General features: G+C 43.3%; 2 protein-coding genes, 1 long non-coding RNA gene and 1 pseudogene across 5 annotated transcripts; 2 read left to right on the top strand and 2 right to left on the bottom strand.

Annotated features, from left to right (window-relative positions):
* Positions 1–7,537: 7,537 nt before the first annotated feature.
* Positions 7,538–8,852, bottom strand: LOC117086333 (annotated as a pseudogene).
* Positions 8,853–74,788: 65,936 nt separating this feature from the next.
* On the bottom strand, positions 74,789–75,325 carry LOC117085296 (translation machinery-associated protein 7-like). Its single transcript, XM_033214032.1, has one exon. The coding sequence runs from the start codon at positions 75,240–75,242 to the stop codon at positions 74,979–74,981; it is 264 nt and encodes an 87-aa protein (XP_033069923.1). The 5' UTR covers positions 75,243–75,325; the 3' UTR covers positions 74,789–74,978.
* Positions 75,326–80,125: 4,800 nt separating this feature from the next.
* Positions 80,126–250,213, top strand: PDS5A (PDS5 cohesin associated factor A). 3 transcript variants are annotated; one of them, XM_033214030.1, is made up of 34 exons: positions 80,184–80,314; positions 80,462–80,632; positions 81,482–81,659; positions 137,300–137,503; positions 138,597–138,683; positions 139,217–139,314; positions 142,716–142,842; positions 145,034–145,114; positions 148,254–148,394; positions 151,942–152,057; positions 154,987–155,081; positions 156,735–156,880; positions 161,211–161,362; positions 162,920–163,033; positions 164,858–164,939; positions 166,632–166,680; positions 166,933–167,072; positions 177,266–177,381; positions 189,570–189,675; positions 192,122–192,282; positions 195,183–195,306; positions 196,431–196,589; positions 200,389–200,457; positions 203,060–203,196; positions 207,159–207,282; positions 207,551–207,755; positions 208,621–208,735; positions 221,562–221,694; positions 222,244–222,363; positions 225,432–225,494; positions 226,514–226,659; positions 229,835–229,943; positions 236,723–237,075; positions 247,580–248,756. In XM_033214030.1, exons 3-34 carry the CDS (start codon positions 81,522–81,524, stop codon positions 247,581–247,583), a joined length of 4,014 nt encoding a protein of 1,337 aa, XP_033069921.1. In that variant the 5' UTR covers positions 80,184–80,314; positions 80,462–80,632; positions 81,482–81,521; the 3' UTR covers positions 247,584–248,756. The 3 variants fall into 3 exon arrangements, with proteins under 3 accessions (XP_033069920.1, XP_033069921.1, XP_033069922.1); XM_033214029.1 differs by having other exon boundaries at positions 80,126–80,632; positions 247,580–250,213; XM_033214031.1 differs by lacking the exons at positions 80,184–80,314; positions 80,462–80,632 and adding an exon at positions 80,708–80,840.
* Positions 84,870–85,316, top strand: LOC117085297. The gene is made up of 2 exons (XR_004437911.1): positions 84,870–85,065; positions 85,155–85,316. It is a non-coding gene; the product is annotated as an uncharacterized LOC117085297 (long non-coding RNA).
* Positions 250,214–288,358: the final 38,145 nt, after the last annotated feature.

Genomic DNA, 288,358 nt, shown 5'->3' with positions numbered 1-288,358 from the left:
CCATTTTGGTCAGGCTGGTCTGGAACTCCCGACCTCAGGTGATCTGCCTGCCTCGGCCTCCCAAAGTGCTGAGATTACAGGCGTGAGCCACCACACCTGGCCAATGCAGTATTTTTAAGTCAAAATAGGTGCAGCAAAATTCCATAATGAACAAAATATTGAAATGTTAAATAAAGATTAGATCAGTGTTACTAATTTTTTCTTTTGCCTCAGGCTCCAATATGGTTAGGCGCAGCACTACTTAGCACTGCCACTGAGCAAAGAGTATGGGCAGACTGAACTGCTTTCAGAACACTCTTTGTATTTTTTTTTTTTAATATGTTTGGACAGCAATGATGGAGGCAATTGCTAGAAGTCACCTCCACAGCTTCCAGGTTTTCGATGGCTGAACATTGACCTTTCTAGACTATTTTTTTTAATCTCCCCAAAACACAATCAGAACAAGAAACAGAAACACAAATGCTATCTTCAATAAAACTAGGAAACATTTATTCTCCCCAAACCCACAGCACATGAAGACAAAAAGCAGATGGAGGAATGGTGACTAAATTAGCAGAGCAGAGGAAGGCCAAGCTTTGTTGGAGAAGACCCACAAAAAGCAAGACAACTCGAGGACTGAAGCCTGGTACTTTGGAAGGCAGTGTAGGAACAGTGAAGACAGCGAGGGGTGTCTGGAGACTGAAAAGCAGCCCTACAAGCCCTCCGTCACTCCCATCAGTCAGGCAGCCACCCCTTCCCCACTCCCACAAGTACTTTTTCTGGGGAGAAACAATCTGAGAAGCTTGGGGAGCAGCAGAAAGGAAGAGAGATCGAGTGAGAATTCCTTGGAAGTCTACAGGCTGGGAATGGTGGCTCACAGCTGTAATCCCAGCACTTTGGGAGGCCAAAGCAGGCAGATCACTTGAGGTCAGGAGCTCGAGACCAGCCAGGGCAACGTAGCAAAACCCCATTTCTACTAAAAATACAAAAAATTTAGCGGGCATGGTGGCAGATGCCTGTAATCTCAGCTACTCAGGAAGCTAAGACAGGAGAATTGCTTGAACCCAGGAGGTAAGAGGTTGCAGTCAGCTGAGATCATGCCACTGTACTGCAGCCTGGACGACAGAGTGAGACTCTATGTCAGAAAAAAGGTCTACAGAGTTTCCAGAGTACTTGCTTTGTTTTCTTTTTCTTTTTTTAACAAAAAAAAAAGGGCATCCAGGCGCAGAGGCCGAGGTGCACGGATCACAAGGTCAGGAGTTCGACACAAGACTTACCAATATGGTAAAACCCCGTCTCTACTAAAAATACAAAAATTAGCCAGGTGTGGTGGTGTGCGCCTGTAATCCCAGCTACTCAGGAGGCTGAGGCAGGAGAATCGCTTGAACCCAGGCGGCAGAGGTTGCAGTGAGCTGAGATCACACCACTGCCTGGTTCTGCCTGGTGACAGAACGAGACTGTATCTCAGAAAAAAAAAAGGAAAAAGTCTACATATTGAACTGTGAAATTCCTCAGTCCAGTGCTACAGAGCCAATAGCCAGGCAGAATATTAGATTAGTACTTGCTTTTTTAAAGAAAAACAAAAAAAGGTCTACATATTGAACTATGAGATTCTTCAGTCCAGTGCTACAAAGCCAATAGCCAGGCAGAAAATTAGTTTTTCTCCAGATAAAGTAAATTGCTACAGAGAAAATACCTACACATACTGTCATTTGGGGTACCACACACGTACCTGCACACAAAAGCTGGCTGACTACCTAGGGAATCTAAAAATAAGCCCACAAGTTGACAAGACCTGCAAACTCACAAAGAGCTTCCAGTCAGCTATGCAGTGGTTCAGTTAAAAATCTGGTATTTTTAACTGAATATTCAAGGATTATCAGACCTTTGAGGAAAGCTGTCAACAGTAAAGACAGAGACCAAGGCCGGGCATGGTGGTTCACCCGTGTAATCCCAGCACTTTGGGAAGCCAAGGCAGGTGGATCACTTGAGGTCAAGAGTTTGAGACCAGCCTGGCCGACATGGTGAAACCCCGTCTCTACTAAAATACAAAAATTAGCCGGGTGTGGTGGTGCATGCCTGTAATCCCAGCTACTCGGAAGGCTGAGGCAGGAGAGTTGCTCGTACCTGAGAGAGGTGGAAGTCACAGTGAGCCAAGATCGTTGCACTGCACTCCAGCCTGGGCGATAGAGCGAGACTCCGTCTAAAAAAAAATTAAAACTTAAAAAAGTTAAAAAATTAAGGAATTAAACGAAGAAAATGGGTAAAGACATAAAGAGACTTTTTACCAAAAAGAATGCACTGTATAGATACAAATGAGCATGTTTAAAGATGTTCAACTTCACTAGCCATTATCAAAATACAAATTAAGACCATAAACAGATATTCCTACACACCTATTAGAACAGTTAAAACAAATAAATAGTGATGAAAGCAAATGCTGGTGAGACTGCAGAGAAACTGAATTGCTCCTGCCTTGTGGGAATGTATAATGATACAACACTCTGGGAAAAAGTCTGACAGTTTAATAAAAAACGAAACATATATTAACCATACAAACTAACTTGCACTGATGGGCATTTATCCCAGATAGATGAAAATTTATCAGGCCGGACACAGTGGCTTACATCTGTAATCCCAGCACTTTGGGAGGCTAAGGCGGAAGGATCATAAGGTCAAGAGATCAAGACCATCCTGGTCAACCAACATAGTGAAGCCCCATCTCTACTAAAAACACAAAACTTAGCTGGGTGTAGTCCCAGCTGCTCAGGAGGCTGAGGCAGGAGAGTCGCTTGAACCTGGCAGGTGGAGGTTGCAGTGAGCTGAGACTGCGCCACTGCACTCCAGCTCAGTTGACAGAGCAAGACTCCGTCTAAAAAAAAGAAAAAACAAAATTTATGTTCACATATAAACTGTACATGAACAGTCACAGAAGCTTTATATGAAATAGTCCTAACCCGGAAACCACCAAAATGTCCCTTAAAAGATGAATGATGACTGGGCGCAGTGGTTCACGCCTGTAATCCCAGCACTTTGGGAGGCCCAGGCGGGCAGATCACAAGGTCAGGAGTTCAAGACCAGTCTAGCCAATACAGTGAAACTGCGTCTTTACTAAAAATACAAAAATTAAACAGGAGTGGTGGCACATGCCTGTAGTCCCAGCTACTCAGGAGGCTGAGGCAGAAGAATCACTTGAACTCGGGAGGCAGAGGTCGCAGTAAGCCAAGAAGCCAAGATCATGCCACTGGACTCCAGCCTGGGCAACAGAGCAAGACTCCATAGCAAAAAAAAAAAAAAAAAAAGAACGGGTGCAGTGCCTCACACCTGTAATTACAGCACTTTGGGATGCCGAGGCAGTGTATTGCGAGGACAGGAGTTCAAGAGCAGCCTGGCCAAGATGGTGAACCCCCATCTCTACTAAAAATACAAAAATTAGCCGGGCAGGGTGGCAGGTGCCTATAATCCCAGCTACTTGGGAGGCTGTGGCAGAGAGTTGCTTGAACCTGGGCGGCAGAGGTTGCAGTGAGCTGAGATTGCACCACTGCACTCCAGCCTGGGTGACAGAGCAAGACTCCGTCTCAAAATAAAATAAAATAAAATAAAATAATAAATAAATAAATAGTTTTTAGAAAAAATGGTGAAGGGTTAAATAGACTGTGGTACATCCGTACCACGGAATACGCAGCATTAAAAAAGAACAACCTATTGATACATGCAACAACTTGGGTGGCTTTCTAGGGCATTATGCAGCCTGGAAAAGCCAGTCTCAAGGGCATACGTATGGCCTGATTCCAGTTATGTAATTTCCTCAAAGTGGGCTGGGTTGCCTGTTTCTGGATTTACATGATTGATATTTCTACAAGGCATTTAGTTTTAGTTTCCTGTAACTATGACACAACTTTCTTTCTCTCCTGGAGTCCTCCTTTCTTCTTTCTTTTTTGAAATGGAGTCTCACTCTGTCACTCAGGCTGGAGTGCAGTGGCACAATCTCAGCTCACTGCAACCTCCATCTCCCAGGTTCAAGCAATTCTCCTGCCTCAGCCTCCCAAGTAGCTGGGATTACAGGCGAGCACCACCACGCTCACCTAATTTTTGTATTTTTAGCAGAGACAGGCTTTCACCATGTTGGACAGGCTGGTCTTGAACTCCTGACCTCAAGTGATCTGCTCGCCTCAGCCTCCCAAAAGGCAGGGATTACAGGTGTGAGCCACTGTGCCTGGCCAATTTTTTAATTTTTTTGAGACAAAGTCTTGCTCTGTTACTCAGGCTGGAGTGCAGTGGCACGATCACAGTTAACTGCAGCCTCAACCTCCTGGGCTAAAGTGGTCCTCCCACCTCAACCTCCCCAAGCTGGGACTACAGTTGTGTGTTACTACACCTGGCTAATTTTTTAAAATTTTTTGTAGAGGTGAGGGTATCATTATGTTGCCTAGGCTGGTCTCAAACTCCTGGGATCAAGGAATCCTCCTCCCTTGGCCTCCCAAAGTGCTGGGATTACTGGTGTGAGCCACCATGCCTGGCTGGGTTTTACTCATTTTCTAATTGGTTTTGTTTTTGTTTTTTTACTGTTGAGTTGAAAATTATTCATATAGTCTAGATATGAGTTCTTTATCAGATATGTGATTGGTAAATCACAACAAAAGTTTTTAATTTTGATGAAGTCTAATTTAACTTTTTTTTAATGGATTGTGCTTTTGGTGTCACATCTAAGAATTCCTCAACAAGGCACAGGTCCTGGAGATTTTCTCCTGTGTTTTCTTCTAAACGCTTATAGTTTTACATTTTATGTTTAAATCTATAATCCATTTTGAGGTAATTTTTACATTTTTCCGTGTTTGTATAGGTAACTTTAGTCCCTTTGACTACTTTTTGTAATCCCTTGTATGACAAAGTTACAGTGCATTTATGTTTAGTTTTGTTTTTTGAGATGGAGTCTCGCTCTGTGGCACAGGCTGGAATGCAATGGTGCAATCTCGAATCACTGCAACCTCTGCCTCCCAGGTTCAAACAATTCTCCTGCCTCAGCCTCCAGAGAAGTGGGATTATAGGCATGTGCCACCATACCTGGCTAATTTTTTGTATTTTTAGTAGAGATGGGGTTTTTCTCTGTTGGCTGGGCTGGTCTCAAATTCCTGACCTTGCTGTCCTGGGGTATAGTCAGTTTTTTCCCCAAACACTACTGCAGTAATCATCCTTGTTCATTTCATTTGATATTACTTATCAAGTAAATACAGGTGCCCGTAATGACGCCCAGCTAATTTTTGTATTTTTAGTAGAGACGGGGTTTCACCATGTTGGTCTGGCTGGTCTCAAACTCCTGACCTCAGGTGATCACCCTTCTCAGCCTCCCAAAGTGCTGGGATTAGAGGCGTGAGCCACCACACCCGGCCCATTATTATTATTATTTTTTTTTTTTTTTTTTGGAGATGGAGTCTCGCTGTGTCACCCAGGCTGGAGTGCAGTGGCTGGATCTCAGCTCACTGCAAGCTCCGCCTCCCGAGTTCACGCCATTCTCCTGCCTCAGCCTCCCGAGTAGCTGGGACTACAGGCGCCCGCCACCTCGCCCAGGTAGTTTTTTTTTTTTTTTTTTTTTTTGGTATTTTTTAGTAGAGACGGGGTTTCACCGTGTTAGCCAAGATGGCCTCGATCTCCTGACCTCGTGATCCGCCCGTCTCGGCCTCCCAAAGTGCTGGGATTACAGGCGTGAGCCACCGCGCCCGGCCTATTATTATTATTATTATTATTAAGACCGGATCTCACTCTTACCTAGGCTGGAGTGCAGTGGTACAAACATGGCTCGCTGCAGCGTCCTGGGCTCAAGGGATCCTCCCACCTCAGCCTCCCGGTAGTTGGGACCACAGACACGTACCATCACACCCGGCATTTTTTTTTTTTTTTTTTCTGGTAGAGACGTGGTCTCACTATGTTGTCCAGGCTGGCTTGAACTCTGAGTTTAACCTATTCCTCCCACCTCAGCCTCCCAAAATGTTGAGATTACAGGCATGAGCCACCTCACCTGGCCCTAGATCCATTTTTTCCTCTTTTTTTTTTTTTTTTTTGGTTTTCTTTGTATGAGATGGAGTCTCGCTCTGTCCTCCAGACTGGAGTGCAGTGGCACAATCTTGGCTCACTGCAACCTCCACCTCCTGGGCTCAGGCGATCCTCCCACCTCAGCAGCTGGTACAGGGAGGTGCCATCACGGCTGGCTAATGTGTTTGTTTGTTTGTTTGTTTGTTTGTTTGTTTTGAGGAGTCTTGCTCTGTCGCCCAGGCTGGAGTGCAGTGGCGCGATCTCGGCTCACTGCAAGCTCCGCCTCCCAGGTTCACGCCATTCTCCTGGCTCAGCCTCCCTAGTGGCTGGGACTACAGGCGCCCACCACTACGCCTGGCTAATTTTTTGTATTTTTTTAGTAGAGACAGGGTTTCACCGTGTTAGCCAGGATGGTCTCGATCTCCTGACCTCGTGATCCGCCCGTCTCGGCCTCCCAAAGTGCTGGGATTACAGGCATGAGCCACCGCGCCCAGCCTCACTGTTGTATTTCAAAACTCTGGCATAGTGCTTGGCACATGATAAATGTCTAATAATTATTTGTAGAAAAATAAATAAATAAATATTTGTAGAAAGAATGCAGATTTTTTTTTTTTTTTTTTTTCTGAGATGGAGTTTTACTCTTCTTGCCCAGGCTGGAGTGCAGTGGTGCAATCCTGGCTCACTGCAACCTCCAACTCCCAGGTTCAAGTGATTCTCCTGCCTCACCCTCCCAAGTAGCTGGGAGTACAGGCATGTGCCACCACGCCCAGCTAATTTTTGTGATGTTTTCTTTTGTTTTGTTTTGTTTTGTTTGAGACAGAGTCTGGCTGTGTCGCCCAGGCTGGAGTGCAGTGGCACAATCTTGGCGCACTGCAACCTCCACCTCCCAGGTTCAAGCGATTCTCTTGTTTCAGCCTCTGAAGTAGCTGGGACTACAGGCACCCACCACCACGCCCAGCTAGTTTTTGTATTTTTAGTAGAGACGAGGTTTCACCACATTGACCAGGCTGGTCTCGAACTCTCGACCTCAGGTGGTCAGCCTCCCAAAGTGCTGGGATTGCAGATGTGAGCCACCATGCCTGGCAATTTTTGTATTTTTAGCAGAGATGGGATTTCACCATGTTGGCCAGGCAGGGAAAGCATGCAGAATTTTTAAATGAATATTTAAGTAGCCAAATGAATGAATGTTTGAACAAAACATCAAAAATTGGCCGGGCACAGTGGCTCATGCCTGTAATCCCAACACTTTGGGGGGCCGAGGCGGGTGGATCACGAGTTCAAGACTAGGCTGGCCAATATGGTGAAACCCCCATCTCTATTAAAAATACAAAAATTAGCTGGGCGTGGTGGAGTGCACCTGTAGTCCCAGCTGCTCCAGAATGTGAGGTAGGAGAATTGCTTGAACCCCAGAGGTGGAGGTTGCAGTGAGCCAAGATAGTGCCACTGCACTCCAGCCTGGGCGACAGAGCAAGACTCCATCTCAAAAAAATCAAAAATCTTAAAAATATTTATTTATTTTACCTCTGAACTGATTATTGGCCTCCTGCTCCCCAAAAGGTACCTTGCTTCTGCTGGCTTAATGTCTCAGAACTTTGGTGTCGTTGGTCTCATACATCACTTTGCCATCCACTATCCTGCGGGTGGCGGTCTTCTGGATGGTTTGCATGGAGTTGCTGCTGTTCAGGGCATCGCCAAGATTGAAGTCCTTGCCGTCTTCCAGCAGACAGCGGTAGGTGACAATCTCAGCCTCCAGCTTGACCTTGATATTCAGCAGGGCCTGGGCCTGGCGCTGTCCCTCTGCCCGGGTCTGTGCCAGCTCTGACTCCAGGTGCAGCAGGATCCCGTTGAGCTGCTCCATCTGCAGGGCATAGCAGGCCTCCACCTCCTTCAGGCTGTTCTCCAAGCTGGCCTTCAGATTTCTCATGGAGTCCAGGTCGATCTCCAAGGACTGGACTGTATGTCTCAGTTCCATGAGTGGCATCTCAGCAGCTCCAACCTCAGCGGTCTGAGTGGTGACTAATGTGGTGTTCTCCTCAGTCTGCTGAGACCAGTACTTGTCGAGCTCCTCTTTCTTCCAAGCCAGCTCGTCATATTGGGCCTGGATATCTGCTATGATCTTGGCAAGGTCTTGAGATTTGGGGGCATCTACCTCCACGGTCAACCCAGAGCTGGCAATCTGGGCTTGCAGGCCTTTTACTTACTCTTCGTGGTTCTTCTTCATGAAGACCCGGTCCTCCTTGAGAGCCTTGATCTTTGTCGCCAGCTGCAGCAAGTGACATTGGTGTCATGAGTGACTTTGCGAAGCCCATGGATGTAGTTCTCCACAGAATGGTGCATGACCAGCTCTGTCTCATACTTGACTCCAAAGTCTTCAGCAGCAAGACGGGCATTGTCAATCTGCAGAACGATGCGGGCATTGTCCACAGTATTTGTGAAGATCTGAGCCCTCTGGTCCTCGATGGTCTTGAAGTAATGGCCTGGGGTCCCTTCTTCTCCAGGTGCTCCCGGATTTTGATCTCCAGCTTCCGGTTCTCGGTCTCCAAGCTCCTCACTCTGTCCAGGTAGGAGGCCAGGCTGTCGTTCAGGCTTTGCATGGCCTCTTTATCGTTCTAGATGCCTCCCATTCCTGCCAGACCCCCGGCCATCCCGGCGGCCAGGCCCACTAACCCAATGCCGAGCCGGAAGCTGGTGGAGCAGGGCACGGAGATCCAGGAACCAGAGCCCCTGGCACCTGCATAGATGCTGGCTGAGCTGCTGACTGGCTGAGCGCCATAGCTGGGCACCTGGACAGAGCCCAGGGACCGGTAGTTGGTGGAGAAGGTGGAGCAAATAGTGAAGCTCATTCTGACTGGGGAGGAGTGAGAGGACAGGATTCAGGCTTTGCCAACGACCATTTATTTATTTTTAAAATGTATTTATTTATTGAGATGGAGTCTTGCTCTGTAGCCTAGGCTGGAGTGCAGTGGTGCGATCTCAGCTCACTGCAAGCTCTGCCTCCTAGATTTAAGCGATTCTTGTGCCTCAGCCTCCCAAGTAGCTGGGATTACAGATGTGTGCTGCCACACCTGGCTAATTTTTTTGTTTTTAGTAGAGACGAGGTTTCACCATGTTGGCCAGGCTGGTCTCAAACTCTTGACCTCAGGTGATCCTCAGGCATGAGCCACCACGCCTGGCCAAAAATATTTCTATTTTTTGATTCACCATTCATTCTTTTGAGACTTGTATTATGTGAACAGTATTAAATATGGGCAAGACTTTATATGTAACCATCTTTATTTCAGTCTTATTTATAAGGACAAAGCGTACAGATGATCAAAATATCCAATAAAAAGGAAACATCAGTATATTAAGATGAGGTAAACTGTGCTTTCTTTTTTTTTTTTTTTTTTTTTTGAGACGGAGTCTTGCTCTGCCACCCAGGCTGGAGTGCAGTGGCCTGATCTCAGCTCACTGCAAGCTCCGCCTCCCGGGTTTACGCCATTCTCCTGCCTCAGCCTCCCGAGTAGCTGGGACTACAGGCGCCCGCCTCGTCGCCCGGCTAGTTTTTTGTATTTTTAAGTAGAGACAGGGTTTCACCGTATTAGCCAGGATGGTCTCGATCTCCTGACCTTGTGATCCGCCCGTCTCAGCCTCCCAAAGTGCTGGGATTACAGGCTTGAGCCACCGCGCCCGGCAACTGTGCTTTCTTTCCCAAATCTAGCTTATCATCAGAATCCCCCGAGGAACTTTTATAAAAATAGAGATTTATAGGTCTTACTCTTGACCTACTAAGTTAAGATCTCTGGGAGTGGAAATAGATTTCTCTCCCTCTCTCTTTTTTTTTTTTTTTTTTTTTTTGAGACAGAGTCTCACTCCCTCACCCAGGCTGGAGTGCAGTGGCTCGATCTCAGCTCCCTGCAACCTCTGCCTCCCAGGTTCAAGTGATTCTTGTGTCTCAGCCTCCCAAGTAGCTGAGATTACAGGTGTGTGCCACCATGCCCGGCTAAGTTTTGTATTTGTAGTAGAGATGTGGTTTTGCCAGGTTGGCCAGGTAGTCAAAAGCTCAAAAGATCTGCCTGCCTCAGCCTCCCAAAGTGTTGGGATTACAGGCATGAGCCACCGTGCCAGCCAGATTTTTCTCTTTCATGATTAGCTGGGCTTTGGAACCACTGGGTTTAGTGGGAAGAATACAGATTCTGAAGTAACACTGACCTTGCTGCTTATTAGCTCTGTAACTTTAGGCAAATAAGTTTTCAGCCTTCCATGAAGTCACTTTCCTCATCTGTAAAATACTAATCTCCAGAGGTGCTAATTACTGAATAAAATGATGTCTATGAAGCACCTGACATGCACATTAAGTAATTGCCATTATTGTTGGTATATTGGCACTCTAGAATATTACACAGCTACTAAAATTAATCTTCCTGAAAAAAACTTTGTTCTTCTCCTATGTATCAAAGTCCTAGAAGAAAGGACATGGTACACTCAAACTGGATAATTTGAGGAGATTTAGCAAAGGAATCATTTACAACCAGGGAAACCAATAAAGATTATTGCAGAACTTGTTGCAGCTGTCTATCAACAGCAGTTACAAAACGTAGACTGAAATGGAGATCCCAGAAAGCATGGCCATGTGGAAAGAGCCTCTGACAAGAGGTGAGACCTTCAGTAAAGGGGCACAGCCAACTCACCCCACTTCCTCAAAAGAGAAGGGAAATTAATACCCTATCACAGTGTCCCCATTAGGTAAACCCAAATAGAAGAGCTCAGTATAATCCATTGATGGAGTCCTCATGAGTCCCTCCTGAGACACAAAGCAGAATGAAGACGAGAAGAGAGGCTCTGGACTAAAGAAGAGACAAATCAACTGGGCACGGTAGCTCACGCCTGTAATCCCAGCACTTTGGGAGGCCAAGGCAGGTGGATCACCTGAGCCCAGGAGTTCAAGATCGGCCTGGCCAACATGGTGAAACCTCCTCCCTACAAAAAATACAAAAATTAGCCAGGTGAGGTGGTGCATACCTGTAGTCCCAGCTACTAAGGCAGGGGGATGAATCTCCAGCCTGCATGACAGAGCAAGACCTGGTCTAAAAAATAAAAATTAAAAATAAGATACAAATCACATACATAAGTATTTCCACTGGGTACAAATATCCATGGAAATTTTATTGTAAGTAAATAATTCAATATTTTAATATTGGCTGCCTTTGGAAGATGGATTATTGATTACCTTTTCTTGCTCTTCCTAATTTTTTGAATTTTCTAAAGTTTCAACCACAATTATAGCATTTATTGAATACTTACTGCTCTATGTATTTATGGGTGTATAAATACATTTCATCTTTTTTTTTTTTTTTTTTTTTGAGAGGGAGTCTTGCTCTGTCTCCCAGGCTGGAGTGCAGTGGCATGATCTCAGCTCACTGCAACTTCCACCTCCCACTTTCAAGTGATTCTCCTGCCTCAGCCTCCCGAATACCTGGGGCTACAGGCATGCATGACCACTCCCAGCTGATTTTTATATTTTTATTGTTTTTTTTTTTAATTTTTTGGAGACAGAGTCTCACTTGACATGTCGCCCAGTCTGGAGTGCAGTGGTGCGATGTTGGCTCACTGCAACCTCCACCTTCTGGGTTCAGGAGATTCTCCTGCCTCGGCCTCCCAAAAAGCTAGGATTACAGGCATTCGCCACCACGCCCAGCTAATTTTTGTATTTTTAGTAGAGATGAAGTTTTACCATGTTGGCCAGGCTGGTCTCAAATTCCTGACCTCAGGTGATCTGCCTGCCTCAGTCTCCCAAAGTGTTGAGATTACAGGTGTGAGCCACTGCGCCCAGCTAATTTTTGTATTTTTAGTAGAGATGGGTTTTCACCATGTTAGAGAGGCTGGTTTCGAACTCCTGACCTCAAGTGATCTGCCCTCCTCCGACTCCCAAAGTGCTGGGATTACAGGCATGAGCCACCGCACCTGGTCCATTTCATCTTCGTAGCAACCCTATGAGGTATGTACTATTATCCTCACATTACAGGCAACAAAATTGCAACTAGAGAGGTGAAGTAAGTGACTTATCCAAAGTTGTACAACTGCAAGTAAACTGTGGAGCCATGACTTAATATAGCCATTCTGCTACAGTCTTCATACTTTTAAAAACACTACTTCATTATATTCACAGTAGGTAACAAGAAAGATCTTTACTAGGGGAAAATAATTAATGTTTTTGGTTTTTTTGGTGTGTCTGTGAGACAGGGTGTTTCTCTGTAGCCCAGCCTGGAGTGCAGTGAGTCACTACAACCTCAACATCCCAGGCGTGAGCTATCCTCTTACCTCAGCCTCTCGAGTAGCTGGGACTAAAGGCATGCCCCACCATGCCTGGCTAACTTTTTTTTTTTTTTTTTTTTTTTTTTTTTGAGATAGAATCTCCTTCTGTTGCCCAAGCTGGAGTATAGGAGCACAGTCTCAGTCCACTGCAGCCTCAACCTCCTGGGCTCAAGCAATCCTCCGACCTCAACCTCCCAAGTAGCTGAGATTACAAGCAGGCACCGCCATGCCTGGCTAGTTTTTGTCTGTACATAAGGGTCTCACTACATTGCCCAAGCTGTTCTCAACCTCCTGAGCTCAAGCAATCCTCCTACCTGGGCCTCCCAAAGTGCTAAGATTATAGGCATGAGCCACCATGCCCAGCCTACTTTAATTTGTTTTAAAGAAAAATATTTTTATTGTATATTTTTCTGGTATTCAATAAATATTAAAAGCATACAATGATATAATACTATGTATAATAAACAGTAATATATAATAGAAATATGTATAGTTTTGATTTACTAATCTTATTTCTTCTTCCTTACTAATAAAATCCTGGGCGAGCGCAGTGGCTCATGCCTGTAATCCCAGCAATTTCGGAGGCCAAGATAGGTGGATCACTGAGGTCAGGAATTCAAGACCAGTCTGGCCAACATGGTGAAACCCCGTCTCTACTAAAAATACAAAAAAAATTTAGCCTGGTGGCCAGGTGCGGTGGCTCACACCTATAATCCTAGCACTGTGGAAGGCCGAGGCAGGCAGATCACTTGAGGTCAGGAGTTCGAGACCAGCCTGGCCAACATGGCAAAACCCCTCCTCTACTAAAAAAACAAAAATTGTCGGACATAGTGGCTCACACCTGTAATTTGGGAAGCCGAGGCAGGCGGATCACAAGGTCAAGAGTTTGAGACCATCCTGGCCAACATGGTGAAACCCATCTCTCCTAAAAGTACAAAATTATCTGGGTGTGGTGGTGCATGTCTGTAATCCCAGCTACTCAGGAGGCTGACACAGGAGAATCGCGTAAACCCAGGAGGCAGAGGTTGCACTGAGCCAAGATTGTGCCATTGCACTCCAGCTTGGGCAACAAGAGCAAAACTCCGTCTCAAAAAAAAAGAAATTAGTGGGGCACGGCTGGGCGCAGTGGCTCACGTCTGTAATCCCAGCACTTTGGGAGGCTGAGGTGGGCAGATCACGAGGTCAGGACTTCAAGACCATCCTGGACAACATGGTAAAACCCCGTCTCTACTAAAAATACAAAAAAAAAATAGCTGGACGTGGTGGTGGGCGCCTGTAATCCCAGCTACTTGGGAGGCTGAGGCAGGAGAATCGTTTGAAACGAAGGCGGAGGTTGCAGTGAACCAAGATCGCACCACTGCACTCCAGCCTGGGTGAAAGAGCAAAACTCCGTCTCAAAAAAAAAAAAAAAAAATTAGTGGGGCATGGTGGCACATGCCTGTAATCCCAGCTACTCAGGAGGCTGAGGCAGGAGAATCCCCTGAACCTGGGAGGCAGAGGTTGCAGTGAGCCAAGATCATTCCATTTTATTTCAGCCTGGGCAACAGAGCAAGACTATATCTAAAACAAAAACAAAAAAAATTAGCAGTCGGGCATGGTGGCTCACACCTGTAATCCCAGCACTTTGGGAGGCCGAGGCAGGCAGATCATCTGAGGTTGGAAGTTCAAGACCAGCCTGACCAACCTGGAGAAACCCCGTCTTTACTGAAAATACAAAATTAGCTGGCCGTGGTGATGCATGCTTGTAATCCCAGCTACTTGGGAGGCTGAGGCAGGAGAATTGCTTGAACCCAAGAGGTGGAAGTTGCAGTGAGCCGAGATTGCGCCATTGCACTCCAGCCTGGACAACAAGGGCAAAACTCCATCTCCAAAATAAAAAATTATGTTGGCATGGTATTGGGCTCCTGTAGTCCCTGCTACTTGGGAGGCTGAAGCAGGAGAATTGCTTAAGTCCAGGAGGTATATGTTGCACTGAGCCAAGATTGCATCACTGCACTCGAGCCTGGGTGACAGAGCAAGACTCCTCTCAAAAAAAAATACAATAGGCTGGGCGCAGTGGCTCACACCTGTAATCTCAGCACATTGGGAGGCCAAGGCAGGTGGATCACCTGAGGTCAGGTTCGGGACCAGACTGGCCAGCATGGTGAAACCCTGTCTCTACTAAAAACACAAAATTAACCGGGTGTGGTGGCACATGCCTGTAATCCCAGCTACTAGGGAGGCTGAGGCAGGAGAATCACTTGAACCTGGGAAGAGGAGGTTGCAGTGAGCTAAGAGAGCACCATTGCACTCCAGCCTGGGCAACAAAAGTGAAACCCCATCTCAAAAAATTTTTTTTTATTAAAAAAAAAATTTAAAACGTCCGGTCGCGGTGGCTCACGCCTGTAATCCCAACACTTTGGGAGGCCAAGGTGGGTGGATCACAAGGTCAGAAGATCAAGACCATCCTGGCTAACATGGTGAAACCCTGTCTCTACTAAAAATACAAAAAATTGACTGGGTGTGGTGGTGGGCACCTGTAGTCCCAGCTACTTGGGAGGCTGAGGCAGGAGAATGCCATGAATCTGGGAGGCGGAGCTTGCAGTGAGCTGACATTGCACCACTGCACTCCAGCCTGGGTGACAGAGCGAGACTCCATCTCAAAATAAATAAATAAATAAATAAAAAGAAAAAAGAACCAAAAAAGAGAAACTAAAAAAGAAAAAGGCCGGGCGCGGTGGCTCAAGCCTGTAATCCCAGCACTTTGGGAGGCCGAGACGGGCGGATCACGAGGTCAGGAGATCGAGACCATCCTGGCTAACATGGTGAAACCCCGTCTCTACTAAAAATACAAAAAAAAAAAAAAAACTAGCCGGGCGAGGTGGCAGGCGCCTGTAGTCCCAGCTACTCGGGAGGCTGAGGCAGGAGAATGGCGTAAACCCGGGAGGCGGAGCTTGCAGTGAGCTGAGATCCGGCCACTGCACTCCAGCCTGGGCGACAGAGCCAGACTCTGTCTCAAAAAAAAAAAAAAAAAAAAAAGAAAAAATAAATTAAAAAAAAAAAAAAAAAACGGCCAGGTGCAATGGCTCACACCTGTAATCCCAGCACTTTGGGAGGCCAAAGCAGGAGAATCACCTGAACTCATCAGTTCAAAACTAGCCTGGCCAACATGGTGAAACCCTGTCTGTACTAAAATACAAAAATTAGCTGGGCTTGGTGGTGGGTGCCTATAATCCCAGCTACTGAGAGGCTAAGGCAGAAGAATCGCTAGAACCAGGGAGGCCAAGGTTGCAATGAGTCAAGATCACACCACTGCACTCCACCCTGAGCGACAGAGTAAGACTCTGTCGCAAAATAAAATAAAATAAAATAGAATAAAATCCTTCGTTTTCTTTGATTTGTTTTGTTTTCGTTTTTTGAGACGGAGTCTCACTCAGTTGCCCAGGCTGGAATGCAGTGGCACGATCTCGGCTCACTGCAAGTGATTCTCCTGCCTCAGCCTCCCAAGTAGCTGGGATTACAGGCACACACCACCACGCCCAGCTAATTTTTGTATCTTTAGTAGAGACGAGGTTTCAGGATGTTAGTCAGGCTGGTCTGGAACTCCTGATCTCATGATCCGCCCGCCTCATCCTTCCAAAGTGCTGGGATTACAGGCATGAGCCACCACACGTGGCAAAATCCCTAGTTTTCTTTCTTTTTCTTTCTTTCTTTTTGTTTATTTCTTTCTTCCTTTTTTTTTTTTTTAATTTAACAGAGTTTATTTGAGCAAAAAGTGATTCACGAACTAGGCAGCATTCAGTACTGAAATGGGTTTAGAGAGCTGGGCTCTGCAGTGTGAGCAGTGAGCTTTTATAACCTGAATAGGAAAGTAAAGTACAGAAACAGTTTGCTTGGTTACAGTTCTGTGCTTGCCTTATTTGAACTTGGTCTGATCAATCGACTGCCTGTGATTGGGTGAGACACAGTAGTCTGTTACAAAAAACATACTTCTAGATTAGGTTTGAGTTTGTTTATATACTAAGTTGTAACAGTTGCAGTTTGTTACATAGGAACTCAAAGTATGGAGATAGTGTCAGGCCACTGGCCTCTTATTTCTTTAATTTAATAACTCCCTCCTTTTTGTCAGCCTGTCAATTTTGAGAGATTGACCAAAACCTTAGGCATTGACATCACTTTCTGTCACCATCATAATGGACTTGTTTGGTTTTGGTATGCAACTCACAAGTCACAATATTATGAAATCCCTGATTTTCACTTGGGCGTGAGATGGTCCAGAAGAAAGACTACGTTTTCCAACACTGCCTTGTAACTAGGTGCAGTCACCTCTAAATTCTGGACAGTGAATTGTAAGCAAAGGTAATGTGCGTAACATCCAGAAATTGTCCTTGAAGGGAGGTATAGGCACTTCTGTACTTTGTTTTTCCTGTTGACTGGAATATGGACACGATGACTGAAGGTCAAGCAGCTTTGCTGGTCCTGAGGTGAAAACCACATCTGAAGACTGGCTAAGTAGCAAAATAAGAATTAGTGAAACCCTTTTGTCTTAGCAGCCCTAGAATACCTGTATCCAGACTTTTTTTTTTTTTTTTTTTTTTGAGACAGAGTCTCGCTCTGTCGCCCAGGCTGGAGTGCAGTAGCCGGATCTCAGCTCCTCCCGGGTTCATGCCATTCTCCTGCCTCAGCCTCCCGAGTAGCTGAGACTACAGGCGCCCACCACCTCGCCCAGTTAGTTTTTTTTGTATTTTTTTAGTAGAGATGGGGTTTCACCGCGTTAGCCAGGATGGTCTCGATCTCCTGATCTCGTGATCCGCCTGTCTCGGCCTCCCAAAGTGCTGGGATTACAGGCTTGAGCCACCGCGCCCGGCCTTTTTTTTTTTTTTTTTTGATACAGGGTCTCACTTTGTTACCCAGGCTGGAGTGCAGTGACACAATCTTGGCTCACTGCAGCCTCGACCTCCTGGGCTCAAGCAATCCTCCCACCTTGGCCTCCCAAGTAGCTGGGACTACAGGTTCACACCACAACGCTCAGCTAATTTTTTATATTTTTAGTAGAGACAGGTTTTGCCATATTACCCAGGCTGGTCTCCAACTCTTGGGCCACTGGGATTACAGGCAACTCTACTTCTTTCATAATACACTTATCTGTTTTTGTTTGTTTGTTTGAGATGGAGTTTCACTTTTTTTTTTTTTTTTGAGATAGCGTCTCCCTTTGTAACCCAGCCTTGAGTGCAATGGCACGATCTCGGCTCACTGCAACCTCCACCCCCCAGGTTCAAGAAATTCTCTTGCCTCAGCCTCCTGAGTAGCTGGGATTACAGGTGCCTGCCACCAAGTTGGGCCTTTTTTTTTTTTTTTTTCTCCAGACATAGTCTTGCTCTGTTGTCCAGGCTGGAGGGCAGTGGTGCAATCTTGGCTCACTGCAACCTCTGCCTCCCAGGTTCAAGCAATTCTCCTGTCTCAGCCTCCCAAGTAGCTGCGATTACAGGCGTGTACCATGATGCCCGGCTAATTTTTGTATTTTTAGTAGAGACAGGGTTTCTCCATGTTGGTCAGGCTGGTCTCCAACTCCCGACCTCAGGTGATCTGCCCACCTCGGCCTCCAAAGTGCTAGGATTACAGGCATCAGCCACCGCACCTGGCCATAATTTTTGTATTTTTGGTAGAGATGGGGGTTTCACCATGTTGGCCAGCCTGGTCTCGAACTCCTGACCTCAGGTGATCTGCCCACCTCAGCCTCCCAAAGTGCCAGGATTACAGGCATGGGCCACCACATCAGCTACTTACCTGTATTTTTTTAAATCCTAGCATACCTAAACTAAGTTACGGTGATAGAAATCAAAATAGTGCAGTTAGCTGCAGTGACTCACACCTGTAATCTCAGCACTTTGGCTAGCTGAGATAGGAGGATTGCTTGAATCCAGGAGGAGATCAAGATCCCATCTCTAGTAAAAAAAAAAAAACTTAAAAAAAAAATTGGTTGGCCAGGCGTGGTGGCTCATGCCTGTAATCCCAGCACTTTGGGAAGCCAAGGTGGGCAGATCACAAGTTCAGAAGATTGAGACCATCTTGGCTAACACAGTGAAACCCGTATCTACTAAAAATACAAAAAAGTTAGCCGGGCATGGTGGCGGGCGCCTGTAGTCCCAGCTACTTGGGAGGCTGAGGCAGGAGAATGGTGTGAACCCGGGAGGTGGAGCTTGCAGTGAGCCGAGATCGCGCCACTGCACTCCAGCCTGGGTGACAGAGCGAGACTCTGTCTCAAAAAAAAAAAAAAAAAATTAGCTGGACATGATGGCATGCAGCCATAGTCCCAGCTACTCCAGGGGCTGAGGCATGAGGATTGCTCAAGAATTTGAGGCTGCAGTGAGCTATGATCACACCATGTACTCCAGCCTGGGTGACAAATTAAAACACTGTCTTGAAAAAAGAAAAAAGAACAGTGTTTGCCTGTGGTAGGCACAGAATTGACTGGAGTGCACATAAGGAAATTCTCTGAGAATAATGAAAATGTTCTTTATGTTCTTTTAGGTAGTAGTTACTTGTATGTACACTATTGTCAAAATGCATCGGTGGTAGCTCACGCCTGTAATCCCAGCACTTTGGGAGGCTGAGGCGGGCAGAACACCTGAGGTCAGGGGTTTGAGACCACCCTGGCCAACATGGTGAAACCCTGTCTCTACTAAAAATACAAAAATCAACCAGGCATGGTGGTGCGGGCCTGAAATCCCAGCTACACGGAAGGCTGAGGCAGGAAAATCACTTGAACACAGAGGCAGAGGTTGCAGTGAGCTGAGATTGAGCCTCTGCACTCAATAAAGAATTAAAGAGCCTGTAATCCCAGCAGTTTGGGAAGCCGAGGTGGGCAGATCACGAGGTCAGGAGTTCGAGACTGCCTTGACCAAAATGGGGAAGCCCTGTCTCTACTAAAAATACAAAAATTAGCCAGGGATGGTGGTGCTCGCCTGCAATCCCAGCTACGCAGGAGGCTGAGGCAGGAGAATCACTTGAACCCAGGACGCAGGGGTTGCAGTGAGCCAAGATCGCGCCATTGCACTCCAGCCTGGGCAACAGAGTGAGACTCCATCTCAAAAAAAAAAAAAAGAATTAAAGGCCGGGCGCAGTGGCTTTTGCCTGTAATCCCAGCACTTTGGGAGGCCAAGGTGGGCAGATCACCTGAGGTCAGGAGTTTGAGACCAGCCTGACCAACACGGAGAAACCCCAATTCTACTAAAAATACAAAATTAGCCAGGCATGGTGGCTCATGCCTGTAATCCCATCTACTCTGGAAGGCTGAGGCAAGAGAATCACTTGAACCTGGGAGGCAGAGGTTGCGGTGAGCTGAGATTGCGCCACTGCACTCCAGCCTAGACACCAAGAGCAAAACTTTGTCTCAAAAAAAAAGAATTAAAGAGCAAATAATAAACCAACAAGCAAAAAACCCCTCTAATCTCAGGAATTCTGATTCAGTAGCTCTATGAAGGATACCAGCATGTGTATTTATTTATTTATTTATTTATTTGAGAGGGAGTCTCACTCTGTTGCCCAGACTGGAGTACGGTGGCACAATCTCAGCTCACTGCAACCTCCACCTCCTGGGTTCAAGCAATTCTCCTGCCTCAGCTTCCCAAGTAGCTGTGATTATAGGCGCCCACCACCACGCCCAGCTAATTTTTGTATTTTTGGTAGAGACGGGGTTTTACCATGTTGACCAAGATGGTGTAGATCTCCTGACCTCGTGATCCTCCTGCCTCAGGCATCCAAATGGCTGGGACTGGTGGCTTGTGCCTGTAGTCCCAGCTACTCAGGAGGCTGAGGCAGGACAATTAGTTGAACCCAGGAGGCGGAGGTTGCAGTGAGCCAAGATCGTGCCACTGCACTCTAGCTGGGTGACAGAGCAAGACTCCATCTCAAAAAAATAAATAAATAAAATAAAATAAATAAAGACCATGTGCCTACCTCCCAAGAGTTTAAGGAAAAGTACCTCCTCAGTGATGCCAACTGAGGGTTCAAATTCAACCTAAGCTGGATAGACGTTCTTTCTGGGATAGCCCCTATGGTAGCCATTCCCTTGGTGCATTTCTGCATAGTGTCCTGGCTACTGGCCTGCATCCTACCTGCCATGTTCTCACTTCACTATTGAAAACCCTTTTCAGCCATGCGCAGTGGCTCAAGCCTGTAATCCCAGCACTTTGGGAGGCCGAGACGGGCGGATCACGAGGTCAAGAGATCGAGACCATCCTGGCTAACACGGTGAAACCCCATCTCTACTAAAAAAAATACAAAAAACTAGCCGGGCGAGGTGGCGGGCGCCTGTAGTCCCAGCTACTCGGGAGGCTGAGGCAGGAGAATGGCGTGAACGCCTTCGGGAGGCGGAGCTTGCAGTGAGCTGAGATCCGGCCACTGCGCTCCAGCCTGGGCCGCGACAGAGCAAGACTCCGTCTCAAGAAAAAAAAAAAAAAAAGAAAACCCTTTTCAAATGGCATCTCTCCAGCTGGGCATGGTGGCTCACACATATAATTGCAGCACTTTGGGAGGCCAAGGCAAAAGCGTCACTTGAGCTCAGGCGTTTGACAGCAGCCTGGGCAACATGGTGAAACTCTGTCTCTACAAAAACTACAAAAATTAGCTGCGCATGGTGGTGCATGCCTATGGTCCCAGCTACTGGGGAGGCTGAGGCTGCAGCATCATCTGAGCCTGGGAGGTAGAGGCTGTAGTGACCCCTAATTGCATCACTGTACTCCAGCCTGGGCAACAGAGTGAGACTCTGTCTCAAAAACATAAATAGGCCAGGCGCAGTGGCTCATGCCTGTAATCCCAGCACTTTGGGAGGCCAAGGCGGGCAAATCACCTGAGATCAGGCATTCAAGACCAGCCTGGCCAACATGGTGAAACCCCGTCTCTACTAAAAATTTAAAAAATTAGCTGGGCATGGTGGCGCATGCCTGTAATCCCAGCTACTTGGGAAGCTGAAGCAGGAGAATCACTTGAACCCGGGAGGTGGAGGTTGTGGTGAGCTGAGATCATGCCATTGCACTCCAACCTGGGCAACAAGAGCAAAACTCTGTCTCAAAATTAATTAATTAATTAATTAATTGGCCAGGAGCGGTGGCTCAAGCCTGTAATCCCAGCACTTTGGGAGGCCGAGACAGGCAGATCACGAGGTCAGGAGATCGAGACCATCCTGGCTAATGCGGTGAAACCCCGTTTCTACTAAAAAAATACAAAAAACTAGCCAGGAGAGGTGGCGGGTGCCTGTAGTCCCAGCTACTTAGGAGGCTGAGGCAGGAAAATGGTGTAAACCCGGGAGGCGGAGCTTGCAGTGAGCTGAGATCCGGCCACGGCACTCCAGCCTGGGCAACAGAGCAAGACTCCATCTCAAAAAAAAAAAAAGTAATTAATTAATTAATAATAAACCTTATGAGAGAGTTACTATTGTTTATCTCTATATCATAGGAAAAGAAACTAAAAGACAGAAATGCGGCCGGGCGCGGTGGCTCAAGCCTGTAATCCCAGCACTTTGGGAGGCCGAGGCGGGCGGATCATGAGGTCAGGAGATCGAGACCATCCTGGCTAACACTGTGAAACCCCGTCTCTACTAAAAAATATAAAAAACTAGCCGGGCGAGGTGGCGGGCGCCTGTAGTCCCAGCTACTCGGAGGCTGAGGCAGGAGAATGGCGTGAACCCGGGAGGCGAGCTTGCAGTGAGCTGAGATCCGGCCACTGCACTCCAGCCTGGGCGACAGAGCGAGACTCCGTCTCAAAAAAAAAAAAAAAAAAAAAAAAAAAGACAGAAATGCTAAGCAGCTATAGAACCAGGGTTTGCTGGCTCTAAAATTCAGGTTCTTTCTAACTCACTATGATATGACTTTAATCAGGGAAAAAATATAATCCCTTTCGAAATTTATACATATGAGGCTGGGAGAGGTGGCTCACGCCTATAATCCCACCACTTTGGGAGGCTGCGGCAGGTGGATCACCGGAAGTCAGGAGTTCGAGACAAGCCTGGCCAACATGGCAAAACCCCATCTCTACTAAAACTACGAAAAATTAGCCGGGCGTGGTGGTGGGTGCCTGTAATCCCAGTTACTCGGGAGGTTGAGGCAGGAGAATCGCTTGAACCCAGGAGGCAGAGGTTGCAGTGACCCGAGATTGCACCACTATACTCCAACCTGGGCAACAAGAGTGAAACTCCGTCTCATAAAATAAAATAAAATAAAAATTACTCTGGTAAAAGCATAAAAGAATTTGGAGGCCGGGCGCGGTGGCTCAAGCCTGTAATCCCAGCACTTTGGGAGGCCGAGACGGGCGGATCACGAGGTCAGGAGATCGAGACCATCCTGGCTAACACGGTGAAACCCTGTCTCTACTAAAAAATACAAAAAACTAGCCGGGCGAGGTGGCGGGCGCCTGTAGTCCCAGCTACTCAGGAGGCTGAGGCAGGAGAATGGCGGGAACCCGGGAGGCCGAGCTTGCAGTGAGCTGAGATCCGGCCACTGCACTCCAGCCTGGGCGACAGAGCGAGACTCCGTCTCAGAAAAAAAAAAAAAAAAAGAATTTGGGCCGGACATGGTGACTCATACCTGTAATTCCAGCACTTTGGGAGGCTGAGGCAGGTGGATCACCTGAGGTCAGGAGTTCGAGACCAGCCTGGCCAACATGGTGAAATCCCATCTCTACTAAAAAATACAAAAATTAGCCAAGTGTGGTGGCAGGCACCTTAATCTTAGCTACTTGGGAGGCAGAGGCAGGAGAATCTTTGAACCTGGGAGGCGGAGGTTGGAGTGAGATGAGATCAAGCCATTGCACTCATACCTGTGGGACAAGAGCAAGACTTCTCTCAAGAAAAAAAAAAAAGGAAGAGTAAGGGTGTGGCACTGGCAAGCAGGTAAGCAGAGTGGTATGAATGATGGGTGAAGGTAAGACACAAATAAGACTACTGTCTCCTTATTCTATAGTGATCAAAATAAATGCTCGGGCCTAAGCCAGGAGGGTGGCAGGAAGGATGAAAAATAGAACACAAATTGAGCGGCAGGGGAAGGTGACAGAACGATCAGGATTGAGTGACTTAAATCCTGGCCCATAAGGCATGCCATGGAGAGGCTAGCTTGCTCCATGCTCTGTGTGTGTAACAAGTGTTGGGGGTCAGCAGCTGTGGTGATTTAGGCCAACTACAGAGAGAAGCAAAGGGGACTTACCATTTTATTGTTGATCTTCATGCTTACAAGATATACAGGAAATGCACAGGGAGCTTGGGGGGAATAGCTATTGAGATTGTAGGAGTAGTGAGGGGAACAGGCACACACAAATAGTACACTGAGCCCCCACTGTCTTTCTGGCTACCCATGGTGGTGCTGAGAAAGTAACTATGGCACTGGTAGCTGACTCTCAACTTCATGGGGGAGCAATTGAGCTTTAGCCCCTAAGTTTCCTTGGGAAACTCAGTGGTCAGGGTCCCTCCGTGGCTGACGCAGCAATCAGTAACAAGCAAATGAAGGCCAGGCGTGGTGGCGCATGCCTGTAATCCCAGCACTTTGGGAGGCCAAGATGGGCAGATTACTTGAGCCCAAGAGTTCAAGATCAGTCTAGGCAACATAGCAAAACCCCATCTCCATAAACAAAGCAAATGGAATGAGCCCACTGGTTATTTGGAGGCAATTGTTCTCAGGCCAGAGTAAACCACTGGGGTTACTGGATTTATCATGCATATAGAAACTCTTGGGAAAAAATAAACCATCCATTAACTGCAAAATGGAAGTTCTAGCTATTTCATTTAAATCAGAGATCCCCAACAGGTACCAGTTCTGTCCTCGGCCTGTTAGGAACTGGGCTGCATAGCAGGAGGTGAGCAGAGGGTGAGCCAGCAAAGCTTCCCCTGTGTATACAGCCATTCCCCGTCACTTGCATTAATGCCTGAGCTCACTTCCTGTCAGATCAATGGTGGCATTAGATTCTCATAAAAGTGTGAACCCTATTGTGAGGGATCAAGGTCGTTCACTCCGTATGAGAATCTAATGCCTGATGATCTGTCACTGTCTTCCATCACCCCCAGATGGGACTGTCTAGTTGCAGAAAAACAAGCTCAGGGCTCCCACTGATTCTACATTATGGTGAATTGTATAATTATTTCATTATATATTTCAATGTAATAATAATATAAAGTACACGATAAATGTAATGTGCTTGAATCATCCCAAAACTATGTCCCAACCCACCATATGTCTGTGGAAAAATTGTTTTCTGTGAAACCAGTACCTGGGGATCAATGATTTAAATACCTTAAAAAACGGCCAGGTGCAGTGGCTCATGCTTGTAATCCCAGCACTTTGAGAGGCTGAGGAGGGTGGATCACCTGAGGTCAGGAGTTCAAAACCAGCCTGGCCAACATGGTGAAACCCCATCTCTACTAAAAAAAAAAAAAAAAAAAAAATTAGCCATGCATCTGTAGAAGACTACGTGCTCACAAATGAGACGTTCCCGATAAGTCCTGCTCTTGTAAACAGAGCTGGGCGTTCCTTCCCTGCAAACAGGGAGGACAAAGGAGCCAGCTGCAAACAGCAGACCCTGGGGGCTTGTTTATGTGTAAACATCTTGAAAATCCAGAAAGTCAGGGAAAGGTCAGAAAAACAACAATGTGTCTTGTGACTTGGTAACATTCCACAAACGACTGCAAAAAATAAAGCGGAGCGTGTCGTTCGGGGCGGCTGCCATGTTTGTCTTGTCTTGTGTTGTCTTGTGTGTTCATTCGTTTGTTTAGGAAACACGCAGATCCCAACATGCATCGTGGCACTCGCCTGTAGTCCCAGCTACTCAGGAGACTGAGGCAAGAGAATCGCTTGAACCCCGGAGGCAGAGGTATCAGTGAGCAGAGATTGAGCCACTGCATTCCAGCCTGGGTAACAAAGCAGGACTTTGTCTCAAAAAAAAGAAGAAGAAATTACTTAGGCAAATAGTAAGGGTACAGAAATCCTGGAAAAGGTTTTCCTTTATTTACTTTTTTTTTTTTTGAGATGGAGTCTCCCTCTATTATCCAAGCTGGAGTTAGGTGGTGCAATGTCAGCTCCCTGCAACCTCCACCTCCCAGGTTCAAGCTATTCTTCTGTCTCAGCCTCCCAAGTAGCTGGGATTACAGGCATGCACCACCATGCCCAGCTAATTTTTGTATTTTTAGTAGAGATGGGGTTTCACTATGTTGGTCAGGCTAATCTTGAACTCCTGACCTTAAGTGATCTGCCCGCCTTAGCCTCCCAAAGTGCTGGGATGATAGGAGTGAGCCACCGTGCCCAGTCAAGGTTTTCCTTTTAATGAAAAGCAGCCCCCAAGACCAGCCTGGCCAAGTGGTGAAACCAGAAAGTAGGTGTTACAGATTGTTAGAGACGGAGTTTTGCCACGTTGCCCAGGTTGGTCTTAAACTACTGGGCCTAAGTGATCTGTCCGCCTGTGTCTCTCAAAGTGCTGGGATTACAGGCAAGAGCCACCACTCCTGGTGCTAAGATATTTCCAACAGTGGTTTAGCAGCAGAGAATAACATGAAATGGAATATTCAGAGATGTCTCAGAATATTCTACAGTCAATGTCAATGGATGACAATGAAAAATGATATTTTTACATGGCCTATAAGACTTCAATTGATAGCCCTCTTACACTTTTTAATTTTTTCCTGCCATAATTCCCTCAACTTTATATGTCACTCATTAACTAGGGCAAGCTTGTTCAACCTGCAGCCCCAGATGGCTTTGAATGCAACGCAACACAAATTTGTGAACTTTCTAAAAACATTATGAGATTTTTTGGTGATTTTTTGGCGGTGTCTGATTTACATAGGGCTCACAGATTGGTTCAGTCAGGTATGACGTTTACATAGCTCTCAGGGGAGGCTGGCATCGTGGATATACCATGATCTATTATCTTGTTGATTCAGCTCTGCATTTAAAAGAATGTTAAGGCCGGGCATGGTGGCTCAGGCCTGTAATTCCAGCACTTTGGGAGGCTGAGGTGGGTGGATCACTTGAGGCCAGGAGTTTCAGACTAGCCTGAACAGCATGGCAAAATCCCATCTCTACTAAAAATACAAAAATTAGCTGGTGGTGGTGGCACACGCCCATAATCCCAGCTACTAGGGAGGCTAAGAAAGGAGAAGTGCTTGAAGCCAGGAGGCTGAGGTTGCAGTGAGCCACAATTGTGGCCATTATACTCCAGCCTGAGTGACAGAGGGAGACGCTGTCTCAATAAAAAAAAAAAAAAAAAAAGAAGGAATATAGCAAAACAAAAAGAAATTAGCATACAAAAAGGCCTTAGGAGTCGTCCCTTGAAAGAAAATTCCTGCAAGCTATGTTTCTTTTCAAAGGAAAAAAAAATGTTTTCAGCCTGGGCAACATGGAGAGTTTCCGTTTCTACAAAAACAATGTAAAAATTAACTGTACGTGGCCAGGTGGGTGTAATCCCAGCACTTTGGGAGGCCAAGGTGTGCAGATCACCTGAGGTCACCTGAGGTCATGTTAGCCTGCCCAACATGGTGAAACTCAGTCTCTATTAAAAATACAAAAATTAGCCGGGTGTGGTTGTGGGCACCTGTAATCCCAGCTACTCGGGAGGCTGAGGCAAGAGAATCATTTGAACCCGGGAGGTGGAGGTTGCAGTGAGCTGAGATTGTGCCACTGCATTCCAGCCTGGGCAACAAGAGTGAAATTCTGTTTGAAAAAAAAAAAAAAGGGGCTGGGTGGATCACGAGGTCAAGAGATCGAGACCATCCTGGTCAACATGGTGAAACCTCATCTCTACTAAAAATACAAAAATTAGCTAGGCGTGGTGGCGCATGCCTGTAGTCTCAGCTACTGAGGCTGAGGCAGGAGAATCACTTGAATCTGGGAGGCAGAGGTTGCACTCCAGCCTGCTGATAGAGCGAGATTCGGTTTCAAAAAAAAAAAAAAAAAAATTAGCTGGACGTGGTGGTGTGCACCTGTGGTCCCAGTTGCTTGGGAGGCTGAGGTGTGAGGATCGCTTGGGCCTGAAAGGTGGTGGCTGTAGTGAGCTGTGATCACGCCACTGCACTCTAGCCTAGGCAACAGCACAAGACCTTGTCTTAAAAAAACGTTTAGGCTGGGCGTGGTGGCTCACGCCTGTAATCCCAGCACTTTGGGCGGCCAAGGCGGATGGATCATGAGATCAGGAGATCAAGACCATCCTGGCTAACATGACGAAACCCTGTCGCTACTAAAAATTAAAAAAAATTAGCCAGGCACAGTGGCGGGCACCTGTAGTCCCAGCTACTCGGGAGGTTGAGGCAGGAGAATGGCGTGAACCCAGGGGGTAGAGCTTGCAGTGAGCCAAGATGGTGCCACTGCACTCCAACCTGGGCAACAGAGCAAGACCTCCATCTCAAAAAAAAAAAAGTTTAAAAATACTGTGTTTGTTTATATATCGAGAGAAATATGAAAAATTCACTGAAGACTGATATTCTTAATACTATCATATTTGTACAGTGTTGTAATTAATTTAAAGTGACTATAATTGTGATCATCAGAAAGCATTCCATGCATATGGGAGTAGCACTTGATCTTACACAGCTGACTCACCATTACTAGCTGTTGCAACTCAGGGACATATCTAGCTTCTGCTGAACATGCAGATATACTAAAAGTGCCATGGGCTTGCACAGTTAAGGCTAGAGTTACAGATCTCTGCTTTCAGGTCAGTACTGTGGGGGAAGCAGGAAAGAGGAAGTAGGATTAAGACTATTTGGCAGCAGATAAATAATCTCTTCTATAGTTAGGAATTCTTTTTTTTTTTTTTTTTTGAGATGGAGTCTGGCTCTGTCACCCAGGCTGGAGTGCGGTGGCCCCATCTCAGCTCACTGCAAGCTCCACCTCCCAGGTTCACGCCATTCTCCTGCCTCCGCCTTCCAAGTAGCTGGGACCACAGGCGCCCGCCTCGTCGCCTGGCTAGTTTTTTGTATTCTTTAGTAGAGACGGGGTTTCACCGTATTAGCCAGGATGGTCTCGATCTCCTGACCTTGTGATCCGCCCGTCTCGGCCTCCCAAAGTGCTGGGATTACAGGGTTGAGCCACCGCGCCTGGCCAGGAATTCTTTACTAAACGTGAGGGTATAGACAAGATCGGTTCTCCACCTCCAAGCATCAGCAAAGACCCTTTCATATCTGGACACCTTCCATCTCAAAGTATAGTTCATATATCAAATTTTGGTGATACGGACTCAGGCCAGGGAGATGCTATGGCTGTGTTGAATTACTTGACCTAGCTCTTCTTACCTGCAATTGTTAGAACCCAAATGCTTTCATGAGGTCAATTAAAGGATCAGATAGGTATTAAACTATTCCTAGCTCTTTTATTAAAACTGCTGTACAATGAAGAGTATATTCTTGCTTTTACACTGCAGCGAGGTGGGAAAAACAGTGGACTAAAAATCTCACATCTCTTATACAAGAATGTTCATAGCAGCTCTACTCACAATGGCCAATATCTGGAAATAACCCAAATGTCTATCAACCTGTGAATAGATAAATAGATCGTGATATAGCCTCACAATAAAATAATGTTCAGGAACAAATACCTACAAATACAACAGCATGGATGGAAATCTGAAAACGTTATGCTAAGTTTTTTGTTTGAGACAGAGTCTTGCCCTGTCACCCAGGCTGCAGTGCAATTGTATGATCTCAGCTCACTGCAACCTCCATCTCCCAGGTTCAAGCAATTCTCCTGCCTCAGCCTCCCGAGTAACTGGGATTATGGACTTACGCCACCACACCCAGCTAATTTTTTTGTAATTTTTAGTAGAGATGGGGTTTCACCATGTTGGCCAGGCTGGTCTCGAACTCCTGACCTCAGGTGATCCCCAAGCGTCGGCCTCCCCAAGTGCTAGGATTATAGGCCTGAGTCACTGCGCCCGGCCCACATTCCACATTATGCTAAGTTTTTTTTTTTTTTTTTTTTTTTTTTTTTTGAGGCAGAGTCTCGCTCTGTCGCCCAGACTGGAGTGCAGTGGCGCAATCTCGGCTCACTGCAAGCTCCGCCTCCCGGGTTCACGCCATTCTCCTGCCTCAGCCTCCCGAGTAGCTGGGACTACAGGCGCCCGCCACCTCGCCCGGCTAGTTTTTTGTATTTTTTTTTTTAGTAGAGACGGGGTTTCACCATGTTAGCCAGGATGGTCTCGATCTCCTGACCTCGTGATCCGCCCGTCTCGGCCTCCCAAAGTGCTGGGATTACAGGCTTGAGCCACCGCGCCCGGCCTATGCTAAGTTTTAAAAGCCTTATACAAAAGCATGTATGTTGCATATTATTTAAATTTCACTTATCCAGTCGGCTCTCCTTATCCATAGATTCCTCATCTATAGATTCAACCAACCACAAATACAAAATATTCAGGCCAGGTGAGGTGGCTCATGCCTGTAATCTCAGAACTTTGGGAGGCCTAGGCGTGCAGATCACCTGAGGTCAGGAGTTTCAAACCAGCCTGACCAACGTGGAGAAACCCTGTCTGTACTAAAAATACAAAATTAGCCAGGCGTAGTGGCGCATGCCTGTAATCCCAGCCTGTAATCGGGAGGCTGAGGCAGGAGAATCGCTTGTACCCAAGAGGCAAAGGTTGCAATGAGCTGAAATCACGTCATTGCACTCCAGCCTGGGCAACAAGAGCGAGACTCAGTCTCAAGAAAAAAAAAAATTTTTTTCAGAAAAAAAAAAAAAAAAAAGCAGTTGGGCATGGCGGCTCAGGCCTGTAATCCCAGCATTTTGGGAGGCTGAAGCATGTGGATTGCTTGAGCCCAGGAGTTTTGAGACCAGCCTGGGCAACATGGTGAAAACCCATCTCTACAAAAGATACAAAAGGTAGCCAGACGTGGTGGCCTGAGCCTGTGGTCCCAGCTCCTGGGGAGGCTGAAGTGGTAAGATCACTGGAGCCTGGGAAGTTGAGGCTGCACAGAGCCATGATCACACCACTGCACTCCAGCCTGGGTCACAGAGCAAGACCCTGTCTCAAAAAATTAAAGTTAAAGTTTAAATGTAAATTTAAATTTTTTAAAATGTTTAATCTTTATTTACTTATTTCTTTAGAGTCTCCCTCTGTCACGCAGTCTACCTCTGATGGCCCACTGGAGTGCAGGGGTGGCTCAACACAACCTCTGCCTCTGGGATTCAAGAGATTCTGGTGCCTCAGTCTCCTGAGTAGCTGGGATTACAGGCATGCACCACCACATCCGGCTAATTTTTGTATTCTTAGTTGAGACAGGGTTTTGCCACGTTGCCCAAGCTGGTCTACAACTCGTGACCTCAAGTGATCTACGTGCCTCGAACTCCCAAAGGACTGGGATGACAGGCGTGAGCCACCGCACCTGGCCTAAATGCTATATTTAAAGGAAAATTAAAAAAAAAAAATTACAGCTTAATACCAAGGCCAAAAAGAAAGATTGTTTAGAAAAACAATTGTAGGCCAGGCGCGGTGGCTCACGCCTGTAATCCCAGCACTTTGGAAGGCTGAGGCGGGCAGATCACAAGGTCAGGAGATCAAGACCATCCTGGCTAACACAGTGAAACCCGGTCTCTAATAAAAAATTACAAAAAATTAGCCAGGCGTGGTGGCAGGCACCTGTAGTCCCAGCTACTCGGGAGGCTGAGGCAGGAGAATGGCGTGAACCTGGGAGGTAGAGCTTGCAGTGAGCCAAGATCACACCACCGCACTCCAGCCTGGGCGACAGAGCAAGACTCCGTCTCAAAAAAAAAAAGAAAGAAAAACAATTGTAAAAAATGCAAATAAAACTCAAAACAGTATAGCAAGTATTTAAATAGTATTTGCCTTGTATTTGTTATTATAAGTAGCCTAGATTTGATTTAAAGTATATGAGAGGGGCCAGGCATGGTGTTTCATTCCTGTAATCCCAGCACTTTGGGAGGCCAAGGCAGGTGGATCACTTGAGGTCAGGAGTTAGAGACCAGCTTGGCTAATATAGCAAAATACCAGTTCTACTAAATACAAAAATTTGCCGGTGTAGAGGCAGGTGCCTGTAATCCCAGTTACTCAGGAGGCTGAGACAGGAGAATTCCTTGAACCCAGGAGGTGGAGGTTGCAGTGAGTCGGGATTACGCCACTGCACTCCAGCCTGGGTGACAGTGAGACTCCGTCTCAAAAAAAAAAAAAAAAAAAACAGAAAAACGTATGTGGAAGGAATGGGAGGAGGTACATCTAGTCTATGCAAATACTAGGCCTCTTTTACATAAGAGGCCTTGTATGGAAGTTGAGCATTCGAGGATATTTGGTGTCCATACAGCTCTCAGAACCAATCCCCAGCAGATACTGAAGGATGACAGTATGAAGTTTCAGAACAGGCAAAATTAATTTGTTGGACTCATTCACCACTTTCCGATTGCTTATGGCACACTAGTGTCAACCTGAAATAATCAAAAGGATCAGAATCCACCTTAAAGACTTTACTCAAGCAAAAAATTGGAAATAGCCGTTTGGGAGACAAAGGCTACAGAAAAATGGGGTCAGTGCTCCAAAGTTAAAAGTTAAGTTTCTTTCCTTCTATTTTTCCTTATTTTTAATTTTAATTTTACTTATTTATTTATTTATTTTGAGACGACATCTTCCCATGTCGCCGAGGCTGGAGTGCAATGGTGTAATCTCTTCCCACTGCAACCGCTGCCTCCCAGGTTCAAGCGATTCTCGTGCCTCAGCCTCAGCTAGGATTACAGGCATGCGCCACCATGCCTGGCTAATTTTTTGTAATTTTAGTAGAGACGGGGTTTCACCGTGTTGGCCAGGCTGGTCTTGAACTCCTGACCTCATATGATCCACCCGCCTCGACCTCCCAAAGTGCTGGGATTATAGGCCTGAGCCACTACGCACGGCCTTATTTTATTTCTTGAGACAGAGTCTCACTCTGTTGCGCAAGCTGGAGTGCAATGGCATGATCTCGGCTCAGGGAAACCTCCATCCCCGGGTTCAAGTGATTCTCCTGCTTCAGCCTCCCAAGTAGCTGGGATTACAGGCGCCTGCCACCATGCCCCACTCATTTTTTGTATTTTTGGTAGAGACGGGTTTTCCCATGTTGGCCAGGCTGGTCTCAAACTCCTGATCTCACATGATCCTCCTGCCTCAGTCTCCCAAAGTGCTGCGATTACAGGCATGAGCCACCGTGCCTGGTCAATTTTTAGTTTTTTTTAAGAGATGAGATCTTACCATGTTGCCCAGACTGGTATCAAACTCCCAGGCTCACAAGATCCTCCTGCCTTGACCTCCAAAAGTGCTGAGATTACAAGCGTGAGTCACTGCATCCTGCCCTTGAATTCCTTCTTACAAAGACAGAAGAAAGCAAGTTTAGTAGGATTATAACATTTTCTATACTAGCCTGGTTTATGAATTACAACAATTTAATTAATTATAGTTTACTTTTTTTCCCATACGGCTTGTTTTCTTTTTTCTCGCTTTTCTTTTCTTTTTTTTTTTCTTTAGACAAAGTCTCACTCTGTTGCCCAGGCTGGAATGCAGTGGTGCAATCTTGGCTCACTCCAACCTCTGTTTCCCAGGTTCAAGCAATTCCCCAGGCTTAGCCTCTCAAGTAGCTGGGACCACAGGTGCCTGCCACCACACCCAGCAAATTTTTGTATTTTCAGTAGAGCTGGAGTTTCACCATATTGGCCAGGCTGGTCTGGAACTCTTGGCCTCAAGTGATCTGCCCACCTTGGTCTCCCAAAGTGTTGGGATTACAGGCATGAGCCACCACTCCCAGCCTATCTTTTTTTCTTTGTGCTAGTTTTCATTACCTTTCCAATTTAAAAGAATGTACTTAACATTCCATTTTTTTTTTTTTTTTTTTTTGAGACGGAGTCTCGCTCTGTCGCCTGGGCTGGAGTGCAGGGGCCGGATCTCAGCTCACTGCAAGCTCCGCCTCCCGGGTTTACCGCCATTCTCCTGCCTCAGGCTCCGAGTAGCTGGGACTACAGGTGCCCGCCACCTCGCCCGGCTAGTTTTTGTATTTTTTAGTAGAGACGGGGTTTCACAGTGTTAGCCAGAATGGTCTCGATCTCCTGACCTCATGATCCGCCCGCCTCGGCCTCCCAAAGTGCTGGGATTACAGGCTTGAGCCACTGCACCCGGCCACTTAACATTCCATCTTAAGAGGATGTGATAGCCATGAAATCTTTGTGTGTGAGAAAAGTAAGAGGGAAGTTAATCTATGATGAAGATTAACTGTGAAGAGGGAAGAAGTCTGCCCTGGCCCTTTAGTCCTTTGCAGTATTTTAAAAACAATGTAGATAAGGAATAAGAATAATCTATAATCAGAGAAACAAAGTTTCTAGTTGCCTAGGTAACAGCTGCCTGTCACATGATTCAGGCCTTATAATCTCACTCCTTTAAAGCTCAAAATAATTTACAGTTCCAACATGCTAGATTTTCAATTTATTTTCACAGTAGCTACACTAGCATTTTTTTTTTTTAAGTTAACAAGTGTTTGGGTGAGGGAGAAGAGACAAGATGGAGGAAGGTGAACAAGAAGGCACAATCCATGTTGCTTCCAGGTTCTTCCTCACCAACTTTCCCGCACGTGGGAAAATGCAGCCGGCGCTGGGGAAGATGCAGATCAACCGAGCATGTGCCAGGTGACGTCAATCCGAAGAGATCGAAACTTACCCAGCCACGCCTATGGAGACGCCCCTATCACGCCCTTATCCCGCCCACTGCCCTCCCCCTTCCAGTACCAATGCATAAAAGTCCGCTGCCGGCAGGAGCCCGTGTGACTTCTTCGGCCCCCGCATTTGTGGACCGAAGAACCTCACCCATCACCCAAGAGCGCAGGCGTGACTTCCCTGGCCCCATACCTGAGGACAGAGGAACCTCACCCGAGAGTGTGTGCATATTTGCAATAAAGGGCTGCCGCTTTCTTATGTACTTTGGCCTCATGTTTAATTACTTAGCTCTCCTAAATTAAGTTACATTAAATTAAATTAAGACAGTTGGTGCCGAAACCCGGGAGGAGACCCCTCCTCAGGGCCTCCCAAGGTCCAGGGAGCCTCCTCCACCTTTCACACCGCAGATGGACCAGGACCCAGACGCTACTTTCCACACCTCCAAGCCTCCTAGAGGTAAGTACCTCTTGCCTCCCTCTCATACTCCTTGGCCAGAAGTCCTGCGCAGGCCCAAGGCTTTTGGTCACCAGGTGACCCACAGGAGAGTTCCCAAAGGTAGAGACGTCTGCCCAAAGGAACTCCATTCCAGTCCGTGTGAGACCCGTCCAGGACGGAGACATCCGCCTGGAGGTAATCTCCATTCTGGCTCTAGGAGCCATCCGGTCTCTAGTGGCTCCAAAGAACGCTTTGTAGCCAGATAGAGTTCAGTTTCTGCCTTCCGCGAGAGAGAGGCAATAAGAAATCCCCAATCCAAAATACCTAGAGACACGCCTTTAAGGTGTCTTCTAGCTAATCTCAAAACTTTACAATAAGAGCAAGATCTTAAACAAAAGCGACTAATTTTCCTCTCCACAGTGGCATGGCCACAATACAAGTTAGATAATCAGTCTCAATGGCCACCAGAAAGAACCCTTGACTATAATATTTTACTTGATTTGTCTAATTTCTGCCAAAGGCTAGGAAAGTGGTCAGAAATCAATTATGTCCAAGGCTTTTAGGACTTGCGCTCTCGCCCAGACCTGTGCGCCCAATGTTCAATAGCCCAGGTCTTGTTAGCAAAAACCCAGCCCTCGGCCCCCACCTCAGCACCTGAGGAGGACTCCACCTCCATTTCAGATAAGGCTGACGGCAGGCGACCTCCCTCCCGACCTTCCAACCCCCCCCTTCCTATGGGCCTCCTGACGCCCCTCCCTCAGCCACTCCCCTTATCCCTCCCTATGCACTTCCCACCGCCCCTCTCAACACTCCTCCCTCAGCAGCCACTCCTCTCACCTCTCCCATTGCAGCCCATACCCATTCAAAGACTACTATACCAAACCTTACAAATCAACCTTCCACTAACCAACCTAACCCTGCCTCCCCTACCAATCTACTGGCCCCCCTCTGAGAGGTTGCCAGAGCTGAAAGGCTAGTTAGAGTCCATGTCCCTTTTTCCTTGGCTGATCTCTCCAAAATTAGACAACGACTTGGCGATTTCTCAGCCAACCCCACACAATATTCCAAAAAATTTAAGTACCTTTGTCAGGCATATGATCTAACCTGGCATGACTTACAGGTCATTTTGTCCTCCTCCCTTAACTAAGAGGAAAAAGAGCACATTCTCGCAGCCGCCAGGCAACGTGCAGATCAACGGCATTTAACCAATGCCACCGTCCCATTAAGAGAGATGGCTGTCCCGTCCATAGAACCAGATTAGGACTACCAACCACAGCAGCCTGGCCGCCGTAGGGGGACATTATGATTCAATGTCTCTTGGCCGGTATGCAGGCAGCCTCTAACAAAGTGGTAAATTTTGATAAATTAAAGGAAATTATCCAACACCCAGATGAGAACCCGGCTTCCTTCCTAAATCACCTTACAGAGGCACTAGCCCAATTTACCCAGCTAGACCCTACTTCCCCAGCCAGGGCAGCTGTCCTAGCCTCCTATTTTATTTCCCAGTCAGCCTCAGATATTCGAAAAAAGCTAAAAAGGTTGAAGATAGGCCTCAGACTCCCATACAAGACCTAGTAAAAATTAGCCTTCAAAGTTTTTAACTCCAGAGAAGAAGCAGCTGAGGCCGCAGAGCTAGACAAGGAGAAAAGAAAGGCTGCGCTTCAGGCACAAGCTTTAGTGGCTGCCCTCCAACCAGGGTTGCCCACTCTGCCGGCAAGGAAGACACAGGGCAAGTCTCCTAAAGGCTCCTACAAGTCTCCTAAGGGCTCCTGCTATAAATGCGGAGACCCAGGACACTAGGCAAACCAGTGTCCCCAGGCCAAGCTGGCCACTCCATCTCATCCATGCTTTAAGTGTGGCACAACCAGGCATTAGGCAAAACACTGTCCAAATCCTCACCTGTCTACCACGCCATGCCCAACCTGCCAACAGAAAGGACACTAGAAGTCTGATTGCCCCTCCATCAAGACAGGTGCCGCGCCTCAACGTGGTGCCTCTCCTCAAAGGTCAGAAAGCTCCTTCCAGCTCCTACACCTTGATGACGATTGATGGTGCCCACACTCAGAGACCCCGGTCACCCTTGCCGAGCCCAAGGTAACGCTACAAGTAGCAGGTAAGCTGTCCCGACCTGCAGGACAGTCGAACAGACCCTGGAAGGGGGAGTGGGAATGGAGGAGACAAGAAAACACGAGAAATGGAGACAAGACAAATAGCCTGATCAAGTCTCATTTAATGGTGGCGGTGCAATGCCTTATATAGGCTGGCAGAGGAAGAGGTTGGGCCAGGGCGGTGACAGGAGGCTGGGCTTACTCAAATTACAATTGCACATGCGCTGTGGGTTTGTAATTTTCCCGGGCGTGGGATCGTGCCTGCACTGTAGGGCGCATATCTTCCTGGGCGGGAAAAATGTTTGCGCGTGCGCGGGAAAAGTTAGCATGCGCGCAGGAAAGGTTTAGGCGTGCGCGGGAAAGGTTTGTAATAAAGAACCCGGAAATGTGCTGTCTTGTCTCCGCTTTGCGGAGATCAAGCAACAGAGGTCGGCTAATTCTGGGCCTCATGGCTCCGGACAGGTCCCCCTTTTTTATATATAATTTTGGCTAGAAGATTGTCCCTTGGGAACTGCGCCTGTCTTAGGTTGGAGTAATGCATCTCATCACTGGTACCCATCATGGGATTAGGCAGTAGCTTATGTCGGCCCTCCTGCCTTAGGTTAGTGAGAGATGATACTCTCTTACCCGTCATTGGCTGTCCAGTTCAGCGCATAGGGAAGGTGGTCATAACGGGTGTGAGTATGAACCACCACGATCTTCTTGTTCTAGGCGATGATAATGGACCTGTATAGGTTTTGCTTGGATAGCCTCGACCTGTTGCTTAATGAATGTCATGAGCTTATTGAAGACCAAAGGTCCTACAGAGAGTAAGAGCAATAGGCAAAGCAGGGGGCCCAGGAATGGCATAAGATAGGGAAGGAGTCCATGGAACCCAGTCCAAAACGGGTTATCGGTTATTTCTTTTTGTCGTTTTTCTAGGTCTTCTTGTAGACGCCTGATTTTATCTCTGACGATCCCGGATTTATTGGCATAGAAACAGCACTTCTCCTGTAAAACCAAGCAGATGCCTCCCTGTTCTGCAGTTAGTAAATCTAGGCATCTTCTATTTTGGAGCACTACTTCTGCCAGAGAATCTACCTGATCTTATAACTATTGTATAGTACTTGAGATGGCCTGCATATCTGAGATCAATTGATGAGACAATTTGGTGTATTGAGTAACAGAAACCCCTAGGCCTGTAGCCCCAGTTGCTATGGCGGTAGTTATGCCTAACTAAGTGATCTATAGCTGGGATAGGTACAGGTTCATCTCCAGGGATAATGTCTATGTCTGGCAAAAGTGTGGCTAAGACACAGCGTCCTGTCCAGTTAGTAGGTAAATAGGTATAAGCCCTATTATTGCCACATATAAAAACTGAGCTGTTTGGGGCACACAACGGTTGGGAAATATTTGCTATGGTGGAACAATTATTGAACTCATTGAATCCTACATCAAGGTCGTAAGTGTTATTAAGGGGAGGGGAGTAGATGCAAGAGGAACTAGGAAATTCTAAAGGTGGTACTTTAAGGGGAGGAATTATGGTGCAAAGGGTATTGGATGTATAATTTAAGTCATTGCTGGGTATAGCAAGAGGAACGGGATCTCCTGATTGCAGACACAGCCAGCAGTCATTAGCTAGACTAGAGTTGGAATTGTTAAGCAGGTTATGAGTAGCAGTGAGGAGGTCAAAGGTCTGGGCATCAATTTTCTCTTTCTCTCGGGCTTTGGGCAAGGCCAAGGGGTGGTAGTGAATTTCCGGGTACAGGGACCTTTGCAACTCCTCAAGTTTTTTGTATACCATAATTTCTCGGACCTTGTCTTGTGGTCCTCCTCCGTCAGAGATATGAAGGGGGGGGCGAATATTCCAGCAGACAGGCTGTCCTACAATTGCAGTACAGCCAGCTGATATAAGGTTATTGGTATTTCCTACAACTGTAGGGACACTACTGGCCCCTATAGTAGGGGTTCTGGATCTTGTTAAGATAGCAGTATAGTATGTTTTACCGTCAGAGGTACATTCTAAATAAGTAGTATAGCAGGAACTATGCATAGCAGCCTCAAATGTGTCACAAGGGCAGGTTGTGGTACCCCCTCCGCTAGATAATCTTGGGGTTGACACACACCTCCACTTAAGAGAGTCACTAGGCAGGTATGCTGTGTGAGCGGAGCAGGACACAGTTGAGATGTACTTATTTGGAGGGGAGGTCATATATCCCCCATAACAATCACAGGGCTTACCGTATCGTTGTTGTATATATGTACGGGCCTCATGGGGATTACCGAAGCCGGCATGAACCTGGAATGCTTGGCAGATCAGCACCATGGTCCAGAGGGGCTTGTAGTTGGAGTTCATCTCTGCAATAGAGAAAAAGAGTACTCTCAGGGAGAAAATTACTCCCTGGATTGGCTATTGTTAGGTACCTGTCTCACCAGTCGCTCTGGTAGCCATCTGGCTGCATCATGAGTTTGAGAAAAAACACAAACTGAGCCTCTTCCCCAGATTAACACTGGGTCTGGACCATGCCATGTGTTGTCTAAGGGGTCTTTCCATTTAACCATGGCAAATTGTTTTTTGGACTCGGAATGCCAAAATCGATCGGCTGCTGATCTGTTCAGGTTGTCCAAATTTAAAAAATTTAAAATAAAAAGTGTGTGATTAAGGATATTTCTAGGGGTGCCCTTAGTAGGGTACCATTCTCCCTTTTTTATTTTGTCAATGGTGGTTTTTAAGGATAGGTGAGCTCTTTCAACTATTTCTTGTCCTTGAGGGTTATAGGGAATTCCAGTAATGTGTTTTATTTGTAATTTAAGACAGAAGTCTTGAAAGGCTTTGGATGTATAGCCAGGACCATTGTCTGTTTTTAGTTGTTTAGGTTTTCCAACTACGGAAGAACAGTGTAGTAAATGAGCTATGACATGTTTGGTAGCTTCTCCTGTTTGTAAGGTGGCTAGTATAAATCCACTATATGTATCTATACATACATGGACGTATTTTAAGTTACCGAATTCTGAATAATGAGTGACATCCATTTGCCAGATCATGTTGGGAACTAGTCCTCTTGGGTTAATTCCTAAGTGAGGGACTGGCAGGTATGTTACAGGTCTGACATTGTTTAACTATTTGTCTTGCTTGTTCTCTAGTTATTTTAAACATCAGTCTCAAAGTTTGAGCATTAAGATGGTGCAGGGCATGAGTAGCCTGTGCTTGGGCTAGGTTTGTATTTGTAGCTATGGCTACTGTCTTGGTTGCCATATCAGCCAGTTGGTTGCCCTGGGATAGAGGTCCTGGTAATCCTGAATGAGCTCTAATGTGTCCAAGAAAGAAGGATGTTGTTCTATTATGTATTAATTGTTGGCATTGTAAAAATAACTCGGCTATATGTGACACATGCTTAATTTGTGCTACTGTCTCAAGTAGAGGTATTGAGTGAACTAAGTATGCATTGTCAGTATAAATATTAAGGGCCTGATCAGGGAAGGCTGACAGCACCGCGATTAGGGCCTGCAATTCTACTAGCTGAGCCGAGGTATGGCTGGTTTTGAATTTAACAGTGGTGTCAGCAAAGGTATGTGCAGCAGTTCCTGTGGATGACCCATCAGTGAATACTAATAAGGCATTGTCTAAAGGTGTTTTACTGATGACATGAGGAAAGACAAAAGCATCTAGCTTACAAAATTGAATAAGCCTGTTTGGCGGGTAATGGTTATCTAAGTTGCCAGCATAAGAGGCGCAAGCAATTGGCCATGTTTCAGTGTTTTGCATTAGCCAATGGGTTTGCGGCTTAGAATAAGGTTGTATGATCGTAGAGGGTTCAATTCCAAAATATTTTTTGCTATTGTGTCTACCTAAGATGATTAAATCTGCTATGGCATCATAATAGGGGAGTAATACCTTTTTGGGTGATGAAGGCAAGTGGACCCACATAATAGGGTTATTTTGCCAGAATAAATCAGTAGGTGTCAGTGTTGTGTTAAATATTAAAAAGGTTAATGCCTGTGAATAGTCTATGTTAGTAACAAATTGCTCAGCAATGGCCACCTCTACTTTATTAAGTGATAAAAGAGCTTCTTTTGATAACGACCTAAGGGACTTAGGGTTGGGGTCACCTCTCAGGGTGTTGAATAAAGGTTTTAAGTCTCCCGTGGTGAGTTTTAAGTATGGTCGGAGCCAATTTATGTCTCCAAGGAGCTTTTGGAAATCATTAAGGGTTTGTAACTGATCTTTACGGATAATGGCTTTTTGATTGGTAATTTTAGGTCCATTTATTTGAAAACCTAAATATGTATAAGGGTCTTGTAGTTGTATTTTTTCTGGAGCTATTTGTAGTCCAACCATAGTCAACTCTTGTTTGAGTTGAGCAAAACACTGTAAGACTTGTTCTCCTACTTGTCCTGCTATAAGAATGTCATCCATATAGTGTATAATATACATTTGTTTCCATGTCTCTCTGAGTGTATGGCTGTAGCCACATATTTTTGACACAAGGTGGGACTGTTGGCCATACCTTGAGGTAACACTTTCCATTGGTATCGTTTCATTGGTTCTTTGAAATTTATAGATGGTAAGCTAAAGGCAAATCGTTTTTGGTCAGTAGGATGAAGGGGAATTGTAAAAAAGCAATCTTTAAGGTCTATGATAATTTTAAAATATCCTTGAGGGATTGCAACTGGAGAAGGTAGTCCTGGCTGTAAGGCGCCCATAAGACCATAGTAGCATTTACTGCTCTTAAATCTTGTAAGAGTCTCCACTTTCCGGATTTCTTTTTTATGACAAATATGGGGGTGTTCCAAGGAGAGATGCTTTCTGTAATGTGTCCTGCCTCTAATTGTTCCTGCACTAACTGTTGGGCAATGGCAAGCTTCTCATTGGTTAGTGGCCATTGATCAACCCAAACGGGTTCATCTGACTTCCAAGTGATTGGGTCAGCACTTTTTTGGGGTGCAGGCATGTCAAGCCCCCTTTTATCTAATTTTCCTATGGCTGGGATTGGCTGCAAAATGCCATCTTCTCTTTTTCCTAACCCTTTCCCAGGGTGGTAGCCCTGAGCCAACATTTGTGTAGTGACTATATCATTGGGCTACACATCAGGACCCTCATTTGGGAGAGAAGATCTCTACCCCAAAGGTTAACAGGCAAATCAGGGACAACAAATGGCTTAATGAGACCGGAATTACTTTCTTGATCTCTCCAGGTGAGATATTTGGAACTTTGTCTAGGGTTATTACTTTGCCCGATTCCTCGTAAATTCGTTAAGGTCTCTGAAGTGGGCCAACTGGCGGGCCAATCTTGTTGTTTAATATTGTTACGTCGGCCCCTGTGTCTATCAGCCCTGTAAATAACTTTCTGTCCAGCCATAAGGTGAGAGAGGGTTTTTGATTAGTAATGGGCTGTACCCAGTGGATGTCTGAGGATCCGAATCCTCCCTTTCCCCTTAGGGGCAACTGGACTTTATTAGCTGTTTTTAGCAATGGCAACAGGAGTAACTGCGCTATTCTATCCCCTTGAGGAATAATAATGATGTTGTCAATAGCCTTGGCCATGATTTTGATTTCTCCTATATAATCACTATCTACTATTCCCGGAAAGACCTGTAGGCCTTTCATGGTGATGCTGCTTCTCCCTAGGATTAATCCAAACATGTTTGAGGGTAGGGGTCCGTATACCCCAGTACCTAAGGCTTGGGGTCCCATTTCAGGGGTTAATACTGTGTGGGAGGCGGAACAGAGGTCCAATCCTGCGCTTCCTGGGGTTGCTCTATTAAGCTGTGAAATGGATATTTGTTGGTTGGTACAAAACTGACCGCCCCATAAGCTTGTTTCGGGGCCTGGGGCCGGCCCCTCAATCCGTTTCCCTGTTGAGGTGTTAGGGGATTTCCTTGATTGTCAGTTTTAGATTTACATTCGTTGGCCCAATGTTTTCCTCTTTTACACCTAGGGCAGAGGCCTGGAGCTTTTGCCTCTAAGGTCTTAGCTAGCTCTCCCTTACAATCCCTAGCGAAGTGTCCCATTTTTCCACACTTGAAGCACCCCTTGCTATTCTTATTTTTACTAGCGAGGAAATCTTTTACGGTTTGTCCACTAAAGGCAGCAGCCGTAGCCAAGCCCTGTTGATATGAGGGCCCTATGTCTGAACAGAGGCAGATGTAGCCTGTTAAGTCTGTTTTCTTTCTGTAAGGGCTGATTGCTGCCTGACAAGCCGGGTTAGCGTTTTCGTAAGCTAATTGTTTTACATAATCCACCCCTGCCTCGGCATTTCCAAATATTCTGCTGGCCGTGGTTAAAAGTCTATGTACAAAGTCTGCAAAGGGCTCATCAGGCCCCTGTTTGACCCCCGTGAGCGAGGCTCCTGGATCCCCCCAACAGGGAGTTTTCTCCAGGCTTTGGTAGCCGCTGCTTGGATTTGAGAAAACAGTCCAGGATCGTACTGCATCTGAGCATTGGTTTCTGTGTAGCTACCCGAGCCAGTTAGCATATCAAAATCCCAACCATTTCCGGCTTGTTGGTTTCTCTTGGCCGTATCTCTACAATTTTCATAAAATTCTGACTTCCAAATCAGATGGTCGCCTCCGGAAAGAACTGCTCTAACTAAGGTATTCCAATCTACGGGAGTGAGCCAATTTTCGGCCACAGATTCGACTATGGCCAGGGTGTATGGGGCAGTAGCTCCATATTGCGAGACAGTGGTTTTTAGTTCTTTTATTACAGTAAATTCAAACCCATTGTGGTGTCTCCAGGCTCGACCCTGAGCATCTGTAGTTTCAGTTACTGGAAAAATGTCTCGAGGAGAGAAATCCTCCCTATCCCTACTACCAAGCGACCTTCCTTTTGGGACATGCTGTCCGGGTCTCTGAGGGTGAGAGTGTTTCTCTATTCCTTTAGGGTATTGAACGCTCTCACTTCCTGTCCTTAATTTCTGCAATCTAGTGATTAAAGACTGATGTAGTTCTTCGAGCTTTATTGGCTCTTCAAGCTGTGCAATTTTTTCTCTAAGCTCCTCTTTTGGGTCTATTACTGCCATAACTGTGGGGGCAGAAGCCTTATTATAGGGAGGGGGATAAGTAAGAGTTTGTTGCCAGTCAGAATTATTATATTTTGCTGCCTCTTCCTCTAAATTATCCCAGTCTACTTCTGAAGGGTTAAGGTTATTTTTACTTTTGTTTTCATTAGTTGTAGGTAAAACTGGGTATTTTTTTGGCCTTTTCCTTATTTGATGTTTCTATATTTGTTATCGAGGGGACCCCAGCCTCTTCCTCATCGCTTTGTAGCGATATAAGGTCTATTTCTTTATTAGGTATGGATTTTTCGAGGTCGGTTTGGGAGCTGCCTCTTAATATTTCCTCAGTCTGAGTAACCACCACCATTACCTCAGCATCTTTTTCTTTTTCCTTTTTATCTATTATATCTCTGATTAAGTTCCAATAAGAAAAAGCTGTCACCGGAACCTTTTCTGGTCCAAAAGTACTATAATAATCTTGAAAACAGTCTCCCACCCTACGCCATCTCTTTGTGTCAATGGTTCCCTCTTGTGGAAACCAAGGTCAGGTATCTTTTACAAAACCAAAAAACTTAAATAAATCATTACTTTTAACCTTTACTCCTCGTGTTTTTAAGGCCTCTTTTAATTGCCCTACATAAATTTGATGTTGGCTCAATTCTTGTCCCATAATCAGACACTGTTACTCACCTCTGGTTCCAACGCGGCAGGCTCCCGCGACGTCCGGAGGAATTTCTTCCATTTTTACTTTCGGCCAACTTTAGTGCCTTCTTCCTCGCTTCTTCCCCCATGTCCAGGTCCCTGGCCGGGCGCCAGGTGTCCCGACCTGCAGGACAGTCGAACAGACCCTGGAAGGGGGAGTGGGAATGGAGGAGACAAGAAAACACGAGAAATGGAGACAAGACAAATAGCCTGATCAAGTCTCGTTTAATGGTGGCGGTGCAATGCCTTATATAGGCTGGCAGAGGAAGAGGTTGGGCCAAGGCGGTGACAGGAGGCTGGGCTTACTCAAATTACAATTGCGCATGCGCCGTGGGTTTGTAATTTTCCTGGGCGCGGGATTGTGCCTGCACTGTAGGCTGCATATCTTCCTGGGCGGGAAAAATGTTTGCGCGTGCGCGGGAAAAGTTAGCATGCACGCAGGAAAGGTTTAGGCGCGCGCGGGAAGGATTTAGGTGCATGTGGGAAAGGTTTGTAATAAAGAACCCGGAAATGTGCTGTCTTGTCTCCACTTTGCGGAGATCAAGCAACAGAGGCTAATTCTGGGCCTCATGGCTCCGGACAGTAAGCCAATTTCTTTTCTCCTCGTTATGGAGGCTACCTACTCAGTTTTGCCGTCCTATAGTAGACCTAGCCAACTCTCCACTATTTCAGTAGTAGTAGACAGTAAGCCATCTAACCCTTGCCAGAACTCAATGTTAAACTCTTGCCTGGACTATGCATGTTTTGCCCACTCTTTCCTCATCATGCCCTCATGTCCCACCCCCCTCTTAAGACGAGACATCTTAACCAAACTCTCCATAGAGACACGTCAATGGTAGGTAACCCTACTTCCCCTTGCCCTTACCAGACTACAGGCGACACCTAGAAGCCCTACAGGCCTTAGCCCATTTGAACTAGTTTACAGGCGCCCTCTTGCATTACGAGAACTTCCTATTCTTCCCATACCGTTGGCACCCTACTTGCCCTATCTCTCTTTCTTAAGAAAATTACTTAGAGAACACACCGAAAGGTCACTTCCCCCACCTACATAAGGAAATCCAGACACCCCCTCGGCCCTTTCTCCAGGTGACCAAGTTCTACTCAAGGATCTACATGCAAAAGGCCTTATTCCTAAGTAGAAGAGCCCATATACAGTAATTCTTACCACTTCTACAGCAGCCAAGCTTTTAAGTCACAGTTCCTAAGTCCATTTTACCCAGTTGAAGAGAGCCTAGCCCCCTCAGGCTAAGTGGCAGTCCACCCAACTATTGCCCACCCGTCTAAAAATAACCAAGATAGAAACAAGCTAGATGAGCCACACCCTCCTCAAATTTTCCTGTTTCCTCACTATTCTTCATCTTAACTGACTTTTCCCTCACAAACCCCATAGATACCCTCCTCCCCGGCCCATCCCCCAACCAGTAGGTCTCCCAACTTTTTACTCTCATGGAAGACCTAGCTTGGCAAGGTGCCCTTTGTGATTTCAGCAATGTTAAACTTACTCTCTACACTTTTCACCTTTGCCACCATTATTATAGTTCACTCTAATCCCCCTACTTACTCCTACTAATCCTAACTTTGTATCGAAATTTTCTATAACTGAAACCTAGTCTACAGACAACCAGGTACACTCAGTCATGCAGGGCACTGCAGAATGTCTTCCTCAGGGCTGTCAATCTGCCCTCTCCCTAAATTTTTCCCTAAGTTCCATCGCTGGAGGCCTCCCGGCCATATGTTTCTTATATGACCAAACAGAATATAATTATAAGAACTACTGGCAAGAAACCAACCTCAGGTGTCCATACAATTACTGCAAAATCCATCCTTTGTATGACTTCTTTGCACAATCCCAACATAAAAATATGTTTCAAAGCCCTTCGCCAGGAACATATAGTCTTATTATTAATGATCCCTAGGACCCTCGGTGAGCCCAGGGAGTAAAAGGTGGACTATATGCATCAACTTCTTCCTCATATCCCACCACAACCATCCAGGTAAAGAGAATATATGTTCAGCAAGTACAACTCCCTAAGGGTGTACAGACCCTACAAAATTTAACCTCAGCCATAAAATCTCATGAACAAAAAAATACAGAAGCTGTTAAGCCCCCAAGCCCCCCTAACAATGAGGACCCATTCTCATGGCTAACACTTATTCGCCAGGGACTTGACTTAACCCAGGCTGCCGGAGTAAAAAACCTCTCCCAATGCTTCCTTTGCACTGCACTCGGAACAGCTCCCTTAGTGGCAGTCCCTCTACCAGCCACTTTCAATATCACCACCGACTCTACCAGCTCCTCTCAAGCAACATCCTTGCCTCAAGTCCCACTATACCGTAATCCACAGAGTCAAACCCTTCCTTGTTGCTACTCTACTCCCAACTCTTCATGGCGTAATTATACCCAATTGCCCAATAAGACCCAGACAGCCCCTGTTGGCGGCTACTTCTGGTGTAACCAAACTTTATCTAAAATTCTTAACCCCACCTCCATCACCCAATCCCTTTGCGTCCCGGTGTCTTTAGTGCCTAGCTTAACCCTATATAGCGAAGGGGAACTGTCCGAACTAGCTTCCCAGCTTACCACGCCCAGCAATAAAATCCAAAAGTGGGCCGTTTTTCTTCCCTTAGTCATCGGGGTTTCCCTAGCATTGTCCCTAATAGCCTCAGGACTTAGGACAGGGGCACTCGCCCACTCAATTCAGCCCACACGGGCTCTCTCCACTCAGGTCCAGGAAGCCATAGAGGCTTCAGCTGAAAGCCTGGCCTCTTTACAGCATCAGATTACCTCAGTGGCCGAGGTAGCAGCTCAAAATAGGTGAGCATTAGATCTTCTTACTGCTGAAAAAGAAGGAACATGCCTCTTCCTAGGAGAAGAGTGTTGCTATTATATAAACGACTCAGGCCTAGTTGACACCAACGTCTAAACTTTAAACAAAATCAAAAGGAGCTTCAACAACTTAATGCCCCCTTAACCCCCGGACCACCGGTATGGCTGCTGCTGGAAGTACAGCAGCTACTTCCATTCCTAATTCCCATACTAATCCTCTTCCTTGCCTTATGTTTTGCTCCCATTTTTATAAAATTTCTCTGAGCCAAGATCCAAGAAATCACCCGAGTCACCTTCAATCAAATGCTCCTGCATCCCTACACCCAACTGCCAACCTCAGACCCTAACTACACCCCTTAACAGCAGGAAGCAGCCAGACAGACAACGGTGCCCCAAATTCTTATAATCAATAAGAGGTTGGACTGTTTGGGTGAGGGAGAAGGGACAAGATGGAGGAAGGTGAACAAGAAGGCACAATCCATGTTGCTTCCAGGTTCTTCCTCACCAACTTTCCCTCACGCAGGAAAATGCAGCCCGCGCCCGGGAAGATGCAGATCAACTGAGCATGCGCCAGGTGATGTCAATCCGAAGAGATCGAAACTTACCCGGCCACGCCTATGGAGACGCCCCTATCACACCCTTATCCCGCCCACTGCCCTCCCCCTTCCAATACCAATGCATAAAAGTCCGCTGCCGGCAGGAGCTGGTGTGACTTCTTCGGCCCCCACATTTGTGGACCGAAGAACCTCATCGGAGAGCGCTGGCGCAACTTCCCTGGCCCCATACCTGAGGACCGAGGAACCTCACCCAAGAGTGTGTGCATATTTGCAATAAAAGGCTGCCGCTTTCTTATGTACTTTGGCCTCATGTTTAATTACTTAGCTCTCCTAAATTAAGTTACATTAAATTAAATTAAGACAAGTACTTTCCTACCTCAGAGCCTTTTGTTCTGCTATTCCCCCAAAATAGGTTATTCTTTCTTCCCCTTTTAATCTGGATTACTACCCCAATTTAGACATCCTGTTTTTCAAGGAATCTTTCTGGTTAGCTCTCTTGCACTTATTTTTTGTCATAATTATACTAATTATAAATAAGTCATCATTGGTAAGTTTACTTGTTAGGGGCCTATTCCACCTTAGACTGTGAATTCCTTGATGTGCAGGACTATTTATGTCTATTTAGTGTTCTACTCCCAACCTCTATCAGCATTTTTGAAAATACAGTGGCAGCCAGGCACAGTGGCTCACACCTGTCATCCCGTCACTTTGGGAGGCCAAGGCAGGTGGATCACCTGATGTCAGGAGTTCGAGACCAGCCTGGCCAACATGGTGAAACCCTGTCTCTAATGAAATTACAAAAATTAAGCTGGGTGCGGTGGCAAGTGCCTGTAATCCCAGCCCTTTGGGAGGCTGAGGCAGGAGGATCATGAGGTTGGGAGTTTGAGACCAGCCTGATCAAGACTGTGAAACCCCGTCTCTACTAAAAATACAAAAATTAGCCAGGGGCAGTGGCAGGGGCCTGTAATCCCAGCTACTCAGGAGGCTGAGGCAGGAGAATTGCTTGAACCCAGGAGGCGGAGTTTGCAGTGAGCCGAGATCGTGCCACTGCACTCTAGCCTGGATGACAGAGCAAGACTCCATCTCAAAAACAAAACAAAACAAAACAAAAAAACAAAAAACTAGCCAGGCATGGTGGTGGACACCTGTAATCCCAGCTACTTGGGAGGCTGAGGCAGGAGAATCTCTTGAGCCTGAGAGGCGGAGGTTGCAGTGAGCTGAGACGTTGCCATGGCACTCCAGCCTGGATGACAGAGCAAGACTCCACATCAAAAAAAAAAAAGAAAGAAAAAAGAAAAGAAAAAGAAAAAGAAAATATAGTGGGCAACTAATAAATATTTACGGATTAAGCCACATAGTCGAATGAATCCATGTTTCCATCTTCTCATTTTCCAAAAATTTGGTGAACTTTAGTCATCTTTTCATAGGCAACAATGTTATAATATTATTTTCCATATAGAGAATGAAAAGATAGTCTCAATTAGTCAGGCGTGGTGGCACACACCTGTAGTCCTAGCTACTTGGGAGGCTGAGGCAGGGGAATCCCTTGAACCAGGAGGCAGAGGTTGCAGTGAGCCACGATTGCGCCACTGCACTCTAGCCTGGGTGACAGAAGGAGACGCCGTGTCCAAAAAAAAAAAGGAAAGAAAGAAAAAGGTATACATTTCTATGGTCCAGAAAGGGGGGACAACTCAAAGGGGTGGGAGGGGGCACTTACAGGCTATAGATAAATTTGAACATTTTCTGGTTGACAATTGGTTGAATTTGACTAAAGCCCTGGGATTGATAGAAAGGAAATGTTCAGGGTAAGATAAAGATTGTGGAGACTGCCAGGCGTGGTGGCTCACGCCTGTAATCCCAGCACTTTGGGAGGCCGAGGCGGGCGGATCACGAGGTCAGGAGATCAAGACCATCCTGGCTAACACGGTGAAACCCTGTCTTTACTAAAAATACAAAAAATTAGCCGGTCGTGGTGACAGGTGCCTGCAGTCCCAGCTACTTGGAGGCTGAGGCAGGAGAATGGCGTGAACCCGGGAGGCGGAGCTTGCAGTGAGCCGAGATCCCACCACTGCATTCCAGCCTGGGCGACAGAGCAAGACTCCGTCTCAAAAAAAAAAAAAAAAGATTGTGGAGACCAAAGTTCTTTGTAAGTCTTATTGTGGCTGCCTTTAAAGACAATAGATGACAAATGTTTTCTATTCAGATCTTAGTTAATCTCTTCAGCATTGGGAGGGTCTGGAGGAAAAAGATATAGCTATGTTAATAGAGATCCTTTAGAGATGCAAATTTCCCCCACAAAGAACAGCTTTGCAGGGCCATTTTAAAATATGACAAAGAAACATGTTTTGGGGTAAAATACTTTTTTTTTTTTTTTGAGACGGAGTCTCGCTCTGTTGCCCAGGCTGGAGTGCAGTGGCCGGATCTCAGCTCACTGCAAGCTCCGCCTCCGGGTTCATGCCATTCTCCTGCCTCAGCCTCCCGTGTAGCTGGGACTACAGGCGCCCGCCACCGCACCTGGCTAGTTTTTTGTATTTTTAGTAGAGACGGGGTTTCACCGTGTTAGCCAGGATGGTCTCGATCTCCTGACCTCGTGATCCGCCCCTGTCTCGGCCTCCCAAAGTGCTGGCATTACAGGCGTGAACCACTGCGCCCGGCCGTTTTGGGGTAAAATACTTTGATTCTGGCCAGGCGCGGTGGTTGACGCCTGTAATCCCAGCACTTTGGGAGGCTGAGGCAGGTGGATCACGAGGTCAGGAGATTGAGACCAGCCTGGCCAACATGGTGAAATCCTATCTCTACTAAAAATACAAAAATTCTCTGGGCATAGTGGTGCGTTGCTATAATCCCAGATACTTGGGGGGCTGAGGCAGGAGAATCTCTTGAACCAGGGAGTCGGAGGTTGCAGTGAGCTGAGATCGTGCCACTGTACTACAGCCTGGCCACAGAGCAAGACTCTGTCTTAAAAAAAAAAAAATACAAAAGTTAGCCTGGCATGGTGGTAGGCACCTATAATCCCAGCTACTCGGGAGGCTGAGGCAGGAGAATTGGTTGAACCTGGGAGGCAGAAAGGTTGCAGTGAGCCAGGATCGCAACACTGCATTCCAGCCTGGGCAACAGAGGGAAACTCTGTCTCAAAAAAAAAATAATAATAATAAATAAAGATAAAATAAAAACACTTTGATTCCTTATCTGTTAATGTTATGCCAGAGTCAGGTTGGGAAATAAGTCAAGATACATAGGGATAAATAAAACCCATCTGGCCAGGTAGGGTGGCTCACTCCTATCATCCCAGCACCTTGAGAGGCTGAGGCAGGTGGATCACCTCAGGTCAGGAGCTGGAGACTAGCCTGGCCAACGTGGTGAAATATCGTCTCTAGTAAAAATACAAAAACTAGCCGGGTGTGGTGAAAGGTGCCTCTAGTCCCAGCAACTCAGGAGGCTGAGGCAGGAGAATCACTTGAACCCAGGAGGTGGAGGTTGTAGTGAGCTGAGATTGCGCCATTGCACTCCAGCCTGGAAGTGCAAGAGCAAACCTCCATCTCAAAATAAAAACAAAAACAAAAAACCCATCGAATGAGAATGTATGATTTGTAGGACATAACTCCCCAGACCCTTTGGATAGTGTTTTGTTTTTTTCTAAGACCACCAGATCGGGCTCAAAGGAACCAGCGACTAGGCAAGGGTAGGAGCAAAACTGCAAGTTTATTTTGGTCACCTAGCTTCAGGGGAAGAAGGTGGGTAAGGAGAGGTCTGTTGGCCTCCGGCAAATGAGGCCCACAGAGTTCTCCGTGCTGCTCTCGGACGGAGTTCCGACAGTCCCGACCGCAGTGGGGAAGCTGGGAAGTCTGCGCGTGGCACTCGTCCGGAGCGGCTTTTCTGGGAGTGGGAGGGCGATAGGCGGGGCACGGGCGTGTCCGGGGGCGTTCCGCAGGTGCGACCAGGTAAATCTTGGTCTCTTCAGATTGACGTCACCTGGCGCATGCCCAGTTGGTCTGCACCTTCCCAGGCGTCGGCTGCATTTTCGCGCGCGCGGGAAAAGTTGGAGGGATGAAGAACCCGGAAGTGCGCCATCTTGCCTCCGTTCGTCCAAACAGATAGGAATTTGGGCAAGATAAAAAAAAACAAAAACAGTTTAGTCCTCACAGGTCACACCTTGTAACTCATCTTTAGGGGCCTGCTCGGACTTGAGTCTAGTTATACATCTAGAAGCAAAGTGGGTGTGGAGGTGGGTCTTGAGGAGAATCAGCATTGACTGACATGGCAACTGCCTCACTGAAGGCCATTCCCATTCCTCAGCCATTACCAAAGCAGGGTTAATGGAAAGCCTAGTATCACTGCCACTGAGGCTACTTCCACGGAGATGGGGGAGGTCGCTTTCACCGGGGGTGTGGAGACCTCTTCCACTGAGAAAGATTCATCAGAATTTAGGGGCTCAGAATCCACAGTTTCATCAGGGTCTTTCCCCATATTCCTATCTCAATATATACAATGGGATTCCATTCTTTCCCAATTCATGCTCTAGCTTTGATACTGGATACCCTTGAAAAGCTGGGATTTCAATTTGCATCGTAATTCAGCCAATTGCAGATGATTTTCAGCAATTTCAGTCCTGAGGCTACAAGTGATAAGGCTCTTTAGGGCACACCTACAAGCTCTTAGGTTATGTATATTGTGCTTGAGTTGGGAATTTGAATTCCTGAACTTATTCTTTTCTTTTAGCACTTTATCCAGCAACACTAAGAGCAACCAACCAACATCATTATATCCCTTAGTTTTCCAAAAATATTTGAAAGCATCATATACAGAGTTACTTAGCTCCTTGCTGCTCATACGTGGTTGACAAGGAGTATCCATGCTGATATCTCTATAAATAGTTCACACCATAGACTATCAGTGCTCTCTTTCCTCCTGGAAACAGAGTCATTAGCATCTCCAAATCTAATCAGATTAAAGATCCAATTCCAGAAACCCCAAAGCCAATTCAGAAAACTCATCCTTAAAATTCTGCTCCTGGCTGGATGCTGTGGCTCAGGCCTGTAATACCAGCACTTTGGGAGGCCAAGGCGGGCGGATCACGAGGTCAGGAGTTTGATCTGCCTGTCCAAGATGGTGAACCCCCATGTCTACTAAAAATACAAAAATTAGCCAGGCGTGGTGGCGGCTGTAATCCCAGGTACCCGGGAGACTGAGGCAGAAGAATCACTTGAACACGGGAGGCAGATGTTGCAGTGAGCCAAGATCGCGCCTCTGCACTCCAGCCTGGGTGACAGAGGGAGACTCGCTCAAAAAACAAACAAACAAACAAACAAACAAACAAAAACTTTATGTTCCTTGGCTGGGAGTGGTCGCTCATGGGCCTGGCACCTGTAATCCCAGCACTTTGGGAGGCTGAGATGGGTAGATTGCTTGAGTCCAGGGATTCTAGACCAGCTCAGGCACCATAATGAGACCTTGTCTCTACCAAAAGAAGAAAAAAAGTGGCCGGGCGCGGTGGCTCAAGCCTGTAATCCCAGCACTTTGGGAGGCTGAGACGGACGGATCACGAGGTCAGGAGATCGACACTATCCTGGCTAACACGGTGAAACCTCGTCTCTACTAAAAATACAAAAAACTAGCCAGGTGCGGTGGCGGGCGCCTGTAGTCCCAGCTACACAGGAGGCTGAGGCAGGAGAATGGCGTGAACTCGGGAGGCGGAGCTTGCAGTGAGCTGAGATCCGGCCACTGCACTCCAGCCTGGGCGACAGAGCGAGACTCCATCTCAAAAAAAAAAAAAAAGGAAGAAAGAAGAAGAAGAAGAAAGAAGAAAGAGAAGGAGGAGAAGGAGGAGAAGGAGGAGAAGAAGGAGAAGAAGAAGAAGAAAAAGTTACCTGAGCATGATGGTCATGCTTACCTATGGTCTCAGCTACTCTGGAAGCTGAAGTGGGAGGATTACTTGTGCCCAGAAGGTCGAGGCTGCAGTGGCCATGATGGTGCTCGGGTGATAGAGCAAGACTCTATCTCACAAAAACAAACAAACAAAATTATGTTTCTCTAGGACCACTCCCGGTAACAAAATATATATCAGCAGAATTCTCCAGAGAAACAGAACAAATAAGATACATGTAAGTATATGTATAAGAGAATATTTAGGCCGGTTGCCGTGGCTCACTCCTGTAATCCCAGCACTTTGGGAGGCTTCAGCTGGCAGATCACCTGAGGTCAGGAGTTAGAGACCAACCTGGTGAACATGGTGAAACCCCGTCTCTACTAAAAATACAAAAATTAGCCGGGCATGGTTTATAATCCCAGCTACTTGGGAGGCTGAGGCCAGAGAAGCACTTGAAACCGGGAAGGGGAGGTTCCAGTGAGCCGAGATCATGCCATTGTACTCCAGCCTGGGCAACAAGAGTAAAACCTGGTCTCAAAAAAAAAAAAAAAAAGGAGAGAGAATATTTTTTATGAGAATTAGCTTAGCTTATATACTTATGGAGGCCTAGAAATCTCAAAATCTGCCTTCTGCCAGCTAGAGAACCTAAGAAAGCCAGTGGTCATTCAGTTTGAGTCTGAAGGACTGGGAACCAGAGGAGTCAGTGGTGTAACTGTCACTCCAAAACCACAAGCCTGAGAACCATAGGAACTGCTGGGGTAAGTCCCAGAGTCTGAAGGCCTGAGAACCAGGAGCTCTAAGGGCAAGAGAAGATGAGTGTCAGGGTTCAAAAGAGAGAGAGGCCTGCATGGTGGCGGCTTACGCCTGTAATCCCAACACTTTGGGTGACCGAAGAGGGTGGATCACTTGAGGTCACTAGTTCGAGACCAGCCTGGCCAAAATGGTGAAACCTCATCTCAACTACAAATACAAAAATTAGCCAGGCATGGTGGCATACCTCTGTAATTCCAGCTACTCAGGAGGCTGAGGCACAAGAATTGCTTGAACCCAGGAGGCAAAAGCTACAGTAAACCAAGATCGCACCACTGCACTCCAGTCTGAGTGACAGAGCAAGACTCCATCTCAAAAAAATTGAAAAATAAACAAAAGAGGCCGGGCGCGGTGGCTCAAGCCTGTAATCCCAGCACTTTGGGAGGCCGAGACGGGCGGATCACGAGGTCAGGAGATCGAGACCATCCTGGCTAACATGGTGAAACCCCGTCTCTACTAAAAATACAAAAAACTAGCTGGGCGAGGTGGCGGGCGCCTATAGTCCCAGCTACTCGGGAGGCTGAGGCAGGAGAATGGCGTGAACCCGGGAGGCGGAGCTTGCAGTGAGCCGAGATTGCGCCACTGCACTCCAATCTGGGCAACAGAGCGAGACTCCGCCTCAAAAAAAAAAAAAAAAAGAAAAAGAAACAAAACAGAGAGGGATAATCCGCTTCTCCTTCACCCTTTTGTTCTATTAGAGCCCTCAAGGAATTGCATGATGCCTACCTGCAGTGATTAGAGTAGGTCTTCTTTACTCAATCTATGGAATCAAATGCTCATCTCTTCTACAAATATCCTCACAGACACACCCAGAAATAATGTTTTACCAGCTATCTGAGTATCCCTTAGTCTGGTCAAGTTGACACATAAAATAAACCATCACAAGCAGAGTCTACATCTAAATTTCATCTTATTATTATTTTTTAACAGGGTCTTGCTCTGTTGCCCAGGCTGGAGTGCAGTGGCATTATGTCAGCTCACTGCAGCCTCAACTTCCTGGGCTCAAGTGATCCTCCCTGCTCAGCCTCCAGAGTAGCTATAACCACAGACTTGCGCCACCACACCTGGCTAATATTTGTATTTTTTGTAGAGATGATATTTCACCATGTTCCCTAGGCTGCATCATTATCATTGTGATGATTATCATATATATACAAACTCTTGAGCTCGAGTGATCTGCCCGCCTTGGCATCCCATAGTGCTGGGATGACAGGTGTGAGCCATTGCACTTGATCTACTGGTTGATTTCTTTTTTTCTTTTTCTTTTTTTTTTTTTTTGAGATGGAGTCTCACTCTGTCGACAGGCCGGAATCCAGTAGCGTGATTTCCGTTCACTACAACCTCCGCCTCCTGACCTCAAGCGATCCTCCCACCTCAACCTCAGCCTCCTAAGAAGTGAATAGCTGGGATTACAGTTGTGTGCACCCATGTCTGGCTAATTTTTGTATTTTTAGTAGAGAAGGGGTTTCACGATGTTGGCCAGGCTGGTCTGGAACTCCTGACCTCAAGTGATCTGCCTGCCTCTGCCTCCCAAAATGCTGGAATTACAGACTCGAGCCACCACGCCCAGACTTGCTGGAGTGCAGCTGCGCAATCTTGGCTCACCACAACCTCCATCTCTTAGGTTCAAGTGATTATCCTGCCTCAGCCTCCCCAGTAGCTGGGACTACAGGCATGCCCCACCATGCCCGGTTAATTTTTGTTTTTTCATTTTAATTTTTGTATTTTTAGAAGAGGTGGTGTTTCACCACGTTGACCAGGCTGATCCTGAACTTATGACCTCAAGTGATACATCCTCCTCTGCCTCCTGAAGTGCTGGAATTACAGGCGTGAGCCATCGTGTCCGGCTGATTTCTAATGAAACGTCAGAATTATGCCCTGAATAGGAAATGCAGAGGTGGTACAATCCAATATAAAACAATCCCTCTGTTAGCCAGTCAAGCATATATATACAATCTAGAATTTATTTAATTGAACAAATATTTATTGAGTAACTATAGGTGCCAGGCGCTCAGGATATATGAGTGAACAAAATAAACAAAGCTCCTTGCCCTCACAGAGCTTTATTCTTACAGAATGTACATAATAGTCCCTTGCTTCAAGTTAGTGTCAGAGCTCCCAACTCCAAGCCCCAAGGGAGTAAGAGTTTGGAAAGAGTTCCTCTATTCTTTTCATATCAGCTTTCCCGTTTATCCTTAATGGACAGTGGTCCATTTAGGACACCTTCTTTTAGGTCCATTGAGCTGCCCTATATGGCCACGCCTCTTTTTGCCCACAAATATACACTCTCCCTTTGGGATCTTCTCTTTCTTTTCTCCTCCCTCCATGACAGAGACTTGCACCCTTTCCCTAGGATCCTATCTCTTCTCTACATTTGGCGCAGGCTTGAGCCATTCAGCTCTGCTCCACTTTAGATGAGATCAGGAGTGTATCAATCCTATCCGTGGTGTATATACAATCAGACTGTTCACATTGAAAAGACTGCCCTTCTCCAATAATATTCAAAAAGAATCTCTGTCTGTCTCTCTCCCTGCATTCAGTCACATTGCCAAATATCCCTTCTGTTCCCCATGGCATTTGCTAAATACCCCAGAAAGGAAATGGCACACAAGGAGGAATAAAAGTCTGTCTTGCGACACCAACTGTGACAGACTCAGGGATGCAGATCATGGTCCAGCCATGGAGTTTCTTATGAGTAATAGTTGTCCTCCTTCTCCTTCTCCTTCTCCTTCTCCTTCTTCTTCTTTTTTTCTTGTTGTTGTTGTTTGAGATGGAGTCTGGCTGTGACACTCAGGCTGGAGTACAGTGGTGCAATCTGGGCTCACTGCAACCTCTGCCTCCCAGGTTCAAGCGATTCTGGTGCCTCAGCCTCCCAAGTAGCTGGGATTACAGGCATGCACCACCATGCCCAGCCAATTTTTCTATTTTTAGTAGAGAAAGGGTTTCACCATGTTGGCCAGGCTGGTCTCCAACTCCTGACCTCAAGTGATTCGTCTGCCTTGGCCTCCCAAAGTGCTGAGATTAGAGGTCTGAGCCACTGCATCCAGCTGTATTATTAATTTTGAATCTATAAATATATATTAAGGATTACTTGTTAAAATGTGAATAGTGGGCCGGGGTCGGTGGCTCAGGCCTATAATCCCAGCACTTTGGGAGGCCAAGGCCTCCGTCTCTACTAAAAATACAAAATAGCCAGGCTTGGTGGTTTGCACCTGTAATCCCAGCTACTCAGGAGGATGAGGCAGGAGAATCGCTTGAACCTGGAAGGCCAAGATCTCGTCATTGCACTCTGGCTTAGAAAACAAGAGCAAAATTCCATCTCAAAAAAAAAAAAAAAAAGAATTTAAAAAGTCAAACTGAAAATTTCATTTAAATAATTAAATGTGATGCTGAGAGAGATTTTATTTTTAACAGATTGGTGGGTACATTGTGAATGTTGGGTGTGTGTAATATAAAGAACACCGAGTTGGTGCTACTTTAACAGAAATAAAACTTTGGTGGAGATCTTTTGGAGGATATATCTGGTGCATGATTCTTCCTTTCTCTGAAAATTGCTACTGGTTTCCCGATTCATTAATGATGGTTCACTTCATGTTTTAGACATGACCCTGCACACTTGTCCCCAGTTGATTAAACAAGGCATGTGCATCTGGAGAAGCAAACCATAAATAATCAAAAAAATAAATAAGTAAATTATTTTGTATTCTAGATTGTAAGTTCTATGGGAAAAAGAAAAAAGAATTCCATTTGTTGTCCTTGGCATTTCGTATTTGGACTAAGAGATTCTAGTTTAGTCTGGGCTAGTCTAAGATGTAGGAGATGTAAACTCAGAAGATGAGAGGTGGCTGGGTGTGGAGGCTCACACCTGTAATCCCAGCATTTGGGGAGGCAGAGGTGGGCAGATCAATTGAGTCCAGGAGTTGGCCTGGCCAACGTGGTGAAACACTGTCTCTATTAAAAATACAAACAAAGCTGGGCACGGTGGCTCATGCCTGTAATCCCAGCATTTTGGGAGTCTGAGGCAGGCGGATCACAAGGTCAGGAGTTCGAGACCAGCCTGGCCAACAGAGTGAAACTCTGTCACTATTAAAAATACAAAAAATTAGCAGGAGCTTGGTGGCTGGCACCTGTAATCCCAGCTACTCGGGAGCCTGAGGCAGGAGAATTGCTTGAACCTGGGAGGTGGAAGTTGCAGTGAGCCGAGATCGCACGTTTGCACTCTAGCCCAGGCAACAGTGAGAGACTCCGTCTCAAAACAAACAAACAAACGATGAGAGGTGATTCTCTACTGCATGTCATGTGGACTGAAAAGCAAAGAAGGAGCTCTTTTTTAAAAGCAAAGTATGAAGGGCCGAGTGCAGTAGCTCACACCTGTACTCCCAACATTTCGGAAGGTCAAGGCAGGTGGGTCACCTGAGTTCAGGAGTTTGAGACCAGCCTGACTAGCATGGTGAAACCCCATCTCTACTAAAAATACAAAAATTAGCCTGGCATAGTGGTGCATGCCTATAATCCCAGCTACTTGGGAGCCTGAGGCAGGAGAATCACTTGAACCCAGGAGACAGACATTGTAGTGAGTGGAGATCATACCATTGCGCTCCAGCCTGGGCAACAAGAGCGAAACTCTGTCTCAGAAAAAAAAAAAAAAGGAATGAAGGAGATGTTGAGAGGAAAATTAGGAGTAGAATGTATTCCTGATGTCATCTTTCAGTTCTTACCTGACTCTTTTCTTGAAGTCTAGCTGTAATTTTACTCAGGTTCCATGAAGCACCCCTGTTATCATTATCATACATATGATGATGATTTTATATATATATACATTTTTTTCCTTGCTTAAGCTAGCTTAAGTTCATTTCCTTTGCTCCCGGAAACCAAAGAGAACTAACAGCAATAGTGGCAATAATATGAACAACATTAACAATCGTAGGCTGTGCATGGTGGCTCAGGCCTGTAATCCCAGCACTTGGCAGGCCAAGGTGGGCAGATAACGAGGTCAGGAGTTCGAGACCAGCCTGGCCAACAGAGTGAAACTCTGTCACTATTAAAAATACAAAAAATTAGCAGGAGCTTGGTGGCTGGCACCTGTAATCCCAGCTACTCGGGAGCCTGAGGCAGGAGAATTGCTTGAACCTGGGAGGTGGAAGTTGCAGTGAGCCGAGATCGCACGTTTGCACTCTAGCCCAGGCAACAGTGAGAGACTCCGTCTCAAAACAAACAAACAAACGATGAGAGGTGATTCTCTACTGCATGTCATGTGGACTGAAAAGCAAAGAAGGAGCTCTTTTTTAAAAGCAAAGTATGAAGGGCCGAGTGCAGTAGCTCACACCTGTACTCCCAACATTTCGGAAGGTCAAGGCAGGTGGGTCACCTGAGTTCAGGAGTTTGAGACCAGCCTGACTAGCATGGTGAAACCCCATCTCTACTAAAAATACAAAAATTAGCCTGGCATAGTGGTGCATGCCTATAATCCCAGCTACTTGGGAGCCTGAGGCAGGAGAATCACTTGAACCCAGGAGACAGACATTGTAGTGAGTGGAGATCATACCATTGCGCTCCAGCCTGGGCAACAAGAGCGAAACTCTGTCTCAGAAAAAAAAAAAAAAGGAATGAAGGAGATGTTGAGAGGAAAATTAGGAGTAGAATGTATTCCTGATGTCATCTTTCAGTTCTTACCTGACTCTTTTCTTGAAGTCTAGCTGTAATTTTACTCAGGTTCCATGAAGCACCGCTGTTATCATTATCATACATATGATGATGATTTTATATATATACATTTTTTTCCTTGCTTAAGCTAGCTTAAGTTCATTTCCTTTGCTCCCGGAAACCAAAGAGAACTAACAGCAATAGTGGCAATAATATGAACAACATTAACAATCGTAGGCTGTGCATGGTGGCTCAGGCCTGTAATCCCAGCACTTGGCAGGCCAAGGTGGGCAGATAACGAGGTCAGGAGTTCGAGACCAGCCTGGCCAACATAGTAAAACCCTGTCTCTACTAAAAATACAAAAAATTAGTTGGGTGTGGTGGCAGGCAACTATAATCCCAGCTACTCGGGAGGCTGAGGCAGGAGAATCACTTGAGCCTGGGAGGTGGAGGCGGAGGTTGCAGTGAGCCGAGATCGCACCATTACTCTCCAGCCCAGGCAACAGTGTGAGACTCTGTCTCAAAAAAAAAAAAAAGAAAATAAAAGAAAAGAAAACAGTAGACAACAGCTATTAAGCACATATTATGCTCCAGGCACTGTGCTAAGCACTACAGGTACTTTATCTCATTGAGATTATAGGTGTGAGCCACAGTGCCCAGCCTATCCTGTGCTTTCTAAGGACTGGAAAAAAGAACTGATATATTCTAGAAATATTTCCAAAAGAGTGGAAAGAAAAGGAGTTTTCTAGTTAAGATTCAATTTATCAAATAATTCAATTAACAAGAAACTTCCTGTATCCTGAAAATTATGATATATCTCAGTTATGATTAGAAGGTGAAATTAGTTCTTAAATTTCCTGCAGACTCTGCTTAATTTTCTTTAGTCTCTAGACAAGCCTCTGCATAACTGAACTCTGTAGAGTTTTCCCAAAACAGTATTTATCTAGGTAGTCCACATTCCAAGAACTGAGCAGTTTCTATAATTACTTGGAAAATTTTATAAGGCAAAAGTTGCGCAAATCCTTGGCACACCTCTCAGACAAGTCAAATAGTGTTGGCTACCAGTTCTAATTTGGTTACATTTCCAGTTAAACTAGAAATTTGAAGTTCAAGTACTTAACAATCTGCTGGTTATTATATAACGACTTTTTTTTTTTTTTTTGAGACAGAGTCTCACTCTGTCCCCCAGGCTAGAGTGCAGTGGCATGATTTGGCTCATTGCAACCTCTGCCTCCCAGGTTCAAGTGATTCTTCTGCCTCAGCCTCCCAAGTAGCTGAGAATACAGGCGTGAGCCACTGTGCCCAGCCTATAATGACATTTGATTGGTTATAAATAATAGAAAATGTTTCTCTTGGCTGGACTCTGTGGCTCACACCTGTAATGCCAGCACTTTGGGAAGCTGAGACAGGAGGATTGCCGGAGCTCAGGAAGGAGATCAAGGCTGCAGTAAACTGTGATTGCGCCACTGCACTCCAGCTTGGGCAGAGGGAGACTTTTCCTCAAAGAAAGAAAAACAGGCGGGGAGAGAGCAATGGTTCACGTCTGTAATCCCAGCACTTTGGGAGGACAAGGTAAGCGGATCACCTGAGCTCAAGAGTTTGAGACCAGCCTGGGCTACCGAGTGAGAACCTGTCTCTATAAAAAAATACAAAAATAAGCCAGGTATTCTAGTGAGTGCCTGTAGTCCCAGCTACTACTTCAAAGGCTGATGTGGGAGGATTGCTTGAGTCCTGGAGGTCCAAGCTGCAGTGAACCGAGATAATGCCACTGCATTCCAACCTGGGTGTCAGTGAAGCATCGTCTCAAAATAACAAAATAAAACAAAACAAAACAAAGTAACTTCCTTGAGTTTTGTCCTTTCAATTTTGCACAACCTCAGTTATTCATTATATTCTTCCATTCTTTTTTTTTTTTGAAACAGAGTCTCGCTCTGTCGCCAGGCTGGAGTGCAGTGGTGCAATCTTAGCTCACTGCAACCTCTTCCTGCTGGGTTCAAGCAATTCTCCTGCCTCAGCCTCACGAGTAGCTGGGACTGCAGGCGCACACCACCACACCCAGCTAATTTTTGTATTTTTAGTAGAGGCAGGCTTTCACCATGTTGGCCAGGATGGTCTCGATCTCTTGACCTCCTGATCCGCTCACCTAAGCCTCCCAAAGTGCTGGGGTTACAGGCATGAGCCACTGTGCCTGGCCTTTTTTTTTTTTTTTTTTTTGAGATGGAGTCTGGCCCTGTCATCCAGCTGGAGTACAGTGATGCCATCTCAGCTCACTGCAATGTCCGCCTCGAGGGTTCAAGCAATTCTCCTGACTCAGCCTCCCGAGTAGCTGGGACTACAGGCGCACACCACCACGCCTGGCTGATTTTTGTATTTTTAGTAGAGATGGGGTTTCATTATGTTGGCCAGGCTGGTCTTGAACTCCTGACCTCAGGTAATCCACCCGCCTCGGCTTCCCAAAGTGCTGGGATTACAGGCATGAGAGACCGGGCCCAGCCTATACTTCCATTCTTCTTCTTTTTTTCTCCCCCCTGGAGACGTAGTTTTGCTCTGTCACCAGGCTGGAGTGCAGTGGTGTGATCTTGGCTCACTGCAAACTCTGCCTCCTGGGTTCAAGCAATTCTCCTGCCTCAGCCTCCCGAGTAGCTGTAATTACAGGCACCCACCACCACATCTGGCTAATTTTTTGTATTTTTAGTAGAGACGGGGTTTCATCATGTTGGCCAGGCTGGTCTCGAACTCCTGACCTCGTGATCCGCCTGCCTGAGCCTCCCAAAGTGCTGGGATTACAGGCGTGAGCCACCACGTGCAGCCTATACTTCCATTCTTTTTTTTTTTTGAGACAGAGTCTCACTCTTTTGCCCAGGCTGGAGTGCAGTGGCATGATATCGGCTCACTGCAAGCTCTGCCTCCCAGGTTCACGCCATTCTCCTGCCTCAGCCTTCCAAGTAGCTGGGACTACAGGTGCCCGCCACCGCACCCGGCTAATTTTTGTATTTTTAGTAGAGATGGGGTTTCATTATGTTGGCCAGGCTGGTCTTGAACTCCTGACCTCAGGTAATCCACCCGCCTCGGCTTCCCAAAGTGCTGGGATTACAGGCATGAGAGACCGGGCCCAGCCTATACTTCCATTCTTCTTCTTTTTTTCTCCCCCCTGGAGACGTAGTTTTGCTCTGTCACCCAGGCTGGAGTGCAGTGGTGTGATCTTGGCTCACTGCAAACTCTGCCTCCTGGGTTCAAGCAATTCTCCTGCCTCAGCCTCCCGAGTAGCTGTAATTACAGGCACCCACCACCACATCTGGCTAATTTTTTGTATTTTTAGTAGAGACGGGGTTTCATCATGTTGGCCAGGCTGGTCTCGAACTCCTGACCTCGTGATCCGCCTGCCTGAGCCTCCCAAAGTGCTGGGATTACAGGCGTGAGCCACCACGTGCAGCCTATACTTCCATTCTTTTTTTTTTTTGAGACAGAGTCTCACTCTTTTGCCCAGGCTGGAGTGCAGTGGCATGATATCGGCTCACTGCAAGCTCTGCCTCCCAGGTTCACGCCATTCTCCTGCCTCAGCCTTCCAAGTAGCTGGGACTACAGGTGCCCGCCACCGCACCCGGCTAATTTTTTGTATTTTTAGTAGAGATGGGGTTTCACCATGTTAGCCGGGATGGTCTCGATCTCCTCACCTCATGATCCACTCGCCTCAGCCTCCCAAAGTGCTGGGATTACAGGGGTGAGCCACCGCACCCAGCCTATACTTCCATTCTTAAATTGCTTTTAAAATTTTAGTTTTGGCCGGGCGTGGTGGCTCAAGCCTGTAATCCCAGCACTTTGGGAGGCCGAGACGGGCGGATCACGAGGTCAGGAGATCGAGACCATCCTGGCGAACACCGTGAAACACCGTCTCTACTAAAAAATACAAAAAACTAGCCGGGCGAGGTGGCGGGCGTCTGTAGTCCAAGCTACTCGGGAGGCTGAGGCAGGAGAATGGCGTGAACCCGGGAGGCGGAGCTTGCAGTGAGCTGAGATCCGGCCACTGCACTCCAGCCCCAGCGACAGAGCAAGACTCCGTCTCAAAAAAAATAAATAAATAAATAAAATAAAATAAAATAAAATAAAATTTTAGTTTGAACTTTTGCACAGCTGAAAAATGACAAATCAATACTTGAAGCTAGGGTTTGGTAAAGCTGTCTGCCATACAACAGTTCCATTTTTGCAGTTTTTCCACATTAGTTGCATAATTGTTTAAATATTTGCTTGCATATTGTTCTATTGCATAAGAATGTGCGTAAATGGGCCTGGCACGGTGGCTCATGCCTGCGGATCACCTGAGGTCAGGAGTTCAAGATCAGCCTGACTAACATGGTGAAACTGTCTCTACTAAAAATACAAACATTAGGGGGCCGGGTGCGGTGGCTCACACCTGTAATCCGAGCACTTTGGGAGGCTGAGGTGGGTGGATCATGAGATCAAGAGTTTGAGACCAGTCTGACCAACATGGTGAAACCCCATCTCTACTAAAAATGCAAAAATTACCTGGGCATGGTGGCATGCATGTGTAATCCCAGCTACTCAGGAGGCTGAGGCAGCAGAGCTGCTTGAACCCAGGAGGCGAAGGTTGCGGTGAGCCAAGATGGCCCCACTGCACTCCAGCCTGGACGACAGAGTGAGAATCCGCCTGAAGAAAAAAAACAAATTAGCCAGGTGTAGTGGGGGGCTCCTGTAATCCCAGCTACTTGGGGGCGCTGAGGCAGAAGAATCGCTTGAACCCGGAAGGCAGAGGTTGCAGTGAGCCAAGATCACGTCATTGCACTCCAGATTGGGCAACAAGAGCAAAACTCTGTCTCAAAAGAAAAAGAAAAGGAAGAAAATGAGAAAATATACATGGACATAAAACTGGGAACACTAGCCACTAGGGACTCCAAAAGGAGAGAGGGAGAGGGGAAAGGGCTGAAAAACTTCCTACTGGGTGCTATGTTCACTGTCTGGGTGATGTGATCAATAGAAGCCCAAACCTTAGCATTACACAATTTACTCTTTTTTTTTTTTTTGAGATGGAGTCTCACTCTGTCGCCCAGGCTGGAGTGCGGTGGCAAGATCTCGGCTCACTGCAAGCTCCGCCTCCCAGGTTCACGCCATTCTCCTGCCTCAGCCTCCTGAGTAGCTGGGACTACAGGCGCCCACCACCATGCCTGGCCAATTTTTTTGTAATTTTAGTAGAGATGGGGTTTCACCGTGTTAGCCAGGGTGGTCTCAATCTCCTGACCTTGTGATCCGCCTGTCTTGGCCTCCCAAAGTGCTGAGATTACAGGTGTGAGCCACCACTCTCAGCCACAATTTACTCTTATAATAAACCTGTACATGTACCCCTGAATCCGAAATTTAAAAAAGAGCACATAAAGAAATTGATTTATGCTCACAAAGTTAACACAATTGAAAAAATGTAGAAATCAGGTAAGCTGTTGTTTACAGCTATATAGATGTTTAACAGTTCTGCAAAAGCAAATGTTTATGTCAACATGAGAATGACGACATTTTTCTCTCAGAGGGTAAATGTTTTTGCTTTCTTATGGCTACTAACTACTCCACTTTAAGACAGGTTTTTTTTCTTCTTCTTTTTTTTTTTTTTTTTTTGAGACAGAGAGTCTCGTTCTGTCACCCAGGCTGAGTGCAATGGCGTTATCTCAGGTCACTGCAACCTCTGCCTCCTGGGTTCAAGCAATTCTCCTGCTTCAGCCTCCTGAGTAGCTGGTATTACAGGCACCTGCCACCTCACCTGTATAATTTTTGCAGTTTTAGTACAGATGGTGTTTTACCATGTTGGCCAGGCTGGTCTCAAACTCCTCACCTCATGATCCGACCACTTCGGCCTCCCAAAGTAATGGGATTACAGGGGTGAGCCATTGTACCCAGCCAAGACAATTTTTGCATATGGCTGCTGTATTGGTTTCATAGGACTGTTGTATTGAAGTGCCACAAATATGGTGGCTTAAAACAACAGAAACTTACACTTTTACAGTTTCAGAGTCTAGAAGTCTGAAATCTAGGTGTGAACAAGGCTATGTTCGCTTTGAAGGCTCGAGGAAAGAATCCTTCCCTGTCTCTTTCTCTGTTTCTGGTTCTTGCTGGTGATCCTTGTCATTCCTTGGCTTGCAGTCATCACTCCATTCATTGCCTCCAACCCCACATGGGACTTCATCCCTGTGTGTCTTCATATCTTCTTATTAAGACACTGGTCAGTGGGTTTAGGGCCTACCCTAATACAGTATGAGTTTGTTTTAAATAATTACATCTGCAAAGATGCTGCTTCCAAATAAGACCATATTAGGAGGTTCCAGGTGGACATGAATTGTGTGTGTGTGTGTCGTGGGGCACTATTCAACCCAGTACAGATGGGTTCACGAATCTTGGTTAAGATTTCATAAAGTCCAATTGTTCATTCTAAGTTAGCTCATATTTGGTGGTTAACATCAGAAATGTACTCAAATTAGCTCAGATAAAAGATATTTTACATGAAGGAAACAATTTTTTTGTGTGACAGTCTTGCTCTGTCACCCAGGCTGGAGTCCAATGGTTTGATCTCAGCTCACTGCAAACTCTGCCTCCTGGGTTCAAGTGATTCTCCTGCCTTAGCCTCCTAAGTAGCTGGGATTACAGGCACCCACCACCATGCCTGGCTAATTTTGGGTGGTTTTTTTTTTTTTGGAGACGGAGTCTCGCTCTGTCGCCCAGGCTGGAGTGCAGTGGTGCAATCTCGGCTCACTGCAAGCTCCACCTCCTGGGTTCATGCCAGTTTCCCATCTCAGCCTCCCGAGTAGCTGCGACTACAGCTACAGCGTGCCCGCCACCATGCCCGGATAATTTTTTGTATTTTTTAATAGAGACGGGGTTTCACCATGTTAGCCAGGATGGTCTGGATCTCCTGACCTCGTGATCCACCCACCTCAGCCTCCCAAAGTGCTGGGATCGCAGGCGTGAGCCACCGCACCTGGGCATGATTATCTTCTCTAATACATTTGATAAATGAATCTATTCTGCCCATAACTCTAGTAAAGAAGTACATGTCATAAGTTTACTTTCTTATTTTATTTTTATTTTTTTGAGACAGGGTCTTACTCTGTCACCCAGGCTGGAGTTCAGTGGTGTAATCACAGCTCACTGAAGCCTTGATCACCTGGGCTCAAGTGAGCCTCCCACCTCAGCCTCTTGAGTAGCTGGAAATACAGGTACACGCCATGATGCCTGGCTAATTTTTTTTTCTTTTTTAGACTGAGTCTTGCCCTGTTGCCCGGGCTGGAGTGCAATGGCACGTCTTGGCTCACTACAACCTCCACCTCCCAAGTTCAAGCAATTCTCTTGAACCACACCGGGCTAATTTTTGTATTTTTAGTAGAGAAGGGGTTTCACCATGTTGGCCAGGCTGGTCTAGAACTCCTGACTTCAGGTGATCTGCCTGCCGCGGCCTCCCAAAATGCTGGGATTACAGGCGTGAGCCACTGCACCTGGCCCTATTTATTTATTTATTTATTTTTGAGGAGGAGTCTCACCCTATCGCTCAGGCTGGAGTGCAATGATACGATCTTGGCCCACTACAACCTCCACCTCCCAGGTTCAAGCAATTCTCCCGCCTCAGCCTCCGGAGTAGCTGGGATTACAGGTGCATACCACCACACCTGGCTAATTTTTGTATTTTAAGTAAAGACAGGGTTTCGCCATGTTGGCCAGGCTGGTCTCAAACTCCTGAAGTCAGATGATCTGCCCGCCTTGGCTCCCGAAGTGCTGGGATTACAGGCGTGAGCCTCTGTGTCCGGCAATGCCCAGCTAATTTTTTATTAGAGACGGGGGTTTTACCATGTGGCCAGGCTGGTCTTGAACTCCTGACCTCGTGATTCACCAGCCTTGGCCTCCCAGTGTTGAGATTACAGGTGTGAGCCACTGCGCCTGGCCTTTTTTTTTTTTTTTTTTGAGAAGGAGTCTCACTCTGTCACCCAGGCTGCAATGCAGTGGCATGATCTCAGCTCACTGCAACCTCCGCCTCCCGGGTTCAAGCGATTCTCCTGCCTCAGTCTGCCAAGTAGCTGGGATGACAGGCGTGCGCCACCACGCCCAGCTAACTTTTGTATTTTTAGTGGAGACGGGGTTTCACCACGTTGGCCAGGGTGGTCTCGATCTCCTGACCTCATGATCCGCCCGCCTCGGCCTCCCAAAGTGCTGGAATTATAAGCGTGAGCCACTGCACCCGACCTAATTTTTTGTATTTTTAGTAGAGACGGGGTTTCACCATGTTGGGCAGGCTGGTCTCAAACTCCTGACCTCAAGTGATCCACCCACCTCAGCCTCCCAAAGTGCTTGGATTACAGGTGTGAGTCACTGTGCTCAGCCTAATTTTTTATTCTTAGTAGAGACAAAGTATCACTATGTTGCTCAGGCTGATTTTGAACTCCTGGGCTCAAGTGATCCTCTTGCCTTGGCCTTCGAAAATGCTGGGATTATGGGCATTAGCCACTTTACTTGGCCAGTTATTTTAAGTTTTTTTTTTTTTTTTTTTGTTGAGACGGAGTTTCGCTCTGTCGCCCAGGCTGGAGTGCAGTGGCCGGATCTCAGCTCACTGCAAGCTCCGCCTCCCGGGTTTACGCCATTCTCCTGCCTCAGCCTCCCGAGTAGCTGGGACTACAGGCGCCCGCCACCTCGCCCGGCTAGTTTTCTGTATTTTTTTTAGTAGAGACGGGGTTTCACCGTGTTAGCCAGGGTGGTCTTGATCTCCTGACCTCGTGATCCGCCCGTCTCGGCCTCCCAAAGTGCTGGGATTACAGGCTTGAGCCACCGCGCCCGGCCTATTTTAAGTTTTTTTAAAAAATATTTTTTTGCCGGCCGCGGTGGCTCAAGCCTGTAATCCCAGCACTTTGGGAGGCCGAGACGGGTGGATCACGAGGTCAGGAGATCGAGACCATCCTGGTCTACACGGTGAAACCCCGTCTCTACTAAAAAATACAAAAAACTAGCCGGGCGACGAGGCGGGCGCCTGTAGTCCCAGCTACTCGGGAGGCTGAGGCAGGAGAATGGCGTAAACCCGGGAGGCGGAGCTTGCAGTGAGCCGAGATCGCGCCACTGCACTCCAGCCTGGGCGACAGAGCTAGACTCCGTCTCAAAAAAAAAAAAAAAAAAAAATATTTTTTTATTTTTTTGAGATGGAGCTTCATTGTTGTTGCCCAGGCTGAAGTGCAGTGGCGTGATCTTGGCTCACTGCAACCTCTGCCTCCCAGGTTCAAGCCATTCTACTGCCTCAGCCTCCTGAGTAGCTGGGATTACAGGTGTGTGCTACCACACCCAGCTAATTTTTGTACTTTCAGTAGTGATGGGGTTTCGACATGTTGGCCAGCCTGGTCTTGAACTTTTGGCCTCAAGTGATTTGCCCACCTTGGCTTCCCAAAGTGCTGGAATTACAGGTGTGAGCCACCACACCTGGCCTATTTTAGTTATATAGAACAACAGGAGGCTGACATCCCAAGCTTCATAACAAAAGTACACTGTAATGTGATTGTTGAAATTTTATTTACCCTGAAAACTCTTTCAGTTTTATAATCATCTGTCATCCTAATACTAGCAACTTGAGAAAGGGTTAAAAGGTGGCATTTGTACAAAATATAACTCTAAATAATTTCTTATGGTACTACCATTACTAGACAAAAATTATAATTATCATGAGGGTATAATTTTTTTGACTTCAGGGATATAATTGAAAAAATATTAAATTACAATATTAAAATGTTTGGAAATTTGTTGAGTTTGGTTTTATTTTTTTCTCTTCTGGACGTCATGTGCCCCAACTAGATTAATTATAATTGTTGGGTTATGAACACATCCCTCATTAGTCCATTGGCTGCCTTTAGTCATTCACCCATTCATTCTTTAGCATAGTTAGCATATGTGAAGTCATCATCTTGCCCAGGAATAAAGCTTTAACAGAATACATCTACCAATATATTCATTTTCCCATGTTGTCCCACTGGGTTCCCTGCTTCTCCTCGTACTCTAAGGGTAACCACTATCCTGAACCTTGCTTTTGAACTTTATATCACTAAGATTTATCCATATCACTTATACCTGCAGTTTTTTTCATACTTGAAAATATTTAGGATTAGGCTCGGTGGCTCACGCCTGTAATCCCAGCACTTTGGGAGGCCCAGGTGGGTGGATCATTTGAGGTCAGGAGTTCAAGACCAGCCCGGCCAACACGGGAAACCCCATCTCTACTAAAAATACAAAAATATGCTAGGTAGTGGCGGGCACCTGTAATCCTAGTTACTCAGGAGGCTGAGGCAGGAGAATCACTTGAACCTGGGAGGCGGAGGTTGTAGTGAGCCAAGATTGTGCCACTGCACTCCAGCCTCGACAGGGCGACAGGGCGACAGAGCGAGACTGTCTCATAACAACAACAAAAGAAAATAATCAAAATCAAATTAAATTAAAAATTCACTTCTCTTGTGGCACTAGCCACTTTCCAAGCGCTGTACAGTCACGTATGGCTGGTGGCTACTATTTTGGACAATGTATGTATGGAACATTTATATTGCTGAAGAAATTTCTTTTGGACAGAACTGCCCTAGATTTTTGCTCTAGAATTTCTTTCTTCTTCTTCTTCTTTTTTTTTTTTAATTTTTCTTTTTTTTGAGACAGAGTCTGGCTCTGTCGCCCAGGCTAGAGTGCAGTGGCCGGATCTCAGCTCACTGCAAGCTCCGCCTCCCGGGTTTACGCCATTCTCCTGCCTCAGCCTCCCAAGTAGCTGGGACTACAGGCGTCCGCCACCTCACCCGGCTAGTTTTTTGTATTTTTTTAGTAGAGACGGGGTTTCACCGTGTTAGCCAGGATGGTGTCGATCTCCTGACCTTGTGATCCGCCGTCTTGGCCTCCCAAACTGCTGGGATTATAGGCTTGAGCTATTTTTCTTTTTTTTTGAGACAGAGTCTCACTCTGTCGCCAAGGCTGGAGTGAAATGGCACGATCTCGGCTTACTGCAACCTCTGCCTTCCAGGTTCAAGTGATTCTCCTGTCTCAGCCTCCCGAATAGCTGAGATTACAAGTGCCCTTTACCCTGCTTAGCTAATTTTTATATTTTTAGTAGAGACAAGGTTTCACCAGGTTGGCCAGGCTGGTCTCAAACTCTGACCTGAGGTGATCCACCTGCCTCAGCCTCCCAAAGTGTTGGGAGTACAGGCATGAGCCACCATGCTCAGGTCTTTTTCCTTTTTTTTTTCAGACAGAGTCTTTCTCTGTCGCCCAGGCTGGAATGCAGTGGTGCAATCTCAGCTCACTGCAACCCCTGCTTCCCAGAGTCATACTATTCTGATGCCTCAGCCTCCCAGGTAGCTGGGACTACCGGTGTGCACCACCCCACGAGGCTAAGTTTTGCATATATATGTATATATATATATATATATTTTTTTTTTTTTTTAGTAGAGATGAGGTTTTGCCAAGTTGGTCAGGAGCTCTAGAATTTGGTTTTTTTTTGTTTTTTTTTTGTTTTTTTTTTGTTTTTTTTTTTTTTTTTGAGACGGAGTCTCGCTCTGTCGCCCAGGCTGGAGTGCAGTGGCCGATCTCAGCTCACTGCAAGCTCCGCCTCCCGGTTTACGCCATTCTCCTGCCTCAGCCTCCCAAGTAGCTGGGACTACAGGCGTCCGCCACCTCACCCGCTAGTTTTTTGTATTTTTTTAGTAGAGACGGGGTTTCACCGTGTTAGCCAGGATGGTGTCGATCTCCTGACCTTGTGATCCGCCGTCTTGGCCTCCCAAACTGCTGGGATTATAGGCTTGAGCTATTTTTCTTTTTTTTTGAGACAGAGTCTCACTCTGTCGCCAAGGCTGGAGTGAAATGGCACGATCTCGGCTTACTGCAACCTCTGCCTTCCAGGTTCAAGTGATTCTCCTGTCTCAGCCTCCCGAATAGCTGAGATTACAAGTGCCCTTTACCCTGCTTAGCTAATTTTTATATTTTTAGTAGAGACAAGGTTTCACCAGGTTGGCCAGGCTGGTCTCAAACTCTGACCTGAGGTGATCCACCTGCCTCAGCCTCCCAAAGTGTTGGGAGTACAGGCATGAGCCACCATGCTCAGGTCTTTTTCCTTTTTTTTTTCAGACAGAGTCTTTCTCTGTCGCCAGGCTGGAATGCAGTGGTGCAATCTCAGCTCACTGCAACCCCTGCTTCCCAGAGTCATACTATTCTGATGCCTCAGCCTCCCAGGTAGCTGGGACTACCGGTGTGCACCACCCCACGAGGCTAAGTTTTGCATATATATGTATATATATATATATATATTTTTTTTTTTTTTTAGTAGAGATGAGGTTTTGCCAAGTTGGTCAGGAGCTCTAGAATTTGTTTTTTTTTTGTTTTTTTTTTTTTTTTTTTTTTTTTTGAGACGGAGTCTCGCTCTGTCGCCCAGGCTGGAGTGCAGTGGCCGGATCTCAGCTCACTGCAAGCTCCGCCTCCCGGGTTTACGCCATTCTCTCGCCTCAGTCTCCCGAGTAGCTGGGACTACAGGCGCCCGCCATCTCGCCCGGCTAATTTTTGTATTTTTTTTTAGTAGAGACGGGGTTTCACCGTGTTAGCCAGGATGGTCTCGATCTCCTGACCTCGTGATCCGCCCGTCTCGGCCTCCCAAAGTGCTGGGATTACAGGCTTGAGCCACCACGCCCGGCCTAGAATTTGTATATAGAAGGAGTTGTAGTGAAATTGGGGGTTGGAGTTTGTCCTCAAATTGCACTGGATGCAATTTTGTACATTGATTATATAATTGAATGTGTGTGTGAGGGGGACACTGATTGAAATTATGTGGGGGGTAGAATAAAGACTCACAAAGCCACCCCTTTGTACAATTATTAACCACAGAAAACTCTTTTTTTTTTTTTTTTTTTAATTGAGACCATGTCTTGCTCTGTGGTCCAGGCTGGAGTTGGGAATACAGTGGCGTGGTCTCGGCTCACTACAACCTGCACCTCCTAGGCTTAAGGGATTCTCCCACCTCAGCCTCCCAAGTAGCTGGGACTATGGATGTGTGCCTGTAGGCTAATTTTTGTATTTTTTTGGTAGAGACAGGGTTTTGTCATGTTGGCCAGGCTGTTCTTGAACTCCTGGGCTCAAGGCATCCTCCTGCCCTGGCCCCTCCAACGTGCTGGGATTAAAACTTTTTCCTCCAAAACAAATAGGATTAAATCACTTCTAAACCTTGTGTGTTTTTTTGTGGGGTTTTTGTTTGTTTGTTTGTTTTTGTTTGTTGGTTGGTTGGTTTTGAGACAGAGTCTCATTCTGTTACCAAGCTGGAGTGCAGTGGTGCGATCTCAGCTCACTGCAATCTCTGTCTCCCAGGTTCAAGCGATTCTCCTGCCTCAGCCTCCTGAGTAACTGGGACTACAGGCACATGCCACCAGGCCCCGCTAATTTTTGTATTTTTAGTAGAGATGGGGGTTTCACCATGTTGGCCAGGATAGTCTCAAACTCCTGACCTAGTGATCTGCCTGCCTCTGCTTCCTAAAGTGCTGGGATTACAAGGGTGAGCCACCATGCTCAGCTGTTTTTTTTTTGTTTGTTTTACCCTGTGGTTACGTTTATTAGCTATTCTCTCCACAACAACTATTCGCTGTAACTCATTCTTCAAGGCCTAGCCTCAAATGTCTCCTTTTTGAAGCTCCCCAGCATCGCTTTTCCAGGCTCCCAGACAATGTGGTTCACATCTCCAATATAAAACATATCACAGTGGCCTGGCGCAGTGGCTCATGCCTGTAATCCCAGCACTTTGGGAGGCTGAGGCAGGCAGATCACTTGAGGTCAGGAGTTTGAGACCAGCCTGGCCAAAATAATGAAATCCTGTCATCCCTGTTAAAAATACAAAAATCAGCTGGTTGTGGTGGTGCATGCCTGTGATCCCAGGTACTCAGGAGGCTGAGGCAGGAGAATGGCTTGAACCTGCAAGGTGGAAGTTTCAGTGAGCCAAGATTGCACCACTGTACTCCAGTCTGGGCAACAGAGTGAGACTCCCTCTCAAACAGAAAACAAAATCAAAAACAAAAACAAAAACACAAAAACATATTGCAGGCTTGTCTCAGATTGGGATTAGATGTATGTCTCTGGTTCCTCCAATAGACTGTGATCCTGTAAAGCATAGGGACTTTGTCATAGTTTTTTTTTTTTTTTGAGATGGAGTCTCACTCTATCGCCCAGGCTGGAGTGCAGTGGTGCAATTTTGGCTCACCACAACCTCCATCTCCTGGGTTCGAGTGATTCTCCTATCTCAGCCTCCTGAGTAGCTGGGATTACAGGCACGTGCCACCATGCCCAGCTAATTTTTGTATTTTTAGTAGAGACGAGTTTTTCACATGTTGTTCAGGCTGGTCTCGAGCTCCTGACCTCGTGATCCACCCACCTCCGCCTCCTAAAGTGCCAGGATTACAGGTGTAAGGCACCCAGCCCGGCCTTTTTTTTTTTTTTTGAGATGGAGTCTCACTGTCCCCTAGGCTGGAGTGCAGTGGTGTGATCTTGGCTTACTGCAACCTCTGCCTCCCGGGTTCAAGAAATTCTCCTGCCTCAGCCTCCCAAGTAGCTGGGATTACAGGCGCCCACGACCATGACCAGCTAATTTTTTGTATTTTTGGTAGAGACAGGATTTTACCATGTTGGGCAGGCTGGTCTTGAACTCCTGACCTTGTGATCCGTTCTCGGCCTCCCAAAGTGCTGGAATTACAGGTGTGAGCCAGCATGCCCAGCCGGATTTTGTTTTTAACATATTCTCTCAGTGCCTAGTTCAATGCCTTACCCAGTATAGGAGCTCAGTGACTGTTTAATTAACTTTTATGATAGCATGGATATCTTTTAGGACCTAAATCTGATCTGATCCAAGCATAGTCCTCATTATCTTGATAGTGGTTCTAGTTACTCAGGCTGAAAACTTTTAAGAGTCATCTTTGATTTCTTTCTTTTCTTCTTCTTCTTTTTTTCTTTTTTTTAACAGAAGTTTATTCTTAAATGTACAATAGTTCCAAAACAACACTTAATTCCAACTATCGGTGGCAAAAGATGTTATGGCAGGGAATACTGATGTTTAAATACTGATGAAATAAAGGGTCATCATTTCCTCAGGCACAAGGAACAGCTTACTTTTTGCCAGATTTCTTAATTCCACCTGTGGCCAGGGGCCCCTTCCCCGCCGCCTTCGCTTTTAGCTCCTTGAGTTTCTTTTGCTCCTCTTTTTGTTTCTGCTTGAAAGCCTTCTCTACCTCGTCCATCTCTGTGGCCTGCTTCTTGGGCTGTTTCAGGGGCTTCCTCTTGCCACCTTCGCGGCTGGACATGGCACCTGCTGTCATCCCTGATTTCTTGTCTCTTCTTCTTCTGCCCCTTTTTACCACCTCTACTGCCATTACTTCTATTAGCTATATCATTCTAAGAAATGGTTCCTTTTTTTTTTTTTTTTTTTTTGAGACAGAGTCTTGCTCTGTCGCCCAGGCTGGAGTGCAGTGGCACTATCTCAGCTCACTGCAACTCCGCCTCCCGGGTTTACACCATTCTCTTGCCTCAGCCTCCCGAGTAGCTGGGATTACAGGCGCCCGCCACCACGCCCAGCTAGTTTTTTGTATTTTTTAGTAGAGACGGGGTTTCACCATGTTAGCCAGGATGGTCTCAATCTCCTGACCTCGTGATCCGCCCGTCTCGGCCTCCCAAAGTGCTGGGATTACAGGCTTGAGCCACCGCGCCCGGCAGAAATGGTTCTTGTTACCATTTTTCCTTGGGATTTTTATAGTTGTCTTACACCTACCGGGCTACCCTTCTTCCACATTTGCATATCTACTGCTATTTTCAACCCAGCAGCTATAATGATTTTTTTTATTTTATGAAAAAAAATTATGTAGAGCTTAGCATATGTGAGTTACTATTCTAGGCACTTTACAAACATTAACTTATGGCCAGGCGCAGTGGCTTACACCTGTAATTGTAGCACTTTGGGAGGCTGAGGTGGGTGGATCACCTGAGGTCAGGAGTTCAAGAGCAGCCTGGCCAACCTGATGAAATCCCATCTCCACTAAAAATACAAAAAATAGCTGGGCGTGGTGGCGCGTGCCTGTAATCCCAGCTACTAGGGAAGTTGAGGCAAGAGAATCTCTTGAACCTGGGAGGCAGAGGTTGCAATGAGCCAAGATTACAGCACTGCACTCCAGCCTGGGCGACAGAGAAAAAAAAAATTAACATATTTATTCCTCATGATGATCATCTGAGGAAGATACTATTATTATCCTTGTTTTACAGATGAAGAAAATGAGGCACAGAAGGATTAAGTGGTTTGTCCAACGTTGCCTAACTCAGGATATACATCATATCACCTCTTTGCTTAAAACAGACCATTAGTTTCCCATCTGAATCAGAGGATAGCCACAGTTCTACCAGAGGTCTATAATGCTATATGCGATCTATACTCTCTCTCACTCCCGGGAGTCTCACTCTGTCGCCCAGGCTGGAGTGCAGTGGTGCTTTCCCAGCTCACTGCAACCTCCATCTCCCCGGTTCAAGCGATTCTCCTGCCTCAGCCTCCCTAGTAGCTGGGATTACAGATATGTGCCAGCGTGCCTGGCTAATTTTTGTATTTTTAGTAGAGACAGGGTTTCACCATGTTGGTCAGGCTGGTCTGGAACTCCTGACCTCAGGTGATCCACCCTCCTTGGCTTCCCAAAGTGCTGGGATTACAGTTCTGAGCCACTGCATCTGAGCCACTGAGTCTAATTTTTTTGTGTTTTTAATAGAGATGGGGTTTCACCATGTTGGCCAGGCTGGTCTGAAACTCATGACCTCAAATAGTCTGCCTGCCTCCCCCTCCCAAAGTGCTGGGATCACAGGTGCGAGTCACCGTGCCCAGCTCTTCCCTACTTTATTTTCATATACATGTATTATTTTTATTTTGGTCTATTTCTCCCCAAAAAAATTGAGGTCCACCAGGAGGACAGGCCTTCCTTTGTGAAACAATTATTTAAAGAGGCCTACAATATAAGCATTGTTTTGGGCACTGAGCGGGGAAGAAAAGCTTGGTGGAGGTTGGGTGCAGTGGCTCACGCCTGTAATTCCAGCACTTTGGGAGCCCAAGGCGGGTGGATCACCTAGGGTCAAGAGTTGGAGACCAGTCTGGCCAACATGGTAAAACCCCATCTCTACTAAAAATACAAAAATTAGCTGGGCGTGGTGGCGCATGCCTGTAGTCCCAGATACTTAGGAGGCTGGGGCAGGAGATTTGCTTGAACCCAGGAGGCATAGGGTGCAGTGTGCCCAGACTGCACCACTGCACTACAGCCTGGGCAATAGAGCAAGACTTCATCTCAAAAAAAAAAAAATAGGCCAGGCACAGGGGCTCACACCTGTAATCCCAGGACTTTGAGGGGCCGAGGTGGCTGGATCATGAGGTCAGGAGTTCGAGATCAATCTGGCCAATATGGTGAAACCCCATCTCTACTAAAAATATAAAAATAAGCTGGGCGTGGTGGTGTGTGCCTGTAGTCCCAGCTACTTGGGAGGCTGAGGCAGATGAATCTCTCGAACCTGGGAGGCAGAGAGGTGCAGTGAACCAAGATCGCACTACTGCACTCAAACCTGGTGATAGAGTGAGACTCTATGTCAAAAAAAAAAAGAAAAATGGCCGGGCGCGGTGGCTCAAGCCTGTAATCCCAGCACTTTGGGAGGCCGAGACGGGCGGATCATGAGGTCAGGAGATCGAGACCATCCTGGCTAATACGGTGAAACCCCGTCTCTACTGAAAATACAAAAACTAGCCGGGCGAGGTGGCGGGCGCCTGTAGTCCCAGCTACTCGGGAGGCTGAGGCAGGAGAATGGCGTAAACCCGGGAGGCGGAGCTTGCAGTGAGCTGAGATCTGGCCACTGCACTCCAGTCCAGGCGACAGAGCGAGACTCCGCCTCAAAAAAAAAAAAAAAAAAAAGAAAAGAAACAAAATCAACCAGTAAGGCCAGGCGCGGTGGCTCACGCCTGTAATCCCAGTACTTTGGGAGGCTGAGGCGGGCAGATTACCTGAGGTCAGGAGTTTGAGACCAGCCTGACCAACATGGTGAAACCCTGTGTCTACTAAAAATACAAAAATTATCCAGGCATAGTGGCGGGCGCCTGTAATCTCAGCTACTTGGGAGGGTGAGGCAGGAGAATTGCTTGAACCCAGAAGGCAGAGGTTGTAATGAGCCAGGATCACACCACCACACTCCAGTCTGGGCGATAGAGGGAGACTGTCTCAAAAATAAAGTAAAATAAAATAAAAATTAGCCTGGTATCGTGGCGCACACCCGTAGCCCCAGCTACTTGTGGGCTTGAGTCACAAGAATCGCTTGAACCTGGGAGGCAGATGCTGTAGTGAGCCGAGACCATGCCACTGCCACGCAGCCTGGGCAACAGAGTGAGACTTCGTCTCAAAAAATAATAATAATTAAAAAATCTATGTACACATATAAAACTCCATTGAATAATGGGCAAGCTACTGAGGAGAATGAAAGATAAAATCATTGCTGTTTAATTAAATGTAACAGAAAAAAATATCAAAAGTTGGCTGGGCGCAGTGGCTCATGCCTGTAATCCCAGCACTTTGGGAGGCTGAGGCGGGCAGATCATGAGGTCAGAAGATCGAGACCATTCTGGCTAACACAGTGAAAACCTGTCTCTACTAAAAATACAAAAAAATAAAATTAGCTTGGCGTGGTGGTGGGCGCGTGTAGTCCCAGCTACTCGGGAGGCTGAGGCAGGAGAATGGTGTGAACCCGGAAGGCAGAGCTTGCAGTGAGCTGAGATCGCACCATTGCACTCCAGCCTGGGCGACAGAGCAAGACTCCGTCTCAAAAAAAAAAAAAAAAAAGAAATATCAAAAGTGACAGGGAGAGCCTAAAAAGAGAGCAGCTTTTGGTCCACTTAATAGTTTGGATGAAGACAATTTTAAATGGATTCTGCCTGGTGCTGCAAATGCCTAAGAACAAACCACTGACTTTTGGGCAGAGTTCTAGCAAATCAGCAATTGGAGTGTCAGACTCGCAATGACTGCTCTCTTGTGTAATACGTCAAAAACAAGTCAGTGAGCTGAAGTACCTTTACTATTTTTAAGTTGACATTAAAGGATGTGGGAAAAAAATAGACCAATGGATATCCATCAAGAATAATTTGAATACACAAAAGAATATCATTTTATTTATTTATTTATTTATTTATTTTTTTTGAGGCGGAGTCTCGCTCTGTAGCCCGGACTGGAGTGCAGTGGCCGGATCTCAGCTCACTGCAAGCTCCGCCTCCTGGGTTTACGCCATTCTCCTGCCTCAGCCTCCCGAGTAGCTGGGACTACAGGCGCCCGCCACTTCGCCCAGCTAACATTTTAAACTATGGTAGTGGTTAGTTTCAAGAGCTGAATGCGATTTCATATTATTGCATCCTTTTTTCAACTTCCTCTTTGGAAATTTTGTGTATGCTCTTGATTTTTTTTTTAAATAGGTATTTTTTTAAATAGAACGCTCTTGCGTTCATTTATTTCACATACATTAAAATGCTCAAACACTGCTGCGTGCACTTTTTTTTACCTGATAGTTGTTTTCCTTTGGATGACAGAAAACGTTAATGCTTGGTACGTTTAAAACATTAAAAAAAAATGAGTTCTTCCTTTTTGACAAGAATCACCCACCTAATTAATAAACGCTTATTTCTGGGTTCCACTCTCAGAGATCCTCACTTTTTTATGTTTGGAGTTGGAAACCTATGTTTCCAGCCAGTACCCAAAGTGATTGTGAGGCCTGGTGGCCCAAAGACCATACCTTGAGAACGACTCGACCCAATGCTATTTTCATGTTTTGCAGCTTTCAAAATATTAACTTCAGAAATCTAAGGACGGTGGGCAACTCGGGTGGCTGTCAGAAGACCCGAGAGTGAGCCGCTCACGCTGTGCCCCGTTGCACAACTTTCCTTGACTTTGCAGATCTCTCCCTGAGGAGGAAATCAGTTCATTTTCACCGAGCAATTAACTACTCCCAACCAGTTCCGTCTATGTCCCTCAGGATGACCCCCCAAAGTCACCAGCTCATCGCCGCTGCGAAAAATAAAGCGCTGTTTGCCCTGCGTGCCTTCGCAGGGCCGCGGGAACCTGGGCTCGCTTCCCGCCACCCGGGCTCCTCCTCCTCTCGCCCTCTCCGGTCGGGTCCTCCCGGAGGCGCCCCGGGCGGCAGGTATTGGCGCCAACCGGGTGGCGGCGCTGTCCGCCCTGCGCGCGGCCGCCTCGGGCCCGAGGGAGGCGGATGCACGGCCGGCGGAGGAAGGGGAGGGAGCGAGGAGCGCGCGCTGCTCTCGCGTGTTCTCGCGCCGCTCGCGTGACCGTCCGGTGTGTGCGCGAGGGCCGGCTCCCGGGGCACGGACGGCCGGGCGCGCGCCGCTGCGAGGGGCGTCCGGGTCCGAGTCGGCGGTCCGGGCCGGCGCGAGGTGCGTGTGGGCGGGCTGCGGGGGTCCCGGGCGGACCCACGCGCACACGTTCCCGGAGGAGCCTTCGAGGCTGCTCTTCCTCGGCCAGACGGAGAGCGGCACTGTCTCCCCGCCCAGCGCTCACTCGCCCCGCGTCTCCCCCCGCAGCGGCTGCTCCTCCTCGGCACCGCCAGCCCCAGCGCCGCTCCCGGGCGGGCGGGCGGCGGCGGCGGCGGGACCCGCGGAGCCGCTTTGTGTGCAGCCCGACGAGGGGCGGCGGCGCAACCACCTGACAGAGGCCCGGGCGCTCGATGCACCTTCCGCCCGCATGAGGAGGAGGTAAAGGCGGCGGTGGCTCGGCTCCCGCCCTAGGCTGCTGGAGGGAGGGGACGGAAGAGGAGACCGGAGGGGGGGCCGCGGGTCCGAGGCCCGGTGGGGCCGCCCGGGGGTGCCGGAAAGGCCTTGGCGGTGCCGGAGGCGCCAAGCGGCCGGGGGCCAGAGAAGCAGCTGGGGTCCCTCAGCCGAAGTTGAAGGAACAAAATGTGAAGTGCGGAGCCGCGTCAGCCGCTTCCTGGCGTGGGGCTCGGGGTGGAGAGCGGCTTGTTTTCCCCTCCCGCGGGGGTGAGGGAGCGGAACAGGGGAGGGGCGGCAGTGCGGCGGGGCACTACCCCAGGTCCGAGGCTCGGCTGGGCAAGGGCGTTTTGTTCCCGGGAGCCGCCGCTGCGCGTGGGTCCGCTGGGTCCCTAGTTTTGCGGCCTAAGCCGAGCCTTATAGGCCTCGCGTCTGCTTTCCCGGGGGGGACTGGCCGGGCGGGACTGGGCGCTTCCCGACGGCCGAGCGGGGGCCTTGGGGTTCTTGCCGGCCTCCTGAGGCTGCCAAACTTCGTACCTTGGTGCTCGGGGCTGGATTTCATTGTGAAAGGCGGAATGGGAAACTCCTGGCGCTGTTCGGCGCCTCCCGCGGCCGCGGCTGCTGGTGCCGAGGAGCCCCGTGAGCCTGGGGCTGGCTGGGCTGGGGCTGGTGGGGCCGGCGGGGTTCGAGCCCTGGGAAAGAGCGGGTGGCGAGGCCGCTGCCGGGTCCCCGGCCTCCGGGGAGAAAGGGCCTTTTCCAGATTAGAGAGATTTGAAATGAAAAAAGAGGTTACAAAGTCGCCCCTTTCCCGCTGAACTTTGGTTTTCTGACCGATAGAGGCCGGTAGAGGACTGTGAACCAAAAGTTGTCCCCCAGGATGGACTTCACGGCGCAGCCCAAGCCTGCCACTGCCCTCTGTGGCGTCGTGAGTGCCGACGGGAAGATCGCTTACCCTCCGGGGGTAAAAGAGATCACCGACAAGATCACCACTGACGAGATGATCAAACGCCTGAAGGTAAGCGTCTGGACGGATTGTTCGCTCTTCAGACGTCTTTGGTAGGAGGCGCTTTCTCCTGTCATTGCTACCCTGCTCGTTCTGGCCTTTAGAGTTCCAAGTTTTTTAGATCTCTTACGCCCTGTGAAAGGTACTGTTGTATCTCAGATAAGTTATCTTTGAGTAAGCTTTGTAAGGACATAACCATTGTGGGAAATTTAAAAAGTGTGATTTTTCAAAAACTTCCTGGTTTTCAAACGTAAGAATTTGTGTGTTTTTAGAGTTTTTTCTGGAGGTATTTCATGAGAATACTGTTCAGAGTGTCTTGCACACTTACGTGTAGGCAGTAATTTGCCCAAGAAGTTTCCTATTTTCAACTTCTGAGGAGGACTGATTGAAGTGCAAAGTCCTTTTTAAAAATTTGCATGATTTTCTAGTGTTCAGAAGCTTAAATATGTATATATTGTGGTTAAACTTTGACAGAAGGTACACTTTTCATAATTCAGGCTTAAAGTAAGATGATTTAAGTCTATACATAGTTCAAAGGAGTTTAAGAGTATTATGGCTCTTTTTATGAGATGTCAGCTAATTTCGTTTAAGCATGGCAGCCCTAAGGTTAAGGTTTTAAATTTCAGCCTCACGTTTGTAAGTTTTTTTGGTTTCTGTTCCACTGACATAGATTGTGGCCAGAATCTTACCAAATAAGTGATACTCTTGTAGGATCAGCTTGAAGCAGTGGTTCTGAGTCAGGGCAACTTTGACCTCCAGGAGATGTTTGGCAATGCTGGAGACATTTTGATTGTCACAATTGGTGCTAGATTGGAGTAGGGAAACACCAGAGGCAGTGAGTCCGGCTAGGAAACTATGAACAGTAGTCTAGGTGAAAGACGTTGAAATCTTCAGGTAAGGCTGTGGCATTGGTAATAGTGACTAGGAAGTGATTTAACAACTTTTCAGAGTTAGAATCAGAATTGGTGGGAGGTGAGGCAAGCAACATTGTTGACAGTGTTTCCATCTTGGGCGACTTGGCGAAATGTATTTTAGGGAATGAGCTTGGCCTCTTGCTCTTGGAGCCCAGTAAATGTACCTAATGTTACATTTTAATTAGTACAGTATTTAAAATATTCGTGTGGCTTAGTTTTCAAACTCTAATTTGGTTGTGCAATTTGTTGCCTTTTTGGAAGGAATAAGAGAACAGTTTCTTTCATTAAAACGAATCTATGTGCAGTGGTGTGATCTCAGCTCACTGCAACCTCCACTTCCCAGGTTCAAGCTGTTCTGCCTCAGCCTCCCAAGTAGCTGGGACTACCAGCGTGTGCCACCACACCTGGCTAATTTTTTTTTTTTTTTTTTTTGAGACAGAGTCTTGCTCTGTCACCCAGGCTGGAGTGCAGTGGTGCCGTCTCAGCCCACTGCAACCTCCACCTCCTGAGTTCAAGCAATTCTCCTGCCTCAGCCTCCCCAGTAGCTGGGATTATAGGCGCCCAATCCCACGCCCAACTAATTTTTGTATTTTTAGTAGAGATGGGATTTCACTGTGTTGGTCACTTTGGTCTCCAATTCCTGACTTAGAATGATCTGCCCACATCAGCCTCCCAATATGCTCGGATTACAGGTGTAAGCCACTGCTCGCGGCCCCTTTCATTAAAACAAATCTTGGACCCAGGGCAGTGGCTCACGCCTGCAATCCCAGCACTTTGGGAGGCTGAGGCAGGTGGATCACCTGAGGTCTGGAGTTCTACTAAAAATACAAAATTAGCCGGGCGTAGTGGCACATGCCTGTAATCGTAGCTACTGGGAGGCTGAGGCAGGAGAATCACTTGAATCCGGGAGGCAGAAGTTTTGGTGAGCAGAGATTGCGCCATTGCACTCCAGCCTGGGCAACAAGAGTGAAACTCTGTCTCAAAAAAAGTAAAACAAAATAAATAAAACAAATCTTGATACTAAAGATTATATATGAATTGAGGTGCTTGATTGATGCTTCTAAAAGTTATACTGTTTTGGGAATGATAAATTATGAAATATAAAACTTAAACAATTTATGGATCTTTAACATTAAGTTCTCAAATTAAGAATATTGAAACCTTGAATTCTAGTGTTGGATAATTTTGGTTAAAAAATGGAAAGTTGATGTGTTAGCAACACGCTCTGTTGACATGACTCATAGAACCTGTGAAGAAGCTGGTCTCATAGTACTAAGTGGTGGTCTAGGAGCAGCTGGGCGGATAGCACCAGGCATATTGGAATGGATGAGGTGTGGCACCCTGAGCAGTCCAGCAAGGACTTGGTCTTAGTAGAGCAATTTGGCTAGGAGGAGAGTATGCAGCACAGTTCTGAGTGTGGAATAGCTGCCATGAAGTAACCAGGTGCTGTCTGGTAGGGGCTGATGACATGGTTGGGCACAGCTCGTACACTTGGCCATTCTCTGCATATACTGGTTAGTGAAATGAGCCTGGCACTCTTTTTGGCTCTGAGCTAAATCTACATACAGTGGTTTTTGTGGCCCCAATTCTACCGTTCATTTCTGTAACTGCTTTAGTGGCTTCTTCCGGGAAGGGGAAACAGAAAACCAAACCCTTTGCTGCGACCACCCTCCATCATAGCCTTTGCACTAGTGATTGTACCAAATGGAGAAACTCTTACTGGAGACGTTCATCATCAATACCATTATCAAGATTGTTCACATAAATATTAACACTCTGGTATCTGCTGCAGCTACTGCTGTCCGCACTGTTCCACAGTATAAATATGCTGCGGGAGTTTGCAGTCCTCAGCAACATCTTAATGCACAGCCACAAGTTACAATGCAATAGGTTGCTGTTCATGTACAAGGTCGGGAACCTTTGACTGCTTCCATGTTGGCATCTGCCCCTCAAGAGCAAAAGCAAATGTTGGGTGAACAGCTGTTTCCTGTTATTCAAGCCATGTACCCTACTCTTGCTGGTAAAATCACTGGCATGTTGTTGGAGATTGATAACTCAGAACTTCTTCATATGCTTGGCCGGGCGCAGTGGCTCACACCTGTAGTCCCAGCACTTTGGGAGGCTGAGGCAGGTGGATCACGAGGTCAGGAGATTGAGACCATCCTGGCTAACACGGTGAAACCCCGTCTCTACTAAAAATAACAAAAAATTAGCCGGGTGTGGTGGTGGGTGCCTGTAGTCCCGGCTACTTGGGAGTCTGAAGCAAGAGAATGGCGTGAACTCAGGAGGCAGAGCTTGTGGTGAGCCGAGATCACGCCACAGCACTTGAGCCTGGGCGACAGAGCAAGACTCCGTCTGAGTCTCCAGAGTCACTCGGTTCTAAGGTTGTTGAAGCTAGCTGTATTACAAGCCCACCAAGCTAAAGAGGCTACCCAGAAAGCAGTTAACAGTGCCATCGGTGTTCCTACTGTTTAAAACTGATCAGGGACCACAAAAAGAAACTTGTGCTTCACCAAAGAAAACTATCCAAACATAGAAAAACCTAAATAGGGGGAAAAAATTGCGAAATATAAAATAAATTTAAAAAGGAAAGGAAACTTTCCTTTCCAAGCAGATGCCAGGTCTAGCAAACATAATATTAGTCCTAGATTACTTATTGATTAAAAAAAAAAACCCCACAAAAAAATAAAATATAAAAACAAATTAATGTTTTATAGATCCTGGGAACAATAATTTTCAGCAAAGTACAAAAATTCAAAGTATTCCTTTCTTTAATTTTGTAATTCTTTACTGTGGAATAGCTCAAAATGTCAGTTCTGTTTTAAGTAACAGAATTGATAACTGAGCAAGGAAATGTAATTTGGATGATAAAATTCCTGCTTTAATAAAAATTACTTAAACAGTGGAGAAAAAAAGGAAAGTTTTGGCTGGGTGCAGGGACTCATGCCTGTAATCCCAGCACTTTGAGGGCCAAGGCAGGAGGATCATTTGAGCACAGGAGGTTCAGACCTGGGCAACATAGTGAGACCCTGTCTCAGTTTTTTTAAAGGTATAGTGGGGAAGTTATGACTACTTACATACATTTTCTGTTTGAAAATAGATTATCAGAAGTGCTGTTAACTATAAATGGACATATATCAGTGGAGAATGAGTATCGAGTTAGATTATCCATTTGTTACTAGTTCTTTTGGAAGTTAAAATCGACATTCATATCAACCAACTTCAATGTCCTACTGCCAAAATTTTGATTTTCTGAAAAATTCTTTTGATTTTGTATTTCTTCTGCCTTCCTTTCTATTTTGACTTTGTGCTTATTAGGGTTCCCTGTTTAAAGTGTCATGCCTCATTGGAAATGTAGATTTTTAACAATACTTATTTTTGAAATTTTGTTAGTTTTTTATTAGAACCTTAGTTATTGGTAATTTTATAAATTTGGGAGTTTTTTATTATTATAGCATAGCAATAGTGTTGAAATGCTATACAAATACAAAGAGAGCTTAAGCCTGGATGCAGGGGCTCTTGCTTGTAATCCTAGCACTTTGGGAGGCCAAGGCAGGTGGATTGCTTTAGCTCAGGAGTTCGAGACCAGCCTAGCCAACATGGTGAAACCCCATCTCTCCTAAAAATAGAAAAATTAGCCAGGTGTGGTGGCATACCTCTGTAATCTCAGCTACTCCTGTGGCTGAGGCATGAGAATCACTTAAACATAGGAGGCAGAGGTTGCGGTGAGCCATTATCGTGCCACTGCACTTTAGCCTAGGTGACAGAGTGAGACTCTGTCTCTTTAAAAAAGATCTTAAAGGCAGGCCCGGCGCAGTGGCTCACGCCTGTAATCCCAGCACTTTGGGAGGCCGAGGCGGGCGGATCACAAGGTCAGGAGATCAAGACCATCCTGGCTAACACAGGTGAAACCCCATCTCTACTAAAAATACAAAAAAACTACCCAGGCATGGTGGCGGGGCCTGTAGTCCCAGCTACTCGGGAGGTTGAGGCAGGAGAATGGCATGAACCCAGGAGGCGGAGCTTGCAGTAAGCCACCATGGCGCCACTGCACTCCAGCCTGGGCGACAGAGCGAGACTCCATCTCAAAACCCTGCCCCTCCCCCCCGCAAAAGAAAAAATAAAACATCTTAAAGGCAAGTACAATCTCGGTCAAAGGAATTCAGCGGTGTTTGGTCCTGTTCTCATCAGTTTTCAAGAATGGAGCAAGGCTGGGTGTGGTGGCTCATGGCTGTAATCCCAGCACTTTAGGAGGTCAAGGTGGGAGGAACGCTTGAGCCCAGGAATTTGAGATAGGCCTGGGCAACATGGTAAAACCCTGTCTCTACAAAAAATACAAAAATTAGCTGGACATGGTGGCATGCAAATGTGGTCATAGCTACTCAGGAGGGTGAGGTAGGAGGATCACTTGATCCCAGGAAGGTCGGGGCTGCGGTGAACCATGATCCTACCACTGCACTCCAGCCTGGGTGACCGAGTGAGACCCTATCTCAAAAAAAAAGGAACAAGCAGTTTTACAGTGGAACCATAATTTTAGAATTAGAAGGATCTTAAAGGAAATTCTGGGACCTCCCCTTACTTCACAGATAATAAAAGTTAGGCCAAAGTATCCAAGTAACTTTTACCAAAATCAGTCACAGGTCAGTTTAGTGACAGAGATGGGGCAATAACGCCATATTTACCTTGGTTCTTATATAGTTGCTGTCTTTTAAGGAATCTAAACTAAGTAGAACTAAAAAGTTGTGATTTTTATCATGTAGTTGAAGACATTGCAGTGAAATGTGAAGAGAATCAATGAGAGTTAGTTTGGTCTTTTGTAGGGAGAAAAAGGACAGCTTTTTTTTTTTAGTAAAACATTTGAGAGAAACTATTGTGAAGCTTTGAAGCTTCATTGACAATAAATTTTAGAGTATGTCTTTGAAATAGCTAAGATATGCTTTTGTATACTAGAACTTTTCATTCCTGTTTCCAGGGCACTACTTTACCAATTTTTATTATGTCAGGCCACACTGGTCTTCGGTCAGTTCCCTGAACATGCCTTCTTTATTTCTGTCTAGACAGATTCCTCACATTAAATAGCCCATAAGATCATTTGTCACTCATTTGTTACTTCTTAAGGGAAGCCTTTAAGATTCTGCATCACAGGCTGGGCGCGGTGACTCGCGCCTGTAATCCTAGCACTTTGGGAGGCCGAGGTGGGCGGATCATGAGGTCAAGAGTTCGAGAACAGCCTGACCAACATAGTAAAGCCCCATCTCTACTAAAAATACAAAAATTAGCTGGGCGTAGTGGCACATGCCTGTGTGTGCCTCCCATCTACTTGGGAGGCTAGGGCAGGAGAATCACTTGAACCCGGGAGGCGGAGGTTGCAGTGAGCTGAGATCACACCACTGCATTACAGCCTGGGCGACAGGGTGAGACTCCGTCTCAAGAAAAAGAAAAAAAAAGAAAAAAATGATTCTACTCTTTAACTCCTTCATATTACATTTATCCATACATTTATTTGGTTTCTCTCTCCAGCTTCTCTGTAAACCTTATTAATAAAGATACCATGTCTGTTTTTGATTCCTCTCAGTGCCAAGCTTAATGCCTGGCACATAGTTGGGTGCTGAACAAATATTTGTTAAGTGAATGAATGAACATTTTGTATTAATATTGGATTAGAGAAATGTTTTTATTTTTTAAAGTAAAGGATAATTTGAAAAAATTTCAAATTGCAACTAAGAACTTTTTTTTTTTTTGAAACCAAGTTTTGCTCTTGTTGCCCAGGCTGGAGTGCAATGGTGTGATCTCGGCTCACTGCAACCTCTGCTTCCTGGGTTCAAGTGATTCTCCTGCCTCAGCCTCCTGAGTAGCTGGGATTATTGGCGCCCACCACCATGCCGGCTAACTTTGTATTTTTAGTAGTGACAGGGTTTTACCACACTGGTCAGGCTGGTCTCGAACTCGTGACCTCAGGTGATCTGCCCTCGTCGACCTCCCAAAGTGCTGGGATTACAGGCATGAGCCACCGCGCCCGGCCAGGACTTTTCAAACCAAGGAGTTTGTGTCTTAGAGATAGTAACATAGGTGCAGTACTTAGAATTTTGGAGTCAACAGGTAGTTTAGAGATTATGTATTTCTCTTCTAATTTTTCAGCTGAAGAAACTATTTGAGAGGTTGTGAACAACTCTAGTCACATAAAGCTGAAAAGTGTCATTAACTTCTGCTACTTAGATAAGTTACAATTATATATTAATTGACAAATTTAAAAACCATACTAAAGTTAGCTGTGTGGAAGGATGGCCAATAGTTTAGTATCATTGTTACATTAAGAATCACAAATAGCTGGGCACTGTGGCTTATGCCTGTAATCCCAGCGCTTTGGGATGCTGAGGTGGGTGGATCACCTGAGGTCAGGAGTTTGAGGCCAGCCTGACCAACATGGAGAAACCCTGTCTCTACTAAAAATACAAAATTAGCCGGGTGTGGTGGCGCATGCCTGTAATTGCAGCTACTCAGGAGACTGAGGCAGGAGAATTGCTTGAACCCAGGAGGCAGAGGTTGCAGTGAGCCGAGATCACGCCACTGCGCTCCAGCCTGGGGAACACAGTCACAAGGAAGAGAAGAAAAAGCATATACTGAACAAGTGATTTTTTAAAAAATTCATACTATAATTAAGTAATCTAAGCACGATTGCACTGCAGCCTGGGCAACAAGAGTGAAACTCCAACTCAAAAAAATAAATAAATAAATAAATAGTAAAAAAATTTTTAAAAAAATGATAATCACAAATAGCCATCCTCCCATATAGTTGTGGGTTCTGAAACTAATGCAGGGCTCACATCTGATAAGTAACATTTAAAATACACTTACAGGTCTGATGTCCTGGCTTATACCTGTATTTCCAGCACTTTGGGAGGCTGAAATGGGCAGATCACTTGAGCTCAGGAGTTTGAGACCAGCTTGGGCAATATGGCAAAACCTCATTTACAATAAAAATTTAAAAAATAAAATACACTTAAAAGTAGCTGTGCAGGCCGGGCGCGGTGGCTCAAGCCTGTAATCCCAGCACTTTGGGAGGCCGAGACGGGTGGATCACGAGGTCAGGAGATCGAGACCATCCTGGCTAACACGGTGAAACCCCATCTCTACTAAAAATACAAAAACTAGCCGGACGAGGTGGCGGGCGCCTGTAGTCCCAGCTACTGGGGAGGCTGAGGCAGGAGAATGGCATAAACCCGGGAGGCGGAGCTTGCAGTGAGCTGAGATCCGGCCACTGCACTCCAGTCCGGGCGACAGAGCGAGACTCCGCCTCAAAAAAAAAAAAAAAAAGTAGCTGTGCAAATTCCATAAAGGGCTTAATGGAATTAAGTTAGTTATGTAGTATATCCTATGTCATGGATTGCTACAGAGCTATTTGCTACACACATACTTTGTTGTTTCTTTCTTGCTTGCTACTTTGGAGATGGGAGGGCCTTGATAATTATTGATTTTTTTGTTTGTTTGTTTGAGACAGAGTCTCTTGGTCTGTTGCCAGGCTGGAGTGCAGTGGTGCGATCTCAGCTCAGTCTCCTGAGTAGCTGGGACTACAGGTGCCTGCCATCACACTCACCTTACTTTTGTATTTTTAGTAGAAGTGGGGTTTCATCATGTTGGCCAGGCTGGTCTCGAACTCCTGACCTCATGATCCGCCTGCCTTGGCCTCCCAAAGTTCTGTGATTACAGGAGAGAGCCACCATGCCTGGCCTTTTTATTTTTATTTTATTTACTTATTTTTCTGAGATGGTGTCTTGCTCGTAAGCCACCGTGCCTGGCATTTCTTAGTTTTTAAATGGTGGGATGGATAGAGTGAAATTGTTTTGTTTCTTTTCTTTTCTTTCTTTCCTTTCTTTCCTTTCCTTTCCTTTCCTTTCTTTTCTTTCTTTCTTTCTTTCTTTCTTTCTTTCTTTTTCTTTCCTTTCTTTCCTTTCTTTCTTTTTCTTTCATTTTGAGACGGAATCTCTCTGTCGCCCAGGGTGGAGTACAGTGGCAAGATCTTGGCTCACTGCAACCTGTGCCTTCCAGGTTCAAGCAATTCTCCTGCCTCAGCCTTCTGAGTAGCTGGGATTACAGGTGCGTGCCGCCACATCCACCTAATTTTTTATATTTTGGTAGAGGCAGAGTTTCATCATGTTGGCCAGGCTGGTCTTGAACTCCTGACCTCTAGTGATTCACCCGCCTAGACCTCCCAAAGTGCTACAATTACAGGTGTGAGCCACCGCACCTAGCCTGAAATTGTTTTTTTTTTTTTTCTTTATTTTTTGAAACAGAATTTCACTCTTGTTTCCCAGGCTGGAGTGCAGTGGCGCAATCTCAGCTCACTGCAACCTCCACCTCCCAGGTTCGAGCAATTCTCTTGCCTCAGCCTCCCGAGTAGCTGGGATTACAGGTGTCTGCACCGTGCCCAGCTAATTTTTTGTATTTTTAGTAGAGACAGGGTTTCACCATGTTGACCAGGCTGGTCTTGAACTCCTGACCTCAAGTGATCCACCCAGCTTGGCCTCCCAAAGCACTGAGATTACAGGCATGAGCCACCATGTCTGGCCTGAAATTTGTTTCTTATTTTCATCTCTTAATTATCTGATCTCAGAGAGCAGTGCTCCAGACATTAATACAGCTACCCTGGTCTGCTATATTATTTTGTCACAGAAACAAATAAAAATACCTACTATCTTGATGCTGAGAATTAGAAAAATTAAATAGGGTTTTGTGAAAGTATCCCCATTTTTTCTTTTTCTTTTTTTTTTTTTTTTGAGACAGAGTCTCGCTCTGCCCCCAGGCTGGAGTGTGCAGTGGCCGGTTCTCAGCTCACTGCAAGCTCCGCCTCCCGGGTTCAGGCCATTCTCCTGCCTCAGCCTCCCGAGTAGCTGGGACTACAGGCGCCCGCCACCTCGCCCAGCTAATTTTTTTGTATTTTTAGTAGAGACGGGGGTTTCACCGTGTTAGCCAGGATGGTTTCGATCTCCTGACCTCGTGATTCGCCCGTCTCGGCCTCCCAAAGTGCTGGGATTACAGGCTTGAGCCACTGTGCCCGGCCTCCCATTTTTTCTTAACAGGTATGTTTTCCTTATCTCTAATCTCTAATCTTATCTCTAATCTTTCTTCCTGTATCAGCCATTCTCATCTGGCCTATTTGATGGTTTAGTAGGAATTAGGATATAGTGGAATTGATTTTAACGTAGGGCATCCCCTTTTCCTCACAAACCTTGTTAGAGGTAGTGAATAGATTAAGGGCAGGAAGGCCATAATTCTTTCCCTTTGCTTTCCTCCAGGAGGACCCCAGAAGTACTGGTTTGGTTGTAATTGTTTTTACTTCCATGAATGATTTTTATTTATCCCTCATTGCCACACAGTGTGATAATTTTGCATGTGATTAAGTATATAATTTTAACTCTAAATTCTGTTCATATGTTTTAATGTTTCTATGAATGTAGAAGATTCTGCTCAGAACATTAAAAATTAAATGGAGACGCAAGACTTCTTAAAATCATATCCTAAAATAATAGCCAATATACATTTGTGAAGGGAGTCTTAGTGCAGTATAGTTCTTATTTCAGACTTCTGTTTGTGTATAATTGTTCTGGATATCTGTTGCTGTGTAACAAGCTTTTTAAAAGATATTTCAAAATTTTCATGATAAAATATCCGTAACATAAAATTTATCATTTTAATCATTTTTAAGTGTATAGTTCTTTGGCATTAGGTACATTCACATTGTTGTGAAACCATCACCACCATTCATCTCCAGAATTTTCCATCTTCCCCAACTGGAACTCTACCCACTAAACCCTAACTCCTCATTTTTCCCTTCCCCAGCTCCTGGCAACAACCATTCTGCTTTTTGTCTAGATGACTTTGACTTACTCTCCACTTGATCTTAGCCAAAAGGCTCAGAAGCGATAGCCTTACTCTCAAATAATTGAAATCACACAACATCTGTCGTTTCGTGATTGGCTTATTTCACTTAGCATGTACCTTTAAGATTCATCCATATTTTAGCATGTGTTATTACTTCCTTCTCTTTTAAAGCTGAATAATATTCCATTGTATGTGTGTATCACATTTTGTTTCTCTGTCAATGAACACTTGAATTGTTTCCACTTTTTAGCTATTGTGAGCAACTTACTATCTCACAGTTTTGTGGATCAGGAATTCAGGCATGGTTTGTCTTGCGTCTGCTACACATGGCTACTGGGCTTACTCATTGGTATTCAACTAGTGACTAGATTGGTCTAGAGGATCCACAGTGGCTTTACTTAAACACTTGATACCTTAGTGGGAACAACTGAAAGGCTGGACTCAGCTGGGTTCTTTTCTCTAAGATGTAGTCTTAGGGTTTTCCACATAGTCTTTCTAGTAGAGTAGTTGGACCAGGGGTTCCAAGACACCATAGAGGAGGTTGCCAGAAATTGGTCCAGAAATGGCATTTGTCACCTCTACCTTACTCTGTTGGTTAAAAGAAAGTACCATTGTCATAGCCCAGCCCACGTTCAAGGGGAGAAAAAAGATGGGCCTTACCTCTCAATGGAAGCAGGAAAGAAAATTTGTAGCCATCATTAGTCTACCACAGGAGCTCTTGTGACAAATCAAAGTATACTAACCATATGTACTTTCAAATTTTTATTTTATTATTATTATTGTTTTTTTTTTTTGAGACAGTTTTGCTGTCGCCCAGGCTGAAGTACAGTGGCGCGATCTCAGCTCACTGCAATCTCCGTCTCCCAGGTTCAGGTGATTCTCCTCCCTCAGCCTCCCGAGTAGCTGAGATTACAGGGATGTGCCATCATGCCCAGCTAATTTTTTATGTTTCACCATGTTGGCCAGCCTGGTCTCGAACTCCTGACCTCAGGTAATCTGCCCACCTCGGCCTCCCAAAGTGCTGAGATTATAGGCGTGAGCCACCACACCAGGCCATATTTTATTATTTTTTGAGATGGAGTCTTGCTGTGTAGCCCAGGCTGGAGTGCAGTGGCATGATCTCGGCTCACTACACCTCCCGGGTTCAAGTGATCCTCTTGTCTCAGCCTCTGGAGTAGATGGGACTACAGCCGCAAAACCCCACCATGTAATTTTTAAATTTTTTGTAGCTTCGGGAGTTGCTCTCCGTTGATCAGGCTGGTCTTGAACTTCTGGCCTCAAGCGATTCTCCCACCTCAGCCTCCGAAAGTGATGGGATTATAGGCATAAGCCACTGAGTCTGGCTTGCATTGCTATTAGGATATAATTTCTTCAGGCCTTTTCCGTATATAGGGCTGGGAAATGCATCTCCCTTATTTATATAACTTAATTTAATCAGCCTGTCAACCATGTTACTCCAGTTGAACCTCCAGCACAGAGTACTTCTGAGCTTCCTCCATTCCATATTTCTGTCTTCTACAGTCAAAACCTGGATTTCCTCTAACATCCATAAGGTTGTTTGTACTACCCTATTGTAAACACAATCTAAATTCAGATCTGCTTTACCAGTATCCTTTACAGGATTTCTTTGCAGTTCTTTCTGTCCCATGAAAAGTATATGAAGTACCATGTTTGTTAGTTACTTAAATTTGAATTCTTTATGTTAATCAATTTTTATAAATAGCTCATTTCAGGCTGAGGTAGGAGAATGGCTTGAACTTGGCAGGCAGAGGTTACAGTGAGCCAAGATTGCACCACTGCACTGTAGCCTGGCGACAGAGCGAGAGTCGGTCCCGGGGAAAAGAAAAAAAGCTAATTTCTTTGTGTTCTGTTTATCAATTTATATATATATTTGTTGACACTCCGTCCCACCCCCTGCTTTTTGAGACAGAATCCCACTCTGGTACCTAGGCTGGAGTGCAGTGGTGTGATCATGGCTCACTGCTGCAGCCTGGTTCTCCATAGGCTCAGGTGATCCTCCTACCTCAGCCTCCCCAGTAGTTAAGACCACAAGCATGCACCACTACGCTGGGCTAATTTCTGTAGGTTTTGAAGAAACAGAGTTTTGCCATGTTTCCCGGTCTGGTCTTGAACTCCTGGGCTCAAGCATTCTACCTACCTCAGCCTCCCAAAAGTGTTGAGATTACAGGCATGAGCCACTGCGCCCAGCCGACCTTTTATTTCCACTGATAAATGTAATCCTTGCTTTATTATTATTATTATTTTGAGAGTGACTCGGGTTACAGGCCACCATGCGCAGCCAATTTTTTTTTTTTGAGACGGAGTCTGGCTATTGTTGCCCAGGCTGAAGTGCAGTGGCGCAATCTCAGCTTCCTGCAACCTCCGCCTTCCAGGTTCGAGCGATTCTCCTGCGTCAGCCTCCTGAGTAGCTGGGATTACATGCGCCTGCCACCATGCAGCTAATTTTTAAATTTTAGTACAGATGGAGTGTCACTGTGTTAGCCAGACTAGTCTCGAACTCCTGACCTCAGGTGATCCGACTGCCTCGGCCTCCCATTTTTATTATTTTTTTTGTTTTTTTGAGATGGAGTTTTCCTCTGTCGCCCAGGCTGCAGCGCAGTGGTGCAGTCTTGGCTCACTGCAACCTCCACTTCCCAGGTTCCAGTGATTCTCCTGCCTCTGCCTCCATAGTAGCTGGGACTACAGGCATGTGCCACGACCTCTGGTTAATTTCCCTGCTCCCCGCCAGACAGTCTTGCTCTGTTGCCAGACTGGAGTGCAGTGGTGTGTTCACTGTAACCTCCGCCTCCTGGGTTCAAGCGATCTTCGTGCCTCAGCCTCCTGAGTAGCTGGGATTACAGGCTCGCGTCACCACACCCAGCTAATTTTTGTGTTTTTAGTAGAGACGGAGTTTCACTATGTTGGCCAGGATGGCCTTGACCTCATGACCTTGTGATCTACTCGCCTCGGCCTCCCAAAGTGCTAGGTTTACAGGCATGATCCTCTGTGCCCAACCTCCCTACTTTTAATTTGCAGTCAAATAAACTAATTATTGTTTTCCAATGAAGCCAACTTACTGCTTCCTGGCAACAAGAGTAGTTCTGTGTGAGAATAATTAAACATAAGTGTCACATTGAGGTTCAGAGGGATAAGAACTCTATTTAGATTTCCTTAAAAACTCAGAAAGAATTGAGTGATACCTTTTTAGTTTGGAGAAATGAGGGTAGGAAGGGATGGGGACAGAATTTTAATAACAGAAATAATGTTGAAAGCTTCAAGCCTAACTTAGGTCTTAATTGAAGATCTTGAATTAAATAGAAATTAGGTTAAGGCTTATTAAAAACCCCATATATGAAGTAAGTAATATTGACATGTATGAAGGCCAATACCATGATTTATATATCTTGTATCAGAAATCTATATAATACTCACAGTAAGAGAACAGATTTAAGGACATTAATGAATTTTATTTCTGTTGGCTTTTATTTTCACAGTTAATTGTTAAACACTTTGACTGAGGTTATTGGCACATTAAAATATGTCCACACGGCTGGGTGCAGTGCCACATGCCTGTAATCCCAGCACTTAGGAAGGCCAAGGCAAGAGGATCACTTGAGCTCTGTAGTTCCAGACCAGCTTGGCCAAAATAGTGAGACCCAGACTCTATTAAATATAAAAGGAAAGATGACCAGGCACGGTGGCTCATACCTGTAATCCCAGCACCTTGGGAGGCCGAGGTGGGCTGACCACAAGAGGTCATCTGTTTGAGACCAGCCTGGCCAACGTGGCGAAACCCCGTCTCTACCAAAAATACAAAGAAAATTAGCCAGGCATGGTGGCGGGCACCTCCCAGCTACTGGGGAGGCTGAGACAGGAGAATGACTTGAACCCGAGAGGTGGTGCAGTGAGCCGAGATGGCGCCACTACACTTCAGCCTGGGCGACATAGCAAGACTCCATCGCAAAATAAATAAATAAATAAATAAATAAAAAAGGAAAGAAAAGATTTCTTGAATTCCCTGGTGCAGAAGATAAAATTCATGGAGCTAGTGGAGTTTTTACAATGTACAAAATCCAAGATTATACTTTTCAGGGATCAATTCTATAGTTCGTTACAATATATGAAATCCTAATAGTTTTTATTTGCTAAAGACAACAGATCAAGAAAGTTCTACCTAGGTGTGGTGGCTCATGCCTGTAATCACAGCACTTTGGGAGAGCGAGGTGGGAGGATTGCTTGAGGCCAGGAGTTCAAGACCAGCGAGACCCCCACCTCTACAAAAAATAAAAAATTAGGCCGGGTGTGGTGGTTCATGCCTGTACTGCCAGCACTTTGGGAGGCCGAAGCAGGTGGATCATGAGGTCAAGAGATTGAGACCATCCTGGCCATGATGGTGAAACCCTATTTCTACTAAAAATACAAAAATTAGCTGGGTGTGGTGGCTCATGCCTGCAGTCCCAGCTACTCAGAAGGCTGAGGCAGGAGAATAGCTTGAACCTGGGAGGTGGAGGTTGCAGTGAGCCGAAATCACACCATTGCACTCCAGCCTGGCGACAGAGTGAGACTCCGTTTAAAAAAAAAAAAAAAAAAAAAATTAGCATTGTGTGGTGGCAGGTGCCTGTCATCCCAGCTACTTGGGAGGCTGAGGTGGGAGTATCACCTGAGCAGTGAGCCAGGATTGCACCACTGCACTCCAGCGTGTGTGACAGAGCAAGACCCTGTCTCTTAAAAAAAAAAAAAAAAAGTTCAAGATAACTGTTGCAATAGAAAGTTGAACGTAAGCATAATGAAGAAATTTTCTAAATTTCTTTCCCTTGCTGTTGGCATTTGGTCTTTGACATTAATTCATGGCTTCCTAACTAGTTTGCTTCTACACAGTTACAATTGTGCCTAGACCCAGAGTCCCTCAGCCTTTGGAACTTATACACATATCATTGTTATTGTGTATTATGTGATATTTTAGAAGTTGGTAACTTCCATAATATATGTGGTTTTGTTTTTTTTTTTTGTAGTTGTTGTTTTGTTTTTGTTTTTTTTTTTTTGAGACAGCGTCTCCCTCTGTCACCCAGACTGGAGTGCATTGGTACAACTTCGGCTCACTGCAACCTTCGCCTCCTGGGTTCAAGCGATTCTCCTGTCTTAGCCTCCTGAGTAACTGGGATTACAGCTGCGTGCCACCACGCCCAGCTACTCTTTGTGGGTTTTTTGTTTATTTTTTTGAGACAAAGTCTCACTCTGTTTCCCAGGCTGGAGTGCAGTGGCGCGATCTCACCTCATTGCTACCTCCACCTCCCAGGTTCAAGTGATTCACCTGCCTCAGCCTCCCAAGTAGTTGGGACTACTGGTACGCACCACCATGCCAGCTAATTTTTGTATTTTTAGTAGAGATGGCGGGGTTTCACTATGTTGGGCAGGCTGGTCTTGAACTCCTGACCTCATGATTCATGATCACTTGCCCTCCCAAAGTGCTGGGTTTATAGGCGTGAACCACCACGCCTGGCCTAATTTTTGTATTTTTACTGTAGACAGGGTTTCACCATATTTACCAGGCTGGTCTCGAACTCCTGACCTCAGGAGATCCACCTGCTTCGGCCTCCCAGTGTGCTGGGATTACAGGTGTGAACCACCATGCCTGGCCTTATGTGTTGTTTTTCTGTTATAAAATTAATGCCTGGCTGGGTGTGGTGGCTCATGCCTGTGATCCCAGCACACTGGGAGGCCAAGGCAGACGATCACTTGAGCTCGGGAGTTTGCTACCAGCTTGGACAGCATGGTACTAAAAATACAGAAAATTAGCTGGGTGTGGTGGTGTGTATCTGTAGTCCCAGCTACTCAGGAGGCCAAGTTGGGAGTTTCACCTGAGCCTGGGGAGGTAGAGGCTGCAGTGGTCATGATCGTGCCCCTGTGCTCCCGCCTAGATGACAGTGAGATACTTGTCTCCAACAACAACAAAAAAATTTAGATTAAACATTTTTAGCTTGCTAGTAGGGTATAAAATAAAAAACTTTAAAAAAAGATAAACATTTAACATTTCCTACTAAAGTAGGGGCATTGTTATTTGTGTTGGTAAAGCCAGCCCTTAAATAACAGCATTAGTTCAGTAAGGGAAAGTAATACTGGGAATAACAGTAGAATGGATTTCCATATGAGATTATCATATTTTGAGATTATTATAATTTACAGTGTAAGTGCCAATTATGTGGTTGGATTACATTTGTTTCTTTAGATAAAATGAAAAGATCACTAAGAATTTTGATTGTCAAGAAATTCATAGAGAAGGTGACAATTGAGCTGGGATTTGAAGTCTCAGACTTGGGTAGGCAAATGAGTGGTAAAACATTCCAAGCAGATGAATGGCAGAAAGGCAGAAGCATGTTTGGTGTGTTTAGGGAAAATAAATAAGTACAGCAGGGCGCAGTGGCTTACGCCTAATGCCGGCTCTTTAGGAGGCCGAGGCAGGCGGATCACTTGAAGCCAGGAGCTTGAGACCAGCTTGGCCAACATGGTGAAACCCCGTCTCTACCAAAAATACAAAAATTAGTCGGCGGTGGTGATGTGCACCTGTAATCCCAACTACTCAGGAGGCACAAGAATAGTTTGAACTCATGATGCAGAGGTTGCAGCGAGCAGAGATTGCGCCACTGCACTCTACCCTGGGTGATAGAGTAAGACTCTTGCCTCAGAAAAAAAAAAAGAAAAAGACAAAAAATGAGTATTACTATTTTGCTAGTGCTGAGGCAAGTTAAGGTTAGGTAAGGCTTAGGTAATTCCCTAACCGTACTTTTTTTTTTTTTTTTTTTTTTTTGAGAAAGTAGTTTTGCTCTTGGGCTGGAGTGCAGTGGCGCGATCTCAGCTCACTACAACCTCCACCTTCCGGTTTCAAGCAATTCTCCTGACTCAGCCTCCTGAGTGTCTGGTACTACAGGCGCACACCACCTTGCCTGGCTAATTTTTGTATTTTTGGTAGAGACAGGGTTTCACTATGTTGGCCAGGCTGGTCTTGAACTCCTGACCTCATGATCCGCCTGCCTTGCCTTCCGAAAGTGCTGGGCTTACAGGCGTGAGCCACTGCACCCAGCCAGATTTTTGTATTTTTAGTAGAGGTGGGGTTTCACCATGTTGGCCAGGCTGGTCTTGAACTCCTGACCTCAGGAGATCCGCTTGCTTTGGCCTCCCAATGTGCTGGAATTACAGGTGTGAATCACCATGCCTGGCCTTATGTGTTGTTTTTGTTGTAAAATTAACACCTGCTTGGGCATGGTGCCTCATGCCTATGATCCCAGCACTTTGGGAGGCAAAGGCAGATGGATCACTTGAGTTCAGGAGTTTGCTATCAGCTTGGGCAGCATGGCAAAACCCTGTCTCTACTAAAAATACAAAAAATTAGCTGAGTGTGGTGGTGTGCACCTGTAGTCCCAGCTACTCAGGAGGCTGAGTTGGAAGGATCACCTGACCCTTGGTTTCTCCATGTTGGTCAGGCTGGTCTCAAATTCCTGACCTCAGGTGGTCCACCCACTCAGCCTCCCGAAGTGCTGGGATTGCAGGCGTGAGCCACTACACCTGAACTGTGGAGTGTTTTTTAGCCTCATGTCCAGATCACGTAGCATCTTTGTTTGAACAGAAATCCATTTCCTTTTTTTTTTTTTTTTTGAGACAGAGTCTCACTGTGTCGCCCAGGCTGGAGTGCAGTGGTGCAGTCTCAGCTTACTACAAGCTCTGCCTCCCGGGTTCATGCCATTCTCCTGCCTCAGCCTCCCGAGTAGCTGGGACTACAGGTGCCCGCCACCACGCCCAGCTAATTTTTTTACATTTTTAGTAGAGATGGGGTTTCACTGTGTTAGCCAGGATGGTCTCGATTTCCTGACCTCGTGGTCCGCCCTCTTCAGCCTCCTAAAGTGCTGGGATTACAGGTGTGAGCCACTGCTTCTGGTCCAGGAATCCATTTCTAATTGATGCTGTCTGAGTAAATTTGTTGCTGAGATTATAGTCATCTGACAATAAGTGTGAAAGCTGTGGATGAGTAAAATTTAAAAAGTGGCTAGCAACATTTTATGTACTTAGATTACTTAATTATAATACTAATTTAAAAAAAAACTTAGTGAATGCTTTTTCTTTTTCTTTTTTTTCTTGTGATGGAGCCTCGCCCTGTCCCCCAGGCTGGAGTGCAGTGATGTGAACCCCCACGCTGGCCCTAAGTAAACCTTAATAGTAAATTGATGCCATTTTTTTATTTTGTTAAGTTTAATACTTGAAAATTGGGTTAAGTTCAGTGGCCATGTATGATTATCCTATAACTTCAAATGCTTATTGAATATCCTTCATGTAGCCACTATAGAATAAGTAGACGTGAATTCCTTGTGTGTGAAAAGAAAATCATTGAATAAAAATTCTTTCCTAAGATTCATGAAGATTGAGTCAGTGTAGATAGAGAGAATACTTTGTTTCTGGCAGAAGTTATTTAGAAAATGTCTTTTGGCTGGGTGAGGTGGCTCATGCCTGTAATACCAGCACTTCGGGAGGCTGAGGCAGGCAGATCACTTGAGCCCAGGAGTTTGAGACCAGCCTGGGCAACATGGCAAAACCTCATCTCTACAAAAAATACAAAAATTAGCTGGGTGTGGTGGCAGGTGCCTATAGTCCCAGCTATTCAGGAAGCTGAGGCAGGAGGCTCGCTTAAGCCGAGATGGTCAAGTGTACAATGAACCATGATTGTGCTGCAGCACTCCAGCCTGGGTGACAGAGTGAGACCCTGTCTCCAAAAAAAAGTAAGAAAATCTGTCTTTCTTCTTGAAGCATATACCTGTAAAGCTTTGAAGAAAGGGTAAAAACCAGGTAGTAATAAAATTGTCTTTAGATGTTTTTTGAAATGTTGTATAATTTTGTTTTTTTGCCAGGCGTGGTGGTTCATGCCTGTAATCCTAGCACTTTGGAAGGCCGAGGTGGGTGGGTCATGAGGTCAGGAGATTGAGACCATCCTGGACACGGTGAAATCCCATCTCTACTAAAAATACAAAAAATTAGCCTGGTGTAGTGGCAGGTGCCTATAGTCCCAGGTACTCGGGAGGCTGAGGCAGGAGAATGGCATGAACCCGGGAGGCGGAGCGCGCAGTGAGCCAAGATGCGCCACTACACTCCAGCCTGGGCAACAGAGCGAGACTCCGTCTCAAAAAAAAAAAAAAATTTGTTTGCTGTGTTCAGTTCTCGTATTTCCTTGTTATTTTATCAGACTTTTTTTTTTTTTTTTTGAGACAGTGTCTCACTCTGTTGCCCAGGCTAGAGTGCAGTGGCACAATCTTGGCTCACTGCAACTTCGTCTCCTGGTTTCAAGCGATCCTCCCACTTCAGCCTCCCAAGTAGCTGGGACTACAGGCATACGCCACCATGCCTGGCTAATTTTTGTATTTTTTGGTAAAGATAGGGTTTTGGCTTGTTGGCCAGGCTAGTCTCCAACTCTTGGTCTCAAGTGATTTGTATGCCATAGCCTCCCAGAAGTGCTGGGATTGCCAGTGTGAGCCATCGCACCCTGCCAGATGTTTAATACTATAATCCACTGCTGCTATGTCAGTTGTTCTATACATTTTTCTTATAGTTTTTTTTTTTTAATTTTTTGTTTGTTTGTTTGAGAGGCAGTCTCAGGCTGTTTGCCTAAGCTGGAGTGCAGTGAAGAGATCACGGGTCACTGCAACCTCTGCCTCCCAGGTTCAAGCAATCCTCCCACATCAGTCTCCCAAGCAGCTGGGACTGCAGGTGTGCACCACCACCATGTCTGGCTAATTTTTGTGTTTTTAGTAGAGATGGAGTTTCGCCACGTTGGCCAGGCTGGTCTCGAACTCCTGACCTCAGGTAATCCACCTGCCTTGGCCTCCCAAAGTGCTGTGATTTCAGGTATGAACCACCACACCGGCCTTAATTGTTCAAATTTTTAAACAGACTTTTTTTTTAGGGCAGTTTTAAGTTCACAGCAAAATTGCTGGGATGTACAGAGTATTCCCAAGAAACCCCCTGGACTCACCCCTCAGTAACACTCCCGTCCCCCAGGAAGACTCCCCCTCCCTAGTCATACCTCCCTCCCACAGTAATGCCTCCCCTCAGTCACCTTCCAGAGTGCTACGTTTGTTTGTTTTGTTGTTTTTTTATGACAGAGTCTCGCTCTGTCACCCAGGCTGGAGTGCAGTGGCATAATCTCAGGTCACTGCAACCACCGCCTCCTGGGTTCAAGCTATTCTCCTGCCTCAGCCTCCCAAGCTGGGATTACAAGCATCCACCACAACACCTGGGTAATTTTTTGTATTTTTGGTAGAGACAGGGTTTCACCATGTTGGCCAGGCTGATCTTGAACTCCTGATTTCAGGTGATCTGCCTGCCTCAGCCTCCCAAAGTGCTGAAATTACAGGTTTGAGCCACCACACCCAGCCCTAGAGTGCTACATTTCTAAACCAACATCACAACATTATCACCCAAAGTCCATATTCCTGTTTTGTTTCCCTGTGTATTTTTTAGCATGATAAAGCCCAAATGTTCTATTCATGTAATGCTCTTAGTTTAAACTCTAAGTTAGATTTAGCATATTATCCTTTAATATTCCAAATTTTGGCTTTTGTTGTTTGGCCAGGGTGAGCTCTAAGTGCCGATTTACTTTAAATCCTGAAGATAATCAGCATGCTTTATTTATTTATATTTTTTGTTTGCGACAGGGTCTCACTCTATCACCCAGGCTGGTGTTCAGTTTCATGAGCATGGCTCACTTCCGCCCCCACCTCCTGGGATCAAGCCATCCTCCCATCTCAGCCTACCAAGTAGTTGTGACTACAGGTGTGTGCTGCCATGCCTAGCTAATTTTTGTATTTTTTGTGGACACGGGCTTTGTCATGTTGCCCAGTCTCGAACTCCTGAACTCACGTGATCCTCCTGCCTCAGCCTCCCAAAGTGTTCATGCCTATTAACCGGCATGAGCCACTGTGCCTGGCCTCATAGTTATTTTAACGTCTCTGTCTGATAGCTTTAGGGTTTGGACCACCTCTGTTTCTGGTTTTTTTGACTTATCTCTTGACCATGGATACTTATTTATCTCTTGACGATGTATTTCAAACTGGGCACGATGGTCACACCTGTAATCCCAGCACTTTGGGAGGCCGAGGCGAGTGGATCACCTGAGGTCAGGAGTTTGAGACCAGCCTGGCCAACATGGTGAAACCCCACCTCTACTAAAAATACAAAAATTAGCCAGGTGTGGTGGCACATGCCTGTAATCCCAGCTACTCAGGAGGCTGAAGCAGGAGACTTGCTTGAACCTGGGAGGTGGAGGTTGCAGTGAGCTGAGATCACGTCATTGCACTCCAGCTTGGGCGAGAGAGCAAGATTCCGTCTCAGAAAAAAAAAAAATGTATTTCAGACTGGGCATGGTAGCTCACGCCTATAATTCTTGCACTTTGGGAAGTCAAGGCAGGCAGATCACTTGAGCCCAGGAGTTTGAGACCACCCTGGGCAACACAGTGAAACCCCATCTCTACAAAGTAGCCAGGTGTCGTGGCATGTACCTGTAGTCCCAGCTACTCGGGAGGCTGAGGTGGGAGAATCACTTGAGCCCGGGAGGTAGGGTCTGGCTGCAGTGAGCTGTGATCGTGCCACTGCAGCCAGTCTGGACTACAGAGTGAGACCGTCTCCAAAAGAAGACATATTTTAAAGTAAGTTGCAGTTATCCATATATTTTACTTCTAAACACTTCAACATGAGTATCATTAAGAGTACACTATTAATTTGGCCGGGCGCGGTGGCTCAAGCCTGTAATCCCAGCACTTTGGGAGGCCGAGACGGGCGGATCACGAGGTCAGGAGATCGAGACCATCCCGACTAACACGGTGAAACCCTGTCTCTACTAAAAATACAAAAACTAGCCAGGCGAGGTGGCCGGCGCCTGTAGTCCCAGCTACTCGGGAGGCTGAGGCAGGAGAATGGCGTAAACCCGGGAGGCGGAGCTTGCAGTGAGCTGAGATCTGGCCACTGCACTCCAGTCCGGGCGACAGAGCGAGACTCTGCCTCAAAAAAAAAAGAGTACACTATTAATTTACAGTATTTTTACAGGGGTGTAAAATTTATGTGCAGTTAAAATGCACATATCTGAATTGTGCCACTTGATGAGTTTTAACAGATGCATACTTTTGTGTAGCCCAAATTTACAATATTACCATCACCCCAGAAAGTTACCCCTTGTCCTTTTTCAGTCAGTCCCTTTCCATCGCTGACACCACCCCTCCGCCCCGCTGTCACCCTCATGTAGGCAACCACTCTTCTTTTTTTGAGACAGTCGTGCTCTGTTGCTTAGGCTGGAGTGCAGAGGTGTGATCTTGGCTCACTGGAACCTCCATCTCCCAGGTTCAAGCGATTCTCCCATCTCGGCCTCCCAAGTAGCTGGGACTACAAGCATGCACCACCATGCCCGGGTGATTTTTTGTATTTTTAGTAGAGATGGGATTTCACTATGTTGGCTAGGCTGGTCTCGAACTCCTGGCCTCAAGTGATCCACCTGCCTCGGCCTCCCAAAGTGCTAGGATTACAGGTTTGAGCTACTGTGCCCAGCAGAATGTTGTATTTTCAAGGAATTTGTCCGTTTCATCTCAGTTGTTCTAATTTATTCACATAAAGTTGATATTCATAATATACTATCCTTTTAATGTCCATAAGATCAGAAGTAATATTCCCCTCTGGTATTCTTCATTTGGCTCTTTGTTTTTGTTTTTGTTTTTGAGACGGAGCCTCATTCTGTTGCCCAGGCTGGAATACAGTGTCATCATCTTGGCTCACTGCAACCTTCGTCTCCTGGGTTCAAGCAATTCTCCTGCCTCAGCCTTCTGAGCAACTGAGATTACAGGCATGTGCCACCACGCCTGGCTAATTTTTTGTATTTTTAGTAGAGATGGGGTTTCACCATGTTGGCCAGGCTGGTCTCAAGCTCCTGACCTCAAGTAATTCACCTGCCTCAGCCTCTCAAAGTGCTGGGATTACAGGCATGAGCCACCACGCCCGGCCTGGCTCTCTTTTTTTAGTCTGTCTACAAGAGGTTTATGAAATCTGTTTCTTGGCCGGGCACAGTGGCTCACGCCTGAGCTCGGGAGTTCAAGACCAGCCTGACCAACATGGAGAAACCCCGTCTCTACTAAAAATACAAAATTAGCTGGGCATGATGGTGCATGCCTGTAATCCGAGCTACTCAGAAGGCTGAGGCAGGAGAATCACTTGAACTTGGGAAGCGGAGGTTGCAGTGAGCCAAGATCGTGCCACTGCACTCCAGGCTAGACAACAAGAGCAAAACTCCGTCTCAAAAAAAAAAAGAGAGAAATCTATTTCTCTTTCCCCACAGACCTAACGTTTCCCTTTGTTAATTTGTTCTATTAATTGTTTTTCTTTTGTTTCATTAAAGTTTGCTCTTTATTATTGCTTTCCTTCTGTTTTGTTTGGGTTTTCTGACACAGCGTTTCCCAACCTAAGCACTGTTGACATTTTAGACCATATAATTCTTTGGAGAGATGTCTTGTGCCTTGTAGGATGTTTAGTGGCTTACCTGTCTTATACCCATTAGATGAGATGACAGTAGCAACCCTCTGCTTCCCAGTGATGGCAACTAAAAATGTTTCCAGACATTATCAGATGTTTCTTGGGGAGCAGAATCGTCTTTTTATTGAATACTACTGTGCTGACGTAAACTTTTAAAGCGATTTCTTTCTTTGGAAACACTGTCTTGTGTCCCACTAGTTTTGATAAATTTTCATTACCATTTAGTTAGAAATGCTTTTCATGTTCCTTGTGATTTCTTCTTTTTTTTTTTTTTTCTTGAGGCGGAGTCTCGCTCTGTCGCCCGGACTGGAGTGCAGTGGCCAGATCTCAGCTCACTGCAAGCTCCGCCTCCCGGGTTTACGCCATTCTTCCGCCTCAGCCTCCTGAGTAGCTGGGACTACAGGCGCCCGCCACCTCGCCCGGCTCGTTTTTGTATTTTTAGTAGAGATGGGGTTTCACCGTGTTAGCCAGGATGGTCTTGATCTCCTGACCTCGTGATCCGCCCATCTCGGCCTCCCAAAGTGCTGGGATTACAGGCTTGAGCCACCGCGCCCGGCCGTGATTTCTTCTTTGACTTTTAAGTTACTGGGAAATATGGTTTAATTTCCAAATATTTGACGTATTTATAAATACTTATTTGTTAATGATTTCTGATTTAATTCTACTGTGGCTAGAAAACATACTTGTAAGACTCGTCTTTGACATTTATTAGGCTCTGTTTTTGCAAGTATACCATGTACACCTGAAAAGTGTGTATTTTGCTGCTGTTGGATGACTCTTTTATTACGTCATTTACTGTTCTTTAGGCCAGGAGATTGAGATTTGTATTCATTTTCTATGTTTTAGTGACTTTTTTTTCTTTTTTTTTAAGACGGGGTTTGTTCTTGTCACCCAGACTGGAGTGCAGTGGCGCAATCTTGGCTCACTGCAACCTCCACCTCCGAGTTCAAGCGATTCTCCTGCCTCAGCTTCCTGGGTAGCTGGGACTACAGGCGCCCGCCACCACGCCCAGCTAATTTTTGTATTTTCAACAGAGATGGGGTTTCACCATCTTGGCCAGGCTGGTATCAAACTCCTGACCTCGTGATCCACCCACCTCAGCCTCCCAAAGTGCTGGGATTACAGGCACGAGCCACTGCACCCAGCCCAATGTTTTACTGACGTTTTAATTTAATTTAATTTTATTTTATTAATTTTTTTTTTTTTTTTGCGATGGAGTTTCGCTCTTGTTGCCGAGGCTGGAGTGCAATCGCGCAATCTCAGCTCACTGCAACCTCCGCCTCCCAGGTTCAAGTGAATCTCCTGCCTCAGCCTCCCTAGTAGCTGGGATTACGGGCGTGCGCCCCTACGCCAGACTAATTTTGTATTTTTAGTAGAGACGTGGTTTCTCCATATTGGTCAGGCTGGTCTCAAACTCCCGACCTCAGGTGATCCACGTATCTCGGCCTCCTAAAGTGCTGGGATTACAGGCGTGAGCCACTGCGCCTGGCGGCATTTTTGTTTTTATGCTTAGTTCTCTTGCTGAGAAGGGGGTGATAAAGCCTCAAACTGTGATTGTGGGATTGTCTGTTTCTCCCTTTAATTCTGGATTTTTTGTTTTATTTGTATTGAAACACTTTTTAGGTATGTTTGCATTTATGATTGTTAGACCTTTCCAATATATTGACCCTTTTAGTGTTATAAAATGTTCCTCATCTCTCAACTGTACCCTTTTAGTGGTTTCTATCTGTATTACATATTTTTCCACACTTTCAACCTTGGTGTGTCTTTAAAATGTATCCAGCATATAGTTGGGTCTATTTTTTCTCCTGTTTTTAATTTTTTAACCATCTTGACAATCTCGGCCTTTAAAATTACAGGGTATAGTTTGCTTATATTTGATAGTATTAAGATTGAATATATGCCTACCATTTTGTATTTATTTGTTTGTCTCATCTTTTTGCTGTTCTCCCTCCTTTCCTGCCTTCTCTTTTTGTGTGTTTGGTTTTTCTTTTTTCTTTCTCTTTTTCTTTTCTTTTTTCTTTTTTTTTTTGAGACAGAGTCTTGCCCTGTCACCCAGGCTGGAGTGCAGTGGCATGATCTTGGTTCACAGCAGCCTCTGTCTACCAGGTTCAAATTATCCACCCACCTCAGTTCCGAGTAGCTGGGACTACAAGCAAGCAGTACAAGGGGTAATTTTTGTATTATTATTATTATTATTATTATTATTATTTTTTGATAGAGACAGGGTTTCACTGTGTTGCCCAGGCTGGTCTTGAACTTCTGGTCTCAAGAAAGCCTCCTGCCTCAGGCTCCTGAGTTGCTAGGATACAGGAGTGAGCCATCACGCCTGGCCTTTGTTTTTATTTTTATTTTTTTAATTTTATGTTATTTCATTTTATGATATTTTATTTTATTGTATTTATTTTTTTTGAGACGGAGTCTCGCTCTGGCGCCCAGGCTGGAGTGCAGTGGCGGATCTCAGCTCACTGCAACCTCCGCCTCTCAGGTAAAAGTAATTCTTCTGCCTCAGCCTCCCAAGTAGCTGGGACTACAGGCATGGGCCACCATGCCAGGCTAATTTTTGTATTTTTTTTTTTGTTAGAGACAGTGTTTCACCATGTTAGCCAGGCTGGTCTCAAAACTCCTGACCTCAGGTGATCTGCCCTCCTCAGCCTCCTAAAGTGCTGGGATTACAAGTATGAGCTGCCACGCTGGCCTCTTTTGTTTTTTTAAAAGACAGGATCTCACTCTGTCACCAAGGTTGAGGTGCAGTGGCACTGTCATGGCTCACTGCAGCCTCAAACTCCTGGGCTGAAACAATCCTCCCACCTCAGCCTCCTAAGTAACTCGGACTACAGGCACATGCCACCCCGCACAGCTAATTTTCTTTTTCTTTCTTTCTTTTTTTTTTGTAGAGACAGAGCCTCCCTGTGTTATCCAGGGTGCTGTCAAACTCCTAGGCTCTAGCAGTCCTCCCACATCGGCCTCCCAAAGTGCTGAGATTACAGGCGTGGGCCACCATGCCCTGCCTCATCCCATTGTTTCTTTTTCCTTTACTTAGTACCTCACTTGGGGCCTATTGCATTTTGTTTTGTTTTTAAGTTGGTAGATTGTATGAAAACTTCATTCCAAGGGATTCTGACTTCATTAGGACACTGAAGTTTCCTATGAACTTTTAATATTGCATATTGTGCCTTGGCTATTGAGAGTGTGGTGTCAGTTCACAGTAGGACAAATGCAGAAATTGAGAGTAAATAGAAACATTTATAGGTCATTTGCTTTTTTTTTTTTTGAGACAGAGTCTCGCTCTGTCGCCCAGGCTGGAGTGCAGTGGCCGGATCTCAGCTCACTGCAAGCTCTGCCTCCCGGGTTCACGCCATTCTCCTGCCTCAGCCTCCTGAGTAGCTGGGACTACAGGTGCCCGCCACCTCGCCCGGCTAGTATTTTGTATATTTTAGTAGAGACGGGATTTCACCGTGTTAGCCAGGATGGTCTCGATCTCCTGACCTCGTGATCCACCCGTCTCGGCCTCCCAGAGTGCTGGGATTACAGGCTTGAGGCACCGCGCCCGACCGGTCATTTGCTATTGATTACAACAATGTCTAAGTGCATCTCAGTGTTTTATATTTTAAAAATGTGTTGGAATTTTACTTTACTTATTCTTTTGAGACAGGGTCTCGCTCTGCGGCCTAGGTTGGAGTGCAGTGGTACGATCATGGCTCACTGCAGGCTTGACTTCCCAGCTCAAGTGATCCTCCTGCCCCAGCCTCCTGAGTGGTTGACATTACAGGCATGTGTCACCATACCCAGCTACATTTTAAATTTTTAGTAGAGACAAGGTCTCACTATGTTGTCCAGGCTGGTCTTGAACTTTTGGACTCAAGTGATCCTCCCGCCTTAGTCTCCCAAAGTGTTGGGATTACAGTTGTGAGCCACTACTCCCAGTGTGTTGGAATAAAAAAACCACAACTGATTCTTCACCATTAATAGTTTGAAAAACACTGCCCTACACCACCTGATGAGCTCCAGAAATAGTTCCCCCTGCCCTTATTTCATACTAACAACCTAGGTTTCTCACAATAGTTGAGATCAGTTACCCCAGCCACAGTAAAACTTTTCTTTAACTGTTGTTTCAGCTGGCATGAATAGCTCGAAATGGTCAGTCAGCTCAGCTTCACTGTAGTGGAACGGTTGTTGTGTCCTAAGGTAAAAGTATTCCTCTTACGGAAACCAAGACCTCTAAACCAGCTGACCAAATGTTTTAGGGATGGAGGCAAAAATTTTTTTGAGTAGGTTATTAGGTATGATAATGAGAGGGAGCACTCTGATTCAACCTTTAAATTTCCAGATCTGGACTGGCGTGGTAGCTCACACCTGTAATGCCAGCACTTTGGAAGGTCAAGGTGGGTGGATCACCTGTAGTCAGGAGTTCCAGACCAGCCTGGCCTAACATGGCTAAACCCTGACTCTACTAAAAATACGAAAATTTGCCAGGCATGGTGGTAGGCGCTTGTAATCCCAGCTGCTTGGCAGGCTGAGGCAGGAGAGTCGTTTGAACCCAGGAGGCGGAGGTTGCAGTGAGCTGAGATCATGCCATCGCATTCCAGCATGGGCGACAAGAGCAAAATTTAGTCTCAAAAAAAAAAAAAAAATTCCAGATCTATGGACTATGGGACAAATATAGCACAATTTATTGGTCACTAATTTAGATAATGTATCACATCTTATAAAATAAGCACCTCATCTTCTCAATGCGTTATCTTTCAGCTGGTATTATCACAGTAAGCTAGCTATTCCACTTTACTATTAAGCTGGCTGTCCAGAATGATAGGATAGAAAGACCAAGGAATTGGATTACTATGAGCCCATCATTAAAAAGAAAAAAAAATTAACAAATTATGATCTGGTGATTTTTAACACTTAGAAAATTTTATTTTTTTTTTTTTTTTTTTTTTTTTGAGACGGAGTCTTGCTCTGCCGCCCAGGCTGGAGTGCAGTGGCCGGGTCTCAGCTCACTGCAAGCTCCGCCTCCCGGGTTTACGCCATTCTCCTGCCTCAGCCTCCCGAGCAGCTGGGACTACAGGCGCCCGCCATGTCGCCCGGCTAGTTTTTTTTGTATTTTTTAGTAGAGACGGGGTTTCACCGTGTTAGCCAGGATGGTCTCGATCTCCTGACCTCGTGATCCGCCCGTCTCGGCCTCCCAAAGTGCTGGGATTACAGGCTTGAGCCACCGCGCCCGGCCGAAAATTTTAATTTTATACTTGTTGAAAGAGCTCCTATAGTTAACTCATTTAGACAAATTTTTTTCCACATCACCTTTTTACATATGTAAAGGAAAATAAAATTTAAATAATTGGTTTTTGTTTTGTTTTGTTTTGAGATGGAGTCTCACTCTGTTGCCCAGGCTGAAGTGCAGTGGCATGATACAAGCTCACTGCAACCGCCGCCTCCCGGGTTCAAGCAATTCTCCTGCCTCAGCCTCCGGAGTAGCTGGGACTACAGGCACGTGCCACCACACCCAGCTAATTTTTGTATTTTTAGTAGAGACAGGGTTTCACCATATTGGCCATGCAGGTCTCGAACTCCTGACCTCAGGTAATCTGCCCACCCCTGCTTCCCAAAGTGCTGGGATTACAGGTGTGAGCCACCATGCCTGGACAATTGGTTGTTATTCCTATAATTGGTTGTTCACATTCATAGTTTGACCATTGTGATCTTTTTTGTTAAAACTAGTAATTGATGCTGGGGTTTTTCACAATGTTGTCATCACCAATAGTGTTAGTGATACAGATTTTTTGTTGTTGTTGTTGTTTTTTTTTTAGACAGACTCTGCTCTGTCACCCAGGCTGGAGTGCAATGGCGTGATCTTGGCTCACTGTAACCTCCGCCTTCCGGGTTCAAGCGATTCTCCTGCCTCAGCCTCCTGAGTAGCTGGGACTACAGGTGCCTGCCACTATGTCCGGCTAATTTTTGGTATTTTTAGTAGAGATGAGGTTTCACTGTGTTAGCCAGGATCATCTAGATCTCCTGACCTCGTGATCCGCCCGCCTTGGCCTCCCAAAGTGCTAGGATCACAGGTGTCAGCCACCGCTCCTGTCATGATATAGAATTCTTTTGAGTGCTCCAATTATTGTTGCTGAGATGCTCTTCTGAGTCATTAACACTTAATGCTGCAAGATTTGATGCTTGTGCTTTCTAGATGTTATCAGTTGTTATCAGCACAAGATTTTCAAGGTGAAATTTGTGTAAGTGCAAGTAACAGTAGTTTCCTTACAATTGCTTCTGGCAGTCACTGATTGGAAAACCACTGGTTTTTGAGACACATCCCAGTTTCAGAGATGTGAGCCTTAGAATTGATAAAACATGGTTATTTAATTTGTCACAGCCCCCATGTGTGCCATACAGTAGATCTGGCACTTATCGTCTCTAAATATCACAATCTTACAAGATTATATTGCTGTCTTCATTATGTAGTCACAGAAAGACTAAGTAATTCAGATTACCTATCCATTAAGAGGCAGAACAGAGACTGTATGGAGTGGTTTATTTCTGTAATCCTAGCACTTTGGGAGATTGAGGCAGGAGGATCACATGATCCCAGAAATTTGAGAAACATAACAAAACTCTGTCTTTACAAAGTGGGGGAAAAAAAATTAGCCAGGCATGGTGGTGTGCACCTGTAGTCCCAACTACTTGAGAGGCAGAAATGGGAGAATTTCTTGAGCCTGGGAGGTGGAGAGAGACTGCAGTGAGCTGAGATCAAGCTGCTGCACTGCAGCCTCCAGGGCGACAGTGAGACCATGTCTCCATAAAGATGGAAAACATTGATGAGAGGTGCGTTTAACAATTATGCTGAGATAATAGGTATGAATGAGGACTATATGAGTAAATTGGAGCATATGGTCACTTTATGAATACGGAACTGTAATACCGGGATATTAATTTGGTCTTTGATCTAGAGTGGATTATAAATTTTAATTCTTAATCTGGGAACTGTGAATTTGAATGTAAAGATTTGTGTCTAAATCCTGGATCTTCTGTTTACCAACAATCAATGTGATCTGTGTGAAATCTATTCTCTAAAGTTCACTTTCTTTTGTAGAATTTTTTTTTTTTTTAAAAACAGAGTCTTGCTCCATCACCCAGGCTGGAGTGCAGTGGCATGATCTCGGCTCACCACAACCTCTACCTTCCAGGTTTAAGCGATTTTCCTGCTTCAGCATCCTGAATTGCTGGGATTACAGGCGCGTGGCACCACGCATGGCTAAATTTTGTATTTTTAGTAGAGACGAGGTTTCGACATGTTGGCCAGGCTTGTCTTGAAATCCTTACCTCAGGTGATCCACCAGCCCTGGCCTCCCAAAGTGCTGGGATTACAAGGGTGAGCCACTGCACACAGGTCTTTTGTAGATAATTAAGTATATGGACATTTGATAGGGATGTTGCAGATTTGGTACTAGAACACCACAGACAAGCAAATGTGGAAATAAAGCAAACATTCCAATAAAGCATGTCACATGAATTTTTTGGTTTCCCAGTGCATAACAAAGTTATGTTTATGCTATGCCATAGTATATTAAAGGTGCTGTATATATATCTATATATATATATAGATTTCTTTTTTTTTTTTTTTTTTTTTTTGAGATAGATACATGCTCTGTCACCAGGCTGGAGTGCAGTGGCATGATCTCGGCTCACCACAACCTCTACCTTCCAGGTTTAAGCGATTTTCCTGCTTCAGCATCCTGAATTGCTGGGATTACAGGCGCGTGGCACCACGCATGGCTAAATTTTGTATTTTTAGTAGAGACGAGGTTTCGACATGTTGGCCAGGCTTGTCTTGAAATCCTTACCTCAGGTGATCCACCAGCCCTGGCCTCCCAAAGTGCTGGGATTACAAGGGTGAGCCACTGCACACAGGTCTTTTGTAGATAATTAAGTATATGGACATTTGATAGGGATGTTGCAGATTTGGTACTAGAACACCACAGACAAGCAAATGTGGAAATAAAGCAAACATTCCAATAAAGCATGTCACATGAATTTTTTGGTTTCCCAGTGCATAACAAAGTTATGTTTATGCTATGCCATAGTATATTAAAGGTGCTGTATATATATCTATATATATATATAGATTTCTTTTTTTTTTTTTTTTTTTTGAGATAGATACATGCTCTGTCACCCAGGCTGGAGTACAGTGGCGCAGTCTCGGCTCACTGCAACCTCTGCCTCCCAGGTTCAAGCGTTTATCCTGTCTCAGCCTCCCAAGTAGCTGGGATTACAGGCATGCACCACCATGCCTGGCCGATTTTTGTAATTTTGGTAGAGATTGGGTTTTACCATGTTGACCAGGTGGCCTCAAACTTCTGACCTCAGATGATCTGGCTGCCTCAGCCTCCCAAAATGCTGGGATTACAGTCATAAGCTACTGTGCAGGGCCTATTATTTTCATTTTTAGAGACAAAGTCTCACTCTGTCACCCAGGCTGCAGTGCTATGATATAGTCATGGCTTATCATAGCCTCCAACTCCTGGCTCAAGCCATCCTCCCACCTCCAGAGTCTCTTGTAACTGGAATTACAGGTGTGTGCCACTGGGCCTGGCTGATTTTTGTATTTTTTTCTAGAGACAGGATTTTGTCATGTTGTCCAACTTGGTCTTGAACTCCTAGGTTCAAGCAGTTTGCCTGCCTCAGCCTCCCAAAGTGCTGGGATTACAGTCATAAGCTACTGTGCAGGGCCTATTATTTTCATTTTTAGAGACAAAGTCTCACTCTGTCACCCAGGCTGCAGTGCTATGATATAGTCATGGCTTATCATAGCCTCCAACTCCTGGGCTCAAGCCATCCTCCCACCTCCAGAGTCTCTTGTAACTGGAATTACAGGTGTGTGCCACTGGGCCTGGCTGATTTTTGTATTTTTTTCTAGAGACAGGATTTTGTCATGTTGTCCAACTTGGTCTTGAACTCCTAGGTTCAAGCAGTTTGCCTGCCTCAGCCTCCCAATGTGTTGGGATTACAGGCATGAGCCATGGCACCTGGCCTTTACTGGTTTAAAAAATACTTTATTCCAAAAAAATGCCAATGATTACCTGAGCCTTTAGCAAGTTATAATATTTTTGCTGATGGAGGAGAAGGGGAGCTTGCCTTGATACTGATAACTGCTGACTGATCAGTGTGGTATTTGCTGAAGTTGGGGACACTGCCAATTTCCTAAAATGAGATAGCAATGAAGTTTGCCACGTGGATTGACTCTTCCTTTCGCAAAAGATTTTTCTAGCCTGTGATGTATTTTATCCACAGTAGAATTTCCTTGATAGCATAGTTAATCCTATCAAACCTTGCTACTACTTTATCAACTAAGTTTATGTAATAGAAGTCTTTTGTTGTCATTTCAGCAGTTTTCACGGTATATTCACCAAAGGTACATTCCATCTCAAGAAATTACTTTCTTGGCTCATCCATAAGAAGCAACTCCTCATGCATTAAATTTTGTCGTGAGATTGCAGACGTTCAGTCCCACTTTCGGCCTCCACTTCTAATTCTTGCTCTTGCTCCTTCTACCACATCTGCAGTTACTTCCTTTATTGACATCCTAAATCCCTCAAAGTCATCCATGAGACTTGGAATCAAGTTTTTTTTTCTTGGAATCAACTTTTTTTTTTTTTTTCATTTCCACAGCTTGACTTCTTCCAAAACTCCAGTTAATGTTGATATTTTGACCTCCTCCCATGAATCATGAATGTTCTGAATGGCATCTAGAATGGTGAATCCTTTCTAGAAAATTTTCAATTTGCTGTGTCCAGCAAATTGAGGAATCACAATCTATAGCAGTTTTAGCCTTACAAATTGTATCTCTTAAATAATAAGACTTGAAAGTCAGAATTATTCCTTGATCCATGGATTGCCAAATAGATGTTGTGTCAGCAGGTCTGAAACCATTTATGTCCTTGTACATCTCTATCAGCACTCTTGGGTGACCAGATGCATTGCCAGTGAGCAGTAGTATTTTGAAAACAATTGTTTTTTCTGAGTAGTATGTCTCAGCAGTGGACTTAAAATATTCAGTAAACTGTCTGGGCATTGTGGCTCATGCCTGTAATTCCATCACTTTGCGAGACCAAGGCCAGATGATTGTTTGAAGCCAGGAATTTGAGACCAGCCTGGGCAACGCAGTGAAGCCCCGGCTGTACACAAAAAAGCAGAGTATGGTGATGCATGCCTGTAGTCCCAGCTACTTGGGAGGCTGATGTGAGGATTGCTTCAGCTCAGGAGGTCGAGGCTGCAGTGAGCTATGATTGTGCCGCTGTATTCCAGCCTGGTCCACAGAGGGGAGACCCTCTCTACTTTAAAAATTAAAAAAAAAAAAAAAAATTCAGGCTGGGTGTAGTGGCTCCCACCTGTAGTAATATCAACATTTTGGGAGGCTGAGGCTGGTGGATTACCTGAAGTTAGAAGTTGGAGACCAGCCTGGCCAACATGGCGAAACCCTGTCTCTACTAAAAATACAGAAGTTAGCCTGGGTGGCAGCATAGACCTGTAGTCCCAGCTACTTGGGAGACTGAGGCAGGAGAATCTTTTGAACCCATGACCTGGTAGAGATGGGGTTTCATCTCTACTAAAACTGTTGGCCAGGCTGGTCTTGAGTTCCTGACCTCATCCACGTGCCTCGGCCTCCAAAGTGTTGAGATTACAGGCAGGAGCTACCGCACCTGGCCATCTTAATAATTTCTAACTTTTGTTTTTTTGAAACAGAGTCTTGCCGTGTCACCCAGGCTGAAGTGTATACAGTGGCGTGATCTCGGCTCACTGCAATCTCCACCTCCCAGGTTCAAGTGATTCTCTTACCTTAGCCTTCTGAGTAGCTGGGATTATAGGTGTGACCCGCTGTGCCCGGCCTAAATTTTCTTCTTTAAAAACAGTTTTGTTGAGATACAATTCTCATACCATAGAGTTAACCCATTTAAAACGTACAATTGGCTGAGTGTGGTGGTGGCTCACACCTATAATCCCACCACTTGGGAGGCCGAGGTGGGCAGATTGCCTGAGGTCAGGAGTTCGAGACCAGTCTGAACAACATGGAGAAACCCCGTCTCTACTAAAAACATACAAAATAAGCCGAGCGTGGTGGCGTATGCCTGTAATCCCAGCTGCTCTGGAGTCTGAGGCAGGAGAATCGCTTAAACTCGGGAGGCAGAGGTTATGTTGAGCTGAGATCGCGCTATTACACTCCAGCCTGGGCAACAAGAGCAAAACTCTGCCTCAAAAATAAAATAAAATAAAATGTACAGTTTTTTTTTTTTTTTTTTTTTTTTTGAGACGGAGTCTCGCAGTCGCCCAGGCTGGAGTGCAGTGGCCGGATCTCAGCTCACTGCAAGCTCCGCCTCCCGGGTTTACGCCATTCTCCTGCCTCAGCCTCCCGAGTAGCTGGGACTACAGGCACCCGCCAACTCGCCCGGCTAGTTTTTTCTATTTTTTAGTAGAGACGGGGTTTCGCCGTGTTAGCCAGGATGGTCTCGATCTCCTGACCTCGCGATCCACCCGTCTCGGCCTCCCAAAGTGCTGGGATTACAGGCTTGAGCCACCGTGCCCGGCCCAGTTCTTTTTAGTATCATCACAGATGCTTGCAGTGATAGCCACAGTCAGGTTTTTTGTGGTGTTTTTCTTTCCTTTTTTTTTTTTTTTTTTTTTTTTGAGACAGTGTTGTTCTATCGCCCCAGCTGGAGTGCAATGGTGCAATGCACTGCAGCCCTGGCCCCTGCAAGTTCAGTGATTGTCCCACCTCAGCCTCCTGGGTAGCTGGGTGTGCACCACCATGCCCAGCTAATTGTTAAAAAAAATTTTTTGTTTTAGTGATGGGGTTTTACCTGTTGCCCAGTTCGTTACCCAGAACCCCAGAGAGCTGGGATTGTACGTGTGAGTCACTTTGACCAGCTCATAGTCAGTTTTAGAACAGTTATCTCAAAATGAAATCCCTGTGTCCATTAGATATTATCCTCATAATTCCTCACCACAGTCCTAAGGAATCACTAATCTACTTTTTGTCTATGTACATTTCCCCGATCTGGACATTTCACATAAATAGAATCATAAGCAAGTGGTCTCTTGTGGCTGGCTTATATTTCAGTTAGCGTAACATTTCGCCCAGTCATACCATCAGTACTACTACTTTTTTTTTTTTTTTGAGATAGGTTCTTGCTCTTTCATCAATGCTAAAATGTAGTGGCCCCATCTGGGTTCACTAAAGCCTCAACCTCCCACGTTCAAGCAATCTTCCCGCCTCAGCTTCCTGAGTAGCTGGGACTACGGACATGTGCCACCACACCTGGCTATCTTCTTTTTTTGGTGTTTTTTGTAGAGACAGGGTTTTAAAAACTGTTGCCCAGTCTCAGAATCTTGGGCTCAGGTGATCCTCTGGCCTTGGCCTCCCAAAATACTGTGATTATAGGTGTGAGCCACCACACCTGGCCTTCATTATACTTTTTATAGCCAGATAATACTGTGGTATATAGGTGTAGCAAATTTTGTTTATCCATTTGTTTAGTTGATAATAAATGGGGTTGGGCTGGGTGCAGTGGCTCACACCTTTAATTCCAGCACTTTGGGAGGCCAAGGTGGGCAGATAACCTGAGGTCAATAATTCAAGACCAACCTGGCCAACATGGTGAAACCCCATCTCCACTAAAAATACAAAAACTATCTGGGCATGGTGGCACATGCCTGTAATCCCTGCTGAGGCAGGAGAATTGCTTGAAGCCGGGAGGCGGAGGTTGCAGTAAGCTGAGATGGTGCCACTGCACTCCAGCCTGGGCAACAGAGTGAGACTCGGTCTAAAAAAAAAGGTTGAGCGTGCATGGTGGCTCACACTTGTAATCCAGCACTTCGAGAGACTGAGGCAGGTAGATCATGAGGTCCGAAGTTGAAGACCAGCCTGGCCAAGATGGTGAAACCCCGTCTCTACTAAAAATACAACAATTAGCCTGGTCTGGTGGTAGGCGCCTATAATCCCAACTACTCAGGAGGCTGAGGCAGAGAATTGCTTGAACCTGGGAGACGGAGGTTGCAGTAATGCAGTGAGCCAAGGTCGCACCATTGCACTCCAGCCTGGGCAACAGAGCAAGACTCCATCTCAAAAAAAAAGGTTGATTCACCTTTTGGCTATTGTGAATAAACATTCTTGCGCAAATTTCTGTTTCTTTTCTTTCTTTCTTTTTTTTTTTGAGAGAGAGTGTCTTGCTCTGTTGCCCACCTCCTGAGCTTAAGGAATCCTCCTGCCTCAGTCTTTCAAGTAGCTGAGACTACTGGTACGTGCCACCATACCCAGCTAATTTTTTAATCTTTAGTAGAGATGGGGTCTGGCAGTGTTGCCCAGGGTAGTCTCGCATTCCTGGTCTCAAGGCATCCTCCCTCCTTGTCTTTCCAAAGTGCTAGGGTCATGGGAGTGAGCCACCATTCCTGGCTTATGTGGAAATTTTTGTGTGGACATTGCCATTATTTGGATATGGTTTGTCCTCACCAAAACTCATGTTGAAGTTTGTTTCTCATTGTAGCAGTGTTGGGAATTGGGGCCTACTGGGAGGTGTTCCATCATGGGGCCAGTCCCTCATGAATAGATAATGCCATCTTGTGAGAGTGGGTTCTCATTCTTCTGGGACTGGATTAGTTACCCAGAAAGTGGGTTCCTATAAAGCAAGCTTGGTCCAACTCACAGCCCGTGGGTCACATGTGACCTAGGACAGCTTTGAATGTGGCACAACACACATTCATAAACTTTCTTAAAACATTATGAGTCTGTTGTGCAATTTTTTTTGTTTGTTTTAAGGTTATTAGCTGTCATTAGTGTTAGTGTGTTTTATGTGTGGTCCAAGACAATTCTTCTTCCAGTGTGGTCCAGGGAAGACAAAGGATTGGACACTCCTGTTATAAAGCAAGTTTACTCCCTCATGTTTGTTTCATGTTTCCTCTCTCACTCTCTTTTTTCCCCCCTTTCAGACAGAGTCTCTTTCTGTTACCCAGACTGGAGTGCAGTGGCATGCATGATCTTGGCTCACTGCAGCCTCTGCCTCCTGGTTCAAATGATCTGCCTCAGCCTCCCAAGTAGCTGGGAGTACAGGCACCATGCCAGGCTAATTTTTCATATTTTTAGAAGAGATGGGGTTTCGCAATGTTGGCTAGGCTGGTCTTGAGCTCTTGACCTCAAGTGGTCTGCCAGCATCACCTTCCCAAATTGCTGGGATCACAGGCGTGAACCACCATGCCTGGTCATGTTTGTTTAATTTCTTTGTCAGATTTTTCATTCCAAGTATATAGAAATAGGATTTTTTTAAAATATATTTTAATTAATTTTTTTTCCCAATAGAGATAGGATCTTCCTCTGTTGCCCAGGCTGATCTCAAACTCGTGGGCCTGAAGTAATTCCCCTCACCTCATCGATGCCCTCACAGTGCTGGTTTTTTCACAGGTGTGAGCCACCACTTCCAGCCTATAGTAATCCTTTATGATCAGTTTTATGTATTTCTTTTTTTTCCGAGACACAGTCTCTGCAATGCCCAGGCTGGAGTGCAATAGTGTCGTCTTGGCTACTGCAACCCACACCTCCCGGGTTGAAGTGATTCTCCTGCCTCACGCTCCCAAGTAGCTGAGATTACAGGTGCCCGCCACCACGCCTGACTAATTTTTTGTGTTTTTAGTAGAGACGGGGTTTCACCATATTGCCCAGGCTGGTCTCTAACTCCTGACCTCAAGTGATCTGCCTGTCTTGGCCTCCCAAAGTGCTGGGATTACAGGCATGAGCCACCACGCCCGGCCAATGGGTTTTATTTCTATAAGGGAATTAGTAACTTGTCTATTTTCATTCTTAATCTAGTAATTTAGTCTTTTTTTCTTGGTCAGTCTAGCTGAAAAGTCGTCAATTTTGTTGATGTTTTCAAAGAACCAGCTTTTTGTTGCCCTTTCTCTAGCTGCCATCAAGTTCTTCTGGGTGGTAATATTTTTGGCAACTGATATAGGAAGGCACTTCTGCTTCTCTGCCACTGTCTACTTTTTCCCACCACCCCCTTTTCATTGTGCCTGTAGGGGAATTTCCCTATACTTACTGTTGATTTTCCTCTCTCACTGCTTCAGTGCCGTAATTAATTCCATCTTTTTCCCACATGTGTACACTTGTCGGCTTGAATCTCTTTTCCTTTCCTTTTTTTCTTTCTTTCTTTTTATTTTTTTTGAGATGGAGAGATGGAGTCTCACTCCATCACCCAGGCTGCAGTGCAGTGATATGATCTCAGCTCACTGTAACCTCCGCCTTCTGGGTTCAAGCGATTCTCCTGCCTCAACCTCCTGAGTATATGGGATTACAGGCACCTGCCACCATGCCCAGCTAATTTTTGTGTTTTTAGTAGAGATGAGATTTCGCCTTGTTGGCCAGGCTGGTCTCAAACTCCTGACCTCAAGTGATCCACCTTCCACAGCCTCCCAAAGTGCTAGGATTACAGGAGTGAGCCACTGTGCCTGTCCTCCTTTTTTTCTTTCAACTCTTAATCCATTTAACCTTAGAAAAACTGCTGTGTTTTATTTTATTTTTGAGCAAAAACACCTTACATAATGTTTGATCATTTTAAGCATAAGGCAAACGAGTTTTTTTTTTCATGAAGGAAAAGGAAAGCCAGGGTACTTGACATTCAATTAATGGATTAAGAGATCTATTAAGTTGCTAGATGCTCCCATCTAAATTTTCTACTGTAGTCTTCATCTAACTAAATTGTGACAAAGTGGGCTTTTTGAGTTTGCCTAGAAACAATCACTTAGTAGTTATAACTAATACAGTACAGTTTTTATAGTATAATGTGTGTATTTCAGTAGTCATTTGGGTAAGCATTCCTCCTTCTATATATAACATCTAGGTAAGAGTACTAAGTAGTGATTGACTAGCTATGTTGCCTGCATTTAAATTTTTATGCCCTTGCACAACTTACTTGGCCTGTTTCCTTATCTGTTAAACGGGGGTATTAATAATAATGCTTCTCTTAGGTATCATTGTATTACATAAGTTAATAGTGTATTTAAATTACTTGAAATGTGCCTCACACATAGCAGGAACACAATACATGTTAACTATTAGTACTATTGCAAGTAGTTCCCATAAAAAAATGGGCTTTAAGAATTGAGAATTCATAAAGAAAATAAAATTGAAATTGTGTTGTAAAGAAAAAAAGAATAGAGAATTTATTATATGAGGGTCAAAGTATAGAATGATTGGTTTGTGTCATATTGTCTTCACTCACTTTATTCTTCCATCTCACAAATACCTGAAGATTAGAGAGCATCTGAGGTTATGTTAAAACCAAGTCTCAAAGCCTTTGAACCCGCCATGCACGTATCAAACTCTCAGCCTTTTTAAAATTTTGTTTTTTTGAGATGGAGTTTCACCCTTGTTGCCCGGGCTGGAGTGTAATGGCGTGATCTTGGCTAACCGCAACCTCTGCCTCCTGGGTTCAAGCGATTCTCCTTCCTCAGCCTCCGAATAGCTAGGATTACAGGCATGTGCCACCAAGCCTGGCCAAGTTTTTGTATTTTTAGTAGAGACGGGGTTTCTCCATGTTGGTTAGGCTGGTCTCAAACTCCTGACCTCAGGTGATCCACCCACCTCGGCCTCCCAGAGTGCTGGGATTACAGGCGTGAGCCACCGTGCCCGGCCAAACTCTCAGCCTTTAAGGCTACTCAGTGTTTTAGGACCTTATGAATTCCCCTTGAGGCTAAAAATAACTTCTATGATGATTGTTCTGTTACAGTCAGTATCCTGGTAATTTTTAAGAATCTTATTTGTGGGTTATCTGGAAGGCAGAAATAAATGGAGTAAACCCTTTTAACCTACATTAGAAACTTTCCATAATGATTAATACTGTATTTTGTAGTATGTGCTTGTTAAATGGTTTAGGTCTGATACAATGGATCTTTTTTTTTTTTTTTTTTTTTTGATATGGAGTCTCACTGTCGCCCAGGCTGGAGTGCAATGATACGATCTTGGCTCACTGCAACCTCTACCTCCCAGGTTCAAGTCATTCTTGTGCCTCAGCCTCCCAAGTTGCTGGGATTACAAGTGCACACCACCACACCTGGCTAGTTTTTTTTTTTTTTTGTATTTTTTGTAGAGATGGGGTTTCACCATGTTGGCCAGGCCGGTCTCAAACTCCTGACCTCAAGTGATCTGCCTGCCCTGGCCTCCCATAGTGCTGAGATTACAGGCGTGAGTCACTGCACCTGGCCAGAATGTATCTTTAAAATAGAATTGGGTTTGGGGTTCAGGAAGAAGGTAGTAAAATGTGTGGCATCTAATTTTTCTGTACCACACAATTTAGGTATGAAATAATAACTTTGTCTTATTAAGTAATGCTAACCTTGACTAAATATATTAGTAATAAATTATATATTCAAGTAATCTATGCTGGTTTATTAGAAAAATGCCAAATGCAAGTTTTGGAGGCATTTCTGTTCTCAGACTTGGTCAGTCACTGAAATCTAGAACGTGTAAAAAATATACTAATAAATTTCATTCCTTCAGAAAACATCTTGTACATACATCTTAGTGTGTAAGGCAGATGTGGAATATGTAAAACACAGCCCCCATCCTTTAGGAGATCCTTTAGGAGTTCACTGCAGCCTTGAACTTCTGGCCTCAAATGATCCTCCCACTTAAGCCTCCCAAAGTGCTGGGATTAGTGTCTTGAGAAGACATGATTTTTATACTAATGATCACAGCATTAGATGCTGTAAAACAATTGCTTCATAATTGGTACAGTGTTTCCAGTACAAAGGAGTCAGTGATCCCTTCAGAAGAGGAAGTTGACTGGGCGTAGTGACTCAGACCTGTAGTCCTAGCACATTGGGAGGCCTTGGCAGGTGGATTGCTTGATGAGCCCAGGAGTCCAAGACTAGTCTGGGCAACATGGCAAAACCCGTCTCTACAAAAGATACAAAAATTAGGTGAGTGTGGTGGTGCATGACTTTAGTCCGAGCTACTCCGGAGGCTGAGAGCTTAAGGCTGTAGTGACCTGTGATTATGCCACTGCACTCTAGCCTACGTGACTGAGTGAGACCCTGTCTCAAGAAAAAATGGAATTTGGGCAAAAACATTAAGGATGGGTAAGAATTTAGTAAAAGCATATGTTTGGGTAGGGTGGCTTGTATTGAGGAGCAGAAGCAATTCTAGGACATACTCACATATTTTAAAAAGTGTCAAACTCTGTGAGCTTTCTTTTTTCTGTGTAAAGCTGTAAAGAGGCTCAAGATATTTTTGGAAGATAATGAATTAACCCAGTTTGACTAGAGTGGAGAGTTGACATTACATAATGTTTTATAATTATATATAAACGTATACATATGCGTAAGTATACACATGGAAAAGGCAAACAGAATTATAAAATTGATTATGATGTTTAAAATGTAAGGAATTCGGCAACAGGAAATCACTGTTTGAGTTGGGATAACATTAATTTAGGAGCACTGTGTTTGGTTTTAAAATCTAAAGAGACTCAAGTTGGATATGATGCATTAAGGGCCTAAACTAGGCATTTTGGCAGTGGAATCTAAATGTTACCAACTTTATTCAGTATGAAACTAGCTCGCTGTTTTTGTTGTTGCTGAGATAGGATCTTGCTCTGTGGTTCAGGCTGGAGCAGCAGTGGTGCAATTATAGTTCACTGCAGCCTTGAACTCTTGGCCTCAAGAGCTCCTCCCTCCTCAGCCTCCCAAAGTGCTGGGATTACAGACATGAGCCACCACTCCTGCCTGTGAGGTTTTCTTAAAAGGAATTTACAATCTAGGTGCAATGAAAAGGCATAATAATGATGTGATAAACTTGGTCAGTAAGCCACTTGAACTTAGAGCTTTAGGCCCAAAAGTTGCTCTAATGTGCTAAACTCCAATATCAGTTTATGTGTATTCAATTCTAATGGCTTTATGCATTCACTATGCTCCTGCACCACCTGCCTTAAGTGTTCACCTTGAATGTGTATTAAATAAATAAAAGGGCTATGTTAGAAATAATGGTACAAAATAGGAAAGGAAGCTGCAAAGAGTCACATGTTGGCAAATAGGTTGTTCATTCTCAGTCTTAGCTGGCAGTCCATGTATATGCTTAGTGAGTAAACTGCCATTTTAATATAAAAATTAGATGGCCTGTTTAATTCAGAACTCACATTATCGTTACACCTGACAGGTGAATTTTTGTTTTTGAAAGATTGGTGTACATGTAAAGTTTTCTGGGATAGTAGTTTCATTAATTCAAGAAATACTGAGTACTTACTCTGTATGAGGCACATTTTTTTTTTTTTTTTTTTGAGACGGAGTCTCGCTCTGTCGCCCAGGCTGGAGTGCAGTGGCCGGATCTCAGCTCACTGCAAGCTCCGCCTCCTGGGTTTACGCCATTCTCCTGCCTCAGCCCCCCAAATAGCTGGGACTACAGGCGCCCGCCACCTCGCCCGGCTAGTTTTTTGTATTTTTTAGTAGAGACGGGGTTTCGCCGTGTTAGCTAGGTTGGTCTCGATCTCCTGACCTCGTGATCCACCCGTCTCGGCCTCCCAAAGTGCTGGGATTACAGGCTTGAGCCACCGGCCCGGCCGAGGCACATTTTTTATAGACTCTAGGACTACACAGACAAAATTTAAATCTATTGCCTTCACAGAACTTAAAAGTCTAGTGCAGGAAAGACAGAGTAAGCAAGTAAAATGTAAGAAAAGTGAAGAAAAGTAAAACTAAGAAGAGAAACAGTGCTTTTACAGCATATGAGTTAAAATGGTGTCCTTTCAAGTTATTAGATTGGCATTACTGAAACCTGGGTTTTAGTTTTCAGTTCTAGACCTACCATTAACTCATTATGTTTCTTCAGTTAATATCTCTAGGCTGAGCATAGTGGCTCGTGCCTGTAATTTGAGGACTTTGGGAGGCCGAGATGGGCGGATTGCTTGAGCCCAGGAGTTTGAGTCAGCCTGGGCAGCATGATGAAATCCTGTCTCTACAAAAATAAAAACAAACAAAAAGACACTAAAAATTAGCCAGGCATAGTGGCGCATGCCTGTAGCCTCAGCTACTCGGGAGGCTGAAGTGGGAGGATTGCTTGAGCCCTGGAAGTGGAGGCTGCAGTGAGTCCTGTTCACACCTCTGCGCTCCAGCTTGGGTAACAAAGCAAGACCTTGTCTCCAGAAAATTAAAATAAAATAAAAGTCTGTGGGTCTGTTTCTTCCTCTCTTTCTTTCCTGTTCCTCCTCCTCTCTATTTTTATGTGAAGGAGTTCACATTTCTGAAGCCCCTAAATTATCTAAAAGGTGATTAGATTAATTGCTTTAAAGAGAACCTGAGATTCTTATGTATCTAAAATTCTTACATATCTTTAGATTCTTATATATCTGAAATGTAACATAAAAGGTGCATAAAACAAATGCAGTTTGGTAAATAACCACAAAGTGAATATATGAATAAATAGAATATCATCAGCACCCCCAGAAGTTGTGTGTTCCCCTCAGTTGTAAGCTTCTTCCTTCATACGTAATTCCTCCATTACCATGTTAATGCAGTCTCCTTGGTTTTCTGATATTTTCACTATATATCTCTAAAAATAATAGATTCTTTTTTTCTTTTCTTTTTTCTTCCAGACAGGGTCTCGCTCTGTCACCCAGGCTGGAGTGCAGTGGCGTAATCTTGGCTCACTGCAACCTCCACCTCCCGGGCACAAGTGATTCTCTCACTTCAGCCTTCCAAGTAGCTGAGATTACAGGCACCTGCCACCATGCTTGGCTAAATTTTGTTTTTGTTTTTGTTTTTGAGGTGAAGTCTGTTTCTGTCTCCCAGGCTGGAGTGCAGTAGCGCGATCTCGACTCACTGCAACCTCCGCCTCCCGGGTTCACACCATTCTCCTGTCTCCTGCCTCAGCCTCTCCAGTAACTGGAACTACAGGCGCCCGCCATCACGCCCGGCTAATTTTTTGTATTTTTAGTAGAAACGGAGTTTCGCTGTGTTCGCCAGAATGGTCTCGATCTCCTAACCTTGTGATCCACCCACCTCGGCCTCCCAAAGTGCTGGGATTACAGGCGTGAGCCACCGCGCCCGGCCTAAATTTTGTATTTTTAGAACAGATGGGGTTTCGCCATGTTAGCCAGGCTCATCTCAAACTCCTGACTTCAAGTGATTCTCCTGCCCTGGCCTCCCAAAGTGCTGGGATTGCAGGTGTGAGACACTGCTCCTGGCCAGTTTCATTGTTTTCTAGTTTTGTTTTTCACTCTATTTAGACAGAGTCTCTGTTGCCCAGGCCAGAGTACACTGGTACAACCATAGCTCAATTTAAATATATCCAAATTATTGTACAGTAGTTGAGCTATACCTTAATAAAACTATTTTTTGTTTGTTTGTTTTTGGTTTTTTTTGGAAATGAAGTCTTGTTTTGTTATCCAGGCTGGAATGCAGTGGTGCAATTTCAGCTCACTGCAACCTCTGCCTCCTGGGTTCAAGCGATTCTCCTGCTTCAGTGACCCGAGTACCTGGGATTTCTGCAGGCGTGTGCTACCATGCCTGACTAATTGTTGTATTTTTAGTAGAGAAGGGTTTCAGCATGTTGGCCAGGCTACTCTCCAACTCCTGACCTCAAGTGATCTACCTGCCTTGGCTTCCCATAGTGCTGGAATTAAGGCATGAGCCACCTCACCCAGCCCCAGTAAAGCTATTAAAAAAATTTTTTTTTTATTTTATTTTTCGAGAAAGGGTCTCACTGTGTCGCCCAGGCTGGACTGCAGTGGTGTGATCAGAGCTCATTACAGCCTCACCCTGCCAGGTTCAAGCGATCCTCCTGCCTCATTCTCCCAAGTAGCTGGTACTACAGGAGCATGTCACCATGCACACCTAGCTTTTATTTATTATTATTGGTAGAGATGAGGTCTTGTTATGTTGCCCAGGTTGGTCTCCAACACTTGGGCTCAAGCAGTTTTCCTGCCTCGACCTCCCAAAGTGTGATTACAGGCATGAGCCACTGTACAATGTACAACCATAGCTCAACCATAGCCTTGATCTGGGCTTAAGGCATCTTCTTGCCTCAGCCTCCCAAGTAGCTGGGGCTACAGGCATTGGCCAACATGAATAGCTTTTTTCTAGTTTTACTTTTTCAGTTTTATATGGCTAGAATCATACTATATGGTTCCTTGTGTTACTGTGTCTTCAGTGTTATGTTTGAGTTTCATGTTACTGCTTTTTTTTTATTTATTTTTTTTTTTTTTAGATGGAGTCTCGCTCTGTCGCCAGGCTGGAGTGCAGTGGTGCGATCTCGGCTCACTGCAACCTCGGACTCCCTGGTTCAAGCAATTCTCCTGCCTCAGCCTCCTGAGTAGCTGGGATTACAGGCATGTGCCACCATGCCCAGCTAATTTTTGTATTTTTACTAGAGATGGGGTTTCACCATGTTGGCCAGGATGGTCTTGATCTCCTGATCTCATGATCCATCTGCCTCAGCCTCCCAAAGTGCTGGGATTACAGGCATGAGCTACTGTGCCCGGCCTAACTATATAGTATTTCATTATACAGTTTAATCAGTCTTCTGTTGACATTTTTCACTTGTAGATTTTTGGCTTTTACAAACCACATTGCTGCTGTTAAAATAAAAACTTCAGATATGTTATTATTTTTGAGACAGAGTCTTGCTCTGTCACCCAGGCTGGAGTACAACGGCGCGATCTCGGCTCACTGCAACCTCTGCCTCCCAGGTTCAAGCGATTCTTCTGCCTTAGCCTCCCAAGTAGCTGGGATTACAGGCACCTGCCACCATGCCTGGCTAAGTTTTGTATTTTTAGTAGAGACAGGTTTTCGCCATGTTGGCCAGGCTGGTCTCAAACTCCTGACCTCAGGTGATCCACCCACCTCGACCTCCCAAAGTGCTGGGATTACAGGCGTGAGCCACCGTGCCCGGCCCAGGCACATTAAATTTAACAGAATTTAATTGAGCAAAGAATGATTCACAAACTGGGCAGTCCCTTCAAACTCGAGTGGGTTCAGAATAGTTCCAGAGCTGCCAAGTGGTCGGTAACATTTATGAACAGAAAAAGGAAAGTGATATACGGAAAACGAAAGTGAGGTACAGAAATAGCTGAATTGGTTACAACTCAGCATTTGCCTTATTTGATCACAGTTTTAACAATTGGCCACCCATGATTGGCCACAATTCTGTGTGGTTGGCAGGAGAGTAGGTTAGTCTTTTTATAATCTGGTTAGGTACAGCTCACTATGTATGGAGAATCCTTTAGGCTGAATTTATGCAAGGAGGCAGCTTTAGGCTAAACGTAACACTCCAGTCATCCTTGTATACATACTCTAGCTGCTTTAGGGCACCACCAGAGGTGAAATTGTTGGATCATTGGTCATGCATGTCTTCTGATTAACTGAAAGCACCAAAGTGGTTGTACCAACTTACATTTCAATTAAAAAGTGAGTGAGAGGCCGGGCGCGGTGGCTCAAGCCTGTAATCCCAGCACTTTGGGAGGCCGAGACGGGTGGATCACGAGGTCAGGAGATCGAGACCATCCTGGCTAACACGGCGAAACCCCGTCTCTACTAAAAAAATACAAAAAAACTAGCCGGGCGAGGTGGCGGGCGCCTGTAGTCCCAGCTACTCGGGAGGCTGAGGCAGGAGAATGGCGTAAACCCGGGAGGCGGAGCTTGCAGTGAGCTGATATCCGGCCACTGCACTCCAGCCTGGGCGGCAGAGCAAGACTCCGTCTCAAAAAAAAAAAAAAAGTGAGTGAGAGTTCTCATTTGCTATGTTGGATTTACAAAAAGTTCATTTGGCCAGACACAGTAACTCATACCACTTTGGGAAGTCAAGGCAGGAGAATTGCCTGAGGCCAAGAATTGGAGACCAGCCTAGGCAACGTAACAAGACCCCATCTCTGCCAATAGTAATAAGTAAAAATTAGCTGCGCATAGTGACATTCGTTTGTGGTCCCAACTACTCAGGAGACTGAGGCAGGAGGATCCCTTGAGCCAGGGAGGTTGAGGCTGTTGTAAGCACTGATGACACCACTGTAATCCATCCTGGGCAACAGAGTAAGAACCTTTCTCAAAAAATAAAATTAGAAAAAAAATTGTAATAGCTATATTGAGGTATAATTGAATTACTGTACAATAATTTGGACATATTTAAATTATATGACATATAATTGTCTGATCTTTGTTCTGATTCTTGGCACAGAGCCTCAAAAACCCTTGGAACTTCCCAAGTGAGAGTGTCTTTGTTACACTAATGAGGCACCCTCTGGCAGTGCCACTAGATAACTTCAGAATGGGGCTGGTCACTTAAATTAGAGGATTGGAACTTTCTCCCAGGAGGAGAGGGAGGCTGGAGATTGAGTTCAGTCTTGATTTTATCATTCATGCCTGTGTCGTAAAGCCCAGTGAATCCTGTAAACACTAAAGCTCAGGGGAGGTTACTGGTTGGTGAACACAGTGATATGCTGGGAGGATGACACGTCCAGATTCCATGAGAAAAGGGCATAAAGCTCTGTGTCCCCATCCCATCCACACACCCCTCTTTACCCCCAAGACTTTGGCTTACGTATCTCTTCAGTTTGACTGTTCTTACGTTATATACTCTTCTTCCACCTTGTTATTTTCTGTTTCTTTTTCTTTCTAGCACCTGGTATGCCCCAGTGGTCTACCATCCAAGATCAAGCCTGCTCAATCCTGTTTAGGCTTCCAAGTATTTCCTTTATAATAAAACTGTGACAATAAACATAGTGCTTTCAGGCTGGGTGCAGTGCCTCACACCTGTAATCCCAGCACTTTGGGAGGCCAAGGTGGGCAGATCACCTGAGGGCAGGAGTTCGAGACCCACCTGGCCAACATGACGTAACCCCATCTCTACTAAAAATACAAAAAAATTAGCCAGACATAGTGGTATTCACCCAGCTATTAGGGCAGGCTGAGGCATGAGAATCACTTGAACCTAGGGGACGGAGTTTGTAATGAGCCGAGATTGCGCCACTGCACTCCAGCCTGGGTGACAGTGAAACTGCGTCTCAAATAAATAAATAAATAAAAATATAGTGCTTTCCTTGAGTTGTGAGTTATTCTAGCAAATTTTTAAACCTATGTATGTATGTATGTAACCACAACAGAGAAAATCTTTGCAAGTTTTGGTTAGGTAATGATTTCTTAGGTAGGACGCACAAAGCACAAACCATAAAAGAAAATAGTTGATAAAGTTAGATTACATTAATTAATCCTTCATCAATTAAATTTTTCTATGCTGTTAAAGACAAGCCTCAGACTGGGAGAAAATATTTGCAATATACATATCTGATAAAGGATTGGTACCCAGAATATATGACAGCTGAAAACACATAAGGAAAAACGAAAAGAGATTTGGAGAGGCACATCACCAAGAAAATGTAGAGTAGATGGCAAATACATGAAGAGATGCTTAATTTTGAGTTAATTTGTCTCAAAAAATAATATTTATAGAGTGCTGGAATGTAAATATTCAGTAAATGTTAATCATTATTAATAGTATTGGTGTTAGTGTTTCTTTTTTATCAATATTATAAAAACCTAGCTGTGGGCAAAATACTTTGATTTTTTCCTGCTCGTTTCTTCGAAGACAAAAAGAAATACTAAGACCGCAATAGATAAATAGCCAGAGGGTATTAAAACACAATCCACAGGAAAAAAACCTCACACAGACATACCAAGAAATTGTTTCTCATAAGTGTATGATAGATGAGGTAAGAGGAGATTAGTCTACAAAGAGCCAATAGCATTTTAAAAGGCCCAAAGGGCACAGGGGATTCTGACACGTTTAAGGATCTGAGAAAATCAGAGTCATGTTTCAAATACCAGTCAAGCTTTAGTTATGTTATTTTAAGCAGACAGGGAACTTGGTATTTAAAAAGTGATTTGGAATTGCTGGAAGAGCACCCTTAATTCAGGCTTACAGGACTAGACTCCCAGAACACTTCATATAGCTGGCCCACAAGAAGAGCTGAATCCTGTGCTCTAATCAGAAGGGGGGGAAGTCAGGAAGCCACCCTGGAGCTCTTAAGTAGAGACACACTTTTAGCCGTAATCCAGTGATTAGGAAGTCACCATTGGTATAATTTGCTACAGAGCCTCACGCAGTTTAATAGATTAGTACCAGCACAAAATGGATGATTCTTCCCTCTGTCTTCACAGTACTAACAGCCAGTCAGTAGAAAGCTGCTGTGTATGTGCATGCCCGCACACACACACACAACACCTCACTCCATACTTGCCATATGACAACAGCAGAAACTACACCACCACCTCTTCTGAACTTTCACCTTCCAAATCTTGAATAAGTGCCTCTGACGGGCTATACCAGAATTACGACTTCAACTCCATTGCAAGGGAATCTAGGAAATGTAGTTTTTAGCCTCAGTACAGCACATTAAAAATGTGCACAGAATGACATATTTAAAAATAGAGAAGAATGAATGGAATTTCATTTGTGTTCCTGTGTGGTAAAGCAAAATCTAGTGGCTTAAAATGAATAATTGTTTCTTACAATTCTGTGAATAGACTTTGTGGTCCTTCTTTTCCATGTGGTGCCTGCCGGGCTCAGTTTTTTTTTTTTTTTTAAACAGTTTATTTTAATTTAATAACAATCTGGGAAGTCTGCATCAGCTGTTCCAGTGTAGTATAAAGTGCAATTGGGAATTCAGAAATCTCAGTGGAACTGTTAGTGTAGCGAACCTTCTAGGTAAAATATATGCATACTTTAACTCTTACTTTTCTAGAGATAGTGTTTTGTTCTGTCACCAGGCTGGAGTGCATTGGTATGATCATAGCTCACTGCAGCCTAGAACTTCTGGGCTCAAGCAGTCATCTTGTGTCAGCCTCCCAGGTAGCTGAGATTATAAGTGCAAGCCACCATTCTTGATAATACATACTTTTGATAGCACACATGAACAGATCTCTCTAAAATTGCCCTCAATGATTTCATTCTCAGCAAACTGATCTGGGTCACTCAACATGTTTTGGTTTTGATTTTGAGACAGAGTTTTGCTTTTGTCACCCAGGCTAGAGTGCAATGGCACAATCTTGGCTTACTGCAATCTCTGCCTGCCAGATTCAAGTGATACTCTTGCCTCATCCTCCCGAGTAGCTGGGACTATAGGCACCCACCACCATACCTGGCTAATTTTTGTATTTTTGGTTGAGACAGGGTTTCACCATGTTGGTCAGGATGGTCTCGAACTCCTGACCTCATGTGATCCACCCACCTCAGCCTCCCGAAGTGCTGGGATTATAGGCATGAGCCACTGTGCTCGGCTTCAACATGGCTTTTGATTGTTCCTCATGTTAGTGCATGTTCTCTCTCTCTCTCTTTTTTTTCGAAATGGAGTCTTGCTCTTGTAGCCCAGGCTGGAGTGCAGTGGTGTGATCTCAGCTTACTGCAACCTCCGCCTCCTGGGTTCAAGCGATTCTCCTGCCCCAGCCTCCTGAGTAGCTAGGATTACAGGCGCGCACCACCAGGCCCGGCTAATTTTTTTTTTTTTTTTGAGGCGGAGTCTTGCTCTGTCGCCCAGGCTGGAGTGCAGTGGCCGGATCTCAGCTCACTGCAAGCTCCGCCTCCTGGGTTCCGGCCATTCGCCTGCCTCAGCCTCCCGAGTAGCTGGGACTACAGGCGCCCGCCACCTCGCCCGGCTGGTTTTTTGTATTTTTAGTAGAGACGGGGTTTCACTGTGTTCGCCAGGATGGTCTCGATCTCCTGACCTTGTGATCCGTCCGTCTCAGCCTCCCAAAGTGCTGGGATTACAGGCTTGAGCCACCGCGCCCGGCCTGTTTTTTTATTTTTAGTAGAGATGGGGTTTCACCATATTGGCCAGGCTGATCTCGAACTCCTGACCTCATGATCCGCCTGCCTCAGCCTCCCAAAGTGCTGGGATTACAAGTGTGACCCACCGCGCTTAGCACCGCATGTTCTCTTTTTGTAATAAATTCATGACCATCGGAAGATACCAGTTTGACATACATGGCATCAGGACCTTCACAGCCACCACAGGTTTTCTCCCCTTCATTGTGTGTATTTATGAAGCTCTACTTTGCTTCTACAGGGCCACTCTTGTGGCTAAATTTAGATGACCGCTCAATGAGGTCACCTTAGTTCTCTTCCACGTAGTCTATCTATGTGATATACACAGCCTCTGTTTTTTGAATAGTCTGGGATTCCTAATAGCATGGTGGGTACATTCCCATAGGGGCATTGCAGTCTCAATGTACAAATGCTTATCAGGCCTGTTCTTGCATCAGGCTGACTAATGTCTCTTTGGTCAAAATAAGTCACCTAGACTGGGCATGGAGGCTCATGCCTGTAATCCCAGCATTTGGGGAGGCTGAGGCAGGTGGATCACCTGAGGTCGGGAGGTTGACCAGCCTGGCCAACGTGGTGAAATCCTGTCTCTACTAAAAATGCAAAAATTAGCCAGATGTGGTGGCAAGTGCCTGTAGTTCCCAGCTACTCAGGAGGCTGAGGCAGGAGAATTTCTTGAACCTGGGAGGCAGAGATCGCAGTGAACCAAGATCATGCCACTGCAGTTTGGCCTGGGCGACAGAGCAAGACTTTCTTTAAAAAAAAAAAAAGTCACATGGCCAAATCCAGAGTCATTGTGGGAGAAGACTATACAAGGTATATATATGAGAAGGCATTGTATCATATAACCTTCAATATAGCCCTGAATGATCCTTATTTCCTTGTATTTACTCCCTACAACACTGAACAGGGCTGACCTGAGTAACCAACAGGCTGTGGTAGAAGTGACAATGTATGCTTTTCAAGATTAGATCATAAAAGACTACCACTTCAGATTTGCTCTCTTGGATCTTGCACCAGGGGAAAACCAACGAACTGCCTTTTCACTCAAGCTGTCAAGAAAGGCCCATGTAGTGAGGAACTGAGGCCTTTCAACAACAGCCAGTGTCAACTTAGAACCATGAGAGTGAGTTACCTTCAAAACACACCCTCCATGCCCAGTCAAGCCTTCAGGTAACTGCAGCCTTGACCAGGTACAGCCTCTTGAGAGATTCCAGGCCCACACAACTTAGCTAAGCCACTTTCCAATTCTTCAACTACATGTGATAAATGTTATTGTTTTAAGGCACTGAGTTTTGGGATAGTTTATTACATAGCAATAATTTGAAAATATTTTTTAGCCTGGGCAACATATGGCAAAATCCCATCTCTACAAACACACAAAAAAAGTACAAAACTTAGCCAGGTGCAGTGGCGTGTGCCTGTAGTACCAGCTGCTCAGGGGGCTGAGGTGGAAGGATCTCTTGAACCTGGGAGGTGGAAGTTGCAGAACTGAGATTGTACTACTGTCCAGCCCGGGCTGCAGAGCCAGACCTTTGTCTTGGACTCCTGGGCTCAAGCAGTCCTCCTGACTTGGCCTCCCAAAGTGCTAGGATTACAGGTGTGAGCCACCACGCCCAGCCCTTCTCTGTCTTTTGCTTCACAAACCCTGGTTCTAGTTTATTTGGATTTATCTAATTTCTCTAGATGGAAATATAGATGATGGATTTTTCATTCTTTCTTTTGTAAAATACACATTTAAGATTATAAATTTTCTTTAAGTACAGTGGTAAGTGCGTCCTATGAGTTTTGGTAGTTCATATTTACATTATAATTCAGTTCAAAATATTTTCTCATTTCCATTATGATTCCTTCTTTTATCAGTTATACTTTCCTAAATATTTAAGGAAGAAATAAGACCAGCCTTACCAGCACACTTTTGATATACTGCAATAGAAAAAAAGAGGGATTACTGCTTATTTTGTTTCAAGCCAGTATAATTTAGTACTAAAACCTGATACGGTTGTCTTTAGAAGTTATAAGCCAGTTTCTTTCATATAATTACAAAGAAATAGAAATAATGTAATAGCAAATAAAATATAATACATAAAGTGTTATGACCAAGTTTATTAAGTGTTAATTCACAAGGCCCCACGATAGGTTGTCTGCAAACTGAGGAGCAAGGAGAGCCAGTCCGAGTCCCAAAACGAAGAACTTGGAGTCTGATGTTTGAGGACAGGAAGCATCCAGCACGGGAGAAATATGTAGGCTGGGAAGCTAGTCCCGCTTTCCCTTTTCACGTTTTTCTGCCTACTTTATATTTGCTGGAAGCTGATTAAATTGTGCTCACCAGCTTAAGGTGGACCTGCCTTCCCCAGCCCGCTGACTCAAATGTAATCTCTTTTGGCAACACACACACAGGCACACCCAGGATTAGTACTTTGCATCCTTCAGTCCAATCAAGTTGACACTCAGTTTAAGACACACAGATTAAGTAAACTATGATTTATAATTAGAGAATAATTTTTAAGGTCTGGAGAAATTATTGTGATTTGGTACATAAAGAATTATAGTTATTTGCATGATTACAGAGAAAACAGGCCAGAATAAAGTACACAAAAATGTGAATCGTAGTTTCTGGAGTTGATAAATTATGGATTTTTCTTTTATTATTTTTTTCATGATTCTTTGCATTTTATAATGATTCCAAGGTGTGTATTGGTTAAGTTTATAACCATAAATAACAACAGGTTAATTATACTTAAATCTTTTAATTAGAATACGACTGCGTTAAAATAATTCTAAAATGCCTTTTTTTTTTTTTTTTTTTTTTAAAGACAGCGTCTCTGTCGCCTAGTCTGGAGTGCAGTGGTATCATCTTGGCACACTGCAATCTCCGCCTCCTGAGCTCAAGGGATTCTCCCATCTCAGCCTCCCATGCAGCTGGGACTACAGACACATGCTACCATACCCAGCTAGCTTTTGTATTTTTTGTAGAGACAGGGTCTTGCCATGTTGTCCAGCCTGGAAAATGACTTTTTATTGTGAAGTGTAAAAGTCATTAAAGCATGAAATGAAATAGCAATTTTAAGGAGCCTAAACAATGCACCTTTAATCATAAAATATAAAAGAAACGTAGTCAATGATGTTGCCAAATATCAGATGAATATTAGTGTCCACGTGGGGCCAGAAACTACCTGGGCTAGATTTAAAATGAGTAATAAGAGGCTTAAGTTCTTCATAAATGAGGTGCTAGTTCAGATAATGTGTCTAAGAAGTTGATACTTGTTTATGGGTTTTTCAGACTGGCTGTTTCATGCTTGTGATCTTTTCTGAAATTCTTAAATGAAGATTTATAAAAAGTTGACTGTGAATTGTCTGGTGACCACCAATTGCTAATGGAAATGACTTTAAAAAAAAAAAAAAAATTACATCCTCCACTGATTTCTAAATGCCAGGAGTTGATTCTTTTGTGTTTTTGTACATTTTTACAGATGGTAGTGAAAACTTTTATGGATATGGATCAGGACTCAGAAGATGAAAAACAGCAGTATCTCCCACTAGCCTTGCATCTTGCATCTGAATTCTTCCTCAGGAACCCCAATAAAGATGTGCGTCTCCTTGTAGCATGTTGTTTGGCTGATATCTTTCGTATCTATGCCCCGGAAGCTCCATATACTTCCCATGATAAACTTAAGGTAAATATAGTCTTTTTCATTTTATTATATTTTTCATTCCACTGCTGTTCAGAAGGTATACTTTTATTTTTATATTTTACCTTTGTGAACATAGGTTTCATATTAGTCTCTTCATCTTAAGAATATATCATAAGTTGCAAAATTATTCATTCAGTTAGTATTTCCACAAATAACTGGGTTGGTTGGTTGGTTGATTTGAAGCGTAGAAAGGTATGATTCAGAACTAGTCCCTGTATGCTCAAATCCAATTTTCAGGTTAATACATCACAAAAGCCCAGATGGCTATGTTCCAGGGATAAATAGCAGATTAATGATACTTTTTAAAATAATAGCATACCAGAATTTACATATTCATATGACTGTTTTCCCCTATACGTTATTCAGCGTGCAAAACTATAGCTCATCTTGGTCATTCTGCCTTTGTTCAAGTGTTTGTGGAACTCATATTGATCTCGAGGAGATTTTGTATTTTGAATAATTTTATTCTTGGCAAATTTTAATCCTGTAGGCTGCTTTCTTTAAAAAATAGTCCTAAAATTATTTTGTATTATATTGATACTACTATGAGTTAAAACTTCTAAAGAAAGCTTATTAAGAAATGAAAGACTATCATCATGAAACATAGTACCATTGGACTAGTCTTTTGCCTTTTTTCACACTCAACTTCGTAGTCATACATCAACTTCAAAACATTGGCTAAAAATTACTGTTTACTTGTAGGAAATAGTAATGGAAATACTCATATCCAACTCCTTAAAATGAAGATAGTTTTTGCCACTATGCAAGGTGGAGATAGTGAGTAAAGTGAAAGCACGATAGTAGAAGAAAATATAATGAGATACAGAGCCCGTGGTCCTCTCTGAAAGAGAAAGCCTAAAGATTTGTGGTTTATTTTTGCTTCTAGAGAGTATAATTTTATTTGATTGGATCTTTTGAATCATTTTGAATAATAGACTAGGCCAATCCCAAGACATTCATCTAAAGGGGAATTTTCTTTTATTGTAGTTTGTACACAAATAATAAATTTACATACTATTAGTGTGTTGTGAAAGAAAAGTATTTGTGTCTAATATGTTTTATTTTTTTTTAACAGGACATCTTTTTGTTTATTACCAGACAATTAAAAGGTTTGGAGGATACAAAGAGTCCACAGTTTAATAGATACTTTTATTTATTAGAGGTAAAAAAAAAAACTTTATTTAATAACTGTTATATTATTTCACATGATAGAAAATTCTTCATGTTAACTTTGTAATGTAAAATGAGTCTTTTTGTTTTATTCAAAGCCTATAATATCTTTTACATTTCATAAGGAAAATACTATTTTATTTTTCTTCCTATCCTGAAGAGATAAAGTATATTCTGATGGAAAAACTGTAGATTATTTGAAACTATGCCTTTTGTTTGTATCTTTCTATTTTTACTATTTTTTATTCTAGAAACAGATTTTTTAACTGCTTCTTAAATTTTGTGTGTAAATATATCTACCAACTTAAAAAGATTGAGTATTTTTCAGTTTGAGAAAATTGATGCCATCAGGTATATATCTTTTTCAAGGTCAGAATATGTGATTAACACTTAAAATTTTATATGTTGAGTCTTTATAGACTTTAATATGTTTCTAACTCTAAAAATTAATTTTTACTGTATTTTTATTATATAACTATTCTGTTTATATATGTATAATTCAATAATTATTTTTATTTATTTAAGAATTTAGCTTGGGTTAAATCATATAACATCTGCTTTGAATTGGAAGATTGCAATGAAATTTTTATTCAGCTTTTTAGGACTCTCTTCTCAGTGATCAAGTAAGTTATTTTTTAAGCATTTCTGCTTGTCTCTTTTTCTTGATTTATATATTCAGATGTTGTATACCCTACATCTACACTAAGATATTTCAGAGTTATAAGGAATTGTTTTCCTTAGAAAACTTAACATGAAGGGGAAAGTAAAAATTCTGTTGTCTCGAACACTGCCTTTGACCTTCTACAACCATTTTAAATTATGCTATCAGTTTACTGGTTGGCCCTTCAGTGCCCCAGTCTGTCCTGGAGGCTGTGGACCAGTAGAGAAGTATAAAGTGGTGCTCTTGTTTTGAAGGAACTTACTATCTAATAGAGGCAACCACATATGGTTGTAAAGCAAATCCTCCAAAACCTTACATTAATACAATGAAGTATTAAGTTATGAGGTAGAAATTATGCATGTTGTATGTACCATTAGTACTGGGAGACATAATAGCTCAGTCTTTAAGCTCACTAACTTTGACAACTTCTTATTCTAGACCTAGAAAAAAAGTCTTTTTTTTTTTTGAGACGGAGTCTCGCTCTGTCGCCCGGGCTGGAGTGCAGTGGCCGGATCTCAGCTCACTGCAAGCTCCGCCTCCTGGGTTCACGCCATTCTCCTGCCTCAGCCTCCGGAGTAGCTGGGACTACAGGCGCCGGCCACCTCGCCCGGCTAGCTTTTTGTATTTTTTTAGTGGAGACGGGGTTTCACCATGTTAGCCAGGATGGTCTCGATCTCCTGACCTCGTGATCCGCCCGCCTCGGCCTCCCAAAGTACTGGGATTACAGGCTTGAGCCACCGCGCCTGGCCGAAAAAAAGTCTTAAACATTGCCTAAATTGGCCTTCTCTTTATAGAAATAGGGAAACTAATCCAGAGCCAGGAAGTGTAGTGGCTTGCCCAAGGACCAGTTGCTGAACAGGAGGCTCAAATTCTGATTTTAGCCCATGTTTTTTGGTTTGTGAGTTTTTTTGTTTTTGTTTGGTTTGTTTTTTGTGTGTGTGGAGTTTTTTGTTGTTGTTGTTTTCTTCTGTGTGGGTTGTTTTGTTTTGTTTTGTTTTTGAGACAGTGTTTTGCTCTGTGTCACCCATGCTGGAGTGCAGTGGTTCCATCTTGGCTCACTGCAACTTCCACCTCCCGAGTTCAAGCAATCCTCCTGCCTCAGCCTCCTCAGTAACTGGGACTACAGGTGTGTGCCACCACGCCCAGCTAATTTTTGTATTTTTAGTAGAGATAGAGTTTCGCCCTGTTGGCCAGACTGGTCTCAAACTTTTGACCTCCAGTGATCCCCCCACCTCAGCCTCCCAAAGTGCTGGGTTTACAGGTGTGAGCTCCTATGCCCAGCCTGGTTTGTTTTTTGTACAGTAAATCAAGTACTGCTATGAGATGTGTTCTAGAACATTACATTATATATAAACATATTTCACATAAGTTTTCTAGTAGTCACATTAATAGAAAAGTAAAAACAAGTGAAATTCATTTTGATAATATATTTTATTTGTTCCACTGTATCCAAAAGTATTTTCATTCCAACATGTGGCCCTTGTCATGTTTCACATGTTCACCAGCCACATGTGGCAAATGGCTTGCATATTGAACAGCACATTTCCAGAGTTTTCTGGAGATTTTTATGAATGCTATATCATATTTTCTTTTTCCTTAGATGGAATGGTAGGATTAAGCATGATCCTGAAACAAACAGGGAAGGATCACTCCAGCTTGGCATAGGATAGAAGCTTGTAGAAAGACAGCATGAGAAAAAACTTCCTGTGGCATTTGACTAGCAGTAGGCCTTTAAAGTAAATGATAGAACATATAAACCTTACCTTTGTATTAGCTTTTACTGCATTACAAAGTAACCTAAAACTTGATAGTTTAAGACAGCCACCATTTTATTTAGCTCATGATTCTGCTTGGCAGTTGATTTTATTTGGGTTGGATTTGCACCTGTGTTTGTAGTCAGTTGGCAGGATATCTGGCCGATACCTGGCTGTTGGCTGAGGTGGACTGAAGTGATAGAACTGAGTCACATGTCTCACCCATTCAGGAGGTCAGCCCAGGCCTCTTCATATGCTGACTAAGTTCAAAAGTAGCAAGAAAGGGCAGGCCTCACTGTGGAAGCACTTGAAACTGATTCTTGGCCTTATATTTTATACTTTATTGATTTTTCATTTGTCTGTTTGAAATTCTTTGAGAGGTACTGGGATGACATTTTCAGAAAAACCTTCTAGTTATTGAAAGCATTTTAGATGAAACTTTTGATTTTCAGTATTGGTGAATTAAAACTTCTAGTGGCAATGATACGTCAATAATTGCTTATGTTGGCTTATGCATTTGGGGGTATTTAAATAGGTTTTTATCTTAATTTGAGGAATTTATTAAGACCTAAGGTGTGGGAGTTGAAAAAAATGTCTGCCTTTATTATCATACTTTTTGTTTGTTTCCTTAAAATTTTATCACCTTTAAAAATCTGGGACATGTAAGCAGAAGTGTCCTTTCTTTGAAGTGGACGTGTGTGTGTGTGTGTTTTGAAACAGGGTCTTGGTCTGTCACCCAGGCTGGAGTGCAGTGGCACAATCATGGCTTGCTGATGTCTCGACCTCCTGGGCTCAAGTGATCCTCCCATATCAGCCTTCTGAGTAGCTGGGGCTATAGGACACACCACCACGCCTGGCTAATTTTTAATTTTTTTGTAGAGACAGAGTTTCGTCACATTGCCCAGGCTAAAATTGACATTTTTATTAGGCAGAATTTAATTTACTCTTGGAATCCTAGTTGTATAGAGACTTAATTTATTTTAAAGGTCTTTTTTTTCCTTTTCCTTTTCTTTTCTTTCTTTCTTTTTTTTTGATATGGAGTCTCACTCTGTCGCCCAGGCTGGAATGCAGTGGCATGATCTCTGCTCACTGCAAACTCTGCCTTCCAGTTTCAAGTGATTCTTCCACTTCAGCCACCCCAGTAGCTGGAATTCCAGGCGCCCGCCACTATGCCCCACTAATTTTTGTATTTTTGTAAAGACGGGTTTTCACCATGTTGGCCAGGCTGGTCTCAAACTCCTGATGTCAGGTGATCCACTCGCCCCGGTTTCCCAAAGTGCTGGGATTACAGGCACGAGCCACTGTGCCTGGCCTTTTTCTTTTTTAAAAAAATGTGAATTGAGGAAAATATAGTTTATTAGAAATTAGGTTTGTGTTTGTTTTTATAAAATACAACAATAGCTTACAACTGTTGTAATAGTCAACAAAAGGAGAAAGAAAATAGAGCCCCCCAAATTTCTCTGCCATTATTGGCACTGTCCCTCAAGTGAAAATCCTTTACATGTGAGATTGTTGTTTTAAACTAGGAAGTTTAATTTCCTATTGGAAGCTTGAATTCTCTTATTCTTTTCCTCTTCCTCCTACTTATTCTGTTTTTTTTTTTTTATAGCAATAGCCACAATAAGAAGGTACAAATGCACATGCTAGATTTGATGAGTTCTATCATCATGGAAGGTGATGGAGTTACTCAAGAGTTATTGGACTCCATTCTTATTAATCTCATTCCTGCACATAAGGTCTGTAAAATATGAAGATATTAAAGGTTAATATTTAACAGTCATGCTACACATAAGAATGAACAATTGTTTTCAGGCCATTTGCAATACCATATGATTGTTCCCATGACCATTCTCCACCTCAAATAAAATAGGTTAACATACATTAGTCTTGTGGCTATTATTTTTACAAAATATATTGATTAACATATCATGTAAGAGTTTCATTCAAGTGGAACTGAAAATGTTTCGTATTCACACAAATCTGAGAATTGTAAGGGGTTAGGGGTGTTGTCTTTTTGGTTAATTGTGTTTGGAAAGGAAATGTATTTCCTCCTTATTAACATAGATGTGACACATAGGAGTTTGGATTTCTTTTCAGAATCCGTATCGTATCTTTTTCTTAGGTACTCTCAGAAAAAGATTTGGGCAGAAGCTATATGGTTAATGTTAAGAAGAAAAGGATGATTCAGAGGTGTATCATTCTTCCCCATTTCCTTTTTCTATTTATCTCCACCAGATCCTCCTAAGAATCTGAAGGACTTGGCTGCCCTCAAGCTCCACCACTGGGCTCTACTCAAGCCTACCCCAGTGTTGTTATTTGCCCCCCTGCTTTTTTCTTCTAATGGTTCAGTAACCTGTTATCAGATATTAGTGGAAAAATATGTACTCATTCACAGAAAGATACAATTAATTTTAAATTCTTGAATCTAAATATTATTTATTTTATTCAAATGTAGTTTATAAAATTCTGTAGTTTGTAAAAATTCTGGGACTGTGGCAAAGGAGAGTATATTTTGGCAGATTAAGACAGTATATTTGGTTTTTATATGCTAGGTAAGTAGGTTGGTGGTATGTTTATGGGACGGGGTCTCACTCTGTCACCTAGGCTGGAGTGCAGCGGCACGATCTTGCCTCATTGTAGCCTCTGTCTCCTGGGCTCAAGTGATCCTCCTACCTCAGCCTCCCAAGTAGCTGGCAATACAGGCATGTGCCACCATACCTGACTTTTTTTTTTTTTTTTTTTAAGTTTTCTTTGTAGAAACAGGATTTTGCAATGTTTCCCGGGCTTATCTCAAACTCCTGGGCTCAAGCGATCTCCCGTCTTAGCCTCCCAAAGTGCTGAGATAACAAGCATGAGCAACCACACTGGACTTGAGAGAATTTTTATTAGTAGTAGGAAATAGACTTCTTTTAATAAATAGAAATGTTAACTTAATTTTAAGCAAATCTTATCCTTTGCCAATGAAATAAAAATGTAGAGCAGGGGTCAAGAAGCTATGGCTTGTTAATCAAATTTGGACCATTGCTTATTTATGTAAGTAAGATCTTATTGGAACACAGCCATGTTCATTCATTTTCGTTTTGTTTATATCTGCTTTCATGCTACAACAGCAGAGTTGTGCAGTTGTAGCAGTGATTTGTATGACCCACAAAACCTAAAATATTTACCATGTGGCCCTTCATAGAAGAAGTTTGCTGACCTCTGGCCTAGAGTGTAGGTTTCCTAGCCTCATTTTGGAAGAGGTGTGAGATGATGGTGAATGAATCTGTTTGATCCAAAACTTCAAGATATAGCGGTGTTACTCTGTGTTATTCGAAACAAGAATTCTCTTTTCAGGCATTTAAAAAAAATTAAATATATATTTTCTAAGGTTCTTCTCAGATCCTTTAATTTATTTGAGTACATTGGGACTCTTTAAGCAGAAGCATAGTATTCAACATTTCAAAAATATAATTGATCAATAACTCTGTTTATTTGAAACACTTACCAGGTCTACTCTTCTCCAGAGCATGCATTGATTAAACAATGAAATAATTGAGCATGTTGTGTTAGATTGGGGAGTGTATGTGTTTAAGATACATGGGTGTAGTTGTTAGTTTACATTGGTTAACACATAAAAACCAAAAAGCGTTAGGTCTATTTTGAGTTTAGTAAAACTTAATATAGGGTTGTGCTTTTGCTAACTAATCCATTTTAGTTTTTGATTAATAAATGAGTTTGATTTGCAATGTCTGCATTTAAGACCACTTGACTAGAGGATATTTGCAAAACCTTGAAGAGAATTCAGGTATTTTTATTTTTGCTTCACATTTTAGTGAAGAAAAATTTGTATTTTATTACAGATTTGAAGACTACAGTATTCTGGTGTTGCTATCTCATAAATTAACAAATTCATTTGTAACTTTCCATGTTTTTATTATTTTTCAGAACTTAAATAAACAGTCTTTTGACCTTGCAAAAGTGCTATTGAAAAGAACAGTCCAGACTATTGAGGCATGCATTGCTAATGTATGTATTTCTATGTTCATTCTGTATTTTGTAATTCTTAATCCATTGTACTAATTTATTAGAACCTCTTACATAGAAGTTTATTTAGCTTATAAATATAGAAGAACTTACGTCCAAATGTGACCAAGGTTAGAGAAATGCAGCATAAGCTTCATGACGTTGTTTTTAAAGGGTGGATGTTACTATAAGAAAAGTTATCTGCAACTCCCATCCCCTTATCTGCATTTGTATTTATATTTATTTCATTGTCTCCCAGATATGCTGATCTCTTTCATTTTTTCTCTACATCTTTATCCTTTGGTCTCTGTGTCTCTCTTTATATATTTTCTTCTTTGTGTCTTTTGGGTCATTCTTCTGAAGTCCTCTGATGTTTCTTCCTTTTTTTTTTTTTCAAAGATTATAGAGATTTATTTAGAAAATTGGTTGTTTTGGCTGTTGTTTTTGGCAAACATTTAAATACTTTGAGTAATGAAAGATTGTGATAGTTGCTATATAGTAATAGTTTAAAAAAACTGTACTGAGGAATTTGTTCTGGGTTTGTTTTTACTAAAAAAGTTAATAATTTGGAAAAAAAGTTTGCAATTTCACTACCTTATAACAACTAATTCCATTGTACATTTGCTCATATTTATAACTATTTTCCCACATACTTTATGAAAAAAATTTTTTTTTTTGAGGCGGAGTCTCTGTCCGTCCCTGAGGCCAGAGTACAGTTGTGCAATCTTGGCTCATTGCAAACTCCGCCTCCCGGGTTCATGCCATTCTCCTGCCTCAGCCTCCCGAGTAGCTGGGACTACAGGCCCCCGCCACCATGCTTGGCTAATTTTTTGTATTTTTAGTAGAGACAGGGTTTCACCATGTTAACCAAGGTGGTCTCGATCTCCTGACACCGTGATCCACCCTCCTCAGCCTCCCAAAGTGCTGAGATTACAGGTGTGAGCCACTGCACCTGGCTACTTTATGTAAAATTTTTATTGTCTTTCTTGTATTTACATATTTTGACATTCTTTTTAAATATATAAGAATGACTGTAAATGTTTCTTGATATGTATTTTCTTATAGTCATAGATTTAGGTCTTTTCAGTGTTTCTTTCCTAATCATCTTTGTGAATCTTAACATTTATGTGTTGTTAAATTATTTTCCATGGATAAAAATACAAATGAGGCTTTTAATTTAAATGTTATCCTATTAGTATTGCTTGGATTGCTAAATTAATATTTAAACAGATTAAACAATAATGGTACTAAAGAAGTGTCTGTCTTCAGCCTTGAATACATTTCTCAATTCTCAGAAATAACCATCCCCGATAGGTTTTCTTATATCCTTTCAGAAGTAGTATTCTATGCTTTTTTTTGTGTGTGTATGCATATATTTTTGATAAAACTGTCTTCATTATTTTCAGTGTCTGCATAGTAAATATGAATTTTTTGGTATTATTCTTGTCCAATGGGAATGATTTTTTTTTTTTCCTTTTTTTTGGAGATGGAGTCTCACCTTGTTGACCAGGCTGGAATGCAGTGGTACAATTTCAGCTGACTGCAACCTCTGCCTCCCAGGCTCAAGTGATTCTCCTGCTTCAGCCTTCTGAGTGGCTGGACTGCAGGCGTGTGCCACCACATGCTGCTAATTTTTATATTTTTTAGTAGAGATGGGGTTTCACCATGTTGGCCAGGCTGGTCTTGAACTCCTGACCTCAGGTAATCTGTCTGCCTCGGCCTCCCAAAGTACTGTGATTACAGGTGTGAGCCACTGTGCCTGGCCAATAATGAGCATTTTCTAACTCTTAATTTATGCTGCTTTTCAAATTATGTTACTACCAGAAATGTATGCTTGTATCAGTTGCATACAATTGCCCCTGAGACATTTTAAAAATTGAATTCTTCTGCATTTGTGGCGGTCGTGGTGTGCAGTGCTAGTATCTTTTAATCTGTGCTCTTGGCCTTGTATACCCTTTATTTCCATCTAGCATTAAAAAAAAAAAAATCAGTTAGCTTTTGTATTACCAACTTTTTGTTCTTTTTGTCATGCAAGCCAAAACATATTTGACTTTCTCTGAGTGTTAAAAGAACCAACCCAACAACAACAAAAAAATCCTTCCCCTTTAAATACTCTATTTCTAAACTCATGGAAACATTATTCTGATTTTTTTTTTTTTTTTTGAAATAGGGTCTTGTTCTGTCCCCCATGCAGAAGGAGTACAGTGATGTGATCACAACTCACTGCAACCTCGACTTCTTAGGGCTTAAATGATCCCCCCTGCCATGGCCTCCTGAGTAGCTGGGGCTATAGGCATGCACCACCATGCCCAGATAATTTTTTAATTTTTTGTAGAGTCAAGGGTCTCACTGTGTTGCCCAGGCTGGTCTCCAATTCCTGGGCTCAAGATTGTCATGCCCTGGCTTCCCAAAAGTGCTGGGATTATAGGTGTGTGCCGCTGTGCCTTTGATTTTTTTAAAAAATCTAAAGGTTGAGGCCAGGCGCAGTGGCTCACACCTGTAATCTCAGTACTTTGGGAGGCCAAGGCCTGTGGATCACCTAAGGTATGGAGTTTGAGACCAGCCTGGCCAACACGGGGAATCCTTGTCTCTACTAAAAATACAAAAATTAGCTGGCCATGGTGGCAGGTTCTTGGGGCTGAAGCAGGAGAATTGCTTGAATCTCGTAGGTGGAAGTTGCAGTGAGCCAAGATCACGCCACTGTATTCCAGCCTGGGCGACACAGCCAGACTCCATCTCAAAAAAAGAAAAAAAAAATCAAAGATTGAGACTTCGTAATATTTCTCTGCTAACAAGGAAATTTTTCTAAAATCCTTTGTAATGAACTACACAGACTGTCTAAATTGTTTTAATGAAAACAAAGATTCCTAGAAATGTCCTTATTTGAAATATACCCAACAAACCAATTTTGTTTTTTGCTTTTCTCCTTGTAACATTCATGATTTGATATTATTAGGAAATTATTTCTTCTGCTGTTTAGATGATTGTCCTATTATATATTAGTAATCACACATGTATTTGTATCACCTCCTTCAATTGTATGTGTAAAACCTAATTATATAGTTTATAAAAATGTTTATTAAAATGTATCCATGTTTTTAAGTGAACTAGATGTTTTATTTTTGTTTTTAATATCTCATAGTTTTTCAATCAAGTCCTAGTGCTGGGAAGATCATCAGTAAGTGATTTGTCAGAACATGTATTTGATCTGATTCAGGAACTTTTTGCTATAGATCCTCATTTATTATTATCCGTCATGCCACAGCTTGAATTCAAACTAAAGGTAAGATTGACCAATTTTCTTTTCTATTTTGTTTTTCATGTTTCTTTCTTATTTCTAGAGCAAGTACAATGTAAAATTGACCAATTTTCTTGCCCTTTAAACTTTCCAGGAAAAATGTATACCGCATAATTTTTCTGTAACTGTAGAAGAATAAAGTATGACTTCAATTTATCTTTTTCTTTCTTTTTTTTGGACGGAGTTTTGCTGTTGTTGCTCAGGCTGAAGTGCAGTGGCACAATCTTGGCTCACTGTAACGTTCGCCTCCTGGATTCAAGCGATTCTTCTGCCTCAGCCTCCTGAGTAGCTGGGACTACAGGTGCACACCACCACACCCATATAATTTTTATATTTTTAGTAGAGACGGGGATTTGTCATGTTGGCCAGGCTGGTCTCAATCTCTTGATCTTGTTATCTGCCCACCTCGGCTGCCCAAAGTGCTGGGATTACAGGCATGAGTCACCATGCCTGGCCACAAAATTATAATACTTCCAATTGTTAAATATCTCCTGATAATCACAGTGACACAAGCAATAGATAGGAAAAATGGTATTATCTTAAAAATTTTTTTTTTTTTTTGAGACGGAGTCTCGCTCTGTCGCCCAGGCTGGAGTGCAGTGGCGTGATCTCAGCTCACTGCAAGCTCTGCTTCCCAGGTTCACGCTATTCTCCCACCTCAGCCTCCGGAGTAGCTGGGACTACAGGCGCCTGCCACCACGCCCGGCTAATTTCTTTTTTTTTTGTATTTTTAGTAGAGACGTGGTTTCACCGTGTTAGCCAGGATGGTCTCGATCTCCTGACTTCGTGATCTGCCCGCCTCGGCCTTCCAAAGTGCTGGAATTACAGGCTTGAGCCACCGCGCCCGGCCTATCTTAGAAATTTATAATACATGTTGGTATTAAATGGTATCCATTATTAGATAGATATGTTTTAGAACATCCAAAGATTTTAAATGGAATCCTAATATGGTATTGCTTACAATTTTATGACCTTTTCATGGTACAGATTAAGGACAGAAATTTGACTGTCCTAAAAATAGTGTATCTATTTTTTATAGACAACTGAGCAAGTAATTTGTAATTCTTGCTCCTCTGATATTTGTAAAAGTTTAATACTGCCTTGAAGTCTTGGGCTCAAGTGATCCTCTTGTCCCAATCTCTTGAGGAGCTAGGACTGTAGGTATACCTCACCATTCCTGGTAATATATATATATATTTTGTTTTTTGGTTGAGAGTGGTTCTCAATATATTACCCAGGCTGGTCTCAAATTCCTGGCCTAATGCAATTCTCCTGCCTTGGCCTCAGATTACTGAGAAGACATGAGCCACTGAGCCTGGTCAAGGAATATATTTTGACTTTTACAAATAGCAGAGGGGCGAGTTTTCAGTTAGTTTTACTTCTGTGGTTTATAGATGTTAAATGTCACCTCATTTGAAATAATCACCAATCTACTAAAATAGTTACTTGCTATTCGAATAAAATTTCCATATATTATTTCATATGTAAGGGACAGATTACTTTTTCTTTAAGAAATAAATCATATTGGCTAATAAATTGAACTTATTAGGAGGTTGTGCTACTCTGCATTATTGTCACTTTGCTTGAGAAAAATTTTGTCAAAATCAGGCTGGGCCAAGTGCTGTAGCTCATACCTGTGTAATCCCAGCACTTTGGGAGGTGGAGGCAGGCAGATCTCTTGAGCCCAGGAGTCTGAGACCAGCTTGAGCAACATGGTGACACCCCATCTCTACAAAAAATACAGAAATTAGCCAAGGATAATGGCACACACCCATAGTCCCAGCTACTCAGGAGGCTGAGGTAGGAGGATGGCTTGAGCCTAGAAGGTGGAGGTTATAGTGGACTGAGGTTGCTCCACTGTACTCCAGCCTGGGTGATAGAGCCAGACCCAGACCTTGTCTCACAAAAAAAAAAGAGAAAGAAAATCAGGCCAGGTGTGGTACCTCATGTCCATATAATCCCAGCATTATGGGAGGGAGGCTGAGATGGGAGGCTTGCCTGAGGCCAGGAGTTCAAGACCAACCTCGTTAACGTGGTAAGATTCTGTCTCTGTAGAAAAATAAAAAATTAGCCAGGTGTGGTGATGCACACCTGTATGTCCAGTTACTCAGGAGGCTAAGGTGGGAGGATCACTTGAGCCCAGGAGTTCAAGGTTACAGTGAGCCATGATCATGCCATTGTACTCTAGCCTGGGCAACAGAGCAAGACTCTACCTCTTTTTTAAAAAAAATCATTTTTGTCATTTATAATTAAAATAGTTGATGTAATTTTCATTTTTATGTTGATTAAGTGTGCCTGTTTTACCCACAGAACCCCTGTTCTTGAGCGTTAAAACATTCATAAGAAAAATATTTTATCCTGTCATCTTTATTTTTCTATTTTTACTTCTCTTTTGCCAAAAATATTTTGTTTATTGGATATCTGGTATTGCTTTAGCCACATATTGTATGTGAACACCTAAAAAAAAAAATTAACAGTTGCTTTTAGATGTTGTATTTATTTTCCTAGCGAATATGATTTTTGAAAAGTTTCACACAACATATCGTTTCAGAATAACTTATTTTACATTAAAGCGTGGCATCACTACTGAAACTGAAACAGAATTTTTATCGCATATACTGTTTCAGGATAAGAAAATAAGAGACTCTTACTAGAAAACAATGAAGTTTTGCTTTTTTATGGTATTTACGTTGACCTTCAGATCATCTTTTTGATTCTTGGGCTGCTATTAAAATGAGTTTCCATGAATCATGAAATTCTGTAGTATCGTATTCACCAGTCAGTAGGGGATTCTTCATTAAAACTTTGAATATCAGCGAGGTGCGGTGGTTCATTCCCATAATCCCAGCACTTTGGGAGGCTGAGGCAGGTGGGTCACGAGTTCAGGAGTTCGAGACCAGCCTGGCCAAGATGGTGAAACCCCATCTCTACTAAAAATGTGAAAATTAGCCAGGTACAGTGGTGGGCGCCTGTAATCCCAGCTAGTCGAGAGGCTGAGGCAGGAGAATCTCTTGAATCTGGGAGGCAGAGGTTGCAGTGAGCTGAGATCACGCCACTGCACTCTAGCTTGGGAGACAGAGCAAGACTCCTCAAAGAAAAAAAAACTTTGTATATCAAAACTTGAATTGATGTGTTTATGTTGGAATGTAAATTGCAGATTTCCTATAAAGTAAGCTTATTAGGGTGGTAACTGTAGCTTTGTCCTTCATAGACGTTTTTATAGGGTTCGTAATGTTAGAAGTGAATTATATGTCTATATTTACAATGTCCATAACCAGTGTATAGAATGCAATTAATCAGTGAAGTAGACATAAATTAGCAGTTGGGAGGGTGTGAAATAAGAGCAAAAACCCAGATGATCTTACATGAAATCAAATCAATTTCTGCATAGTAAATGAGGACATATGATATTTTAAACTTCTCTCAGTTATAAGCAGAAATATGAAATTGTATCTTCTTAAGAATGTTTCAAGATATTTTCTGTAATCTGATGAATAAAGCTCAGGCTTCACTTTCTGTTTTCCCTTCTTAGAGCAATGATGGAGAAGAGCGATTAGCTGTTGTTCGACTTCTTGCTAAATTGTTTGGCTCCAAAGATTCCGATTTGGCAACACAGAATCGTCCTCTTTGGCAATGTTTTCTTGGACGGTAAGAGAACATATAATTCTGATGTTTATATTTTGGAAAATAGTCAGTAGGGTGCAGGTCACTTGATTAAAACTATACATATCAAAACTTTCTTTGATAGATGTTGGTTTCATTGTCATCTGTGTTGCCATCCTTCTTATGGAATAAATCGTAGGAAAATTTTTTTACGGAGAAAGCTTAGTATTTTATCTGTGTAACACTTTTTAACTTCTTGTTAAAATAATGTCATGGCCAGGCCTGGTGGCTCATACCTATAATCCTAGCACTTTGGGACGCTGAGGTGGGTGAATCACTTGAGGTCAGGAGTTCAGGAAACCAGCCTGACCAACTTGGTGTCTCTACTAAAAATACAAAAATTAACCGGGGGTGGTGACCGGTGCCTGTAACCACAACTAGTCAAGAGGCTGAGGCGGGAGAATCCTTGAACCCGGGAGGCAGAGGTTGCAGTGAGTTGAGATCCAGCCACTGCATTCCAGCCTGAGTGAGACTCCATCTCCAAAAAAAAAAAAAAAAGAAAGTCATTAGAATGAATAGACAGCACTGCAGTATATTCTAAGTCTTAAGATTTTTAAATCATGAAGCTGAATACATACTGATCCAAATTTAAGAACCTGTGCCATTTGTCAGCCTACCAACTTTTTCATTTACTAGTGCTTGTCTTTTGGGTCTGTAACTTATCTGAACACACTATATGGTGTTTTTTTAACTAACTTGGTATAATTGTATAATTTTTAAATGGAAAATATTATTGCCCTTAACTCAGATAGTTTTTAATGTTTCTTCTCAAGAGCTTAGAATGACTGAATTCTATTTGGCTTGATAGTAGTGTTGACAAATTTATGAAATTCATTACATTCCTCCTTGCATTCCATTTACCTGTTTTGCTTTTAAAGCTGATTGGAAAGTAGATATTTACTATTAATATTCTGGAGATGTTTGTGATTCCCCATTATTTAGTTCAACTGATTCAGAAGTTGGTGCCAGAATTTTTCTTGATGTAAATTCACCACAATAGTTCTCATACTAATCCTAGGTTCTGAGAAATCTCTGACAAGGCCATAATGCTATCTTAGCAGTTACTTGCCCAGAACATGCCATTTTGAAGGCCTTATAGGAATAAATGCTAAATATTTGAATAGCTAAATGTGACTCCATGAGAATTTTGAATGGTGGGAATGAAGCAACTGTACTTTCAAAGTTGTGGGGGAGGAATTCCCTATCCCAGGATGGACATCAAATATTTTTTATAAATAATTTAAGCAAAAATACAAGGCTTCATTTTTACTTCGGTTACTTATGAAAATGAAATCACCCATAGTAGGTTTCTGACACTTATTATTTTACACTCACTGCTAACTGTAGTGGTGTCTCTGATCCATAGAAACAATTCATAGTCTGCAGTATTATTTTCCATAATTATAACATATTTTCCATAATTGTTTTGATACTTTGTAATTACTTGATCATTAATAATGTATAATTTTTCTCTGCCAGCTAGAGAATTATAAATCCTAAATGTAAGATTTTATTAAAACATGAAAATTATATCTGGGTAAGAAAGTAGGAGGCCATAGACATTAAGACATTTATTAAACAACTTTCTTTTACTTGGTTATTTTGTGAGATCATTTCAAAAATAAAAATATTTCCAGCTATTTCATATCACATTATTTATCATTAATCAGCATATTTTAAAAGTTGCCTAATAATCTATTTTAAATTTGAGGATTCCTTACCTTATCCTTAACATGTGCATTTTTGAGTCTACATATTGTGTTGCGTGTTAATTGAATTCGTACGTATACTAGACCTTTAAAAGAGCATTGTAATACAAGGTGGTGCTGGCCAAAAGAAACTTACGTCAGGCAGTGCAACACACAATTTTTTTTTTTTTTTTTGAGACGGAGTCTCCCTTCGTCACCCAGGCTGGAGCGCAGTGACGTGATCTCTGTTCACGGCAACCTCTCCTGCCTCGGCCTCCAGAGTAGCTGGGATTATAGGCACCCGCCACCACACCTGGGCTAGTAACACATTTTCTGCACTCATCTTTGAACTTCCAGATCTGCCCCTTATATATGGTTTGCTCTCTACCTCAAGTTCCCCAGTGTTTGTCTCATATAAACCTTTTGTCTTGTTTTGTTTTGAGACAGGGTCTGTTACCCAGGTTGGAGTGCAGTGGCACAATTATGGCTCACTGCAGCCTCGACCTCCCAGGCTCAAGCAGTCCTTCTACCTCACCCTCCCGAGTAGCTGAGACTACAGGGGAATGCCACCACGCCCGGCTAATTTTTGTGTTTTTTTGTAGAGACAGGGCTTTGCTATGTTTTCAAGGCTGATCTAGAACTCGTGAGTGCAAGCAATCCACCCACCTCAGCTTTCTGAGTAGTAGCTGGTACTACAGGGGCATGCCACCATGCCTGCCTAATTTTTATATATTTATAGAGACAGGGTTTTGCCATGTTTTCAAGGCTGGTCTTAAACTCGTGGGCACAAGCAATCTACCTGTCTCCGCCTCCTAAAGTGCTGTGATTACAGGTGTCAGCCACCGTGCCTGGAATCTCCTATATACTTATTCTTCAAGAAGATTTTGTGTGTTTTGAATATTTTTACTTTGTAGCATAATATTAAGCTCTCAAATTATAACTCCATAAAGTGTATAGTTTGGTTTGAGGGATGTGTTTATACTGTTTTTTGTTAGTTTTAGCATGGTAAAGAAATTCTGTTTGTGAAAATGTTTTTGTGAAATTGTGTCATTTCACCTTGTAGTGTACTTTGTACTTTGTATTCTTCCTTCAGAATACCTTAGCTCATAACAAATTATCTAATCAGTAACTATTGTTGTGTATAAGCATTTTCATGTTAGATATACCTGATTTGAGAATAATTTTTTTGCCTTACAATTAATGTTTAGCAATCTTTTTCTGTGTAGATTTAATGACATTCATGTTCCTGTGAGATTAGAAAGTGTGAAATTTGCCAGTCATTGTTTAATGAATCACCCAGATTTAGCGAAGGATCTCACAGGTAAGTTAGCTGGTTTATTACAGATATTAGCATAGTCATAAAACTGTATTGTAGATACGACTTGTGACCTAACTTCACTTTCGAAGTAGATTTTAACTCTAGTATGGTCTCGGGTTTTCATTTGTTGTACACTAAGAAATGATTTCATGTTCATGTAATAAAATTACACTTAAAATCTTTTTATTTATTTGTTTGTTTAAAAAAAGGCTTTCAGTCCTGGGCTCAAGTGACCTCTCACTTTGGCATCCCGAGTATTACAGGCAGGTGCTACAATGCCCAGCTTAAAATCTTCATATTTTAATCCTTTGAGATTTTTTGAAAAATCATAATTTAAGGAAGTAGCGTATTTCTTAAGACATTGGATTTGGGTAGAAATCATTATGTCTATTTAATTAAATATAGTGGCATTTAATAATAAGTGGGAACACGATTATCTTCTGCACTAGACTAGAATTTTTCATTCTTTTGAATCTAGAGCTTTTAAATCTACCTGTTTGGTAGCAGCACATAAGTGGTTTTATCAACAGGCTGTTATTTACCAAAAAGAACAGGGGAAACAACATTTTTTTGTTTAGATTTAGTTTGTATTATAAATTATTTAAGAATTTTTAAAGAGATTATAAAATAGTCTGGATTTTATATTGTGTAATTTGCAGGTATATACCTATCAGTTAAATTGCCATAAGCATTTTCACTTATGTTTTTCTTTTAAGCCTGTTAATTTGTAACTGAAATTCAAACTGACATAGATCAGATACTGCATTGTGAATTGACTTTTCCAGGATAACTGATGAAAATACATTATTAAAATGTAACTATGGGTGTGGTGGCTCACAGGTGTAATCCCCTGCACATTGGGATGCCAAGGCAGGTATATCACTTGAGGCCAGGAAGTCAAGACCAGCCTGGCCAACATGGTGAAACCCCATCTCTACTAAAAATACAAAAATTAGCCAGGCATGGTGGCAGATACCTGTAATCTAAGCTACTTGGAGGCTGAGGTACGAAAATTGCTTGAACCTGGGCAGCAGAGGTTGCAGTGCACCGAGATCACTCTATTGCACTCCAGCCTGGGTGACAGAGTGAGACTCTGTTTCAAAACAAAAAAAGAAGATGTAACTATGAAGTATTTTATTTTATTTTATTTATTTTTTGATACAGGGCCTCACTCTGTTACCCAGGCTGGAGTGCAGTGGCTTGATATTGGCTCACTGCAGCCTTGACCTCTGGGCTCAAGTGATCCTCCCTCCTTAGCCCCCCAAGTAGCTGGCACTGCAGGGCCAGGCCACTATACTTCTGGCTAATGAGTTTTTTTTATTTGGTAATTTTCATATAGGTGGGGTTTTGCCATGTTGCATAAGCTGGTATGAACTCTTGAGCTTGTGTGACCTGCCTGCCTCAGCCTCCCAAAGTGCTGGTATTACAGTTGTGGGCCACTACACCTGGCCAGCTTTGGAGTTTTAAGTGCAGTTTTGTGATTACAGTAGAGTACTGCTGCTGTAAAAATAACATGATTTATTTTCATTTCATATTTTACAAACATTGTTTTAGTATGGACAAAAACTTAACGTGTTTCTGTTCTTTTTTTGCCATTCCAAATCATGACAAATTACATAGTTAACATTTAGCCTAAGTTTTTTTCTCTTATTACAGAATATTTAAAGGTTAGATCACATGATCCAGAAGAAGCTATTCGTCATGATGTCATTGTTACTATAATAACAGCTGCCAAGAGGGACCTGGCCTTAGTAAATGATCAGCTGCTTGGCTTTGTAAGGGAAAGAACACTGGATAAACGGGTAAAATCTGAGGCATTTTATTCTTCTGTAATTTACTGTTTAAATTGCTAAATACAATTGGGTATCATTTTCTGTTACATTTAGTGTCTTTCTGTGTGAAAATCAAATTAATAACAATGAGAAAGAGGTCCTAATTTGTATGTTTCCTGCATATCTTTTAATTATCCTTGTGAATAAATACGTTGGATTCTATACTTTTTGAGATCTTAAGCATGGATTTCTTTTCTAGCATACCTTTATAAGAGAACCACTAAGTTAATCAAAATTTTACCTTTTTATTTACACGATGAGTTTCGAAAGAATAACAATTGATCGTATATTCTTATAGTTAACATTTTCACATATGACTTTCTTGTATAACTTAGCTGGGTCTGTCATTCATTGAACTAAAGAATATCACTTAAAGAAAGTGACGTTTACGTATTGATGTACCAAGCTAAGGACGATAGTGATGGTTATATGTTTAGTTATTTTTCCTGTGATTTTCTCCATTTGATACAGTTGAAAACATGGATTGCTGGGCGCGGTGGCTCACGCCTGTAATCCCAGCACTTTAGGAGGCCAAGGCGGGTGGATCATGAGGTCAGGAGATCGAGACCATCCTGGCTAACACGGTGAAATCCCGTCTCTACTAAAAATACAAAAAATTAGCCAGGCCTGGTGGCGGGCGCCTGTAGTTCCAGCTGAGGCAGGAAAATGAGGCAGGAGAATGGTGTGAACCTGGGAGGCGGAGCTTGCGGTGAGCCAAGATTGAGGCACTGCACTCCAGCCTGGGCGACAGAACGAGACTCCATCTCAAAATAAAAAAGAAAAGAAAACATGGATTGATAAGGAAAAGGAAAAGTAGTGCTAAGAATACAACTAACGAATAGGGTCAGGTGTGAACAAGAGACATACCTGTAAGGCAGGCTGATTAGGCCTAACATTTCTAACATGTTTCATGATTGCCTTGCAACATACTATTATTTTATTTGAGGTGTAATTGAAAATTACTTTCCTCTGCAAATGACTATTATAGTTTCAGGGTAGAAAAATAATTGGTTTTGGTTTTAAAATATAGAAAGAGGTATTATTTAAGTTTTTACTTTTAAAATTGTCATAGGAGCCAGATGTTTAAAAAAAGGTGGATACTTTTTAACTTGTTCAACAGTGTTAGTAATTCTAACTTTGAAGATTTTTTTCCCTTAGCTTTAATTTAAATGAAATGACTCTCCCCCTAGTGGTTATTTTGACATTCCTCCCTTCCCCCTTTTAAAAAAGTTTCGGCCAGCTGCGGTGGCTCAAGCCTGTAATCCCAGCACTTTGGGAGGCTGAGATGGGCGGATCACGAGGTCAGGAGATCGAGACCATCCTGGCTAACAGGGTGTTTAACCCCGTCTCTACTAAAAAGTACAAAAATCTAGCCAGGCGAGGTAGCGGGCACCTGTAGTCCCAGCTACTCGGGAGGCTGAGGCAGGAGAATGGCATAAACCCGGGAGGCGGAGCTTACAGTGAGCTGAGATCCGGCCACTGCACTCTGGCCTGGGCGACAGAGCAAGACTCCGTCTCAAAAAAAAAAAAAAAAAAAAAAAGTTTTACTACTATTACAGTTTTTTCATAGTTTCAGAAAGTTGAATAAATGAATCTTCCTAACTGAAACTGTATGATGTGGTAACAGTAATACCTACTGTATATTTTCTGACCCAGATTTTGGTTTAATAAGTTAGATGACCTTTATAGCCTTTCTGGAAAAAAAAATTATTTTGTCTCTAGAAATTTGGGAACAGGATTTCATCTTAAAATTTTATTGCTTGTGTTTTTTTTTTTTTATGTCATATAAGAAATGTCAAAATGCTTTTGCTAATCTGCTATATAGGGACAAAATTTTATTCCATCTAATAAGTGGCCTAAAAAATGAGAAAATGATACAAAAAATTTATAAGAAAGTATTGATAACATACTCCCACCCACCTCTCTTTTTTAGAGGTGACGTGTTGCTATGTTACCCAGGCTGAACTTGAACTCTTGGATTCAAGTGATCCTCTTGATTCATTCTCCTGAATAGCTGGTACTGCAGGCACCCACCACCACACTCAGCTGCTTCTGCTGCTGCTTCTGCTTCCTCTTCCTTTTCCTCCTCCTCCTCCTCTTCCTCCTCTTCCTCCTTTTCCTTTTCCTTTTCCTTTTCCTCCTCTTTTTCCTCCTCCTACTCTTCCTCCTCCTCTTCTTCCTCCTCTTCTTCCTCTTCCTCTTCTTTTAATACACAGATATATTTTTTTACTACTATTTTTCTTACATCTTATGATGATCCTCATTCTGAGTTTTAATGGTCTCCTTTCCTGTCTCTTCTCTCACAGCCTTTTTTTCCTACCCTATTAAACTTTCCCAACCTCTAAAAGTCCCAAAGAGTCTTCTGCTAACTAGCTAAATCGTTTGCATTTTAGGCTTGCAAGGTAAGGACGTTCACTTATGGTGATCACTAAGATTCTTTTTTTTTTTTTTTTTTGAGACAGGGTCTCACTTTGTTGCCCTGGCTTGAGTGCAGTAGTGTAATCTCAGCTCACTGCACCCTCCTCTTCCCAGGCTCAAGTGATCCTCCCACCTCAGTCTCCCAAGTAGCTGGAACTACAGGTGTGTGCCACTACACGTGGCTAATTTTTGTATTTTTTGTAGAGACCAGGTTTCACCATGTTGCCCAAGCTGGTCTCAAACTTCTGGGCTCAAGGGATCTGTACCTGTTTCCACCTCCACCTCCCAAAGTGTTGGGATTACAGGCGTGAGCCTGTTCTCTCTTTTGGGAACTCTTTAATTTGATGTTGAAATTCTTGGACTGATAGTTTGATTTTCTTATCTTTGTTGTTTTACTTCATCTCCATTTTTAATTTCCAAAAGCACCTCTCATTATCTAATTTCTTTTTTTTTCTTTTATTTTTTAAATCATTTTCCTCAGGTTGAATCATTAATTTTTCTAACTTCCTTTCTCCCTGCCTCCTTTCCTTTTTTTCTTCCCTCCTTTCCTTCCTTTTCTTCTTCCTTGCTTTCTTCCCTCCTTTTCTCCCTGCCTCTCTCCCTACCTTCCTTCCTTTATTCCTCAGAGGAATTGAGTCTTATTTTATGGTGTAAAATCTTATCTCACTGAGAATATTTGAAGGTGTCTTCTACTACCTGTATTTTCTCTGTTTCTACTGAGTCCTGTTTTCCTCTTCTGGCCTGTTTGTTTTGGTCCCTCTCCTTTACTGTTGAAAGCATTCCTCAAAGGTCTGATGATCCTTGAATATCTCGTCAGTTTTTTGTTTTTTGTTTTTTTGTTGAGACAGAGTCTCACTGTGTCACCCACGCTGGAGTGCAGTGCTGTAATATTGGCTCACTGCAACCTCTGCCTCTCAGGCTGAAGTGATTTTCCTGCCTCAGCCTCCCAAGTAGCTGGAATTACAGGTGTGTGCCACCATGCCCAGCTAATTTTTATGTTTTTAGGAGAGACTGGGTTTCATCATGTTGACCAGGCTGGTCGTGAACTCCTGACCTCAGGTGATCCGCCCACCTCAGCCTCCCAAAGTGCTGCCCACCCTTGGTTAGATTTTTAACTGAATCCCTGCACAGCTGATTGGAAGCTCTGTGTGAGTGGGCAGGTTTTGTCAGCTTGTGAGCGTATTTTTAGATTGACTGAGTAGTCAGCCAGCTCAACTCCTAGATTCACTGCAATTTTAGATTTACTAGGATTTTAGATTCACTGGGTAGTCAGTTCCCCAAGTCCTGAGCTCAAGCGATCCACCTGCCTTGGCCTTCCACAGTGCTGGGATTACAGGCGTGAGCCACCGTGCCTGGCCCAGAATTCTTGATAGTGAATTTTGTTCTTATCCGAAGTTAACATCTAAAGGGATGTGGCTGGCAGTTAAAACATTCCAGATAATAGGGGTTTTGTTTGCAAGGAAAATTATAATCACTTCTAAAACTTGGTGAATTTTCTTTCAATAGAATCAAATGAAATCTCCCATAAGATTATTACTGGTTTTCAAGGGAAATAAAAAATCAGTAGCCTGTAGTTCTAGCTACTCGGGATGCTAAGGCAGGAGAATTATTTAGCCCAGGAATTTGAGACCAACCTAGGCAACATAAAGAAATCCCATTTCTTTAAAAAGAAAAAAGTAGATCATTAGCAATATTTGCATTGGAAAATTTCTAAATAGGAACAGATTCAAAATTGTTTGTACAGCCTTTTATGAAGAGAAATAATGTGCCAGTTTATAAAGGCACACATAAGATTGTACAACCTAATGAACCCAAGGCAATCTTTGGAAATTAGTACAGAGTTTTGTTATCTTTCTCATCTAATAAATTTTATGCTTTTTAGTGGCGAGTAAGAAAAGAAGCTATGATGGGTCTGGCTCAGCTTTATAAGAAATACTGTCTTCATGGTGAAGCAGGAAAGGAAGCTGCAGAGAAAGTCAGCTGGATAAAGGACAAACTTTTGCATATTTATTATCAGAACAGCATTGATGACAAGTGAGTTTAATATGTTGGTAGAATGGTTGAGTATAAAACTACTTTTTACTTAAAAAATGTCTTAATATTTTAGTAATTTCTTATTTTTATGTATTTACTTCATTAAAAAAATTAAGTTCATTCAACTTGATTAGTCATTTATTTCTAAGTTTAGAGATAACTTTTTACATATTTTTATATACTGTGTTTAAACAAGACTCTGTCCATGATTATAAGGTAACCTTTTAATAGTGAAATAGGCATGGACTTTGGAGTTAGAGACCAAATGTTCACTCTGCCCTTTATTAGATGTGTATTCTTACAGAGGTTCATTAACTTCTTGTGCACTTCAGTTTTATATAAAAAGGAAAAATAATAATGCCTTTTCTATAGGATTATCATGCAGATTAAATAAAATAAAGAATGTAAAGCATCCTAGCCCAATGTGTGGCAAGAGAGCACTATTCAATTAACTACTACTTTCCTTTTTACAACACTACCAATAGAGGAATTACTAACTTGTTTTCATTTTCTGAATATTACTTGTAATTCTGTATTGGATCATACAGATGATACTTGGTTTGTGCAGAATAGTTTCTTTTGTTTAATTAAGCTAACTTCTTTGGCATCACTGGATATGTATTTCATTTGTTAATTAAGAGACCTTGTATATTTTTAATCCAGTGATGTTAAATAATAAAAGCAAGAAGATACAAGCAATATGTACTAGCAAGAAGGATATTCCAATATTGTTAAGGAATTTAGATTATGGAGAGAAGAATAATCAGATATACACAGGAAAAACTACATTTTCTGGAAGTAATATGAAGCAGGGGGGACCCTGTTTTTAACTATGTGACAACATGGGAAATGGGCTGAACTGTAATCAGGAAATTAAGGAGTTTCTTGAGAATTAACTCTACTGTGGATCATAGGTTTATATGTTGCATTAATGAATTCGCTATTGTTGTAGACTGCTGAAGAGTAGGTGGAACAGCCTAGCACCCTGTATTTAGGAATAACATTTAAACCTTCTAGAACAAATGTTTCGTACTGACAAATTATAAAGCCACAGATAGTAACCGTGTCTCTGAAGTTAAACTGTACTGAATGTTTTCCAAGGAAGGAAGTCATTATAAACTGATATCTTCCATTGTATGTGCACACATAGCTATTATCTTGATATGGTATCTTGGCACAAGATGGTTAAAACTTAAAATGATAGCTGGGTGCGGTGCCTCATGCCCATAGTCCCAGCACTTTGGGATGCTAAGGCAGGTGGATTGCCTGAGCTCAGGAGTTCCAGATTAGCCTTAGCAACATAGGGACACCTTGTCTCTACAAAAAATACAAAAATTAGCCAGGCATGGTGGCACATGCCTGTAGTCCTAGCTACTGGAGAGGCTGAGGTGGGAGAATTGCTTGAACCTGCGAGGCAGAGGTTGCAGTGAGCCGAGGTCGCACCACTGTACTCCAGCCTGGGTGACACGGCAAGAACCCTGTCTCAAAAAAAAAAAAATTGCTTCTTAAAAATAGAATAATTGTGTCACTTAGGTTTTTGTTGTTGTTATTTCCTAGACTGTTGGTAGAGAAAATCTTTGCTCAGTATCTTGTCCCCCACAACCTGGAAACAGAAGAGAGAATGAAATGCTTATATTACTTATATGCTAGTTTGGATCCAAATGCTGTAAAGTAAGTTACTTTTCAAATAACTGCTGTATTTCCTAAGGATTTCATAAAACTACTTCATCTTATCTAATTAATTGTTACTGATTGGGTTGTTGCTGCTTCTATAGTTGAATCAAGAACCTCAGGTAAATATTTATCAACAAAATATTATGATTCATGTTCAGGTCAGTTAACACCAAAAGTATTCTTACTCATATATGTGAAGGCGTGTTTGGCAGCTGGGTCAGTAGTAGGATAGTTTCAGGTATTCAAATAAATGACCATGTCAAAATACCTGTGGCTAGTGTCTGAAACTGCTGATGCTTTATCCTTCCAGACTAAATATTAAGCCTAATAACTGAATACTGATTCTTTGTTGGGTGAACATATTCATATCTTTTCTATGTAGGATGGTCATACGATTGATGGTCCAGCTGGATTATTTTCAGACTGAAAGGTTTCACTATTGGTATTTTTGCTCAGATAACTAGCATACTCAAACTGTCCCAGGCCAACCAGGATGTGTGGTCATTTCACTTCAATATATACATATATTATGTTGTACATGATAGTATATGTAATTTTTGTCAGAAATACACAAAGTAAATGAGTGATGTCATTAAGAATTCTGATCTCAAGATGGAAGGGTCTTTTCAGCCTAGAAGTTTGACTATCCTGGGCAACGTAGTGAGACTCTGTCTTAAAAAAGAGAGAATTCTGAGTTAGGAATTTGACTGTTTGCCCTTGTGGCTTCTTCAGGTGTTCCTGCATTATTAGATTAAGACTGCATTTTTAAGCGAGGCGTGTTGGCTAACCCCTGTAATCCTAGCACTTTGGGAGGCCGAGTCAGTCAGATCATTTGAGGTCAGGAGTTCGAGACCAGCCTGGCCAACATGATGAAACCCCATCTCTACTAAAAATACAAAAAAGTTAGCTGGCGTGGTGGTACACGCCTGTAATCCCAGCTACTAGAGAGGCTGAGGCAGCAGAATTGCTTGAACCCAGCAGGCAGATGTTGCAGTGAGCCGAGATCATCCCATTGTACTCCAGCCTGGGCAACAGAGTGAGATGTGTCTCAAAAATAAAAATAAAAAAGACTGCCATTTTGGCAGAAGTTCTATTAAGATAGTGTTGTATTGTGGTTACTAATACCTTTCCTTGCTTAAGGTTTCGATGTTTGTTTACATTTCAAAATACCTGACAAAGAGTGCTTAGAAATTAGTGATTTCTCAGAGCTCTGTCACCTGGGCACCTGGAAATACGGATGGGATTTCTGAGAGAAGAAAATCTATGTTCCTGGAGAGAGAAAAGTTGAGAATAAACACAATAATGTAAATTTGGCATCTTGAATCTGCATCATTTTTGATATTTCATTTTTCAAAATAGTCTATAGTGCTTCATGTATACGCCTTAGCCTGTATAATAAGGCCTTCATGATTTGATCTGTGTCTATGGAATGCTCCAGCTTCCTTATGCTCCACACACATGCCCTGTGCTCCAAGCATATACATGGTTTTCAGTTTGTTGTATGTCCCTTACGCTTTGACATTTTCTTTCCTTGTACCAGAACTTTCTAGCTACCTGTATTTAGTACATCTTTCAATCTCTTTATTATCTGTTAATCTTTCTAAACCTGTCAAATATTTTCTCTCATAAGAAGGCTTATATTTACCATTTGTACTAAATAGTTTTAAATCCTAATAAATATGTTTCCCGGTGTTTAAACTTTTAGTTAGATGTAGAAGAGTGGTGTATATACCACTCTTGCATGCAACAAGAAAGGTTGTAACGCTGAATAATTTCCAGTATTGTTATGTAATGCGTTTTTTCATATTCATAACTTTACAGAGCTCTCAACGAAATGTGGAAGTGTCAGAACATGCTTCGGAGTCATGTACGCGAACTGTTGGATTTGCACAAGCAGCCTACAGTAGGTTCATGATTTGTTTAAATTCATAGTTTATTATATCACTGTTCAGATTTTCTGTAGTTCTACATAATAAAGCAAGGAAAAAGGATCTCAGGTGTTTTATTTTCCAAATGTCAGTTAAATATAATTTCTGTAGTTGTCCAGGCTAAATTTCCATTTAAAATAAATATAACAAACTCTTATTTTCCAGTGTAAGCAAAGAAATGGTGGTTTCTAGTTTATATGAAGTTTTCAGACACTGAGAGTTTATATATAATCAGTTTTCAAATAATTAGAATTAAATTTCAAGATAAAATTACATTAGACATCATATTTCTTTTTCACTGCCTGATTCATGGTCTCTCAGTGTAGAGTGAATATCAGATATCAATCCTATAAATATGCCAGTGGCAAACTAAAAGAAATAATGCTGTTAAATTTTTGCAACATGGGGAAAAAAACTTTACATTTTTAAGTGTATTTACTAGAATAGGTGTTCTTTTTTTTTTTTTTCTTTTTTATTGATACAGAGTCTCACTCTGTCGCCCAGGCTGGAGTGCAGTGGCCGGATCTCAGCTCACTGCAAGCTCCGCCTCCCGGGTTTACGCCATTCTCCTGCCTCAGCCTCCCGAGTAGCTGGGACCACAGGCGCCCACCACCTCGCCGGCTAGTTTTTTGTATTTTTTTGTAGAGACGGGGTTTCACCATGTTAGCCAGGATGGTCTCAATCTCCTGACCTCGTGATCCGCCCGTCTCGGCCTCCCAAAGTGCTGGGATTACAGGCATGAGCCACCGTGCCCGGCTAGAATAGGTGTTCTTAACCAGGGGACCATATATATGTGTCCTCAAGGACACATGGATGCTGGAACAGGGGCGGGAAACTTTTTTTTTTTTTTCTTAAATACACAGGATCTTACTCTGTTGCCCAAGCTGTCACATAGTGGCACGATCACAACTCACTGCAGCCTCCATGTCACTGGGCTGATCCTCCCACCTCAGCCTTCTGAGTAGCTGGGACTACAGGTGTGCTTCACCATACCCAGATAGGTTTTGTACGTTTTTTGTAGAGGTGAGTTTTCACCATGTTTCCCAGGCTGGTCTCAAAATCCTGGGCTCATGCAGTCCACCTGCCTAGGACTCCCAAATTGCTAGGATTACAGGTGTGAGACACTGCACCTAGCCTGGCAAACTTTGAAATATAAAGTAATGCTTTATGGGATAGAGGAAAGGGAAGTACATTTTAGAAAGGAGGTTTTCCTGAAGTTATTTAAGTAATGGGCCACAAAGTAGCTAACAAAACTCTATTCCAGAAAAAAAGAGTTTCTCCTCTTTATATTTTTAGTTAATTTTTTGTGACATGTAGTTTCATAGTAATTCTGATACGATAATTTTATATGTTGATTGCTTCATTGATCTTTTTCCAATCTTCTGTCAATGTAACTTTCATGTGAAAGTTGTATACTTGTGTTTTTTTTAGTACCTTCCTCCTAACATCTCCTTTCCTTCTATTTGTCTTAATAGTTGCTACTATGTAATTCTTTGTTGTTAATTTAGTGTATATATTTGGTAAAACCATTTTCCATTGAGCAGACTGTGATGAACTTTTTTTTTTGAACTTCATGAAAAATATACAGTAATGAGTATTGATTTTTGTTACAGAAATTTCTTAACGTATATGACTAGTTGTGCTTTTGTTTCTGTTTTAAATTTCAGTCAGAAGCTAACTGTTCTGCCATGTTTGGGAAACTGATGACCATAGCAAGTGAGTATGTTTATTTACTCACTAAACGTGTAATAAACGTCAATACAGACAAACAAATTATTTACCCGGTGGGACTATTGATTTAATGTTAAGTAAAAGAAAACAATCTTTATCTTAATTTTATTTCTAAGAACTAGTTAGGCTGATTTTCTTTTAGTGGCCCCACAATATTTTTATGGCACCTGTTCTTTAGCTTAGTATAATAGGTTTTTTTTTTCCTTCTTTAATATTGATTCTCTTTTAATTTTATAGAGAATTTGCCTGACCCCGGGAAAGCACAAGATTTTGTGAAGAAATTTAACCAGGTTCTCGGCGATGATGAGAAACTTCGGTCTCAATTGGAGTTATTAATTAGCCCAACCTGTTCTTGCAAACAAGCAGATATTTGTGTGGTTAGTAAATCATACTTTACACTTTTTCTCTAGCTTTACTTTCAGAAATATGTATGTCATTAAAGTCTGTTTTACATATAGTGATTTGTATAAATTTAAGAATATCGTGAGCTCTGAATTACTTTGAAGTATATCTGTTGTCAAGTTAATTCTCTATTTACCATTCACTCTCCAGCCACATTCCAGGAAAATAACTAAAGAACTAAGCCAGGGAGATTGGTCTTAGGAATTTTACAAGATAAAGTACTTTGTATTTAGTAGACATTCATTGAGTAATTGGTAAGTATTTTCTGAATACTTGCGTGCATGTGCATTTTCTTCTTTCATGTATTAGAATGGAAATAACCGTCAATAAATTAGTAGTAGTAACATTGCCATATATCTGGTTTCATTTATAGATAAAGTAAATTCCTATCTAGACTTTTGTCTTCATTCTACTCTTGAACTCATTTCATATAAAACCAATATTCTTAAAGCTATCAGGAGGGAAAATTTATCCATTCATCTATTCAGCCTTTTTTTTTTTCCCCTAAGATAGTCTTGCTTTGTCACCCAGGCTGGAGTACAGTGGCACAGTCATAGTTCACTGCAGCCTTAAACTCCTGTGCTCATGTGATCCTGTACCCTAGCCTTCTGAATAGCTAGAACTATTGGCACACGCATCCACACACAGCTAAGTTTCTAAATTTTTTTGTAGGCCGTGCATGTTGGCTCACACCTGTAATCCCAGCACTTTGGGAGGCCGAGGTGGGTGGATCACCTGAGGTTGGGAGTTCGAGACCAGCCCGGATAACATGGTGAAACCCCATCTCTACTAAAAATACAGAAATTTGCCAGTTGTGGTGGTACATGCCTGTAATCTGAGCTACTCAGGAGGCTGAGACAGGAGAATCACTTGAACTCGGGAGGTGGAGGTTGCAGTGAGCTGAGATCATGCCATTGCACACCAGCCTGGGTGACAGAATGAGACTGTCTCAAGAAAAGGAAAAAATGTATGTTTCCCAGGGTGATCTCAAACTCCTTCAAGTGATCTCACCTCACTGCAACCTCCACCTCCTGGGTTCAGACGATTCTCGTGCCTCAGTCTTCCGAGTAGCTGAGATTACAGACATGTGCCATCACATCTGGCTAATTTTTGTATTGTTAGTAGAGATGGGTTTTCACCATGTTGGCCAGGCTGATCTTGAACTCCTGACCTCAGGTGATCCACCCACCTCGGCCTCCCAAAGTGCTGGGATTACAGGCATGAGCCACACACCCAGGCAGAAGATTCTTGATGTATCTAAAACCATATACTGCATAACAACGTTTTGGCCAAAGATAAGACCACATATATTTTGGGAGTCCCATAAGCTTATAACAGAGCTCAGGTTGATGTAGGTGTAGCAAACCACCATGGCACATGTATACCTATGTAACAAACCTGTACATTCTGCACATGTATCCCATAACTTAAAGTTTAAAAAAAAAAAAAATGATTATAACAGAACTGAAGGATTCCTATCACCTAGTGACATCTTGGTGATCCTGACCTTGCGTAGGCCTAGGCTACTATGTGTGGTTGTATCTTAGTTTTGCACCAAAAAAAGTTTTAAAAGCTTTTTTTTTTTTTTTTTTTTTTTTTTTTTGAAACAAGGTTTTACTCTGTCACCCAGACTGGAGTGCAGTGATGTAATAAGGGCCACTGCATCCACAGCCTGCTGGGTTCATGTGATCCTCCCACTTCAGTCTCCTGAGTAGCTGGGACTATAGGCACATGCCACCATGCCCAGCTAATTTTTTATGTTTTTTAGAGACAGGTTTCTCCATGTTGTCCAGGCTGGTCTGGAACTCCTGAGCTTAAGAAACCTACCTGCCTCAGCCCCACAAAGTATTGGGATTACAGGTGTGAGCCACCACATGCAGCCAAAAAAAATTTTAATAGAAAGAAGCTAGTACAATAAGGATATAAGGAAAGAAAACATTTTGTGTACAGCTGTACAATGTGTGTTTTAAGCTAAGTGTTACTACAGAAGAGTCAAAAAGCTAAAAAAAGAAAAAAAAGACCGGTACATTGGCTCACACCTGTAATCCCAGCACTTTGGGAGGCCTAGGCAGGAGGATCACTTGAAGCCAGGAGTTTGAGACCAACCTGGGCAGTATATCAAGACCCCAGCCTCTACAAAACATGAAAGAAAATAGCTGCATGTGGTGGTACACACCTATAGTCCTGACTACTCCAGAGGCCGAAACGAGAGGATAACTTGAGCCCAGGAGTTTAAGCCTACAGTGAGCTTAAATGGAATACAACGCTGCATTCCAGCCTGGGTGACAGAACAAGATCCTGTCTCCAAAAAGTTTTTTAAAAGCTAAAAAAAAGCCTGGCCAGGTGCGGTGGCTCACACCTGTAATCCCAGCACTTCGGGAGGCCAAGGTTGGCGGATCATGAGGTCAGGAGATCGAGACCATCTTGGCTAACACAGTGAGACCCTGTCTCTACTAAAAATACAAAAAAAAAAAAAAATTAGCCAGGCATGGTAGCGGGTGCCTGTAGTCCCAGCTACTCTGGAGGCTGAGGCAGGAGAATCGCGTTAACTCAGGAGGTGGAGCTTGCGGTGAGCTGAGATAATGACACTGCCCTCCAGCCTGGGCGACAGAGCAAGACTCCGTCTCAGAAAAAAAAAGCCCTTGAGGTTTAGTAAAAATATTACAAAAAAGCTAGGGATAATTTATCATTGAAGAAAGAAAACATGTTTAAATAAATTTAGTGCTGCCTAAGTGTACAGTGTTTATAAAGTCTACAGTAGTGTACAGTAATGTCCTATTTCTTCATATTCATTCACCACTTACTCACTGACTTACTCAGGTCAACTTCCAGTCCTGTAAGCTTCATTTATGATAAGTGTTTATGTAGGTGTACTGTTTTTTATCTTTTATATGGCATTTTTATTATATGGTTTATATTATGTTTTTATCTTTCGTATTTTTACCTTATGTCTAGATAATGTTTACACAAATACCACTGTGTTACAGTTCCCTATGGCATTTAGCATAGTAACATGCTGTACAATTTTGTAGTATAGAAGTAGTACACTATACTGTTTAGGTTTGTGTGCATGCACTCTGATGCTCACATGATGAAATTGCCTTAACAACACATTTCTCAAAATCTGCCTCCACCGTTAAGTGGTGGATAATTCTTTGTGTTTGTGGGCGGGGGGAGGGTATGTGTTTCTCCGTATAAGGGCCCCGCACTGCCCTATTGGATTTAAATAAATAATCCTTCTTACAATATTACGCATAAACGTCAAGTACTATGCTTGGTACCAGGCTTATAGAGACAAATAAGGGAAACCTAATTTCAATTACATAGGTCTAACTTTGTTCTAGAAAGGATTAGAGTTGATAGTTTTAAAATAACTTATAAAGGATACAGACTATATTAGATGTATATGCAAAGAGGTCTAGCTGCATAGAACATGTATCTTTTATTCAGCATAGAGACCTGAATACCATTACAAATACCAATAATTAGGAGGACTTGAGGAGGAAAACCAATTTAGGGAAGAGAAAAGAGTGGGCTTGTCTCTCAGGGCTGGGAATGTGGATGTGCCAAATTCCCAGACTGCCTCAACCTTTGCATTTGCACTTCTTTTTAAAATTTTATTTACTTTTTTATTTTTTTGAGATAGGCTCTTGCTCTGTCACCCAGGCTGGAGTGCAATGACACAATCTCAGCTCGCTGTAACCTCTGCATCTAGGGCTCAAATGATCCTCCTGCCTCAGCCTCCCAAGTAGCTGGGACTACAGGCATGCACCATCATGCCTGACTAATTTTTGTATTTTTAGTAGAGACGAGATTTCACCATGTTGCCCAGGCTGGTCTTGAACTCCTGGACTCAAGTGATCCTACCCACCTTGGCCTCCCAACGTATTGGGATTATAGGCATGATCCACCATGCCCAACAAGCTTTGTACTTCTGAGCTGAGTAACTTGCTGAAAACGCTTAAAAGTTTCATTGTCTTCTTTGGCATTTAGAAGTCTAGTTTCAGAGTACTGTGTCCTGCAGAGAATCTACTATTATAATTAGATCAGACAATGAAATAGTTTGAAAAGGCTGGGTGCGGTGGCTCACTCTTGTAATCCCAACACTGTGAATGCATCAGCCACACAGCATAGCCAATCAGTGCTCTTGATATTAGGAGCCAGTGAGGTAGAAATGAACACTGCACTTGCAGTGGTAAGAGCATGGGTTCATGATACCTTCTTTTCTAGCTCATATGTTGGCATTGTGTGACTTGAGTATGTTATTTATATGCTCTCATATGTAAAGTGGGACTTAGAATACCCCTTAGACACATATGAAAACAACCTCTATTAGAGTACCTCCATGAGTTTGTCCTTTCCTCCATGGGCTACTGAATATTATTTACATATTTCCTCTATTATCCCCATTCCTCTTCTGATGTAGAAGAATAAAGAAAAATATGCAAATGTAAAATTTAGTTTCTCTCATTCTGTGTAGCTTGCATTCCATCCTTAAGAGTTCCTTCTCTGTACCCTAATGTATATTTATCATTACCTCCTTATTTTCATAAATTACAATCATATCTCACTTCTCAAGAGGTAGATATTAGTTGGTAAGAGAGTTAGTAGGCAGAGACATCTAATATTTTCTTCCCTCTTTGTCCAAGTTCCATTTCTGAAAAATCTTAGCAAAAATACTTTGAGCAAAGATTACCAACAGACATGTGTATTTGTGTGTGGGTTGGGGGATATAATGAATGAGAGTGAGAGGTGGAATTGAAATGTGATGTATAGATTTACTTTCCCTTTAGAATTCAGGTTTTAAATTTCTACACCTTGACCCTAGAGAAGGACCACATATTTACCATAGCTTCAGTGGTGCATCCTAGTTTATGCTCCATTGCTCCCTCTATGAGAATGGTCTCCAAATTTTAATATTTTCCAGGAAGCTTGTTTATTCAGCATTTAATGAAACAGTCCTCAGTTTGAATATCAGCTATATAGTTTACTACCAATATGACCTTTAGTAAGTTACTCAGTATTTTCAAGCCTCCTTATTCATTTTCTTCACCTATAAATATAATGTAAAATGAAATTTTATATGTGACCTAATGCAGGGCCCCCTTGCACTGCCTGCAGGGTTTCAATAAATGGTCATTCTTATAAGTCTTACCCTTACAAAGAGTAGGGATCTTTAAAATAGGTATAATGTAGGATTATGAATCTCTCCATCTTTTAACCAAGTCTCAACATGAGTTTTTTATGGACTACAGTTTTAAGAACTCTCCTCTACCTAATAACCTGGATATGCATTGTGTCTTCAGAAGTCCAAATATCTTCTTCCTTGATCAATCACACACTTAAAATTCACTGCATGATTTAATAAATTTCATAATTCATGGTTGCTCATGGAGCTTGCAGAATAAGTGACAGAGACTGACAGATATTTCCATTGAATTGTGTGCTTTGGTAAAATAAAGGAGCATTACTCATTCCAGGCAGGGGTGGAAATAGGTCCAGGAATGACTTCTTCCAGAATAAGTGACTCTTAAGTTGAGTCTTAAAGGGTGAGTAGGAAGTAGACCATTGTGTGAAGAATGACTGCTATATTTCTAGTTTGACTGACTGGATATCAGAGGAGATGCGTTAGGGAAGAAGATAGCGTCTTAGCAGTTGTGTTCAGAAGTGTTGAGATTCAAGCCTGGTTCTATATATTAGCAGAGTTATATCACTTGGAGGAAGTAGAGAAGAAATGAAAGAGGAGACAAATCTGAGAATACCCACTCTGTCTCTTTCTCTCTTTGTGTGTGTGTGTGTGTGTGTGTGTGTCTGTGTGTGTTGTGTGTGTGTTTAGACAGCATCTCACTGTGTTGCCCAGTCTGTGGAGTGCAGTGTTGTGATCATAGCTCATTACAGCCTTGACCTCCTGGGCTCAAGTGATCCTCCTACCTCAGCCTCCAAAATAGTTGGGACTACAGATGTGTGCCACCATGCCCAACTAATTTTTTGATTTTTTTTTTAAGAGAAGAGATCTCACTGTGTTGCCCAGATTGGTCTCATACTGCTGAGCTCAGGTGATCCTCCTGCCTCAGCCCTGTTTCTGTTTAGTTATATCTTTTTATAATTCAATGAGTATAATGCACATCTTACTGTAATATGAAAGTTAAAACTTTGGAAGTTGCCTTTTTTTTTTTTGAGACAGTCTCACTCATGTTATTGGAATGCAGTGGTGTGATCTCAGCTTACTGCAACCTCTGCCTCCCAGGTTCAAGCAATTTTCCTGCCTAAGCCTCTTGAGTAGCTGGGATTATAGGCACCCGCCACCACACCCGGCTAATTTGTTTGTATTTTTAGTAGAGATGGGGCTTCACCATGTTGGCCAGGCTGTCTCGAACTCCTGACTTTGGGGCATCCGCCTGCCTCGGCCTCCCAAAGTGCTGGGATTACAGGCATGAACCACGTGACCAGCCTAAAACATTTTTTTTTTTTCTAATTGTCAAAAGGAAAAGATGTACAAAGAGGAAAGGGGTAATATATGGACACAGTATTTTTTAAGCTCTCTCATTATTTTATTTTAAAAATCAGATTGATAAATTATAAGCATATTGAAAATAGAGCTTAATCTTTTGATATTTCTTAAGAGTACTTAAACAATGTATGCAATTAATAAATATATACTAGTAGTAGTAATATACATTGCTACTATAGATTTTATCGGAAATTTCCAAAACATTGTCATGCATACAGACAACTATTTGGTTTTGTTTTGAAACTTTCTGCCAACTGTCCTTTCCTAAAAGGTATTGTTATGAGTGATTACCTCAATGTAAGATTGTTATGTGAGAATACAAAAATGTCACTTTAAAAGCTGTTTATCTAGTATTAGTGTTTATATATGTAGGTGTATTTGTGTTATTGTATTTAAATGATTGTGCATTCTTCTTTTTCCCTCAGCACTTTAAAAGTTCTATGTTTACATATCATAATTGTCTTTTCTAATGCCTACTTTTTTCACTTATTAGTGACCTTTTCTAAGGCAGTGGTAATACAGTTGGCCTAGCAGTTTTCCAGTAGTCATATTGTTAGATAATCTGTAACATATTTTTCTTAGGTTAAAGCAACTTAACTTTGTACTAGAGGGGAAAATAATCCCCTTTTAGGGATATTTTCTCCCATAAGATTATATTTAAATTCAGATTTAAAATGTGAACCTCTAGTTTAAAGGAAATTATGTAAGGGATTAAGCACTGAATATTTTTCTTTTCTCTAATGCTGAAATATTGCCCAGCTAATTACAGCTTGTTACAGTGAGTTAGACATCTGCTAATGACTAAGAAATATCCTTCAGAATCTCAGTCCTTTGGACTTAGACTATTAACAAATATCTATGATATCAAATTTAATGTAACCTTTGTAATTCATATCAAGATATAACTGAGTTTAATAGAAATCTTTTCTCCCTTTGTTCTGAACATTTCACTAAAATATATTTTTATGAGAAAATCTTATAAATAGAATGATATAATTTGTTACTGCTTTTGTAGTTTAGAATGCATATTTAATGTTCATTATCTCCTCAGCTAAGATACCTATTTGTGCATTTTTATAATTAAAAGCCTTGTTCTTAAATATCTTTCCCAAGGGTCCAGCACATTATAAATTTAACTCTGTCTTTGGAGAAGTCAGTCTCTATAATTACTAAGTCCTCATCTTCAGAAACTTCCAGCAAGAATGTCTTTCTTGGTAGGAACATTTGATCTAATACCATAATCTTTGCTTTTTTTTTTTTTTTTGACACAGAGTCTCACTCTGTTACTCGGGCTGGAGTGCAGTGGCGTGATCTCGGCTCACTGCAGCCTCCACCTCCTGGGTTCAAGCAATTGTGCTGCCTCAGTTTCCTGAATAGCTGGGGCTACAGGCATGTATCACCACGCCTGACTGATTTTTTAATATTTTTAGTAGAGATGGGGTTTCACCATCTTGGTCAGGCTGGTCTCAACTCCTGACCTCAAATGATCCGTCCACCTCGGCCTCCCTAAGTGTTGGGATTACAGGCATGAGCCACTGCGCCTGGCCTAATATCATAATCTTTGAGCTTAAATGGATAGTTACTTTTTTGTTTGTTTGTTTGTTTGTTTTCTTTTTTTGAGAGAGGATCTGTGCAGCTGTGCAATCTCAGGTGGTCACTGCAACTTCTGCCTACCAGGCTCAAGTGATCCCCCCCACCTCAGCCTCCTGAGTAGCTGGGACCACAGGCATGCACCATCACGCCTGGCTAATTTTTTGTATTTTTTGGTAGAAACAGGGTTTTGCCATGTTTCCCAGACTGGTCTCAAACTCTTGAGCTCAGGCAATTCACCTGCCTTGGCCTCCCAAAGTGTTTTAATTACACGCGTGAGCCAGTGCGCCTGGCTGAGAGTTACTTCTATTATTGGGGTCATCTATTAGCCCTCCATAATTATATGTCTAACTTATAAAAAAAATTGTAGGGGTGTACAGGGTTCTCATTTATCCTCCATCTATGTTCTTCCAGAACTGAAAAATTTTGCAAGTATTTATATATGTATGAATATGTTTTTGTTTTTGTTTCTTTTTTTTTTTTTTTTTTTTTTTGAGACGGAGTCTCGCTCTGTCGCCCAGGCTGTAGTGCAGTGGCCGGATCTCAGCTCACTGCAAGCTCCGCCTCCCGGGTTTACGCCATTCTCCCGCCTCAGCCTCCCGAGTAGCTGGGACTACAGGCGCCCGCCACCTCGCCCGGCTAGTTTTTTGTATTTTTTTTAGTAGAGACGGGGTTTCACCATGTTAGCCAGGATGGTCTCGATCTCCTGACCTCGTGATCCGCCCGTCTCGGCCTCCCAAAGTGCTGGGATTACAGGCTTGAGCCACCGCGCCCGGCCTGTTTTTGTTTCTTTTGAGACGGAGTTTTGCTCTTGTTGCCCAGGCTGTAGTGCAATGGCATGATCTTGGCTCACCGCAGCCTCTGCCTCCCGGTTTCAAGCAATTCTCCTGCCTCAGCCTTCCAAGTAGCTAGGATTACAGGCATGCACCACCAAGCCCGGCTGATTTTGTATTTTAGAGACGGGGTTTCTCCATGTTGGTCAGGGTGATCTCAAACTCCCGACCTCAGGTGATCCACCCACCTCGGCCTCCCAAAGTGCTGGGATTACAGGTGTGAGCCGCCCGCACCTGGCCTGAATATGTATTTTTTAAAAAACAAATTAACTGGCCAGGCGCGGGTGGCTCATGCCTGCAATCCCAGCACTTTGGGAGGCTGGGAGTTCAAGACCAGCCTGGCCAACATGATGAAACCACGTGCCTACTAAAAATGCAAAATTAGCCGGGCATAGTGGCGCACACCTTTAATCCCAGCTACTATGGAGGCTGAGGGAGGAGAGTTGTTTCAATCCGGGAGGCAGAGGTTGCAGTGAGCCAAGATTGCGCCATAGCATTCCAGCCTGAGTGACTGACAGAGCGAGACTCTGGCTCCAAAAAGAAAAAAGAAAAAATTAACTGAAACAAAACACAGTATTCTGTCAAATTATGAAATTAAAACCAATAAAGTATACCCATAAAAGTACAAATTGTTTTTATTCTAAATTAGAGTGTTAAAATGGTTGCAATAGGCCAGGCGTGGTGGCTCACACCTGTATTCCCAGCACTTTGGGAGGCCGAGGCAGGCGGATCATTTGAGGTCAGGAGTTCGAGACCAGCCTGGCCAACATGGTGAAACCCCATCTCTATAAAAATACAAAAATTAGCTGGGCATGGTGGCCTGTGCCTGTAATCCCAGCTACTCTGGAGCCTGGGGCAGGAGAATCGTTTGAACCCAGGAGGTGGAGGTTGCAGTGAGCCGAGATCGTGCCACTGCACTCTAGCCTGGTGACAGAGTTAGACTCCGTCTCAAAAAAAAGGTTCCTGTATTAGCCAATAATTTTCATCAAAGAATTGTGAGGCAAGGCTGTGTTCACTCAGAAACCGCATCATACACTTCTTTTCTCTGCTGTCCAGATTTTGCAGTCATTGCTCGGTGGGTGTAAAATTTTTAGTCAGGGTCTGGAGCAGACAATTCTTAACCACTTATGCTGGTTTTGAATATTTCAGTTCCTTCTTTTGGCCTACAGTCATTTTTCTTTTCAAAAATACGAAAGCAAATCACATTTTTGGTAAAACTCTTTTTCTTCTATAGAGAGAAATAGCCCGGAAACTTGCAAATCCTAAGCAACCAACAAATCCTTTTCTAGAGATGGTCAAATTTCTGTTGGAAAGAATCGCACCTGTGCACATTGATTCAGAAGCCATAAGGTAAGCCAAGAAGTATATTCACTCAAAAATAGATAATAATCTGAAACTACAATTGTTGTTAATTTAAATTCTGGGCTCCTAAAGATACCTAAAAACCTCCATATGTCTCTTTTTAATCACAGGGGTGTACATCATTCCAGTTGAAGGGAAAGCCTTCGCATTTTATGATCTTTGACTTTATTTAATGCTTTCTGTTTTTAAAGAGTTCTTGTGTTTATTTTTAGCTTACGCGTTCTCATTAAAGAAAACTTAGAACAAAGAGAAAGACAGAAAAAGAAATATTTTAGATCTTTGTTACTGTTGACCAACCTCTCAGTTTTCTTAAGTATTTTAATGGCCCTGTAATATTCTGTAGTACATACTATACCACTGTTCATTTAATGTATGAGAACAGAATGATATATTGGAAAGAGGACAGGATTATCTTTAGACAAATTTGGTTTCAAAACATAAGTCTACTTTGTGGCTTTGGATAAAGTCTTTGGATTCCATTTATTTTCAACTTTAATATGGGCATAAAATCGTGGTGGATGATTATGTTAATTTGAGATAGTATATAAAGGTAAGCAGCCTGGCATCATAGACGTTAGTTACGAGCTATTGATTTTTTATTACGTATTCTCATGATTTCAGACTTTTCAAACTTCTGGTAATGCTTTTCTCTTGCACCAATCATTTTTCCAGTAGATAAGCTATATATCTTTCCATATTGAGTTACTGTGCAGCACTTGTTGGTTCTTTTTCCAAACAACTTAGAATTCAGAGATCAGTTCCAGTGCCCAAGCTTCACTGTTTATTTCACCTTAGGTGAATCACTGACGTGGCTGTATTGAAATGCTGATTGTCATTTGCTAGGGCTTTCATAACAAAATACCCCAAAGTGCCTAGCCTGAACAAAAGGAATTTATTTTCTCACAGTTCTGGAGGTGTAAGCCTGAGATCCAAGGTATCAGCAATTTTAAATTTTTTCCTGAAGCCTCTCACACCTTCATTTGCAGATGGCTTCCTTCGCACTATGTCCTCTCATGGTCTTTTCTCTGTGCACCCAGCATGTCTATGTCCTAATCTCTTATAAGAACAATAGCTATATTGGATTAGGCCCCACCCATTCAGTCGTATTTTACCTTGATTATCTTTTCAAAGGCCCTGTCTCTAAATACAGTCACATTCTGAGATACCAGGGATTAGAATTAATATGAATTTGGGAGAAACACATGTCAGCCCATAACATAATAAATGTACATGTATTTGGGCTATGTCTGATAATTTAATACATTTATACAGTTTGTGAAGATCAAATCAGTGTATTGGTGATATACATCACTGTAAATATTCATCTTTATGCTAGAAACATTCAAATTATCTTCTAGCCATTAAACTACAGTCACTCTCCCAATCTCTAAAACACTAGTTGTTCTATATTAATTAACCTCTCTTCATTCCCCCTTTCTCACCCTTCCCAGCTTCTTTTAGCTACCAGTCTACTATGTCATCATGAGATTCACATTTTTAGCTCCCACATATGACTGAGAATATGCAGTATTTGTTTTTTTGTTCTTGGCTTGTTTTATTTAACGTAATGAGCTCCATTTCCATACGCATTGCTACAAATGGCAGGATTTCATTCTTTTTTTATGGCTGAATAATTTTTCATTGTACATATATACCACATTTTCTTTCTTCATTCGTTGATGTGCACTTAGGTTGATTCCATATTGGCTATTGTGAATAGTGACACAATAAACTTAGGAGTGCAGATATCTCTTCAATATGTTAATTTCCATTTTAAAAAATATATACCCAGTAGTGGAATTTCTAGATCATATGGTAGATCTAGTTTTAGTTTTTTGAGGAACCTCCATACAGTTTTCCTTAGTGGCTATGCTAATTTACATTCCCAACAACAGTGTACGAGGGTTCACTTTTCTCCACATCCTCGCCGGCATCCGTTATTCCCTGTCTTGTTGATAAAAAGCCTTTTTTTTTTTCTTTTTTTTCTTTTTTGCTGGAGTCTTGCTTTGTCACCAGCTGGAGTGCAGTGGCGCCATCTCAGCTCACTGCAATCTTCGCCTTCCGGGATCAAGCAGTTCTCCTGCGTCAGGCTCCCAAGTAGCTAGGACTACAGGCACGCACCACCACGCCCAGCTGATTTTTGTTTTTTAGTAGAAACTGGGTTTCACCATGTTGGCCAGGATGGTCTCAATGTTTTGACCTCATGATCTGCCTGCCTCAGCCTCCCTAAGTGCTGGCATTACAGGCGTGAGCCACCGCACCTGGCCTCTTTTCACACTTTTAAATTGGAATTTTTGTGTGTGGTTTTGATTTTTTGTCTGTCTTGTGTTTTTTTGTTTTGTTTTATTATTTTGCAGTTGAGTTGTTTGAACTCCTTACATGTTCTGGTTATTAATCCGTTGACAGATGGATAATTTGCAAATATTTTCTCATTCTGTGGGTTATCTCTTTGCTTTTTTTATTGCTACCTTAGCTGTGCAGAACCATTTTAGCTTAATGTAATCGTATTTTTCTATTTTTGCTTTGGTTGCCTATACTTTTGGGATGTTAACACAAACAAACTTGGCTCAGATCAACGTCTTTAAGCATTATCCTAGCATTTTCTGCTAGTAGTTTCATCCACTAGGTCTTAATCCATTTTGATTTATTTTTTTAGAGAGTGAGGGATAGGGGCATATCACTGATGAACGTAAATGCAAAAATCCTCAAAAATACTAGCAACCTGATTTCAATAACACATTAAAAATATCATTCATCATGATAAAATGGAATTCATTTCAGGGATGGTTCATAACTCATATATCGATAAACATGATTCATATGAATGGAACCAAGAATAAAAACCGTATAGTCATTTTAATAGGTACCTAAAAAGCATTCAATAAAATTCAATATTACTTTATAATAAATACCCTCAACAAAATAGGTATAGAGGGAACATACCTCAAAATAATAAAGTCCATATGTGACACACCCACACTGAACATTGTGCTGAATGGGGTAAATTGGAAGGCTTTCATCTAATATCTGGAATAAAATATGGAAGCCACTTCTGGCACCTTTGTTCACCAAATTACTGGAAGTCCTGGCCAGAGCAATTAGTCAAGAGAAAAAAAGGCCATCCAAATTTAGCAAGAAGGAAGTCAAATTAGCCTTGTTCGCAGATGACATTATCACAGAAGAAGCTAAAGACTCCACTGAAAAACTGTTAGAACAGATAAATGAATTCAGTATAATTGCAGGATACAAAATCAACATACACAACTCAGTAGCATTTACATATGCCAACAGCAAACAATATGAAAAATCAAGAAAGCAATCTTGTTTACAATAGCTACAAAGAATATTAAATACCTAATAATCAACTTAACTAAATAAGTGAAAGATCTATTACAAGGAATACTTTAAAACGCTGATGGAAGAAATTAAAGATAACACACAAAAAAAGGAAAGATATTCCATGCTCATGAAATGGAAGATTTTTTTTTTTAAATATTTCTTTTTTTCCTTTTTTTTTCTTTTTTGAGACGGCGTTTGGCTCTTGTTGCCCAGACTGGAGTGCAATGGCGTGATCTCAGCTCACTGCAGCCTCCACCTCGTGTTCAAGCAATTCTCCTGCATCAGCCTCCCGAGTAGCCAATATTAACAGGCATGCACCACCACACCCGCCTAATTTTGTATTTTTAGTAGAGACACGGTTTCTCCATGTTGGTCGGGCTGGTCTCAAACTCCTGACCTCAGGTGATCTGTCCGCCTTGGCCTCCCAAAGTGCTGGGATTACAGGCATGAGCCACCATACCTGGCCAAAATTAATCTTGTTAAAATGACAGTACTACTCAAACTAAATGGAATTTCTATCAAAATACAAATGACATTCTTCATGGAAATAGAAAAAACATCCTAACTTTTACATGGAACCACAAAAGACTCAAATAGCCAAGCAATATGAGGAAAAAGAACAAAAGCTGGAGCGATCACACTACCTGACTTTAAAATATACTACAAAACTACACTAACCAAATCAACATGATACTGGCATGAAAACTGGACACATCTAAAGGAACAGAATTGAGAACCCAGATACATGTTCGTGCTTTTTTGGCCAGCTCATTTCCAACAGAGGTGTCAAGCACATACAAGGGGGGAAGGGATAGTCTCTACAATATTGTGCTTGGAAAACTGACTAGCAGAAGAATGAAACTAGACCCCTATTTCTCATCTCTCAACGTATAAAAAAGTCAAAATTGACTTTTTTTTCTTTCTTTGTTTTTGAGACAAGGTCTTGTTGTGTCACCCAGGCTGGGATAGAGTGGCATGATCATAGTTCACTGCAGCCTTGACCTCCTGGGCTCAGGTGATGCTCCTCCCTCAGCCTCCAGAGTAAATGGGACCATAGGCCCATGCCACCACAACTGGCTAATTTTGTGAACGTGCTTTTTTTGTTTTTGTTTGTTTGTTTTGGTTTGGTTTTGGTAGAGACAGGGTTTTGCCATGCCGTCCAGGCTGGTCTCAAACTCCTGGACCCAAGCACTCCACCCACCTTGGCCTCCAAGAGTGCTGAGATTATAGGCATGAGCCACCAAACCCAGCCCTTTTTTGTTAAGATTTTCTTTTTTTTTTTCTCTTTCCTTTTTTGGATATGGGGTCTCACTCTGTCGCCCAGGCTGAAGTGCAGTGGCACAATCCTGGCTCACTGTTGTGTAGGCTCAAGCAATCTCAGACCTCAGCTTCCTGAGTAGGTGGAACTATAGATGTGCATCACCATGCTCAGCTAATTAAGTTCTTTTATAGAGAAGCAGTTTTGCCATGTTGCCCAGGCTGGTCTTGAGCTCCTGGGCACAAGCGATCTGCCCACCTTGGCCTCCTAAAGTGCTGGTATTTCAGGCATGAGCCACCATACCTAAGTCTTGTCTTGTCTCATCTCTTCTCTTCTCCTTTTTCTTTCTTTTTCTTTCTCTTTTTCTATTTTTTTTTTTGAGAAGGAATCTTGCTCTGTCACCCGAGCTGGAGTGTGCAGTGGCATGATCTTGGCTCACTGCCACCTCTGCCTCCTGGGTTCAAGTGATTTTCTTTTTTTTTTGAGACAGAGTCTCGCTCTGTCGCCCAGCCTGGAGTGCAGTGGCCGGATCTCAGCTCACTGCAAGCTCCGCCTCCCGGGTCTACACCATTCTCCTGCCTCAGCCTCCCGAGTAGCTGGGACTACAGGTGCCCGTCACCTCGCCTGGCCAGTTTTTTGTATTTTTTAGTAGAGACGGGGTTTCACCGGGTTAGCCAGGATGGTTTTGATCTCCTGACCTCGTGATCTGCCCATCTTGGCCTCCCAAAGTGATAGGATTACAGGCTTGAGCCACTGCGCCCGGCCTGTTCAAGCGATTTTCCTGCCTCAGCCTCCTGAGTAGCTGGGTCTACAGGTATGTGCCACCATGCTAGACTACTTTTTTGTATTTTTAGTAGAGACGGGGTTTCACCGTGTTGGCCAGGCTGGTCTCAAGCTCCTGTGCTCAAGCAATCTGCCCACCTCGGCCTCCCAAATTGCTGGGATTTCAGGCATGAATCACTGTGCCTGGCCTAGAATTTTGAAAGAAAGGATTGAGGTTAATATAAAATCATTCTAAATATAATCCATTTCCCCCCCATATATATGTCCATATACCTTGACATATGTGTGTTACAGTTAGTTAATGGTCTATAGGTAGTAGATGAAAATGAAGTAGTCATTGTAATGATGGCTGGAACCCAGGTAAAAGTAAAATTTTAAAAAGGAAAGAGTTGAGGACTGAATCCTGAGGGAAATTAGCAATTAAGTGGCTGGCAGAAGATAATGGACTTAAATTTTTTTTTAAGTTTTAAGCAGACATAGTCAAAAGCAGAAAATTGGGAGTTTTATCACAGAAACCAAAGTGGGGCTAGGGAGGACTCAGATGGTATCCAGAAGTTGATTAAATACTAAGAATCATCGCCTGGATTAGGAAATGGGAAAAAATCACAATGACCAGAGCAGTTTCTGTGGAGTAGCAAGGACAAAGCCAGAATACCATGGATTCAGAAGGCATAGGACAGTCTTTCCAACATCTACATCATGGTACACAGAGAAAGTGATCAGTGTTACTTAGGCAGAGAAGACTGCTGAGTGTGTTTTTTACTGACCCAGCTCATCAGAAAGCCACTGGGTACCACTTGGCTACACTGAGGCTTGAGCATATTAAAGGGATACATAGTCTCGTCACCCTTCTAAACCCTGCTTAGGAGATAAATTGACAGCACAAGTGGGGACAATCAGTGCAGAGAGCACCAACCTTATATAAAAAGCAAAGGAGGGCCAGGCATGGTGGCTCATGCCTATAATCCCAGCACTTTGGGAGGCCGAGGCAGGCGGATCACAAGGTCAGGACTTTGAGACCAGCCTGACCAACATGGTGAAAACCCCGTCTTTACTAAAAATACAAAAATTAGCCTGATGTGGTGGCACGCAACTGTAATCCCAGCTACTCAGGAGGCTGAGGCTGGAGAATCACTTGAACCTAGGAGGTGGAGGTTGCAGTGACCGGAGATCACGTTATTGCACTCCAGCCTGGGTGACAGAGCAAGACTCCGTCTTAATAAAAAACAAAGGAGAAGACTGGGTGTAGTAATCCCAGCACTTTGGGAGGCAGAGGTGGGTGGATCACTTGAGTCCAGGAGTTCAAAACAAGCCTAGGCAATATTGGCAAAACCCCATCTCTACAAAAATACAGAAATTAGCAGGACACCAGGGCATGTGCCTGTGGTCCCAGCTATGTGGGAGGCTGAAGTGGAAGAATGAGCCCAGGAAGCAGAGGTTACAGTGAGCTGAGATCACGGCACTTCACTCTATCCTGGGCAACAGAATGAGACTGTGTCTCAAAATAAGACAAAAACAAAAAAACTGAGCTAAAATCAGAGTTTGAGCCTCAAAAGAAAAGTAACAGAGAAAAATAAGATGATGGAAAGGGAGTAAGCTTGAAGAAGAATCTTCTGCTGTTATTTTTGGCTAAATAATTTTGAATGTTTAAATACCTTGAAAAGGTGCTAGCTGAAGGTCGGGTGCAGTGGCTCACACCTGTAATCCCAACACTTTGGGAGGCTGAAGTGGGCGGATCACCTGCAGTCAGGAGTTCAAGACCAGCCTGGCCAACATAGTGAAACCCCGTTTGTACTAAAAATACAAAAATTAGGCAGGTGTGGTGGTGCGTGCCTGTAATCCCAGCTACTCGGGAGGCTGAGGCATAAGAATCACTTGAACCTGGGAGGCGGAAGTTGCAGTGAGCCGAGATCGCACCATTGCGCTCCAGCCTGGGCAAAAAAAGCGAAACTCCATCTTTTTTTTTTTTTTTTTTTTTTTTTCTGAGACGGAGTCTTGCTCTGCCGCCCAGGCTGGAGTGCAGTGGCCAGATCTCAGCTCACTGCAAGCTCCGCCTCCCGGGTTTTACGCCATTCTCCTGCCTCAGCCTCCCGAGTAGCTGGGACTACAGGCGCCCGCCTCGACGCCCGGCTAGTTTTTTGTATTTTTTTTAAGTAGAGACGGGGTTTCACCGTATTAGCCAGGATGGTCTCGATCTCCTGACCTCATGATCCGCCCGTCTCGGCCTCCCAAAGTGCTGGGATTACAGGCTTGATCTTTTTTTTTTTTTTAAGGTGCTATTTGAAGACAGATTTCAGATAAGGGAAGGGAAATATAGGTATGAGGGAGCAGCATTCCTAAGGAAGCAGAGTGGAAAGAAGGACATCTTAGCCTATGACAGGACAAAATAATACACACAAGTTAGAGGAGGTTAGAAAATTAGGTATGGAAAATTAGAAGAGTTTTCACTCAAGGCTTCCATTACTACTCTCCCTTCTGTTCAAGATGAAGTTGTTCAGTGGGAGTATTTAGACTTCGGTTAGAATGGTGAAGATTTGTAACAGTGGTTGTATAGCATAGACTTCCCTAGCAGTTTTGAAGAGGCAGTTGGATTGGTGATCATCTTTTGCATCTTGATAGCCCTGTGAAGTATATATTATTTATCTAATTTACAAAAGAGAAAAAATACTTTATAAGAGGAAGGACGGTGAACCTGGTTTGAAGACTTTGGTCTTTCACTTATAGGTGATTACCAACATTACAATGATAGCAGAGATTATGTCTCTCATTTCACACTATATTTCTCAGGGAGACCTTAAGACTTGGCACATGATAGGTAGTTAATAAATACTCATTAAATAATCGTATGCATGGAACCTATCATAGGTATTCATGTATTTATGAATTTTTTTGAAACACACTTGAAATTTTGTTAAATTCAAGCAATGTTTACTAGGATTTCTTAATAAAAAGCTCAATCTGGAATAATTTTCTCAAATTGAATAAATCTTTAAAATACAATGTCAGAGCTAGAATTTCCAGAAAACATATAGGGTAGGCAAAGATTTCTTAGAGGGCACATAATAGCCACAGACTAGGAGAAAATACTTGAAAAGTATGTATTTGGTAAAGTATTATATCCAGGCTATATAAGGAACTCTGACTACTCAATAAGACAAATGACTTTGTTTTAAAATGGACAAATTTGAACAGATACTGGATAAGATGGTAAATAAGCACAAGAAAGGACAGTTAGTATTAATACTCATTTGGGAAATGCAAATTCGGATTTTTACAATTTTATTTTATTTTATTTATTTATTTATTTATTTTGAGACAGAGTCTGGCTCTGTCACCCAGACTGGAGTGCTGTGGCATGATCTCAGCCCACTGCACCCTCCTCCTCCTGAGTTCAAGCCATCCTCCTACCTCAAGTAGCTGTGACTACAGACACACACCACCACACCTGGCTAACTTATTTTTATTTTTGTTGTTTATTTTTTTGGTAGAGACGGGGTTTTGTTACGTTGCCCAGGCTGGTCTCAAGCGATCCTCCCTCCTCAGCCTTTTCAAAGTGCTGTTATTATTGGCATGAGGCAACGTGCCTGGCCTATTTTTATTTATTTATTTTGACACAGGGTCTTGCTCTGTCTCCCAGGTTGGAATGCAGTGATGCAATCATGGCTCACTGCAGTCTTGACCTACTGGGCTCAAGCAATCCTTCCACCTCAGCCTGCTGAGTAGCTGGGACTACAGGGGTGTACCACCACACCTGGCTAATTTTTGTATTTTTTGTAGAGACGGGTTTTACCATGTTGCCCAGGCTGGTCTGGGCTCAAGTGACCTGCCCTACTCAGCCTCCCAAAATGCTGGGATTATAGGTGTGAGCCACTGCGCCCAGTCAGAATTCAAATTATAATGAGAAATGCCACTTACTCACTAGAATATTTAGAATTAAAGATTTTAACCATACTAATTGTTGGTGAATTGGAAAATAGTTCCTTGTTACTTTAAATGTACATACAACATTACCATCCAACCCAGGAATCCTAATACTAGATATTTGTCTAAGAGGAAAGAAAACATACATTCCCTTGTGTTTAACTGCTTTCAGCAGCTGTATTCGTAATAGCTATAAATCAGAAATACTCAGAAGTTCATCATTGGGTAATTGGATATTCATTATGATGGAATACTCAGCAATAGTAAGGAGTAAACTACTGATTATATGCAACAAGTTGGATAAATCTCTAAAGTATTAGCATTATGTCACATGGAAGATGTCAGACACTACATACATGAAGTTCTAGAAAAGTCAAAACTATAGTGACAGAAACCAAACCAGTGGTTGCCAGGGTGAGGGTAGGGAATTGACCACAGAAGAGGTTTAGAGCAATATTTTGTGGAAGTGAGAATGTTTTCTCTCTCTCTCTCTCTCTCTCCTCTCTCTCTCATTTGGAAATTTCTTTAAATGATGCTACACTGATTCATGCTATGGTGTGGATGAATGTCGAGAACATTATGCTAATTGAGAGAAGTCAGTCACAGAGGATAACAGTTGTTTGTTAGTCTGTTCTCATGCTGCTGGTAAAGCCATACCCGAGACTGGGTAATTTATAAAGGAAAGAGGTTTTAATGAACTTGCAGTTCCACATGGTTGGGGAGGCCTCACAATCATGAGGGAAGACAAAGCAAGAACAAAGGGATGTCTTATATGGTGACAGGCAAGAGAGTATGTGCCGGGGAACTCCCGATTTATAAAACCATCAGATCTCCTGAGATTTATTCAGTACCACAAGAACAATATAGAGGAAACTGCCCCCATGTTCAATTATCTGGCCCCGCCCTTGGCATGTGGGGCTTATTACAGTTAAAAGTGAGACTTGAGTGGGGACACAGCCAAACCCTATCAAATTGTATGATTTCATTAATATGAAATGTTCAGAATAGGCAAGTGTATAGGGGAGAAAATAGATTGGTAAATGCCTAGGGCTGGAGGGACTAATGGTGAATGAGTTCCTGCTAACAGGTAAGGGGTTTGACTTAGGATAGTGATGGATGTTCTATAATTAGGGAGTACATCCCTGTGAATATAGTAAAAACCATTGAGTTGTACATTTTAATTCAGTGAATTGTGTGGTGTATTATACTTTAAGTTAATGTTTATACACATATACACCAATTTGGTTTTTTTTAATGTTATCAGATTAACTGAAGATAATGAATTTTAAAATATTTGTTGTGATATAAGAGAAAAAAGGAAAGGAAGTGCTAAACTTAGTTTAAACAGCCATTATGGAGAACAGTGGAGGGTCCTCAAAAAGACTAAGAAATACAACTACCATATGGTCCAGCAATCCCACTACTAGGTATACATCCAAAATAAATAAAATAAGTTTATCAAAGGGATATCCGTACACCCATTATCATTGCAGCATTATTGACAATAGCCAAGATTTGTCCACCAAGGAATGAATGGGTAAAGAAAATATGGTACATAGATAAATGGAATACTATTCGGCCATAAAGAAAGAATGAAATGCTGTCATTCGCAGCAATATGGGTGGCATTGGAGGACATTATGTTAAGTGAAATGAGCCAGGACCAGGAAGTTAAATACCACATGTTCTCACTGGTAGGTGGAAGCTAAAAAAAAAAGTAGATCTCTCAGAAGCAAAAAATAGAACAGGAAACAAAAGGCTGGAGAAGGTAGTGGGAAGGGAAGATTAGGGAGAGATACAAAATTATAGAAAAGGATATAAAATTACAGCTAGATGGGTGGATGAATTCTAGTGTTCCATAGCATAATAGGATGACTATAGTTAATAATAACATAGTTTCAGATAGCTAGGACAATATTGAATGTTCCCAACACAAAGAAATAAGTGTTTAAGATAATGGATATGCAAATTATCCTGATCTTATCACCATGCATTATGTGTCTGGAAACATCACTCTGTACCCCATGAATAGTTATAGTTTTTGTTAATTTTTTATAAGTGAAAAGAATTTCATCTGTATGCTATACATATTTGGTACTTACATTTTTAAAATGAATAATTTGACATATACATAACACCAAAGGAAAAAAAATTAACCAAAATCTTGTTTTGCACATTTGTAATAATAATTGAATGTTCTCATAATAGGGTAATATCTTCTTCAGTTTACTGATCTCAAAACCAGAAATCACATTTGTTTTTACTTAAAATAGCACCATGTTGCTACATCTGATTTTTATTGACCAGATAATATTCTATTTCCTGGTGGTATTTTGAAAAAACTAATTCCTTAATTTTTGACAATTAAATTGTTTCTAATTAATGAATCTTTATAAATATAGCATGATGACTTGCTTCTTTGCTGTAAGTTTATAGAAATAAAGTTACTGATTCAGTAAATTACCAGCAATTAATTCATTTGTCCATGTATATGTTTATTATTTGTATTTTTTTGAGTCAGTTGTCATTGCCCACTTAACTACTATATTATTGTTTTTCTTAAAACTGAAAATGATCTGTGTATATATGGAAATGAATATTAAATTACTTATGTGAATATATTACCAGTGTGTTGTGTCATTTAATTTTAGTTTTGTTATTTTTTAGAAGAGTTACTCTCAATACATTAAGGTTTTTAGGGGGATAAACTAAGTAGAGGTTTAGTTATCAAGTAGATGACAAGGTTGAACTTTTTTCCCTCACAGAAATTCCTTTGAATTTAATATTTTAAGGTTCTATATATGTTCTGTCACAGTGTGATTAGGATATAGTTACTACTCTAGTGGTTACTGATTTATATTTTCTTATTTTTATAGTGCACTAGTGAAATTGATGAATAAGTCAATAGAGGGGACAGCAGATGATGAAGAGGAGGGTGTAAGTCCAGATACAGCTATCCGTTCAGGACTTGAACTTCTTAAGGTATTTTTGAAACAGTTTTGTTGCCATGTATTTCCCTGGGGTCATAATTTGCCTTCCCTTCAGGATATGCAAGAGTCAGGCTTATTTCATAGGAAACTATTTGAAAGATTTAAAACCTGTGTTGGAAATCAGATTATGTAAAAGTAATATTTTTATGTTATAATATAATAATGTAATTATTTTACATTATAAATTAATATTTGTTTCACTGTTTATCATTTTCATGCCTTCTATGGTTGGTAGTGATTACTGTACAATCTATTCTTAGTAATAGCAAGGTGTGACTTAAGACTTAGTGGACAGGGTATGTGACTAAATCTAGGGGAGGGAATATCATCATTAAAGGGAATATTTCTTGGTATATTTGTGGGTTTTTTGGGAGACTGGCATGACTAGAAAAAAGGGGTGTTTTGAGGAATAATGGGAGACAAGGTTGGTTCCAGATTGTCGAGTGCCACTGGGTAAGAAAGGTACTGTCATGAGCTTTAACCTGGCTTACAACCAGCTGCAGCCCTTGATAGAACTTTCATTGGATTGAGTAAAAGAGGGGAAGAAATTGAAGGCAAAGGGACATGATACCACTGTGACTTACAGGAGAAGAGACAAACCAGTGCAATGGATGTTACATAGAAAAAGAATTATGGGCTCATATTCCGAGGTTCTTTTTTTTTTTTTTTTTTTGAGATGGAGTCTCGCTCTGTCGCCCAGGCTGGAGTGCAGTGGCCGGATCTCGGCTCACTGCAAGCTGCGCCTCCCGGGTTTACACCATTCTCCTGCCTCAGCCTCCCGAGTAGCTGGGACTACAGGCGCCCGCCACCTCGCCCGGCTAGTTTTTTTGCATTTTTTAGTAGAGACGGGGTTTCACTGTGTTAGCCAGGATGGTCTCGATCTCCTGACCTCGTGATCCGCCCGTCTCGGCCTCCCAAAGTGCTGGGATTACAGGCTTGAGCCACCGCGCCTGGCCAGAGGTAACATTTTTTAATAGATTGGTTTTTATTACATTTTTCTAATTTAATTCTCCAGTTTTCTATAAATAATTAAAACCACATAAGTAAATATTATCACTACAAACCTTGCCAAATGAGACAGTAGCACTTAATGACCATTCAATAAGTGCTTATTGAAAAATTAATGAAAACCACCTGCTCATTCCCCTTTCTCCCCGCTTCTCTCTTTGCATCCCTAATGTTGATACTACACTAACTGAATTGTTTCTACTTTATGGAAGGTTAACTCTTTAGACGTGTATCTAACTTGCTAAAAATTATTTAAGAACAGGCTCGTGCTCATGTCATAATAAGGGAATAATTATATATTGTAACCATAATTAAAAGTTCACAGTAGTGGCTTCTTTGTTGATAATTATGATGAGTGATTTCACTTGAAATATTTTCTTGGCTTGGTACAGTGGTTTATGCCTGTAATCCCAGCCGAGGCAGGAGGATCTCTTGAGCACAGGAGTTGGAGACCAGCCTGGGCAACATAGCTAGACCTCATCTCTACAAAAAAAAAAAAAAACCTCTGGGCGCGGTGGCTCACGCCTGTAATCCCAGCACTTTGGGAGGCTGAGGCGGGCAGATCACGGGGTCAGGAGATCGAGACCATCCTGGCAAACACGGTGAAACCCCGTCTCTATTAAAAATATAAAAAATTAGCCGGGCGTGGTGGCGGGTGCCTGTAGTCCCATCTACTCAGGAGGCTGAGGCAGGAGAAGGGCGTGAAACCAGGAGGCAGGGCTTGCAGTGAGCTGAGATCCGGCCACTGCACTCCAGCCTGGGCGACAGAGCAGGACTCTGTCTCAAAAAAAAAAAAAAAATTTTTTTTAGCTGGGCTGGTGCACCTGTAGTCTCAGCTCAGGAGGCTGAGGTGGGAGATTGAGACCACAGTGAGCTGTGACGTTCCACCACACTCTAGCCTAGGTGACAGAGTGAAATCCTGTCGCAAAAAAAAAAAAAGAAAAAAAAATTTCTCATAGATTATCTTTTTGCCAGTCAAAGAAAGCTCTGAGTTAGCATTTTGTTTACATTACACAAAGATTGAGTCATTACGTATGGAGGTTTTATTTCAAGTAAGCATTCCTTCATCTACATACAATATATTTATAAACTGATAGTAGTTATTAATATTGTAAATCACATTCCATAAAAAAGGAGTTTTGTGTTCTAAGTAGCAGAGTAGACTAAGAGGTGAAGAAGAAAATAGGACAAAGGCTGTCTGTCAGTTGTGTGAAGGGATAACTGGGAGCTACCACACCACACAGTATTTCTGATAATGTCTAATTAGCCATAACTAACTGCAAGGGTGGCTAGGAGATGTATCTCTATTCTGTGTAGCTAGCATATTTACCCCAGAATTTATTTATTTATTTATTTATTGCGGGAAGTATTTCTTTTTTAATGGATTAAAACAATTGTCTGTACTTCTAAAGCTGTATCTATTTTTTCAGGTTCTGTCTTTCACACATCCTACCTCGTTCCACTCTGCAGAGACATATGAGTCCTTGTTACAGTGCCTAAGAATGGAAGATGACAAGGTGGCAGAAGCTGCTATTCAAATTTTTAGAAATACAGGTCACAAAATAGAAACAGACCTTCCCCAGATACGATCGTGAGTACATTTTTTCTCCCATGGTAAATACAAAAGTTTCTAAGTGTGGGAACCATAAAATCATTGTTTTCCTTTTGTATAGGAAGATAGGAGGGAGGAAAGACAATTTTGATTTAAAAGCTACTTTTCTGTGTCCTCCTCTGTTTTGTCTTTCCCTTGCCTTACACCCCTCTCCCACCATTAGAATGTAGGCAGCAGAGTAAACTGAAACTACATGTTTGTTTATAACAAAATTATTTTAAGATATTAAGAATCAAAGGTTATCACAGAATTTAGTGTTTTATTTATGATTAATATCTTTCTAATCCATGTATATTCATCTTTTTTCTGTAAATGGGTTGTAAATTCAATAACTGTCACACTGCTATCCTACCAAAAAATGGGGCCAATAGTTCACTTTGGCATCTTAAAAATGTTAAGGTGAAACTTGTGTTGAGATGTTATATTTAGACTTAAAATATGCAGAAGACATCTTCTGGAGGAAAAAATACATTGCAAATGGCTGTTGAATCATATGTATTTGCAAGTAGTTCAAGGTATATTGAAATACATACCATTTTCCTCTTGTGGTAATCATAGAACAAGCGGTCTCCTGAAGTTTTTATTAAATTTGTGAGCTTATAGTTTAACTTGTGAAAAATTCAGTGTTCATTGTACATTCTCTTCATTCTCAGCATTGTCTGGCTAATAAAAAAAGTTACCACAATCAGTCCCTGCCCTCGAGGAATTTGTAGACTAGAAATAATAAACTTTATATGTATACATTATTTAAAAAAGATCATTGACACAGTAGGATAGATTTTGATAAGTTTTTCAAGGGAGGAAATCCTATACATTTTTTTAAGGCAGAGGATCTATTCTTAGAGGAATTCTACCCCAAAGGAAGCAATTGAAAATGGGTATAGGTAGAAGAGGTAACTTTGGACGTGAGGAATAAAATACCTCATTCATAAGACTAATGGAGGAGAAAGGAGATAATCACTGGAAAGAAGAAAAGCACAACACTAAAGACCTCAATAACATCTCTGATGGCGTCACTGGATTATACTGCTCTATAAAAAAACAAGAAGAAAGTTTTTTTTTTTTTTTTTTTTTGAGACGGAGTCTTGCTGTGTCGCCCAGGCTGGAGTGCAGTGGCGTGATCTCAGCTCACTGCAAGCTCCGTCTCCCAGGTTCCCGCCATTCTCCCGCCTCAGCCTCCGGAGTAGCTGGGACTACAGGCGCCCGCCACCGCGCCCGGCTAGTTTTTTGTATTTTTAGTAGAGACGGGGTTTCACCGTGTTAGCCAGGAGGGTCTCGATCTCCTGACCTCGTGATCCACCTGTCTCGGCCTCCCAAAGTGCTGGGATTACAGGCTTGAGCCACCGCGCCCGGCCAAGAAGAAAGTTTAAAGTTGACTTTCTGTATTATTTTATTTGGCTAATAATAATAATACATTTAACAACAGTTTGGTTGAAACTGTCTTCCTTTATCATTTACCAGTGTTATTTTATAAGAGATCATAGTCTGGTAGATGGAATGGTGAAAGACTAAACAGATAGGAGAGAGGAAAGACATCTTCCATGTAGAAGTGTGGTCAAGACTCAGTCAAGGAAGTCTGTTTGGGCATGGACATCCCTATCTCATAATTCCAAAGTCTGTAGAGACAGAGTTCAGGCATATTTATAAATGTCACATCAGTCTTATACCAACTAGCATATGTTCCCATTTTTGGTTAAGGTACATGGCCTGGAGCCTGCAGTATAGCTTTTCATATCTAGCCTCCCATTATCATAAGAGGGCATTGTCACCCTTGCATTTGATACCACTAACTTTGTAATCTATGAAACAGGCTCTTCTCTAATAACATTAAATATATGACAAATATCTTTCCGTAAATACTTGTTTCGCTTTATCAGTTTTCTTCTGATTATAAAAATACTTAATGTTCATTGTAGCAAACTGAAACTAGAAAAAATGTAACGAAATAGTCACCATTAACATTTGATATGTATACTTTCTACAAATGTTCATCTACTAGATGTGTTTGTCTATTTTTTATAAGTTCATATATGCACACTGTTTTCTTCATTCTACCTAATGTTTTTTCATGTCATCAACATTTAATTTTTGGAGAATGTTATATGTTTCTCCATCTCGTCCTAAAAGAAGACTGTTTTAGTTTACTTTTCATTGTCAGTGTAGAGGGTAAGTGTATGGATTTTGAAAGAGGTGCTAATTTTCAGATCTCAACTCCCAGTTTCCTAACTTTGTCATCTTAGGAAGCTTAAATAACATCTTTGTGCTTTAATTTTCTCATCTGTGTAATGACTATAATAGTCGTCTTTGGGTGGATGTGAACATTAGTTGAATTAATACATGCGGAAATACCTAGAATGGTGCCTGGCACATAATAGTTAGATATTTATATTGCCATCCTAGTGATATATATGTAGCTGTATCCTTGCATACTTTCTTTCACTAGTATTATTTCAGCTGCTTAATACAACTTGGCCTTTTGCTACTCTCTTTCCGTAGCTACTTTGAAATAACTGAAGGGGATTATAAAAGGGAATTGAAAAATTAGCAATCTCCTACTTAGAAGGTAAATGTAAAAATATGTCATGGGATAAGCTTTAGATTATGAATTAAGGGTTACTTGTTATTTTGCATATTTGTCAGGTAGCTTTAAAATGAAAATTGTCTCCTAAAGTAGGCTTTTTCTTGAGGCATTGTATTTCTTGGTTTATACTTGAGGGCAGAGAGGGAGGTTTTTTACAAGTTTCTTTAGATCAGATAATTTTTAAGAGAGCCTTCTCTACCAGCATCCATCCATATAGGGGACGTGGAAGTCAACCAAAGGAATAATTGTTGGTTTATGGGTTTAAGAAAAAAAAAAAAAACTATATTATTTTTTGCAGGACCTTAATTCCCATTTTACATCAAAAAGCAAAGAGGGGTACTCCACACCAAGCAAAACAGGCTGTGCACTGTATACACGCCATATTCACAAATAAAGAAGTCCAGCTTGCACAGATTTTTGAGGTATATCTAATATATAGGTTGTGTTTATATTGGTCTTTATTTTTTAAGCTCTATAGTTTGATGAAGATGGAAGCTAGGTTTTTTAAAGCTGTTTATATGAAGTCCTACCCTAGAATATAAATTCCTTGTGAGCAAGGATTCTGTCTATTTTATATGGTACTGCATTCCCGGTCTGTGGATCAGATTATATGTTCAAATACCTCATATTGAAGGGTTTTGTCATTTTTGTTTGTTTTTTAGTTTGTTTTTGAGATAAGATTTCACTTTCTCACCAGTGCTGGAGTACAGTGATGCAATCTCTGCTCACTGCAGCCCCGAACTCCTAGTTTCAAGCATTCCTCCTGCCTCAGCCTCCCAAGTAGCTGAGAGTACAGGCACTGCCACCATGCCCAGCTATTTTTGGATTTTTTATAGAGATGGGGTTTTGCCATCTTGCCCAGCCTGGTCTCAAACTCCTGGACTGAAGCGATCCACCCACTTCATGCTTTCAAAGTGCGAAGATTACACACATGAGCCAGCACACCTGGCCTTACGTGTTTATGTTAGAACATTTTACTTAATTTTAGCCTTATTGGTTCAGTGGTGCATTTATCCTCAGAAAGTATTAGTAGATAATTTTGAACAATCCAGTTTTAAGTACCTAAGAACCCTACCTGACAATCCTGTTTCCCTTTCTTTACTTACAATGACTGGCCTTATTTTACTATTAAAAATGTATTCCTATTATCATAAATCGGAGGTAGTGTGACCAAAACCCAGTGAACCCTTATTTTATATGATTTAAGGTCATTTAAAATATTCCCACAGGATAAGAAATCCACCAATATAGCAAATCCATTGTTGTAAATTAGTCAAGAATAATGCTGATTTCATGAAGCAAAAAATTTTTTTAACTTCTTTTGAGTTTTATTTTTTGTGTTTTTTCTACATTCTTTCAATCTTGCCAAATTTTAGTAGGTGAATTAAGTACCAGGTGTCTTAGGTTGAAGTTAGTTATGATCATATTAGAGAAGATTGGTTTGGGCATGATAAATTCAGGAGGACCCAGGAAAATGTACTATTTCAGTAGAGTGTCTAGATATTTATCAAACACATTGGTAATTTTGTCTGTTTTATTTTTATAGCCACTCAGTAGGAGTCTGAATGCTGATGTGCCAGAACAACTTATAACTCCATTAGTTTCATTGGGCCACATTTCTATGTTAGCACCAGATCAGTTTGCTTCCCCAATGAAATCTGTAGTAGCAAATTTTATTGTGAAAGATCTGCTAATGAATGACAGGGTAAGTTTCTCATTTAATTAAATTGAGAATCATGAGATTAAGACTGTTTACATCTTTATCGCAGAAACACTTCTGTTTCTATGTAATTCTCTTTTTCTTTTGAATTATTCTATATTGGTTCTACTTATTTATTATTTAAATTCCAAACTACTTCCTTATTTCATGGTAGCTATTACTACTAGAATTTCACACTTAAGAAACAAAAATTAGGACATGGGATTGGTGAATCATGAAAGATAAATATAAGTAAAAGCTATTTTCCTGACCCTCAAAAGACAGTTTATCATTTTCTGGAATGTTAGAATTGGGTTATTTTTGGTTTTTGTTTTGAAGACAGAGTCTCGCTCTGTACCCTAGGCTGGAATGCAGTGGCTCGCTGCAACCTTGGCCTCCTCTCATTCCTCAGCCTCCCAAGTAGCTGGGATTACAGGTGCCTGCCACCACGCCTGACTAATTTTTGCATTTTAAGTAGAGACAGGGTTTCACCTTGTTGGCCAGGCTTTTATTGAACTCCTGACCTCAGGTGATCTGTCCGCCTTGGCCTCCCAAAGTGCTGGGATTACAGGTATGAGCCACCATGCCAGGTTAAAATTTGTTTTATCAGACATTGTTAGAAATCTAAGTGGATTAGCCAGGCGTGGTAACGGGCGCCTGTAATCCTAGCTACTCAGGAGGCTGAGGCAGGAGAATCACTTGAACCCAGGAGGCAGAGGTTGCAGTGAGCCAAGATTGCACAGTTGCACTCCAGCCTGGGCAACAAGAGGGAAACTCTTATCTCCAAAAAAAAAAAAAAAAAGTAAGTGGACTTGAATTTGACTAATTTTTAAGATAATACACTGTACTTTTGGCACTAGATTTATTGATGTCTGTGTGCTCTGATTTATTACCTCTGTCTAGGTTGGAATGTATAGATTGAAAAGACTCCCCAAATGATTTCGGAAACACACCTTAATTAAGAATCACTACTGGCAGGGCGTGGTGGGTCACGCTTGTAATCCCAGCACTTTGGGAGGCTGAGGCGGGTGGATCACCTGAGGTCAGGACTTCAAGACCAGCCTGGCCAACATGGTGAAACCCCGTCTTTACTAAAAATACAAAAAAAGTAGCCGGGCGTGATGGCGAGTTCCTGTAATCCCAGCTATTCAGCAGGCTGAGGCAGGAGAATCGCTTGAACCCAGGAGGCAGAGGTTGCAGTGGACCAAGATTGCGCCATTGCACTCCAGTCTAGGCAACGAGAGCAAGACTCTGTCTCAAAAAAATAAATAATAGAATCACTGCTTTACCAAATGGATCTGAATTAAATCTGTTGTTACTGAATAAAGACACAGATATGCTGGATCATTATGGATAACTTTCAGTTAAGTGCTAGTTTGTCACAAATCCAACTTATCCAAAGTTATTAACTCTCACATGGTTCGGTGGTCTTGAGGCCTCAATATAAGGAACTTAAAGACACCAGCTAGTGTACTTTCTGTATTTGTACCACCTCCCACTTTTGAATGCAGCAGACAAGAAGAGAAGAACATGGCCTAAGTCTCATTTCCCACACCACATATCCTTGCTGCTGTTTTTACTTTTGGTAGATGTGGTTGTCAACAAATGTGAAATTTAAGATACCTCTTAAATGATGATTGTTGATAAATTGTGTTTTCAGATAGTCTTTTTTATTGTGATAAACTATACATAATATCAAATTTGCCATTTTTAAGTGTTAACATAATAGCCACATTATTATCTAATCATCACCATCCCATCCAGCTCCAGAATTTTTTCATCACCCCAAAGAAACTCTGTACCCATTAAGCAACAACTCTCCATTGCCCTCTGTTCTACCTTCTGACTCTATGACTACCTGTTCTAGGTATCTCTTATATGATATTTGTCCTTTTGTGTCTGTTGTATTTCACTTAGCATGTCCTCAGGGCTCTTCCATGTTGTAATATGTATCAGAGTGTTGTTCCTTTTGTGGCTAAATAGTGTTCTATTATATGTATATTTTTGTTTGTATATATCCCACATTTTGTTTGTCGATTGATGGATACTTGGGTTGCTTCTACGTGTTGGCTATTGTGAATAATGCCGATGTAAACGTTTATGTTCCTGTTCTCCCATTTCTTGGGTATGTATCTAGGAATAACATTGTTGGGTTACATGGCATTTTCCTTTTTTTTTTTTTTTATTTTCCTTTTTAAAAAAGCAATAGCCAGCCGGGCACAGTGGCTCACGCCTGTAATCCCAGCACTTTGGGAGGCCGAGGCGGTAGGATTAAGAGGTCAGGAGATCAAGGCCATCCTCAGTAACACGGTGAAACCCCATCTCTACTAAAAATACAAAAAATTAGCTGGGCGTGGTGGTGGGTGCCTGTAGTCCAAGCTACTCGGGAGGCTGAGGCAGGAGAATGGCGTGAATCCGGGAGGCAGAGCTTGCAGTGAGCCTAGATCGTGCCACTGCACTCCAGCCTGGGCGACAGAGCAAGGCTCCATCTCAAAAAAAAAAAAAAAAAGCAATAGCCATACTAGTGCATAAGAAGTGGTATCTCATTGTGGTTTTGATTTGCATTTTCCTAATAAATAATGATGTCAAGGATATTTTTTCTGTGCTTATTGACTGCCCTGTATATCTTCTTTAGAGAGCTATTAAATTCCTTCACCTACCCCACTCTTCTTTTTTTTTTTTTTTGAGACATGGTCTCACTGTCACCCAGGCTGGAGTGCACTAGTGCAACCTTGGCTCACCGCAACCTCTGCCTCACAGGCTCAAGCAATACCTCCTGCCTCAGCCTCCTGAGAAGCTGGGTCTACCAGCACATGCCACCATGCCTGGCTAATTTCTGTATTTTTTTATAGAGACAGGGTTTCGCCATGTTGCCCATGCTGCCTTCACCCTCTTTTAATTGGGTTGCTTCTTGTTGAGTTTTAAGAGTTGTTTACATTTTCTGTGTATTAAACCGTTGTCAGATATTTACCAGATACAAGATCATGAAGATTTCTCCCTATGTCATCTTTTCAGAGTTTTATGGTTTTAGCTATTAAATTGAGATATTTGATTCATTCTGAGTTAATTCTTATATATATTAACAATCTAGTTTCGTTTTTTGTTTGTGTGTTTGTTTCTTGTGGATATCCAGGGTTTTTTGTTTTGTTTTTGTGTTTTTGAGACGGAGTCTCACTCTGTAGCCCAGTCTGGAGTGAGGTGGTGCAATCTCGGCTCACTGCAACCTCTGTCTCTTAGGTTCAAGCAGTTCTCCAACCTCAGCCTCCTGGATAGCTGAGACTAAAGGCATGCACCACCATGCCCAGCTAATTTTTTGTATTTTTAGTGGAGGCGGGGTTTTGCCATGTTGGGCAGGCTGGTCTCAAACTCCTGACCTCAAGTGATCCACCTGCCTCAGCCCCCCATAGTGCTAGGATTACAGGCACTGACCCTCTGCACCTGGCTGAATATCCAGTTTTTCTAGCACCATTTGTTGAAGAGACTGTTCTTTCCCTAAAGGTGGTCTTGGCACCCTTGTCAAAAAGGAATTACCATATATGCAAGGGTTTTCTGGGTTCTTTATTCCATTGATCTGTATGTCTGTCCTTGCCAGTACCAGCCACACTGTTTTGATTACTGTAGGTTTTATAGTAAGTTTCAAAACTGAGAAGTATGAGTCTTCTAACTTTGTCCTTTTACAAGCTCTGGTTGGTGATGTTCCCATCCGTTTCTCAGAGGCTGTGTTGATCAACATGAAAAACTTAATCAGCAAAAAGTTAAATTTTTTTCTTCATGCTAATAGCTAAATTTATTCAATTGTCTATAGTCAACAGGTGAAAAGAATGGAAAACTGTGGTCTCCAGATGAAGAGGTTTCCCCTGAAGTACTAGCAAAGGTAAATTTGTTTAGGCCTTGATAACCTTCATGTTTAAAAAAGGAACATTCGTAGTTATCTTCCTCACTTTTTTTTTTTTTTTTGACGGAGTCTCGCTCTGTCGCCCAGGCTGGAGTGCAGTGGAGCGATCTCCACTCACTGCAAGCTCCGCCTCCCAGGTTCAAGCCATTCTCCTGCCTCAGCCTCCCATATAGCTGGGACTACAGGTGCCTGCCACTGCGCCTGGCTAATTTTTGTATTTTTTTAGTAGAGACGAGGTTTCACCGTGTTAGCCGGGTGGTCTCGATCTCCTGACCTCGTGATCCGCCCATCTCAGCCTCCCAAAGTATCTTCCTCACCTTTTAAACATTTAATAAACAGAGATGGGATCTTGTTGTGTTGCTCAGTTTGGTCTTGAACTCCTGGGCTCAGCTGATCCTCCCACTTCAACCCCCATGAGCTTGAGCCATCGTGCCTAGCTGAGAGCCTTTTTTATTCAACAAGCTTTTCTTAAGGAGGTGCTTTATTTTAAAATTTATTTTTAAATTCTTTGCAAAAAATTATTTCTTGAAGACATTGTAGTTGTCGTTGTTTATTATATGTCAGTGTCTTCTGCCTGCTAAAGCAATCTCAATGAGGCTGTTTTTTAGAGAGGTTGTTTATAGAATGACGGTGCTCAGAGGCATCTTAAATCCAGCCTCACCACCACTATCTACAAGCATATGAATATTAACTTGGCAAAGATAGATAATTGTCAAGCTGGTCACTGTGGCAGATTTGGGATTTAAAATAAGATTGTATCTTTGATAATCTGTTTCACTTTGTGTTGCTTCATAGTCATCATATATTCTATCAATTCATTTTTCCTGGTTGTCAGTAAATACAATAAATAACACTTTGGGTTTTTTTTCACACCTATAATCCCAGCACTGTGGGAGGCAGAGGCATGAGGATCGCTTGAGCCCAGGAGTTCAAGACCAACCTGGGCAGCATAGTAAGCCATGTCTCTACAAAATATTAAAAATAATTTAGTTGGACTAGGTATGGTGGCTCATGCCTATAACCCCAGCACTTTGGGAAGCTGAGGCGGGCAGATGGCTTGAGATCAGTTCAAGACCAGTCTGGCCAACATGGTGAAACCCCTTGTCTACTAAAAATACAAAAACTAGCCAGGCGTGTTGTTGCACGTCTATAATTCCAGCTACTTCGGAGGCTGAGGCAGGACAGTCGCTTGAACCTGGGAGGTAGAGGCTGCAGTGAGCCAAAGTTGCGCCACTGCCCTCCAGCCTGGGTGACAGTGAAACTCGGTCTCAAATAATAATAATAATAATAATAATAATTTGGCCGGGTGTGGTGGTGCATGCCTATAGTTCCACCTACGCAAGGAGAAAGCTGAGGCAGAAGGATCGCTTGAGCCCAGGAGGTCAAGGCTACAGTGAGTTGTGATCATGCCAGTACACTCCAGCCTGGGCGACAGAGCAGATAGATGATTGTTACTAAATTTGTGGATTTAATAAATGTAAAGCTCAGTTTAAAAGGGGGGGATTTGGGATTTAAAATAAGATTGTATCATCTTCTTTGATAATCTGTTTCACTTTGTGTTGCTTCATAGTCATCATATATTCTATCAATTCATTTTTCCAGGCTGTCAATAAATAAATAATACCTTGATTTTTCGGCTGGCTCTTTCACGTATATTGGTAACAATCTTTTGACTAGACATTTCTAAGTAATTATGACTACCAATAATTATAGCAGTTCCTTTTTTTTTGGATCAGAATGTTAAATGAGACTGAATCAGACTTGATGGTTTCTTCAAAGTAGTTTTTCAATACCACAAAACTATGAAACTCCAAAGTTATTTTCAGTCACTACAATCAGTAGTTTTTTTGTTTGTTTGTTTGTTTTGTTTTGTTTTGTTTTTTATGAAACAGAGTGCTCTGTTACCCAGGCTGGAGTGCAGTGGCACAATCTCAGTTCACTGCAACCTCTGCTTCCCAGGTTCAAGCCATTCTCATGCCTCAGCCTCCTGAGTAGCTGGGACTACAGGCATATGCCACCATGCCTGGCTAATTTTTTTTTTTTTTTTTTTTAATTATAGACAGGATTTTTTAGTATATACAGTGTTTCAACATGTTAGCTAGGCTGGTCTCAAATGCCTGCCTTGGCCTCCCAAAGTGCTGGGATTATAGGCGTGAGTCACCACGCCCGGCCTGTATAGTTTAAATTGTTTTTAAAGTGTATGTTTTCAAATAGTTTCAAAATCTTGGACAAACGTCTAAGTTCTGGATAAGCCTAAATTCTGGAACCAGACTTTTGAGCAAGTTATCTATCATAATAATGTGTCTCAATTGCCTTATCTGTTGGGAAAAAAATCTTCCTCATAAGAGTTTTTTGAGAGATTAAGTAAGTTAATACATGTACAGCTCTAAGAAAAGTATCTGACACTGGTTAAGCACAGAGTAAGTATTAGTTCTTATTGTTACTGTTATTATCCCATAGATTTATTTAATGAAATGTCTGCTGATGGAGATGAATAATCTCATTAATTAATATAAATTAATTTTCCCTTTAATTGGAATTTTAAGTTGCTCTCTTTTTTTAGCATGTTAATATTTTATAGGTACAGGCAATTAAACTTCTGGTAAGGTGGCTGTTGGGTATGAAAAACAACCAGTCTAAATCTGCCAATTCAACCCTTCGGTTATTATCAGCGATGTTGGTTAGTGAGGGTGACCTGACAGAGCAAAAGAGGATCAGGTGAGATTTGTCTTTCTTTCCAGTTTTATTACTGCTGAAATTTTGGTAGAATTTACATAGGAATTACTTACCTAATGAATACTGAATGGTGTAATGACACCATGTTCTTCAGGGTCAAATCTTATGTACTCATTTAGGGCTTGTCTGTCTGTTAGTATTGTTATTTTAATAGTGCCAATATATTTTTCTTCATTCCTAAAGAAGAGGAACTTTTTCCAGTAAATATTTAATCATAATCACTGTATTGTACTATTACAGTTAGCATCAACATTTGGTTCAATTAAACAAATATTTGTTAAATTTCTACTCCATAAAACACTGTGAAAAGCATTGCAGCAAAAATAAGTAGGAAAAGTGCCTGCTGTTTTAAAGTGATTAAATAAGCGGAGTGACTCGAGTCCCATGAAAGTAATAAAAATTTCAGTGGCAGCCGGGCACGGTGGCCCATGCCTGTAATCCCAGCACTTTGGAAGGCCAAGATGGGCAAATCACGAGGTCAGGAGTTCGAGACCAGCGTGGCCAATATGATGAAACCCCGTCTCTACTAAAAAAAAAAACAAAACTTAGCCAGCATGGTGGCACATGCTTGTAATCCCAGCTACTAAGGAGGCTGAGGCAGGAGAATTGCTTGAAACCAGAAGGCAGAGGTTGCAGTGAGCTGAGATCGCGCCACCACACTCCAGCCTGGGCAACAGAGCGAGAGCCTGTCTTAAAATAAATAAATAAATAAAAATTTCAATGGCGACTCGAGAGAGTTTAAGCCTTCTTCTTGTACAAATTCGGGTGTGTACACATGTATGTGCACAGATTGTTTACATTGTTACACATTTTCACTTTTAATCTGTAAAATTGCCATCTCATTTTAAGATGAAAATAGAAGCTCGATTTTTCATGATCCTGGTTTCTTGGAAATTCTTGATTTAGTAGGGGCCAAGATTACCAACATAGATAACTAGAGTATTCTACATACGATGCATTCCTGTTTAAAAATTTGTTTTAGAGGACAGAGGTTTAATCATTCCTTTATGAGGCTGAGCACAGTGGCTTACGCCTGTAATGCCAGCACTTTGGTAGGCCAAGTCAAGCAGATCAATTGAGGTCATGTTGAAACCCTGTCTCTACTAAAAATATAGAAATATAGCCAGGTGTGGTGGCACATGCCTATAATCCCAGCTACTGGGGAGGCTGAGGCATGAAAATCGCTTGAACCCAGGAGGTTGAGGTTGCAGTGTGCTGAGATCATGCCATTGTACTCCAGCCTTGGCTAGATATGTGATAGTGCTATGCTATTAATTTTTTTAAAAATTATTATAATTAGGAATGGAATCTCACTATGTTATCCAGGCTAGCTGGGCTCAAGCAATCCTCCTGCCTCAGACTCCTGAGTAGTGGGACTATAGGTGTGCACCACCACACCCTATTTTTATCATAGAATAAGCCAAGGGCAGTCTTTTATAACACTGTTTAGAACTGCGTTAGGGATAATGAAAGCTTTAAATTGGAGGTAATTATGTACAGTATATGGCAAAGGCATAATAATAATGAGCTCAGGCCGGGCGCGGTGGCTCAAGCCTGTAATCCCAGCACTTTGGGAGGCCGAGACGGGCGGATCATGAGGTCAGGAGATCGAGACCATCCTGGCTAACATGGTGAAACCCCGTCTCTACTAAAAATACAAAAAAACTAGCTGGGCGAAGTGGCGGGAGCCTGTAGTCCCAGCTACTCGGGAGACTGAGGCAGGAGAATGGCGTAAACCCGGGAGGTGGAACTTGCAGTGAGCTGAGATCCGGCCACTGCACTCCAGCCCGGGCGACAGAGCAAGACTCCGTCTCAAAAATAATAATAATAATAATAATGAGCTCTTACAAGTTAGTGATACCTAGGCAGGGCCCCCAGTGGAAAGATTAGCCATTATCAGTTTACTTTTAAAAGTTTAACATCGGATCACGAGGTCAGGAGATCGAGACCATTCTGGCTAACACGGTGAAACCCCGTCTCTACTAAAAAAAAAAAAAACACACACACAAAAAAACTAGCTGGGCGAGGTGGCAGGCGCCTGTAGTCCCAGCTACTCGGGAGGCTGAGGCAGGAGAATGGCGTAAACCCGGGAGGCGGAGCTTGCAGTCAGCTGAGATCCGGCCACTGCACTCTAGCCTGGGCGACAGAGCGAGACTCCGTCTCAAAAAAAAAAAAAAAAAAAAAAAAAAGTTTAACATCACTAAATGCAGTCGATACAATTTGAACTTAAGCAATACCTCTTTTCCTTACAAATCAGAAAGGAAAAAAAATTTCATAAGCAATAATTCCTCAGTATGATCATGGAAATGGATTCCTTCATTACTCCTATGAGTATAAATTGGCAGGACTCTTCGGCATTTTTGCATCTAGATCCTCAAAAATGTTATCCTTGACTCTTTATTTTTACACTCATAATTCATGAGTATAAAAGAATCATATGAAAGCATATACACAAGCATGTTCCTGCAGCATTATTTTCCATCACAAAAAATAGGGGAATGGTTAACCATGGAATGAACACCCATTAGACAGATCCTAACTGGATATCATATAATATAGTATTACCTTTTCTAAGCCGCAATTTCCTCATCTTATGGAGTGAAAATTAATTGAGATAAAGCCTATGAAGTGTTTTTCACACCTGCCTGGCGTGGAGTAAGCACTCACATGATAGCTATTAAGTTTGATTCCTGAATGAATGCCATAGAAACCATTTGAGGCTCCCTCATTGTTACCAGTGCTCATTGTAACAATCCTGTTGTCCAAGAGTGCCAGGTTTTTTCCTCTGTATGCTTAGCAACAGTCCCAGTGGGTTCCGGCTAGCTTTCTGCATTTCGTAAAGTGGTCACAATAAATATAAAAGCCATGCTGTGTTCCACATAGAAGTCGAAGTAGAAAGACTCCCATGCCATCCCATTCATTGCCACATTTTACCACATAAGTAATAAAAATTCATACTGTGGGGGTGGGAGTGCCAAGGCTTCATAGGTTCCATTTGAAAACTGTATTCTGCAAAAGGAGGTCAGCCCCAGGAACTAAGACAGACACTGGCTCTTATATTTCATATCCTTTAGGTATTTGTCTGATACTTCTTCCCTATTAACTGCAGCCCTGCCATTTCAGCAGGCATAAAGCTAGATTCCTGTTACACGTTTATATACAGGAAATAGATTTTAAATTATGATAGGTGATTTTTTTTTTTTAATTCTTTGTGGTTTTTTAAATCAAGTTTTCTTTCTTTCTTTCTTTCTTTCTTTCTTTCTTTTTTTTTTTTTTTGAGACAGAGTCTCACTCTGTCGCCAGGGTGGAGTGCAGTGGTGTGACCTTGGCTTACTGCAACCTCCGCCTCTCAGGTTCAAGCAATTCTCCTGCCTGAGCCTCCTGAGTAGCTGGGAGTACAAGTGCGCACCACCACGCTCAGCTAATTTTTTTGTATTTTTAGTAGAGACAGGGTTTCACCATGTTGGCCAGGATGGTCTCAATCTCTTGACCTCGTGATCCGCCCACCTCAGCCTCCCAATGTGCTGGGATTACAAGTGTGAGCCACCATGCCCAGCCACTTTAATCAACTTTTTGACAATCAATATGTGTTTCTCTTAAAATGAGGGATACTCCTGATGTAAAGAGTTTTTCCTAACCTTGCAATTACTGTGGTTGCAAGAATAAGCAGAGTTGTTGGGTTGTGGTAAAGTATCTAACTTAGAGCTGGACTAGAAATGAAGGCAGGTAAATTTGTAATCAGAAAGTCACAATGATTTGATTTGATTGTGAAAGTCACAATCCCTTGTGTTAAGTTCATGGACTCAAAGTAGCTTTCCCATATTTGTACGTCATTTTAAGCATAAATTATCCTCTAAGGACCCTACATTCAAAAAGGGACGAAAGCATTTTTATGAATGATAATGGTTATAGGAAATGTTTATTTCTTTTTTGTTTGTTTATAGTAAATCTGATATGTCTCGCTTGCGATTAGCTGCTGGTAGTGCCATAATGAAGCTTGCTCAGGAACCTTGTTACCATGAAATTATTACCCCAGAACAGTTTCAGCTCTGTGCACTTGTTATTAATGTAAGTAACAATCTTATATTTTTTGTCAATTACTTGTCTTCAAAGTTGAATACATTACTTTTCTATGGATACAAATCCATTTATTATGTGAATATATGCACAAAAGGTACTGCTATTATTACCTGTTTAACTGTCTTCCAATTATTACATTATTTATTCCCCCATATAATTATCTTTTTTTAATTGAAGAAAACATTAAGAATACTTAAACTGCTGGGTCTTTGTTTAATAAATGGTTGCCAATTTGAGTTTTTCTGTGCTGCTGTAGGATGAATGTTACCAAGTAAGGCAGATATTTGCTCAGAAGCTACATAAGGCACTTGTGAAGTTACTGCTCCCATTGGAGTACATGGCGATCTTTGCCTTGTGTGCCAAAGATCCTGTGAAGGAGAGAAGAGCACACGCACGACAGTGTTTACTGAAAAATATCAGTATACGCAGGGAATACATTAAACAGAACCCTATGGCTACTGGTAAGTAACTCAAAGTTCTCTGTGCGCAAATATATTTTGTCAGTGTATCAATTTTTAGGTTTTTTTTCTTGTCATGTGTTTCTATTATAGTTTATAATAAAACTGGGAGTTTTATAGAATACTGTCATTGTAGTTATTATGTACTTAAAAACTGAACTCCTCAGTCCTGTTTATGCTGCATTAACTCCTGGCAAACTGCATTTTTCCTACAGGATCAGGAGTGTGGTTTAATTTGAACATATTGCTCAGATGTCAGACTAAATAATTTTTTCCTAGCTTTGCCAGGGACCTGTTGTTTAATGGGTTTCATATCTGATACCTTTGACTTTAATATCTTTCAAAAGTGAAATATAACTCCATACCAGGTACCAGAAAAAGAAATTGAAAAGTGAAGTGTAAAGTATTTTAGTATCCAGGTACCATGTTGCGTCTAATTTAGAAATAACTGAGGGGGCCGGGCGCGGTGGCTCAAGCCTGTAATCCCAGCACTTTGGGAGGCCGAGGCGGGCAGACCACGAGGTCAGGAGATCGAGACCATCCTGGCTAACATGGTGAAACCCCGTCTCTACTAAAAAATACAAAAAACTAGCCGGGCGAGGTGGCGGGCGCCTGTAGTCCCAGCTACTCGGGAGGCTGAGGCAGGAGAATGGCGTAAACCCGGGAGGCAGAGCTTGCAGTGAGCTGAGATCCGGCCACTGCACTCCAGCCTGGGCGACAGAGCGAGACTCCACCTCAAAAAAAAAAAAAGCAGAAAACAAAAAAAAAAAAACAAATAACTGAGGGGAAAAATGGAAACTTAAGTGGTTAGAACTCAGTCCACTAAGGCATTTTATAAAGATTGTTTTTAATAATGTTTTTACTTCAGAGAAATTATTATCACTGTTGCCTGAATATGTAGTTCCATACATGATTCACCTTCTGGCCCATGATCCAGATTTCACAAGATCACAAGATGTTGATCAGCTTCGTGATATCAAAGAGTAAGTCTTGTTTTTCGAGAACTCTAAAAATTATGTTTAGTTTTCAATAAATGGTAAATTATGTATTATTATGTTTATATTTCCATTAGAATTAGAATCTCCTTATGGTTTTATTCATTTATTATAAATTGCCAGTTTCATCTTTCAAAAATGTTCCCATCTGCCAGGTTTTGGTTGTTCATTTTCTGTTTGCAGCTAGTCAAGCTATCTAAGTGTTTGAAATAGGTTAGTTTGGTTATCTTAGATATTATATTTGATTTTTACTATTTATTTTGAGAGGGTTTGAATATGGGAAGACTACTGAAGTGTGTGAAATAATTGGAGTTGGAACTGAAAACAGTGGAGCATATTTTTTATTCTTTGTTCTGTCTAGCATGCAACAGCTTCGAGTATCTTTAAAAATTTTTTTGATACATAATAATTGTACACATTTATGAAGTACACATAATATTTTGGTACATGCATATAGTGTGTAATGAGAAAATCAGAATAATTAAGATATCCATCCCCTCTTCATCCCAGGCAGTCGGAGCTGCAATGAGCTATGATCAAGCCACTGCACCCCAGCCTGGGTGATAGAGTGAGACCCTGTCTCTAAAAAATAATAGTAACAATAAAATTGTTAAAATACAAGTAAGTTATTGTTAACTATAGTCACCCTACCGTGGTATCAAATGTCAGAACTTATTCCTTGTATCGAAGTGTATTTTTGTACCCATTAACTAGTCTCTTTTTTTTTTTTCCCCGAGATAGAGTCTTGCTCTGTCACACAGGCTGGAGTGCAGTGGCACGATCTTGGCTCACTGCAACATCTGCCTCCCTGGTTCAAGTGATTCTCCCATCTCAAGACTCCTGAGTAGCTGGGACTTCAGGTGCTTGCCACCACTCCTGGCTAATTCTTTTTTTGTATTTTTGTTAGAGATGGGGTTTTACCATGTTGGCCAGGCTAGTCTCCTGACCTCATGATCCGCCTGCCTCAGCCTCCCCAAGTGCTGGAATTACAGACATGAGCCACTGCACCTGGCACCCAGTCTCTCTTTATTCCCCTTTCCCTTCTACACTTGACAGCCTCTGGTAACCACCCTTCTACTCTCTGCCTGTATAAGATCTTCATTTTTATTTTATTTTATGTTTTTAATGATACAAGTTCTTATTCTACCACCAGGCTGAAGTGCAGTGGTGTGATCAGGGCTTATTGTACCCTGACCTCCTGGGCTAAAGCAATCTTCCACCTCAGCTTCCCAAGTAGCTGAGACTACATGTGCCACCATGCCCGGCTAAGTTTTATGTTTTTTGTAGAGATGGGGTCTCACTGTGTTGCCCAGGCCGGTCTCAAATTCCTGGACTCAAGTGACCCTCCTGCCTCAGCCTCCCAAAGTGCTGGGATTACAGGCATGAGCCACCATGCCCGGCCAAGATGTACCAAATGCCTTTATTTTGGATATATATCCAGCAGTGGGATTGCTGGATGATATGGCAGATCTGTTTTTGTTTGTTTGTTTGAGAAACCTTCTTTTTTTCCTCTCTCTCTCTTTATAGAGATGGGATCTTGTTATGTTGCCCAGGCTGGTCTTGAACTCCTGGGCTCAAACAGTCCTCCCACTCTGGCCTCGCAGACGTCTGGGATTACAGGCATGAGCCACCACACCCAGCCTGAGGAACCATCATACTGTTTTCCATAGTAGCTTCAACATGGTGTCCCCACTGACTGGAGCACTGAGTAGTCACCAAAGTTCAAGCACAATCAGTGCCCTGCTCTTTGTCCCCAGTTCATCCCAGGTGGTTCTGCCCATCTAGCAGTCCCAGTGGTTCTCATGGGACAGGACTGGAGTGGGCTTCCCAGACTTGTGGAGAGCTCAGAGTTCCACTTCCAGTTCCCTCCTCTCATCTCAGAACCACGAGTCTAGGGAAATTGTATGCAAGTGGTGTTGTGACAGTTCAGGAGATCAGGGTGGTGCAGTCTGAAATTGAACTGTTTCTCTTACCAGTGGTGGCATCACTCAGTTCTCCTCCTGCTTCTGGTGCATTAAAGATGGTATTCTTGTCTTAAATATTTTCTAGATGTTCTGCCATCTTGCTGAAATCATTTCCATTTTTGTGTATAAATTACCATGTAATTTGAAGTTCCAAATAATGTTTTTCATGGCGGGTGTGGTGGCTCTCACCTGTAATCCCAGCTACGTGGAAGGCTGAGGTGGAAGGATTGCTTGAGCCCAGGAGTGGAAGGCTGCATTGAGCTCTGATCCAGCTACTACATTCTATCCTGGGTGACAGGAAACCCGGTCTGTTTTTTTTGTTTGTTTAAGGTTTTCAGAATGTAGTTACATAACTTTATGGAAACTAGTAAGTTATTGTGTCAGAAACAATTTTTTTGTTAATTGTGTTAAATATATATATAGCAAAATTTGCCGTTTTTAACCACTTTTTTTTTTTTTTTTTGAGACGGAGTCTCGCTCTGCCGCCCAGGCTGGGGTGCAATGGCCGGATCTCAGCTCACTGCAAGCCCCACCTCCTGGGTTTACGCCATTCTCCTGCCTCAGCCTCCCAAGTAGCTGGGACTACAGGAGCCCGCCACGTCGCCCGGCTAGTTTTTTTGTATTTTTTAGTAGAGACGGGGTTTCACCGTGTTAGCCAGGATGGTCTCCATCTCCTGACCTCGTGATCCGCCCATCTCGGCCTCCCAAAGTGCTGGGATTACAGGCTTGAGCCACCGCGCCCGGCTAACCACTTTTAATCATACAATTAAGGGGAGAAATGTCCAGTGACTTTGCCCTTTTATATTAATTGGGTTGTCTTTTTGTTATTGAGTTGTAAGAGTTCTTTCTGTGGCCGGGCGCGGTGGCTCAAGCCTGTAATCCCAGCACTTTGGGAGGCCGAGACAGGCGGATCACAAGGTCAGGAGATCGAGACCATCCTGGCTAACACGGTGAAACCCCGTCTCTACTAAAAAATATAAAAAACTAGCCGGGCGAGGTGGTGTGTGCCTGTAGTCCCAGCTACTCGGGAGGCTGAGGCAGGAGAATGGCGTGAACCCGGGAGGTGGAGCTTGCAGTGAGCTGAGATCCGGCCACTGCACTCTAGCCTGGGCGACAGAGCGAGACTCCGTCTCAAAAAAAAAAAAGAGTTCTTTTTGTATTTGGGTATTTATCTCTTATCAGGTACATCATTTACATTCTTGATAGTATCCTTTGATGCATGAAAGTTTTCACTTTAATGAAGCCCAGTGTATTTTTTCTTTTGTTATCTATACAGTACTTTTGTTATCATAATTAAGGAGCCAAATCCAAAACTTTTTTACTGTGTTTTCGGCCAGGCACAGTGGTTCATGCCTGTAATCCCAGCATTTTAGAAGACCGAGGCGGGTGGATCACCTTGAGGTCAGGAGTTCGAGACCAGTCTGACCAACATGGTGAAACCCTGTCTCTACTAAAAATATAAGAAATTAGCTGTGTGTTGTGGCGGGCATCTGTAATCCCAGCTACTTGGGAGGCTGAGGCAGGAGAATCACTTGAACCTGGGAAGCGGAGGTTGCAGTAAGCCGAGATCGCACCGTTGCACTCCAGCCTGGACAATAACAGCAAAACTCTGTCTTAAAAAAAAAGAAAATTTTACTGCATTTCCTTCTATGACTTATAGTTTTAGCTCTTCAGTTAAGATCTTTGATCCATTGTAAATTTATTCCTGCAAGTGGTATAAGGTGTAAACATTCAGATTCATTATTTTGTTTGTGAATATCCCATTTTTCCAGTACCATTTGTTGAAGAGACTGTTCTTTTCCCAAAGTTTGGTTTTGGCACCCTTGTCAAATATCAGCTGACCATATATGCAAGGGCTTACTTCTGGGCTCTCAATCCTATTTAATTTGTATGTCTGGCCTTATGCCATGTAACTCTGTCATTACTGTAACTTTATAATAAGTTTCAGAATTGGGAAGGCTGATTTCTGTTCTTTTTCAAGATTGTTTTGGCTTTTGATATTTCTTATGAATTTTAGGTTGCATTTATCTATATTTCTAAAAAATTCCATTGTACTTTGATAGGAATGGCATTGAATCTGTATATTGCCTTGGGTGATACTATCTTACAAGTATTAAGTCTTCTAATCTATTAGCACAGGATGTCTTTGCATTTATTTAGGCCTTTAATTTTTTTATTTTTATTTTATTTATTTTTCCAGCACTGTTCTGTAGTTTTCTGGGTACGGGTCTTTGTCTTCCTTGGTTAAATTTATTTCTAAACATTTTATTCTTGGCCAAGCATGGTGGCTCACACCTGTAATCCCAGCAATTTTGGGAGGCTGGAGCGGGAGAATTGCTTGGGCCTGGGAATTTGAGACCAGCCTGGAAGCATAGTGAGACTCTGTCTCTTTTTAAAAAATTAAATAGAAAAAAGAAAATGGGTTATTGATGTCTCCAGTTCTTATTAAGGCACTCTATTTCTCCCTTCAATTCTGTTGATTTTTTGCTTCATAGATTTGGGGACTTTCTTGTTTGTTTTGTATATATTTATTACAGTCACATTTTCTTGCCAGATTGACCTTTTATCAGTATAGTCCTTGTGGTCTCTTGTTAGCTTTTTGACTTTAAATCTGTTTTATCTAATAATAAAATAGCCACTTATCTCTAGTTACTGTTACATGAAATATCTTTTACATTAAAAGTAATTACTGATAAGGAAGGAGTTTTGCTAAATAGCTGTGTATTTCCTTTTTTTTTTTTTGAAACGGAGTCTCGCTCTGTCGCCCAGGCTGGAGTGCAGTGGCGCGATCTCTGCTCACTGCAAACTCCACCGCCTCCTGGGTTCACGCCATTCTCTGGCCTCAGCCTCCCTAGAAGCTGGGACTACAGGCGCCCGCCACCACGCCCGGCTAATTTTTTTGTATTTTTGGTAGAAACGGGGTTTCACCGTGTTCATCAGGATGGTCTCGATCTCCTGATCTCGTGATCCGCCCACATCGGCCTCCCAAAGTGCTGAGATTACAGGTGTGAGCCACCGCGCCCGGCCTTAGCTGTGTATTTTCTGCATGTCTTGTGTTTTGTTGAATTCCTCCAATTTTGCCTCTTTCTTTTGTATTTAGTTGACTTTTTTGTGACGAACCTTCTGACTTCTCTTTTGTAAAATTTTTAGCTATTTCATTAGGTTTGAGATCACAGCTGACATCTCAAATTTATAACAACCTAGTTTGAATAATAGTAAATTTGTTTCAATAGCTTACGGACACATTGCTCCTCTACATCTGTATTTTCCCTCCCTTTATTTTTTATTATCACAAATCACATCTTTATAGGCTATATTCCCATTTACTTAGATTTACAGTTACTGTTTTATGCATTTTCCTTTTATTTTTATTTATTTATTTTTTGAGACGGCGTCTCACTCTGTTGCCCAGGCTGGAGTGCAGTGTCACGATCTCGGCTCATTGCAGCCTCCGCCTTCCAGGTTCAAGCAATTCTCCTGCCTCAGCCTCCTGAGTACCTGAGATTACAGGTGCCCGCCACCAAGCCCGGCTAATTTTTGTATCTTTGGTAGAGACGAGGTTTCACCATGTTGGCCAGGCTGGTCTCGAACTCCTGACCTCAGGAGATCCACCCACCTTGGCCTCCCAAAGTACTGGGATTACAGGCATGAGCCACCACGCGCAGCTACATTTTCCTTTTAAATCATGTATGAAAAAAATGAGTTATGAGCCAAAGTACAATAATACTGTCTTTTAAATGTACCTATATGGTTACTTTTACCAGATATACTTATTTCTTCTTGTGGCTTTAAATTACTATCTAGTGTTCTTTCATTTCAGCCTGATAGACTCACTTTAGCATTTCTCTTACGATAGGTCTGCTAATGACAAACTCCCTTTGCTCTTGTTTATTTGGAAAATGTGTTGATTTTGTATTTATTCTTGGACAAAGACAAATCTTATGTAGGATATAAGATTCTTAAAAAAAAACAAAAAAAAAAGATTCTTTGTTGACGAGTTGTTCAGAGTTTTTTGTTTTTTGTTTTTATAGAACTTGAGGATGTCATCCCACCACTGCCTCTTGGCCATTATGGCTTCTGATGAGAAATCAGCTGTTTTTCTTATTGAAGATCCTTTAACATGAGTCACTTCCTTCTTGGCTGCTTTGAAGAGACCTTTATCCTTTATCTCTTTATCACATGTTCAACCATTTGACCCTAATGTGTCTCAGTGTGGGTCTCAGATTTCATCCTGCTTGGAGATCACTGAGTTTCTTGGATGTATAAATTCACATCTTTCATAAAATTTGCAAGTTTTTGACCATTATTTCGTCAAATATTTTTTCTGCCCCTTTCTGTGTTTCCATTTGGGAATTCCATGATGTGTATGTTAGTATTTCTGATTGTGTCTTGCAGGTTCTTTAGAAATTGTTTTTCTTCATTCTCTTTTCTTTCTGTTCAGACAGGCAATTTTCAATTGCCTTATCTACAGATTTGCTGAATCTTTTTTCTGCCTGCTGTAGTCTGCCATTGAATCCTCCTAGAGTGAATTTTTAATTTCAGCTGTTATACTTTTCTGTCCTGTAATTCCTGCTTGGTTCCTTTTAATTATTTCTGTCTCTTTATCAGTATTCTCTGCTTGTTCATACATATAATTATCTTTGTTTCTTTTATCTCATTGAGTATATTCAAGACAGTTGATTTAATGTCTTTGACTAGTCACTCTAAAATCTGGGCCTCCTCAGGGTTAATTCCTAATTCTTTCTTCTCCCCTGTGAGTTAGTCATATTTGCCTGATTATGTGATTTGTAGTTTTTTGTTAGGAATTGGACATTTTAAGTACTATAATGTGATAACTCTAAAAGTCTGGTTCTTCCCCTCTTTCTAGATTGCTTTTGGTTCTTGTAGGGCGCAGTCCACCATTCTGACTTTTCTAAACTACTTTCACAAAGTCTGTATTCCTTGTTTTGTGTAGGCCTTGAAGTTATAGTTCTGTTATCTCTATGGTCAGCCTGTGACCCTGACATAGATTCCCTTCACTGTTGAGATTCATCCCCTCTCCCTCCATCAAACCAGGTGTTTACCTCCTGGTTGCTGGGTCCCATGAGCTTCCAGAGTTCTGGACAGGTGATTATGATTGGTTTTTTCCAGCTTTTGTTTTGTTGTTGCAGTTGATACCTGAAATTTCTTAACTCTGCCATTTTTCTGACATCAGTAATAATTTATTTGAATTTGAAAAATCTTACTTAAATGTAGCCTTTAATGTTTATTTAGTTTTTTTTTTTTGCTCTGTCGCCCAGGCTGTAGTGCAGTGGCGCCATCTCGGCTCACTGCAAGCTCCACCTCCCGGGTTCATGCCATTCTCCTGCCTCAGCCTCCCAAGTAGCTGGAACTACAGGCACCCGCCACCATGCCCGGCTAATTTTTTGTATTTTTAGTAGAGACGGATTTTCACTGTGGTCTCCATCTCCTGACCTCGTGATACGGCCGCCTCGGCCTCCCCAAGTGCTGGGATTACAGGCGTGAGCCACCACGCCCAGCCGCCTTTAATGTTTAATGATTACCTTTCTCCTTTATTGATATTCAATAAGATAAAATTGAAAATGAATTCATTAAGAAGAAAATAATTATTCATCATTAAACCCCCTAAAAGCCCATCATTGCTATTAACAGTTTGGTCTGTATGTTTCAACACTTTTTCTTCTTCATATGTTCATACTTCCTTAACAAATATTTATAGAGTACTTTCGATGTGCCAGATATGCTAGGTTCTTGGGCTGTGAGGTTATGTAATATGAGTATCATATATATTCCCTTAAGGTTTACAATCTAATGGAAGATGAAGAAAGGTAAAGAGGTGGTTACAATATGGTATGTGATATATGCTCTGCTATTGTGGGAGAACCTAGAATAGGCACATAACTCACACTTGGAGGGAGTCAGAAGTTAAAAAGAGGAGGAAGAAAAAATAATCTGTAGAGCAGAACTTCTAATAGTGTAGACTTCAGACATATCACTGCTGGAAAGAAGAGAGAATCAGAAAACGACCTGGAGGAAGAATATTGGAGGTCAAAGGAGCAGCAGTTTGGAAAAATGATCAGGAACCCGCTAACTTTCATTGGCTTTTTATTATATGTTAAGTGTACTGGAAATATTACCTCATTTATTCGTTAGAACAATGGGATAATTACTGTTGTTCCCATTTTATTTTTGTTTTTGTTTATGTTTTGAGATGGAGTCTTGTTCTGTCACCCAGGTTGGAGTGCAGTGGTGTGATCTTGGCTCATTGCAACCTCCGCCTCCCAGGTTCAAGCGATTCTCCTACCTTAGCATCCCGAAGTAGCTGGGACTACAGGCATGCACCACCATGTCCAGCTAATTTTTGTATTTTTTTAAAGAGATGGAGTTTCACCATGTTGGCCAGGCTGGTTTCAAACTCCGGGCCTCAGGTAATCCACCCGCTTCGACCTCCCAAAGTGCTGGGATTACAGGTGTGAGCCACCACACCCTTCCTGTTGTTCCCATTTTACAAATGAAGATATCAGCAAGGGTAAAGTCACACAGCTAATAAGTGTCCTTTGAATTTAACAACAAACTGTATGTATTTGCTTACTGGTTGGAAAAATTGTTTAAAATGTGTTTAGCAACAAAGCACTCACTGATAAGCTTGGCAGGGGCAGCTATAGTAAAGCAATGCAGATGAAAGCCAAATTGCCAAAAGATAAAGAATACGTATCGTTTAGACAAATCTTTTTTAAAAATTGGCTATGAACTGGGGAGGAAGACGGCAATGGGAAGTATTTAAGGAGCCAGGGGATAAAGTGTGATTGTAGGTAAAAGAAACGATGGTAATAAATTGAGGGGAGGACTTCTAAAAGAAGAATTTGTGAGGTGGTGGGATCTTAAAGATAGATAAAAGGAAGGCCAGGGAATAAAAATAATTTTCCAGGACTGCTGTTAAGTAGTTGAGGTCTCATCTAATGATAGGCTTCTAAATGATAAAGGAGCAGAGTCTACTGGTAGGTGAGGGTGATAGAATTAGATATGAGTAGTGTAAAGATTGGAAACAGCTGCTGTGAAGAAGTAGCTAAAAATCCTGGTGACACATAGGATAGCTGGCTAGCATAAAGTACCAAGTTAAAAATTTTAAATTTATAATTATATCAAGCTTCTCAGCTACATGGTTTTTCTGTAGCATTAAACAATTCTAAATATAGCTGTCAAGAAGCCAAAGACTTGGATTGTTCTTGAGTTTTTCAAAGCAAGTGTACCAGAAGAAAAATTGGTAAGAGAGTTCACACTGTTTTTAAAAAAGTGATTAAAATGTTGAGAGGCCATGACAAGAGGATTTTTTGAGTCCAGGATTTCAGGACCAGCCTGAGCAACATAGCAGGACCCTATCTCTACAAATAATTTTTTTGAATTGACTTGGTATTGTAACGTGTGCCTGTAGTCCCAGCTACTCAGGAAGCTGAGGCAGGAGCGTCGCTTGAGCCCAGAAGGTAGGCTGCAGTGAATTTGTAATTTCACAGGTGAACAATTTCTAAAGATTAACCAAGTCTAGGAATGTCTGAGGCAGTGAAATGTCTTAGGCAAAGAAAATTTACCAGGATTGGAACCGCCAAAGAATTAGGAAATCGTGTTGAGTAGGTTGCCCAGAAAATAGGCAGGACTTAAAGATGGAGTTGAGGAAAAATGTCATCCAGAAACTAAATGAATGCAAGGAACATAGGGAAGCTGATAGATAAGTTGACAAGGAGAGGATGGTAGAAGCAGCCAAATGGCATAAGTTTCCTTGGAGTAATTGTACATAAACATGAAAAAATAACTGGAATCAGCATTGGGGATGATAGAAGCTGAACCCACTCTCTAACCCTGAGTATGCGTCATCTAATAGAATGAGCAGTTACAACTTTAGGGGAATGCAAGGCAAGCATTCTTGGAGTGGGGGTATGGTTTCAGTTATGGCAAAAAGGTGAAGTGAGCATTCATTGAAGTTTCTTTTTGGGGGAAAAGTGTATTCCAGAGAGCTCAGTGAAAAGACATTGAGATGGAGAGGAATTAGCTCCTTTGGATAAGGCAAGAAGAAACAGAGGATTATGGGAGTCTGTGTACTTCGTAGGATGGGTAAACATTAATGATTACATTTCTTGGGCAGTATTGAGGATGCAGAAGTGAGACACGGCCCCAAGGTTTTCATCATATTCTAATTTCACAAAATGCCATTTTAATGTCTATTTTCTATTGTTTTATAATACATTTTGTTTTGTATTGTTTTGTATCCTGTTTTAAACATAACATTATATTGAACAGCTTCCAAGTACTAAAATTTATTGAGTCAATTGGTTCATGTTAGATAGCACATTAGTCTCAGCATGTTTGCATAAAATTAAGGTGGAATTGGCGTTCTTACCACAAAACAATCATACTTTTTTCCAGTTACTTCAAGGAATAAATTCTCTATTGTGTTGATGTGCATTCAAGTATTTTATATATATATATATACTAATGTTTAAAACCTTATTGCAAGATTTTTTTGTTACAACTTTTTAAAGAAACGCTGTGTAGGAATGCTTCCTCACCTTATCCCCTAAAACTGAGAGTAATCCTAACCCTATACTTTTGTGAAAAGGGATCAAACAAATCTTCAAGTTAATAGAAACTCAACAGAATTCTGACCTGAGAGTCAAGGAAATGACTTCAGTGTTTACATAAATATATAGAATCCTCAAACCTGTAGAACTGATGTGTTCAGTGTTGCCACCTTTGTCTAGTACATAGTTGCTCAGATAATGTTTATTATATTTATTTTGTGTATTTTTGTTAAAAGTGTAAAGGCAGACCTGGTTCTAATCCTAGCTCCATCTTTTTATCTCTGTGACCCTAAACAGGTAACGCTTGAAAAAAATACTTAGACAGCCAGGTGTGGTCGCTTACGCCTGCAGTCCCAGCACTTTGTGAGGCCAAGGCCAGTAGATTGCTTGAGCCTAGGAGTTCAAGACCAGTCTGGGCAACCTGGCGAAACCCCAGCTCTATAAAAAGTAGCCAGACGTAGTGGCAAACGCCTATAGTCCCAGCTACTCAGGAAGCTGAGGTAGGAGGATAGTGTGAGCCCAGGACACCATGGCTGCCAGGGCTGTGATCACGCCACTGCACTCCAGCCTGAGAAACAAGCAAGACCCAGTCTTAAAAGACAGACAAAAAAAAAAAAAAATAGGTTCTATATATAATGGTGATGATTTTTCATATTCTTTATAGAGTTATGAGGATTATATGAAGGTAAAGTGCTTAGCCTAATGCTTATTAGATAGTAAGCACACATTAAATATTTGCTAATTTTTATTATATGTGTTGTTATTCATTATTCTGCTCCTTTCTTTGATCAGGATTCTAGCAGCTATCCAATATCTAACTAGAGTTGACAACTCTTTGCCAAAGTTAATAAATATTATTGAAACAATCAACTATCATTTAAGCCATTAAGCTAAAAAACTAATGCATGCTACAGTAGTCTCTTAAAACAGTTACATGGAATGTAGGAAAAGAAACTTTGTACAGAGTATCATCAAATAATTTCTCCCCTGTTGATGCAGTAATGTAGTAGTCGTGTCACTGCCTGAAAATCCCGGGATCTTTATAAAAACAGGCCCCATTTCCAGATTTGTCTATTTAAGTTCTCCAAGCAATTCTAATGTTCAGCCTGATTTGGGGTTCCCTTTTACTTGGAAATTCAAATGTTCCCTTCAGACACAATATGTTAAATGAATATACAGTGACAAGTGTAGAATAGCAAAAGTGGTTTGAGATTGTGACTCCTTAATTGAGTGGCTGAGTACCACACACATCAGCCTCATAGTACATGCAGTTTAGATTTGTTTCTCAGCAGAACTGCATACCAATTGTAGAACTTCTGCATAGCTTATAAATAATCAAAATGCCAAGACTGTTGTGTGTTGATTTGCTCATCATTGCTGGGTGTTAAGATACATCAGATTATCTAAACTTACCTGTAGGGTGAATCTGTGTTTTCTTTTCAGAGGGTGTCACTTTTTTGTCCAGGCGCGAGTGCAGTGGTGTGATCATGGCTCACTGCAGCCACAAGCGATCCTCCCACCTCAGCCCCACAAGTAGCTGGGACTACAGGTACCCACTACCATGCCCAGCTAATTTTTGTATTTTTTTGTAGAGATGGGGTCTCACGGGGTCGGTCTCGAATTCCTTGTTTTGTTTTTTTTCCATTTGAGACGGAGTCTCACTCTGTCACCCAGGCTGGAATGCAGTAGTGCAGTCTTGGCTCACTGCAAGCTCCGCCTCCCGGGTTCATGCCATTCTCCTGCCTCAGCCTCCCAAGAAGCTGGGACTACAGGCGCCTGCCACCACACCCATCTAATTTTTGTATTTTGGTTAGAGACAGGGTTTCACTGTGTTAGCCAGGATGGTCCCGATCTCCTGACCTCGTGATCCACCTTCCTTGACCTCTCAAAGTGCCCAGATTACAGGCATGAACCACTACGCCCGGCCTCGAATTTCTGGTTTCAGGCAATCTACCCACCTCAGCCTCCCAAAGTGCTGAGGTTGTAGGCATGAGCCACCATGTCCAGCTAGGGTGAATCTTTATATGCCTTATGAAACTTAATATGAGAAACAGAATTTCTCATATTAAGCTATGTTTTCATTTTTTATATATTATTTCATGCTTTAATTTTCCATTTGAATAGAATATTATTAATAGGATAATAACATGTACTAGTCATTAAGGTTGATCATTTTATTTTATTTTATTCAGACAACAGAAATTCCTGTTAACATATTTATTGCTTTAAGCTAAAGCATCTATCTATATCTAGTCTCTTTAATATGTTTACATTTAGGTGCCTATGGTTCATGCTTGAAGTTTTAATGACAAAGAATGAAAACAATAGCCATGCCTTTATGAAGAAGATGGCAGAGAACATCAAGTTAACCAGAGATGCCCAGTCTCCAGATGAATCCAAGACAAATGAAGTAAGATGAGTCTTAGGCCAGTGGATGTTAAGATGTAATAGAAAAATATATTGTCCCACTGTTTTTTTTTTTTTTTTTTTTTTTTGGCCATACATAATAATTTAAATTTTAGAATGTTTACAAAAGTAAATGAATAGTTTTTATTGCACTTCATTACAAGTGAATTTTATTTCAAGAATCTTTAGTGCTCTGAAAAGACATTATAACCTTAGATCTAGAGGATAAGAATAAAATGTACAACTATGCTATTTTACAAACTTACAGTAAGAGTTACAGACAAATGCTTGTTCTTTTTGTGTGCTTTCTTTGGGTTGGTTCATTTGTTATATGAATGCCATGCATATTGGCATTCATGTTAAATTCATATAGAGGGATTTTTCTTTACCACAAGGCTACATAAACAATGCTGAACAGAAATATGGAATGTTCAAGGAATAAATAACAACCACAGTATCATTCTTTTAACTCTAATTTATACATTTAGTGGAATTGGTAATTGTGATTATTTCGCAATACTAAAAGTTATATATGATTCGTTTTCTTCCCTAGAAACTGTATACAGTATGTGATGTGGCTCTCTGTGTTATAAATAGTAAAAGTGCTTTGTGCAATGCAGATTCACCAAAGGACCCAGTCCTCCCAATGAAATTTTTTACACAACCTGAAAAGGTAATTTTCTTCCTCTCATTTTTCCTACCACACTAAACTGATTTAAATTTCAGTTACTATCAACCATTGTGACAAATACTGAATTGTCTTGACTACAGAGTAAAAAAAGAAAATCAGGGTTTATCAAGGAATGGGAGATTGTCTTACACAGCCCTGAACATTATTCTGACTTGAACAGAAGACTACAAATATTGTTGATCTTATGTTTACTCTAGGAATTTCTAGTATTAAAAAGAGTTTTCAGATTTTTTAAATTATTTTAATCTCATTTTATTGAAACGTGGTATTTTTGCAGACAAAAATTTTTAATATTTGGCACACTGTAAGGAGGGACAAGTTCCCTCCTCTAAGCCTCAATTTCTTCATCTTTATAATGCAGATGTTAATAATACATATGGACAATTACTAATATCTAGGTTTATATGAAGTTTATCACATAAAACCATTCAATAAATGGTGTTATTAATTAATATACAGTGTATCCATTCTGCTTTCAGCAAGTTGTTTCCCATGTAAGTAAATTTTTCAGGTAACCCAGGCTCTGTTAAGTGTTTCCAGCTAATTTGGATTTTTAAAAGCTTTTATTTGTTTCCTGCTTTTAGATGGTATTTTAAACTTGTTTAACTTTGTCCTGTAAATGTATATATATGTGCCTCAGTAATGACCCCTTTAGAGCAGTGATTCCCAACCTTTTTGACACCTGGGACCAGTTTCGTGGAAGACAATTTTTCCACAGAGAAATTGAGGTGGGGAGATGGTTTCAGGATGAAACTGTTTTACCTCAGGTCATCAGGCATTAGTTAGATTCTCATAAGGAGCACACAACCTAGCTCCCTCGCATGCATAGTTCACAGTAGGATTTGTGCTTCTGTAAGAATCTCATGCTGCCATTGATCCAACAGGAGGCAGAGCTCGGGTGGTAATGCTTGCTGGCCAGCCACTTACTGCTTGCTATGCATCCCAGTTCCTAACAGGCCGCAGACCCACGACCTATAACCCATACCGGTCTGCGGCTCGTGGGTTGGAGACCCCTAGCTTAGAGAATTCTCCAAATGCACATTCCAAGAAATAAACGGAGCTTCCTACTTTGAATGCCGTACTTTACTAAAAGTTTGCTAAAATGTAATGATTTTTATTATTGATTTAGTATTAAACACTTAACTGTGCCTTGCTTTTGATAGAAATAATGAGAATTGCAAAAGTATGCTCTCTAATCGAATCCACTGATCTGTATAAAATTTTTTTTTGGTCTCCATCACTCAGGCTGGAGTGCAGTGGCTTGATTTTGGCCCACTGCAGCCTCCAACTCCCTGGCTCAAACAGTCCTCCTACCTCATCCTCTCAAGTAGCTGTGACTGCAGGCATGTGTCACCACACCTGGCTGATTTTTTAACTTTTTTGTAGAGAGGTGGTTTCATCATGTTGGCCAGGCCTCAAACTCCTGGGCTCAAGTGATCAACCCACCTCCCAGCATCCCAAAGTGCTGGGATTACAGGCATGAGCCACCATGCCCAGCCTATAAAATGCTCTTAAGTGAGCTGTTGAATTAAAATTAATCCTGTTGTTGACCTAGGACCGTCATGAATAGAATAATACCTGAATAGAATCTTCATAACAGTGGTAATACCATCATCAGAATTAAATTCCTACATGTCACTACACCTGTCTGGCCTCGTAAAGAACAATTTTTTTTTCTTTTGATATTTTCTGTGTTATAGTGTTTTAGTCTTCTTAATAATAACTTAGGTTTTTCTGTTTTCAGTATGCAGCATTCCTTATTTTTCTAACATGTTGCTTTCAATGTGTTATAAATTCATAAACACTAGAAAACTAGGTTTGTGAAGTTAGTGAACCTAGTGAAGCTATAGTATATCTTTATGAATGAAGTGAATGAACTTTGGTACACAGGTTTCTTGATGTTTATTTTAGCTGCATAGAAGACAGTGCAAAAGAAATGATACGGCTTTGCCTAGCACACATGACAAAACTGTGATTTCCTCACAGGCACACTTTGTTCTTTCCTACTTCTGTGAAGGTAAATTTAATACAATTAAAAATATTTTTTAATGGGATTACTTAAAACGTATTTATATTTCCTGAGTTTATTAGCTGGTTTTGCTTCACTGACACAATATTGTGGTTTATTTGTGTGCCATTTTCAGATATTAAACAGGAAGAGGCATCGAGAGATCAAGTTTGAACTCCTAATTTGTTTTTTCTTTTTTTTTTTCTCTTTGAACTCCTAATTTGTATATAGATACAACTCTCAAAGTGCTATCATTTTCCACTTTTCGTTTAAATCGTTTATTTACTTGTTAATATCACAGCTGTCAAAGAACATAATTCACTTAATTGTATTTTGACAGTTGATCTACTTATGGTTCTAAGAAACAGTTTTATGTGTTTTTTGTTGTTGTTTTTGTTTGTGTTTTGAGGTGGAGTTTCACTCTTGTCACCCAGGATGGAGTGCAGTGGCACGATCTTGGCTCACCACAACCTCTGCCTCCCAGGTTCAAGTGATTCTCCTGCCTCAGCCTCCTGAGTAGCTGGGATTACAGGCGCGTGCCACTTGGCCCGGCTAATTTTGTATTTTTTGTAGAGATGGGGTTTCACTGTTGGCCAGGCCAGGTGGGTCTCAAACTTCTGACCTCAGGTGATGTGCCCACTTTGGCCTCCCAAAGTGCTGGGATGAGGCTCACAGGCGTGAGTCACCACACCCAGCCCGAGTTTATGATGTGGTGGAATTCAATGAATAAATCTAACGAATAAACTGCATTGAACCATATGAAAACATGGGTGTGCTTTATTTATGGTGTGATTTAGGAAATTTATCTTTGACATTTGCCTAAGTGTCTGTGCCATCAGTTTAATTTAAAGCTAGACTTATGGTATGGCTCATTAAATGTTTTGTTTGTTTGACGAACTGGTATATGTGTTAGCACAAGTGTATTTATTATTGCAAGGCACAATACCTAAAAAACCTTATTGGGATAATTAAAATACTCATGTTCCCTTTGATTGATGTTTCTTTTTTCTTTTTCTTTTTTCTTTTTTTTTTTTATTAATAGGACTTCTGTAATGATAAGAGTTATATTTCAGAAGAGACAAGAGTACTTCTGTTAACAGGAAAGGTATTATGTACTTAATAATTTTGAGATCTTTGTTTCATGTGTATATTGCTTCTGCTATTCCTAGAAATACCTTTAAATGACCACTAGATTATATAGTTCCTGATTCTTAGGGATCACATTATGGATTTAAAGCATCTAAAGCAGCCATGCTTTTAGACTTTTTCTGCCAGCAGCCACTCTTCTGAATTGCCACTGTGTGTTCTCATTAGTAATGTTAAGCACAGTTTATTTACAATTCACAAAGAAGGCTTTCCTGGGAAATGCTATAACCAACTTAGGTATATAAGATAAAAGAAATAATTTTATACTACTAATGAATGAGATAATTCATGTTCTATATAAGTAATACGGTGACACCTAGAACAGCAAAAGGAAATTTAGTTTTTTGTAAACAATTCCTAAAGTATTACTCTATATATATATCTCCAATAGTTTGTTTATAGAAGCGTTTATTATGTATTTTGCTGTATTTTAGGGGAACTTTGTATTTTGATTGAATAATAAAGGATAAATTAATATTACCTAGTTATTATTAAGTAGGGATATGCTTATGACTTTTGATTGTATTAAGGCAGCCAAACACAATTTTACAGAATGAACTTTTTTTTTTTCTTGAGACAGTCTCATTTTGTCGCCCAGGCTGGAGTACAGTGGTGCAATCTCAGCTCACTGCAACCTCCACCTCCTGGGTTCAGGCAATTCTTGTGCCTCAGTCTCCCAAGTAGCTGGGGCTACAAGCTTACACCACCACACCTTACTAATTTTTATGTTTTTGGTAGAGGTTGGGTTTCACTGTGTTGGCCAGACTGGTCTTGAACTCCTGGCCTCAAGTGACCCACCTCCCAGAGTGCTGGGATTTATAGTCAGGAGCCACTGTGCCTGGCCCAGAATGAACATTTCTGGTAAATTTAACTAATTAGCATTTAACAATATCTCTTACTTTTGTCTAAATTTACATGTATACATGGTAAGATATAAACGTGTGTGTTTTTGGGGGGTTTTTTTCTTTTTGTTTTTAGCCAAAGCCTGCTGGAGTACTAGGTGCAGTAAATAAGCCTTTATCAGCAACGGGAAGGAAACCCTATGTTAGAAGCACTGGCACTGAGACTGGAAGCAATATTAATGTAAATTCAGAGCTGAACCCTTCAACCGGAAATCGATCAAGGCAACTTTTCTCTCCAATTATTTTGTTCCTAGCACTCACTACTTGGTTTATCTTTTATTCCTAAAGTGCTGTCTCATAAAATGGTCTTCTGTCGTTAGAGGTGTTCTGGTACAAAATAATATTGATGGATTTTAGTATTTTCTTTTTCTTTTTTCTTTTCTTTTTTTTTTTGATACGAAGTTTCACTCTTGTCCCCAGGCTGGAGTTCAATGGTGCAATCTCGGCTCACTGCAACCTCCACCTCCTGGGTTCAAGCGATTCTCCTGCCTCAGCCTCCCAAGTAGCTGGGATTACAGGTGCCTGCCACCACACCAGGCTAATTTTTGTATTTTTAGTAGAGACGGTTTCGCCATGTTGGCCAGGCTGGTCTCGAACTCCTGACCTGAGGTGATCCACCCCCTTGGCCTCCCAAAGTGCTGGGATTACAGGCATGAGCCACCACGCCCGGCCAGTCAGTATTTTATTTTCTTTCTCAATTTTGTGTAATTTTTTTTTTTTTTTTGAGACGGTGTCTCACTCTGTCGCCCGGGCTGGAGTGCAGTGGCCGGATCTCAGCTCACTGCAAGCTCCGCCTCCCAGGTTGACGCCATTCTCCTGCCTCAACCACCCGAGTAGCTGGGACTACAGGTGCCCGCCACCTCGCCCGGCTAGTTTTTTGTATTTTTTAGTAGAGATGGGGTTTCACCGTGTTAGCCAGGATGGTCTCGATCTCCTGACCTCTTGATCCGCCCGCCTCGGCCTCCCAAAGTGCTGGGATTACAGGCTTGAGCCACCGCGCCCGGCCGTAATTATTTTTTTTTTAAGAGACAGGGTCTCACTTTGTTGCTTAGGCTAGAGGGTAGTGGCAGAATCATAGCTCACCATAGCCTCAGACTCCTGGGCTCTAGGAATCTTCTCGCTTCAGCATCCCAAGTAGCAGGGACTACAGGCATGCACCACCAACCCCAGTCAATTTTCTTTTGTACTTTTCGTAAAGATGGGGTTTCGTCATCTTCCCCAAGTCGGGCTCGATCTCCTGGGCTCAAGTGATCCACCCACTTCAGCCTCCCAAAGTGCTGGGATTACAGGTGCAAACCACCGCACCCAGGCACATTTTAGTATTTTCAATGAGGAAATGAAGAGTGTACTGCACACTTTGAAACTATTAATATATAGCATTCTAAGTGTGTAGAAAAGTTAATAGAAAATAATATAAGAATTAATACAACCGATTTGTATCAAAATGCTTTTTTTAATATTTTTGAGACAGAGGGTCTCTGTTCGTCACTCAGGCTGGAGTGCAGTGATGGGATGTCAGCTCACAGCAACCTTTGCCTCCTGGTTTCAAGTGATTCTCGTGCCTCAGCTTCCTGAGCTTACAGGTGCACACCACCACTCCCAGCTAATCTCTGTATTTTTAGTAGAGACGGGGTCTCACCATGATTGCCAGGCTAGTCTCTGCCCACCTTGGACTCCCAAAGTGCTGGGATTACAGTCATGAACCATCACGCCTGGCCCAAAATGTTTATTTTTTATACATAAGAAAATTCAACGCTTAGGAAAACTATGAAAACATAACTTTTAAATAAAATGAAATGCTTTTTAATTTTTAACTCAAATTAGTATAGGAGAGCTGGGTATAGTGCATTACAGCTGTGATCCCAGAACTTTAGTAGGCCAACGCAGGATTATCGCTTGAGCGCAGAAGTTCAAGGCTAAAGTGAGCTGTGATGCCACCGCTACACTCCAGCCTGGGTGACAAAGCAAGACCCTGGCTCTTAAAAAAAAGAAAAGGCTATGTGTGATGGCTCACACCTGTAATCCCAGCACTTTGGGAGGCCGAGGAAGGATAATCACTGGAGCCCAGGAGTTTGAAACCAGCCTGGGCAACATGGGACATACACTTGTAGTCCCAGCGACTTGGGAGCTCAGGAGACAGAGGCAGGAAGAGCACTTGAGCCCAGGAGTTCTAGGCTATATCAGCTATGATTACACAATTTCATTCCAGCCTGAGTAAGACCCTGTCTCTTTTAAAAGTATAGGATAAGTTTACATTGTTCTAACATTTTTCACTTATAAAAATATTCCATGTTTGTTTTAACATACTAAGTATTCAGGGTATTAGCTACTACATAAGAATTTCTACCTGCAATTTTTTTCATAAACATAATTATTTTGATACATAATAATTGTGCATATTTATGAGGTGTTTGTGATATTTTGGTATATGCATACCATGTATAGTGATCAAATCAGGGTAATTAGGATATCTGTCACGTCAAACCTTTATCATTTCTGACCCTACTCGTAGGAACATTTAATATTGTGGCTTTTATAGATATTGTTCTTACACATGAAATCTTACGAATAAACTCAACCAATGATGTTTTAAACCACTTTTCGCAAAAATGAAGCCCAAGATATAAAATCAATTAATGTGGTTTAAAGAATAGTGGGGCCTCAAATACCTACCAAATAGGCTCTTCTGACAGCCCTCTCCTTTTTTTTTTTGAGACAGAGTCTCGCTCTGTCACCCAGGCTGGAGTGCAGTGGCCAGATCTCAGCTCACTGCAAGCTCCGCCTCCCGGGTTCACGCCATCCTCCTGCCTCAGCCTCCTGAGTAGCTGGGACTACAGGCGCCCGCCACCTCGCCCGGCTAGTTTTTCGTGTTTTTTAGTAGAGACGGGGTTTCACCGTGTTAGCCAGGATGGTCTCCATCTCCTGACCTCGTGATCCGCCCGCCTCGGCCTCCCAGAGTGCTGGGATTACAGGCTTGAGCCACCGCGCCCGGCCGACAGCCCCCTTTTTTGTAGAACACTATGGGAATGACAACTATACTATGGTCTATAGTTTTACTTTCGTTTTAGGATTTTCTATTCCCAAAAGATAAAGTTAACAATAGTTGTGTTATTTTGTCTCTTGACAATTAACCCTTTTATCGGGTAGTCTTAGGCAGTCATTTCTGTCTTAAGGTTATTAAGGCAAAATGGAAATAGATACCACTTTATCAAAGCTAAATGGAAAATGGTACTTTTAAAGCAATAGTCTCTATAACTACAGAATATCCGAATCTTGCTATTGTTGCTTCATTTGTCCAGATTTCGAAACCATCCTAAGCCTTTTTTTATTGGTATGGTGAGAGAGTGAACTTTCTCTTCATGGAAATATGAAGTCTTGGTTTATTTGTCTTAAACAGGGAACAGAGTTCAGAGGCAGCAGAAACTGGAGTTAGTGAAAATGAAGAGAACCCTGTGAGGATTATTTCAGTCACACCTGTAAAGAATATTGACCCAGTAAAGAATAAGGTAAATTTTTTAAATTTTTTCTTTTTTTTTTTTTTTTGAGACGGAGTCTCGCTCTGTCACCCAGGCTAGAGTACAGTGACCGGATCTCAGCTCACTGCAAGCTCCACCTCCCGGGTTCACGCCATTCTCCTGCCTCAGCCTCCCGAGTAGCTGGGACTACAGGCGCCCGCCACCTCGCCCGGCTAGGTTTTTGTATTTTTTTAGTAGAGACGAGGTTTCACCGTGTTAGCCAGGATGGTCTCCATCTCCTGACCTTGTGATCTGCCCGTCTCGGCCTCCCAAAGTGCTGGGATTATAGGCTTGAGCCACCGCACCCGGCCAATTTTAAAATTTAACAAGTGGATTTTTTCCATGGAGATTATGACAGTTTTTCCACAGGGGTAAGAAATCTACAGCCAACATGTTAATCCACATGCTACATTTTAAACTTGTGTGTATTACCACCCCTGGGTATACTTTGTTACACTTTCCAAAAATGATTCGGCTTACCTCCATCCACTTTATTTTATAAGAATTTATGTGGTCTGGCTGGGCACAGTGACTTACACCTGTAATCTCAACACTTTGGGAGGCCAAGGAAGACAAATCACCTGAGGTCGGGAGTTCAAGACCAGCCTGGCCAACATGGTGAAACCTCATCTCTACTAAAAAAAAAAAAAAAATTACCAGGACATGATGGTCGGCAGTGAAATCCCAGCTACTCGGGAGGCTGAGGCAGGAAAATCTCTTGAGCCCAGGAGGCAAAGGTTGCAGTGAGCCAAGATAACGCCATTGCACTCCAGCCTGGGTGACAGAGACTCTGCCTCCAAAAAAAAAAAAAAAAATTAATGTGGTCACCCATAATGGTATTCTTTTCCTATACTACCCATTTCAACTCTTTTAAAGAATAGGAATTGAGGCCCGGCACGTTGGCTCACGCCTATAATCCCAGCACTTTGGAAGGCTGAGGTGGGCAGATCACGAGGTCAGTAGTTTAAGACCAACCTGGCCAACATGGCGAAACCCCGTCTCTATAAGTAAAAAAATTAACCGGGCGTAGTGGCAGGCACCTGTAATCCCAGCTACTCAGGAGGCTGAGGCAGGAGACTTGCTTGAACCCAGGAGGCAAGACTCTATCTCAAAAAAAAAAAAAGGAATTGAGAGTTTTAGAAATCTTTCAAAAGTTTACTGATTCCTACCAGTGATCAACCCTTTACTTTGTTTCTACTGTGTTTTTAAAAGTTCATCTTGGCTGGGTGCGGTAGCTTACACCTGTAATCCTAGCACGTTGGGAGGCAGAGGTGGGTGGATCAGTTGAGGTCAGGAGTTCAAGACCAGCCTGGCCAACATGGTGAAACCCCGTCTGTACTAAAAATACAAAATACTAGCCAGGTGTGGTGGCGCACTCCTGTAATCCCAGCTACTTGGGAGGCTGAGACAGGAGAATTACTCGAACCCTCAAGGTGGAGGTTGCAGTGAGCCAACATCATGCCATTGCACTCCAGCCTGGGCGACAAGAGTGAGACTTGGTGGATCACTTGAAGTAAAACCCTGTCTCTGCTAAAAGTGCAAAAAATTACTTGTCTGCAGTCCAAGCTACTCAGGAGGCTAAGGCACTAGAATCACTTGAACCCGGGAGGCAGAGGTTGCAGTGAACCGAGATTGCACCACTCACTGCTCTTCAGCCTGGGCAACAGGGTGAGACCCTGTCTCAAAAAAATAAAAAAAAAAGACCAGGCGCAGTGGTTCACACCTGTAATCCCAACACATTGGGAGGCCAAGGCAGGTAGATTGCCTGAGGTCAGTAGTTCCAGACCAGCCTGACCAACATGGTAAAACCTCATCTCTACTAAAAATACAAAAGTTAGCTGGGTGTGGTGGTATGCACCTTTAATCCCATCTACTCAGGAGGCCAAGGAAGGAGAATTGCTTGAACCTCTAAGGTGGAGGTTGCAGTGAGCTGAGATCACGCCACTCCAGGCTGGTCTTGAATGCCTGACCTCAGGTGATCTGCCCGCCTCAGCCTCCCAAAGTGCTGAGATTACAGGCGTGAGCCGTGCTTGACTTTTTTGTTGATCTTTAAACTATACCACCCAATTTTGTTTTGTTTTGAAACTGGATCTCACATGCCCAACCCAATTTCTTAATTTTTTGGCAGGAGAGAAAGGAGTGGTGCATAATTGATAGGAGCATCACACAGATCTGACTTGCACCTCTCTTTTCTGCTACTCACTGGCTGTGTGTTGACTAGAGCAGATTGCTTGACTTCTCTGGTCTTCAGTTGTTTTTGTTTTGTTTTGTTTTTTGAGACGGAGTCTCACTCTGTCACCCAGGCTGGAGTGCAGTGGCACAATCTCGGCTCACTGCAACCTCCACTTCCCGGGTTCAAGCAATTCTCCTGCCTCAGCCTCCTGAGTAGCTGGGATTACATGTGCACACCACCGTTCCCAGCTAATTTTTGTGTTTTTAGTAGAGACGGGGTTTCACTGTGTTGGCCAGGCTGGTCTTGAACTCCTGACCTCGTGATTCACCCACCTCGGCCTCCCAAAGTGCTGGGATTACAGGCATGAGCCGCGTCTGACTCAACTGTTACGAAATTGGTAATTTATCTCAGTAAGAATGGCTTGAAAATACTATTAAGTATTCCCCCCTCCCCTGCCACCCAGGATCATATTCTTGAAGTGCTTATCTTTTTATTGCTCGCCATATACTTACGGTGGTCATCAAATATTTTAGGTATTACCCTTGCGTACATGAAATATACTAGGATTATGCGGTTACACAACAGTAGCTTAACTTTTCCTATCCAAACTCTCATTTTCTGAACTCAGCTACATGAGGATACTTTCTGAGATGGAGTCTTGCTCTGTCGCCCAGGCTAAAGTACAGTGGCACGATCTCAGCTTACTGCAACCTCCGCCTCCTGGGTTCAAACGGTTCTCCTGCCTCAGCCTCCCAAGTAGCTGGATTATAGGCATCTGCCACCGTGCCCGACTGATTTTTGTATTGTTAGTAGAGATGTTGTTTCACCATCTTGACCAGTCTGGTCTTGAACTCCTGACCTCATGATCCACCCACCTCGGCCTCCCAAAGTGCTAGGATTACAGCCATGAGCCACCATGCCCACCCAAGGTTACATTTTTAGATCAATCTCTTGCTATCTAAACTCTTTTTGCTTAGTGTTTGAAACACAGCATGTCAATGGATTCAGGTAACAAGTTACCTCTTACTATCAAAATTCTTAGAACCCAGATACCAATAGATTAGAATATTGTGGGATCCTTGTGTAAAGTTAAGCAGTCTTGACTTAAACAAACTTACATACAAAAAAATGCATATTGCCATAGACATTGAGTTACATCATATACTTACAATACTTACTAAAGGGTGGTACATTTGCAAAGGCCTAAGTGTTTATCTAGTACAACCAGCAATCTGTTACCTTTATGGCCTTTTCCTAAAAGTCTATGTAATTTTGAAATTGGAAATTTAAATTCTAATTTCTGTTATATCCAAACCTTCCTTTCAGCTTGATCTGTAATATTATATTGCTCCAAACCCTTACTTCAACTTTCTTTTCTTTTTTTTTTTTTTTTTTCTGAGACAGAGTCTCACTTTGTTGTCCAGGCTGGAGTGCAATGGCATGATCTCAGCTCACTGTGGCCTCCACCTCGCAGGTTCAAGCGATTCTCCTGCCTTAGACTCCCGAGTAGCTGGGATTACAGGCACCTGCCACCACACCTGGCTAATTTTTGTATTTTTAGTAGAGACGATGTTTCACTATGTTGGCCAGGCTGGTCTCAAACTCCTGACCTCAGGTGATCTGCCTCCCTCAGCCTCCCAAAGTGCTGGCATTACAGGCATGAGCCACTGCACCTGGCCCTCTTTTTTTCTTTTTCAACAGTTCAATCTTATTTTCACATTTGTATACACATATACTTTCCCTTTTTTTCTACTATAATGTCGCAGTAAATATTGTTTATAAACTTATTGTGTGTAAAATAATAAAATATACACACAAGCAGCCGGGTGCAGTGGCTTACGCCTGTAATCCCAGCACTTTGGGAGGCTGAAGCAGGCAGATCACGAGGTCAGGAGTTAGAGACCAGCCTGCCCAATATGGTGAAACCCAGTATCTACTGAAAATACAAAAAATTAGCTGGGCATAGTGACATGCTCCTGTTATCCCAGCTGCTCATAAGGCTGAGGCAGGAGAATTGCTTGAACCTGGGAGATGGAGGTTGCAGTGAGCCAGGATTATGCCACCACATTCCAGCCTGGAAGACAAGAGTGAAACTCCATCACCAAAAAAAAAAAAAAGAGAGACATATATATGTATATATACATACAGAAGCACACTTACTGGTGCTTTTATTTCTGTGGGCTGAATATCTCAGAGTAGTATTAGTGGGTCAAAGGATAAATGCATTAGAGCTTTTAGATATTTCCATATTGGTTTCGTGAGAGATTAGAACACTTGACATTTCTAGCAGCAGGGTATGAGAGTACTTTCTTCTCTATATACCAACAACAACATGTTTTACAGTTCATTTGAATTTTTTTCTATCTCCGCTTACCAGATCTAATGCCCTGCTACTTTAATTTGCATTTCTCTGACTGCCAGTATGTTTATTGACCATTTGATGTACTGTTCTGTAAATTGCCTGTTCATATTTTGCCCATTTTAAATTTGTTATCCTTGTCTCATCTAACTCAGCTTCTTTACCCTGTTAGCACACAGGTTTGTGCTTAAGTATTTACCTTTTTAAAAATCAGTTACCTACCGTACTAACCTATATGAAGAACCATACCTGTTTTGTTCCTCAATGTATGCCCAAGAACCCCCACACCTATTAAACTTTCAGTTGAACAAGTGGTTCCTACTCCAGGTTAAAACCTTGATTGTGTTTAGACCAATACTTGGTCCTGTTGTTGATCCATTCCGTTATGTCCAGCAGTCGCCATCATTCCCGAAGATGACTTTGCATATTTCTTCTCTGATCCGTTATGTATTGTTTTCACAGTTCAGTTCCTGCAAGCCATCTTACTCTTGTCCTTTCATGGATTATCTGTTCACTAAAGTGAGGCTTCACATTAAAGGAGACTTCAGGCTGGGCACGGTAGCTCACGCCTATAATCCCAACACTCTGCGAGGCTGAGGCAGGTGAATTGCTTGAGTCCAGGGGTTTGAGAACAACCTGGGCAACTGGGTGAAACGCCATCTCTACTAAAAATAGAAAAATTCGCTGAGCATGGTGGTATCTGCCTATAGTCCCAGCTGCTAGGGAGGCTGAGGTGGGAGAATGACTTTAGCTGCAGTGAGCTGAGATTGCGCCACTGCACTCCAGCCTGGCAACCAGAGCGAGGTCCTATCTCAAAAAAAAAAAAAAAGGAAACTCTAAAGTAAAACACTGATTTGTGGGTTTTCTCACTTAAGTTGTTACTCCTGGGAATTTTCTTTGAACTAAATTTTCTTGAAACATGGAAGATTTGTCACTTATTTTCCCTTGTCTTTCTGGGAATATTTTCTGGGGAAAATGAAAATTAGTTAATTAAAAAGATTTAATCTAATTTTTTCGATGATTGTATTACTCTTTCTCTTTAATCAGTTCAGTTAGAATTATGTCAATTAAAATAATAATTTCTGTGTTTTGTTTTGTTTTGTTTGAGACAGTCTTTCTCTGTCACTCAGGCTGGAGGGCAGTGGCATGATCTCAGCTCATTGCAACTGAGATGAGATGAAAAGTTAAAGAACTTTACGTTACAGAACTACAAAGATTATTATACTTAGATGTACTCATAGACAAAACATGAATAGCATGTAGAATTCTGAAAATACTCTTCTTTTAAGAAGTGACAGATTTAGTACATACCATCAATAAGAAGCACCTTTCATTTGGATGGAGTATAACAACAAAACCAAGTAAATTTTATTTTTCAAGTACTATTTGTGCTTTATATTTTTATTATTGCAATTTTTTGCCCCCCTGAGACAGCGTTTCACTCTTGTTGCCCAGGCTGTAGTGCAATGGTGCAATCTCGGCTCACTGTAACCTCCGCCTCCCAGGTTCAAGCTATTCTCCTGCCTCAGCCTCCCGAGTAGCTGGGATTACAGGCATAGGCCACCACGCCTGGCTAATTTTGTATTTTTAGTAGAGACGGAGTTTCTCCGTGTTGGTCAGGCTGATCTTGAACTCCCAGCCTCAGGTGATCCGCCCTCCTCGGCCTCCCAACGTGCTGTGATTACAGGTGTGAGCCACCGTGCCAGGCCTGCAATTATTATTTTGAGATAAGATCTCCCTTTGTCACCCAGGCTGAAGTCCAGTGGCATAATCTCTGCTTACTGTAACCTCAGCCTCCCAGGCTTAAGCAATCCTCCCACCTCAGTCTCCTAAGTAGCTGGGACTACAGGCATGAGCCACCATGCCCAGCTGATTTTTTAAATTATTTGTAGAGATAGGATCTCACTATGTTGTCGAGGATTGTTTGGAACTCCTGGGCTCAAGCGATCCTCCCGCTTTAGCCTCCCAAAGTGCTGCGATTACAGGCGCGAACCACTGTTCCCAGCCTCTGCTTTTTAGTGAGCATTTATCGAGCACATTATATATGCTATTCACCATGGTAGGTACCAGACACAGTCACTCTCCTCAAGTAGCTTACTTTCCTAATGTGATGTAAGCAGTTAACTGGAAGCCCTCGAATCCAGACTCCTTTAAAATACTTTCAAAACACTCTTTTCTAATAGAGATCATTAATATTTAAGGAATTTGTGTTTATGGAATTGTTTTGTGCTTTTTTAGGAAATTAATTCTGATCAGGCTACCCAGGGCAACATCAGCAGTGACCGAGGAAAGAAAAGAACAGTAACAGCAGCTGGTGCAGAGAATATCCAACAAAAAACAGATGAGAAAGTAGATGAATCGGGACCGCCTGCCCCTTCCAAACCCAGGAGAGGACGTCGACCCAAGTCTGAATCTCAGGGCAATGCAACCACAAATGATGATCTAAATAAATCTATTAACAAGGGAAGGAAGAGAGCCGCAGTGGGTCAGGAGAGCCCTGGGGGTTTGGAAGCAGGTAATGCCAAAGCACCCAAACTGCAAGATTTAGCCAAAAAGGCAGCACCAGCAGAAAGACAAATTGACTTACAAAGGTAATGTATGCCATTCTTCCTGAAGTGGGAATTTAGACGTTCTGTTTTATACATAGTATATCCTTAGTGCCAGTCACCTCAACACCTAAGCATTTGAGAGTGAAACCTGTATCTGGTTTTCCTGGGTCAGTTTATAATAGCATCTGTTATTATCTCATAACCTCCAGTTTTAAGGCACGAATTTGAAGAAAAATCTTTTCTTCTTTGTGTAATTTTTTTTAGTATATGGTATTTTGATATTTCTATTTTCATTAACAAGACAAGTATTTCTTTCGCTTAGTGCCTTTCAAGTGGTTGCAGAGGTTTACATAAAGTAAGGGCTACCTTTTGGATACAATTTCCCATAATGGAGAAAACAGTCATGAAATGTCAATAGGTAATAGGGCCCACTCTTTAATTCTTCATTAATTCTAACACAGGTCAACAACTTACATCTTCCCTACCTTGCCCAGAGAAACGGCTTACCAAACTGTTCATCTTTGATCATTCTTGGGCTGAGATTTCAGACTTTTCCTTTTGGAAATCTAGAAGGTGGCTCCTTTCACCTTGGCCTTAGAACTTAACTCATCCTCCTTTTTTCCTTACATACCTAACTCATTTACCCCTGAAATTAGACTGCAGGTATTTGAGTTTCTTCTAGGGAAGAGTCCCAGATTTGATCAGCTCAGGATACCCCCACTATCCTGCTTCATTATTTTTATAAAACTCAATGTCAGGCCGGGTGCAGTGGCTCGTGCCTGTAATCCCAGCACTTTGAGAAGCCTAGGTGGATCACCTGAGGTCAGGAGTTCAAGACCAGCCTAATCAACATGGTGAAACCCCATCTCTACTAAAATTTAAAAAAAAAAAGAAAGAAAGAAAATGCAGAAAGTTAGCCAGGTGTGGTGATGTGTGCCTATAATCCCAGCTACTTGGGAGGCTGAGGCAGGAGAATCACTTGAACCCAGGAGGCAGAGGTTGCAGTGAGCCAAGATTGCGACACTGCATCCAGCCTGGGCAACAGAAGGAGACTGTCTCAAAAAACAAACAAAAAAAAAAGTCACTGAAGCATGTGTATAAAAACATTTAAAATATTGTCATTTATGAGCTGGGCCCCGGTGGCTCACACCTGTAATCCCAACACTTTGGGAGGCCGAGGCGGGCAGATCACCTGAGGTCAGGAGTTTGAGACCAACCTGGCCAACATGGTGAAACCCCGTCTCTACTAAAAATACAAAAAAAAACCTGGATGTGGTCATGGGCATGGGCACCTGTAATTTTAGCTACCCAGGAGGCTGAGGCAGGAGAATCGCTTGAGCCCAGGAGGCAGAGGTTGCAGTGAGCAGGGACTGCGCCATTGCACTCCAGCCTAGGCGACAGAGTGAGACTCTATCTCAAAAAAAAAAAAAAAAAAAAATTAGCATTTATGAAATTCTGAAATTTTGAACTATTAAATTTCTACATCATCTAAGTGCCCTCTTGGCAACCTTTCACATCCTCTCATGGCATCTGATCCAGAAGGCTCAAACCTGATCTGAGTACTAGTGTGTTTCTCCTACTCACTTCTGTTTCTATTAACTAGTAAGTGTAGTAATGAAAGCCAATATTAGGGGAAAATTTTACATGACTTTCTTCTCAAACCTGGACCTTTATTGAACCTCTGCCTCCCTTTTTCGTTAATATGACAGTATGTATCTTAACGGGTTCCTCTAAGAATTAAATGGATCAGTAGATATAAAGAAAGCACCTAGCAAAAGGGCTATTACAAAATAAATGCCCAACTGTTATCGTTACTCCCTAGTAGCTGGGACTACAGACACATGCTATCATGCCCTGCTAAATTGCTTTGATTGTGCTTTGTCTTCAGGATTGTACTGGTAAAGTCATGTTTCAGTTCCCATTGCAGTTCTTTGAAGAACTGCTTTAGGATCTTGATCCTACTTGTCTAGACTTTCCATCAAAAGCTCTGCTGTTGTCTACAGCTGATCTAGGTGCAAAGGGTTTTAACAGCCATTGAGTGGAAAGCTTGCTCAATTTTAATTTTTCAGTCAGAATTTTGTAAACTGAACCAATTGAAATGACCACAGTGTTGACTATTGTTTCTGCTTTTGTGAGTCCTCTTGAATTGGCAAAAACAAGATTAATTTTTTTCCTCATAATGTGGAGGGCATGATGTTCAACATAGTCTCGACCTTTCCTGAAACAATTTATCCAGCTGGGCATCATGGTTCATGCCTATAATCCTACCACTTTGGGAGGCTGAGGCTGCCAGATCACTGGAGCCTAGGAGTTTGAGACCAGCCTGGGCGATATGGCAAAACCCCATATCTACAAAAAAAAAAAAGAAAAATTAGCCAGGTGTCTGATGTGTGCCTATAGTCCTGGCTATTTCAGAGGCTGAGGTGAGAGGATCACCTGAGCCTGGGAGGTCAAGGCTACAGTGAGCCATGATCATGCCACTCCTCACTACACCCTAGCCTGGTTGACAGAGGATACCCTGTCACACACACACATACACAAAATTTACCAGTTTTAAGCTACCGATTTCTTTGGGGCATTGTCCCATAAACTTTTCCTAAAGCATCAGTGATTTCACCATTCTACCCAAGCTTCACCAGACATTTGATGCTTTTCTTGCTTCAATTTTAGCAGAATTCCTATTGCTCTGATAGGGACTCTCTTCAAACATTTTTTGTTTTTTGTTTTTTGTTTTGTTTTGAGTCGGAGTTTCACTCTTGTTGCCCAGGCTGGAGTGCAATGGCACGATCTCAGCTCACTGCAACCTCTACCTCCTAGGTTCAAGCGATTCTCCTGCCTCCGTCTCCCTAGTATCTGGGATTACAGGCACCCGCCACCACACCCAGCTAATTTTATTTTATTTTATTTTATTTTATTATTATTTTTTTTTTTTAGTAGAGATGGGGTTTCACTATGTTGGCCAGGCTGGTCTTAAAGTCCTTGACCTCAGGCGAACCACCCACCTTGGCCTCCCAAAGTGCTGGGATTACAGGCGTGAGCCACCGTGCCCGGTCTCTTCACAACTTTTTTGAGAGACCAGTCTCACTCTGTCACTGAGGCTGGAGTGCAGTGGCACCATCATGGCTCACTTTGTTCTATGAGAGCACTGAGGCTCAAGCAGTCCTCTTGCCTCAGCTTCCCAAGTAGCTGGGACCATAGGTGTGCACCACCATGGCTGGCTAATTTCTTTTTAAATCTTTTGGGTCTTGCTGTGTTGCCCAGGCTGGTCTCAAACTCCTGGACTCAAGCAGTCTTCCTGCCCCAGCCCTCAAACTTTTCAAACATTTTCAGTGCCTCATACTAGATCCTGTTGAGACATAACAAGTTAGTATGAGTTTATTTTGGTGCAAAAAAAATTTTTTTTGAAATCCATGCATTATTATTTCATAACATTCATTTTCCATGAACTTTTTGAAGATCCCTTATATTCTTGTTTTTGGGTTTTTGTTTTGTTTTTGAAATGGAGTCTTGGTCTGTCGCCCATGCTGGAGTACAATGGGGAGATCTCAGCTCACTGCACCCTCTGCCTCCTGGGTTCAAGGATTCTCTTGCCTCATCCTTCTGAGTAGCTAGGACTGCAGATGTGTACCACCACGCCCGGCTAATTTGTGTTTTTGTAGTAGAGACGAGTTTCACCGTGTTGGGCAGCCAGACTCCTAATATTCTTTTTTTTTTTTGAGACGGAGTTTCGCTCTTGTTGCCTAGGCTGGAGTGCAATGGTGTGATCTTGGCTCACCGCAACCTTCGCCTCCCAGTTCAAGTGATTCTCCTGCCTCAGCCTCAGCCTCAGCCTCCCTAGTAGCTGAGATTACAGGCACGCACCACCAACCCTGGCTAATTTTGTATTTTTAGTAGACATGGGGTTTCTCCCTGTTGGTCAGGCTGGTCTTGAACTCCCCACCTCAGGTGATCCGCCTGCCTCGGCCTCCCAAAGTGCTGGGATTGCAGGCATGAGCCATCGCGCCAGTCCCTTTATCTTCTTAATGCCATTAAACTCCATACTTAAAAATTATTAAAATGATAAATTGTATTTGATATATATTTTATCACAATTTTAAAACTTAGTGTGTTAAAAAACAGCTAACAGTAATAAAGTGCTTATTATAAGCCAAGCTCAATAATAAGCTCTTTGTTTGTTAACCCTATGGCTCTGTGGCTTAAAACAACTCTATGGCTGGGCACGGTGGCTCACACCTGTAATCCCAGCACTTTGGGAGGCCAAGGCGGGCAGATCACGAGGTCAGGAGTTCAAGACCAGCCTGACCAATATGGTGAAACCCCCTCTCTACTAAAAATACAAAATTCAGCCGGGCATGGTGGCACATGCCTCTAATCCCAGCTACTCAGAAGGCTGAGGCAGAAGAATTACTTGAACCCAGGAGGCGGAGGTTGCAGTGAGCCAAGATCGCACCATGTACTCCAACCTGGATGACAGAACAAGACTCCATCTCAAAAAACAAAAACAACTCTATGTGGCTTAGTACTGTCATTCTCTCCAGTACTGTCATTTCCTCCTCAAAGTGGAGGAAACCCAGGTATAAAGGGCTATATAGCTTTTGATCCCTTATATAAATGGGATTATAGGCGTGAGCCATTGCACCCGGCTGAACACAGTTTTAGTAACTAAGTAAAAACAGTAGTTTATTTGAAATAATCACCAGTTAAATTAGACCAACTCTACTCATCTTTTTCACCTCTTTGGGTAGTATATGCGAAGAAAATCCTTGCATTTTAGGGTCAGAGAGGAAAACCGAGAGATAGATCAGATGTTTTTGAAAGTGGCATACTTTAATTGAATGTAACACCCAATGCCAAGAACAAGACTGGGGTGAAAATTAGTTCAAATGGGCTGGGCATGGGGGCTCACACCTTTAATCCCAGCACTTTGGGAAGCCTAGGTGGGCAGATCACTTGAGGTCGGGAGTTTGAGACCAGCCTGGCCAACATGGTGAAACCCTATCTCTACTAAAAATACAAAAATTAGCTAGGCGTGGTGGCACACACCTGTAATCCCAGCTACTCAGAAGGCTGAGGCGGGAGAATCACTTAAAACTGGGAGGCGGAGGTTGCAGTGATCCAAGATCATGCCAGTGCACTCCAGCCTGGTCAACAGAGTGAGACTTTGTCTCAAAAAAATGAAAATTAACAAAAATTAGTTCAAATGATATTTAGTACTATAACAAGACCCTGTCTCTACAAAAAATTTAAAAAGAAATTAGCCAGGCTTGGTGGTATTCACCTGTGAGGTCCCAGCTACTTGGGATGCTGTGGCAGGAGGATTGTTTGAGCCTTAGTGTTCATAGCTCCAGTGGGCCATGATGGTGCCACTGTACTCCAGCCTGAGTGATAGGTGCCTGGCATCTGTATTAGTAGTGACAGTAGGAAATGTTTTGTGAGCAGATATCTGACCTGCCAACATCCATTATGAAGCAAGTACCACACTATATGAGCGGTAAGGAAATGAAGACCTGAAAGGACTTTGCTTAGGTCACTTGGCTAGTGCTACACAGGGCATGGCTTAAGATCCCATCATGTCACTTATTATCTGGTCTGCCTCACATACTGCTAACAGCAGTAGCTGCAGCTGTGTTTCTCCTCTAATTTATTAATTTATGTAGTATTTGGAAAATTTTTTTTTTTTTTTTTTGAGACGGATTCTCGCTCTCTCGCCCAGGCTGCAGTGCAGTGACTCCATCTCAGCTCATTGCAAGCTCCACCTCCTGGGCTCACACCACTCTCCTGCCTCAGCCTCCCAAGTAGCTGGGACTACAAGTGCCCGCCACCACGCCCAGCTAATTTTTTGTATTTTTAGTGGAGACGGGATTTCACCGTGTTAACCAGGATGGTCTCGATCTCCTGACCTGGTGATTTCGTCCACCTTGGCCTCTCAAAGTACTGGAATTATAGGCGTGAGCCACCGTGCCTGGCCGGAAATTTCTTTTCTTTTCTTTCTTTCTTTTTTTTTTAGATGGAGTCACCCAGGCTGGAGTGTAGTGGCGCAATCTTTGCTCACTGCAACCTCTACCTCCTGGATTCAAGCAATTTTTCTGCCTCAGCCTCTCTAGTAGCTAGAACTACAGGTGTGTGCCACCACACCAGCTAATTTTTGTATTTTTGTAGAGATGGGGTTTCACCATATTGGTCAGGCTGGTCTTTATCTCCTGACCTCATGATCCACCCACCTCAGCCTCCCAAAGTGTTAGGATTACAGGTGTGAACCACCACACCCAGCCTCAGTTGATGTTTTGAATGTCCTTCAGTTGAATGGTCAAAATCCTGAAAGTGCTAACTATTTTTATTTCATGTGGAACTGCAGCTTCCACCTTGCTGCAAGATTCTAAACATAGCTCTCATAAACTGCTAGTATTCCCTGTGAGTGATTTGACATTCCACCTGCATTTTCGTGAGACCTGGTGAGGATCATCCTGTTCAGGTTTTTTATCATTACAGTTTCAACCAACTAACTGGTAAGAGAAGACGTAGAGGTGCCAAACCTGAGAGCAGTCAAACACATTACTGAGCTACAGATGAACCTAGGATGATAGAATCAGCTCTCCTTAAGGGCCTTACATCATGGAGTCTGATGTGGATTGCTGCACTAAGTTCAGCCCTGGGTTTTACTTGATAAATAAGGCCTGGCACCCTTGTGTTTCTCTGTGTGTCTGCATTCTAACTCCAGATGCCCAATTTATCAGTCTTATTTTTCCTTGCATGATTCTCCACACTTTTCACTTGCTTTATTTTTCACTTCCCAGATGATCATTTCCTGCTCTGATCACAACTCTGCAGTAATACCTTAAAAGAGCTTGCCTCCTAACCTCACCCCAGTCATCTATAGGTGCTCTTTTGTCGATCTGAGTACAGAATCCCCCCAGAGGGGTACTTCACACCAGCACCACCTCCAGAAAGCTTGTCCAGTTGTTTTACTTGGTATTTGCTATCATATTTTATGATTAATCATTAATTAGTGAAAATCATTTTTAGGCCCTAGTATATGCCAACTACAGTTTACACTTTAGGTTTGTTAACTTCATTTCATCTTCAGCTCTTTTAGATAGATTTCTGATGTGTTAAGCTTCTAGAGCCATTTTAATACCACAGCCATAACTTCTAATATGTGGCAAGTGCTAACCCTTGCAGAATTCCTCTTACTAGGTTTTTACTCACAACATTAGGGTCAATAATGTTTATTTTTAGCTTGATTCCTGCCTATATGGTTCAAGGATACTTTATTCCACCAAAACAGAGAGAGGATACGCAAAATCCTACTGGCCTCAGTTTTAGCTGGGAGTTGATGCTGAGGGTTTTAACTTGTAAAGTTAACATTAGAATTTTTAGATCGGATTTTTGTGGTAAATGTATTCTCTCAGCTATTTGCATGTATGTGGGTTTCAGTAAGTAGTCCTGTTTATGTTTTGGGCTGCATTTGGACTTCTTAGTCGTTTTGCAAAAATTCGTTTAGTTCACCCAATAAAACCAATAAAAATCAGCCATTTTCACTGTGGTCAGGGAACAGTCAACAGTATTAGCTGGACATTAGTGTTGGGTCTCTGATTTCAGTAGTTTAGTTCAGTTGTTTTTCCTCTTTGTGTTAAGGCTATCATTCAAAGCGCAAACAGTTAATGTTTTGAATTGAAAATATGTTCTGAATAGATTTGCTGATCCTTGAGTATGTTTTGCTTACAGTTAAGGCCAAATTCTTCCTTGAAGATGAGCTTGTCAATAAACATCAGTGGAAAAATAACCCCAAATTTGTGATTTCTGAGGAATCTGAATTTAAACAGAATATCTGTAGGGTAACAGACTGTGGGTTTCTAGTCTTTGGATTAACATGTTTTGTTTAGCATGCTTAGTGTGGGGGAGTGTTCAAGGGTCTTAGAATTTGTTTTTCTTAAAGCAAAGAATTTACTGAGTTTTTTTTTTTTTTTTTTTTTTTTTTTTTTTTTTTGAGGCGGAGTCTCGCTCTGTTGCCCTGACTGGAGTGCAGTGGCCGGATCTCAGCTCACTGCAAGCTCCGCCTCCCGGGTTTATGCCATTCTCCTGCCTCAGCCTCCCGAGTAGCTGGGACTACAGGCGCCCGCCATCTCGCCCGGCTAGTTTTTGTATTTTTAGTAGAGACGGGGTTTCACCGTGTTAGCCAGGATGGTCTCGATCTCCTGACCTCGCGATCCGCCCGTCTCGGCCTCCCAAAGTGCTGGGATTACAGGCTTGAGCCACCGCGCCCGGCCTAGAATTTACTGAGTTTTTGTGCTCATTTGTATATTGAACTTTCCTCCCATCATGTGGGTTCATATCTCAAAATTAACCCCTAAGTATATATCCTCAAGTGTGTATCCTTATGTATTAAACAGCTATATATTAGTTCAGTATGAATTTTTTTTAGTAACAAGTGAATTTTTCTCAAAATAACATGAAATTTTTCAGAAGCCAAGTGCTTTCAGTGATGGCAATTCATCTTGGTACATCTTGGTACATCGAATCAAGTCCAGGGGTCTCTTCCAGTGACCTGGGTCTTTCACAAGTCTGTGAGAGCAGCCCAGGAAATACAGAGGACTCAGGGCTAGGAAAGGGAAGCTTCCTGAAGGTGTAGCAGGCAGCTTGTAAATAATTCTTTGGCCAGTACGGTGGTTCACGCCTGTAATCTCAGCACTTTGAGAGGCCAAGGCAGGCTGATCACAAGGTCAAGAGTTCAAGACCAGCCTGGCCAACATAGTGAAACCCCATCTCTACTTAAAATACAAAAATTAGCCGCACTTGTGGGCGCACACCTATAGTCCCAGCTACTCAAGAGACCAAGGCAGAAGAATCACTTGAACCTGGGAGGTAGAGGTTGTGGTAAGCCGAGATCATGCCACTGCACTCCAGCCTGGACAATAGAGCAAGACTCTGCCTCAAAAAAAAAAAAAAAAGAAAAAAAACTTTAATAGCATATTGTTAAAATTGCTTCAAATAATATAACAAATTAATAGTCTCTGTATGAATTATAATAATCACTAATAGTCTCTGTATGAATTGTAATAATCACTTAGCTCTTTTGGCATTGTTACCTTTATAAAATATGTACATAGTAAAGGAGTTTGGGAATATTTCTTTCTCTTTTAGGTGTAAAATTTGTTGAAAAGGAGACAGTCTTACTACTGATCAGGCTGATTAAAAATGTAGAATGGGCCAGGCATGGTGGCTCACACCTGTAATCCCAGCACTTTGGGAGGCCGAGGCAGGCGGATCATGAGGTCTGGAGTTCAAGACCGTCCTGGCCAACATGGTGAAACCCTGTCTCTACTAAAAATAGAAAAAATGAGCCGGGCGTGGTGGCACACACCTGTAGTCCCAGCTACTTGGGAGGCTGAGGCAGGAGAATCGCATGAACCTGGGAGGCGGAGCTTGCAGTGAGCCCAGATCACACCACTGCACTCCAGCCTGGCAACAGAGCAAGACTCCATCTCAAAAAACTAAATAAATAAATAAATAAAAATAAAAATGTGGAATGAATTAGGCAAGTTGGGCTGCTAATGCCTTGCCGCTGAATTGAACAGCCACAGACAAACCAGAATGCACTTCTCAGGGCAAAAGAACAAATCTTGGTGAAGCCAAACCCAACATGTTCGTTCCTTTTCCCCAATCGCATCTATTAGATGAGTTCCTCCTCCTCCCAAAGAGGAGCAGGTGAGAGGAGTTGAGAAAGAGGTCATGTCCCACTCTCCTGTGCTTCCAGGGATCAGAATTTCTCTCCCTATTAGGGAAATGCGATGGGGGAATTCCTCCTTATCTCTTTAAAAAAAAAAAAAAAAAAAAATGCTGATTTTTCCTCCTGGTTTGGTTGGGGTGTTTTTAGTATGCTAAAACGTATGTTTACCCAGCGCAGGAGTCTCGGAAGTTATTTTGCTACTTATAAATTCATTTTGCCATAGTGTCATAAATAGCTTTTATTGTTGTAAGCAAATAGGGCATTGGATAGCAGCACTGTCATTAAAAACAAAAACTCCTTTATTGGTGTTTTGTTTTTATATAGTTTAGGGAAAGGCTCTTTAAACCAAGTTTCAGGTGAAAAAATGAAAAAACTTTTTAAGGATTTTAGATAACATGCCAAGCACAGTGACTCATGCCTGTAATCCCTGTAGTGAATCTGAGAAGCATAGTGAATTCCCAGATCGCTTGAGCTCAGGAGTTGAAGACCAGCCTGGGCAACATAATGAGACCCTGTGTCTGTACAAATAATTTAAAAACTAGCCAACAGTGGTGGTGTGTGCCTATAGTCCTAGCGATCGGGGAGGCTCAGGCTGGACACTGAGCGTGGAGGACTACTTGAACCCAGGAGTTGGGGCTGAGTGAGCCATGATCGTACCACTGCACTAAAAAGCCTGAGTGACAGAGTGAGACCCTGATGCATAAGTTTTAAAAAAAAAAAAAAATTATTATATAACAACTATAGAAATGAAATCATTTTAGTTTGGTTTATATCTTCTCCACATCTTTTCTAACTGTGCATTCTATTCTTATCCCTAAGGTAAAAACGCATTCGCAGAGGGAGAAAATGAAGGCCAAACAGAAGCAGGCTTCAGCTTCTGCAAAAACTTGGATTCACAAATGTCCTTGAACAGAAAATGAAGCTCACTTCAGAACACACACTCTCTGCCTTGAAAACTACAGAAACTATTATTTCCTTTTCACATGACCACAAGTCCTCTGATGGAAATGTACAGCAGAAACTCTTGAGAGAGAGGCTAAAAGCAACTCTGTTCTCACCCTTCCCCTAGACTTTTCTTATGAAAAGTCAATAATTAAGCAAATTGCTTAACACTTGGTTCCAGTTCCTGCCTATCTGGAGTTTAAATGCGTAATACACCATTAATTTCCACGCTGCAGTTTTTATTTTAAAGAAAGTAACAAGATGTCTTTACACTGACACTGAAAATTCATCCATTTTAGAGCCAGGAAGTCCCATGTTACACAGGAAAAAATAGAAGTCTACTGAATTAATTTTTTAAAAGAAAAGAGATCAGATTAAATATTTCTTTGTTTTTCCTTTTGGAAACTTTTATGTATAATTCTTTCTGCCTGCCTACTTTTCTGCAAAAATGAGATGTACAGATTTCGGTTCCCTGCTATGAAAAGTGATGTGGTGGCAATTTTATAAATGTTGCTTTCTGATTTTTATCAGAGTGAGAAAATAATTAAAATTATTGATTTGCAAGTAGTAAACAGTTCATATTTTGATTTCCCCTCATTTTAGTTTAATATAATTTGCAATAAGTGTACATATTGTTGTTTGTTTCATAAAGCATATCACTTTAAAATGGTTTTTACTCCTGTGATTATGTTGGAATATTTGGAATTTTAAAGGAGTAAAGACTGTCCAGCATTTGGTTTTATAATGTTTGTCACCAGATTTTTATTAATGTAAAAAAAGAAAAGTCAATTTTTAAAAAATAGTTGGACTTTGGCAGCTTTGTAAGGAAAGTTGGAGGTGTTTTAGGATTGCTATCAATTTTCAGCATTGTGCTACTGGGAAATAAGTGTTTTGCTTTTGTCTGATGGTCTGGGCTCATTTTTATGTTTATTTTAGAAAACTTGCATCAATATATTATGTCTCAGCATTGTTCAGCATAGGTAATGTGTGCACTTTTTGTGTACACATAATCATATTTAAGTTTTTTGCATAAAATAAATGCTTCTAGATGTCATGGCAGTCTTTTTAATCTTTTTATCATACACTTGCTTGTGAATTTTTTCATGTTAAAGAGCTAAAGTCATAACATGATTACAGTCAACTCTCCATTATCTATATAAAATAGTGACTATGCCTCAGGTTTTTAATTTTAATGATAAACTTAGAACAAAATAACAAAGGCATGTAAGACCTGATTCTGGAAGAACGTGAAATTTGTCTTTTCTCATGTCCAGAGTTCTATCCTGCCCTCATTGTCCACTGTAGAGTCATCTGCAAAGCCCTAGCAGAATGTGCTCACTCCATTTCCTTACACATTCCTAGCATGGGTCAGAGGAAACAACATTTGTGTTATAACTTGGTCTTGATAGGCTGTGGTGTACATGGGAAGTAAAACCATGAAGTGTATCAAAGGTGGATGTTTCTGTTAGAGTGAAGTTTGAGAGTAAATGTCACTTACGTTTCTCATAGATAATCAAGAGTTGGCTGTGTCTTGATTGAAAGATGGGTAATTATTTTAAATATGCATATACACACATTTAGGTATCAGAAGATGCTTAGGGAACAATGGATACCAATGATAGAAAACGATACCTTTACAGGGGCAGAAAAAGCCCTACTCTTCCTTATTGCCTCTTCAGAACCCTTTAGAAAGTATAAAATATTGCCTCCAACATGCTGAAAAAGAGTATCTATGCATAAGTATCAGAGAAGTCCCTCAAGCAGTCAGTAGGTGTGTTCTATTTAGAAAGAGTTTAAAGTTCTCTTAGCATCAGACAACTTGATTCCTAAGGTTTCCAGTGTGTCACCAACAGAAAGTGCATTGATAGGGACCTTTGTCTCTTCCTCCCTTTGATTAATTGCCCGGCGTCAGTTTACCAAGAGTTACATCATATTAAACAAAATGTAGCAGAACTATCTGCATCAATACATTCTTGTTTAGATTTTTGCAGGAGAGGAGTTACTCAAAAGGATCTGGTCTTTGTCTGATGTAAATGGCCCACCCCAATTCTGTAACATGATGCAAGTGTCTGGCACTAAGGGAAGCAAGAGCAGGATTGTAGAAAGATCAAGCTGATGGGGAGGGACTTGTTTATGGGAATTTTTTTAGTTTTCCTTTTTGAAGGAAAACATAAAAATCCCTTAGGAATTTGGTATTCACATCTCAGAGAACTACAACACAAAAGTGCAGACTTATATTTGAGAATTAATGTTAACCCTTTGTGTCTAGTTTGAAGCTTCTTGTATTTGTCTAAAACTACAAGCCAGAATTTTGTATCTCCTTTGATAAAAAGTGTGTATAATGTAAAGTAGTTTTGCATATTCTTGTGCTGCACATGGGCTGAATTTTTAAATTTTTTTTAAAAACTTGAAGCAGAACCTTGTAATTTGTGTAAATGACAAGTGTAAAATCCTACCATAAAATGCTAAAAATATGCACTGTTTCAAATAAAACCAAGAAATGCAGCATTATATAGTAGTGTGGAGCCCTGAATATTCATGTACCCCTGGTATGTCACAAGTTGCTAGAATGTCTCTGCATATTTTCTATTGAGATGCTGGAGTCTGAATATCCTAATTAGAAATCAAAAGCCACCTTCAAACTTCCTGGCTGGGTACTCTGATATAGCTTACAGTGGCTAAGGAAGAACATAGTGGATGATAAATTCTGAGGGACATTTGGAATTTCCAAACAAGAAGTTGGTTTTAGGGGGTGGCTTTTTTTTGAAATGTTATCTTACCCTGTTGCCCAGGGTGGAGTGCAATGGCATGATCATGGCTCACTGTAGCAATCCTCCTGCCCTAGGCTCCTAAAAAAGTACTGGGATTACAGGCCTGAGCCACCAGGCCTGACCAAGAGGTTATTTTTCTAACCTAAGAATTTAAAAGCAGCCTTTGATTCATATTAGTCTATGGTTCATCCATTCATTGCAAGTTCTGCACTCACATATTTAGTTTCACAACAAATTCAAGGCCAGGCGCGGTGGCTCACACCTATGATCCCAACACTTTGGGAGTCTGAGGCGGGTAGATCACAAGGTCAGAAGATTGAGACCATCCTGGCTAACATGGTGAAACCCTGTCTCTACTAAAAATACAAAAATTACCCGGGCGTGGTGGCATGTGCCTATAGTCCCAGCTACTCGGGAGGCTAAGGCAGGAGATCGCTTGAACCTGGGAGACGGAGGCTGCAGTGAGCTGAGATCACCCCATTGCACTCCAGCCTGGGCGACAGAGTGAGACTCCGTCTCAAAAAAAAAAAAAAACAAATTCAAGAGAGCAAGCAGATTACATAAACATATCTGGGATAAGAGGTGACCAGAATGAGAGGTAAGAAAAGCTATTATGGCTGGGTGCAGTGAGTCACACCTTTAATCCCAGCACTTTGGGAGGGCAGCCGAGGCAGGTAGGTCACTTGACCTTAAGAGTTCAAGACCAGCCTGGGCAACATGGTGAACCCTGTCTCTACCAAAAATACAAAAAGCGGAGTGTGGTGGTGCACACCTGTAGTCCCAGTTGCTCAGGAGACTGAGGTGGGAGAATCAGTTGAGCCTGGAAGTCAGAGGTGGCAGTGAGCCAAGATCGTGCCACTGCACTCCAGCCTGGGCAACAGAGCAAAACTGTGTTTCAAAAACAAATAGGCCAGGTGTGGTGGCTCACGTCTGTAATCCCAGCACTTGGGAAGCCAAGGCAGGTGGATCACCTGAGGTCAGGAGTTCGAGACCAGCCTGACCAACATGGAGAAACCCCATCTTGATTAAAAATACAAAAAAGCCAGACGTGGTGGTGCATGCCTGTAATCCCAGCTACTTGGGAGGTTTTTTTTTTTTTTTTGAGACGGAGTCTTGCTCTGTCGCCCAGGCTGGAGTGCAGTGGCCGGATCTCAGCTCACTGCAAGCTCCGCCTCCCGGGTTCACGCTATTCTCCTGCCTCAGCCTCCGGAGTAGCTGGGACTACAGGCGCCCGCCACCTCGCCGGCTAGTTTTTTTGTATTTTTTAGTAGAGACGGGGTTTCACCGTGTTAGCCAGGATGGTTTCGATCTCCTGACCTCGTGATCCGCCCGTCTCGGCCTCCCAAAGTGCTGGGATTACAGGCTTGAGCCACCGCGCCCGGCCCTACTTGGGAGGTTAAGGCGGGAGAATCACTTGAACCTGGGAGGTGGAGGTTGCAGTGAGCCGAGATTGTGCCATTGCACTCCAACCTGAGCAATAAAAGTGAAACTCTTGTCTCGAAAAAAAAAATAGGCTAGGTGTGGTGGCTCATGCCTGTAATCCCTAGCACTTTGGGAGGTTGAGGTAGGCAGATCACCTGATGTCAGGAGTTTGCGACTAGCCTGGCCAACATAGTGAAACCCCGTCTCTACTAAAAATACAAAAATTAGCCGGGCATAGTGGCGCACGCCTGGAGTCCCAGCTTTGCGTGAGGCTGAGGCAGGAGAAAACCTGGGAGACGGAGGTTGCAGTGAGCCAAGATTGTGCCACTGCACTCCAGCCTGCGCAATAGAGCGAGACTCCATCTGAAGTCTCAAGTAACTAAACAAAGGCCTGAAACATGTACATTTGCACCACTGCACTCCAGCCTGAGTGACAGTGAGACCCTGTCTCAAAAAAAAGGAAAAGCTATCATGCTTAGTTTTGTATTTTACCCATAATGGGTTGACCTTCCACCCCCAATACTTGCACTGACAAGACTTTTTTTGTCTTTGCTACTCACATAAACTGTCCTGCTCTGACAAGCAGCTTTGTAGCCTGCTTAGGTGATGCTGACAGCATTTCCTACAAGGAGCTAGCCATAAGCCGGCAAGGTAGGGAGGATGGAAACTAGAGTGCAGAATCAAGCACATTTCTACTCTAAACCACACCTTCAACCTTTCACTCCCATGAGAGTAATAACCTTCATTTATTTCACTATTGTATCTTATTTCAAAGTCTTAGCAGGGCAACATAGAACCCATCTCTACCAAAAAATTTAAAAAATAAGCCAGGCATGGTGGGACGTGCCTGTTTCCGCAGCTTCTCAGGAGGCTGAGGTGGGGACGATTGCTTAAGCCCAGGAGGCAGAGGCTGCAGTGAGCTGAGATCGCACCACTGCACTCCAGCCTGGGTGACCGAGACCTTGTCTCAAAGAAAAAAAACCTAACAGGAACATGTACAAGTATCACGTCTAAGGAACCTGGGCCAGGCTGCTGATCAGTACTTCAGTTTTGGGGTGTTTCTCAAACGTTTCTTTATCAAGGCTGATTGCTAACTTAAAGCACCTTTCTCCCCTGGTTCTCTGGTTACTCCTGTTGTTCTTGAGCAAGGACCATGTTATTCTGAATAAAACCTGTTATTTTCAGTAAACAGCACTACATCCATTCTTCTTGAAGAAGCTTGAATAGTGACATGGTTTGGCTCTTTGTCCTCACCCGAATCTCATCTTAAATTGTCATCCCCATATGTCGAGGGAGGGACCAGGTGGGAGGTGACTGAATCGGGGGCGGTTTCCCCCATGCTGTTCTCTTGATAGTGAAGCTCTCACAACATCTGATGGTTTAAAGGTGTGGCCCTTCCTTGCTCTGGCTCTCCCCTGCCGCCATATAAGATATGCCTTCCTTCCCTTTCCCCTTCCACCATGATTAAGTTTCCTGAGGCCTCCCCAGCCATCTGGAACTGAGTCAATTCAACGTCTTCCCTTTCTAAATTACCCAGTCCCAGGCAGGTTTTTGTTTTGTTTTGTTTTGTTTTTTTGAGACGGAGTTTTGCTCTTGTTGCCCAGGCCGGAGTGCAGTGGTGCAATCTCAGCTCACTGTAACCTCCACCTCCCGGGTTCAAGCGATTCTCCTGCCTCAGTCTCCCGAGTAGTAGTATTTTTAATAGAAACGGAGTTTCACCATATTGGTCATGGTGGTCTCGAACTCCTGATCTCAGGTGATCCACCTGCCTCAACCTCCTAAAGTGCTGAGATTACAGCCATGAGCCACTGCACCCAGCTTCAGGGAGTTATTTATAGCAGCGTGAGAATGGACTAACAGAAAAACACACTAGAAGTCAGTAAGACATGTAAGGAGCACCATAGTGCTGAGTCTGGATCTGCAAAAGCCAACTAGAAAATGGGGAGTCGTCATTTTTCATCATTACCGGCATTTGTGATCTGTAGAGACTAGGCATGATGCCAGGGGCAGACATTAAAACACCAAGATTGGTGCCTCACAAGGACTAGCAACAGATAACACAGGCAACTGCGACTGTTCCAGGGGATACATTTTGTGTGGACTTCAGAACCCTGATGGATGCTGTAGAAGCAGAAAATCCTCACCTTTTCTACACAGTGAAGTGCAATTCTGAGAACTATTATGAGCATGTAGGTGCATGTAATCCCAGCACTTTGGGAGGTCGAGCTGCACGGATCACCTAAGGTAGGGAGTTCGACACCAGCCTGACCAACATGGAGAAACCCTGTCTCTACTAAAAATACAAAATTAGCTGGGTTTGGTGGCACATGCCTGTAATCCCAGCTACTCACGGGGCTGAGGCAGGAGAAACGCCTGAACCCAGGAGGCAGAGGTTGTGGTGAGCCAAGATCGTGCCACTGCACTCCAGCCTAGGCAACAAGAGCAAAACTCCTCAAAAAAAAAAAGTGACTGGCCTGAGCAAACCGCCCTGCCTCAGGGGACAAGGAGCTTGACCTGAAGCTGGAGGTGGCTCTCCAGGTTGAGGACTGGGGAAAGACAAGAAGGCCACCATTTCAGCGATGACCAACACTCCTTAAACTTCCCTGGGCCCGGCCATGTTGTTCTGTGGAAGAGCTGGTCCCAGCCCTCATACCTCTCTACGCACTGCAGTCCTGAGGGACATGGGACACACCCTACTCTAAGCACAAATTCTGGGGTGTCAGTCATTCTGGGGTGTCAGTCATTCCTGTGTCTTCTTTGGACAAACTTTGCGCCACCTTAGGAGCTTAATGGACTTCTCCAAAGCAAGGCAGCCCATGAAGCACCCATGTTTCGGAGTCTTTTTGGTGGCCCCCAACCCCTTCCCCAAGGAAACCCTGGCAGTTTAGTCTTCTGAATGCATCTGGCATGTCCCCTCCAAGAGGAATGTCAACCGCAGGGACTGAAAGGAAGCTGTCCCTTTGCAACCCACCTCAGGCTAAAAGCTGAAAAGCAAAATACTGGTCGCCCCAAAACTACCTTACTTTTAGATGTAGGCCAGACCCAGGGACTAAACCCTCTGCATTTTTTGACCATTTGGCAGCTTGGCTGCCCATGGAAGCTTATACTTGTGAGCAGCAGGATGTGTCTTTTTAGAAGCCATGGCTTATTAGGGATATTAAAAGTAGACTGGTTCTCATTTTCTTCTCTCTACACATACATAGCTTGGAGGTTGTCTTAATGACAAGGCATCCACACAGCATGGGAGTCAAACATTTCTCAGTCCCCACAGCTGATTCAGAGGAGAACATTCACAGACGTTATAAACTCCGGCAAGGCGCTAAATTTTCCTTAGTTTCCTTGCCTGTAAAATGGGGACTTTCAGATTAAGTAGGCTGGTCACGGTGGCTCATGCATGTAATCGCAGCACCTTGGTAGTCCAAGGCGGGAGGACTGCTTGAGTCCAGGAGTTCGAGACCAGCCTGGGCAACATGGCGAGACTCCATCTCTTTAAATAAATAAATAAATAAATAGCTGGGCATGGTGGTGGGTGTGCACCTATAGTTCCAGTTTTCAGGAGACTGAGATGGGAGGATCACCTGAACCCAGGAGCTACAGGCTTACAATGAGCCATGATCACACCACTGGGTGACAGAGATTGTCTAAAATATATATATACATACATACATATATATATATATCAAATATTACATCATCTCCAGTCTCACAGTAATTCCACCTTTTCATGGAAATGGCAGAGACGTGTATGTTGTCTGTAGGCTGTTTTTTTTTTTTTTTCAAGACGGAGTCTTGCTCTGTTGCCCAGGTTGAAGTGCAGTAGCGCCATCTCAGCTCACTACAACTTCCGCCTCCCAAGTTCAAGCAATTCTCCTGCCTCAGCCTCCCAAGTAACTGGGGTTACAGTCGCGTACCACCACGCCTGACTAATTATTGTATTTTTAGTAGAGACGGGGTTTCACCATGCTGGCCAGGCTGATCTCAAACTCCTGACCTCGTGATCCACCTGCTTCAGCCTCCCAAAGTGCTGGGATTGCAGGCTTGAGCCACTGCGCCCAGCCTCTGAAGACCTTATTCTTTACTGATGATGCATGATTTCTATTTTACTGACAATTATTGTGTTTTAAGAGTCACAGTTACCTAGCTTTTACAGTTCGTATAGAAGGATGAAGGGAATTACAAATATTCAGAACAGGTAGAAACAAGACTGCCATTTGGCTTTGGGGAGAACAGGATTCTGACAGCAGAGGAAGAGTAAATCAGGATTTCTGCCTGAGTTCATTTCCATTTTAATGTCCTGCTTATGATTAATATCATTCAACAATGATAATTCAGCAGAAGCTCAAAAAGGGCTGGCATTGCAACTTGATTCTCTGCCCCTTAGGAATCCTCAAATATAGGAGAAACATTTGCTGTGTAAATTCCGGCAGGAATCCTGTAAGGTGAGGGTTGGACACCTCACGGTGTCAGTCAAGTGGTAGCAACCAGGCAGCGGGGGAAATGTGCCTTTAAAATGATGCAGGAGGCTGGGCGCGGTGGCTCAAGCCTGTAATCCCAGCACTTTGGGAGGCCGAGACGGGCGGATCACGAGGTCAGAAGATCAAGACCATCCTGGCTAATACGGTGAAACCCCGTCTCTACTAAAAAATACAAAAAACTAGCTGGGCGAGGTGGCGGGCGCCTGTAGTCCCAGCTACACGGGAGGCTGAGGCAGGAGAATGGCCTAAACCTGGGATGCGGAGCTTGCAGTGAGCTGAGATCCAGCCACTGCACTCCAGCCTAGGCGACAGAGCAAGACTCCATCTCAAAAAAAATAATAATAAAATAAAATAAAATAAAATGATGCAGGGCCAGGCATCGTGGCTCACACCTGTAATCCCAGCACTTTGGGAGGCCAAGGCAATCAAATCACTTGAAGTCAGGAGTTCAAGACCAGCCTGGCCAACATGGCAAAACCCCATCTCTACTAAAAATACAAAAAATTAGCCAGGTGTGGTGCACGGCTATAATCCCAGCTACTTGGGAGGCTGAGGCAGGAGAATCGCTTGGATCTGGGAGGCAGAGGTTGCAGTGAGCCAAGATTGTGCCACTGTACTCTAGCCTGGGCAACAGTGTGAGACTCTGTCTCCTAAATAAATAAATAAAATGGTGCAGAGTCCAATTCAGGAGGCCAAACCTGGGGCTCCTGGACAGAGGAGTTCTTAGGAGGCCCTCCCACCTACCCTGGTACTCAGGAGGGGACATATACAACTTACATACCATAAAATCCACTTGCTTTAAATGCACAATTCAATGATATGTGTGACATTATACCGAGTTATATAAGTAGCTGGGATTACAGGCGCCTGCCACCATGCCCAGCTAATTTTTGTATTTTTACTAGAGACAGGGTTTCGCCATGTTGGCCAGGCTGGTCTCGAACTCCCGGCCTCAAGTGATCACCCACCTCGGCCCCCAAAGTGCTGGGATTACAGGTGTGAGCTGCCGCGCCCGGCCGGCTGTAAAGATCTTGAACGTTTCCTCCACACACTCATGGTCACACTCAAGGACTGCCCTTATAATAAGGCAAAGACACAAAAGACTGTGTAACCAGCAGTCTACATGTTCATGGTGGATGACTTCTCGCTCTCTGCTTGGGAAGTCTCTTGGCAGCTGAGTTCGAGTGAGCTCTGGAAAGCGCAGGCACAGCTGGCCAGGGCATCCCCACGGTCCGCCTCCACTCGCAGCTCAAGCGGAAGGAGTGTCCCCAGCCAGGACTTCCTCCGGCAGCAGCTGGATGCGCTCGCAGACGCTGCTGTTCCCACTCGCTTGGTGCAGCATCTGCTCTCTGGGCTCTGGGCCTGCATCAGGCTTTCTTGAGCCAGGGTATAAAGTCTCCAGTTTCTAGTTACATTGCCACACAGTTCAGCCTCCAAGAGGCCACATCAACAGGAAAACTTTCTTGCTCGGCCAGTACCTGAGCTCCCATTTTGTATTTGGGGAACCCTCGTGAGGCAGCATCCACTTTTCTCTGTGGAACAAAATGCAATACACTCACTTTCCAGCCTTGCATATGCAGTAGGGCTCCGACACAACCCGAGCTCCACCAACCACACACCCACACCACAATCACAACCACACAACCACACCACACACACCCACAATCACAACCACACACCCACAACCACAACCACACTCACAACCACACCACACACCGACAATCACAACCACACACCCACAACCAGACACCCACACCACAATCACAACCACACACTCACAACCACCCACACAGCCACACAATCACAACCACACTCACACCCACACTCACAGACACCCACACCCATATGGGGTCTCACTCTGTTGCTCAGGCTAAGTGCAGTGGCACAATCACGGCTCACTGCAGCCTCCGAGTAGCTGGGACAACAGGCGAGCAGCGCCAAGCCTGGCTAATTTTTTATTTTTTGTAGAGCCAGGGTCTCACTATGTTGCCCAGGCCTGTCTCAAACTCTTGGATGCAAGCCATCCTCCCACTTCGGCCTCCCAAATAACTCAAAGCAATCACGATACATTAGACAGCATTTTGTAACTGTCTTCATATATTTCCATGATTATAGAATCCATACATGTTCCGTATCCTACCTTTCCCACCAAAAGATAGAACTTTCCATCTCTCCAGCATCCTCCGTTTCTCTCTCCCTACAGACTTGTACCCTTCTGTCACAAAATGTGCCTGGCACAAGTTTCTCACACCTGACTCTATTTTGTAATTGTTGTAATTCCCTTTAAGCAGTCAGACTGTTCCCCAAAATTTTAGCTCATCACCCTCTAATTTCCACACTAGCTGTTAATCCCATCGATCGATCAGACCTCCTCAAGGATTGGAAGAGAACAACTAACAAAATGCTCAGGCCAGGTGCGGTGGCTCATGCCTGCAATCCTAGCATTTTGAGTGGCTGAGATGGGTGGATCATCTGAGGTCAGGAGTTTGAGACCAGCCTGGCCAACATGGCGAAACCCCATCTCTACTAAAAATACAAAAGAATTAGCCGGGCATGGTGGTGTGTGCCTGTAATCCCAGCTACTCAGGAGGTTGAGGCAAGAGAATCACTTGAATGTGGGAGGTGGAGGTTGCAGTGAGCAGAGATTGTGCCACTGACATCCAGCCTGGGCGACACAGCAAGACTCCATCTCAAAAAAAAACAAAAAATGCTCAAACCGTTGGCCACATACAATGTCTAGCTCTAATATGCTCCATCTTTCTGATGCACTTCATGTCACTGATGGCACCCTCCTTAGTCCCATTTCCTCTGCTCTTGATTTTTATGATGCATTTAATAAAGTTGATATTAATTAAGTGACTGTTAAATGCCATGATGTAAAAATATTGTGCATAAGGAGTTTACAATCAACAGACAGCTAACAAGAATATAGAAGGTGAGGCTGGGCATGGCGGCTCAAGCTGTAATTCTAGCACTTTGGGAGTCTGAAGCAGGAGGATTGCTTGAGGCCAGGAGTTTGAGATCAGCCTGGGCAACACAGCTCACTGTTTTTTTGTTTCTCGCTTTTTGTTACTTTATTTTATTTTATTTTATTTTGAGACAGAGTCTCATCTTTCGCCGAGGCTGGAGTGCAGTGACGCGATCTCAGCTCACTGCAACCTCCACCTCCCGGGTTCAAGTGATTCTCCTGCCTTAGCCTCCTGAGTAGCTAGGACTACAGGCACGTGCCATCACGCCTAATTTTTATTTTTTATTTATTTTTTATTTTTAGTAGAGATAGGGTTTCACCATGTTAGCCAGGATAATCTTGATCTCCTGACCTTGTGATCCGCCCGCCTCGGCCTCCCAAAGTGCTGGGATTACAGGCATGAGCCACCGTGCCCAGCCAAGACCCCTATCTTTTTTTTTTTTTTTTTTTTTTGAGACGGAGTCTCGCTCTGCCACCCAGGCTGGAGTGCAGTGGCCGGATCTCAGCTCACTGCAAGCTCCGCCTCCCAGGTTTACGCCATTCTCCTGCCTCAGCCTCCCGAGTAGCTGGGACCACAGGCGCCCGCCTCGTCGCCCGGCTAGTTTTTTTTTGTATTTTTAAGTAGAGACAGGGTTTCACTGTATTAGCCAGGATGGTCTCGATCTTCTGACCTCGTGATCCGCCCGTCTCGGCCTCCCAAAGTGCTGGGATTACAGGCTTGAGCCACCGCGCCCGGCTTTTTTTTTTTTTTTTTTGAGACGGAGTCTCGCTCTGTCGCCCAGGCTGGAGTGCAGTGGCCGGATCTCAGCTCACTGCAAGCTCCGCCTCCTGGGTTCACGCCATTCTCCTGCCTCAGCCTCCCACGTAGCTGGGACTACAGGCGCCCGCCACATTGCCCAGCTAGTTTTTTTTTTTTTTTTTTTTTTTAGTAGAGACGGGGGTTTCACAGTGTGAGCCAGGATGGTCTCAATCGCTTGACCTCGTGATCCGCCCGTCTCGGCCTCCCAAAGTGCTGGGATTACAGGCTTGAGCCACCGCACCTGGCCCAACACCCCTATCTTTACAAAAGACAAAATTAGCTGGTACCCACCTGTCATCCTAGCTACTTGGGTGACTGAGGTGGGAGGATCAATTGAGACTAGGAGGTTGAGGCTGCAGTGAGCCATGATTGTGCCACTGCATTCTAGCTTGGGCAACAGAGTGAAACCCTGTCTCAAACAAACAAACAACAGGTGGGATGTCTATCACTACTGGAACAGTTGAGTCCTATGGGAGATTTGGACTATGGGACTATCTCCTATGGGAGATAAGGTTTCTTTCGATTTATAGAAATGGAAAGCCTGGGTAGCGTGGTGAAACCCAGTCTCCACAAAAAACTACAAAAATTAGCTGAGCGTGGTGGCTTGTGCCTGTACCCCAGTTTCTAGGGAAGCTGAAGTGGTAGGATTGCTCGAGCCCAAGAGGTCAAGGCTGCAGTGAGCTGAGATTATGCCATTGCACTCCAGACCAGGCAACAGAGCAAGACCCTGTCTCAAAAATAAAAAAGAAGAAATGGAAGAGAATCACATTACAAAAGAAGAAACAGTAATTTTAAATGTGCAGTGACAGGAAGCACAATGTATACTTGGAGAAATGTAATTACAATACAGAGAAAATGAAAGATCTTTGACTATCAACTTTTATTTTTATAAAAAGAATACACAGTGGCTAAAGAAACAAAAGGCTTATAATGAAAGTAAGTCTTCTGTCCTAGTGTTTTCTAGTCCCAAAACTTACTCTTGACAAGATTTCTTAGCTGTTTCTTCAGATAGTTGCCGTATTTTAAAACAATATGCTTTGAATATTCTTTCTTTTTTTTTTTTTTTTTAGGTACATCTATTGAAATGGGAACTATTTCTTAATTTATAAATTTTGAGTATTAGTCTGTTTTTCTTTCTTTCTTCCTTTCTTCTTTCTTCTTTTTTTTTTTTTTTTTTTTTTTTTGAGACAGTCTCACTCTTATCATCCAGGCTGGAGTGCAGGGGTCCACCACCTGGATTGAAGCAATTCTCTTGCCTCAGCCTCCCAAGTAGCTGGGATTTCAGGTGCCCGCCACCACACCCAGCTAATTTTTTTATTTTTAGTAGAGGTGGGGTTTCACCATGTTGACCAGGCTGGTCTCAAACTTCTGACCTCAGCTGATCCATCTGCCTTGGCCTCCCAAAGTTCTGGGATTACAGGCATGAGCCACTGCACCTGGCCTACTCCTTTTTCATAGTACTATAAAGAACTGCTGGAGGCTGGGTAATTTATAAAGGAAAGGTTCACAGTTCAGCATGGCCGGGGAGGCCTCAGAAAACTTACAATCATGGCGGAAGGGGAAGCAAATAAGTCCTTCTTCACATGGAGGCAGCAAGGTGAAGTGCACAGTGAAGTGTGAGAGGGAAGCCCCTTATAAAACCATTAGATCTGGGCCAGGCGACGTGGCTCAAGCCTGTAATCCCCCCACTTTGAGAGGCCAAGGTGGGTGGATTGCTTGAGGTCAGGAATTCCAGAACAACCTGGGCAACACGGTGAAACCCCATCTCTACCAAAAATACAAAAATTAGCCGGGAGTGGTGGTGTGCACCTGTAGTCCTAGCTACTTGGGAGGCCGAGTCAGGAGTCAGGAGAGTCACTTGAACCAGGGAGGCGGAGGTTGCAGTGAGCCAAGATTGCACCACTGCACTCCAGCCTGGGCGACAGAGTGAAACTCTGTCTCAAAAAAAAAAAACAAAAAAAAACTTACATCAGATCTCATGAGAACTCACTGTCATGAGAACAGCATGGGGAAAACCAGGAAACCGCCCCCACGATTCAGTTACCTCCACCTTGACACACGGGGATATGGGAATTACAGTTCAAGGTGAGATTTGGGTGAGGACACAAAGCCTAACCATATCAAGTATAGCAACAAATGTGCCCTGGAAGATGAAAACTTGACATTCTTAGAAATAACTATCGGCTGGGAGCCGTGGCTCACGCCTGTAATCCCAGCACTTTTGGAGGCCGAGGTGGGCAGATCACGACATCAGGAGATCGAGACCAGCCTGGCTAATACGGTGAAAATCTATCTCTACCAAAAGTACAAAAATTAGCCGGGTGTGGTGTGAACCCGGGAGGCAGAGTTCGCAGTGAGCCGAGATTGCGCCACTGCACTCCAGCCTTGGCGAAAGTGAGACTCCATCTCAAAAAAAAAAAAAAAAAGCACAAAAAGAACTATCAATCTTGCAATACAGATTTATCACTACATTTGGTTAAATCACTTAGTAGTAGTTGTTACCTTGCAAATGTTGTTCATGAAGAGCCAAATTCTTTATTTTAACTATATGTCTTCTCTTAAGGGGATCTATAGAATATGAATTAAGAGTCTATCAGCTCTGGCTGGGTGCAGTGGCTCATGCCTGTAATCCCAGCACTTTGGGAGGCCGAGGTGGGCAGATCATCTGAGGTCAGGAGTTTGAGACTAGCCTGGCCAAAGTGGTGAAACACTGTCTCTACTAAAAATACAAAAAATCAGCTGGGCCTGGTGCCGAATGCCTGTAATCCCAGGGAGGATCCTAGTTGGGGAGGCTGAGGCAGGAGAAACACTTTCTGTGGAGGTTGCAGTGAGCTGAGATTGCACTAAGACAAGAGTGAAACTCTGGGCGCCAAGAGCGAAACTCTGCCTCAAAAAAAAAGTTTACCAGCTCTTGGAGCCCTGAGAGGGTCAAACCCTACGAAGTGCTTGAGCACCCCCTAGCTGTATTAATTCTGAGCAAGTTATTTAATCTTTCTGTCCCTGTTTCTTCATTGCAAAATGTGGATAAGACCTACAGGGCTCTCCTAAGGATTAAATGAGTTAATACATGTAAAAGGACTTAGAACAATTGGCACTTAGTATACACTCAAAAGTGTCACCTTTTACTCTTACTGCAGAGTTCCGTCCTGGAGTTTATAATTATCTTTCTCTTAGGCATTTCCAATAGTTCCTTCCATGTAGGTCATGAACTGCACACCTCCAAGTTCTCATTCAAATAGAAAGAATAAACAGGGTTCTGCAATAAGGCAGTCTGTCTCCATATCAGGTATTTCATCAAGTCCCCCTTTCCCAGAGCCATCTGTCCTGAAGCCCTTGTCCAGCTCTAATAAAGGTAGACTCTTTTAGCGCTGTCGTCACAAGTCGTTCCGGTATGGCGCTGCTGAGTTAGATTCACTGTTTCTTTGTTTCTTTGACTCCAAGTGTCTTTTCTCTTCTTTTTTCTCCTTTCTTTTTTTTTGAGAAGGATTTTCGCTCTTGTTGCCCAGCTGGAGTGCAGTGGGACAATCTTGGCTCACTACAACTTCCACCTCCCGAGTTCAAGCAATTCTCCTGCCTCAGCCTCCCAAGTAGCCGGGATTACAGGCATGCGCCACCATGCCTGGCTAATTTTTTTTTTTTTTTTTTTTTGAGACGAAGTCTCACTCTGTTGCCCAGCTGTAGTGCAGTGATGCAATCTCGGCTCACTGCAAGCTCCACCTCCCAGGTTCACGCCATTCTCCTGCCTCAGTTTCCCAAGAAGCTGGGACTACAGGCTCCCATCACCACGCCCAGCATTTTTTTTTTTTTGTATTTTTAGTAGAGATGGGGTTTCACCATATTGGCCAGGCTGGTCTCGAACTCCTGGCTTCAAGTGATCCTCCCACCTCAACCTCCTAAAGTGTGGGATTACAAGTGTGAGCCACTGAGCTGCCAGATGCAATCTTTTTTTTTTTTTTTTCTTTTCGAGATGGAGTTTCGCTCTTGTTGCCCAAGCTAGAGTGTAATGGCATAATCTTGGCTCACCACAACCTCCGTCTCCTGGGTTCAAGAGATTCTCCTGCCTCAGCCTCCCGAGTAGCTGGAATTACAGGGCATGTGCCACCATGCCCGGCTAATTTTTTGTATTTTTAGTGGAGACGGGGTTTCTCCATGGTGGTCAGGCTGGTCTCGAACTCCCCACCTCAGGTGATTCACCCGCCTCAGACTCCCAAAGTGCTGGGATTACAGGCGTGAGCCACCACACCTGGCTGGCTTTCTTCTTTCTTTCCTTCCTTCCCTCCCTCCTTCCCTCCCTTCCTTCCCTTCTTTTCTTTCTTGAGACAGAGTCTGGCTCTGTCGCCCAGGCTGGAGTGCAGTGGCGCGATCTCGGCTCACTACAAGCTCCGCCTCCCGGGTTTACGCCATTCTCCTGCCTCAGCTTCCCGAGCAGCTGGGACTACAGGCACCCGCCACATCGCCCGGCTAGTTTTTTGTATTTTTTAGTAGAGACGGGGTTTCACCGTGTTAGCCAGGATGGTCTCGATCTTCTGATCTCGTGATCCGCCCGTCTCGGCCTCCCAAAGTGCTGGGATTACAGGCTTGAGCCACCGCACCCGGTCTCTCTCTTTCTTGCTTGCTTCCTTGCTTTCTTGCTTGCCTGCCTGCCCGCCCGCCTGCCTGCCTGCCTTTCTTTCTTTCTCTTTCTCTCTCTCTCTCTTTCTTTTCTGTTTCTTTCTTTCTTTCTCTCTCTTTCTTTTTCTTTCTTTTTCTTTCTTCTTTCTCTCTCTCTCTCTCTCTCTTTTTTCTCTCTCTCTCTCTCTCTCTCTCTTTCTTTCTTTCTTTCTTTCTTTTCTTCTTTCTTTCTTTTGAAACAGAGTCTTGCTGTGTCACCCGGGCTGGAGTACAATGGCACCATCTCGGCTCACTGCAACCTCTGCCTCCCGGGTTCAGGAGATCTTCCTGCCTCAGCCTCCCGAGTAGCTGGGATTACAGGCATGCACTACTAGGCCCAGCTAATTTTTGTATTTTTAGTTTAGTTAGTTTAATTTAGTTTTTAGGTTTTTTTTTTTTTTTTTTTTTTTTTTTTTTGAGACAAGAGTCTTGCTCTTGTCGTCCAGGCTGGAGTGCAATGGCATGATCTCGGCTCACTGCAACCTCTACCTCCCAGGTTCAATCGATTCTCCTGCCTCAGCCTCCCGAGTAACTGGGATTACAGGCACCCGCCACCATGCTCAGCTAATTTTTGTATTTTTAGTAGAGACAGGGTTTCACCATGTTGGCCAGGCTGGTCTCGGACTCCTGACCTCATGATCCACCTGCCTCAGCCTCCCAAAGTGCTGGGATTACAGGCATGAGCCACCACGCCTGGTCTAATTTTTGTATTTTTAGTAGAGACAGGGTTTCACCAGGTTGGCCAGGCTGGTCTCAAACTCCTGAACTCAAGTGATCTGCCCACCTTGGTCTCCCAAAGTGCCCGGATTACCAGCCCTTCTTTTTTTTAAGAGACAGGCTTGCTCTGTCACCCCAGCAAGGAAGCCTGGGAGTACAGTGTCAGGATCCTAGCTCACTACATTCTCTATCTCCTGGGTTTATTCATTGCTACATTTTGCCACAGTATACCTACAAGCAATTTAAAATGATGTGCCTAAGTAGAACTTCTGAATATTTGTTTTTTTGTTGTTTGTTTTGTTTTGTTTTTTTGAGAATCTTGCTCTGCCCAGGCTAGAATGCAGTGGCATAATCAAAGCTCACTGCAGCCTGACTGGGCTCGAGTGATCCTCCTGCCTCAGCCTTCAGAGTAGTTGAACTACAGGTGTCCATCATCACACTAGCTAATTTTTAAAACTTTTTGTGGCAACAGGGTCTCACTGTAGTGCCCAGGCTGATCGCTAACTCCTGGCCGCAGGTGATCCTCCTACCTCAGCCTCCCAAAGTGCTGGGGTTACAGGTGTGAGCCACCATGCCCAGCCCTGAATCTTTGAATGTAAAAAAAAAGATTGCATCTGGGGCCAGGCATGGTGGCTCACACCTGTAACCCCAGCACTTTGGGAGGCCGAGGCAGGTGAATCACAAGGTCAGGAGATCGAGACTATCCTGGCTAATGCAGTGAAATCCCTTCTCTACTAAAAGCACAAAAAATTAGCCGGGCGTGATGGCAGGTGCCTGTAGTCCGAGCTACTCAGGAAGCTGAGGCAGGAGAATCACTTGAACCCAGGAGGCAGAGGTTGCAGTGAACTGAGATTGTGCCACTGCACTCCAGCCTGGGTGACAGAGCAAGACAGCATCTCAAAAAAAAAAAGATTGCATCTAGAGTTCTCTGGCTTACACTTGTAACCCCAGCACTTTGGGAGGCCGAGGTAGGTGGATCACTTGAAGTCAGGAGTTCCAGACTAGCCCAGCTAACATGGTGAAACCCTGTCTCTACTAAAAATACATAATTAGCTGAGCACAGTGGTGCACACCTGTAATCCCAGCACTTTGGGAGGCCGAGGTAGGTGGATCACTTGAAGTCAGGAGTTCCAGACTAGCCCAGCTAACATGGTGAAACCCTGTCTCTACTAAAAATACAAAAGTTAGCCAGGCATGGTGATGCATGCCTGTAGTCCCAGCTACTTGGGAGGCTGAGGTAGAAGAATCGCTTGAACCCAGGAGGCAGAGGTTGCAGTGAACTGAGATTGTGCCACTGCACTCCAGCCTGGGTGACAGAGCAAGACAGCATCTCAAAAAAAAAAGATTGCATCTGGGGCCAGGCACGGTGGCCCATGCCTGTAATCCCACCACTTTGGGAGGCCGAGGCGGATGTATCCCTTGAGGTCGAGACCAGCCTGAGCAACATGGCGAAACCCCATCTCTACTAAAAATACATAATTAGCTGAGCACAGTGGTGCACACCTGTAATCCCAGCTACTCGGGAGGCTGATGCACGAGAATTGCTTGAACTTGGTGGGTGGAGGTTGCAGTGAGCCGAGATTGCACCATTGCACTCAAGCCTGGGCAAAAAGAGCAAAACTCCGTCTCAAAAAAAATAAATAGGCTGGGCGTGGTGGCTCACACCTGTAATTCCAGCACTTTGGGAGGCCGAGGCGGGTGGATCACCTAAGGTCGGATGTTCAAGACCAGCCTGACCAACACAGAGAAACCCCGTCTCTACCAAAAAAAAAAAAAAATTAGCTGGGTGTGGTGGCACATGCCTGTAATCCCAGTTACTCGGAAAGCTGAAGCAGGAGAATTGCTTGAACCTGGAGGGCAGAGGTTGCAGTGAGCCGAGATCACACCGTTGCACTCCAGGCCCAGGCCACAAGAGCAAAACTCCGTCTCAAAAAAATAAATTAAATAGATAAATAATAAAGACTGGGTGCGGTGGTTCACACCTGTAATCCCAGCACTTTGGGAGGCTGAGGCAGGCGGATCATGAGGTCAAGAGATCGAGACCATCCTGGCCAACATGGTGAAACCCTGTCTCTACTAAAAATACAAAAATTAGCCAGGCATGGTGATGCATGCCTGTAGTCCCAGCTACTTGGGAGGCTGAGGTAGAAGAATCGCTTGAACCCAGGAGGAGGAGGCTGCAGTGAGCCGAGATCATGCCACTACACTCCAGTCTGTCGACAGAGCGAGATTCCGTCTCAAAAAAATAAATATAAATAAATAAATAAATAAAACAATGTCACTGTCTCCATAATACAGTGTATTAATAGTTTATAAGAAATCTGATTGGCTGGGTACAGTGGCTCATACCTGTCATCCCAGCACTTTGGGAGGCCGAGGAGGGCAGATCACTTGACGTCGCGAGTTTGAGACCAGACTGGCAAATATGATGAAACCCTGTCTCTACTAAAAATACAAAAGTTAGCCAGGCATGGTGGTAGCTGCCTGTAATCTCAGCTACTCAGGAGGCTAAGATACAAGATCACTTGAACCTAGGAGGCAGAGCTTGCAGTGAGCTGAGATCACCACTGCATTCCAGCCTAGCCTGGGCCGCAGAGCAAGACTCTGTCTCAAAAAAAAAAAAAGAAAGAAAAAGAAAAGAAAATATAAGAAAAAAATAACGAAATTGGATTGATTCATGCTCTTTTCTTTCGGGGGGCCCTTAGTGTCCTCTCCTCTACCCAGTGCTCTAAAATTAGTCAAATATGTGTAAGTCTTTTTTTTTTTTTTTTTTTTGAGGTGGAGTCTCTCTCTTTTGCCAGACTGGAGTGCAGTGGCGCAATCTCGGCTCACTGCGACCTCTGACTCCAGATTCAAGCGATTCTCCTGCCTCAGTCTCCCAAGTAGCTGGGAGTACAGGCACCTGCCACCACACCCAGCTAATTTTTGTATTTTTAGTAGAGACGGGGTTTCACCATGTTGCCCAGGATTGTCTCAATCTCCTGACTTCGTGATCTGCCCGCCTCAGCCTCCCAGAGTGCTGGGGTTAGAGGCATGAACCACCGTGCCTGGCATTTTTTTTTTTAATCGGACTGAACTAGTAAGTTTATCTGAAAATTTGTGTCCTTTAGCTCTGCAAAATGTTTTGTCCTCTTTCTTTGGTAATGTAAGCCTCATTTTCTCTTTTTCTTGGTGGAGCTCAATTGTTCTCTGTTTTCTCTCTGGGATGATCAGTTATCAGAACTAATGGGTTGACACATTTCTCATATTCTTGCTCCTATCTTTTTTTTTTTTTTTTTTTTTTGAGATGGAGTCTTGCTCTGTCACCCAGGCTGGAGTGCAATGGTGTGATCTTGGCTCACTGCTACCTCCGCCTCCCGGGTTCAAGCGATTCTTCTGCCTCAGTCTCCTGAGTAACTGGGACTACAGGCACGCACCACCAGGCCCGACTAATTTTTGTATTTTTAGTAGAGATGGGGTTTCACCATATTGGCCAGGCTGGTCTTGACCTCCTGACCTCGTGATCCACCTGCTTCGGCCTCCCAAAGTTCTGGGATTGCAGGCGTGAGCCACTGCTCCTGCCATCTTGCTCCTATTTTTTAAATCAGCCTCTTCTTTAAAAGTTTTTCCGGCCGGGCGCGGTGGCTCAAGCCTGTAATCCCAGCACTTTGGGAGGCCGAGACGGGTGGATCACGAGGTCAGGAGATCGAGACCATCCTGGCTAACACGGTGAAACCCCGTCTCTACTAAAAATACAAAAAAAAAACTAGCCGGGCGAGGTGGCGGGCGCCTGTAGTCCCAGCTACTCCGGAGGCTGAGGCAGGAGAATGGCGTAAACCCGGGAGGCAGAGCTTGCAGTGAGCCGAGATCCGGCCACTGCACTCCAGCCCGGGCGACAGAGCAAGACTCCGTCTCAAAAAAAAAAAAAAAAAAAAAAAGTTTTTCCATTGAGACTTCCTCTATTCATTAATCCTTCAGTTAATTCATTTACTCATTTACTGAAACAGGTGTTTACTGATAACTGACCTACAGTATTCTTCTGTGTCCAGGTAATGTTCTGGGCAGTGTAGATACAGCAATGAATAAGACAAATCCTCATCCTCATTTTGGACAAAATTTAAAAGTGGATTAATAGTAAGTGCCAAAATGTGCCATAAAGGAAAATTAAGCCAGGGGAGGAAAAGAAGGAGAATGGGGCTAGAAGCTGTTTTAGCTAGGATGGTCAGGGAAGGAAGGCCTGACATTTGAACAGCGGCATGAAGGAGATGATGGAGCAAGTCCTGGGAAGACCTCTAGGAAGAACACTCCAGGCAGAAGGCCTGAGTTTGCAACAAGGTTAGTGTGCTTGATAAACAGCAAGGGGCTAGCATGTCTAGGGCAGAGTGAGCAAGGTGAGAGATGAAAGAGGCTGGACATGGTGGTTCATGCCTGTTATCCCAGCATTTTTGGAGGCTGAGGCATGAGGGTCGCTTAAGCCCAGAAGTTTCAAACAAGGCTGGGCAATATAGTGAGATCCTGTCTCTCTAAAAACAAAAAAAAAAAAACCAGGAATGCAGGCATAGTGGTAGATGCCTGTAGTCTCAGATACTTGGGGACTGAGGCAGGGGATCACTTGAATCCAAGAGTTCAAACTATGATGGTGTCACTGCATTCCATTCTGGGCGACAGGAGACCCTGTCTCAACAACCACTACCATCAATCATTCAATCAATCAATCAATAAATAAATAAAGAGAGAAAGAAAAGAGATAAGGTCAGAGAGGTAGTCAGGAACAATGGAGGTAGTAAGGCCATGTAAGGTATTGTGGCCATGGTAAGGAGTAAGGATATTATTCTAATTTAGTTAAAAGGCATTTTAAGCAGGCAACTACCATTAAAAACAACATTCTGGCTGGACATGGTGGCTCATGCCTGTAATCTCAGCACTTTGGGAAGACGAGGCAGGTGGGTCACTAGAGGTCCAGAGTTCCAGACCAGCCTGGCCAACATGGTGAAATCCTGGAGTTCCCATCTCTACCAAAATTACAAAAATTAGCCAATCCTGGTGACCCACCTGTAATCCCAGCTACTTGGGAGGCTGAGGCACCAGACTTGCTAGAACCTGGGAAGCAGAGGTTGCAATGAGCCCAGATTGTGCCACTGCACTCCAGCTTGGGTGACAGAGCAAGACTTAGTTTCAAAAAAAAAAAAAATCAGTTTGCCATCTGACAGATGGACTGTAAGAGCTCAAGAGTATAAGTAGAGACACCTATATAAGTCTAGCGTAGTGGTCAAAGCAAATGTTACACTGGCTTGGTTAGAAAGTAGCAGACAAGTAAATGGAAATCAGAACTAGAATATTCAGGCTGAGCTAATAAGAGTTGCTGATGAATATGGGCAGTTAGTCAGGGAAAGGAGTGAAGGATGATTTGGGAGGTTTTAGCCTGAGCAACTGAATAAATAATGGTCCCATTCAATTGCCTAAGGACAGACAAAGAAAGCAGCAAGTCTGGGTGATGGTAGAGTGGAATAAGGTTTTTTTTTCGTTATTTTTTCTTTTCTTTTCTTTTCTTTTTTTTGAGACAGAGTTTCGCTCTTATTGCCTAGCCTGGAATGCAATGGCGCGATCTTGGCTCACCACAACCTCCGCCTCCTGTGTTCAAGAGATTATCCTGCCTCAGCCTCCCGAGTAGCTGGGATTACAGGCATGTGCCACCACCACAGCTAATTCTGTGTTTTTAGCAGAGACGGGGTTTCTCCATGTTGATCAGGCTGGTCTTGAACTCCCAACCTCAAGTGATCCGCCCGCCTCGGCTTCCCAAAGTGCTGGGACTACAGGCGTGAACCACCACACCTGGCCAGGTTTTGTTTTGTTTTTTGTTTTTTTTTTGGAGATGGGAGTCTCATTCTGTCACCCAGGCTGGAGTGCAGTGGCACGATCTCAGCTCACTGCAACCTCCGCCTCCCAGGTTCAAACGATTCTCCTGCCTCAGGCTCCCAAGTAGCTGGGATTGCAGGCATCTGCCACCATGCCCAGCTAATTTTTTGTATTTTTAGTAGAGACAGGTTTCACCATGTTGGCCGGGCTGGTCTCAAACTCCTGACCTCAAGTGATCCACCCACCTCGCCTTTTTTTTTTTTTTTTTTTTTTTTGAGGCGGAGTCTCGCTCTGTCGCCCAGGCTGGAGTGCAGTGGCCGGATCTCAACTCACTGCAAGCTCCGCCTCCCGGGTTTACGCCATTCTCCTGCCTCAGCCTCCCGAGTAGCTGGGACTACAGGCGCCCGCCACCTCGCCCGGCTAGTTTTTTTTTTTTGTATTTTTTAGTAGAGACGGGGTTTCACCGTGTTCGCCAGGATGGTCTCGATCTCCTGACCTCGTGATCCACCCGTCTCGGCCTCCCAAAGTGCTGGGATTACAGGCTTGAGCCACCGCGCCCGGCCTAGGCCTTTTTTTTTCAAGACAGGGTCTCACTCTGCTACTGAGGCTGGAGTGCAATGGCATAATCATGGCTCACCACAGCCTCAACCACCGAGGCTCAGGTGACCCTCCCACCTCAGCCTCTTGAGTAGCTGGACTACGGGTGCCCGCCACCACTCCCAGCTAATTTTGTATTTTTTGTAGAGACAGGGTTTCACCATGTTGCCCAGGGTGGCCTCAAACTCTTGGGCTCAAGCGATCCACCTGCCTCAGCATCCCAAAGTGCTAGGATTACAGGCGTGAGCCACTGCGCCCAGCCAGGAATTTGTTTCTAAGACATAAATTTGAAGTGTCCCACCACAGTGTTTAAAAGAGTGGATTCTGAAGGGAGACAGCATTAGATTAAATTCTAGACTGGATAGGGCACGGAGTGTACAAAAATATCTTTTCTCCCCTTAAAGTGGAGATATTATAGCATGTATGTACGCTAAAGCAAAAAGAGAGAAATGAACAATTCTGGAGAAAAAGAAGGATTAATTATAGGAGTGAAGTCCTTGAAGAGACGAGAGTGAAGACAGGCCGGGCGCGGTGGCTCACACTTGTAATCCCAGCACTTTGGGAGGCCGAGGTGGGCAGATCATCAGGTCAGGAGTTCAAGACCAGCCTGGCCAATATGGTGAAACCCCATCTCTACTGAAAATACAAAAAAGTTAGCCAGGTGTGGTGGTGCACGCCTGTAATCCTAGCTACTCAGGAGGCTGAGGCAGGAGAATTGCTTGAACTTGGGAGCGAGGTTGCAGTGAGCTGAGATGGCGCCACTGTACTCCAGCCTGGGCAACAGAGTGAGATTCCATCTCAGAAAAAAAAAAAGACAGTGAAGACAGACCATATGACCACTGGTGTAGATAAGATATATTTGATGATGAGATACATCACTTTTTGCTTCAATTTATTAGCAATATAAGAAATTGTTGCCGGGCACGGTGGCTCAAGCCTGTAATCCCAGCACTTTGGGAGGCCGAGACAGGAGGATCACGAGGTCAGGAGATCGAGACCATCCTGGCTAACATGGTGAAACCCCGTCTCTACTAAAAAAAATACAAAAAAACTAGCCCGGCGAGGTGGCGGGCGCCTGTAGTCTCAGTTACTCCGGAGGCTGAGGCAGGAGAATGGTGAAAACCCGGGAGGCGGAGCTTGCAGTGAGCTGGGATCCGGCCACTGCCCTCCAGCCTGGGCGACAGATAGAGGCTCCGTCTCAAAAAAAAAAAAAAAGAAGTTGTAAGGGATTCATATAAGTTGTTGGATATTCAAAATGAGAGAAGTTGTGAAATAGTCACCTCGGAGAGTGAACAGGGAGACATACAATTCTGCTACTTAGGCATAGGAGTTGACTAGGCAGATAACTGAGATTTTGCAAGGTCAGTCAGGAAGCAAGGGAAAAGAAACTTAATACAGTAATGGCCTATGAAATCTAAGCTGCATAAAGGAGATGTATAACAAGGACCATATCTGTCTCACCTTCATTAATGTGGGGCATGTGATCAATAGAGACTGGGGGTGGTGGCTCACACCTGTATCCCAGCACTTTGGGAGGCTGCGGAGGGCGGATCACCTGAGGTCGGGAGTTTGAGACCAGCTTGGCCAGCATGATAAAACCACATCTCTACTAAAAATACAGAAATTAGCCAGGCATGGTGGCACACGCCTGTAATCCCAGCTACTCAGGAAGTTGAGGCAGGAGAATTGCTTGAACCTGGGAGATGGAGATTGCAGTGAGCTGAGATCACACCATTGCACCCTAGCCTGGGCAACAAAAGCGAGACTCCATCTCAAAATAAAATAAAATAAAATAAAAATAAAAATAGCAACTAGGGACTAGGGACTGGGTGCAGTAGCGCAGGCCTGTAATCCCAGCACTTTGGGAGGCAGACACGGACGGATCACCTGAGGTCAGGAGTTCAAGACCAGTCTGACCAATATGGTGAAACACTGTGTCTACTAAAATTGCAAAAAAATTAGCCAGCCATGGTGGCACATGCCTGTAATCCCAGATACTAGGGAGGCTGAGGCAGGAGAATCACTTGGACCCAGGAGGCAGAATTTGCACTGAGCCGAGATCATACCACTGCACTCCAGCCTGGGTGACAGGGTGAGACTCTGTCTCAAAAAAAAAAAAAAAAAAAAAAAAAAAAGCTACTAAAAAAAGCATGGAAATGGTCTAAACACATCAGCTAAAAGAGAGATTATCAGACTGGATTAAAAAGCAAGATTCATGGCCTGGTGCGGTGGCTCACACCTGTAATCCCAGCACTTTGGAAGTCCTAGGCAGGCAGATCACCTGAGGTCAGGAGTTTGAGACCAGCCCAGCCAACATGGTAAAAATCCAAAAATTAGCCTGGCATGGTGGGTGGTACGTGTCTGTAGTCCTGTCTACTCGGGAGGCTGAGGCAGGAGAATCACTTGAACCCCAGAGGTAGAGGTTGCAGTGAGCTGAGATTGCTCCACTGTACTCCAGCCTGGGTAACAGAGCGAGACTGTCTCAAAAAAAAGGAAAGAAAATAAAATGACAGAGGTCTGGCCAAGGCAGGTGGATCACTTGAGCCCAGGAGTTCCAGACCATACTAGGCAACATGGCCAAACCCCACCTCTACAAAAATTAGCCAGGCTTGAGGCTGGGTGCGGTGGCTCATGCCTGTAATCCCAGCACTGGGAGACCGAGGCGGGTGGATGACCTGAGGTTAGGAGTTCGAGGCAAGCCTGGCTAACATGGTGAAACCCCATCTCTATTAAAAAATACAAAAAATTAGCCGGGCATGGTGGCATATGCCTGTAATCCCAGATACTTGGGAGCCTGAGGCAGGAGAATTGCTTGAACCCTGGAGGCGGAGGTTGCAGTGAGCCGAGATTGCGCCACTGCACTCCAGCCTGGGTGACCAAGACAGACTTCATCTCAAAACAAAACAAACAAATTATCCGGAGTGGAGTGCACTTGGTGGAGTGCATCTGTAGTTCCAGCTACTTGGGAGGCTGAGGTGGGAGGATCACCTGAGCCTGGGAGGTCGAGGCTGTAGCTGTAGTGAGTTGAGATCACCTCACTGCACTCCTGCCTGGGTGACACAGTGAGACACTGTCTCAAAAAAAAAAAAAAAAAAGAGGTCATTCTCTAAGAAGACAGAACACTCCTAAATGTATATGCACCTCAAACAACTGAGGCAAGAATAATATATCTGGACCAGGCGTGGTGGCTCATGCCTGTCATCCCAGTACTTTGGGAGGCCAAGTCGGGCAGATCACCTGAGGTCAGGAGTTCAAGACCAGCCTGACCAACACGGAGAAACACTGTCTCTACTAAAAAATACAAAATTAGCCAGGCGTGGTGGTGCATACCTGTAATCCCAGCTACTCGGGAGACTGAGGCAGGAGAATCGCTTGAACCCGGGAGGCGGAGGCTGCAGTGAGCTGAGAACACACCATTGCGCTCCAGCCTGGGCAACAAGAGCAAGACTCCACCCCAAAACAAAAAGAAAGAATAATATATGTAAAAAGAAAATACATAAATCTGCAATTATATTTGAGGATGTCAATATTCCTGTCAGTAATTGATAGAGGAAGCAGGCTGAAAATTAGGAAGGCCATAGATGACCTGAGCAACATCACTATCAACTAAAGTAACCTGACATTCAGAATACTCCACCCAATAATGGCAGATTATACATTATATTTTTTCTTTTTTCTTTTTTGAGACAGAGACTTGCTCTGTCACCCAGGCTGGAGTGGAGGGCAGTGGTGCAATCTCGGCTCACTGCAGCCTCCACCTGCCAGGTTCAAGTGATTCTCCTGCCTCAGCCTCCCAAGTAGGTGGATTACAGGCGCCCGCCACCATCCCTGGCTAATTTTTATATTTTTAGTAGAGATGGGGTTTCTCCACATTGGCCAGGCTCATCTCGAACTCTTGACCTCAGGTGATCCACCCACCTTGGCCTCCCAAAGGGTCAGGATTACAGGCGTGAGCCACTGCACCTGGCCTTTTTTTTTCTTTGGTATTTTTGTAGAGATGGGGTTTCACCATGTTGGCCAGGCTGGTCTTGAACTCCTGACCTCAAGTAATCCACTGCCTTAACCTCCCAAAGTGCTGGGATTATAGGCATTAGCCACCACGCCCGGTCTCTACAAAAAAGTTTTAAAAATTAGCCAGGTGTGTGGCATGCCCCTGTAGTCCTAGCTACTCAGGAAGCTGAGGAGAGAGGATTGCTTGAGACCAAGAGGTTGAGGCTGCAGTGAACCATGACTACACTACTGCACTCCTGCCTAGGTGATAGAGCAAGACCTTGTCTCAAAAAAACCCCAAACACAGCTAGCCAACACAGTGAAACACTGTCTCTACCAAAAAAAAACAAAAACAAAAACAAAAAATCTAGCTGGGTGTGGTGGCGAGTGCCTGTAGTCCCAGCTACTCAGGAGACTGAGGCATGAGACTTATTGGAACCCTGGAGGCAGAGACTGCAGTGAGCCAAGATCACACCACTGCACTACACCCTGGGCGAAATAGTGAGACCCTGTCTCAAAAAAAAAAAAAAAGGGGGACCATATTCCAGGTCGTAAAAAAAAACAAAAATTTTTTTTTCTTTTTTTGAGATGGAGTTTTTTTGCTCTTGTTGCTGCTCTTGCTGCCCAGGCTGGAGTGCAATGGCGCAATCTCGGCTCACTGCAACTTCCACCTTCTGGGTTCAAGCGATTCTCCTGCCTCAGCCTCCCGGTAGCTAGGATTACAGGCGCCGGCCACCACGCCTGGCTAATTTTTATTTTTAGTAGAGATGGGGTTCTCCACATTGGCCAGGCTCATCTCGAACTCTTGACCTCAGGTGATCCACCCACCTTGGCCTCCCAAAGGGTCAGGATTACAGGCGTGAGCCACTGCACCTGGCCTTTTTTTTTCTTTGGTATTTTTGTAGAGATGGGGTTTCACCATGTTGGCCAGGCTGGTCTTGAACTCCTGACCTCAAGTAATCCACTGCCTTAACCTCCCAAAGTGCTGGGATTATAGGCATTAGCCACCACGCCCGGTCTCTACAAAAAAGTTTTAAAAATTAGCCAGGTGTGGTGGCATGCCCCTGTAGTCCTAGCTACTCAGGAAGCTGAGGAGAGAGGATTGCTTGAGACCAAGAGGTTGAGGCTGCAGTGAACCATGACTACACTACTGCACTCCTGCCTAGGTGATAGAGCAAGACCTTGTCTCAAAAAAACCCCAAACACAGCTAGCCAACACAGTGAAACACTGTCTCTACCAAAAAAAAACAAAAACAAAAACAAAAAATCTAGCTGGGTGTGGTGGCGAGTGCCTGTAGTCCCAGCTACTCAGGAGACTGAGGCATGAGACTTATTGGAACCCTGGAGGCAGAGACTGCAGTGAGCCAAGATCACACCACTGCACTACACCCTGGGCGAAATAGTGAGACCCTGTCTCAAAAAAAAAAAAAAAAGGGGGACCATATTCCAGGTCGTAAAAAAAAACAAAAATTTTTTTTTTCTTTTTTTTGAGATGGAGTTTTTTTGCTCTTGTTGCTGCTCTTGCTGCCCAGGCTGGAGTGCAATGGCGCAATCTCGGCTCACTGCAACTTCCACCTTCTGGGTTCAAGCGATTCTCCTGCCTCAGCCTCCCGAGTAGCTAGGATTACAGGCGCCGGCCACCACGCCTGGCTAATTTTATATTTTTAGTAGAGACGGGGTTTCACCATGTTGGTCAGGCTGATCCTGAACTCCTGACCACAGGTGATCCACCAACCTCAGCCTCCCAAAGTGCTGGGATTACAGGTGTGAGCCACCGTGCCTGACCAAAAAAACAAATCTTAACAAATTAAAAATAACAAAGTTCAGCTGGACATGGTAGCTCATGCTTGAGGTTAGAGGACTGCTTGAGCCCAGGAGTTCCAGGCTGCAGTGAGCTATGATCATGCCACTGAACTCCTGCCTGAGTGTCCCTAAAAAAATGTCGTGGAAAATACATTTTTAGGCTATAACAGAATTACAAATCAATGACAAAAACATCTGGAGGCCGGGCGCGGTGGCTCAAGCCTGTAATCCCAGCACTTTGGGAGGCCGAGACGGGCGGATCACGAGGTCAGGAGATCGAGACCATCCTGGCTAACACGGTGAAACTCCGTCTCTACTAAAAATACAAAAACTAGCCGGGTGAGGTGGCGGGCGCCTGTAGTCCCAGCTACTCGGGAGGCTGAGGCAGGAGAATGGCGTAAACCCGGGAGGCGGAGCTTGCAGTGAGCTGAGATCTGGCCACTGCACTCCAGTCCGGGCGACAGAGCGAGACTCCGCCTCAAAAAAAAAAAAAAAAAAAATCTGGAAAATCCCCTAATACTGAGAATTAAACGACATAAAATATGTATTTTGAGACAGGGTCTCACTCTGTTACCCAGGCTGGAGTGCAGTGGCTCACACCTGTAATCTCAGTAGTTTAGGAGGCTGAGGTGGGAAGACTGCTTGAGGCCAAGAGTTTGAGATCTCCCTGAGCAACAAAGCAAGACCTCCACTCCACAGGAAAAAAAAAAAAATTAGCCTGGCATGGTAGTGCATGTCTGTAATCCTAACTACTTGGGAGGCTGAGGTGGGAGGATCCCTTGAGCCTAAGTGATTGAAGTTATGATGAGCTATGATCACGCCATTGCACTCCAGGCTGGGTAACACAGCAAGACTCTATCTCTCACAAAAAAAAAAAAAAAAAGAAGAGAAAAGAAAAAAAGAAAGAAAAGAAAAAAGTAAAAGTCATACATGCCATGATTGTCAACGTTAAAAACAATATATAGCCACCAACTGAAGAGGCTCTAGTGGAAACAGTAGCTTCAGGGAATAGTCATGTTTGAGTTAGAAGTTGAATGGATAAAGAGGTGTGGTGATAGCTATTCTACTCCAAGCTGTTTTTTGTTTTGTTTTTGTTTTTGTTTTCTTGAGATTACAGGCTTGAGCCACTACGCCCGGCCTACTCCAAACTGTTTACCCAACATAATTTTTTTGTGTGTGTGAGACGGAGTCTCGCTCTGTAGCCCAGGCTGGAGTGCAGTGGCCGGATCTCAGCTCACTGCAAGCTCCACCTCCCGGGTTCACGCCATTCTCCTGCCTCCGCCTCCCGAGTAGCTGGGACTACAGGCACCCGCCACCTCGCCCGGCTAATTTTTTTGTATTTCTTTTTTTTAGTAGAGACGGGGTTTCACCGTGTTCGCCAGGATGGTCTCGATCTCCTGACTTCGTGATCCACCCGCCTTGGCCTCCCAAGTGCTGGGATTACAGGCGTGAGCCACCGCGCCTGGCCTACCCAACAGAATTAAAGCATGTTTCCATAAAAAGAAAAAACAGCTGCGTTTACATGGAATTTTGCTCATTACTGTTCCTAAGAATTTGAGAATGGAGGAAGGAGGCAGATAGGGGGCCAGTTAGTAAGATTAGATAAAGACTAGGAAATCCACAGGGCGCAGTGGCTCATGCCTGTCATCCCAACACTTTGGGAGGCCAAGGCAGGTGGATTGCTTGAGCTCAGGAGTTTGAAACCAGCCTGAGCAACATAGTGAGACCCCATCTCTACAAAAACTACAAAAATTAGCCTGTTGTGGTGCACGCCTGTAGTCACAGCTCCTCCAGAGGCTCAGGTGGGAGGATCACTTGAGCCCAGGAAGTGGAGTTGCAGTGAGCTGTCATCAGTCTCTAGCCTGGGCAACAGAATGAGGCTCTGTCTCAAAAACTAATGAATGAAAATTAGCCAGGGATATGTGCTGTGTGCCCGTAGTCCCGCTGCTTGAGGGGGCTGAGATGGGATGATCACTTGAGCCTGGGGGTGGTGGCTACAGTGAGCTCTGATGGCTCCACTGCACTCCAGCCTGAGCAACCGAGTGAGACCCTGTCCACCACCCCCCACCAAAAAAAAAAAAAAAAAAGAAGGAAGAAGATACAGAGTTTTGTGCCAAATAACGGGAAAGTACTGAAGTGAGTGACCAAGGTAATTGAGATGAAAAGCATGATTAGTCCCCTAGGCAGTGGTAAAGTGGGTAACATTTTCATAGTGGTCTTATCCATATGGATAAGACTATTCCCCCTATTCCCTACAAGGAACACTGTGGGTCTCCCTTAAATCCTGTCAGGACAAAAATAAAGTTGGAGGTCTGGTGGCTCATGCCTGTAATCCCAGCACTTTGGGAGGCTGAGGTGGACGGATCACAAGGTCAGGAGTTCCAGACCAGCCTGGTCAATATGGTGAAACCCCATCTCTACTAAAAATACAAAAGTTAGCCAGGTGTGGTGGTGGGCGCCTGTAGTCCCAGCTACTTGGGAGCTGAGGCAGGATAATCGCTTGAACCTGGCAGGGGGAGGTTGCAGTGAGCCGAGATCGTGCCACTGCACTGCACTCCAGCCTGAGTGACAGAGCAAGGCTCTGTCTCAAAAAAAAAAAAAGAAAAGAAAAAAAAGTTGGAGAATAAATTTATAGATTTTTTTTTTTTTTTTGAGACGGAGTCTGGCTCTGTCGCCCGGGCTGGAGTGCAGTGGCCGGATCTCAGCTCACTGCAAGCTCCGCCTCCCGGGTTTATGCCATTCTCCTGCCTCAGCCTCCCGAGTAGCTGGACTACAGGCGCCCGCCACCTCGCCCGGCTAGATTTTTTTTTGTATTTTTTAGTAGAGACGGGGTTTCACCGTGTTCGCCAGGATGGTCTCGATCTCCTGACTTCGTGATCCACCCGCCTTGGCCTCCCAAAGTGCTGGGATTACAGGCGTGAGCCACCGCGCCTGGCCTACCCAACAGAAATTAAAGCATGTTTCCATAAAAAGAAAAAAACAGCTGCGTTTACATGGAATTTTGCTCATTACTGTTCCTAAGAATTTGAGAATGGAGGAAGGAGGCAGATAGGGGGCCAGTTAGTAAGATTAGATAAAGACTAGGAAATCCACAGGGCGCAGTGGCTCATGCCTGTCATCCCAACACTTTGGGAGGCCAAGGCAGGTGGATTGCTTGAGCTCAGGAGTTTGAAACCAGCCTGAGCAACATAGTGAGACCCCATCTCTACAAAAACTACAAAAATTAGCCTGTTGTGGTGCACGCCTGTAGTCACAGCTCCTCCAGAGGCTCAGGTGGGAGGATCACTTGAGCCCAGGAAGTGGAGGTTGCAGTGAGCTGTCATCAAGTCTCTAGCCTGGGCAACAGAATGAGGCTCTGTCTCAAAAACTAATGAATGAAAAATTAGCCAGGGATATGTGCTGTGTGCCCGTAGTCCCAGCTGCTTGAGGGGGCTGAGATGGGATGATCACTTGAGCCTGGGGGTGGTGGCTACAGTGAGCTCTGATGGCTCCACTGCACTCCAGCCTGAGCAACCGAGTGAGACCCTGTCCACCACCCCCCACAAAAAAAAAAAAAAAAAGAAAGGAAGAAGATACAGAGTTTTGTGCCAAATAACGGGAAAGTACTGAAGTGAGTGACAAGGTAAATTGAGATGAAAAGCATGATTAGTCCCCTAGGCAGTGGTAAAGTGGGTAACATTTTCATAGTGGTCTTATCCATATGGATAAGACTATTCCCCCTATTCCCTACAAGGAACACTGTGGGTCTCCCTTAAATCCTGTCAGGACAAAAATAAAGTTGGAGGTCTGGTGGCTCATGCCTGTAATCCCAGCACTTTGGAGGCTGAGGTGGACGGATCACAAGGTCAGGAGTTCCAGACCAGCCTGGTCAATATGGTGAAACCCCATCTCTACTAAAAATACAAAAGTTAGCCAGGTGTGGTGGTGGGCGCCTGTAGTCCCAGCTACTTGGGAGGCTGAGGCAGGATAATCGCTTGAACCTGGCAGGGGGAGGTTGCAGTGAGCCGAGATCGTGCCACTGCACTGCACTCCAGCCTGAGTGACAGAGCAAGGCTCTGTCTCAAAAAAAAAAAAAAGAAAAGAAAAAAAAGTTGGAGAATAAATTTATAGATTTTTTTTTTTTTTTTGAGACGGAGTCTGGCTCTGTCGCCCGGGCTGGAGTGCAGTGGCCGGATCTCAGCTCACTGCAAGCTCCGCCTCCCGGTTTATGCCATTCTCCTGCCTCAGCCTCCCGAGTAGCTGGGACTACAGGCGCCCGCCACCTCGCCCGGCTAGATTTTTTTTTTGTATTTTTTAGTAGAGACGGGGTTTCACCGTGTTAGCCAGGATGGTCTCGATCTCCTGACCTCATGATCCGCCCGTCTCGGCCTCCCAAAGTGCTGGGATTACAGGCTTGAGCCACCAGGCCCGGCCTTTTTTTTTTTTTTTTTACTTCAGTGATTATTTTTAAAATTTCTAACAGCTCTTATTTTCTTAAAATTCCTTTTTATAGGCCGGGCACAGTGGCTCAAGCCTGTAATCCCAGCACTTTGGGAGGCCGAGACGGGCGGATCACGAGGTCAGGAGATCGAGACCATCCTGGCTAACACGGTGAAACCCCGTCTCTACTAAAAAATACAAAAAACTAGCCGGGCGAGGTGGCGGGCGCCTGTAGTCCCAGCTACTCGGGAGGCTGAGGCAGGAGAATGGCGTGAACCCGGGAGGCGGAGCTTGCAGTGAGCTGAGATCCGGCCACTGCACTCCAGCCCGGGTGACAGAGCAAGACTCCATCTCAAAAAAAAAAAAAAAAAATTCCTTTTTATAGCATCCTGTTTCTGTATGGGTGCAATGACTTCTTCAAATGTCAACATTTTCAGTTAATTCTTTTCTTTTTTTTTTTTTTTCTTTTGGAAGACAGGCTCTCACTATGTCATCCAGGCTGGAGTGCAGAGGCCACAGTCCTCTGGATGCGTGGAGTGCAGTCTTGATGTCCCGTGCCCAAGCAATCCCATCACCTCAGCCCTCCAAGTAGCTGGGACTAAGGTGCACGCCATCACACCTGGCTCTTTTATTTATTTATTTATTTATTTGAGACAGAGTCTTGCTCTTGTTGCCCAGGGCTGGAATACAATGGCATGATCTTGGCTCACTGCAACCTCTGCCTCCAGGGTTCAAGCGATTCTTCTGTCTCAGCCTCCAGAGCAGCTGGGATTAGAGGCGCCCGCTACCACACCCAGTAATTTCTTTCATATTTTCAGTAGAGACAGGGTTTCGCCATGTTGGTCAGGCTGGTCTTGAACTCCTGACCTCGTGATCTGCCCACCTCGGCCTCCTGAAGAGCTAGGATTACAGGCATGAACCACGGAACCTAGCCTGGATTTTTGTTTTAATTATTCTGATCCCTAGGTTAAGTTTCATCCAGGTTATTTTTCTTCTTGATTTCTTTTATGTTGAAGGCTCTTCTAAAAAAAAAAATTTTTTTTTTTTTTACATTTTTTTATGAGATAGAGTCTTGCTCTGTCACCCAGGCTGAAGTGCAGTGACAACATCTCACCTCACCACAGCCTCGACTTCCCAGGCTCAAGTGACCCTCCCATCTCAGCCTTCCTAGTAGCTGGGACCACAGGCACACACCACCACCACACCTGGCTAATTTCTTGTAGAGACGGGTTTTTGCCATGTTCCCCAGGCTGGTCTTCTCAAAGTTTTCATCTTAGTTCCCCTTATGGTTAGGAGTGTGGCACTAAAATGCTGATTAAGAACAGTATGACTATAAGATAATCATGGAGGGTGGGGAATAATTCCAATTTTCAGTTAATTCTTTTCTTTTCTTTCTTTTGGAAGACAGGCTCTCACTATGTCATCCAGGCTGGAGTGCAGAGGCCACAGTCCTCTGGATGCGTGGAGTGCAGTCTTGATGTCCCGTGCCCAAGCAATCCCATAACCTCAGCCCTCCAAGTAGCTGGGACTAAGGTGCACGCCATCACACCTGGCTCTTTTATTTATTTATTTATTTATTTTGAGACGGAGTCTCGCTCTGTCGCCCAGGCTGGAGTGTAGTGGCCGGATCTCAGCTCACTGCAAGCTCCGCCTCCCGGGTTCACGCTATTCTCCTGCCTCAGCCTCCGGAGTAGCTGGGACTACAGGCGCCCGCCACCGCGCCTGGCTAGTTTTTTGTATTTTTTAGTAGAGACGGGGTTTCACCGTGTTAGCCAGGATGGTCTCGATCTCCTGACCTCGTGATCCACCCGTCTCGGCCTCCCAAAGTGCTGGGATTACAGGCTTGAGCCACCGCGCCGGGCCACACCTGGCTCTTTTAAAAAACTCTTGTAGAGAAAAGGTCTCACTATTTTGCCCAGGCTGGTCTTGACCTCCTCAGCTCACGGGAGCTGCCCCCTCGGCCTCCCGAAGTGTTGGGATTACAGGCATGAACCACCGTGCCTGGGCCAGTAGCAAGAGTTTTGGTTTCAGGAAGTTTGAAACCTAGTTTGGTCAGGTTACGCTTTGTTGAGTTCTGGTGAGTTGTATATACTATTTCTTCAGTTGTAAAAAGACTATAATAAGAAAAGTACTGATATATTCAACCACACCAAATCTTCACTTAAACACAAATCCCCATTACTGTCACCTTCATATGAACTTTTTTCTTTTTTTTAGACAGGGTCTTGTTCTGTCGCCCCGGCAGGAGTGCAGTGGTGCCCTCACAGCTCACTGTAGCTTTGACCTCCCACCTCAGTCTCCATAGTAGCTGGACTACAGGTGTGGTCCACTATGCCCAGCTAATTTCTAAAATATTTTTAGAGATGAGGTCTCATTACGTTGCCCAGGTTGGTCTCAAATTCTTGGGCTCAAGCAATCCTCCCACCTCGGTCTCCCAAAGTACTGGGATTACAGGTGTGAATCCACCATGCCCAACCATGTGAGTATTTTTGAAGAGAATACTTATATTTGCCATGAGTAGTGTGAACCTTTCATATATATGAATGATTTTATATATACATATATATATACACATATAGTTTTTTCTTTCTTTTTTTTTTTTTGAGACAGAGTTTTGCTGTTGTTGCCCAGGCTGGAGTGCAGTGGCACAATCTCGGCTCACTGCAAGCTCCGCCTCCCTGGTTCAAGCGATTCTCCTGCCTCAGCCTTCCGAGTAGCTGGGATTACAGGCGCCCGCCACAAAGCCCGGTTAATTTTTTTTTTTTTTTTTTTTTTGAGACGGAGTCTCGCTGTGTCCCCGGGCTGGAGTGCAGTGGCCGGATCTCAGCTCACTGCAAGCTCCGCCTCCCGGGTTTACGCCATTCTCCTGCCTCAGCCTCCGGAGTAGCTGGGACTACAGGCGCCAGCCACCTCGCCCGGCTAGTTTTTTTTGTATTTTTTTTAGTAGAGACGAGGTTTCACCGTGTTAGCCAGGATGGTCTCGATCTCCTGACCTCGTGATCCGCCAGTCTCGGCCTCCCAAAGTGCTGGGATTACAGGCTTGAGCCACCGCGCCCGGCCCCCGGTTAATTTTTTGTATTTTTAGTAGAGACGGAGGTTTCACCATGTTGGCCAGGCTGGTCTCGAACTCCTGACCTCAGGTGATCCACCCACCTCGGCCTCCCAAAGTGCTGGGATTATAGGCATGAGCCACTGTGCCTGACCATGAGTGGTAATATTTACTAGTACAACATGGTGGGGAAATACTGTCAATAAAGGAAGGTTCTGAAGAGTGACCTTAAGGAAATAATCTGAAATGCACACAGTGGTTCAAGACAGCATTATTTTTTGTTTTATCAAAGGAATATATAAATTTTAAAAGTCAAATATTGCTAAAATATTATTTTAAAAAACAAAAGCATGACTGCTAAGGGGTGCTGGGTTTCTTTTTCAAGCAATGAAAATTTCTAAAGTTGATAGTGGTGATAGATGCACAACTTCATGAATATACTAAAAGTCACTTTTTTCTCCCGCTTTATTAAGGTATATAACTGCCAAAAATTATGGAAACAGTGTACAAAACGTCCCAATGTATTGTACACTGTATTTAACAAGTTTTAATTTTGTAGAGTCTCACTTTGTTGCCCAGTCTGGTCTTGGATTCCTGGCCTCAACAGATCCTTATCAGCCTCCCAAAGTGCTGAGATTACAGGAATAAGCCACCATGCCTGGCCTGTATTGTACTTTATTTTTTGAGACAGGCTCTCCCAGGCTCAAGTGCAGTGGTGTGATCACAGCTCACTGCAGCCTGGACCTCCTGGGCCTAGGTGATCCTTCCACATCAGCCTCCTGAGTAGCAGGGATTACAGGTGTGCACCACCACACCCAGCTAATTTTTTTGTGTGTGTATATATACATATATATACACACATATATATATGTGTTTTTTTGTTTTGTTTTTGAGACAGAAGACAGAGTCTTGCTTTGTTGCCCAGGCTGGAGTGCAGTGGCCGGATCTCTGCTCACTGCAAGCTCCGCCTCCCTGGTTCATGTCATTCTCCTGCCTCAGCCTCCTGAGCAGCTGGGACTACAGGCGCCTGCCACCTCGCCCGGCTAATTTTTTTGTATTTTTAGTAGAGACGGGGTTTCATCGTGTTAGCCAGGATGGTCTTGATCTCCTGATCTCATGATCAGCCTGCCTCAGCCTCCCAAAGTGTTGGAATTACAGGCGTGAGCCATCGTGCCCACCCTAATTTTTGTATTTTTTGTAGAGATTGGGTTTCGCCATGTACCCAAGCTGGTCTCCTGGATTCAAGCGATCCACCTGCCTCGGCCTCCGAAAGTGCTGGGATTACAGGCGTAAGCCACTGCGCCCTGCCCTTTTATTCACTGGATTTAAAACATACTTTTTGAAGGTAGTTGAGTACTTACTTGGTTCTTTTACATGGTCCACCCTCACTTCCATTCTTCTTACATTATGACTAATTATTGGTTGTTTAATGAGCATACTAAAAATGGTTCTTTACATCTTTTTCTATTTGATTAGTTTTCTGTTTCTACTAGTTCTTCCTATTTTTGCTAATTCCTTCTTTGCACTTCATCGCAATGTAATTACACACATAAGATGTATGTGATAACCCATTAATTTCTTTTGTTGATCACCATTCTGGAGTATTTTACAGTTCTGGTCCTAGGGACGGGAATAGCTGCATGTAAGGCTGCTGCACAGCTGGCATTCTGGACTTCACTCATCCCGGAAACAGCCAGCTCCTGTGTTGTATCCCATTTCATTTGCATGACTTTCCTCCTTTTTGGTGGAGTATATCACTCAGGTGCTTCCTGAGAAAATCCAAATGGAAGATAAAATTTGAGATCTTGAGTGTCTGACAACATCTAACTTTTCACTTAGAACTTAAAAATTTTTTTATATATTTTTTATTTTATTTTATTTATTTATTTATTTATTTTTGAGATGGAGTCTGGCTCTGTCGCCCAGGCTGGAGTGCAGTGGCCGGATCTCAGCTCACTGCAAGCTCCGTCTCCCGGGTTTACGACATTCTCCTGCCTCAGCCTCCAGAGTAGCTGGGACTACAGGCACCTGCCACCTCGCCCGGCTAGTTTTTTGTATTTTTTAGTAGAGACGGGGTTTCACCGGGTTAACCAGGATGGTCTCGATCTCCTGACCTCGTGATCCGCCCAACTAGGCCTCCCAAAGTGCTGGGATTACAGGCTTGAGCCACCGCACCCGGCCTATATATTTTTTAAGAGACAGGGTCTCACTCTGTTATCCAGGCTGGGGTGCAGTAGTGCTATCATGGCTCACTGCAGCCTTGACCTCCTGGTCTCAAGAGATCCTCTTGCCTGAGCAACACCACACCTGTTTTTTGTTTTTTTGTTTTTTGGCAGAGATGTTGCCAAAAAACAAACAAACAAACAAAGAACAGGTGTGGTGTTGCTCAGGCAACACTATGTTGCCCAAGCTGATCTTGAACCCCTGGCCTCTAACACTCCTCCTGCCTCGGCCTCCCAAAGTGCTGGGATTACAGGCGTGTGCCACCACACTTGGCCTCACTCAGAACTTAGAAGTCATTGATTCCTTGTCTTGTAGCTTCCCATGTTGTTGAGAAAGTTGATGCCATTCTCATTCCCAATTCATTTAGCTCTTTTTTTTTTTTTCGTAGACATAGTATTTTACCTTTGAAGACGGTTGTCTTTTCAGGTTTTCTTCTCCCTGTAGTTGAAACTATTTTGATCTTGGTTATTAGTGTTGGGAAACAATCTTTAAAAATCTAGTGACACTTAAAATTGCTCATGTTTTGGAATTCACCGGGTGAAAACAGCTTTCTCACTGGAAAAACTTCTCTTCTAAAGTCTGAATCCCTTTGAAGTTATTTTCTCTGGGAACACTGAATTTCCACAGAAAAGGATCTTTCCTCCTCCCTGAGACTTAACTGCAAGCATTGTAGAAACTAAGAATCTACCATCCTGTATAGTTAGTTGATCTTCATTTTCAGTTTATGCCTGGCATTTCTCAGTCTGAGGATTTCTGTTTCTAATTCTCAAAAGAGCAATTTTCCTTCCATGTTAAGAGCACAGTAGTAACCTAGTTACCTATCTCACTGGGTAGAAAAAATACAAACTTTTTTTTTTTTTTGAGACGGAGTCTCGCTCTGTCGCCCAGGCTGGAGTGCAGTGGCCGGATCTCAGCTCACCGCAAGCTCCACCTCCCGG

Source organism: Trachypithecus francoisi, unplaced genomic scaffold, assembly GCF_009764315.1.
Source record: "Trachypithecus francoisi isolate TF-2019V2 unplaced genomic scaffold, Tfra_2.0 Lachesis_group1, whole genome shotgun sequence".
Taxonomy (NCBI): domain Eukaryota; kingdom Metazoa; phylum Chordata; class Mammalia; order Primates; family Cercopithecidae; genus Trachypithecus; species Trachypithecus francoisi.
The sequence above is the reverse complement of the archived record's forward strand: the minus strand, read 5'-3'. Positions and strand labels throughout refer to the sequence as shown.

Excerpts from the sequence above, each read along its gene's own strand:
- LOC117085296 (XM_033214032.1), bottom strand. The coding sequence starts at position 75,242 with ATGGCAGTAGAGGTGGTAAAAAGGGGCAGAAGAAGAAGAGACAAGAAA.
- PDS5A (XM_033214029.1), top strand. The coding sequence starts at position 81,522 with ATGGACTTCACGGCGCAGCCCAAGCCTGCCACTGCCCTCTGTGGCGTC. Across the intron at positions 167,073-177,265 it reads AACAAGCAGATATTTGTGTG|AGAGAAATAGCCCGGAAACT; the intron begins GTTAGTAAATCA and ends TTTCTTCTATAG. Across the intron at positions 207,283-207,550 it reads TCTGTGCACTTGTTATTAAT|GATGAATGTTACCAAGTAAG; the intron begins GTAAGTAACAAT and ends GTGCTGCTGTAG.